This window comes from Chiloscyllium punctatum, chromosome 20, assembly GCF_047496795.1.
Source record: "Chiloscyllium punctatum isolate Juve2018m chromosome 20, sChiPun1.3, whole genome shotgun sequence".
NCBI lineage: Eukaryota > Metazoa > Chordata > Chondrichthyes > Orectolobiformes > Hemiscylliidae > Chiloscyllium > Chiloscyllium punctatum.
The window spans coordinates 18,434,145-18,722,502 of NC_092758.1; the positions used below are offsets into that span (position 1 = coordinate 18,434,145).

Here is a 288,358-nt window from a genome sequence, read left to right on the forward strand (position 1 = left end):
TTGCTGTTTGTCATTTTTATAAATGACCTGGAGGAAGGGTTAGAAGGTCGGGTGAGCAAGTTTGCAGATGATACGAAAGTCGGAGGAGTTGTAGACAGTGAGGAAGGATGTGGCAGGTTACAGCGGGATATAGAGAAGCTGCAGAGCTGGGCAGAAAGGTGGCAAATGGAGTTCAATGTAGCTAAGTGTGAGGTGATTCACTTTGGTAAGAGTAACAAAAAGATGGGGTACTGGGCTAATGGTCGGATACTTGGTAGTGTGGAAGAGCAGAGGGATCTTGGTGTCCATGTACACAGATCTCTGAAAGTTGCCACCCAGGTAAATAGTGCAGTGAAGAAGGCATATGGCGTACTGGCTTTTATTGGTAGAGGAATTGAGTTCCGGAGTCCTGAGGTCATGCTGCAGTTGTATAAGACTCTGGTGCGGCCGCATCTGGAATATTGTGTGCAGTTTTGGTCGCCATACTATAGGAAGGATGTGGAGGCACTGGAACGGGTGCAGAGGAAGTTTACCAGGATGTTGCCTGGTATGGTAGGAAGATCCTATGAGGAAAGGCTGAGGCACTTGGGGTTGTTTTCATTGGAGAAAAGAAGGTTTAGGGGTGACTTGATAGAGGTGTACAAGATGATTAGGGGGTTAGATAGGGTTGACAGTGAGAACCTTTTTCCACGTATGGAGTCAGGTATTACAAGGGGGCATAGCTTTAAATTAAGGGGGGGTAGATATAGGACTGATGTTAGGGGTAGGTTCTACACTCAGCGAGTCGTAAGTTCATGGAATGCCCTGCCAGTAGCATTAGTGGACTCTTCCTCTTTATGGGTATTTAAGCGGGCATTGGATAGGTATATGGAGGATAGTGGGTTAGTGCAGGTTAGGTGTGCTTTGATCGGTGCAACATTGAGGGCCGAAGGGCCTGTACTGCGCTGTAATGTTCTATGTTCTATGTTACTTCAGATTACAACGGGATCTTGATCAGATGGGCCAGTGGGCTGAGGAGTGGCAGATGGAGTTTAATTTAGATAAATGTGAGGTGCTGCATTTTGGGAAAGCAAGTCTTAACAGGATTTATACACTGAATGGTAAGGTCCTAGAGAGTGTTGCTGAACAAAGACCTTGAAAGTAGAGTCGCAGGTAGAAAGGATAGTGAAGAAGGCGTTTGGTATGCTTTCCTTTTCTTGGTTAGAATATTGAGTACAGGAGTTGGGAGGTCATGTTGCAGCTGTACAGGACATTGGTTAGGGCACTGTTGGAATATTGCGTGCAATTCTGGTCTCCTTCCTATTGGAAAGATGTTGTGAAACTTGAAAGGGTTCAGAAAAGATTTACAAGGATGTTGACAGGATTGGAGAGGTTGAATTGGCTGGGGCAGTTTTCCCTGGAGCGTTGGACACTGAGGAATGGTCCTTCACAGAATAGAAACCTTATGGTGCAGAAGCTGGCCATTTTGCCCATTGAGTCCACACTGACCCTCTGAAGAGCATCCCACCCAGACTCACCGCCACCGCCCCCACCCCCCACCCCCCACCCCCCACCCCCCACCCCCCATCCCCCATCCCCCATCCCCCATCCCTCCCCATCCCTGTAACACTGCATTTTCCATGGCTAATCATACACACACACACACACACCCCGAAGCTGGAATTGAACTTGGATCCCCACTGTGAGGCAGCAGTGCTAACCACCATGGTGCCCTCAGTCTCCAGGCTTCCTGGTCCAATGGGGGACACCACCACTGCACCACAAGAGGGCCCCCTCAGAACAGCTTTGAATTCCAATGTTTTAATTTAATTCAGACTTCATCATCTGCCATGGTGGGACTCAAACCCATGTCCCCAGAATATTAGCCTGGGTTTCTAGATCACTAGTCCACTGATTTTACACTCTGCCACAGCTTCCTTTTCTGCTTGGCACCTCTGCTGCACAACTAGAGGGACAGCCAAACAGAAGCTTGGGAAATAATCCTTAGTGTATTTCAATAAACAAAGCATCAGTTACTTTGGAAAAGACTTTAAATAGAATCTAAATATACTGACTCTCTATGACCACACGCAAACCCACACACTTCCTTGGATAAGTGTATCAGAAACTTTAATGTGGTTGGGAAAAACATTAAAATTCTGGATAAACGCCTGGACAGGGAGCTTCCACATTTAATCTCTTTGCTAGTCTGTAATTCTAAAATGGAGATGTAGTGATATGGTCAGTAATCTTGTGGTAAGGGGGAAATAGCACTACATCTCACCTGTGAGTTATGCTGAGACGGTTTCATAGTGATATCATCAGACCCACTCCTTCCTCCCCAGAGAGCACATGACATTCACATGTAAAGATTCATCTGGGAAACAGAGTGCAAGAACATGATGCTTTCAAGAGATAAGAATACAGAAAATTGGAATTAGAAAGTGAGTTCAGATTTATGTGATGTCAAATGAATTGTTCCCTTGTGTAAACCAATATATTAATGGTTCACATCAGACTATAATCTGTTCTAAATCATGGAAATTGTAGCATATTAAACCCATGCCGTAGCACTTAAATTGAATTTTAATCCCCCAGTAAACACAGTTAATCCAGGCATATCACGCCTCAGTGCATCTCTCAGGAATATTATGCCATAAAGACAAGAGTTTAATATTATTGCATTAGTGAAATATATTCTCACATCTCTGACAAAAGGAATTGCATTATATTTGATTCCCCAAAGTATTGTAGAGTTCGGTGATCAGGTCACTCACTGATCCCCATAGTGTAAGTCAGAAGTCACATGACACCAGGTTTATTTGAAATCATCAGCGTTTGTAGCACTACCAGCAACTCCACATTGTGGCTACCCTTTACAGTAGGAAGACCTTGAGCTGAATATTCCATTTTTTCAGATAAGTGCAAGTTGGATCAAATTTTCTGCAAGTTTTTTTTTCGATCACAAGGCGTGGTGGGATTTCTTGCCACATCTTACCAAACTCACCTCATTAATTACCTACCTTCTCCTCTGGTGTTCCTGTCATCCAATTCTACCTCCAACTTACGAGATACTTTCCCAGAACGACTTGCCACTCACAAGCTATCTGGAATCACTGGAACTTATGCCATCTTTAAAAGACATTGAGCACTTTGATAGACAGCCTGGAGCCCTGTATGGCTCCGGACATTTGCCTTGGGTGTTGGGAAATTGGTGTCTCACTTTGCAGGCAGAGATCTGGAAATCCTCCTGGACCATCTGATACACAGGCAGGATGTTCTCTTCCTCTAGTACCAGCCTTGAAGGCCATGATACCAAACCACGTGAGCTTGGTCTGAAGTTGCTATTACGGTCAGTGCAGTCTTAGCCATCTGGAGGAATATCCAGAAATGTAGGGAGAAGGTCAATATCTTTTACATTTCGCTAGTGTTAGTCCCACCATCTTCTCTTTGATACCTTACACTCTCTCACTGCTACTATGCCCATCTCCCACCTAGGCCCATGCTCTACCATCCTCACAAGTCTGTACCATTTTTCTATTCATTGTCACCCATCCCAACCCTGACAGAACTAACCTGGCATTTCCTTTGTGTGCTGCTGACTCATTTGCTCCAGACACTACCTTACCTGATTCATTACAGCTGTGTCACCCACTTTCATTTCCCATAATAGCAACCTCTCTCATTCAGGAGGAAAGCGGCTCAAATAGGCCAGAAAGTGTCAAGACAGGTGTTGGACTACCTGACATTTGCCTCCTTAACCTTTACGTGGAGAGTATTTGACTCTTGACTGCCCCAAGTAGCTGACTGACCGTAACCAAATCCTTGTACAGGTATCAGAAAGTCTGCTCTGGACGTACTGTGCTGGTACCCCCTGAACAAAGGCTTTCTCCCTTGATGTGAGTGAGGACTATTGCTGACTTTGTGTCTGTGTAAAATGGTAAAGCAGAACAGAAGTTATGTGAGCCTGGCTGATGGTATCTCTGGCTGAGGGGGCAAAGATCAAAAAAGGCAAAGCAAGGAAGGTATGCTGTGAGCATCTAGGTCAGTTCATAGTGGGAGAGCATTATGACAGTAAATGAACAGACTGAGAATATAGCCTGATCCAGTTCATGAGCTCAATGAATGCCCAATGTCTTTGCAGCAGCATTGCAATGAGAGTTGTTGGTGCAGCCCAAGGTTCAGAATTGAAGTACAAAGTGGCTTGTAAGTAGGATTTGTAGATGTGCCATGAAGATCCTTAGAGGCTGGCACATGTCAGATACCAATGTCTGTGGATGTGTGGTGTGTTGGCTGTTGCCCATGGAATGTGCCTGGAGATGCCGGAGAGGATAGTTGAGGTAGGAAACCTCCCAACCTTTTTAAAAGGAAATGGATGAGCCCTTGAATTGTAATAACACCCAAGGTATGGGCCAAGTGCTAGAAAGTGGGCTTCAAGTCCATAGGTCTGCTCAGACCTGAAAGGCTGAAGGACTCTTAGTGCCTGCTGTCCAATGTGGAGTTTGGCTGGTGCAAGAGGTTGACTGAAGTCACCAGGTACATGCTCTGACCTCCATATCAAGAATGCTCAATGCCTAGCTTCTTTGGCTGTTTTGGTAAGATGGGAAGGTGAATATTAATGAGATAAATTGTACTATTGATTAGGTGTTTAACAAGCAAAATTCCCCCTTAATTAATCATTTTTTGCTGCCTAATGAGAAACTTGATTCATTTGAACTGTTGCTTCATGAGAAACCTTCTCATCAAAAACGTAAAAATGGAAGCGAGATGCATTGAGATAGGCCTCGCCAGAATTCTCATCCATTTTTGCCACAAATTTCAACAGAGCTCATGTTACTCTGATTCCTACAACCTAGGGGTTCAGGTACATCGTCCCTTGAAAGTTGTCACATGTAGATATGGTAGTAAAGAAGGCTTTTGGTACACTTGCCTTTGCTCAATCTATTGAGTATATGCGTTGGGATGTCATATTGCAGTTGCACAGGACATTGAGGCCACTTTGGAGTACTGTGCACAATTCTGGTTGCCCTGTTACAGGGAGGATATTAAATTGAAAAGAGTGCAGAAAACATTGACAAGGATGTTACCAGGACTGGAAGTTTGATTTACAAGGAGAGGCTGGATAAGCTGGGACTTATTTCACTGGAGTGTAGGAGGTTGAGGGGTGGCATGATAGAAATGTATAAAATCATGAAGGGCATAAAAAAAGGTGAATAGTAAAGGCCTTTTCCCTAGGGTAGGGGATTTTAAAACTAGGGGACATATTTTTAATGTAAGAGGAGAAAGATTTAAAAGGGATCTGACAGACAACTTTTTCAGGTAAAAACAAGGACTGCAGATGTTGTAAACCAGAATCTAGATTAGAGTGGTGCTGGAAAAACACAGCAGGTCAGGCAGCTGCTGTTTGGATGCTGCCTGGCCTGCTGTGCTTTTCCAGCACCACTCTAATCTAGACAACTTTTTCAGTTAGAATGGTTCATAATTGGAATGAACTTTCATAGAAAGTGGTAGATGCAGGGACAGTTACAATATTTGAAAGTCATTTGGACAAGTTCACAAATAGGAACGGGTGAGAAGGGACATGGGCCAAATACAAGCAAATGGGATTAATTTAGTTTGGAAACCTAGTCGGCATGGATGAGTTGGACTGAAGGATCTGTTTCCATGTTGTATAACTCTATAATCTACCTTTATGCCTGATCCTTGGTTTGCCCTAAATTAGTTGTTAATTATTGAAATGAGGGTTTCCTGGCCATTGTGTTCACTTCCAAAAATGTGCAGGCTGGCTTGGTCTCACTCTGACCACCAGCCTAATACAGCACGGTACATCACAGCCCAATAACGGGCTATATGTGTCTGGCAGTACATGGGTTAGAGGTGTGGGGGCTTCGGTCTAGAGCCGCACCATAGTCTGTGATTTCTGTTCCTGCTCTTGGTAACTGCGCAGATGCTGTTTCTTGGGAGTAGTTGCCAGTTGAAGTTCACTCCTAGGTTACACATGAAGATGGACCAATGGGTCACAAATCGAATATGGGACTGATGCTCTAGGGCAGCAGGAGTGGAAGTCACAGGTTATATCAACTCAACTAATGCTAAAAGACCTGCCTTTGGAAAAACTTAAACTGAAACAAAAAAAAGACATGAGCTGAGCCCTAGTGAGTCAGACAGCAGACTCAGCTGCCAATTTAATGCAAATTTGGCAGTGACACGCTGTGAGATTTCTAAGAACCCGTTTATCATTTTGACAGGGAATTAAAAAAACTCACCCTGCATGACAAAAAATCGACGCCTCATTTGAAATAAAAACAAAGTATTGGCAAAACTCAACAGGTCTGGCAGCATCTGTGGGGAGAGAACCATAGTTAACGTTTAGAGTTCAATACGACTCTTAAGGTTTCTGGTGACGTTTCAGTGAATAAAGTCCTGCTCCAATCTGGCACTGAGTCATAGCAAAGAGCTGGAATTTAGATTGTGCAATCTCAGGTCATCCCAAAATGTTTTATGGCCAATAAATTTACTTCAAAGTGTAGCTACAGTTCTGAGCCAATTTGCAATGATCCACACAAGCAATGCGATCTTCGTCAGAACATTGGTTAGGTGGGTATGGAACCACTTGTCAGCATAAACTAATGGCTTTAGGCAGGGAGGGCAGAAATAGGGAAGAAATTCTAATGCTATCAAAAGCCTTGGGATGAAAACAGAAAATGTTGGTAATAAACAGCAGGTCCTATCGGTGTCTGAAAAGAGAAGGATAGTTAATTGTTTTAGGTGAGGATGTATACCTCAGGACTGAACCATTAAAACTGCCAGATTCTGAAAGTTGGGGAGGAAACAACAGTAATTGTTTGCTACACCTCAAGCACAAGACTAACTGCTGTGCAGGGAAAGCTTAAAAACGCTCTGCATTGCAGCACAAGCTAGACAAACTTTTAACCCGCCCTACCCAGACCACCACAATATCCTGGGACTCTGGAAAGGTCGTAGAGTCCCAGGAAATTATTAAAGTCTATTACCACGGCCCATCGCGAGATGTTGGTTAAGCAGATAGAGGAGAAGCTGGCCCTGACCTCTATCATGCTACAGAAGCATTAACAGCCGCTGGGAGTCCTGGAGAAAAGGACGGATGAGGTAGAACACAGAGTCGAAGTGGTGGAAGCTGATATCGGTTCCTCCAAGGATAGGATTCAAGCCCTGGAGACGCAGGTCCATAATTTGCTTGAGGTCCATAATTTGCTTGACCAAGTCAATGACCTTGAGAACAGGGGCAGGAGAAAAAATATTCGGATTGTCAGTCTGCTGGAGGGTAAGGAAGGTAAGTGGCTGGCGGAATTTATTGCAAACTGGTTGTCAAAATTCCTAACTTGGAGGCTGGAATGAGGGGCTTGAAGATCGAGAGAGCTCACTGGGTCACAGTGCGGAGAACAGATCTAGATCAACGCCCTCGTCCTATCTTGGCGCAGTTTCATCATTATAGTGATAAGGGGAGAATCGTGGAAGCTTCCAGATTCCAGGGGAAGGATCCGAAGGTCCTAGTTTACGAGGGCTCTAAGATCATGTTCTTCCAGGACTTCTCAGCAGCGATGATCCAGAAAAGAAAATCCTATGATGGTGTCAAGAGAAGACTGAGGGAGCTTGGGATCCAGTAATCTCTGGAGGTATCCAGCGGTGCTACGAGTCACGTTAGATGGATCTGTATATCTCTTTGACATGTCAGAGAAGGCAAGAGACTTGACAAATTAACTTAATCTGAACAATTTAGTATGTACAAATAGTAGTGTTGTTTGAATATGTCATTTCTTTTCTTTATAAAAAAAGAGGAAGTCTGTTTGGGGCTTTTTTTTCCTATCTTTTTTATTGTTACTAATCTGATCTAAACTGTTTGGCAGCAGTTGAGATGTGTACTTTCAATTTCTCAGTTATACCAAAGGATGGGTGAGGTACTTACCCTTTTCTTTCAAAATTTCTTTATTCACATTGTTATTCCATGGTGTATTTCATTCTTTTCTGCTTGCGTTTGCGGTGCGACTCTAGCTAGGAGGAGGGAAAATGGTTGGGATGGCTAGATGCCTACTTACAGGCAGTTGATGCCTGGTTCAGATATTTAAGGGCCCTGGCTGCAGTATTGGCAGCGGGATGGGAAGTTGGGTTTTGGGATGTGTTGTTGCCCCTTTTGGGCAGTGGATGAGTTGCCCTATTCAGTGCCATTGGCGCTTTATATGTTGTTTTTTTTTGGTTTTTGTTGTATATAATCTTTGATAGCTTTGTAGGTTTCTTAACTGTAGTGGTTTTAGTCTATGTTGTTTTTATGTTTGATGGATCTTGCAATAATAAGGCTCAGCAATTTGTGTTTTGAGTTCCTCCTCTCTGGAATCTAAATGTTACTACAGAAGCTTATGGCTAATGGCTTGATTAAATGGTGTATCTGGAACATCAAGGGGAGTCACTCACCAATGATGAGGAAGAAGGTACTTTTGAGTCTTAGAAAGGAAAAGGTGGATATTGCTTTGTTACACGAGACACATTTGGATAATAGGGAGCATTTGAAACTACAGCAGAATGGCTTTAATTGGGTTTACTTTTCATTTTTAACACGAGAAGTAGGGGAGTAGCTATCTTGGTTAGGAGGAACCTCCCATTTAAGTTACCAGAGTGTGTTAAAGACACACACGGGAGGTTTGTGATTCTCAAAGCCCTGATAAACGGGGAAGAATGTGGTGTTTTAAACATTTATTGCCCTCCAGCCCACCCCCTCAAATTTCTGGTAGATGCGTTCTCTAAATTGATCAGTCTTGAGATGGGTTAATTCCAGGAAGGGTGAGAGAGGTCAGCACCTAGGGCAGGAGTCTTTTGTGGATATACCCATTTCAAACAGGTATGCTGTTTTGGAAAATGTACGGGGTAATGGATTCTCAGGGGAACGTAGCACGAACAGCCAAGTTTCTGGTATTGAGACTGGCTCTAATGCAACGAGGGGGATATCAGCTTCCAAGAGATCAATTGTGTTAGGGGATTCTGTAGTCAGAGGTACAGACAGACGTTTCTGTGGCCAGCAAAGAAAAAGCAACTAGGAGAAAGTAAGGACTGCAGATGCTGGAGATCAGAGCTGAAAAGTGTGTTGCTGGAAAAGCGCAGCAGGTCAGGAGATAGTGAGTAAAGAGATCGATCTGAGACTGGTACAGCTGAGAACAGAGGTGAGTCAAATAGTCAGGGCAGGCAGGGACAAGGTAGGACTAATAAATTAAACTGCATTTATTTCAATGCAAGGGGCCTAACAGGGAAGGCAGATGAACTCAGGGCATGGTTAGGAACATGGGACTGGGATATCATAGCAATTATGGAAACATTGCTCAGGGATGGCAGAACTGGCAGCTTAATATTCCAGGATACAAATGCTACAGGAAAGATAGAAAGGGAGGCAAAAGAGGAGGGGGAGTGGCATTTTTGATAAGGGATAGCATTACAGCTGTGCTGAGGGAGGATATTCCCGGAAATACATCCAGGGAAGTTATTTGGGTGGAACTGAGAAATAAGAAAGGGATGATCACCTTATTGGGATTGTATTATAGACCCCCCAATATTCAGAGGGAAATTGAGAAAAAAACTTGTAAGACGATCTCAGCTATCTGTAAGAATAATAGGGTAACTATGGTAGGGGATTTTAACTTTCCAAACATCGACTGGGACTGCCATAGTGTTAAAGGTTTAGATGGAGAGAAATTTGTTATGTGTGTACAAGACAATTTTCTGATTCAGTATGTGGATGTACCTACGAGAGAAGGTGCAAACCTTGACCTACTCTTGGGAAATAAGGCAGGGCAGGTGACTGAGGTGTCAGTGGGGGAGCACTTTGCAGCCAGCGACCATAATTCTATTTATTTTAAAATAGTTATGGAAAAGGATAGATCAGATCTAAAAGTTGAAGTTCTAAATTGGAGAAAGGTCAATTTTGACGGTATTAGGCAAGAACTTTCAAAAGCTGATTGGAGGCAGATGTTCGCTGGTAAAGGGACGGCTGGAAAATGGGAAGCCTTCAGAAATGAGATAACAAGAATCCAGAGAAAGTATATTCCTGTCAGGGTGAAAGGGAAGGCTGGTAGGTGTAGGGAATGCTGGATGACTAAAGAAATTGAGGGTTTGGTTCAGAAAAAGAAGGAAGCATATGTCAAGTAATGACAGGATAGATCGAGTGAATCCTTAGAAGAGTATAAAGAAAGTAGAAGTATACTTAAGAGGGAAATCAGGAGGGCAAAACGGGGACATGAGATAGCTTTGACAAATAGAATTAAGGAGAATCCAAAGGGTGTTTACAAATATATTAAGGACAAAAGGGTAACTAGGGAGAGTATAGGGCCCCTCAAAGATCAGCAAGGCGGCCTTTGTGTGGAGCCACAGAAAATGGAGGAGATACTAAATGAATATTTTGCATCAGTATTTTACTGTGGAAAAGGATATGGAAGATATAGACTGTAGGGAAATAGATGGTGACAGCTTGCAAATTGTCCAGATTACAGAGGAGGAAGTGCTGGATGTCTTGAAACGCATAAAAGTGGATAAACCCCCAGGACCTGATCAGGAGTACCTGAGAACTCTGTGGGAAGCTAGAGAAGTGATTGCTGGGCTCTTGCTGAAATATTTGTATCATCAATAGTCACAGGTGAGGTGCCAGAAGACGTTTGGCAAACGTGGTGCCACTGTTTAAGAAGGGCGGTAAAGACAAGCCAGGGAACTGTAGACTGGTGAGCCTGACCTCGGTGGTGGGCAAGTTGTTGGAAGGAATCCTGAGGGACAGGACGTACATGTATTTGGAAAGGCATGGACTGATTTGGGATAGTCAACATGGCTTTATGCGTGGGAAATCATGTCTGACAAACTTGATTGAATTTTTTGAAGAAATAACAAAGAGGATTGATGAGGGCGGAGCAGTAGATGTGATCTATATGGACTTCAGTGAGGCGTTCGACAAGATTCCCCATGGGAGACTGATTAGCAAGGTTAGATCTCATGCAATACAGGGAGAACTAGCCATTTGGATACAGAAATGGCTCAAAGGTACAAGACAGAGGGTGGTGGTGGAGGGTTGTTTTTCAAATTGGAGGCCTGTGACCAGTGAAGTGCCACAAGGATCGGTGCTGGGTCCTCTACTTTTTGTCATTTACATAAATGATTTGGATGTGAGCATAAGAGTTACAGTTAGTAAGTTTGCAGATGACACCAAAATTGGAGGTGTAGTTGACAGTGAAGAAGGTTACCTCAGATTACAACAGGATCTGGACCAGATGGGCCAATGGGCTGAGAAGTGGCAGATGGAGTTTAATTCAGATAAATGTGAGGTGCTGCATTTTGGGAAAGCAAATCTTAGCAGGACTTATACACTTAATGGTAAGGTCCTAGGGAGTGTTGCTGAACAAAGAGACCTTGGAGTACATGTTCATAGCTCCTTGAAAGTGCAGTCACATCCACTATAATGTCCTTAATCTTAACCAACAGGTATACTGGAGCATGATCAGAGATGGTAATATTACCGATTGTATAAGATGCCACCAAGTCCAGGGTTCCCACGGGGGTCAAAAAAAACAATCCTGGTGTGACATCTGTGTGGATTGGTAAAAAATCTCAAATAGGATAGTGATGAAGGCGTTTGGTATGCTTTCGTTTATTGGTCAGAGTACTGAGTACAGGAGTTGGGAGGTCATGTTGCGGCTGTACAGGACATTGGTTAAGCCACTGTTGGAATATTGTGTGCAATTCTGGTCTCCTTCCTATCGGAAAGATGTTGTGAAACTTGAAAGGGTTCAGAAAAGATTTACAAGGATGTTGCCAGGGTTGGGGGATCTGAGCTACAGGGAGAGGCTGAACAGGCTGGGGCTGTTTCCCCTGGGGCGTCGGAGGCTGAGGGGTGACCTTATGGAGATTTAGAAAATTATGAGGGGCATGGATAGGAGAAATAGACAAAGTCTTTTCCCTGGGGTCGGGGAGTCCAGAACTAGAGGGCACAGGTTTAGGGTGAGTGGGGAAAGATATAAAAGAGACCTAAGGGGCAACCTTTTCACGCAGAGAGTGGTATGTGTATGGAATGTGCTGTCAGAGGATGTGGTGGAGGCTGGTACAATTGCAACATTTAAGAAGCATTTGGATGGGTATGTGAATAGGAAGAGTTTGGAGGGATATGGGCTGGGTGCTGGCAGGTGAGACTAGATTGGGTTGGGATATCTGGTCAGCATGGACGGGTTGGACCGAATGGTCTGTTTCCACGCTGTACATCTCTATGACTCTATGAGTCCCGGCATATCATTATGGGGGAGATTTTAATTGTCTCATGGATCCTGCAGTAGACAGGTTGCCCAAAGGCCCCCCCATACCCTCTGTACAAACGAAACAATTAGTGGATCTGTGTGTGGAGTTAGGGTTGGTGGACTTCTGGAGGCAGGGATTTTACATTTTTTACCAATCCACACAGATGTCACACCAGGATTGGTTTTTTTTGACCCCCGTGGCAACCCTGGACTTGGTGACATCTTATACAAATAGTAATATTACCATCTCTGATCATGCTCCAGTATACCTGTTGGTTAAGATTAAGGACATTACAGTGGGTTCGAGGCACAGGCGAAAGGATCCCTTAATCCTTAAGGATAATAAATTTGTGGAGTGCTTGTCTAGGGAATTTCGGGCGTTCCTAAATATTAACTCAGGCTCGGTTAGTGGCCCGTCTGTCCTTTGGGAAACTGCCAAAGCCTATGCCAGGGGGTTAGTTATTTCCTACTCTGCCAGTTAGAAGCGGCAGAAGGGTGAGCAGCAACATCTCCTCGAAGCACGGTGAGAAGGCTTACTTTGACAGGCCCTTGTTGGCCAAGCTTCAGAGGGTTACGGCGCTGCAGTCTGCACTGAATGCTGTGCTCATGCAGACAGCAAAAAAGGAGCTTACTTTCACAAAACAAAGGTTATATGAGCATGGTGACAAGCCAGGCATATCTCGCCAGGAAAAGGAGTGCACCTCAAGCCATTACATCGATTCGGGAAGGATCTGGGAACCTAACGTGATTCCAAAAAGATTAATGTTGCATTCCAGCGATTTTACTCTAAGTTATGCCAATCTGAGGGTTGTGAAGAGGGACAGGCCAAGATGAAGTCCTTTCTCAAGGATCTGGAGCTCCTGGGTGTGATCCCTGAACAAGAGTCCTTTCTCAATGTCCCCTTATGAGAGTAAGAGGTGCAGAAGGCCATGAAGCAGCTTCAGAGTGGAAAGGTGCCCTGTCATGATGGACCTCCCAGCGAATTCTATAAGGAATTTATAAACATATTGTCAGGCCCGATGCTCAACATGTTCAATGACTCTTACAGTCATGATAGTCCCCCGCCATCTCTGAAAGAGGCTAATATTTCGCTTATTCTTAAAAAAGGAAGGTCCTGAAGGACTGTGCTTTGTACAGGCCCATTTCACTCTTCAAAATCCTGTCTAAGACTCTTGCGTTAAGGCTGGAGACTGTGTTATCTTCTATTGTTAAAGAGGACCAGACAGGCTTCATAAAGGGTTGCAGATCCTCCAATCATGTAAGGAGGCTGCTTAATGTATTTCAAACGTGTCAACAACAGTCAATACAGGGATTGGTGATTTCTCTAGATGCAGAGAAGGCATTTGACCGAGTTCAGTGGCCGTACCTTTTTTATACAGTGGAGTGGTTTAACTTGGGCGAAGCCTTTATACGATGGGTAAAAGTTCCCTACAGTGACCCTCTCCCTGCGGTCATCACCAATGGGGTACAATCAAGCAATTTTAACATTTTTAGGGCAGCCGGCAGGGCTGTCCCCTTTCACCATTGTTTTTTACATTGGGGATTGAATCATTGGCAGAGGCCATTTGTAGGGACTCTGTGTGGAGTTTGCACATTCTCCCCGTGTCTGCGTGGGTTTCCTCTGGGTGCTCCGGTTTCCTCCCACAGTCCAAAAATGTGCAGGTTAGGTGAATTGGACATGCTAAATTGCCCATACTGTTGGGTGAAGGAGTAAATGTAGGGGAATGGGTCTGGGTGGGTTGCGCTTTGGCGGGTCAGTGTGGACTTGTTGGACCGAAGGGCTTGTTTCCACACTGTAAGTAATCTAATCTAACCTAATCAATATATCAGCTCCAGAAATGGGGTCAAAATTACATAAGAGTTCATTGTATACAGATGATGTCATTTTTTTTGTCAAATCCAGCAGTTTCATTGCCTCGCCTGATACAATGCATCAGCACATTGGCATCTTTTTGGAGTACAAGATTAATTTTGCAAAATCAGAGGCTGTGCCTATCGGTGGTCTTACGAAGGTGCTAGGTCTTGAGGATGAATCTCGAATCCCATTAAAGTGGTTACGGCAGGGGAGGGGAGGGGGTTGTGTTCATATTCATCACTCCAGTTCTTGATTGGTTGTTCAAAGCTAATTTTGTTCAATTATTCAATAAAATCAAACAAGACCTTCAAAGATGAGATGCGCTTCCGGTCTCATGGTTACGTCGGATAGCACTTATTAAGATGAATATTCTCCCTCGTTTGTTGAACCCATTTGGACGCTCCTCTGATTTTCGATAAGCAAATGTTCAGGAGACTCTTTTATTTGGCATCGTAAGCATTTCCTTATTAAATTAGCTAAACAGCAATTGCCTCAGAGGTTGGGGGAAGTGGATCTCCCAGTCATTAAAAAGTATCAACTAAGCTCGCTTTTATCTTACATGAGTGATTGGGCTTGTGGGGACCCTCTTTCAATATGACCAGATTTGTCCTCGGCTGCTTTGGGAAACGAGAAATGCGATTACTTCGCCACCTGCGAAGATCTTTGCATCCTCGTTCTCCACTGGAGTCGTACCTGAGGACTGGAGAGAGGCAAATGTAATTCCTCTCTTCAAGAAAGGAAATAGGGAAATCACCGGCAATTACAGACCAGTAAGTCTCACGTCTGTCGTCTGCAAGGTGTTAGAAAGGATTCTGAGGGATAGGATTTATGACCATCTGGAAGAGCATGGCTTGATTAAATGCAGTCAACACGGCTTTGTGAGGGGCAGGTCATGCCTCACAAACCTTATTGAGTTCTTTGAGGGTGTGACTAGAAAAGTTGATGAGGGTCAAGCTTTGGATATGGTGTATATGGACTTCAGCAAGGCATTTGATAAGGTTTCCTTTGGTAGGCTCATTCAGAAGGTCAGGAGGAATGGGATACAGGGGAACCTAGCTGTCCGGATACAGAATTTGTTGGCCAACAGAAGACAGCGAGTGGTAGTAGAAGGAAAATATTCTGCCTGGAAGTCAGTGGTGAGTGGTGTTCCACAGGGGTCTGTCCTTGGGCCTCTATTGTTTGTGATTTTTATTAATGACTTGGATGAGGGGATTGAAGGATGGGTCAGCAAGTTTGCAGACGACACAAAGGTCGGAGGTGTTGTTGACAGTATAGAGGGCTGTTGTAGGCTGCAGCGGGACATTGACAGGTTGCAGAGATGGGCTGAGAGGTGGCAGATGGAGTTCAACCTGGATAAATGTGAGGTGATGCATTTTGGAAGGTCGAATTTGAAAGCTGAGTACAGGATTAAAGACAGGATTCTTGGCAGTGTGGAGGAACAGAGGGATCTTGGTGTGCAGGTACATAGATCCCTTAAAATGGCCACCCAAGTGGACAGGGTTATTAAGAAAGCATATGGTGTTTTGGCTTTCGTTTACAGGGGGATTGAGTTTAAGAGTTGTGAGATCTTGTTGCAGCTCTATAAAACTTTGGTTAGACCGCACTTGGAATACTATGTCCAGTTCTGGTCGCCCTATTATAGGAAACAAGTGGATGCTTTGGAGAGGGTTCAGAGGAGGTTTACCAGGATGGTGCCTGGACCTGAGGGCTTATCTTATGAAAAGGGGTTGACTGAGCTCGGACCTTTTTCATTGGAGAAAAGGAGGAGGAGAGGGGACCTAATTGAGGTATATAAGATAATGAAAGGCATAGATAGAGTCGATAGCCAGAGACTATTTCCCAGGGCAGAAATGGCTAACACGAGGGGTCATAGTTTTAAGCTGGTTGGAGGAAAGTATAGAGGGGATGTCAGAGGTGGGTTCTTTACACAGAGAGTTGTGAGAGCATGGAATGCGTTGCCTGCAGCAGTTGTGGAAGCAAGGTCACTGGGGACATTTAAGAGACTGCTGGATATGCATACGGGCACAGAAATTTGAGGGTTCGTACATGAGGATCAATGGTCAGCACAGCATCGTGGGCTGAAGGGCCTGTTCTGTGCTGTACTGTTCTATGTTGTATGTTAGGTATTGAAACCTCTCAGGCAGAATGCCCCTTTGCTAGCTTGCTGTTTTTTTGGACAGAATGAGGACAGTTGGGGAAGATTGCCATCACCCGACTGTTAAAGCATGGAGGGCAAATCAGTAGAAGGAAGGCAATATTAGCAAAACATCTTTTCTTACACCTATAGTAGGTATGCCAGGTTTTCAACCGGGGATGCTGGATTCAGGATTCAAACATTGGGCAGCTAGGGGTGTGTCTTGCATGGGTGATTTATTTGATGGAGACACTGTCTTTTGATCATTTAGCATGGAAATACAAGTTATCTAATAGGGATCGCTTTCGGTTTTTTTTCAAGTTAGGGATTTTATTCAAAAAAAAAAGCTACACTTTTGACTGATCCCTAAAATCCGACATAGAGAGGAGGGTCTGGATTAGTGGTGCTGGAAGAGCACAGCAGTTCAGGCAGCATCCGAGGAGCAGTAAAATCGACGTTTCGGGCAAAAGCCCTTCATCAGGAATAAAGGCAAAGAGCCTGAAGCGTGGAGAGATAAGCTCGAGGAGGGTGGGGGTGGGGAGAAAGTAGCATAGAGTACAATAGGTGAGTGGGGGAGGGGATGAAGGTGATAGGTCGGGGGCGTGGGGAGGGCAGTTTGAGTTTTTTACATTTTTTGAGTGCTCTTTCTTTGTATTGTTTTGTATTTGTCGTAATATTTTAAAAATCTATTTTTCAATAAAAATATGTTTTTAAAAAAAACCAGCCGGACAGACGGACGTTTTTTTGTCAAAGTGTTTTAAGGAGGTGAACAGGCTTTAGCCCCAGGTGCATAATATCGATGGTGTGGCCGGGTGTTCTTATAGAAACCTACTGTTCCCAGGACTCAGTTCACCTGCTCGTTAAGCAATTTGTCTGCTTTCTTTCCTTTTCAGAAATTTGCTTGGCTGAGTGTAAGATGATATCTGGCACCTCTTCAGGGAAATGGTGGAAACCCACAGGAATTTCAGAGACAACAGGGAGAATAATGGAAGGGGAAGGAGAATTTTGTGAATGAATGAAATCTTTATTGTAGGCCTGTGTTCTGAAAGTGCTGACATATGAAAGTTGAGGGTTAACCCTTTAATCGGCATAAACAGTGCACACAATGGAGAACAGAAAGACATGCAATTTTTCTCATTTAGTGAAATAAAACATCATCCTTTAGCAGGAAGTGCCTGCGTTTACAAATCTTCCACTGATCAGATTTGACAGGATGAGTAGTGAGTGCTTGGACACAGACACTGGATTCACTGGAAAAGCCAAGTGAAAATAGAATGAGAGAGAACGACATGCAAATCATTGTTCCCTAGAAAAAAGCATTAAAATACCCAACGTAATGTTCCCAGCCACTAAATATCCAACTTGCCTTTGAAATTGGAAAATAAATACACACAATGCATCCTTTGAGGGCTACCTTGCTTCTTTTTCTTTACTTCCATCTTCAAATTACATGAAGCAAACTGATGTAGTAAGGAGCTAGTTTTAATATTAAAAAATATACTAAGATTAGATTCCCTACAGTGTGGAAACAGGCCCTCCAGCTCAACAAGTCCATACCGACCCTCCAAAGAGCAGCCCATTCCCCTATGACTAATGCACCTATCACTATGGGCAATTTAGCATGGCCAATTCATCTGGTCTGTGGGAGGAAACCAGAGCAAACCCACACAGACACAGGGAGAATGTGCAAACTCCACACAAATAGTCACTTGAGGCTGGAATTGAACCTGGGACCCTGGTGCTGTGAGGCAGCAGTGCTAACCATTGAGCCACCATGCCACCAACTATTGCAGCTGTTCTGTGTTTTCCTGTTCTCCTCATAACTTTGTGTTTTCATCTCTTCCATGCCAGCTCTCACTCCTGGAGTATCATTTAATACTTTTCAATGTTTTCCAACTTTGCATCCTCATGCACTTTCTTCATATTTATGCCAAAGCCCTCAGAAACAGCAGGTTGTTTGACTGGGTTGGCATCACATAGAGAGTCTTGTCCTCAAGCAATGTCCAAACGCATGTATTTCCCAATGGCTTACTGGATTGATATCAGGAGACAAAACTTGGTTTATGTTTCGTTATTTGTGATGGTGTTCTCATGACTTAACTGCATCCTCTCTCCTTTTGGCATCACTAACACTCAACACTGGAGTCCTTTAGAGGTGGACACTCAGCCCCCTACTGTACTCACTGTATACCCATGACCGCTTCACCAAATACCAGACTAATGTCATTTACAAGTTCGCTGATGACATCACCATAGTCGGTCGAATCTTAGATGGTGACGAAACAGACTACAGATGGGGGTGGAAGACCTGGAAAAATGGTGCACTGAGAACAACCTAGCTCTCAATGCCGGCAAAACCAAGGAATTCATTATTGACTTTCGGTGGGATGTTACTCATGCCCCACTACACATTAACAGCACAGAAGTGGAATGAGTGGAGACTGGGATTGGTCATCCACAACAATCTTTCTTGGACTCTTCATGTGGACACACTGGTTACAAAGGCCCAAAGTCTCTCCTTCCTCAGGCAGCTGAGGAAATTTAGCAGAACGGTGAATACCCTAGCCAACTTTATGAGATGCACCATCGAGAGCATTCTGTCTGGATGTATCACTACCTGGTATGGCAACTGTACCATTCAAGATCAGAGACAGTTACAGAGAGTGGTGAACTCAGCCCGGACAATCATAAAGGCCAACCCTCCATCTATAGAATCCATCTACCAGGCCCACTGAAAAGGAAAGGCTGCCAGCATTCTCAAAGATCCATCCCACCCTGGTAATGTTTCTCTACAACCTCTACCCTCGGGGGGGGGAAGGTATAGAAGCCTGAACACACGCGCCAGCCGGTTTCAAAACAGTTTCTACCCTACTGTTGTTACAATACTGAATGGACTCACAAACTCTTAACATTTGACTGTGCATGTGTTTTTGTTTTTGCTGCTGTTTACCTATTATTTACTTAACTATGCTACTTAACTTTATGATTTGCTTGTATGCTCGCAAGACAAAGCTTTTCACTGTGCCTCGGTACACGTGACAATAAATTCAATTCAATTCAATTCAATTCAATTCGAGAGTGAAGTCTTTGACGTCAAGGCTGCATTCAACTGAGTGTGGCATCAAGGAGCCCCAGCAAAATTGGAATCAATGGGATCACAGGGCAAACACTCTGATGGTTAGAGTCATACCTGGTACTTAGGAAGGTGCAAATGGTTGAGTCAGTCATCTCAGCTCCAGGTTATCTAGGCCCAACCTCTTCAGTTGCTTCATTAACAACCTTCCCTCCATCATAAGGTCATAAGTGGGGATGTTCTTGACTGAGTCCACAATGTTCAGCATCATTCATGACTGAAGCAGTCCATGTTCAAATGCAACAAGATCTGGACAGTATCCAGGCTAGGGTTGACAAGTGGCAAGTAACATTCACGCCACACAAGTGCCAGGCAATGATCATCTCCACCATGAGATAATCTAATGACCGCCCCTTGACATTCAATGGTGTTACCATTACTGAATCCTCAGTATCAAATCCTTGGAGTTACCACTATTGACAGAAAACTCCACTGGACTCACTACATAAACACAGTGACTGCAAGATCAGGTCAGAGGGTAGGAATACTTCGGAGAGTAACTCAGCTCCTGACTCCCCAAAGCATGTCCATCTACAAGGGACAAGTCAGGAGTGTGATGGAATAATCCCCACTTTCCTGGATGGGCTTAGCTCCAACAACATTCAAGAAACTTGACACCATACAGGACAAAACAGCCCCTTGATTGATATCACATCCACAAATGTCCACTCCCACCACCACCAAAGCTCAGTAGCAGCAGTCTGCACTTTCTGCAAGATGCTTAGCTGAAATTCACCAAAGATCTTTATACTGCACCCTTCAAACCCACCACCACTTCCATCTAGAAGGACAAGGGCAGAAGTTACATAGGAAGTCTGCTACCTGCAATCTCCTTCCAAAATAGTCTCAATGCTGATTTGGAACTTATTTGCTCTTCTTTCATTGTCCAGAGGTCTAAATCCTAGAATTCCCTCTCAAAGGGCATTGTGGGTCTATCTACAGTACATGGACTGCAATGGTTCAAGAAGGCAGCTCATCACCACCTTCTCAATGGACAATTAATGCTGGCCCAGCCAGAGACAACCATTTCCCAAAGTGAATTTTAAAAATGTGATTAACACAGTGCACATTACTAGCCCCTAAAAACACGGTTCATCAACAAGTTCTAAATGTCAGAGGGCAGTCCTCATCAGGCAGTCATTATCAGGGAGCTGTCTTCTTCAACTGAAAGATGGCCAGGAAGAGATTGAGGGAAGACCCAGGGAGGAGTTTCCTAACACCTTGGTTAGAAAACTGGATACTACCTTCACAACTTCAAACAGACTGAAACATTCTATGTCAAAAGCCTTTTCATTATTTAACAGTATAACAGTGAAGCATATTTAATTGTCACAATTGTTTCTTTTTGTTCTTTAATTAACAACATATCAATCTAAACTGCTGCTTCCCAACTTAATAAACTATCTGAAAATTCTTTCCTCATGGTTGACTATCAGTATTTAGGTAACCGTGGTCATGAACCACCAAATTCTAACAAGATGGGAAGGCTTTGGGGGAATCAGGAACTAAACCACTGCTTACCCAGAGAGAACTGCAGTATGGAAACGCAAAGTGCTGCAGATGCTAGAAGTCTGAAATAAAAGTGTTGGAAACACTCAGCAAGTCAGGCAGGAACAGTGGGGACACAAACAGAGTTAACTCTTCAGGTCAATGATAATACAAATTTGGTGTATTTCACCAAAATTCATCAGAACTTTAGTGTAACACAATGTTAGTTCAGTAGCAATGCATAGCTTACATTCATTGCTTAAACCTTTGCTTACAAGCCTGACAAAGAACTAGATTAGTTGAACTCTACTTAAAAACACCAAAAATTATAAAATGACAAGAATATATTGAGTAAAGATTATTGGGTGTTTATATTAAAAAATCTAATATGGCTCCAAGTGAAATCAAGGTCAGAAACTATCCACAGTGGATAGAGGAGAAGCAGTAGATGGGTTCAATAAAGTACAACACTAAAGGTTAAATCATAACATACCAACCCATGGTGTTGAAAGTAGTATATAGGCATGGCTCAAGGACAGGAAATAGGCTCTTTTTTCAGATTGGTGACCTGTGACTAATATGTATTAATGACATGGAATAAGGAAGTGAATGTACTGTAGTCAAATTTGTAGATGACACTAAAATAGGTGGAAGGCAGGTTGGAAGAGGAATACAAACAGTTTACAGAAAGATCTCGATGGGTTAAGCAAGTGGACAAGAAGTTGGAAAATTGAATAATACGTGTAAAAATGCAAAATTGTTAATTTTGAAAAGGAGAACAAAAGAATTCAATATTATTTAAATGGAAAAAAACAGTGATAAAAAGGAAACTAGAGTCATAGTGTTGTACAGCATGGAAACAGACCTTTCAGTCCAACTCGTCCATGCCGAAAAGATGAGAGGAGATTGAAGGATGGGTTAGCAAGTTTGCAGACGACACAAAGGTTGGAGGTGTCGTTGACAGTATAGAGGACTGTTGTAGGCGGCAGTGTGACATTGACAGGATGCAGAGATGGGCTGAGAGGTGGCAGATGGAGTTCAACCTGGATAAAGGCGAAGTGATGCATTTTGGAAGGTCGAACTTGAAAGTTGAGTACAGGATTAAAGACAGGATTCTTGGCAGTGTGGAGGAACAGAGGGATCTTGGTGTGCAGGTACATAGATCCCGTAAAATTGCCACCCTAGTGGACAGGGTTGTTAAGAAAGCAGATGGTGTTTTGGCTTTCATTAACAGGGGGATTGAGTATAAGAGCCATGAGATCTTGTTGCAGCTCTATAAAACTTTGGTTAGACTGCACTTGGAATACTATGTCCAGTTCTGGTCACCCTATTAGAGGAAAGATGTGGATGCTTTGGAGAAGGTTCAGAGGAGGTTTACCAGGATGCTGCCTGGAATGGAGGGCTTATCTTACGAAGAGAGGTTGACTGAACACAGACTTTTTTCATTGGAAAAAAGGAAGAGAGGAGACCTAATTGAAGTGTACAAGATAATGAGAGGCATAGATAGAGTTGATAGCCAGAGACTTTTTCCCAGGGCAGAAATTGTGAACATAAGGAGTCATAGTTTTAAGCTGTTTGGCGGAAAGTATAGAGGGGATGTCAGAGGCGGATTCTTTACACAGAGAGCTGTGAGAGCATGGAATGCGTTGCCAGCAGCAGTTGTGGAAGCGAGGTCATTGGCGATACTTAACAGACTGCTGGACATGCATATGGTCACAGAAATTTGAGGGTTCGTACATTAGGTTTACCTTACATGAGGATCAATGGTCGGCACAACATCGTGAGCTGAAGGGCCTGTTCTGTGCTGTACTATTCTATGTTCTATATCCCAACCCACGCCAATCCCACCTGCCAGCACCTGGCCCATATTCCTCCAAACCTTTCCTATTCATATACCCATCCAGATGCCTTTTAAATGTTGCAATTGTACCAGCCTCCACCACTTCCTCTGGCAGCTGATTCCATACACATACCACCCTCTGTGTGAAAAGGTTGCCCCTTAGGTCTCTTTTATATCTTTCCCCACTCACCCTAAACCTATACCCTCTAGTTCTGGACTCCTCCACCCCAGGGAAAAGACATTGTCTATTTACCCTATCCATGCGCCTCATGATTTTATAAACCTCTATGAGGTCACCCCTCAGCCTCCAATACTCCAGAGAAAACAGCCCTAGTCTATTCAACCTCTTCCTAAAACTCAAATCCTCCAATCCTGGCAGCATCCTTGTAAATCTTTTCTGAACCCTTTTAAATTTCACAACATCCTTCTGATAGGTGGGAGACCTGAATTGCATACAATATTCCAAAATGACATAACCAATGTCCTGTACAGCCACAACATGACCTCCCAATTCCTATACTCAATACTCTGACGAATAAAGGAAAGCATACCAAATGCCTTCTATCTCTCTACCTGCAACTCCACTTTCAAGGAGCTATGAACCTGCACTCCAAGGTCTCTTTGTTCAGCAACACTCCCTAGGACATGACCAATAAGTGTATATGTCCTGCTAAGATTTGCTTTCCAAAAATACAGCACCTTGCATTTGTCTAAATTAAACTCCATCTGCCACTTCTCAGCCCATTGGCCCATCTGATCAAGATCCCATTGTAATCTGAGGTAACCTTCTTTGCTGTCCACTACACCTCCAATTTTGGTGTCATCTGCAAACTTACTAACTACACCTCTTAAGCTCACATCCAAATCATTAATATAAATGACAAAAAGTAGTGGACCCAGCACCAATCCTTGTGGCACTCCACTGGTCTCAGGCCTCCAGTCTGAAAAACAACTCTCCACCACTACCTTGTCTTCTACCTTTGAGCCAATTCTGTATCTAAATGGGTGGTTCTCCCTGTATTCCGTGATATCTAACATTGCTAACCAGTCTCCCCTGGGGAACCTTGTTGAACGCCTTACTGAAGTCCATATAGATCCATATAGGCTTCATTCCTGATAAATGACTCTGGCCCGAATTGTCGATTTTCCTGGTCCTTGGATGCTGCCTGATCTGTTGTGCTTTTCCAGCAACACACTCTCAACTCCATATGGATCATGTCTACCGCTCTGCCCTCATCAATCCTCTTTGTTACTTCTTCAAAATACCCAATCAAGTTTGTGAAACATGATTTCCCACGCACAAAGCTATGTTGACTATCTCTAATCAGTCCTTGCCTTTCCAAATACATGTAAATTCTGTCCCTCAAGATTCCCTCCAACAACTTGCCCACCACCAATGTCAGGTTCACTGGTCTTCAGTTCCCTGGCTTGTCCTTATCACCTTTCTTAAACAGTGGCATCACGTAAGCCAACCTCCAGTCTTCGGGCACCTCACCTGTGACTAGCAATGATACAAGTACCTCAGCAAGAAGCCCAGTAATCACTTCTCTAGCTTCCCACAGAGTTCTAGGGTACACCTGATCAGGTCCTGGGGATTTATCCACATCTATGCATTTCAAGACATCTAGCACTTCCTCCTCTGTAATATGGACATCCTTCAAATTGTCACCATCTATTTCCCCACTTTCTATAACTTCCATGTCCTTTTCCACAGTAAACAATGATGCAAAATACTTGTTTAGTATCTCCCCCGTCTTCTGCGGCTCGACACAAAGGCTGCCTTGCTGATCTTTGAGGGGCCCTATTCTCTCCCTAGTTACCCTTTTGTCCTTAATGCATTTAACATAGAACATAGAAGAATACAGCGCAGTACAGGCCCTTCAGCCCTCGATGTTGCGCCGATCAAAGCCCACCTAACCTACACTAACCCACTATCCTCCATATACCTATCCAATGCCCGCTTAAATACCCATAAAGAGGGAGAGTCCACTACTGCTACTGGCAGGGCATTCCATGAACTTACGACTCGCTGAGTGAAGAACCTACCCCTAACATCAGTCCTATATCTACCCCCCCTTAATTTAAAGCTATGCCCCCTTGTAAAAACCCTTTGGATTCTCCTTAACTCTATTTGCCAAAGCTATCTCATGTCCCCTTTATGCCCTCCTGATTTCCTTCTGAAGTATACTCCTACTTCCTTTATACTCTTCTAAGGATACACTTGATCTATCCTGTCTATACCTGACATATGCTTCTTTCTTTTTCTGAACCAAACCCTCAATTTCTTCAGTCATCCAGCATTCCCTATACCTACCAGCCTTTCCTGTCACCCTAACAGGAACATATTTTCTCTGGACTCTCGTTATCTTATTTCTGAAGGCTTTCCATTTTCCAGCCGTCACTTTACCTGCAAACATCTGCCCCCAATCAGCTTTTGAACGTTCTTGCCTAATACCATCAAAATTGGCCTTTCTCCAATTTAGAACTTCAACTTTTAGATCTGGTCTATCCTTTTCCATTACTATTTTAAAACTAATAGAATTATGGTCGCTGGCCCCAAAGTGCTCCCCCACTGACACCTCAGTCACCTGCTCTGCTTTAATTCTCAAGAGTTGGTCATGTTTTGCACCTTCTCTAGTAGGTACATCCACATACTGAATCTGAACATTTTTGTGTACACACGTAACAAATTCCTCTCCATCCAAACCCTTAACACTATGGCAGTCCCTGTCTATGTTTGGAAAGTTAAAATCCCCTATCATAACCACCTTATTATTCTTACAGATAACTGAGATCTCCTTACACATTTGTTTCTCAATTTCACTCTGACTATTGGGGGGTCTATAATACAATCCCAATAAGGTGATCATCCCTTTCTTATTTCTCAATTCCACCCAAATAACTTCCCTGGATGTATTTCCGGGAATATCCTCCCTCAGTACAGCTGTAATGCTATCCCTTATCAAAAATCCCTCCCCCCTCCTCTCTTGCCTCCCCCCTCCTATAGCATTTGTATCTTGGAAAATTAAGCTGCCAGTCCTGCCCATCCCCGAGCCATGTTTCTGTAATTGCTATGATATCCCATTTCCATGTTCTTAACCATGCCCTGAGTTCATCTGCCTTCCCTTTTAGGCCCCTTGCATTGAAATAAATGCAGTCTGATCTATCAGCCCTACCTTGTTCTCTGCTTTGTCCCTGTCTACCCTGACTGTTTGACTTGCTTCTTTTCTCAACTGTACCAGTCTCAGATTGATCTCTTTCCTCACTATCTCCCTGGGTCCCACACACTCACCTTACTAGTTTAAATCCTCTCGAGCAGCTCTAGCAAATCTCCCTGCCAGTATGTTAGTCCCCTTCCAATTCAGGTGCAATCAGTCCTTCTTGTGCAGAAGAGATTACCCCAGAAGAGATTCCAATGATCCAAAAATGTAAATCCTTCTCCCATAAACAGCTCCTCAGCCATGCATTCATCTGCTCTGTCCTCCTATTCCTACCCTTACTTGGAGATACTTGTTCCTGAAATACAGAAAGCTAGCACACAGGTGAAGCAGATAATCAGGAAGACTAATGGAATGTAGCCCTTATTTCGGGGGGTTGGAGTATAAGATGAGGGAAATCTTGCTGCAATTGTACAAGGTGCTGGTGAGACCACATCTGGAGTACTGCGAGTAGTGTTAGTTCCCTTATTTATGGAGAGGTATTTCATTGGGGAACCAGGAAAGGTTCACTTAGATGATTCCTGAAATGCAGGTTGGGACCCTACTCATTGGAGTTTTAAAGAATGAGATCTTATTGAAACATACAGGATACTTTAGGGGTTTGACATGGTCAATGCTGAGAGGATGTTTCCCCTAATGGCAAAGTCTAGGACCAGAGGGCATAGTCTCAGAATAAAGGGGTGTCAATTTAAGATTGAGATGTGGAGGAATCTATTCTGTCGGAGGGTTGTGAGTCTTTGGAACTCCTTGTCACAGACAACGGGGGATGGTCATGATGGGCTGAGGCCTTGTGTATATTTAAGGTCAAGATAGTTGGAATCTCGATCAGTCTTCATCAAGTGTACAGAGAAAGGGCAGGAAAGTGGACATGAGGAATGATTGAGCCGGCTTGACCGTCCGAATGGCCTACTCCTGTTCCTATTTTCTATGATCTTATGGTCAAATAAAGTCATGGAGGCATGGAGGTCCACAGCACATAAGAGGCCCTTTGGCCCAACAAGTCACACCAGTCAAAAACAACCATCTAACTTCTGCTTCTATTTTCCATCACTTGGCCCATAGCCTTGTATGCCTCAGCACCGCAAGTGTAATGTTTGAAAAACAATAGCTTCACTTTATACCATGTAAACTCTGACATTAAAGTGATCTCTTCCCATTTTTTTTTTGCTGTCTGTTACATTAAGTTTAACCCACTGTAGCTCTGTAATACATTACTGAACACAGCTCAGTAAAACATTATTTGGAAATGCCGGTGTTGGACTGGGGTGTACAAAGTTAAAAATCAGAGTGGAGCTGGAAAAGCACAGCAAGTCAGGCAGTACCCAGGTCCTGCTCCTCGGATGCTGCCTGACCTGCTGTGCTTTTCCAGCACCACTCTGATCTAAACCCTGGTTTCCAACATCTGCAGTCTTCACTTTTGCCAAGTTAAAAATCACACAACACCAGGTTATAGTCCAACAGGTTTACAGTATTTGGAAGCACTAGCTTTCATAGCACTGCTCCTTCAACAGATGGTAAAACATTGTTATACTTTCCCTGGATAAAAAATGAGAAATGTAGTTCTTCTATATCTGAACACTGCCCACTGTCTGTATGACTGACTTATTTAATGATGGTTTGAAATCACTCTGAAGTTATGGGTTGGGAATGCTTTTTGGACATTTTACATTAATACACATTCCACCCCAAATGTTTGCTTCCATGGATGCCAGGCATTTTACAGTGATCATTAAAATGACTATTTATTAATTCACAGAATGTGGACATTGTTAGCATTTATTGCCCATCTAGTTGCCCTTGGGAAGTAGGTGGTTAGCTTCCTTCTTGAACTACTGCTGCCTGTAAGTGTAGGTACATCTGCAATGCTCTTCGGTAGGAAGTTCCAAGATTTTGACCCAGCAAAGGTGAAACAATGGCAATACATTTCTATGCCAACATGGTTTATGACTGTGGGGAGATATTTGCAAGTAGTGATGTTCTAATGTGCTTGCTGCTCTTGTTCTTCTAGGTGATAAGGTCATGGGGGAGGAGGGGGAAACGATATTAGAAGCTGATGTTAAAAAAGTGCTAGAGTGCACCTTGCAGAAGATGCACAATGCACAGTGTGCTCCAATGATGAGGGACTGATTGTTTAATGTGTAGCTTTTTAAATATATGAATACTCAACAATATTTAAATATATTAAATTTGTAATTCTTATTGTCAGTCAGGCTGCTTTGTCCTGGCAATTGTTTTTTAGAGTGTTTTTGGAACTACACATATCCAGATTACCAGACAAAATAATGTATGGCAGCATACACATATTTGTTCCATAGCAACATACAATGATATCAACTATCTCTGCATTTGAAACTGTGTGGATCTTGTATTTACTGCATAAAAATTGAACTGTATACATATCAGTAAATAGGATCCCATAGCAACGTTGAACATAAAGATGAATAACTCAAAACAGACTTCATAGAACAATATATTTTTAAAATGTTTTTGGAAGAAATAGTGGCCTCCTGAAAACTGTTAATCTTGACATTGTTTATTAAAATAATGAAAAAGCAGACATGTTAAATAATTACTTCCCAGAAGTAAAAGTCAGTCAAATTTGTCAGTATTTAGAGTCCAGTATGGGTTCAGCATGTCAGAAATCCTAGTGAATCAAACATTGGGCCAGGTGCAGGATCTCACTAGAATTAACCTCAGCAAAACATCAGAAATGAAGGAAATAATGACACAAAAGAGTGAAAAAAAAACCCTAACAGCAAATGGTTTGCATCTCTGGCTTTAAAAGGAAATAGGCAAGATCATTACAGTACCCAAACCATAATTTTCCAAAGTTATGTAGATTTTGAACGAGCCCTTTGTGTTGACAAATTGAGCATGGCAGTCCATTATATAAGGAAGGGAAAAGGGAAACTAGTGAATTATAGACTGGCTAGCCTCAGGAAATTACTAGCTTATACAATTAAGAATGGACACCCTCCTTTTATGACTTTTCTTCTGGTTGAAATTGAACGTCTGTCCCAAAAGATATTGTGCCATCCTTCCCTCAGTAGAATTTACTAATCAGAATAAACTGTACAAATTAATGTAGAAATATTTTAACTGAAAGGGGCAGGCTAATTGTCTTCAAATATATAAAACAATTCTACACTGTTCAGAATCACAGTTAGGCTACTTGCAGGTAGGTACAACACAACAGAATAAACAAGGTAAAAACAATGACTGCAGATGCTGAAAATCAAATACTGGATTAGTGGTGCTGGAAGAGCACAGCAGTTCAGGCAGCATCCAACGAGCAGCGAAATCAACGTTTCGGGCAAAAGCCCTTCATCAGGAATAAAGGCAGTGAGCCTGCAGGCTGCAGGCTCACTGCCTTTATTCCTGATGAAGGGCTTTTGCCCGAAACGTTGATTTCGCTGCTCGTTGGATGCTGCCTGAACTGCTGTGCTCTTCCAGCACCACTAATCCAGTACAACACAACAGAAGCAAAGCAGACTTGTGTACAAAGTCATCCACTTATCATAGGGATAGTGTGGTACTTATCTTGATTGCTGCTGCTGTCACCTCATTGTATGTTTGTCTGCCTTCAGTCTGTTGCAAAATGTAAGGGCTGTCACCAATCTTTCTGTCTATACTGTGTCTAGGGCCTATCTAATGATCAGTTGTAGAGGATACAGCATTGGTGAGATAAATACAGCTACATTACTATAACCCTTGGAGCTGCACAGAAAACATCTGTTCCCTACGAAGGCTGATAATAGAACTCAGTGTCCATTCTATGACTGTGTGATATAAGAAGATTAGGTGGATCTCAATGCAACTCAATCTTGTATAACAGATTAATCATGTTATGAAGTGAAAAACTTTTGTACAATTACAATTTTTCAGAGGTAAACGAACACTGTTGAGTGCATGTGTTGGATTTGACTAATCAAAGCTAGTTTTAACCTAAAGCTAGTTAGAGTGCTACAAATTCAGTTTTCAATGTTATAGTATCAATTAGTGGCGAACTCATGAAATTGCTCAATTTTCTGTCAATCTACCTCGCCTTAGAGTCATAGAAATGTACAGTAGGGAAACAGACCCTTAGGTCCAACTCATCCATGCAAATCAGATATTCTAAATTAATCTAGTCCCATTTGCCAGTGTTTGGTCCATATCCCTTTAAACTGGTTCCTATTCATATACCCATCCAGATGCCTTTTAAATGTTGTAATTGTATCAGCCTCTACCACTTCCTCTGGCAGTTCATTCCATACATGCACCACCCTCTATGTAAACAATGTTCCCTTTAGATACCTTTTAAATCTTTCCCCTCTCACCTTAAATCTGTGCACTCTACTTTTGAACTCCCCTCCACTGAGAGAGAGAATCCAACTTTTACCCTATCTGTGTCCCTCATTATTTTATAAAGCTCCATAAGATCACCCCTCAGCCTCCGATGCTCAAGGGAAAATAGCCCCAGCCTATTCAGCCTCTCACTACAGATCAAACCCTCCAACCCTGGCAACATCCTTGTAAATCTTCTCTGAACCCTTTCAAGTTTGACAACATCTTTCCTGTGGTAAGGTGACCAGAATTGAAAACAGTAGTCCAAAAGTGGCCCAACCAATGTCTGTACAGCCACAACATGACCTCCCAATTCCTATACTCAATGCACTAACCAGTAAAGGCAAGCATACCAAACACCTTTCTTTATTACCCTGTCTATCTGTGACTACACTTTCAAGAAATAATGAACCTGCACTCCAAGGTCCCTTTGTTCAGCAACATTCCCCAGTACCTCACCATTAAATGTGTATGTCCTGCCAGATTTACTCTATCGAAATGTAGCACCTCACATTTATCTAGCTTAAACACCATTTGTTACTCCTTGGCCCATTGACTCATCTGATCAAAGTCCCATTATACCTTGAAGTAACCTTCTTCGCTGTCCACTAATTTTGGTGTCATCTGCAAATTGACTAACCATACTTCCTTTATTTACATCCAAATCATTTATATAAATAACAAAAAGCAGTCAGCCCATCACTGATCCCTGTGGCACACTGCTGGTCACAGGCTGAAAAGCAACCTTCCACCACCACCTCTGTCACCTACCTCCTAGCCAATTTTGTATCCAAGAAGCTAGTTCTCTCTGTATTCCATGTGATCTCACCTTGTTTCCCAGTCTACCCTTCTGGGTTAGTGAGGCAAAAAATAAACTCAATAACAGTTTCCTATTCACAGTCAATAGTCTGTGACTCCCCTTGAAAAGTGCAGAAGGGCATTGGAGATTGACTTCAGATTAGATATGTGATGGCCCTTGTAGTTGAATAGCACACTAAAAATGATGGCAAAAACAAATGTACACACGATGAATAATTACTGGGGAAGTTTAAAACAAGAGACAGTGAAAAAAAAAGAGTAAATTTTCATGAAATGTGAAAAAATGACTAGTAGATCTCCCATGATAATGTTCATGGAAGTAAATCATGAGAAAATGAATCGCCCCAGTGCATTTGTGCTGGTATGAGTATGGATGTGGGAACAGATGTTGGCATCTGCAGATGAAGCTGCATTGAGTGATAGAAGTGATGACCAAATTTATATAACATTTCTCAGAACCGCAGGATGTTCAAAAGCACTTTACCACTAAGGTAGGAAAAAGTAATTTGCTACAATAATTGAAAAATCGTGGAGATATATCCCACAGAAGCATGGCAAAATGTGAAATCCAATTATGGAAGCCACAGCAAACACCACAAATCTAATATCTTACGGTGAGGAAACACATGAAAGACTGGAACATCTACAAACTTACTGGTCTTTGGAAGGAAGGGAAGTTATCTGAAAGACCCGTGCAAGAGGATTGCAATGTGACAGGTTTTTTTTCAGTTCTGACATTGTTCTCAAGATGAGGAACTCTGCGGTCCTGGAGTTAAAAAACAGAGTCTGATTTAATCCACTGACAATTTGAAGCTAACTCTTAACCAATTATGTTTGTACTTTCCACAGTGTCCTCAATTTGTACATCTGTGCAGTAATTCAGTAAAAATACTGGAAAACGCTCATAACTTATTTCCATTTTCTACTTTGAAGGGTTTCTGGGTTGCAGGAAGGAAGGGTTTTATGTGCAGTGCTTGGATGAGTTTACCAAATGTTGCTGGCTTTCTGTCAAACACCCACTGAAAGAACATCCAGTGTGGAGGTCTGGCTCTGGAGAGCGGTCACTGTTGAAGAGATGTCAAACAGGATTTAGGCAGAGATCAATGATGGTCACTTGGCAATGGCTGTTAATGAATGGAACAAATTAAAATTATGATGCAATTCAAGAAACGTTAAAAGCCTAATAAAAAGGCAGTGCAAAAATACAAAAAGAAACAAATTGTGGAGGATTAGAAAATACAAATGTAGTGCAGCTCTCTCAGAGAAAAGAAGTAGAAGATGAAGAGTTGCATTATGAAAAGAATGATCTAGTAATACAGGATTTAAACACTGCCAAAGCACAGTTTTTCACCTTGCACATGTTGGGACTAGGACACAATAAACAAAATTTAGAAAGGCACAACATATAGCAAGAAATGTGTCATTGCTGTCTCTATAGGTTACCTAGTGTAGAGTGAAACTAAGCAGAGCAGGACAGTTTGAAATTCAGTCTCAGATCTGAGCTGACTTAGCAGAGGCATTTCAGTTAGCTGCAAAGTCTGGAGGAACACTATCCAAGATTCTCTTTCTTTAAAGGCTGTACAGTGACACCCACTCCAGTTGCGTGTATGAGTTTAATTACGTGGCAAAGACACAACTGAATTCAAATGTGATGGTTCCTCTAGTTGAACAACATGCCATGCTCATAGCCAAAAATTCTCACAAATACCAAAAAAAACACACAACACAAGGAACTAAAAGGGTAGCTGATGCCACGGAATTGTAACACAGCAACAAAGCTAACCCTTTCAACAGATGAAAAGAGAGTAAATAAGTAGAGCTTTTTTTTTCTCTTTCCCCAACCCCCCTCCCCAAATGACTGCAACAAATAGCAAAAGCAATAATGAAAGAAGAAAAAATAATACGGGGAGAAATCAGAAAAACTGGTAAGAAAACAAACTAACACACAGCCCCTCAGGGAATGCCAGTATACATTAATTCCTCCTGGGCTTTTCCCTTTGGATCTCCCTTCCTTCCTTCCTCAGTCTGTCTCTAATAGCTCCCTTGTTCCTAAAGGACAAAACTGGCCCTTTGTGACTACTCTAAGAGCAACATTAAAAACAGGAACAGGGAAATTGTAAACAGGCTGCTTCTGGCCTACAGGCCGAGGCGCGCACAACCTCTGCAGTGTGGTTTCTGCAGAGTAAAGAAACAGATCTTTGTTAGTCGGGGATTAGAGTGTGGGATTTCGGAGCCACTGCAAAAGGCGCGAGGGGTGAGTGAAGTAAAAGCTTTGTAAAAAGATACCTGCGTTTTCTATCTGCCAGCGGAAATCAGGCTTCCTATTTATACAATACATGTAATGTGATAACACTTCTGTGAGAGACTGTCAGGGGAAGAAGCAATGTAACAATTTCTCTCGCTGTCTCTCTGTTCAAACGTGCCGCATACATTACATGCACAGCAACCTCCTTTCTAATAGAAAAATGCCTTTTAAAATGCCACAATATCGCATTAACTCTTTGAAAACCGGAGTTCCATTTTGACCCCGCAGTAATCAAAACAGTAATATCAAAAAAAACAACAATCAAAATAATATCATGTTTAGAAATGAAGATTTTACGCTGTATATGCAAATGAAACCTATAAAACTGGAATAGAAAGCACAAATATATTCAAATCTTTTGCTCAATTTTTTTTCTGAGGCTTATGTAGCTGCCGCTTCATCTTTTTTTCTTATTTTTTTCATCCAACGTTAATTCAAACACTTCCAGGTAACGTACAGCAATGCAAAATCCCCCGTTTTGACCCCATGTATAAGGACATATCACGCCAGTGGAATGAATTCTACTTTCTGTACATGCAACGATGTAGCACAAAAGAATTTAAAAATTATGCAAGATACATACAGCTACTACGAAACAGGCAAAATCAGACAAACTCACTTTGCATGAGGACCACTATAAACAAGCAGAATTTTCTCCTCACTAGCTGGGCCGTTCTGAGAGCCAGGTTGTCATTAATCAAAAGACAATTGTCTCAAAATTGAACTCCAGTGCACCACTAGTGCTTACCTGGTTGTGATCCTGTGCCAGTCAGCTGCATATGCCATCTTTGGACCATCACAAAGAACCACAGGTTAGCTCTATACTTCTATCTAGAATCACTGAAATCCCTCGTGGAAGGAGGCCATTCAGCCCATTATACCTGGATCGGCTTTGCAGACTTTGAAAGGGTCCCATACGCACCAAGATCCAGATCATGAGTCTACATATTAGGGAGAGCAAAGCTCCCAATCTTGACCCCAAGTACAACCATCCTCCTCACCAAAAATTAGCCATTAACTTTCATTCTCTGTTTTCCAACACTCAGCCAATTTTGTATCCGTGTTGGTACTGAACATTCTATGCCATCATCTATAAATCTAATAAATCTGACTTGTAGTTATGGATAGATGTCTTCTGCAAGTCAATGAGGTAAAAACAATAACTGCAGATACTGGAAACCAAATACTGGATTAGTGGTGCTGGAAGAGCACAGCAGTTCAGGCAGCATCCAAGGAGCAGCAAAATCGACGTTTCGGGCAAAAGCCCTTCATCAGGAATAAAGGCAGGAGCCTGAAACGTGGAGAGATAAGCTAGAAAAGGGTGGGGATGGGGGGAGAGTAGCATAGAGTACAATGGGTGAGTGGGGGAGGAGATGAAGGTGATAGGTCAAGGAGGAGAGGGTGGAGTGGATAGGTGGAAAAGGAGATAGGCAGGTTGGACAAGTCCGGACAAGTCAAGGAGACAGTGCTGAGCTGGAAGTTTGAAACATCCATCAAAGTTTTACCTGCACATCCACTAATATCATTTATTGTATCCGTTGCTCCCGATGTGGTCTCCTCTACATTGGGGAGTCTGGGCGCCTCCTAGCAGAGCGCTTTAGGGAACATCTCCGAGACACCCGCACCAATCAACCAAACCGCCCTGTGGCCCAACATTTCAACTCCCCCTCCCACTCTGCCGAGGACATGGAGGTCCTGGGCCTCCTTCACCGCCGCTCCCTCACCACCAGACGCCTGGAGGAAGAATGCCTCATCTTCCGCCTTGGAACACTTCAACCCTAGGGCATCAATGTGGACTTCAACAGCTTCCTCATTTCCCCTTCCCCCACCTCACCCTAGTTCCAAACTTTCAGCTCAGCACTGTCCCCATGTCTTGTCCGGACTTGTCCGACCTGCCTATCTTCTTTTCCACCTATCCACTCCACCCTCTCCTCCTTGACCTATCACCTTCATCTCCTCCCCCACTCACCCATTGTACTCTATGCTACTCTCTCCCCACCCCCACCCTCCTCTAACTTATCTCTCCAGGCTTCAGGCTCTTGCCTTTATTCCTGATGAAGGGCTTTTGCCCGAAATGTCGATTTCGCTGCTCGTTGGATGCTGCCTGAACTGCTGTGTTCTTCCAGCACCACTAATCCAGTATTCTGCAAGTCAATATATACCACACACATAATATATACAAAATAGTGTTACCTTCATCAATTCTCTGTGTTATCTCTTCAAATAGCTCCAGTGCATTAGTTAAGCACAATTTCCACTGTAGAAATCCATATTGACTCTTCCTTAACAAACCATCTTTTACCATATCATCACCAATTCAATCCTGAATAATACCCCATATGGCGAATGACATCCTAAGCCACACTGCTACAATAGTGTAGTGCACCTGCAATAAGAGCAAGCAGCACCCAAGAATAAACACAAAGAACTGCAGATGCTGGAAATCTGAAACCAAAACAGAATGTTGGAGAAACTCAGCAGATGTGGCAGCTTCTGTGGAGAGAAAAGCAAAGTTAACATTTAGACTTTTCATCTTAGAACATAGAACATAGAACAGTACAGCACAGAACAGGCCCTTCAGCCCACGGTGTTGTGCTGACCATTGATCCTCATGTACGAACCCTCAAATTTCTGTGACCATATGCATGTCCAGCAGTCTCTTAAATGTCCCCAATGACCTTGTTTCCACAACTGCTGCTGGCAACGCATTCCATGCTCTCACAACTCTCTGTGTAAAGAACCCAACTCTGACATCCCCTCTATATCTTCCTCTAACCAGCTTAAAACTATGACCCCTCGTGTTAACCATTTCTGCCCTGGAAAATAGTCTCTGGCTATCGACTCTATCTATGCCTCTCATTATCTTGTATACCTCAATTAGGTCCCCTCTCCTCCTCCTTTTCTCCAATGAAAAAAGTCCGAGCTCAGTCAACCCCTTTTCATAAGGTAAGCCCTCAAGTCCAGGCAGCATCCTGGTAAACCTCCTCTGAACACTCTCCAAGGCATCCACGTGTTTCCTATAATAGGGCGACCAGAACTGGACATAGTATTCCAAGTGCGGTCTAACCAAAGTTTTATAGAGCTGCAACAAGATCTCACAACTCTTAAACTCAATCCCCCTGTTAATGAAAGCCAAAACACCATATGCTTTCTTAATAACCCTGTCCACTTGGGTGGCCATTTTAAGGGATCTATGTACCTGCACACCAAGATCCCTCTGTTCCTCCACACTGTCAAGAATCCTATCCTTAATCCTGTACTCAGGTTTCAAATTCGACCTTCCAAAATGCATCACCTCGCATTTATCCAGGTTGAACTCTATCTGCCACCTCTCAGCCCATCTCTGCATCCTGTCAATGTCCCGCTGCAGCCTACAATAGCCATTTGTACTGTCAACAACACCTCCAACCTTTGTGTCGTCTGCAAATTTGCTGACCCATCCTTCAATCCCCTCATCCAAGTCATTAATAAAAATTACAAAGAGGTGGAGGCCCAAGGACAGAGCCCTGTGGAACACCACTCACCACTGACTTCCAGGCAGAATATTTTCCTTCTACTACCACTCGCTGTCTTCTGTTGGCCAGCCAATTCTGTATCCAGACAGCTAAGTTCCCCTGTATCCCATTCCTCCTGACCTTCTGAATGATCCGACCATGGGGAACCTTATCAAATGCCTTGCTGAAGTCCATATACACCACATTCACAGCTCGACCCTCATCAACTTCTCTAGTCACATTCTCAAAGAACTCAATAAGGTTTGTGAGGCATGACCTGCCCCTCACAAAGCCGTGTTGACTGCATTTAATCAAGCCATGCTCTTCCAGATGGTCATAAATCCTATCCCTCAGAATCCTTTCTAACACCTTGCAGACGACAGACGTGAGACTTACTGGTCTGTAATTGCCGGGGATTTCCCTATTTCCTTTCTTGAAGAGAGGAATTACATTTGCCTCCCTCCAGTCCTCAGGTACGACTCCAGTGGAGAGCGAGGATGCAAAGATCTTCGCAAGTGGCAAAGCAATTGCATTTCTCATTTCCCAAAACAGCTGAGGCCAAATCTGGTCCAGGCCTGGTGACTTGTCAACCTTAATGTTTGACAAAATTTTCAACACATCAGCTTCCTCTATCTCTATCCATTTCAGCATGCACACCTGCTCTTCAACGGTTTCATTCACTACAAAGTTCATTTCTTTCATAAAAGACAGAAGCAAAAAACTCATTTAGGGCTTCCCCTATCTCCTCAGACTCCACACACAAGTTCCCTATGCTATCCCTAATCAGCCCTACTCTTTCTTTAACCATTCTCTTATTCCTCACATGAGTGTAAAATGCCTTTGTGTTCTCCCTAATCCATTCTACCAAGCCTTTCTTGTGCCCCCTCCTGGCTCTCCTCAGACCAGTATTGAGCTCCTTCCTCACCTACCTGTAATCCTCTAGAGCTGAGCTTGACCCTAGATTCCTCCACCTTATGTAAGCTACCTTCTTCCTTTTGACGAGACGCTCCACCGCTCTCGTCATCCAAGGTTCCTTTACCCTACCCCTTCTTGCCTGTCCCAGAGGGACATATTTATTCATCACTTGCAACAACTGTTCCTCAAACAGTCTCCACATGTCTATAGTGCCTTTACCATGGAACAATTGCTCCCAGTCCATGCTTCCTAACTCATGTCTAATCGCATCATAGGTTCCTCTTTCCCCAATTCAATATCCTCCCATTTTGCCTAATCCTCTCCTTCTCCATAGCTATGTAGAATGTGAGGCAGTTGTGGTCACTATCACCAAAATGCTCTCCCACCACAAGATCTGATACCTGCCCCGGCTCGTTTCTGAGCACCAAGTCTAGAATGGCCTCTCCCCTCATCGGTCTGTCAACGTACTGAGTTAGGAAACCCTCCTGAACACACCTTACAAAAACAGTTCCATTCAAATCTTCTGCTCTAAGGAGGTTCCAATCAATATTGGGAAAGTTAAAGTCACCCATTACAACAACCCTACTACGTCCACACTTTTCCAAAATCTGCCGACCTATGCTTTCTTCAATCAGAATTGAAAATAACTGAGAAAAGATGGAACATTGCAGCAAGCTTGAAACTATGTTGGCCAGGGATCACAGTGATGTGTTAAAATGGCAGGCAACTGGAAGCTCTGGGTCATGTTTATGGATGAAGCAAAGGTATTCAGCAAAGACGGTCACTGAGTCTGCATTTCATATCTCCAATGTAAAGGAGACCACATTGTGAGCAACAAATATAATAGACTAGATTGAATCATGTGCAGATAATTAGTTGCCTCTTTTGGAAGGTGTGTCTGTGGTCTTGGATAGTGAGGAGGGAGGAGGTAAATGGGCAGGTGTTGCATCTTTTACGATTGCATGGGAAGATGCCGTGGGGGCTTGAGGAGGTGTTGGGAATGGAAGAGGAGTGTATGAGGGTGTTCAGGAGGGAACAGTCCCGGCAGAATGCTGACAGGGGGATTTAGGTGCACCACCATCGTTTGGTGGCAGAGAGAGTCATTAGCAGTAGATGTCACAAGAACATTGTGCAGCAAATCAGTGGTGTTCTAAAATAGTGGTTCCACTGCCTGGTTACTGAGGAGATACATGCCAGCACTCACTAGGGCACAGCGCCACAAGTCTCCTGTGTTCTCCATTACCTAGCTACCACAAAGGGACTGTTTATGGCACTGGGGCTTTATAAGTCACCTTGCAGTGGGTGGGAGACGGTAAGTAAGAGTAAGAGGAAGAGGAAGGAAAGAAGAGAAGATGGAGCCATTCAGGATCTTTTGTTCAGCAATGGGCTGTCCCATGAGACGGATATGAGTTTTCAACTCCTTAAAACTGTCAGCCCCACCCCTACCCTCAACAGCATGAACTCATGGGAGGTTGTCCTCTGCACCCTCCATAGCAGTGCTCCACTGCTTCTCCCTGTGTTTGTGTTCTGTCTTCCCCTACAAGAAAGATGGCAGCATGACAATGTTTGTGAGAGGATTTGTTTGCGCCTGTCAGAGCTGAAAAGCTGGAGGTATGTGGGGACAGTGGCAAGGCAGATGTGAGGCTGGAAGGCTCACGTGGGTGAGGGGGAACATATGATTGCTCAACGTGAATCCTGAGTGAGAGCTCAAGAGTCCAGTATTTGGGATATGCTACATTGAGCAGCATAAGAGGTTAGTGGTTTAGTGAGAAGAAGAGATGATGTGGAGATGCATTCATGCAAGGTCATTTAACGTCTTTCCAGTACTGCTGCCAGACTGGTCTCCTATTTTAGGAGGGATATATTTGCATTGGATGCAGTTCAAGGAAGAATCGCTTGGTTGACTCCTGTGTTGAATTGTTTGTTTTACGTAAATTCTTCCTTGCTAAAAATGATATTGCATTGTTCTACCCCGTGCAAGCAGTGTTGCAGGATGGTTGCATGTACAGTGGGGGGGGGGGGGGGGGGGTGAGGGGTGGTGGGGATTGGTTGGCGAGCTGCATGTGAGGCAGACATATGCTCCAGCCAGCCAACCTATATTCTCAGGACACCTGCCAGGAATACTAACCCAGTGACATACCAATATGCCACTCTAAGACCATGAGACATAGGAGCAGAAATTAGACCATTTGGCCCATCAAGTCTACTCCGCCATTCAATCATGGCTGATAGGTTTTTCAGTATATGGTACCACTGGATATTGGATATCACATCCTCAACTTTGACTGCTTCACTATTCTTCTTCTCCTTCTGATTTTCAATTATATCTGTTTTGCAGTCCTGCTTCTCAAATGCAGCTTCCCTTTAAGAGGGACAAACTGCCTTTAAGAACTGGAGACTAGCTGGAGCATGTTTGCCTTACATGCAGCTCACAAACCAATCCCCATCATCCCTCACCCGCCCTGTGTGCGCAGCCAGCCAGCAACACTGTTGTAAACAGTAGAACAACACAATATCATTCTGGAAAAGCACAGCAGGTCAGGCAGCATCCGAGAAGCAGGAAAATCGACATTTCTGGCAAAAGCCCTTCATCAGGAGTAGAGGCAGGAAGCCTCCAGGGTGGAGAAACCTGGATCATCCACCCTGGAGGCTTCCTGCCTCTATTCCTGATGAAGGCCTTTTGCCCGAAACATTGAATATCCTGGTCCTCGGTGCTGCTTGACCTGCTGTGCTTTTCCAGCACCACTCTGATCTAAACTCTGGTTTCCAGTATCTGCAGTCCTCACTTTTGCCTAACACAATATCATTGTTAATGAAGAAGAATTTACATTTACCGCAACTGGCGTGGGCAAATCACAAGTCGAGATACCCTGTCTGAAAAAAGACCCAGTGCAACTGTAAGCCTTCCACTTTATCACAGATTTTCCCTTCTGATTTCCCTGACCCGATCTTTGCTTGTATATAATATGTTTATTCTCTAATTGATCTGAAATGTTAATTCATGCCTGACCTGCTGAGTTTCTCCTGCAATTTCTGTTTGTATTTCAGATTTCCAGCATTCATCCTATTTTGCCTTTGACTTACAGAGGTACAAAATTACAGTATGTTGCTTAACTGTTCAAATCAACTCCACATCAATGTTGAGCTGATCCAAGCATAATCCTGGACTAAGTACAGCAATGTACCAGACCACTTCCCATTGACTTCCATTGTATAGAATTTCTGCTCCAAGCATAATATTTAAATTTAAAAATCCTGATCCAAGCACCAAATACTCCTCAATTATCTGGTTTTCAAAGCTCAAGGCATTAAATACAGCCACTTTGTGGCCAGATTTTATGTTATGGCGCCATGCAGTTTAAAAGCCTTTTTAAATTATATTTTTCTAGTTTTTTCTACTTTCCTGGCCTCTTGACTCTTGACTGGGTTAAGTTCCACAGATTCCAGCAGGACGCTAGTCCTGATTGAAGTCCTTATGTGAGCTTAATTAATGAGGTTAGGCACACTTGGTAGGGTGTTAGCAATAATTCGGTTTATAGTATTCTTTACTGTTGTTTTGGAAGGTTGTGGGTTCAACTGACATGCCAGAGGTTTCAGCATTTAACCTCCGCTGACAGTTCTGGAGCTGGTACGGGAGAGGAACAGTCTTGTGTATGTGATATTAAACCATGTCCCCATCTTTCTTTTCAAGTAGGTGTTTGTCACTAAGTCAAAGAACAGGAGAATAAAAAGTGCAAAACACTGCAGGATGTTTGAAATCTGAAATAAAAAGAAGAAGTACTGGGAAATGGTTAGCAAGTCAGGCATCAAGAGCCACTTATAGTTCATTTTTCCACCGATTCTCACCTGCTTTAAGTCCTCTCTTTTGATATTCCCATTTTCCTTTTCAAATCTATCCATGGCCTTCCCCTTCCCTAATTCTGTAGTCTCCTGCTTCCCTCCAACTCTTCAAGATCTCTGCATTCCTCCATTTCTGACCTGTTGAGTATCACTGATTTCAGAGACTCCACCATTGGGTTCTGGTCCTTCAACTGCATGTAACTAAGCTTGGAAATTTCCTCACTAAACTTCTCTGTCTCACTTTCTTCCTTCAAACTTAGTTCCTTGACCAAATCTTTGGTCACCTAATATTTCCTTGAGTGGCATGGGGCAAAATGTTGTTTAATAAGGACTCTGTGAAGTATTTTGGGACATTCTGCTGCATTTAAGATGCTAGAGAAGTGCAAGTTATAGTTATTGGTGATAATAGTTGTGTATCACTGTGCCATTGGTGCTCCTAGCCCCACTCCAGGTCCAATTTCCATCCCACCTCAAACTCCAGCTCCACTAAACAAAGAAATCCGCTCCATGCTGTCATTCAAAGTTGAGGGCTTCATTCACCTACATCACATACTGCCTTGGGCTAGACTTGAAAGCTTACGTGTCTCATTTTTGTCAAACAATAAAGAGGGCCGCAGTGGCATGGAATTAGTGTTACTGGATGAATAACCCAGGCTAATTCTTTGGAGACACAGGTTCAAATCAAAGGGAGGTCATGCCTGACAAACCTGCTAGAATTCTTTGAGGAAGTAACAAGCAGATTAGACCAAGGAGAACCAATGGATGTGATCTACCTGGATTCCAAGAAGGCCTTTGACAAGGTGCTACATAGGGGGCTACAGACTAAGATAAGGACCCATGGTGTTACAGGCCAGCTACTAGCATGGTTAGAAACTTGGCTGTCTGGCAGAAAGCAGAGAGTGGGGATAAAAGGGTCCTTCTCAGGGTGGCAGCCAATGACAAGTGGTGTTCCGCAAGGCTCAGTATTGGGATCACAACTTTTCACTTTATACATTAATGATCTAGATGAAGGAGCTGAGGGTATTCTGGCTACATTTGCAGACGATACAAAGATAAGTAGAGGGACAGGTAGCATTGAGGAGGAGGAGCTTCAGAAGGATTTGGACAAGTTAGGGGAGTGGGCAAAGAAGGGGCAGATGGAGTACCACATGGGAAAGTGCGAGGTCGTGCACCCTGGTAGGAAGAATAGGGGCATGGGCTATTTTCTAAATAGGGAAAAAATTTCAGAAGTGCAAAGAGACTTGGGATATCTAGTCTAGGATTCTCTCAAGTAAACTTGAAGGTTGAGTCAGTAGTTAGGAAGGTAAATACAATGATGGCATTTATTTTGAGAAGGTTTGAATATAAAAGCAGGGATGTACTTTTGACGTTCTATAATGCTTTGTTCAGGCTGCATTTGGAGTATTGTGGGCAGTTTTGTGCCCCATATCTCAGGAAAGATGTACTGGCCCTAGAGCATGTTCAGAGAAGATTCTCAAGAATGGTCCTAGAAATGAACAGCTTAACATATGGAGGAATGTTTGAGGACTCTGGGTCTATACTCGATGGAATTTAGAATGATCAGGGGTGATCTGATTGAAACTTACAGAATACTGAATGGCCTAGACAGAGTGGATGTTGGGAAGATGTTTCCATTGGTAAGCGAGACTAGGAACCGAAGGCACAGCCTTTTAGAATGGAGATAAAGAGAAACTTCATCAGTCAAAGAGTGGTGAATCTATGGAATTCAGTTCCACAGAAGGCTGTGGAGGCTAGGTCATTGAGTATATTTAAGACGGAGATAGTTACATTCTTGATTGTAAAGGTGATCAAGGGTTACATGAAGAAAGCAGGAGAATGGAGTTGAGAAACTCATCAGCCATGATTGAATGGTGGAGCAGATTCGATGGGGTGAATGGCCTAACTTCTGCTCCTATATCTTATGGCCTTATGGTCTAAATCCTACTATGGCAGCAAATTCAACTCATACAATCTGGGATTGAAATCTAATGTCAGTAATGGTGATCGTGAAGCAATCATTAAATGTTGTAAAAGCTAATGGGGAAGGAAATCTGCCATCCTTAACAGATTTTGGCCAAAATGTGACTCTAGATCCATAACGACATGGATGACTGTGATGTCCCTCTGAACAGCCACTCAGGTCAAGAGCAAGTAGGGATGGGCAACAAATGCTGGTCTTGCTAGTGACACTCACTCACACCTCACGTGTAAATACATATAGAATGGGCTTATTGAAAGTGGAACCTAATGAGGCTGTTAACAAGTGATGCTACACATATCATGAAGTCTCTATCACAGACTTACACACCATTTAGGGTAGTGCCTTTTGTCTTATATATTGCATCTTCATGGTCTTTGCACAAGAATGCATCACTTCACACTTCTCTGCATTGAACTTTATCAGCCACCTACCTGTCTACTCCATTTTTTGTACCTTTATACTGTCCTCACAGTTTAAATGCTTCCAAATCTTCTATCACCTGCAAACATGGAAATTGTCCCCCTGCCCACCAGGATCTCGATAATTAATTTAGAACAAGTGAAACAAGGGTCCAAAAGCTAGCCTGTAAGGTACTCCAGTTCTCAAGTCCCAAGCCCAAAAATACCCATTGACCATTGCTGTGTTTCCTGTCACTCAGTCTATTCTGTATCCACATTGCTAATGTCCCATCTGTTTTGCGAGCTTTAACTTATCTCACAAGCGACTCCTGGAAATTCACGTGTACCACACCAATAGTATTCTCTCATCAATTCTCTCTGTTACCTCTTCAAAAACTTTGGTTAATCATGATTCTTCCTTAAGAAATCCATGCTGGCTCTCCCTACAATTAACTCAACTCTTTCCACGTGGTTATTAATTCTATCCCAAATAATTGTTTCAAGAAATTTCCCTACCGTGGAAGATAAATTGACCGGTTTGTAATTTTATACTTTTACAATCTCTTTTGAAAAAGGATGTTATTGCAAATTTCCAACGTTATGATACCACTTCTGAATCTAGGGAAGATTGAAGGATTATGGCTGGAATCCCTGTCATTTTGACTTTCATTTCCTTCAATATCTTTGGATACAGTGCATCCAGTTCTAGTGCCTTATCAACTTTAAGTATCAACTTATTCAAACCACATCCTTATCAACTTTAAACCTATCTAGTGACTGATTTTCTTCCTCTGTCACCATAGCTTTGGCAGCATTTCCTTCCTTAGTAGAGGCACATGCAAAATTTTCATTTAACATCTCTATCCCTATTCTTAATCACTCCCATATATCCCTTTACCACCCTTTTACTATTTATGTGCCTATATAAGACTTTGGGATTCACCTTTATGTTAACTACTTATCTGTTTCTCATAATCTCTTTTTGCTACTATTATTTTTCGCTTCCTCTGACCTTCTGTATTCAGCGTCATTCTCAATTGTATTTTCTGTGTGCTGCCTGTTGTGAGCACACTTTTTCTTCTTTATGTTACTGTCAATGGCTTTTTCATCCAGGGAGCTCTGGGTTTCTTGCCATACCTTTCTTTTTGAGAGAATATACCTCAACTGTTCCAAACCATCTCTGCTTTGAAGGTACCCATTGTTCAGCAATAGTTTTTCCTGCCAACCCTTGGTTCCAGTCTGTCTAGCCCAGCTTTCATTTCCTATTGAAATCAGTTATCCTCCAGTTAATTATTCTTATTTATCAAGGAGAAAACAGGTTATTTGTTTGATCTGAATAGGGAACTAAATGGTTAGTACAGAGGTAGGTTGTATTATTCATAATAATATTTAGCAACATGTTTACTAAACAGCTGTGCAATCTTAAGACAAATAAATCTCAGGGGTCGGTTAAGATGCATCTAAGAATCCTTGAGGAAATAAGAGAGGAAATTGCAGGAATTCTGGCATGAATCTTCCGGAATCACTGAATACCGGAGAGGTGCCTTGGGACTGGGGAAAGGCAGATGGTAATCCTATTTTTAAAATAGGTAGTAAAAAGACACTTTGGAAACTATATAATGGGTTGTTATTCTTTGTGGGTAAAGTTGCGGAATTCCTTCCTTAGTGATGATAAGATGGTGAAGCATCTGCGCAATATTGATTTGGAGATGTCAGTGTTGGACTGAGGTGTACAAAGTTAAAAATCACACAATGCCAGGTTAAAATTCAAAGGTTTAATTGGAAGCACACTAGCTTTCGGAGCGCCGTTCCTTCTGATGAAGCTAGTGTGCTTCCAATTAAACCTTTGGATTTTAACCTGGCATTGTGTGATTTTTAACTGGGTAGTATTAGAATTGTTAAAGGCATCCATGATTTCAGCAAGAGTATAGCAAAGGAGTTTGATACAAGAAAGATTGATTTGGTCTACAGTTCCTCTAGATAAAGTGGGACTAAAAATTAAGACAATGGAGATCAGTGGAAATATTTTACAGTATTTATTTAGTTGGCAGAACACAGAGGATGGTGGTACATGGATTGTCATCAGCTTGTGAAGCTAATTGTGGGTTTCACAGTTTTTTTCTTTTGGGATCAGTTTTGTTGAATGCTTCTTCTTCAGTTGTCTGCGTGAAGGCAAATCTGACCCACAGCATCACTTCCACTGACAGATAGGACAATGAGGCAGGTCCATCCCAAGAGGAAAAGGAACCAAACTAATCAATACTGGGTGAATAATCATCCTGTCCCCCTAAGGAATTGTTGTGGAAACATTCACGTTTATATGTGTGTTGGGACGAGTTTAGAGTTATGACTAATGATGGTAGATGCTCCAATTTTCTTTCTATCAATAATTTCTGCTGCTCTGATCAAATTCCATTGACATTGAGTCATAGAGATGTACAGCACAGAAAAAGACTCTTTGGTCCAACTCGTCCATGCCATCCCAACCCAAACTGGTGCCACCCTGCCAGCACCTGGCCGATATCCCTCCAAACCCTTCCTAGTCATGTACCCATCCAGATGCCTTTTAAATGTTGCAACTGTACTAGTCTCCACCACTTCCTCTGGCAGACCATTCCACACACGTACCATCCTCTGCGTGAAAACGTTGCCCCGTAGGTCTCTTTTATATCTTTCCCCTCTCACCTAAACCTATGCCCTCCTGTTCTGGACTCCCCCGACCCGAGGGACAAGACCTTGTCTATTTAACCTATCAATGCCCCCTCATGATCTTATAAACCTCTATAAGGTCACCCCTCAGCCTCCAATGCTCAGGGAATACAGCCCCAGCCTATTCAACCTCTCCCTATAGCTCAAATCCTCCTAACCTGGCAACATTTTGTAAATCTTTTCTGAACCCTTCCATGTTTCACAACATCCTTCTGATAGGAAGGAGACCAGAATTGCACGCAATATTCCAATAGTGACCCAACCAATGTCCTGTACAGCCGCAACATGATCCCACAATTCTTGCATCGAATACTCTGACTAACAAAGGAAAGCATACCAAATGCCTTCTTCACTATCCTTCGGGGCAGCGCAGTGACTCAGTGGTTAGTACTGCTGTCTCACAGCTCCAGGGACCCAGGTTCAATCTCTGCCTTGGGTAACTGACTGTGTGGAGTTTGCACATTCTCCCCATGTCTGTGTGGGTTTCCTCTGGGTGCCCTGGTTTCCTCCCACAATCCAAAGATGAATTGGTCATGCTAAATTGCCCATAGTCAGGGATGAATATGGAAATGGGCCTGGGTGGGCTACTTGTCGGAAGGTCGGTATGGACTTGTTGGGCCAAAGGACCTGTTTCCATACTGTAGGGAATCTAATCTAATCTAATCTAATCTATCTACCTGTGCCTCCACTTTCAAGGAGCAATGAACCTGCGCTCCAAGGTCTTTTTGTTCAGCAACACTCTCTTGGACCTTACCATTAAGTGTATAAGTCCTGCTAAGATTTGCTTTCCCAAAATGCAGCACCTCGTATTTATCTAAATTAAACTCCATCTGCTACTCCTCAGCCCATTGGCCCATCTGATCAAGATCCCATTGTAATCTGAGGTAACCTTGTTGTTGTGGTTCTGTTAGCTGAGCTGGGAATTTGTGTTGCAGACGTTTCGTCCCCTGTCTAGGTGACATCCTCAGTGCTTGGGAGCCTCCTGTGAAGCGCTTCTGTGATCTTTCCTCCGGCATTTGTAGTGGTTTGAATCTGCCGCTTCTGGTTGTCAGTTCCAGCTGTCCGCTGCAGTGGTCGGTATATTGGGTGCAGGTCGATGTGCTTATCCACAGATCCACACTCATCCACAGATTCAATCAATAAGCTCCCAAGCACTGAGGATGTCACCGAGACAGGGGACGAAACGTCTGCAACACAAATTCCCAGCTCGGCGAACACAACTACAACAACGAGCGCCCAAGCTACAAATCTTCTCACAAACTCTGAGGTAATGTTCCTTGCTGTCCACTACCCCTCCAATTTTGGCGTGATCTGCAAACTTACTAACTACTCCTTTACGTTGGAAGAATTTGCAGGTTGATAGGCAGGGACTTGACCCACTACACCAGAATATCTCCCTGTTTCATACTATATCTTCAGAAATGGTCTGAAGGAAGTATCACAAGCCCAATTTGCAGATGGTACAAAGCTACTGATAGTGGTGGACTCCTAAGAAGAATTAGACAAATTATCAGAGAAATTGAATCCCCCAGGGAGTTAGGCAGTCAAGGGGGCAAATGGAAATCAGTGTAAAGGAATGCAAAGTGCTTCGCATGGGCACAAAATCTCCAAAATGAGGGAGTTATTAGAATGAGAAGGAAACTATCTTGATTTCAATAAATTGATAATATTGCAACAATACTAAGTGGCAGTGAATAAAACAAATCATTTGTTGGAATTGAGCTAAAGGTTAATATTGAAACAGAATGAGATAATGTTTCCAATTTATGTTAATTAGAATATTTTACACAGTCTTCTTAGAATTACCAATTTCAGAGCAGTGCAGAAGACAGCAAACAGGATGATTGAGATGAAGGGATTAGAGTGTAAGGAAAGATAATATAAATTAGAAATGTTCTCACCAGAAAAGAGAAGGTTTAGAACTGACATGATTATTGTTTTAAGGATTTTAAAGGGAATGGATTTATATTCCTTGAGTACACAAGATTAAGAGGTGATCCAAATGACATGTTTAAGGTGATTAAAAGATTTGATAATGACAAACTATTTCCCCTTGTCGGGGAGTTTAGAACAAGAGAGCATGACCTTAAAAATAGAGCTCGGTAATCTGGGGGAGATGCCAGGAAGGTGAGTGGAAATCTGCAACTCCCTCTAGGTCAATTGAAAATGTTGAAACTAAGAATGATAATTTTTTGTAAATTAAGGGTGTTAAGTGACATGGAACCAAGACAGGTAAATGGCAAGGACCTACAGATCAGGCATGATATAATTGAAAAATAAAGCAAGCTGTGAATGGCCTACTCCTATTCCTAACAAGATAATGGAGAGCCTAGATGTATGGCACACCAAGATGTCAATCTAATCCTTACAGCATTTGCCAGCTGCCAACTGCACGTTCATTCAACCAATGGCCATGTTAGAAACTGGTAGGGGCTAGACCTTAGTCTAGACAAAGGGCTGCATGCTGTCAGTCAAGGAGTCCCAGTGTTACTGGGCATGGGCACTCCACACACAGTTGAGGAGCTTTTTCAGTCAAATGCCTGCTTGAGACACCCACAGTCAAGGTGTGCAAACACAGTGGTCAGCACTCTGGTCAGTCACACCACAGGGTATTCACTGTCATAACAGGTGACAAGTCAAGGCTTAGTGGGGGAAGCAGAGGCATTTGCAGAAGTGGAACAAGGACTGGGATGGAGGGAGACTTGAGATAAATAGAGGGCACATGGGACAGCATCAGAGGCAATAGTAGTCTACCGGAGGGGTTTGGTGGCCATGATCCTTCACAGCAAGAGCACAGAGGAGTAGGTTGGGCATCAGTAAAGTGTAATATCAAGATTCTGGAGTAAAGGAAATGTTGTAGACAAATTTCAATGTGATGGACCTCCACAAGAGAGTGTAAGGGTTGTTGGGGTAGCTGTCGAGAGTGTGGCGTTGGAAAAGCACAGCAGGTCAGGCAACATCTGAGGAGCAGAAGAAGTGATGTTTCGGGCATAAACCCTTCATCAGGAATTAGGCTTGTGGGCCGGGGGGCTGAGAAATAAATAGGAGGGTGGGTGTGGCTGGTGGGAAGGTAGCTGGGAATGTAATAGGTAGATGAAGGTGAGGGGGGGCTAAGGTGATAGGTTGGAGGCGAGGGTGGAGTGGATCGATGGGAAGAAAGATGGACAGGCCAAGAGGGTGGTGCCGAGTTGGAACCTTGGAACTAGGTTAAGGTGGGGGAGGGAAAATGAGAAAACTGGTGAAATCCACATTGATCCCGTGTGGTTGCAGGGTCCTCCAGGCATCGGGTGGTTAGGGATTGGTGATTGAGGAGGCCCAGGACTTGCATGTCTTTAGTGGACTGGAAGGGAGAGTTAAAGTCACAGGGCAGTGGGATTGGTGGGTGCGGGTGTCCCAAAGATGTTCTCTGAAACGCCCCTCAAGTTGGCATCCTGTCTCCATGATGTAGAGGAGTAGATAAAAGGATCCCGACATGGCACCTGTAGCAGCAGCAATGAGGAACCATCCTTTCTTGGTGACTGTGAAGGTCATTGCATCGCTGAACCTCCATGTGACTATCTCCTTCCAAGGAGCAACGGTGATCTGTCAGTCTTAAACCCACAAATGCATCAGGACAGTGATCAATGCCAATTGTGCAAGGGGGCACCGGGTCATTTAATATCCCTCATGGCAAGGTCAGTACTACAACCCAGGCAGTACGATTCAGAAACATTGCTGGCATCCCCCGATTGCAGGATGCCATCGACTGTACGCACAAGGCACTGAGAGGGCTGTATCACAGCACTGCAGGACTCATCAATAGTTCCATTCCATTAACACTCGGGTGATCTGTAATCACGGTTACCACTTCCTGGTGGGGTGTGCCCGTTACCCTGACAGATGTCACCACTCCTGCAGCACTCTCACCTACTTGGTGCATTGGAGGGTCCAAGCGCCCTACAAGGCTAGGGGACAAGGGATAGCCACTGCAGCTATGGCTCATGACACCATTGAGCAACCCCTGATTGATATCGAGCAGAGATACAATGCTGCACATCCAGGACTATAGTGGAGCAGATGAAAGGGCTGCTGAAGATGTAGTTCCACTGCTTTGACTGGTCTGTGGTCCCTCCAGTATAATCTAGACAGAATGTGCTGAATCATCCTGGTGTGCTGTACTCTTACAGTCACAGCAGGCAGTGGCGCGATGTAGCGAATGCTGAGGAACTGGGGAGTGGGAGCAATCATCTAAGGAGGACGAGGACGATGACACTGGCCTGTCATTGTCCATGACAGAACTCAGCTGCATTGGATGCCACAAGGCAGACAGAACCTCATTGACACCCACTTCCAGTAATGAGAGCTGGGTGCAGCAGGCAATTGGGGATTGTAAAATAGTCATTGGTCATCATGCCAAAATTAGGTTTGTATTCTGAGGGCAGGCTTCAGCCTCTATTGGTTTTGTTTGCATTCACTTTTGCTGTCTGTACGTAAAAGCTCCTGTTTGGAATTGTCCAATTGCTTGCCTGTATGCAATGTAGCCCTACAGCTTCACTAATATCCTTTAGAGAAGGAAACTATTGTCCTTACCTGGTCTGACCTACGTGCGACTCCACACCCACAGCAATCTGGTTGACTGTCAATTGGCAATTAGGGATGGAAATTTACTGCTTGGGGACCCTGCAGCCTTCAGGACTCAATACCAAGTTCAATAATTTTAGAGCTTGAAAACCTTCTTCCATATCCTTTACCTAACTTCACGTCTTAGGCCCTGTCATCATATGGACTGCTTTCAGCACAGCCAACCCATTTTCACCTGCATATGGTCCCCATTATCAGTGTTCCTTTCTCCCTGACGTATCCAGCCCTTTGTTTGCCTAACTGCTTTTATCTCCCTCTGGGCTCTGTCACCATTTATTACTTTCTCCCATCCCCACCTTTGTCTTCAGCATGTATGCCACCTTTTCCTGGCTGCTATCAGTTATGAAGAAGGGTCACTGGTCCCAAAATGTTAACTCAGCTTTCTTCTGCAAATGCTGCCAGACCTGCTGAGTTTCTCCAGCAATTTCTGTTTTATTTCAGTGAGTTTGGTTAAATCACAGTTGAACTCCCTTCAGAAAACTCAACGCAAATTGGACTTAGCCAAAAAATTGTAAGATTCAGCTCATTATTTTTGTGACTAGTTGGTAATTCTGTTGAACAGCCTCCTTAAATAAATGCTGGAAGCAGTAAGCATTAATGCATTCAAATGGAAATTAGATAGCTTTCTTTCAGAAAATATTATTTTGGGATACTATATATGCGTAGTTTAAGACATGACATATGGTAAATTCAGCATGTCTGGGAAGAACAGTGACTTTGAACCTATATTTCCCAAAGCTTTCCACCACTGAACATTTTGTAGTCTCTGTTCTAGGTCTAGTTAAATTAATTGCTACAGATTAACTGCTGCAGTAAGCCAACAATTCCATATCATTGTATCATGAACTACCAGGTAGAAACTGAACTCAACAGACCTTGGTCTTTCTCTTTCTGGTAATTCCTATGCTTCTTAAAGAACACCATTAAAACTTCATTTGCATTCTGGAATATTCTTGGCAGTTTATACCCTTCAGCAAACACTGATTTTTTTTTCTCTCCCTTATGTGTACAACAATGACTACATTTCAAAAATACTTCAAAGACTGAGAAACACTTTCAGGCATCTGGTGGTCATGAAGAGTTCTGTATAAATTCCTTCCTCCCTCCCTTCCTTCCTTCCTCCCTTCCTTCCCCCTCCCCAATCCCTTACCATCCCTATTGGATTTCTCAGTCCCTTTCTTGTGCTATGGACCCTGGCTGACTTTTCTCTCCAAAGCTTAGAGCATAGTCCCCCTGTAGATACCAGAAAAGGAGCAGAAGAGATCTACTAGATCATTATCATGGATTTAAAAATTCAGACTAAAAACTTGGGTTTTTCTCCACAAAGCAGAGAAGTACAGGGGAGATTTAATAGAGATGATCAAAATCATAAAGTGTTTGGTTTAAGTAAATAAGGAAAAAATGTTTGCGTTTGCAATGACAGAAGGATCAATAACCATATATTTAAGATAACTCAGAAAGGAAGCAGAAAAGAGATGAGAATAACTTAGTTCATGCAGCATATTTTTACAATGTTCAATGTATTGCCTGAAAACTTGGTGAAAGTAGAATCAACAGAAATTTTCAAAAGGAAATTTGATAAACAGTTAAAAAGGAAGAAGATTCAAGCTCACAGGAACAGTGAGGGAGTGGGACTAATTAGATAGAATGAGATTCATTGTCACATGTACTTAAATACAGGGATACCATGAGTACAGCGAAAAGTGTATAAAGCTGCTATTTCTGGCACCATCTTAGGTACAAAGATACTTAGGTACAAAATCTTAGGAATAAATTTGAAATAAAGAAATAAAGGTAAAATTCAGCATTACAGTCTTTGTAAAGCTGGGGGACCGTGCTGGGCTACATTGAGGCCAGGATTCAGGGTGTCTCAGTGGTTGGCACTGCTGCCTCCCAGCACCAGGGTCCTCAGGCAACTGACTGTGTGGAGTTTGCACATTCTCTCTGTGTCAGCGTGGGTTTCTTCCGGATGCTCCTGTGTCCTCCCACAGTCCAAAGATGTGCAGATTAGATAGATTGGCCATGCTAAATTGCCAATCGTGTCCAGGGATGTGTCAGTTAAGTGGATTAGCCATGGGAAATGCAGGGTTACAAGGATAGGGTTGGGTCTGTGTGGGAGAGTCGATGTGGACTTGTTGGGCTGAATGGCCTATTTGCACACTGTAGAGATTCTATGAATATGAGTCTGTGCTGGGCTTTCTGGAGGCCAGGAGTCCTCGCTGGGCTTAACTTGATAGATTTTTCACAAAGTATATGTTGAGCCTTGGGGAACCTTTTGTGTTGCATCATGTGATTCTATATAATTACACTGGAGCACTCACCGCTCAAAATGCAAAATAGACTTTGCAGAAGCTCATTCTTGACTAAGCATATATTCTCCCCCAATTAATCTTCAGTTAATGAAAGGTGAAGTAACGTAAGTGACTAGTCACCCAACAAATGGATGCAAACATTCAGGAACAAAATTGAAACAAACAATACCTCGCAGGCTGAGACAGCGGCTATATCCACTTATGTTTTAAGCGGGAAGTGGTGCTTGTTAAACCTTTATTGTCAAACTTGCAAGAGGTGTTGTGTGGAATCCTGCAAAGGCCAGAGGATTGGACCCCTGCTGTTTCTTATTTACATGCATTTCGAGTCATAGAGTCACAGAGATGTACAATGCAGAAACAGACCTTTTGGTCCAACTTGTCCATGCCGACTAGATATCCCAATCCAATCTAGTCCCATCCGGCCCATATCCCTCCAAACCCTTCCTATTCACAAACTCATCCAGATGCCATTTAAATCTTGCAATTGTACCAGCCTCCACCACGTCCTCTGGCAGCTCATTCCATACACGTACCACCCTCTGTGTGAAAATGTTGCCCCTTAGGTCCCTTTTATATCTATCTCTCAGCCTAAACTTATGCCTTCTAGTTATGAACTCCCCCACCCTAGGGAAAACACTTTATCTATTTATCCTATCCATGCCCCTCATTATTTTATAAACCTCTATAAGGTCACCCCTCAGCCTCTGACGGTCCAGGGAAAACAGCCCCAGCCTGTTCAGCCTCTCCCTATGGCTCAAATCCTCCAACCCTGTCAACACCCTTGTAAATTTTTTCTGAACCTTTTCAAGTTTCACTACATCTTTCGGATAGGAAGGAGACCAGAATTGCACGCAATATTCAAACAGTGGCCTAACCAATGTCCTATACAGCCGCAACATGACATCTCAACTCCTGTACACAATACTCTGACCAATAAACGAAAGCATACTAAACGCTGTCTTCACTATCCTATCTACCTGTGACTCCACTTTCAAGGAGCAATGAACCTGCATTCCAAGGTCTCTTTGTTGAGCAACCCTTCTTAGCACGTTACCATTAAGTGTAGAAGTCCTGCTAAGATTTGCTTTCGCAAAATGAAACACCTCACATTTATCTGAATTAAACTCCATCTGCCACTTCTCAGCCCATTAGCCCATCTGATCAAGATCCCGTTGTAATCTGAGGTAACCTTCTTCGCTGTCCACTACACCCGTAATTTTGGTGTCATCAGCAAACATACTAACTATACCTCTTATGCTTACATCCAAATCATTTATATAAATGATGAAAAGTAGTGGACCCCCAGCACCGACCATTATGGTACTCCACTAGTCACAGGCCTCCATTCTGAAAAACAACCCTCCACCACCACCCTCTGTCTTCTACCTTTGAGCCAGTTCTGTATCCAAATGACTAGTTCTCCCTGTATTCCGTGAGATCTAACCTTGCTAATCAGTCTCCCATGGGGAACTTTGTCGAACGCCTTACTGAAGTCCATATAGATCACATCTACCACTCTCCCAACCCAATGTAGTCCCACCTGCCAGCACCTGGCCCATATCCCTCCAAACCCCTCCTATTCATAGACCCATCCAGATGCTTTGTAAATGCTGCAATTGTACCAGCCTCCAACACTTCCTCTGGCAGCTCATTCCATACACGTACCACCCTCTGTGTGAATAAGTTGCCCGTCAGTTCTCTTTTATATCTTTCCCCTCTCACCCTCAACCTATGCCCTCTAGCTCTGGATTCCCCTCCCCCCATTGTAATCTGAGATGACCTTCTTCACTGTCCACTGCACTCCAATTTTGGTGTCATCTGCAAACTTACTAATTTTACCTCCTATGCTCACATCCAAATCATTTATGTAAATGACAAAAAGTAGAAGACCCAGCACCGATCCTTGTGGCACTCCACTGGTCACAGGCCTCCAGTCTGAAAAACAACCCTCCACCAACACCCTCTATCTTCTACCTTTGAGGCCGTTCTGTATTCAAATGGCTAGTTCTCTTTGTATTCCATGAGGTCTAACCTTGCTAACCAGTCTCCCATGGGGAACCTTGTCGAATGCCTTACTGAAGTCCATATAGATCACATCCACCATTCTGCCCTCATCAATCCTCTTTGTTACTTCTTCAAAAAACTCAATCAAGTTTGTGAGACATGATTTCCCACGCACAAAGCCATGTTGACAATCACTAATCAGTCCTTGCTTTTCCAAATACATGTACATCCTGTCCCTCAGGACTCCCCCCAACAACTTGCCCACCACCAACGTCAGGCTTACTGGTCTATAGTTCCCTGGCTTGTCCTTACCACCTTTCTTAAACCACGTTAGCCAATCTCCAGTCTTCCAGCACCTCATCTGTGACTATTAATGATTCAAATATATCAGTAAGAGGCCCAGCAATCACTTCCCTACCTTCCCATAGAGTCCTAGGATGCACCTGATCAGTTCCTGGGGATTTATCCACTTTTATGCATTTCAAAACATCCAGGACTTCCTCCTCTGGAATATGGACATTTTTCAAGATGTCACCATCTATTTCCCTACATTCTATATCTTCCATGTTCTTTTCCACAGTAAATATGGATGCAAAATACTCATTTAGTATCTCCCCCATTTCCTGCAGCTCCACACAATGGCCACCTTGATGATATTTGAGGGGACCTATTATCTCCCTAGTTACCCTTTTGTTCTTTATTTGAATTGTGAAAACCAATGTAACTTTACAAAAAAAGGTATTGACCTTTACAAGCATTTCAGTTTTCTGTGCACTTGGGTAATGAAACATTGGATGAAATTTAACAATGAGACTTGTCAAAGGAGGCACACAGATTGAAAGGGTCATTCCGTCCTTTACAGTTACGTGCTGTGTTAACCAGTGGAGCAGCTTACTGGCAGGTTACAAAAAATGACTAATTTTATTTTGATGGTATCATAATAGATGTATCTCCATGCAATATGTGATTGTGTTTACTTCCCCATGATTTGTACAAATGGGAAAAAAAGATCAAAAATGTTGTGAGAATGTCATGGCCTCCAAGGTCTCCCAAGAGGCATGCATCTTGACATGGCTAGAAATCACTGGAAAGATATTCTTAATATCCCAACCTTACATCATGGTGGAGGGACTGTCAACACAAGGACTGCAGTGTTTCAAGAAGGAATCCCACCACCATCTCCTCAGGGTCACTTAGGATGGGGAACAAATGTGATGTTGACTGTGTTGCCCACATCTTGCAAATAAATATTCTTTTTGGAAAAAGTTTTTGAGGGCTTTGTACCTAAATGCTCTTTGACTGGGCATGCTGCAGAAGAGTAAATTAATCTGTTTTTTTTTCATCAATGCTTTGAACTAAGGCCATGATTTGGAGATGCTGTTGGATTGGGGTGTACAAAGTTAAAAAATCACACAACACCAGGTTATAGTCCAACAGGTTTAATTGGAAGCATTAGCTTTAGGAGCAATGCTCCTTCATCAGGTGGTTGTCATCTGATGAAGGAGCAACGCTTCGAAAGCTAGTGCTTCCAATTAAACCTGTTGGACTATAACCTGGTGTTGTGTGATTTTTAACTTTGAATTAAAGCAATTCTCCCTCAGAAATATGTTTTATTGCCACATTGCAAAACTGCTATATCACGGAAGTGAGGAATTTTCCTGTGGGAGAGATAGGCATTGACACCAACGCTATTCAATTCATCCATGAAGGAAAATGCTCGTGAAGTCACCATGGAGATGTTCTTCTGTTAATGACACGCAATTTCCAGTGAATCATATACTCAATGCAAACTCTTGTGATAAGATAGACTTTGCAGCAGCTCATTCCTGACTAAGTATGCATCCATCCCCAATTAATCTTCAGTTAATGAAAGTTAAAGTAACATTCGTGAATTATCGTACAAACATTCAGGAACAAAACTAAAACAAAGTAGACCTCGCAAGCTGAGTCAGGAACTGTATCTGTTATGCTCTATAGTGGAAGTAGTGCTTGTTAAATCATTACTGTCAGACTTGCGAGAGGTGTTGAGCAGGGTCCTGCAAAGGTCAGAGGATTAGACCCCTGCTGTTTCTTATTTACATACATTTATTTGAATAGTGAAAACAAATGCAGTTTTGTGAAAAATTGACCTTTCCAAGCATTTTAGTTGTCTGTGCAATTGGGTAATGAAGTATTGGATGACGTTTAACAATGGGACATGTGAAAGGAGGCACATGGGTTGGAAAATGTACATTATATAAATACAATGAATGGAATTGGATTAGCACAGGCAAAATTAGAAAAAGATCTGGGAATAACAGTAAACCCACCACTTTCAGTATGAACAATGAAGCAAAGCAGTCAGTGAGCTAATAGATTGAGTGACGTTGAACCAGAACGGGAACGTTCAAACCCTCAGGTGATTCACAATGGACTGATCATATTTTAATTATTTTGGTCATTTCTATGACCATGGGCAGAATGAATCTCATCATGATATATTTAAAGCACATTTCATAAATGCTAAAGATCAGCAAAGTACACCCAAAAAGCTTCAACACAGTACCAAAGGAGAGATATCGAACCCAGTTTCAGCAAAGCATATTAAATGTTTAGGACAATTGCAGATGAGAAACAGAATTAAGTATCTCCTTTGCCAATCCATTCCCTGGTGGGGAGTGCTCTGTGTGGAATTCAACTGCAGGATATCACCTCAAAGAGGAGCCGGGGATACCCTTGCCAGTAATTACCCTTCGACCAACAGATATCTTATTATTTCATTGTTGCCTATGGAGTCTGTGTGCACATTAATTGTGATGTTGTTCGAAATAACTTCGAAATAACTTCATTGATTGTCAAGTGATTTAAGCATTCTCAGGGTGTGAAAGGTGTGACATAAATTATTCAAGGTTCTTCCACGAGTGACGGCTTGTTTCTTGTCCAGTCTTTTGTCCCCCAATTGATGGGTCTTTCCAAACAAATTACAGAGAAATTTCAGTGTGGAAACACATCTTTTGTTCCAGCTGCACTTGATAGGTAATTCTAAATTCCAGGTTTCATTAAGGCACTTCAATTTAATTCTGATTTCTACCCCATCTTACTTATCAGTCCCCAGTTCCTTTCTTTTGATCCATGCTGCTCAAAGGAAGCACACTTATTACTCATGGGTCTGTACCAGGACCATTTGAAGATGCAGGAAAACAGCTTATGGTGATGGATGCAAAGCCTATAGGATTGTCGTGGATTAATTTGTTTGACACTAAGGATCTCCAGGAAACAATAAGATGACAGGGGTGTAAAAGAAAAAAATGTTTTCCTTCTCATTTCCTTTGAGCACTTTTGTTCTTTTCTATTTTTTCACAGGATGTGGGCGACATTGGCTGGGCCAACATTTATTCCCCATCGACAATTGCCCTTGAGAATCAAGGCAATGGTGGGCTGATTTCTCAAACCACTACAGTCCTTGGGGGTACACCCAAGTGCTGTTATGAAGGCAGTCCCAGGATTCTGACCGGCAACAATAAAGGAACGTTGAGATATTTCTAAGTCAGTGTGGTGTATGGGAATCTTTTAACAGGTTTCCAGGCATCTGCTGCCCTAGTGCTTCTGGATAGTAGGAATCACAGGTTCGGAAGATGCTAGAGAAGGTGATGAGTTTGAAGCACAGATTGTGTAGTGTATGACAAATATGCGTAATTTTTGTTGCTGCTGGGATTGAGGGTGGACGCATCTGAGAATCATTATACGTCGTGTGAACAAAAAAGCTGGCCAATGTGAAGATTTACGTTATGAAATTAAAAATTCACCCAAACTCTGTCTTTCTTCTTTAAAAGAATAGTTACAAAAACCAAGACATATGTAGCAGGTCTGGCAGCATTTGCAGGGAGAGAAACAGAGTTAATGTTTCAGGTCAATGATCTATTGTCAGCTTTGTCTTTTGCTTAATTTTGCTTTTATCTTTGTTGCAAACACTTGTATGGCCCATCAGTTGTGAGCATTGGGACAATTGGAATTTGAATCCGATGATTTAAATCTATTCTAAACTGTTATTAATGGATATGCGAAACTGAGGCAGGTGTAGGAGAATTGTGAGCTGTTACTGGTCACATTCCTTGTTGCTGACTCCAAACTCATGGGTCTGTCATGGTAAATGGAAGAAAAGATTTGGGCTTTGCCCTTTCATCGATTAATAATTCATCAAGAGTAAGTAATGAGGCTCACATGGCAAAAAAAGGGCACGGACAAGGTACCGTGAATATATCACAAAGGAGCCTAGTAAGATTGGAATCGGTAGGTTTCAAGAGGCAAACTCCACACTGGAAGTCATAACTGGCAGATGGTTGTGTAGAAGGTCAGTCATCTCAGCTCCAGGACATCTCTGCAGGAGTTCCTTAGTAAGTGTTCTAGGCCCAAATATCTTCAGTTGCTTCATCAATGACCTTCCTTCCACCATAAGATCAGAAGTGGAGATGTTCACCGATGTTTGCACAATGTTCAGCACCATTCACAAATCCTCAGATACTGAAGCAGTCCATGTTCAAATGCAATAGGACGTGGACAATATCCAGGCTTGGGCTGACAAATGACAAATAGCATTCACCCTATACAAATGCCAGGCAATGGTTTTCTCCAGTAAGAGGTAATCTAACCACCTGTTGATATTCAATGGCATTACCATCAGCAAATCCTCCACTGTGAACATCCTGGGAGTTACTATTGATCACAAACTCAACCGGACTCACCAACTAAATACAGTGGCTGCAAGAGTAGGCCAGGGGCTACGAAAACCGAAGTGAGGAACTTGCCTCCTGACTCCCTGACTGCGTAAATCGGGAGCGTGATAGAATACTCCCCCATTGCCCGGATGTGTGCAGCTCCAACAACACTCAAGACATTTGACACCATCCAGGACAAAACAGTCCATTTGATTGACACCACATTCACAAACATCCACTCCCTCCACATTAGCCTTTAGGATTCATGAAATAGCGTACCTCGGTCCTGCTTTTTCTCAGAACTCTGTAATTTCTCACCATTTAATAAATATGCTTCTTGTTTGTACTTTCTGCCAAAATGGAAAATTTCACATTTTCCCACATTATATACTCCATTTGCCACATCCTTGCCCATTCATTAATTTCCCACCTATCTTTGTGTCATCAACACATTTAGCAACCAAACCTTCCATCTCTTCATCCAAGTTATTTATATACATTGTACACAGTTGGAGTTCCAGCACCAATCCCTATGGCTCACCACTGCTACTAGCCAATCAGAAAATGACCCATCTATACCAGTCTCTGCTTCTTCTAAGGTAGGCAGTTTTCTAAATTGAAAATCAGGAAAAAACATTGTCTCAGAAATATGAGATTCCTTTGATGCTTCGGGTAACATGAGAAAAAATGCATCTTTTTGAAAGTTACCAATCAGAAAAATTAATTCTCAACATTTACTGCCTCACACTTAAAGTAGGACAAGTGGGGAAAGAAGAGATTCACACAAATATGGATGCATTATGACTTGATATGGCAACTGCTCTGCTCAGGACCATAAAAAACTACAAAGAGTTGTGAATACAGCCCAGTCCATCACGCAAGCCAACCTTCCATCTGTTGACTCCATCTTGGAGTTCATCTGTTGACTTCTCATTGTCTCAGAAAGGCAGCCAACATAATGACCCCTCCATTCCCGTTTATAGATTAGATTTTTTTTAGAATTTTTAGATTAGATTAGATTACGTACAGTGTGGAATCAGGCCCTTCGGCCCAACAAGTCCACACCGCCCCGCTGAAGCGCAACCCACCCATACCCCTACATTTACCCCTTACCTAACACTACGGGAAATTTAGCATGGCCAATTCACTTGACCTGCACATCTTTGGACTGTGGGAGGAAACCGGAGCACCTGGAGGAAACCCACACAGATACAGGGAGAACGTGCAAACTCCACACAGTCAGTCGCCTGAGGCAGGAATTGAGCCCAGGTCTCTGGCGCTGTGAGGCAGCAGTGCTAACCACTGTGCCACCGTGTCGCCCTGACTTCTCTTCCAATTTCTTTAATTAGACAGAAGATACAAAAGCTTAACACAGATACCAACAGACTCAAGAATGGTTCCTTCCCTGCTGTTATTAGACTTCTGAATGGACCTCTCAAATTTTAAATGTAATGTTGATCTCACTTTTTGTACACATTCTCTGCAGCCATAACATTGTATTCCTCACTCTGTTCTATTACTCTAAAGCACTTTGTATGGTATGATCTGCTGTACTGCATGCAAAACAAAACTTTTCATCATACCGAGGTACATGTATTAGGCAAGAACTTTCAAAAGCTGATTGGGCTCAGATGTTCACAGACAAAGGGACGGCTAGAAAATAGAAAGCCTTCAGAAATGAGATAACGAGAGTCCATGTGGGCGGCACGGTGGCACAGTGGTTAGCACTGCTGCCTCACAGAGCCAGAGACCCGGGTTCAATTCCGGCTTCAGGCGACTGTCTGTGTGGAGTTTGCACATTCTCCCTGTGTCTGCGTGGGTTTCCTCTGGGTGCTCTGGTTTCCTTCCACAGTCCAAAAATGTGCAGGTTAGGTGAATTGGCCATGTTAAATTGCCCGTAGTGTTAGGTGGATTCGTCAGGGGTAAATATAGGGGGGGTGAGTTTCTCTTCGGAGGGTCGGTGTGGACTTGTTGGGCCGAAGGGCCTGTATCCACACTGTAAGTAATCATAATCTAAACTAATCTAGAAAGTATATTCCTGTTAGGGTGAAAGGGAAGGCTGGTAGGTATAGAGAATGCTGGGTGACAAAAGATATTGAGGGTTTGGTTAAGAAAAAGAAGGAAGCATATGTCAGGTATAGATAGGATAGATCGAGTGAATCCTCAGAAGAGTATAAAGACAGTAGGAGTATACTTTAGAGATAAATCAGGAGGGTAAAAAGGGGACATGAGATAGCGTTGGCAAATAGAGTTAAAGAGAATCCAAAGGGTTATTACAAATACATTAAGGAAAAAAGAGTAACTAGGGAGAGAATAGGGCCTCCACAAAGATCAGCAAGGCAGCCTTTGTATGGAGCCGCAGGAGATGGGGCAGATACTAAACAAATATTTTGCAGCAGTATTTACTGTGGAAAAGGACATGGAAGATATAGAATAAGGAAATAGATGGTGACATCTTGAAAACTGTCTATATTGCAGAGGAGAAAGTGCTGGATGTCTTGAAACGCATAAAGGTGGATAAATCACCAGACCCTGATCAGGTGTACCCTGGAACTCTGTGGGAAGCTAGAGAAGTGATTGCTGGGCCTCTTACTGAGATATTTGTATCATCGATAGTCACAGGTGAGGTGTCGGAAGACTGGAGGTTGGCTAACATGGTGCCACCGTTTAAGGAAGGTGGTAAGGACACGCCAGGGAACGACAGACCAGTGAGCCTGACCTCAGTGGTGGGCAGTTGTTGGAGGAAACCTGAGGGATAGGATGCACATTTATTTGGAAAGGTAAGGACTGATTGGGATAGTCAACATGGCTTTGTGCGTGGGAAATCATGTCTCACAAACCTGAGTTTTTTGAAGAAGTAGCAAAGATAATTGATGAGGGCAGAGCAGTAGATGTGATCTATATGGAATTCAATAAGGCGTACAACAAGGTTCCCTATGGGAGACTGGTTAGCAAGGTTAGGTCTCATGGAATACAGGGAGAACTAGACATTTGGATACAGAACTGGCTCAAAGGTAGAAGACAGAGGGTGGTGGTGGAGGGTTGTTTTTCAGACTGGAGGCCTGCGACTAGTGGAGTACCACAAGGATCGGTGCTGGAGGTCATTTATATAAATGATTTGGATGTGAGCATAAGAGGTATAGTTAGTAAGTTTGCTGATGACACCAAAATTGCTGGTGTAGTGGACAGCGAAGAAGGTTACCTCAGATTACAACGAGATCTTGATCAGATGGGCCAATGGGCTGAGAAGTGGCAGATGGAGTTTAATTCAGATAAATGTGAGGTGCTGCATTTTGGAAAGCAAATCTTAGCAGGACTTCTACACTTAATGGTAAGGTCCTAGGGCGTGTTGCTCAACAAAGAGACCTTGGAGTGCAGGTTCAGAGCTCCTTGAAAGTGGAGTCGCAGATAGGTAGGATAGTGAAGAAGGCATTTGGTATGCTTTCGTTTATTGGTCAGAGTATTGTGTACAGGAGATGGGATGTCATGTTGCGGCTGTACAGGACATTGCTTAGGACACTTTTGAAATACTGCGTACAATTCTGGTTTCCTTCCTATTGGAAAGATGTTGCGAAACCTGAAGGGATTCAAAAAAGATTTACAAGGATGTTGCCAGGTTTGGAGGATTTGAGCTATAGTGGGAGGTTGAATAGGCTAGTGCTGTTTTCCCTGTAGTGTCGGAGGCTGAGGGGTGTCCTTATAGAGGTTTATAAAATCATGAGGGGCATGGATAGAGTAAATAGACAAAGTCTTTTCCTCAGGGTGGGGGAGTCCCCAACTAGAGGGCATAGGTTTAGGGTGAGAGGGGAAAGATATAAAAGAGACATAAGGGGCAGCATTTTCATGCAAAGGGTGGTATGTGTATGGAATAAGCTGCCAGAGGACGTAGTGGAGGCTAGTACAATTGCAACATTTAAGAGGCATCTGGATGGGTATATGAATAGGAATGGTTTGGAGGGATATAGGCCAGGTGCTGGCAAGTGGGACTAGATTGGGTTGGCATATCTGATCAGCATGGACCAGTCGGACCAAAGGGTCTGTTTCCGTGCTGTACATCTCTATGACTCTATGTGACAATAATAAATCAAATCAAAAAACAAATCTCAAAGGTTACATTGAGATTGTGAGAGCATTTCTATCACAACTGTAGAGGCTGTTGAAAAATGGTTTGCATGAATGCAGCCTGAATAAAATGTCAGAGCTTGAGCTGCCATAGGAACAGAATGCAGCAGCATTTCATCGAAATTCAATGCCAGTTTGAGCCTCAAAATGCAACTTAGACAGCAATCAACTTTTAACCTCTGGTGTGCCATGCTAAAGCTGTGCGGTAGAACTTTGGCTTTGCAAGTGATCTACGGCAATCCTTAACTTGGGAGTGGTATTCCCCCACAATGAGCACAAACATTCACATAAGATGTGGAACAAAGCAATACAATAATATGTGTGACTCCTAATATCTTTGTACGCAGTGTTCCAGAATATTTTCAAATGCTTCACCAGCCCCATTGTGTTTCTGACAAGCTACTCTTCAGCCGTTGCTGTAGTTTATTGTTTAATTGCCATGGTAACTTCTTTTGAAAGGCTACAAACACGCAGGTAACAACATTCGAACAAGCCTGTAAGAAGTGTAGCTGCCTGTTTGAGATGTTATTACATTAAAACTACAGACTCCTCTGGTAACCTGAATCCTGATGGTTCTATCATCAATCTGCAAGGTCATGGACAGGTGGAAAGAAAATAGTCAGAATTGTGAGGCATATTCTTCAAAATAGATTTATTCAATGACCGTAAACCAGGTGGCTACAGCTGAGACAGTATCAGTGCTGCTGCTGCTGTTTGCAGCTCCTCCTGCCAGGAGATCTGCTGTTATGGTGTGCTACACTTGAATGTCTTGCACCATCCTTAATCCCCTCACGGTAGCACATCTGCAACTACTCTGTGACATCTGCATCCAACCATACCCTAGGTCGACCTGTCTTTCTGCTGCCCTCCTGATTACACTTTTGAAGAGATCTCTGTAGTTTTCAGTTGTGACCAATTGATCAAAATACTGACATTTTTCTGCATGTCATCTTTTTGAGTTGTTTTTCCTTCGTGAAACTCTGAGCACATATTCATTTATCTTATGGTTTGTATGGAACTTTTAAGATCCATCTTTCAAAGATCTCTATTTTCTTTGATTGATCTTTATTTATCATCCAGATCTTTTGAAAAATATAGGGAATATATGGATAAAATGTTGCACTTTATGAGTTTTTCCTCTTTCTTTTCATTTTTTTAATCAACATATTCAAGAATGTTATTACAGATGGGACTTGAACCTACTGCCCCAGGCTCAGAGGTAGGGACACTACCACAACAGCACTTAGAAACTTGCAGCAGTTGCTAACCTCCTGGAGCAGGAACCTTCTGAACAATGAGCAAAAGATTGACTTTTTATCTTGTTAACATAAAATTACTTCTGGTTATCTGTATCCTTCATCTAACTTCTGCATCACATTTGCCATCGTCTGGTATCATTTGTCTTGAATGTACAAACTTATCGATTTACCATCAAATTTAATCTTCACTCAAGTCTTTTTCGGATGTATTTTTCAAAGTACAATGACCGTAGCATTTTAGAGTAAAATGAACCAGGGTTTTCATTTCTGATGGCTATGCAGTGAGTTGTGCTGGAAGTTACGGGTCTTTGGAGAGTGTAGGATGAAGCTGTTGGTTTAAATTGCCTGCAGCCTCACATATCATTGTAGTAATTGGGATGAGGTACCAGAAGCGATGGGTCACTGTGGAACTGGACCTAAAGGAAAGTTAACACCATCAAATGAGGAAATGGGAAACCTGGAAGATAGACAGACAAAAGTAATAGTTCGAACCCTCGCCTGAATTGGTTAATGAAACATACAATAGATTGTGCTGTCCATAGGAACAGTCCATTGAATCTCTTCCACCATACAATTACAACATGATTGGTCTATATTTCAGTTCCATTTACCTGCCCTGGTCCCAATTCCTTGAGCCCTGAACAATTTCTTTTATTGACAGAGAGAGTTACAGATTGCCATTACCCTTTATTGTGAAGATAAAAATCACACAACAGCAAGTTATGGTCCAACAGGCCTTTATGTATTTATGAACGTATAAAGAGAGCTTGGATTGGTTAGAACTACTTTCATTGGAAATCAGAAAAATGAGGGTGATCTCATAGAAATCTATGTTCCCAATGACAGTGGAATCCGGAACCAGTGGTCACAGTTTAAGGATATGGGGTAGGTCATTTAGGACTGCAAGGAGGAGAAATTTCTTCACCCAAATAAAGATGAGCCTGTGGAAATTCTTTGCCACAGAAAGCATTTGAGACCAAAACTTGAATGTTTTCAAGAGGGAAGTAGATATACAAGGCCTCCCCACGTGTAAATAAATGGGGGCATGCGGTGACAGGATAACGGCATCTGTGGAGTTATTTAAATATACACAGTCACTAAAGCAGTTTGATTCTGTACAATGACATATGGAGAACAAAGAAACATTAGAGTTTGACTTTGGCAATAATTCCAACAAACCCAAAGGCATTTTGTACTTATGCAAGATACTATTTATATATAGTTGAGGCACTAGGAGGATCCGACAACTGAACTGACCCCATTATACTTTGGCTGAAAAATCTTATGCGGTGGTCTCTCCCCTTGTGCCTTGGTGGCAGCTGCTCCCAAGCTTTAGCACATCCTTCAGCATGTAATCTGCGATCATGAAAGGCGCTATACAAGTCTTTCTTATGCTTATATTAACTCAGCATAGTCCTGGGTAAAATCTGGTGTCTACGGCTCAGCTACCTCCTATAAGCAAGGGTCGTGGAGCTTGATATTACCTTTATTTTAATATGATGACCACAAATGTCTCTTGTTAGACTACAGTGGTAGATGCTGTTTTACTGGAATTGTCAGAAATCTGATTGGGAGCCTTTCTTATTGTGCTTCTCAAAGTCAGGCATTTTAATAAGGGATCAGCATGAGAGAACATAGAAATTACAGACAAAAATAGATGACGGTCAATCTAGTTTTGCGTCAAAAAATGAGAAACAGTGTTGAAGTTTTTTGTGTTGTGCACATCAGGACAGAATCATAAGAATACTTTATTTCAAAGGGAATGGCAATTTATACTGCGTGAGACAAGGATCCCAACTGGTTGGCAAGTGGACTCTGAGTGGTAGAGGCATTGTCATGGCGAATGCACCAAGGAACCATAGCTTTTACTTAAACTCAAAACAGGCATATTGCTCCCTCTCAGAACACTCCCCAGTTTCATTCTGCACTAAAGACAAGAATCCCAAAGCATGTGGGTCATCAAAGGTGTGAGTTCGTGGACAGTTGCTATCCAAAAGCACACGAATGAATTAGGAAAGAATTTAGGAAAAGAAATGAATCAACAAGCAAAAAAGAAACAAACTGGAGGTAGAGATCATTTTTGAACTCAGTTTTGAGTGCAGAGGCAGAGAATGTTGAGTCAAAAGATGAGATTTTCCCTTCAGGACTGCGTCGAGCTTCAAATGAATACTGCAGCAACCGAGGAGAGAACGACCAGTATTAGCCACATGGAGGATTGAAATGATAAGCAGCAGTGACTCTGGGCCATGCTTGGACTGAATGGGGATGTCCTACAAAACAGTCACACAGTTTGCCTTTGTTCTGGGAGAAAGTAAGGACTGCAGATGCTGGAGATCAGAGTCAAAAGTGTGGTGCTGGAAAAGCACAGCCGGTCGGGTAGCATCCGAGGAGCAGGAGAGTGAATTTTTCGAAAATAAGCTCTTCATTAGGAATGTCATTTTCTGGATGCTGCCTGACTGGCTGTGCTTTTCCAGCACCACAGTTTTTGACTTGTCTTTGGTGTCCCCGGCAATGAGACGACCACATTGTGAGCAGCAGATACACTGTAATAAATTGAAAGAAATCCCTCCATCACAAGGTCAGAAATGGGGACATTCGCCAATGATTGCACAATGTTTAGCATCATTCACAGCTCCTCAGACATTGAAGCAGTCCATGTTCAAATACAACAAGATCCGGACAACAGTAAGGCTTGGACTGACAAGTAACATTCACGCCACACAAATGCTAGGCAATAACTATCACCAGTAAGAGACAATCTAATCACTGCCCCTTGACATTGAATGGTGTTACCATCATAGAATCACCCACTATCAACATCCTGGAGGTTATCATTGTTCAGAAACTCAACAGGACTCACCACATAAACATTGTGGCGACAAGTGCATTCTGTATAGGAGTTGGGAGGTCATGTTGTGGCTGTACAGGCCACTTTTGGAATGTTGCGTGCAATTCCGGTCTCGCTGCTATAGGAAGGATGTTGTGAAACTTGAAAGGATTCAGAAAACATTTACAAGGATGTTGCCAGGCCTGGAGGGGTTGACATGTAGGTACAGGCTGAATATGCTGTGGCTGTCTTCCCTGGGATGTCAGAGCTGAGGGATAGATGAGTTAGACAGCTGTACAGATTTATCACTCTAACAGCAAGTTAGAGGCTAGAAATACTGTCGTGAGTAACTCACCTCCTGACTCCCCAAAGCCTGTCCATCATCTATGGGGCACAAGTCAGGAGTGTGATAGAATACTGCCCTCTTGCCTGATTGAGTGTGGCTTCAATAACACTCAAGCAGCTTGACATCATCCAGGACAAAGCAGCCTACTAGATTGGCACTACATCTACAAGCATCGACTACCTTTACCCTGATTCTGGATTAGTGGTGCTGGAAGAGCACAGCAGTTCAGGCAGCATCCAAGTAGCTTCGAAATCGACGTTTCGGGCAAAAGCCCTTCATCAGGAATAAAGGCAGTGAGCCTGAAGCATGGAGATAAGCTCTTCCAGCAACACTAATCCAGAATCTGGTTTCCAGCATCTGCAGTCATTGTTTTTGCCTTTACCCTGATGCTCAGTAGTAACAGTGAGTACTATCTACATGATGCACCCCAGAAATTTACTGAAGATTCTCAGGTAGCAGCTTTCAAATCCATAACCACTTCCATGTAGAAGGACAAAAACCACAGATATATGGGAACACCACCGCCTTCAAGTTCATCTCCAAGCCACTTACTATCCTGATTTGGAAATATATCGCTGTTACTTCACTGTCAATAGGGCAAAATCCTGGAATTCCATCAAAGCGGTTCAAGAAGGCAGCTTACCACCACTTTCTCGTGGCAAATCATGATGGGCAAGAAAATACTGGCCAGTGACACCCACATCCCACAAAGGAATAAATATAAGAAAATGATGCAAGTGATTTACTGGTTCACCTGTAAGGGGTGATTGGGGCCTTGGATGCCAAGAAGGGAGGAGATATGAGTGCAGATACTACAATTCCAGCACTTGTATGTGAAGGTGCTATAGGAGAGATATAGTGTTTGTTGTGTGAGAGTTTACCAAGGTGAGACAGAGAATCTGGTCTCTTCTGAAAGGGGAGAATAGGGAAAAATGTGTTTAATATGGCATGATGGTGTAGGAAACAGAAATGCTGGAAGGTAATTCACGAATATAGAGGCTGCTAGGTTGGGAAGGGGCAGATAAGGGGATTATCATGGTCCCAGGAGGAAAGGGAAGGGATGAATGCAAGTATGCTTAAAGTGAACTGAATTTGGTGGAAGGCCCTGTCAAATATATTTGGGATGAATTCTACATTGACTAAAAGTATTGGAAGCTCTAGTATAGAGGGTTGTATTACATGACAAGATGCAACAAGAATTGTGTAAAACATCCTTATGGAAAGGAGGATATGAACAAGTGTACTCAGGGTGGCTGTGGGAGCCTGTCCCCAGACATGGAGACAGAGAAGTCCAGGAAGGGAAGAGACAGACAATGAGCAGGTAAAGGTGAGAGTAATGTTATGAATTAGGCCAGACCACTCAAAATATTCTTGAGCAAGGAACCCAGACCATAACTTTGCAATTTGTTTCGGTAAGTGTACAGTGAGAATTACCCAGAGTAAGCTAGCTAAGTTGATGACTAGGTTTTAAACAAACAGAAATTTATTCACAAAATTACACAATGAAACACAACAAACAGAATAAAGAGCCCCTATATAACTCAGTCTATCCAAAGTAGACTTAATTATGTTGTTCCAAATATCCACAAGAGTCCTAATAAGCAAGCCCCCTTAAAGCGCAGTTAAAAAATGGAACAGATCCTTACTGGTTAAAGTTAGAAGGGAAGAAGGAGAGAGAGAAAGTTTCCACACAGCTCACTATTGAACTCCCAACAAATTCTGGACTGAACTGCTCAGCTAGAGATCTGACCACTCCCCTTTCATTATACAGGTTACTTCCAAAACATGACCACTTTGGCCTGAAGTCTCATCTGTTTACATACAAACAAAAAGGCCTCTCAATACCCTTTACTCTCTATACCAAACCAGTCTAATTGGCACCAGGAATGTCTGCGACCCCTCACAAAAAAAAAACAAGGACATGATATCCTTGAGAAAAAGAAAAGCTTCTGGAAAAAAGGAATCAGCTTTGTGACAGTACGAAGGAAATGGGAAGCAAAGTCATCAAAATTTTCCATTCATGTGGAGCAGCACGAGTACACTCATCAATGTACTGGAAAAAGAGACAAAGGAAAGAGGCTGAGGAGTACTGGATTAAAGAATGTTCCTCTCAAAGGCAGGCATTGCTCAGACCTATGCAAGTTCTCTTAGCAAAAGTAAAGATAAAGTGGCTACAGTCCCAGAGGACCATATGGCTGTTCTTCCATTAGAGAGAGAGAGAGAGAGAGAGAGAGAGAGGATTGCTCATGTTTAGTCTGAGAGGAAGTTTGAGGTTGAGAACATGGGACCTTCACAGTAACACATCTGGTTCAGGAATTAAATCTGTTCAGTTGGCATTATTCAGCATTGCAAATCAGCTGTCCAACCAACTGAGCGAACTGATCTCTCTCCCATAGCAACATGGAATCTTACAGCACAGAAAAACAACTCTTTGGTCCAACTAGTCTATGCCAAATGTAATCCTAAACAAAACTAATACCACCTGCCTGCTCCTGGCCCATATCCCTCCAAACCTTTCCTGTTCATGTGTCTAACCAATTGTTTTTTTAAATGTTGTGGTTGTACCCACATCGCAGGGAAGCAAGGGAAAGAAGGAACAAATAGGGAGGCTAAAGCCAAAAATTATCCATGTTCATAGTAAACAGCAACAAAGTCTCAGTGGCTGCATGGTTACCTATTTCTTACATTCTACTGTTATTTCAGATTTCCAGGATCGACAGAATTCTCCTTCTGTATTCTTACTTTTTCCATTGGTGGCGCTGCAGCACTCCTGTCAACCCCCCAGGCTAACTTGCCACTGTGCTCTTTCCAAACCTCAGACGCCTTCTGCTAACATTTCCAGCTTATAGGTATTTCAATTCCCTGTAGTTTCAAAGTGTTTCATTCATTTCACAAAAAAAGGGTGCTGTTTGCCATCTGGTCTGTACCTCTAACGCTGTATAAATTTCGTTTTTGGAAGCATTCAAGAGGTTGAGGTCTGGAACCATCACCGCATGCCCCATTCCCTGTCTCTGACATCCTCCACCACCCCCCACCCCCCCCCCCCCCCCCAACCCTCCCCAACACCCAACCCCACTGACTTTCAAAGATCTCATGGAAGATTACCTTTCTTGAGCTCTCTGGAGCCTTACATATTTTTTCTGTCCAGTATAGTGATCCTGCTGAACTCTTGGATAACAAGAGGGAGTGGACAAGGGGTGACCAAACATTTTGTTACCAAATAAAAGCATAATACCTGAAATTATACAGAAAATGCTGGGGAAACTCAGCGAGTCTGGCAGCATCTGTAGAGAGATAACCAGTGTTAGCATTGGTTTCAAGTCCAGTAGAGTCTTGCTAGATTCGAAACATTACCAGTTTCTCTCTCCACAGATACTGCTAGGCCTGATGAATTTCTCTAACACGTTCTGTTTTATTTTGTAACCAAGCCCACTTTCCAAGATTCATGTCCCAAGTGAATCCTTTAAAGAAAAAATATTTTTCCATAATTAATACTTTTTTGCACCATCAACCAAGACCATTGAAGGGATTTCATTTTGAGCTCAAGGGAGATCTAATCAAGGTGTTTAAGGTAAATAGAGGAGTTGAAAACTTAGATAGGGAGACATGGACCCCTCTGATATGGCTGGATGGGGGATGGAAAATCCAGAATAGAGGAGTATAACTTTATACTTAAAGCGAGGATATGCAGGCATTCTGGGGAAACAATACATCCCAAAAAAGGTCATAGAAATATAGAACTTGCTCCAAAAAACTGCAGAAGCTAAGTTAATTGCAAATGTCAAAACTGAGGTTGGTGAGAGTTTTGTTCGGATATTAAGGGATAGGAAACCAAGGCAGTTAAATGGAGCTGCAGCTAAGGTAATCTAAATTAACTAAATACAGAACAAGATCAAGCAGCTGAACAGCCAACACTTGATCCATTGATTGCTTTGAACTAACCAGTCACACTTCAGCAGGCGCTTCATTTTAGTAGTTGTAATTTTGCCTGCTATTTTTTTTCCGTTTGAATATGGAGTCCAATCCCATCATCAGAATTCATTGACAGGGAAATTTCACAGACTTAACCTAACAGCCACTTTGCTGTAGTTACCATCCAGGAAGTCATTTTGGAAATCTCTGCAAAAACAGATGTCCAGGTGACTCAGAGTAAATGCACGTGGGTGGCTCTGACGGAACCACAGAGGCCTGGAACATTCCAGGGTCAACTCCTGCTTTAAGATTTGAAACAGAGAATGCTCCAAGACAGAAAGTAGGCTTCTGTCTCTCGACAGAAAAGAGTAAAGAGAACCTAAGGTTGTCTCCTTTTCACTGTCTGTTAACCCCTGTTGGAAAATGAGCGCATGTGGATATCAAGGTGTAAGCAAAATTGTCTGCATTTATATCGTACTTTTAACCGAGTAAAAATGTCTCAAGCCACTTCACAGCAGCAGATCAGAGCTTCAGGGAACTATTCTGGTTTCAACACATATTCTCCTCATGAGAAAGTGCTTGTGGAAAATGATTGAGTAAAATATAGGTCCAAAGTTTGTATTTGTTTGCAAGGTTGTCATCAGGATTTGATGTCGCATCAATCCAAGAGCTTAAAGCAAGCCCAAAATGTGAATGTTGACTATTCATAAAATGAACTGTCTCTGCCCAACACAGTTCCAGCACAGCCTGCTATCTTGCACCACACAGAGTGTAGATTGCCTGCATTATAGCCTGTGTACCTTACTACGGAAGCCAGTACACACAAGGATTGCCTCCCACACACCATCTGTTTCAGCTGGGAGGCTAATAGATATTAGTGTCTCTTTGTTAAACCTTGGGATTACTGAGGCGAAGGTTCTTTTGAACATTTTCCATCTCTCCTTCCCCGCAAGGAAATACATAAATACCCACTCATTCATAAATTTTCTATGGCATTTGTGACATTGTAAGCACAGTGGGGGAAATGTCCTCCCAGAGCTGTCTCAATTGAAATCATACCTTCTTTTGCACAATTTAATAATTTTACTTTCAGTAAAATTAAGCTTCCCACTAAGTCTTTTGACATTAAAAACAGAGTGAACAATCAAAATCTTTCATCAACAACACCCATTGAATCAAACAGCTAATAATAATTCCTTCATCTCCATTTCAAAATTCCTAATGGTTTTACTTCCAAATTTTTGATTTGGAGTACAACTACTTAGTGTATGTGGGGGAAAGTTGTCAAATCATCGCCTTGAGGTTTGGGGGCTTTATTTCGCCTTTCCTCTTCTCTTGCAAACATCACAACTCATCTACATAGATCCAGGGCCAGGAGTCCTTTCCTATCCTGTCAAAATGGCATTCTTTTTGAGTGTTTAGACAGTGAATTGTAGCTGGCATGTTGACCATGTGCCAAACAGAGGTCCCTTGGTCGTAGTCAAAAGCAGGAAACTTGGCTGATATTCTTCACTCAATAGCTTAAGGATGCTGAGCCCAATTGTGGTACACCAATAACTTGGCTGAGATCAGTTAACTCAGCATACATCAGAATTAGTGCCTTTCCTGGACTGTTTGTTACATAGTACCACTTTGAATGATGAATGCACTTCCTAACTATTTGAGAACTCCAACTTCCTGATATTTAAACATTTAAGTCATATCCACTATTAATAGTAATAAAAGGGTAAAAAAAGAAGCACTAAAATGAACTGTTACAGTATAGTCCTTTTGTGACTAGAAAATTCTGAAAATATTTTTTTAACCAGATAAAAATCTGAGAAAGAACATAAACATGTATTCGTCCAACAGTTATCAGTGGAAACAGGAAATCCTGTGCAGCACCCATTATACAAATAACATCATCCATTCAGGCTGGCCAGCCAACAAACAGAATGTCATTATTGGACCTTTGACCGTAATGTTTGATTAAAAACAGCCTTATTTAACTTCTCGTGTATTTTGCACTTCCTTGAGCATCAGATTTGAATGGAAAATACAGTATTGAATAACTAAGTGAAACCAATGAAAGCATTCTCTTATTGTTTATAGTTAATGCTTGCAATCATACTCTCATGGTTATTGAAAAAACACTAGGATTAGCTTCAACATCCCTTAGGCTTATTTTTCTATCTCTGCTAATTTATTTGCTCAGAATTTTTTGTTTGAACCATGGATCCCGATGATATCATTAGTATGATTGGCTTGGAGGAGTTACTGAATCAGGCAAAGTGAGCATGTTCAACTTTTACACATGCATAAAATCATTTGACAAGGTGCTTCCATCAGTTTCTCAATTTAATGTTGCATGTTAACTCCATATGCTCAATCTAAGCAATGACTCCACTGTTTTTCCACATGGTGATATGAGCGTATGGTTTGTAACTGAGCCGTGCAGAACGGAATGGTCACAGTATATTTTTATTACTGGTACCTGTTGAGGTTCTTGACATTTTATTCATTCAGGAAATGTGGGCTTCGTTGACTGGACCAGCATTCATTATCTATCCTTAGTTGCCCTTGAGAAAATGGTGGTGAGTTGCCTTCATGAACTGCTGCAGTTCATTTGGTGTAGGTATATGGACAAGGGGTTAAGGGGAGTCCAAAACTAATGGGCATAGGTTTAAGGTGAGGGGGCAAGACTTAAAAGGGATTTAAGGGGCAACATTTTCAAGCAGAGGGTGGTGCGTGTATGGAATGAGCTGCCAGAGGAACTGGTGGAGGCTGGTACAGTTATAACATTTAACAAGCATCTGGATGGGTATATGAATAGGATGGGTTTAGAGGGACATGGGCCAAATGCTGGCAAATGGGACTAGATTTATTTGGGACATCTGGTCGGCATGGATGAATTGGACCAAAGTGTCTGTTTCCATGCTGTGTATCTCAACAACAGAGTTCTAGGAATTTGATCCAGTAACACTGAAGCCACGATTGCAGGTGAATATGTTTAGGGGGACACTTACAAGTGGTAGTATTCCCATGTCTCGACTGCCTTGTTCTTCTAGATGTGTGTTTGGACAGTAGTGTCTAAGGACCCATGGTAAATTTCTGCAATGCATCTTGTAGATGACACACTATGGTGCTACTGTGCATCAGTGATGGACGGAGTGAATGTTTGTGGATGTGATGCCAAACAAGCAGACTGCGATGTCCTGGACAGTGTCAAACCTCTAGAATATTGGAGCTGCAGTCATCCAAGCAAGTGTGGAATATTCTGTCACTCTCCTTACTTGTGCATTGTAGATGGTGGACAGACTTTGAGGAGTTAGGAGATGAATTACTCACTTCAGGATTCCTAGTCCTTAACCTGACTTTGTAGCCATTGCAGTTATATAGCTAGTTCAATTCAGTTTGTGGTCAGTGATAAACCCCAGATATTGCTAGTCATGGATTTAGTGACAGTAATGCCATTGAACATCAAAAGGCATTGAATGGTTAGTGTGATATAAACTGAGTTTAACATCTTTTCTTATAATTTATTTTAAGTTTGTATTTAGAATTTTGATTCAGTAATTTATAGATTTTCTAGATGCCTGAAGTTAATAATTAACATTATTACTTAAGTAACCATGGTTATTTCTTTTAAAGCAGTTTGTGAGGGATGCTTTGGCTCACTTTAGGATTCTATGACCAAGTAAGTTAGACAATTGTACCTCATATTTTTTGTTAAAAATTTATGGACTGCCAGGTTTTTTTAAGCTTAAGAGAAACATCCTTATAAGAGAATGAGAGACTTTTTGTTTCAGTTTTAGTTTGCTTTGGACAGTTCAGTGAAGTCCTTGCATAGAGATGCATGCATGAGTGGTCCTGAGAGAGGGGGAATATGGCAAATTAGACTACTTTTCAGGAAGGAGATATTCCAAAACCAGAAGTGTTGGGATAAAACTCTGAAGAGGACTTGAAGCTGAATTTGTTTAACCTCAGGAATATGTAGCTCCAGAAATAAGCAAACATAGGTCCTAGTTTAGGGATTAAAGACTCATGTCACTTTAAATTTATTGAGGTGTTACAGAAAGGGCTAACTGTGTAAATACTGTACAAGGCTTGATGTTGGATACTGTATATGGGATTTTTAAAAAAAGATCTTGTAAAAGTGTATTCTAGGATTAATGAGATTATACTTTTACAGTGAGCTTAAAACTCAGTATGTATGTTGAATTTTTATTATAAGTAAATGATCAGTTTATTCTATTGGTTAATAAATGTATTTTATTGTTCACATTGTGTGCTTCGGTTTCAATGAGAGTCTGCCTCAATAAAGTCAAAACCAAACAAAATATGACCCATCAAGTCAGATTTCAGTCTAGTATCTGACTTACCAAGCAATAACATCAGCTATAAACATAGCTTTAGATACTTTTGTGTTGGAGATTGTCATTAACTGGTGCTTGTGAGACACAAATGTTACTTAAACTAGTCAGCCCAAGCCTGGATATTATCCAGATTTTTTTGCATTTGGACATGGAATGCTTCAGTATCTGAGGATTCATGAATGGTGCTGAACCATTGTGTAATCATCAACGAACATTGCTACCTCTGATGTTACAATAGCAGGAACATCTTAGATGAAGCGGATGAAGATAGTTGGGCCTAGGACATTATCCTGAGGAATTCCTGTTCAACCAAAACTGTGATGATTTCAGAAGCTGAAAAATAGCATCAGTGACCAGGCTTTTGGAAAGTAAGTGTTGCTTGATATCACTGTTGGTGACACCTTACCATCACTTTACTGGTAATCGAGAGTAGACTGGGGTGGTAATTGACCGGGTTGGATTTGTTCTAATTTTTTTGTACAAGACATTCCTGGACATGCTTCCACATTACTAGGTAGATGCCAGTGTTGTATGTGTTCTTGGCTAGGGGTTTGGCAAGTTAAGACGCACAAGTCTTTAGAACACTTGTCAGCATATTGGCAGGGTTATATCTTTAGCAGAGACATTTTTGGTATCACGTGAAGTGAATTAAATTGGCTGAAGAGTGGTATCTGTAATGCTGGGGACCACTGGAGGATGTCAAGATGCATCATCCTCTTGGCATTCCTGGCTGAAGACAGTTGAAAGCCCTTCAGCCTGATATGGTGCAGTAGTGTGCTGCACTTCCCCATCATTGTGAATGGGAATAGTTGTGGAACCTCCTCTTCCAGTGAGATAATTGTTCACTATCATTCAAGACTGAATATGGCAGGACTCCAGACCTTGGGTTTAGTTTTATTGCTTAGCTCTGTCTATTACTTGCTACTATGTTGTTTGGCACGCAGCTCAGTTTTTTCACTTCACCAGGTTGATCCTCATTTTTAGGTAGGCCTGTTGCTGTTCCTGGCATGTCCTCTTGCGTTCTTCATTGAACTGGGGCTGATACCCTGGCTTGATGGAAATGAAAGGTGGGGGATGTCATAGAGTCATTGATTTGTACAGCATGGAAACCGACCCTTTGGTCCAACTCATCCATGCCAACCAAATATCCTCAATTAATATAGTCCCATTTGCCAGCATTTGGCTCATTTCCCTCTCAACCCTTCCTATTCATGTACCCATTCAGATGCCTTTTAAATGTTTACTGTAGTTGTACCAACCTCCACCACTTCTTCTGACAGCTTGTTCCAAATACACACCAACCTCCACAAGAAAAGGTTGCCCCTTAGGCCCCTTTTACATCTTTCCCCTTTCACCTTAAACCTATGCCCTCTAGTTTTGGATTCCCCAACCCTGGTAATATTACTTTGGCTATTCACCCTATCCATGCCCCTAATAATTTTATAAACCTCAATAAGCTCACCTCTCAGCATCTGCACTATAGAGAAAATAGCCCCAACCTACTCAGCCTCTCTCCATAACTCAAACCCTCCAACCCTGGCAACATCCTTGTAAATTTTTTCTGAATCCTTTCAAGTTTAACAACATCCTTCCTATAGCCAAGAGACCAGAATTGTCCACAGTATTCCAAAAGTAGCCAATGTCGTGTACAGCTGCAACATGACCTCCCAACTCCAACGTACTGGGCCATGGGGTTACAGATGATAGTTGAATACAATTCTATCTCTCCTGATGGTCCACCGCACTTCATGGCTGGCAAGTCTTGAGTTGCTAGAATTGTCAAATTCTGCTCCATTTAGCACAGTGGTAATGCCACTCAACACAATAAAAGGTATCCTCAATGTGAAAACGGGTTTTCAACTCCAAAGGTCTGTATAGTGGTCACTTCTACTAATACTGTCATGGACAGCAGTATATGTCACATGTAAATTGGTGAGTGGGAGGTCAAATATGTTTTTCCTCTTGGTTGATTCTGTTACCATTTGCTGCTTACTCAGTCTAGAAGTTGTGTCATTTCTGACCAGCTTGGTCAGTAGTGGTGATGTGAGCTACTCTTGGTGTTGGACGTTCAAATCCTCAAGTTGATGTCTGGAGTTCTGCCACCCTCAGTACTCCCCCAAATGGAGTTCTAGATGAGTACTGTTTCATCAGCCAAGGGGTGTGGTACATGGTCATCAAGAGGTTTCCCTGCTTGTGTGAAATGATGTTCTGCCCATGTTTGGTCACTGAGGGCCAAAATGTTAATGGCTTTATGTAATATTGGGCTATGCAAGCCAAAAAATCTCTGGTTTGGTCCCTGAATGGAACTTGTCAACCGCTGCCAGGCCACAATTTGGCCTCATTACTCGTGCAACAGGAGAGCAGAAACTCGACTCATGTTCTTGCTTCAGTTCAGTACCTCGTCATTGTTATAAATTTATGAAGTAGGAGCTCAAATGGGCTATTTGTTTCTTTGAGACTGCATTGACATTCAACAAGATCATGGCTAATGTTCTACCTCAGGCTCTCCTTCTGTAAGATCTCAGCCTCTGTTAGAATCTGAATATCTTATTGACCCCTGGAAAGTATTGGTGCATGGATATTAAATAACATGATAACTCTTCAGGTTCATGTCAAGAGACATACTAAAGAGTCGTTAGCCTCAGTAGATGTATATTTCTGAAAACATTTCATTGAGACCAGAAATGGGTGAGAAACAGGGCAAGCATTTAGCAGGTCAGTGAAAGAGATATTACAATTAAACTGAGCAGCCGAGGAGAAGGTGCGATAGTTTTGGTCATCCTGCTACTGTATTTGTTTGAGGACCTTATGAAGACGTACCTCAAGAGGGTATTCCAGGAATTCTGCATGCTGATTCTAATTTTCCTTATCATCTGCTCACTTTCTGTCTCATTTGTGCATGCTAAAGCAGTAGTCTATTGAATAATATGTAACCCATTCTAAAAGATGAAAGACTTAACAGCAATCTAGGTTTGTTCAAAATATTGTATCAGATGCATGACATTATGATCTTGTGCTATAAATTCTGTATCTTATGATCCTGCCCCACTAGCTACCTGACAAAGCAGCAGTGCTCCAAAAACTAGTACTTCCAAATAAACCTGTTGGACTATAACCTGGTGTTGTGTGATTTTTTAACTTCAAGTATAAGATCAGTGCAGAAGCAAATAATGCGTCTGGGTTTGAAATCAGTTCACTAGCATGGCAGTCTTAAACAACGGTAATGTGGAAGAATAGACCATTTAAACTCAATGTCTCTGTTCAACAACTCCATGAAATCCTGGTTCATCTATGATCTAACTCCAAACATCAGTTTATGAAAAAGTTAAACAAATAATTATTAAGTGCATTTTATTTGTTTTCTTGATGGCTATATCTTTATTTAAAAGAAATGGCAAATGGATTTTGAAAAAAAACTGACTGCTCCATCCTAATGGTTTAATCTACATTTGACCTAGGCATTTCAAATTCCAAATCTGTGTTTTGCTTCAGCCTCTGTTGAGAGAGGTGATAATCAGAATTGACTCGCACCTCAAAGGTGTTGAACTCTTACATTCATAAAATCTTTTGAAACTCATTCTCATCTTAGAGAAATAACTTGGTGAAACTTAGATTTTATTCAAACAATAGTTTGTTTCATAACACTTACACAGAAACAAGTTGTAGTAACTTGTGGTGTTTTACAAGTCCTGCCTCTGTTAGACCAATGCAGATTAAATTGTGCCATTAATTAAGGCGGCACGGTGGCTCAGTGCTGCCTCACAGCACTAGGGTCCCAGGTTCGATTCCAGCCTCAGGCAACTGTCTGTGTGGAGTTTGTACATTCTCCCTGTGTCTGCGTGGGTTTCCTCCGGGTGCTCCAGTTTCCTCCCACAGTCCAAAGATGTGCTGAGTTGTCCATAGTGTTAGGTGCATTAGTCAGAGGGAAATTGGTCTGGGTGGGTTACTCTTCAGAGGGTCGACGTGGACTTGTTGGGCCAAAGGGCCTGGTTCCACACTGTAGGGAATCTAATCTTAAATTAGTAGCTTCCTAATTATTTCCAGTACTCTGTATGTTTTTTTAAAGATGTAATTCTTCCTAATTACTAACTATATTAAAGTAACTTTCATCAAGCCAAATGAACAATGGCCACTCTTCTGGCATGCTATTGAAAAAGTCCTTTTGTGGCTTTATCTTTCTTTGCAGAAGAAGCCATTTTCAAGCTAACCTTTGATGATCCAGAACAAAATTGAGATGTTGCCTTGGAATGTGATTGATCTTTAACTCCTCAGGCTGTTTTAAGAATAATGGCAAAATCATCTTATGTCACAGAAGGATAGAACTCAGCCCTTGAAGTTTTGCTTGCTTTTTGGAAGGGGAAATGCGAGCAATTCCATTCCCCTGATCTTGTACAGTTAGACCATAAACAAACTCATTGGAAGTTTCCCAAATGTAATGTTAGCAAAGAATATTAATCTTGTCTCTCAACTAGTCAATGAATGGGACACATCACTGACAGTTACAGTTGCTACCTGCCATTACTCATTTAAAAGAACATAACCCTTGCATTCCTGTCAGTTATGCATCGTCTTAAAGGGTTAAGGAAGTTAGAACCAGTTCTTGCATGAAAAGTTCTGTTAATTTTGCATTATTTCCTCATTTGCGTGATTCCAGCTCCATCCAGTAGAAAATCCAACTTTTCTGAGAGGGGATACTTTTTCCATGACTCCACGATCCTCTGTTTCCTAAATGTGGCACATTTGCCTGAGATCTTCATATTGTCAGGCAATTTGACTTCACTAGGAAGCATGTCATGAACAAATTTCAGGTCAATGGATTCAAGTACACATTTGACTTTAATAATCAGTCGATCCCTTTGTATTTTCAAATAACTTACAAAGCTTGACATAGTCCACTTACAAACCCCAGGCTATTTCATCGCCCAGTGTCAACAACTGCAACGTGTGTTTATATGACACCTTCAAGTGAACAAAACAAACAAATGCATCTCACGCCAGTGTTGTAAAACAAAATTTGGCACTGAACCACTCAAGGATATGTGAGTTTGGATGACCAAAAGCTTGATTGAAGAGATTGGTTTCAAGGTATATCTGAAAGGAGGAGAGAGATTTTGACAGGCAGTGGGATCTAGAGAGGGAATCCCTGAGGCTAGGAAAGGCAGGGTTGCCAATGTTGGACTGATTAAAATTGGGATTACTCAAAATGCCAGTAGTGAGACATGCTTTGGGAGAGTTGTGAACGTGCCCTGGAATTCTTCACGAGTGTGCTCAAATAATCGATTTACTCTTGGGACTTATTTAAATTGTTTTGCTTGGCGGAACACATGCAGTAACTTAGAGACCAGACTTGTGAGCAGCCTCCATGGGGACTTTTATGTTGCTGTCCAACAGAGTTCCTTAGAGGGAATAGTAGTTTTGAGGCTAGGGCAGCATGGTGGCTCAGTGGTTAGCACTGCTGCCTCACAGTGCCAGGGACCCAGGTTTGATTCAGTGGAGCAACAGTCTGTGTGGAGTTTGCACATTCTCCCCATGTCAGTGTGGGTTTCCTCCGGGTGCACTGGTTTCCCCCCACAGTCCAAAGATGTGCAGGTTAGCTGGATTGGCAATGCTAAGACCATAAGACCATAAGACATAGGAGTGGAAGTAAGGCCATTCGGCCCATCGAGTCCACTCCGCCATTCAATCATGGCTGCTGGGCACTTCAACTCCACTTACCCGCATTCTCCCCGTAGCCCTTAATTCCCCGAGACAACAAGAATTTATCAATCTCTGCCTTGAAGACATTTAGCGTCCCGGCCTACACTGCACTCTGTGGCAATGAATTCCACACGCCCACCACTCTCTGGCTGAAGAAATGTCTCCGCATTCCTGTTCTGAATTTACCCCCTCTAATTCTAAGGCTGTGTCCACAGGTCCTAGTCTCCTCACCTAACGGAAACAAATTCCTAGCATCCACCCTTTCCAAGCCATGTATTATCTCTGTTAAGTCTCCCCTTAATCTTCTAAACTCCAATGAATACAATCCCAAGATCCTCAGCCATTCCTCATATGTTAGACCTACCATTCCAGGGATCATCCGTGTGAATCTCCGCTGGACACGTTCCAGTGCCAGTGTGTCCTTCCTGAGGTGTGGGGACGAAAACTGGACACAGTACTCCAAATGGGGCCTAACCAGAGCTTTATAAAGTCTCAGTAGCACAATGGTGTTTTTATATTCCAACCCTCTTGAGATAAGTGACAACACCGCATTCGCTTTCTTAATCACAGACTCAACCTGCATGTTGACCTTTAGAGAATCCTCGACTAGCACTCCCAGATCCCTTTGTACTTTGGCTTTACGAATTTTCTCACCGTTTAGAAAGTAGTCTGTGCTTTTATTCTTTTTGCCATAGTGCAAGACCTCGCATTTGTTCATGTTGAATTCCATCAGCCATTTCCTGGACCACTCTCCCAAACTGTCTAGATCCTTCTGCAGCCTCCCCACTTCCTCAGTACTACCTGCCTGTCCACCTATCTTCGTATCATCGGCAAACTTTGCTAGAATGCCCCCAGTCCCTTCATCCAGATCATTAATATATAATGCGAACAGCTGTGGCCCCGACACTGAACCCTGCAGGACACCGCTCGTCACCGGCTGCCATTCTGAAAAAGAACCTTTTATCCCAACTCTCTGCCTTCTGTCGGACAGCCAATCCTCAATCCATCCCAGTAGCTCACCTCGAACATCATGGGCCCTCACCTTGCTCAGCAGCCTCCCTTGTGGCACCTTATCAAAGGCCTTTTTGAAGTCTAGATAGACCAACATCCACTGGGTTTCCCTGGTCTAACCTCCTTGTCACCTCTTCAAAGAATATTACCCATAGTGTCCAGGAATGTGCAGGCTAGGTGGATTAGCCATGGGAAACGCAGGGTTACAGGGTCTGGGTAGGATGCTGTTTGAGGGGTTGGTGTGGATTCGATGGGTCAAATGGCCTGCTTCCACACTGTAGTGATTCTACTCTATAGAAAATTACAGAGGTAGGGAAAGGCAAGGTCACAATGAGATTTTGAAAACAAGGGTGAGAATTTTGAAATTCAAGTATTGTTTAACTGCAACGTGACATAAAGTTATCAAGCACAAGGATGATGAATGCATCAGGCTTTGAGGAGGTTAAAGGATAATGTAGACCTCGAGTTCTCAGTGGTTGGAATTTAGGAGGCTAGCCAGGAATGTGCCAGACTAATTACCTGATGAAGGGACAGCGCTCTGAAAGCTTGTACTTCCAAATAAATCTGTTGTGTTGTGTGATTTTTATCCCAAAGTAGTCAGGTCAAGGCTTAAAAAGATCTGGGTTAAGATTTCAGGAACAGATGAGCTGAGTTATGGGTGGAGTCAGATGATATTCTGGTGTTGAGAATAGAAGGTATTAGTATTAATGTAGATGTGAGTGTGTGGACGGAAGTGCATCTCAGTGTCAAATCTGACACCAAAGTTGTGAATAATCATTGTGCTCAAGGTTTCAGCCATGGCTCGGTCAGTAGTATTCTTATCTCTGAGTCAGGACCGTGTAGCTTCAAATCCGACATCTGAAGACCTAATCGTAGCAGTAGGCATAAAACTTTGGCAATCCTGAGGGAATGCTGCACTGTTAGTTGAGAGGTTAAACCATCTATCCTCTCAAGGGGATGTGAAAGATTCCAGATCCCAAAGGGAGGGCTCCCACTCTTCCTGGCCAATATTTACCCCTTAACCAACATCATGTTACAGTTGACAGGAGGTGCCAAGCTCAAATTGATTTCTCTGTTTCCTGTGCTATAATAGTGATTGCAGTTCAAAAGTACTTCACTAATTGCAAAGCACTTTGGGATGTCATAACATTGTGAAAGAATTTAGCTAAAGTTCTCTTGTGATTTCTTATAAATTAATTGGATGATTTTGTGACACGCTCTTGGAGAAATTGGAATGCCAAAGGAAAGCTGCAAAATAATGCACCGTCTATAACTGACCTCGTAACTTAGAATGTATTTCACTCCATGGCGGTTTTCATTTTTCTGAAAAAGCATCTAACTTGTTAAACTAATCGTGAAACTGCCATGACTTCCTTATTAGTTGGAGGCTTAAGTTATTCTTTTTGCAGATATTGGTCTAATCCAGGTTTTGTCAACAATTGCTAGTCAGTAATCTAAAGAGGCTAACTTTGCAAAGCCTGCACTTCATTTGTGCTATTGTTTCATCGACACAGAATTACATACCCTTTACACCAGAGAAGTAGGCCATTCAGCCCAGCTAATCAATGCCAGTGCTTATACTCCATATGAGCCTACTCCTGTTCTTCACCTCATGTTTTCCTGTGCATTCTACATTTCTTTTTTCCTCTGTCAATTAAACACAACAATTCTATTTGTTCCAACATTCAATTGCTAATGACTTCCACATTGTTGCTGCTGTTTTTAATTCTTCCATGGGATGTGGGTGTCACTGGCACAGCCAGCATTTGTTGCCCATCCCGAAAAGCCTTTGAACTGTGGGTTTTGCGCCAAGTCAATTCCTGAGGGTCATTAAGAGTCAAACACACTGCCCTGGATCTTGAATCACTTGTCAGTCAAACCAGGCAAGGATTACAAATATTCTTCACCGAGGATGTTAGTGGACTAGATTTCCTTATGGAAATAGTCTCTGTAATGGAGACCACAAATTACCTAATCTATTGTACTTAAGTCCCGCAGCTGGCATGGCGGGCTCTGAACCCATTGACCTGGAGCCAGGCAGATTATCATTGGTGAGGAAAACAAACATAATATTTCCAAGTTTGCTGATGACACAGAACTAGACAGAATTGTGAGTGGTGATTAGAATTAAGACAATTAGACAAGCTGAGGGTGTGGGCTAATGCATAGCAGATGCAAAATAATGAGGATGAGCGCTAAAATCCACTTCTATAAAATCCTAAAATCCACTTCCATAAGATAAACACAGTGTCAACGTATTATATAATGGTATATAGGAAAATTTGATTTACAAAATTAAAAATACACAACACCAGGTTATAACCTAACAGATTTATTTGGAAGCACATAGAGTTGAAGTTAAACTCAGATCATAGCTGATCCTCTATCTCAATGCCATACTTCCATTCTCTCACTATGCCCCTTGACACCTATAGCCTTAGAAATTGATCCATTTTTTAAATATTCAGTAATTTGTCTCCACAGGTGCAACATCATAGCTTTTGGAGCTCTGCTCCTTCATCAGGTGTTGACAACCACCTGATGAAGGAGCAGTGCTCCAAAAACTAGTGCTTCCAAATAAACCAGTTGGACTATAACCTGTTGTGTGATTTTTAACTTTGTACACTCCGGTCCAACACTGGCATCTCCAAATCTTGATTTACAAAGTTTGTTTCCGTGGAATTCATTGCCACAGAAAGCTGTGGAGGCCAAATCATTGAGTATATTTAAGATAGGTCCATGATTAATAATAGGAACAAAGGTTATCCAGAGAAAGCAGGGGTTGAGAAACATTTCTGTCATGATTGAATGGTAGAGCAGAGTCAATGGGCTAAATGGCCTCAATCTGCTCCTATATTTTATGGCCTTATGAGAAGAAATTTATCACTCAGAGGATGTTGCACCTGTGGAGCCAACTCACCGAATATTTAAGAAATGGATCAATTTCTAAGGCTACAGGTGTCAAGGGGCATAGTGAGAGAATGGAAATATGGCATTGAGATAGAGGATCAGATATGATCTGGGTTTAACTTCAACTCTACGTTTCTGCATAATCTGATAATCTTTCATCCTCTTAGTAATCAAGAATCATGGGCCGATAAATTGCTGAATATTTTAAACATTAATTCACAGAGTAATCTCCTGGGCAAAAAAAATGCAGCTGTATTTATAGAGATTTTAATGAGGGCAGCATGGTGGCTCGGTGGTTAACATTGATGCCTCACAGCACCAGAGACCCAGGTTCAATTCCAGTCTTGGGCAACTGCCTGTATGGAGTTTGCACATTCTCCCTGTGTGTGCATGGGTTTCCTCTGGGTGATCTGGTTTCCTCCCACAATCCAAAGATTAGGTGAATTGCCCATAGTGTTCAGGGATGTGTATTAGTCAGGGGTAAATGTAGAGTAACAGGGGAATGGGTCTGGTTGGGATATTCTTCAGAGGGTTGGTGTGGACTTGCTGGGCCGAACGGCATGTTTCCACACTGTAGGGATTCTATAATTTAATGAACCAAGTAGAATATGAGTTCCCTGATTAGGGCTGTTAATCTGGTCCAATCAGAGAGCCCTGGCTGACAGATATAAAGAAGAGTGTCAGAGGTTTTGTTCACTCTGAGAGCTGGATCAATGTCAAGAACATTCCATGTGTAAATAAAGGGTAACTTAATGATGGGATACCAGCCTCTATGGAGTTACTTCAGTTATCAGGCTGTATAAGTGCAATAATTTCCTATTGGATGCAATATTATATTAATTCATGCTGGTGTAAATATATTGCAGTTCTTCCTTATTAATGTTCAATTGGATTTTGAACACAATTAAGTCATGAAGGAAGAAATGCTAAAGCAGCACTGAAATGTTATCTGTCTATCAAACATTGCCTACCAAAGGAAACTTTTATTTCACTTAACTGTTTTCATACAAATTAATTTACTATCATTCATTTTGTGACTTGACCAAGAGATAGCCAACCTTATTTTAAAACTAATCATTTTGTTAAAAGGTGCGAAATGCAAATATTCCTTAAAAATAAAAGCAAATTACTGCGGATGCTGTAATCTGAAACCAAAATATTCTTTAGGTTTTTCTTTAAATTGATCCTATTTGATCTTAATAGCTTACCCATATCTTCCTCAGCTTTGGTTAACAGACATGGGGTATCCAAATAACAAATATGGCAGGCAAGACAGTAATGTCTTACAATGGATAGCGAGGGTTTGGGGACTGCTGCCATCACAACATGAATTGGCTGAGTGAACCACATTACAGGGATGCTATGCAAATGTAAGTTGTTGTTGTATCAGCAGTACAAACCTGACTCCTTGTGGATTTCATGTGCGCTACATGGAAGAAAATTTTCAACAAATGTTCAGGCTGTGAGGTGCCCCTTCTATAGTCCTCCATTGGAATGATTTGCCATCACTTCTCAGCTAATTGTTGCTCCTCTAAGTGACTCCATGCTTCGAGTCCATGACAGTGTTTTGCAGGGACTGCTCAGGATTTTCCAAACTATTTGCAAAGTGACGTCAATGCCCTTGCTCCAGATGCTCCTCGATATGGTCACTTTTCCCTCTGTGATCCCAATGGGACTGGTTTGGAAATGCGAAAAGAATATTCACAGAGAATCATAATGGGTTCATTAGTACCAGACGTCCCGGTTCAGGATGCTTTTAGAAGTTGTTCCAGCAAGGGAAATGGCATCATATCTTCCTGATGCACAAATAGTCCCTTCAGAAAACTCCGTGGTCACAGCACTTATTCCTTTCTGTCATTGCCAAGCCATAACCACCACTCAATATACTTTTGAGCATGCTTTTAAAAGGAACAGGCTATTTTGGGGGAAATCAACCCTGATCCAGTCTTATTACAGAATGACATTAGTTGTCTAGTCTGAATACTGCAATGTGGGTGAAAATGAAACTTGAAATCAACAAACTGAATCTAATTAGGAGCAGAATTATCTTTCTCGTGTTAAGGACATTGGATGTCAACATTCAATTAATATATATTTAAAAATATACATATATTTATAGAAAATATCCTATCTGGATGCATCCCGGTGTGGTTTGGCAACTGCTCTTCCCAAGACTGCAAGAAATTACAGAGAATTGTGAACACAGCCCAGTCCATCACGCAAACCAGCCTTCCATCTATTGACTTCATCTATACTTCCCGTTGCTTTGGGAAAGGAACTACATAATCAAAGACCTCTCCCACTCCAGTTATACTCTCTTCCACTTTCTTCTGTCGACAGAGGATTAAAAAATTTGAATACACGTGTGAACAGATTCAAGAACAGCTTCTTCCATTGCTGTTATCAGATTTCTGAATGGGCATATCAAACATTAATGTTGATCTCTCTCTGCACCTTCTCAGCAGCTGTAGCACTGTATCTTGCACTCTGTTATCTTGATGCACTTGTATAGTACGATCTGCCTGCAAAACACATATGACAATACTTTTCCCTGTGCCTCGGTACATGTGACAGTAATAAATGTAATAAATCAAATCATTATACATAGGAACAGAGTGAGATTTTCATCTCCCTGCATGATCTCATCTTTTGAGCGTGGGATTAAATGTTGTAAAAGTTGGTTCTTACTCACTCACTCAAATCCCACAGTTTCTGGCACCAGATGTTCTCAACACCATCCATACTCAGAGTCTGAAGAGTGCTGTGCAGCACATAACCGCAGATTTATATCCAAGCGGTAGTGTATGAAAGCTGTTGTATTAAGTTCTTGTGATGGTTAACTGGTAAGTATACCACTTACTCTAGAAATAAACTGTCCTTGCTGATTTTGCTTATTTTACTCAATGTTTGGTTCATGGTCAAAGAAATACAAAGGATGCAGAGTTATGATAATTGGCAAAAGAATCAGAGGCAAGTTGAGGAGGAACATTTTTTTCTACAGAGAGCTGTGAATACAACAACTAAGCACTTACATTTATATAGCACCTTTTCAAATGATAAAACATCCGAAGGCTCAACAAAAATTGAGATGCTGCTTAACCAGGAGCCAATGTAGGACAGTGCTAATGTGGGCAACATGTAATTAGAACTTTATATGATTGAGGACACAGGCATCAGAGTTTTAGATGGATAGTTGATGCAGGGTAGATCATGCAAGCCTAGTCATGAGCATGTCGAAATAGTCAAGTCTAGAGGTAATAAATGCTCACATAAAGATTTCTAAAATAGATAAGCTGAGGTAAAGGCAAAGTAAGGCAATGTCATGAAAATGTATGTTGCAAAGTGATCTATATTGAATCCCTACAATGTGAAAGCAGGCCATTGAGCTCATCAAGTCCACACCAACCCTCCGAACAGCATTCCCCTCAGACCACACCACCATCCTATACCTGTAACCCTGCATTTCCCATGGCTAATCCGCCTGGTCTGCACAACCCTGGACACGGTGGGCAAATTAGGGTGATCAATCCACCTAACCTGCACATCTTTGGACTGTGGGAGGAATCAGAGCACCTGGAGAAAACCCACATAGGTACAGGAAGAACATGTAAACTCCACACAGAAAGTCACCTGAGGGTGAAACCCGGGTCCCTGCCACTGTGGGGCAGCAGTGCTAACCACCGAGCCACTGTACGGATGTCAAAAGCTCTTCCTGGGGCAAATCTGACATCAAGGTTATGAGCAGTTTGATTCAGCTTCAGGGAAAAAAGGAATTGGTGCCTTGGAAGCAGAGTTTATTGGTATTCAAAGACAATGGTTTTGATCTTTCCAATATTTAATTGGAGGAAATTTCTGGTCATCCAGTAGTGGATGTAGGAAAAGCAGTGATACAACATGGAGACAGCAATAGATTCATGAGTAGATTCATGGTGGTGAGATAGAAGTAGGTATCCTGGGAGTATATGTAGAAACTGATACTGTGGTTTTACATAATAGTATCATTTTCAGAAAGGGCAATGGAAGCAGATTCAATAATAATTTTTAAAAAGGAATTGCGTACATACAAAAAGGTGAAAAATTGTAAAGCGACATAGAAAGAATGGGGAATAACAATGACCTTATTCCACATTGCATCATTCTGTAATTTCTAACCAGTGTTGGCACACCTAATCTGGTATTCCAATTGGCCAATATTCCCAATCCCAGTACTGATCAAAGCATAGTGTCGTAGGTATCAGGTGAGAGCAGGATCAGAATGAGTGAACATAGTGTAAACAAAATATCCTGCTCACAGCACCGAATGGGTGAGCGACAGTTTAGCAGTTGTGGACGGTGGTAGGTGGCTATGCACCAAAGCCCAACATGAGTCTGCAACCTTTGGAGAACAAGAGAGCCAAGTAAATAAAGGGAAAATGGCAGGGAAATCACAAAAGTTAGGAACATTTGTTTTTTTTAAATCTTCCACTCTCTCCTAAGCCCCACTTTGTATATTTCCATGTACTGGAATATACGTGCAACATTAAATAAGATGGAAAGCACTTACTTTTGGGAATAGTGATGATATTTACTCATGTCACATTGATAGTATAGGATTTCCTGTAGTGCAAATCAATTATGTACACTATATTTCACAAAACCTATCTATGTGTTTCTGCTCTAAGTCCGCAGAGTTTTGATTCAAAAAATTTCTGATAAAGTATAAAATATTCATTGATAATCTATACAGACAGTACTTTCCAGTCATGTCCATTGTTGAAACATTCAGCCAATCTATCTCAGCATTCTTAATCGACAAATCCACAGAGCCAGGATCTCCCAGTCATTCCACCTATCCAGTTAAAATGCTGTCTCCATTTGCCATTAATAATACTGACAATAAGGGACTAGATTGCCTTTTTCTGTGTCTCACAAATGAACATGAAGGAGGAACAGGAAGAGTCAATTTTCAATGACCATGATTCCTGCTTTATTATAGAATGCCTGCAGGCAATGCATGACTAATGATAATACCCACTGTGGTTTTCACATGAACTCTTCCAATTAATTGTAAAGAAAAACATGCATTCATATAGTGCCCTCCTGGGGAAAGCCCCATGTGGAACGGCTGCAGGCCCATGAAGGTGAATGTTGAACTTTTAACTTTATTTCTTTATGTTTCTCCTTTGTACCTAAGATTTTATACCTCGGCACCTTTGTACTTAAGATGGCACCAGGAATGGCGACTTTATACACTTTGCACTGTAATCCTGTATGTGACAATAAAACCTATTTCTAATTTTAATCACCAGATGTGTCAAAGAGCTTTACAATCACTAACATATTTTCATGAATATACAAACAAGAGTATGCCACTCAGTCCTTCAAGCCTGCTCTGCTATTCAATAACACCACGGTTGATCTGATTTTAACCTCAAATCTACATTCCTGCATATCCCTGATAATTGTTTTTATCATTTCATCGCTGGCTAGGCCAGCATTTATTGCCCATCTCAGAGGGCAGTTAAGAGTCAACCACATTGCTATGGGTCTGGAGTCACAAGTAGTCCAGACCAGGTAAGGATGACAGTTTAGGGCAGAGGTTTTTCCAGCAATTGGAATTCATAGTCATCATTAGACTCTTAATTCTGGACTTTTATTGAATTCAAATTCAGCCATCTGCCATGGTGGGATTTGAACCTGGGTCCCTAGAAGATTGAAACATCCAGTGATAATACCACTAGGCCATTGTCCTCATAATTTCATAATTCATAAGTCGCTCATTCCCTTAGTAATTAAGTGTCTATCTACCTCTGGTGTAAAAATATTTAAGGATTCTGTGTTTAATGCATTTTGAGAAAGGGAGCTCCAAAGCCTCTCAACCCTTTGAAAAAAAAGTTTCCTCAATGTTGTCTTAAATGGGCTCCGCCTTATTTTTAGACTATGACATCAAGTTCTAGATTCTCTGCTCTGAAGTGTTATCACTGTTGTAATATGGGGCATTGAAATCAATTATGTGTACATCAATATTGTCTCACTTGTAAAATAACTACTTCAGTATTGCTAAAGATTGTGTTGCTGCTGTTTAGGTCCTCATTTTTAGTTCTCCATTGGAAAAATGGTTGGGCTGAAGAAATAAGACCCAAATCTTCTGTAGGAGACAAATTTTGGAAAAGCTCCTGCATGGTTATGAACATATCCTGCCAACTTTCGTCCTGCCCTGACCAAGCCAAAATGTAATGGTAGTGGAGGCACTGTAGGTAAATTTAATCAATGCACAATTAATACAGAATTCTTTGTAGCTTCCTTCAGAGCCATTAGTTTTAGCTGAAGTCTCCATAGGATTTCCTTTATCTTGTTTTGGCTAGGCAATGAAATATTGTTGATGCAGCACCAAACTAATTTATTAAGTAGCAAATGAATATGCATCTGAATGGGCATATGAATAGGAAGAGTTTAGAGGGATATGGGCCAAATGCTGGCAAATGGGACTAAATTTATTTAGGATATCTGGTTGGCATGAACCAATTGGACTGAAGGGTCTGTTTCTGTGCTGTACACCTCTAAGACTCTATAAGCACTCACAATGAAAACATGTATCAGAGGAGATCTTCTTAATTATTCCTGAAGAATTCTCTTTTGAATCACAGAAAACATCCACAAGTTCAGGGGATAATAGGGAAGATAAGTAGCCCACTGGCCTTTATTTCAAAGGGAATGGACTATAAAAACAGTGAAGTCTTGCTAAATCTATGTAAGCACTATTCAGCCCACAGATAGAACCTGTGAGTAGTTTTGATCCCTTTACCTAAGGAAAGGCACACTGACATTGAAGTCAAGATTAGAGTGGTGCTGGAAAAGTACAGCAGGTCAGGCAGTATCCGAGAGCAGGAAAATCAACGTTTTGGGCAGGAACCCTTCATCAGGAAAGGAAAAGCATTGATGGCAGTCCAAAAAAGGTTCACTAGGCTGACCCTGGGTAGGGAGGGATTTTCTATAAGGAGAGGTTGAGTAGGGAGAAAGGGGTAATGTACTTGCAATTATGGAAACCAAATATACACTCTACTAATTGTGCCATTAGCACAACTCCAGTGGAGGTGATAATTCAGTGGTCTTAACAGTGGACAAGTAATTCAGAGACCCACATGATAATCTGGGATGGATTGAATCTGAATTCAATAAAGTTGTGGAATTAAATTAACAATTACCATGAAACCACCATTCATTGTTGGAAAAGCCTATCTGGTTTACTAATGCCCGTTAAGGAAGGAAACTAACAGCCTTCCCTGGTTTGACCTACACGTTACTCTGTACCCAATGCAATCTGATTGACTCATAACTGAAGTAGGGAGTCCCAAAAAAAAATGAAATTGGATGGACCACCTGCCATTGGCTTGGGCACCTGAAACCACAACAGTAAAAACAGCTTATGGACTCTGCAAAGTTATCCTCACTAAGATGTGGGAGCTAGTGCCAAAATTGGGAGAGCTGTCTTCACAGGCTTGTCAAGCAACAGCCTGACAGTCATACTCAAGGAAATCATAATTTACAGACAATGTTGCAGAAGCCAGCAGTACCCTGGGTACATCCTGTCTCACTAATGGATAGAGGTGCCCTGGGAGTCCTCAACATTGACTCTGGATCCATGAAATCTCATGGCATCAGGTCAAAAATAAGCAAAGAAACTTCCTGCTGACTATTACATATCGATGTCCCATGGCTAATAAATCAGTGTTCCTACATGCCTAACAACACTTGGAGAAAGCACTGAGGGTGGCATATATTCTGGGTGGGCAACTCAATGTCCACCACCATAACCTCAGCAGCAGCACTACAGATTGAGCTAGTCAAGTCCTAAAGGACGTAGCTGCTGGACTGGGTCTGCGGCAGGTTATGAGGGAATCAACAAGAGAAAAAAATGTACTTGATCTCATCCTTACCAGTCTGACTGCTGCAGATATTAGCTGTCAGTCCGTGACATTGGTAACATTTATCACTGCACAGTCCTTATGGAGACACATTGAAAATAACCCTACATCATGTTGCATGGCACCGTCTTCATGCTTAATGGGACAGACTTCGAATGGATCTAGCAACTCAAGACTGGGCATTCATGAAATTCTGTGGGCCATCAGCAACAGTAGTATTGTACTCCAGCACAATCTGTAATCTCATGGCCCAGCAAATTTCCCACTCAACCATTACCTTAGAGTCAGGAATTCAGCCCTGGTTCAATGGAGAGTGCAGGAGAGAATGTCAGGAGCAGCACCAGGCCTACCTGCAGATGGAGATGTCATTCTGGTGAAGCTACCAAACAGGACTACTTATACGGCAAACAACCTGAGCAGCAAGTGATAGACTGAGCTAAGCAATACCACAACCACTGAATCAGATCTAAGCTCCTGCTACATCCAGTTGAGAATGGGGGTGGACAATTAAACAACTCACTGAAGAAGGGGGTTCCACACACATACCTATCATCAATAATGGGGAAGCCTGGCATTATCCGTGAAAACATAAAGCATTTGCAATAAGCTGAAGCTGGAGGTGCCGAATGGATCATTCAGCTCAGCCTTGTCCAGTGGATGCTAGCCTCACAGATGCCCATCTTCAGCAGATTTGATTCAGTCCACATGATGTCAGAGAATTGCTGGAAGCACTGGATGCTGCAAAGGTTAAGGTGCTCTGACAACATTCTGACAAAAGTACGAAAGACTTGTCTATGTGAACCTGCTGGGCCACTAGCCAATCTTTCCAGTACAGCTACCACACCGGCATCCACCTGACAATGAGAAAAATTGCCCTAGCATGCCTCATCCAATAATAGCAGAAATAATCCAACCTGGCCAATTACCATCTCATCAGTCTACACTTGATCTTCAGTAAAGTGATGGAAGATGTCACCAACAGTGCTTTTAAGCAGCACTTGCTTATCAAGAACATGGCCTCTGATGCCCAGTTTCAGTTCTGCCAGGGCCACTCAGCTCCTGACCTCATTATAGCCTTGCTTCAAACATGGACAAAAAGAGCTGAATTCCGGAGATGAGGTGAGAGTGACAGCTCTTGACATCAAGGCGCATTCCTGATGAAGGGCTTTTGCCAGAAAAGTCAATTTTCCTGCTCCTCGGATGTTGCCTGACCTGCTGTGCATTTCCAGCATTACAGTCTCAACTCTAATCTCCAGCATCTGCAGTCCTCACTTTTGCCATCAAGGTGCATTTGACTGGGCATCTAGGAGCCCTACCAAAACTGGAATCAATGCGTGTCAGGCAAACTCTCTGCTGGTTGGAGTTATACCTGGCACAAAGGAAGATGTTTGTGGTTATTGGAGGTCAATCATCTCAGCTCCAGGATATCTCAGCAGGAATTCTTCAGTGCAATATCCTTGGCCTAACCATCTTCAGCTACTTCATCAATGGCCTTTCCTTCACCCTAAGGTCAGAAGTGGGGATGTTTGCTGATAACTGCACAATTTCCAGCACCATTCATGATTCCGCAGATACTGAAGCTGTCCATGCTCAAATGCAACAAGACCTGGACAATATCCAGGCTTGGGCTGACAAGTAGCAAGTAACATTTGTAAAACCCCAATATTAGGCAAAAACTATCTCCAATAAGAGACGGAAACAATCCAATAACCACCTCTTGACATTCAATGCATTAACATCACTAAATTCCCCACGATCAACAACATGGGGCTTGCCATTGACCAGAAATTGAACTAGAGATGCTGAATAAATAAGTGGCACGAATAACAGGTCAGAGGCAGCAAATAACTCACTTCCTGACTTCCCAATTCTGGTTCACTGTCTACCAGGCACAAGTCAGGAATGTAATGGAATACTCCTCACTTACAGTCATAGAGTCATAGAGATGTACAGAATGGAAACAGACCGTTCAGTCCAACCTGTCCATGCTGACCAGATATCCCAACCCAATCTAGTCCCACCTGCCAACACCTAGCCCATATCCCTCCAAACCCTTCCTATTCATATACCCATTCAAATGTCTCTTAAAAGTTGCAGTTGTACCAGCCTCCACCACTTCCTCTGGCAGCTCATTCCATACATGTACCACCCTCTGCGTGAAAATGTTGCCCCTTAGGTCTCTTTTATATCTTTCTCCTCTCACCTTAAACCTCTGCCCTCTAGTTCTGGACTCCCTGACCCCAGGGAAAAGACTTTGTCTATTTATCCTATCCATGCCCCTCATAATTTTGTAAACCTCTATAAGGTAACCCTTCAGCCTCCGATGCTCCAGGGAAACAGCCCCAGCCTGTTCAGCCTCTCCCTTTAGCTCAAATCCTCCAACCCTGGCAACATCCTTGTAAATTTTTTCTGAACCTTTTCAACTTTCACAACATCCTCCCTATAGGAGGGAGACCAGAATTACACACAATATTCCAAAAGTGCCCTAACCAATGTCCTGTAAAGCCATAACATGACCTCCCAACTCCTATACTCAATGCTCTGACGAATAAAGGAAAACATACCAAACGCCTTCGTCACTATCCTATCTAACTGTGACTCCACTTTCAAGGAACTATGAACCTGCACTCCAAGGTCTCTTTGTTCAGCAACACTCCCTAGGACCTTACCATTAAGTGTATAAGTCCTGCCCTGATTTGCCTTTCCAAAATGCAGCACCTCACATTCATCTAAATTAAACTCCATTGCCACTCCTTGGCCCATTGGTCCATCTGATCAAAATCCCATTTACTCTGAGCTAACCTTCTTCGCTGTCCACTACACCTCCAATTTTGGTGTAATCGGCTTGCCTGGATAAGTGCAGCTCCAAAAACATTCAAGACTCTTGACGCCATCCTGGACAAAGCAGCCCACTCGACTGGTCCCTCACCCATGTACATCAACTCTCTCCACCACTGATACTCAGTAGCAACATCTACAAGATGCACTGCAAAACTCACCAAGGCTCCTTGCATAGTACGTTCCAAACCTATGACCACTCCTATCTAGAAGGATAGGGACTGCAAATACATGGGAACATCACCTTTGCTTTATTACAGGTGCTTTATAAATGTAAATTGGTGTTGGTGTTTAAAGAAAGAAATCCAACCCAAGTTCCAATTGCATTTTTAAAAAATGCCTACATTTTATTTCACTAAACAGCTGCCAAAATTGTCAAAAATTCTTTATCAAATAATTTTCATAAAATCATTACTTTTTTTTATTGAAAGCATTGCAGCCGTATCCAAAACCGACGTGAAGTTAGATAGGACTTAGAATTTTCACTTTGAAAACTGTGTGAGGTTCTCCTGGATAAATTACTGCATGAGATAGACACAAAGAAAAACAAACAGATGTCTGAATATCCTTTCTCATTTTATCATTGTGAATGGTGGAGTTAGAGAATTTATCAAACAGCTTAACCTATTTGCCATGCTGGTTTCTCAGGAAGATTTTGTGTTTAGCACCAATTTCCCTTTTCCAACATTTGCAGCATTACTCCAACTTCGAAGTTTTATCAAATACTGGTTTCTCTTTGAATCGCTTCATTTCAGTACTTTGTGATATCTCCCTCCTGGTGTTCAGCTTATTGCATTTACGAGTAAGTCACCTGAGAACCTTTACTTCAGAATCCTCATTTTGCTTTATAAACAGGAACTCTGCACAGCTAGCACAACAAACACTTTAGAAAGTATTTTAACCCTTACCCTGCTGAATAAACAGGGTCTCTGTTTTGTTTACAGAACAAATACTGTAGCTCATGGTTCAAGGTGCCAGTTGCAATACTTGTCACAATTGCCCTGGAAAACTTCTGTTTATTCAGCAGGGCAAGGGTTAAAATATTTGTCACAGTAGATGTTGTGCTGACTATACAGCTATCCTCTTTTATTTGTCAGGGTGACGATCAAAGTATTAATTGTGATACTCATGGATTTTTTGCTTGTTAAACCTTATCCTGCAGAACATGCACAATGTCTTTGCAAAATAAATACTTCAATTAGTGCCTCCTCTGATGGCTCATTTGGTGAAGGCAGGAATTACTCAGCCATTTTATTTATTATGTAACCAAGGTGAAAGGCCAATGCCCATGATGTAGGCCAGCATGATGACTGGTTTCAGAGAACAAAGTACATATAGTGAATATTTAGAATGGCAGGTTTCAAAGCTGAAAGCTTGCAATAGGAAGATTACAATGAATCATGAATTCAGAAATATAAGGAAGTTACAGGGGGGAGTGGATGAACATATCTGTGGAGCATTGAAAGGACAGGAGACAGATATCCAGAGATGTTATGACAATACAGTACCGGCATTGATAAAAAAGAGAAGACTAGGAAATGTAGGAACAACAACAGAAGGTGCAGATTGTGGGTAAGCAATTAGACTCAGGGGAGTACTTAAAATACTTGACACTTTCACGAAGCTGAAGGCATCTGATTGATTAGCAATTGATGCTGAAGATATCCGTGATGGGAATTATAATTGCCTGTGTGGGTGAGAATGGGAGTGGGAGTGCTTTGAAAATAGAGCTTCTGGGCGGCATCTGAGAGTCCTGCTGGTATTCTTAAAGTGGTGGTGGGGAGGCGGGGTGGGGGGGGGGTGAAGTGGATGGGGGAGAGCTGAGAACCTGCTTCCTTCCAGTTAACAGCTTGTAAAGCTCTTTGAGAAAGACAGGGACGGCCAGACGATATTTGTAAATCATGTATCACCAATCCTGCCCTGTCTGCTACATATTAGAGCACATCTGTTGGGTTCAGTGCAGGGAGAAATAATGTAATAACATTCATAAGAAGCTTTTGTGTTAGAACAGGTGCAGTAACCTTCTACTGGCTGTTTAGCCACTTCTCCGTATTGCCGCTTGTGACCCTCCAATGCGGTGCGTTCTGTTTTTTTTGCACCACACCCCAAATAAAAGAAAATCATTGTGACTGCTGGAAATTCAAAACAAGCATAGGAAATGCTGGAGAAACTCAGCAGATCTAGCAGCATCATACGGGACTTGAAACGTTAACTCTGTTTCTCTCTTCACAAATACTGCCAGACCTGCTGAATTTCTCCTACATTTTCTGAGTTTGCACCAGGACCCCAATCTGGCTGGTGGATGCTTTTGCTCCTGCAGAGCTCAGCAATGCTAATTGGGAGCCATGGCCATGGCTGGCCTAACTAATATGTGAAGATTGAATTATCTGGGTTTCAGAGATGAGCCTTAGGATCGGAAAATCATCTGGGGATCAGACTCCCCATCCCCAGTTGAAATTGGCTACTCATCTCAACTGAGTTGAAATGTACATAATGCGACAGGGCTGGACAAAGTGGGTGTTCCTGTTGGCAGGATCTTAAAATACATGTTAGGCCATTTAAAACTGAAATATAGGGAGATTTAATCACTCAGAGCGTGGCGGACCTGGCAAATTCTCTATTACATGGAGGCCAAGTCTCTGAATATGTTTAAGAAAGAATATAATTGATACCTCATCATGAAAACCTTCAAGGAGAGATTGGGAAAAAACATAGATCCAATTGCTGTAATCTTGTTAGAAGAAAATAGGAGCAGAAGCAGGCCATTTACCCTGTTAAGCCTGCTCCACCATGGAATACAATCGTTGCTGATCATCGAGTAAAGCATCAACCATAATCATATTGAATGGTACAGCAGGATCTCTGAACAGAGTGGCCAACTCCTGTTCCTATTTTATTTCTGACAATATCACAGCAAGGAGCCTTAGAACCTGCAAAATGGGAAGGTACTGTGGTCAGAAAATATTTTTAAGGGATTCTTTTGAAACTTTCTTAAAGGGGTAATGAACTAATTGCACAGAGGCTGGTATCCTGTCACCAAGTCGCCCTTTATTTACATGTCCACAGTACATTGGCTGTGGCCAGCCAGCTCAGAATCAGTCCCTGAACTGAAGAGGTTCTGAATCCCTGTTTTTTAAAAATTATTTTTCACTTTTAAAACTATTTTCCCCTGAACCCAGGAGAGTCTAAATCTCCTCTTTATATTCTTTTTATAAACCCCACAATGCCGCCGAAAAGCGGGAGTGCTTATTTAATCCCCAGCATCCATGTCGTGTGTGCAGGTATCGGACACAGTGAAGAACAATGAGGGCAGAAATCTTTATTCATTTTCCACTGCCAGGAAGAAAAGAAACACCCAAGTGGCCAGTGGCAAGCAGTGGCCTTTTCAACAGTCATCAAAAAGGTGAGGGGAAGCAGTGAATAAATCAAAATGAAGTCAGAGGGGGACATAAAACACTCCACACCCTGCGGTGCCCACGTTTCACTGAAAGCCTTGAGGGTGGTGGTGGTGGACACCACCTGTTCCTTCTATAGGGGCACCTGGGCTGGGAATCCCTGTTTAATTTTTTTTTCCCCTTTTTTATTTAAGCGAAATAACTCTACAGAGGCCAGTATCCCGCCACCAGGTCTCCCTTTATTACTCGTGGAGAATAATAACTGATCCAGCTCCCACAGAACCAGATCTCAGACAGAACAGAATCTCTGACACTCCAGGATTTGTTTTAACCCCCACACTAACTGTGGTAGTGCTTATTTTTTCCCCAGCACCCACGTTGTGTGTGTGTGCAGGTGTGAGACACAGTGAAAGACACAAGGTGCACGAATCTTTATTCGATTCCCACCACCAGGAAGGAAAGAAGCAGCCAAGTGGCCAGTGACAAGCAGTGCCCTTCACATCAAAGAGCAATGCTGTGTGATCAAGCAGTGAAGGGGAGGGCAGGGATTAAATCAGAATAGAGTTGGAGGGGGAAAATAATGCACTCCACTCCCTGCGGCACTCACCTCTCCCTGAACAATGCCAGGGTGTTGGTGGACACCGCGTGCTCCTTCTCCAAGGACACCCAGGCTTTAACGTAACCGCAGAAGAGAGGCGGGCAGTCGGCCCCAACGACCCCCTCCAACAGGTCCAGGCAGCGGGACGTGATGGCCAGGCCAAGGAGCAGACCCACGAGGAGGTCTTCAGACCTGCCCTCCCTCCTCTGTACCGGGTGCCCAAAGATCAGGACCGTGGGACTGAAGTGCAACCAAAAGCAGAGGAGGTTTTTGATTAAAAATACACATGTATACACCCAATATACACGTGGTCCACGGACTCCACAGAACAAGCAGTTGGGTCGGGAGTCCATGAAACACCGCAACCTGCGGTTGCAGGGGACTGCTGCGTGCAGCACCCTCCACCCCAGATCAGAGAGAAAGGGGGAGGACTCCTGCATAGAGAGCCCTCCACTGGGGATCCCCACCACTCAGTGGCAAATGGGCACACTAAGGAGTGTCTAGACGGTGGATGAGGGAGAAGAGGTGGACGGTGTGCAGCAGCAGTCTATACAGGGCCCGCCTTTTTACATCCTTGAAATCGGACAAAATTAAAATTCCAGAGGCAGCTCAGATTGTGGGGAACAGGCTCCCGCGGGAAGTATGGGACCTTGGCCAATGTGAAATTCTGTCCGGGCCGGGGTGAGCACGGACGGTATCCCACCGCACACCTGAGCGTCCTCCAACTGGTGCACTACGTCGGGTCCGAGCACCGCCGTTTAAGGCGGCAGATGGCAGTGGCCACGTACCGGACGTCTACTGCTGCCCTGCTCGCTATGTCCTGTGGCAGCATCCAGCCCAGGCCCCCAGCACCCAGCATGTCCCGGACCCTGGTCACACTCGCTGCCACGGCCCTCCCCTCCAACAGCCACTCCAACCCGTGATAACAGAGGTGTGGAGTCCTGAGCAACAGCTCCCTGACGACAGCCGCTACTCCAGCCGGAGGGTAGGTGCGACATGATTCGACCATGTTCCAAACAGGGATCAGGTCCTGGTAAAAGACAGGCAGTGTCTTGAGGGCGACCTCCAAACAGTCATGATCGACGAATAGGAGCTGCGTGTCGTAGTTGAGGTTATGCACCTGGCGGAAAAAAAAAACGTCGCCAGGGCGCACAAAGGAGGCGGCTCGACGTAAAGGTATCGCCGCAAGGTCTAAAGGTTGAATGTCACGACCTGGGTGCAGACGCACACCAGCGACTGACTGCCCTCCTCAATAGGGAGACTCAGAACCTGCACAGTGACCCAGTGCATCTTTGTCCCAGAAGAAGTCAACCAACGTCCTCTGGATGTCAGCGACAAAGCCAGGAGGAGGGACCAAGGTGACCAGCCAGTACCACAGCATGGCGGCCACCAGCTGGTTTATGACCAGCACTCGACTCCTGTAAGATAGCACGGAGCAGTTCTGTCCAGCGGCCTAGGCGAGCCGAGACTTTGGCCTCCAGCTCCCACCAGTTGGCCGGCCAGGATTCCTCAACCGGGCTGAGGTAGACCCCCAAGTAGAGATGGGTGTTACTCCAGCTGAACCCCCGTAACTCCTCCGGCAGAGAGTCCACCCGCCACAGACTGACCAGTAGTCCGGAACATTTGGCCCAGTTGATCCTGGCGGAAGACGCCGCAGAGTACACTGCCTGGCACTCGCGCATCCTCCCCAGGTCAGCCGGGTCGGTGAAAGTGAGGAGCACGTCGTCGGCGTAGGCTGAGAGGACCACCCCCGCGCCATGCAAAACCAGCCCTGACAACCTCCTCTGCAAGAGGTGCAGGAAAGGCTCCACGCACAGGGAATACAGCTGGCCGGACAGGGGGCAGCCTTGATGCATTCCTCTCCTGAAGCGAAGGGGCACCGTCAGGGACCCGTTAACTTTAACCAGACACTCTGCGGCGGCGTACAAAAGTAGGATCCGGGCGACGAACTGCGTCCTGAACCAGAATGCCCGCAGAGTCCCGAGCAGGTACTCGTGATCGACCCTGTCGAACGCCTTCTCCTGGTTGAGAGACAGGAAGGCGCTCGGCAGACCAGCCCGTCAACAGAAATGGATCAGGTCCCGGACCAGGTGGACGTTGTTGTGTATCCTCCGGCCCGGGACCGTGTAGGACTGGTCCGGGTGAATCATGTGGGCCAGCAGAGGCCAGGCGAGAAGACAACACCCTGGCGAAGATTTTGTAGTCAGTGCTGAGGAGGGAGACCGGACGCCAGTTCTTCAATGAACGAAGGTCCCCCTTTTTTGGCAGCAGGACGATGACCGCCCTGAGCCAAGAAAGGGGCAGCTGTCTGGCATTTAGACACTCCCCCAGGATCTGTGCGTAGTCACTCCCCAGGACGTCCCAGAACACCCTGAAGAACTCCACAGTCAGCCCGTCCAGCCCTGGGGTTTTGCCCCGCGAGAGCCGGTCAGCTCCTCTAAAGTGATGGGAGTGTCGAGCCTTCCGGTGTCCTCCGGGCCGAGCTGCGGCAGGTCCTCCCACAGAACACAGAGCATCCTCACTGGGTTGATCCGGAGAGAGCAGAGCCGTGGAATAGTTTCGGATGTGGGCCCTGATGCCCTCCGGATCCGAGATGAGGGACCCATCGTCGGTCAGCAGCACAAGGAGCTGCTGACGGGTGCCACGCCTTTTTCCCAGCGAGTAGAAGAAGGGGGAGCCGCAGTCCAGGTCCTGGAGGAGCTGGATCCGCGACCTCTCGTATGCGCCCCGAGCCCCGACGAGCTGCAGGTCCCGGAGTGTGGCCTTCTTCTCTTTGTACACCCCGCACAGGGCCGTGTCCGCGTCGAGCTGACCGATGCATGACTCCAGGGCGAGCATCTCCCTCTCCAACTCCCCGATCCTGGATTTCCACCTCTTCATCGACCTCCTCGTGTACTCCTGACAGAAGACGCGGACGTGAGCCTTGCCCACGTCCCACCATAGCCTCAGGGAGGGGAAACTTCCCCGCTTCCTTCTCCAGCCGGCCCAGAAACGACGAAACGAGTCCTGGAACCGCTCGTCCTCCAGCAGCAGGTTGTTAGAGTACCAGTACGCGGAGCCGAGCCTGGCGCCGAACGGAAGGAGTTCCGCCCACACCAGGTGATGGTCCGTGCACGACACCTGCCGCGTGGAGGCCTTCGGAAAACAGGAGGCGTACGCCCTCGAAACGTACAGGCGGTCGATTCTGGACGCTCCGACTCCAGGCCTCACGAAGGTGAAGGCGATGGAGTCGGGATGGAGATTCTGCCAGACGTCCACCAGGTCGAAGGACTTGACCAAGTCCCCCAACCTCCTCCCCAATGCCTAACTAGTGGTCCCTGCCCTCGAGGACGCAATTAAAATCTCCCCCCAAGGACGACACACTGGTTCTCAATGGAGGAGAGATGAGCAGACACTTCTCCGAAGAAGCTAGCTTGCCTCAGCCTGGCCAGGAGAGCGTAGACGTTCACCAAGTGAAGCACCGCGCCCCCCCAGCCAAACCGTCAGGTGAAGCAAACGGCCTGGCACTGGCTCCCTGACCCCCAAGATCTCTGGCTGAAAAATGCAGGGCCAACAAGATTGCCACCCCACCAGATCTGTGGGTGAGGTGACTCATGTAGACCCCCCCCACCCCTCACCACTCCAGGAGCCAGGTGGCTTCGTCTCCCGGGGTAGTCTGGGTTTCTTGCAGGAAGCACACCGCATACCTCCCATCCCTAAAGACCGAGGGGGTATGGAATCTGCGCTGTGACTCCCTGCTGCCGTTGATGTTGAGGCTGGCTATAGTTGTCTCCATGTTGGAAGTATTGTGCAACCACCACCAGTACAGTTAAAAAAACCAATATATACACTTACTGGGAGGACAGGGGAGGGGCACAGAAGTCCCTTGCCCTTACCAGGCGTGTCCCCAGGAAGTTCCTGACTCACTTTCGCTCGTTTGCGTCGAGCCCAGGTGCCTGGTGAGCAGCGTGGGCCAACCAGTAAACCCTTTCAAAGGAGCTCCAGCGGTCAAGTGCCAGTTGAGCTGTATCCCGGTAACTCAGTTTCCTCGACAAATTCCCAGAGGTACTTGAGGGGGATGAGGGAGAGATCGGTGGGGGGCACCAGAGACTCGAAAATGTCACTGCAGACAGAGTCTGCGTCGTCCCCGTGTCTGCCACCGATCCCAAACCCTCCTCTGGGAGGTCGCCCTCGGTCACTGACCCCTCCCCCACCGAGAGGATGGGGGCTGGTCCAGCGCCGCCAACTGGCCTCAACCCCCTGGCGACCCCACCCCCAGGGTCACCAGCAGTACCTTCCGCAGCACACCCCTTCTCAGAATGCCCGGAGTTCAGGTCGTTGGGCGGCAGAGGCTCGGGGCCCCGCTCCTCTCCTGACACCAGGACACCTGGCTCCTCGGGGAAAAGGTCCACCCCAGGGCCAAGGCCCCCTGAAAAACAGCCTGGGAGGGAGGAGAGAGGATACCTGCCTCCCCTCCATCGCTCAACGACCCAGCAGAGGGTCCTGCGTCATCAACCACACAACGGCCCGTGTGGTTATTACAGTCCTCCCCAGGGCCAGAGGAGTCAAAGCAGCAGGAAGCCCTGCTATAGCCCCTGGGGGTTTTAGCAGTGTAGGACAGTTGAGAGGCACCATTGGCTCATCCCCTGGAGAGGAGCAGCACCGCCAGCACACTGCTGGGGTATCTCTCTCCTCCAAGGGCCAGCACCTCTTCCCCAGAGAGACGGGGGGAATTTATGGGCCTTCCCCACCCCGCCCGCCTTGGTGGTCATGGGGCCTGAGGTTCTGCTACCCCCCCCCCCCCCCCCCCCCCACCCCGGCCTTTCCCGGAATACGATTGGCTGGGGGAAAGACAGGGGGCGTGGCCAGAGTGGGGAGGGTCATTTCCTGCCCCATCCCTGGTTTAGCAGGTGATGGCAGGTGCCCAGTTCCCTCTCCGGGGCTCAGAGACAGGTCGTTGTAGAAGGTAGGGCAGTGGTGGTTCCCCCCAGGTTAGTGCCAGGGTGTGGCTCGGGCTCAGGGGCCCCCCAGGCCAGGTGTTTCAGCACCAGGGGCGGGCATCGAAGCCCCAGGGGTTTCTCTATCGGGGTGGGGGGTAGATGTGGGGTCAGTGGGGCTCGGATCAGGTATGGGTTTGGGGGTCAGGGCTCCCGTGCCGGGGCGATGCTGGCACGACCACAGGGGCATTGTTGTGCTGGGGCGGGGCAGGTTGTGGGCTAGGTGACGGGGAAGGGGATAGGGTGGTCTCCCCGTGGGCGGGCCTGATGCATCATGTCTTTTTATGCGCCTTATGGCCGGCCGGAAGCTCGCCCCCCTCCCTGCCGGAGGCTGAAGCATTGGAAGCTTCCGGCTTAGCCTCCAGTGCCGGGGCTTGCGGTGTTGACTCCGAGAGAGGGGGAGTGGGAGCGGGTACAGCAGTGCCACCATTAGCCATTGGCGTGGGCTGGGCAGCCTTCTGGGTGGGGCAGTTTTTTTATGTGCCCCACCTCGTGGCACAGGTGGCACTGCACGCTGTCTACCGTCCAGAAGGTGCGGTAGGCTGCGCCCTCATGGAGGAGGGTGAAGGAGCCCTCTGTGACCACCTCCTGGGCCAGGCAAATGAACACCTGACGTCGGAAGGAGTATGTGTGTCGGAGTGCGGGGTCCTTAAGACCGAGCAGGAGCGGTTGGATCCCTGACCAGATCTCTCCCAACGTGGTGAGGTGGAGGAGAAGGAGCTCGCTGGCAATGAAGGGCGGGACGTTGGGGATCACGACCCTCTGGGCCGTGACCTCCAAAGGGTCGATGGGCAAATGTGTCCCGCCCACAGTGAGCCCACTCTCCATGGCCAGGTGGACCGCCTGCTCGGTCGTCAGGAAAAAGATGGCCTTCCTGTACATCCGGGCCACAGCGACGAAGGCCAGTGGGCCGACCACACTAGCCATGGCCTTGCTGCAGGCCTCGATGGACATGTTGGGGTGGGGATAGGCCTTTACCCCCAGGCGTATAGTCAGGTGCCTGAAGGGGGTTGCGGCCAGGGTTGGGATAGCCGAGCTTAAGGCAGCGGCTACCCCGGCGTAGGTGCGGCTGGGCCCCGCGACCTTCGGGCTCACCATCCTCTGCTGCTGGATGTTGAGGTGGGCCTCTGGCAGCAGCAGTGGTGGAGGTTGTGGGGAGGGGCCTGAGGCGAGTCACCCAAGGCAAGTCCCAGGCAGCCCCAAAATTGAGTCCCAGGCAGCAGCAGCAGTGATGGTGGAGGTTGTGGGGAGGGGCCCAAGGCAAGTCCCAGGCAGTGGTGGTAGAGGCAGGCCTCAGGCAACAGCAGCGGTGGAAGCAGGCCTCTGGCAAGTCCTGGGCAGGCCCTTGGTCGCAACAGTGGGGGGCAGACCTGTTGGGGAGGGTCCCCAAGGCAAGTCCCAGGCAGCAGCAGTGGTGGAGGTTGTGGGGAGGGGCCTGAGGCGAGTCACCCAAGGAGAGTCCCAGGCAGTGACAGTGGAAACCGGCCTCAGGCAACAACAGCGGTGGAGGCAGGCCTCGGGCGAGTCCCAGGTAGGCCCTCGATCACAGCGGTGGGAGCAGACCGTTGGGGAGGGTCCCCAAGGCAAGTCCCAGGCAGCCCCAAAATTGAGTCCCAGGCAGCAGCAGCAGTGGTGGTGTTGGTTGTGGGGAGGGGCCCAAGGCGAGTCCCAGGCAGCGGTGGTGGAGGCAGGCCTCAGGCAACAGCAGCGGTGGAAGCAGGCCTCTGGCAAGTCCTGGGCAGGCCCTTGGTTGCAGCAGTAGGGGGGCAGACCTGTTGGGGAGGGTCCCTAAGGCAAGTCCCAGGCAGCAGCAGTGGAGGTGGGCCTCTAGTAACAGCAGCAGTGGTGGAGGTCCTGGGAGGGGCCCCAAGGCAAGTCCCAGGCAGCAGCAGTGAGGCAGGTCCGGGCAGGGTCTGAGACCAGCAGTGGGAGTGGGCCCCAGGTCAGCAGCAACACTGCCTTGACCTGGGTGAGGCCCAGGCTGCAGCTCCAAAAGTAGGCCCCAGACTCAAAAGCTCTCACCTCCTTCTGCTTCTGCCTCCTCCTCTTCCTTCCTTCCTTCTTTCTTCCTCTCTCTCAATGTGGGGGCAGCTCGTCCAGGGATAGTCCACTGGAGAGTCCTTGCACGTGCACGCACACAGTCACACACTGATCCAATTCTCAAAAGGGAAAAAAACACCCGAGTGGCCAGTGACAAGCAGTGGCCCTTCACATCAAAGGGCAATGCTGTGTGATCAAAACAGTGAAGGGGAGGGTAGGGACTAAATCAAAATAGAGTTGGAGGGGGAAAAGTCCCTGTTTTTTTTCTTTTTTTCTTTTAAAAGGGGAAAACACCCGGGTGGCCAGTGACCTTCACAAAAAGGCAATTCTGTGTGATCAAGACATTCCTTTTTTTTTCTTCCTGTTTTCTCTTTTTCTTTTTTTCCTTTTACCCCCACACTACCGTCTAACTGCGGTAGTGCTTATTTTTCCCCAGCACTCATGTTGTGTTTTGTGCAGGTGTGAGACACAGTGAAAGACACAAGGTGCACGAATCTTTATTCAAATTTCCACCACCAGGAAGAGAGGAAACACCCGAGTGGCCAGTGACAAGCAGTGGCCCTTCACACCAAAGGGCAATGCTGTGTGATCAAACAGTGAAGGGGGAGGGCAGGGACTAAATCAAAATAGAGTTGGAGGGGGAAAAACCCCTGTCTGATTGGCCCAGACTAATAATCCCAATCAAGGATCTCATAGGCAATAAGATCCATCTACACATACTTTTTATATTTTTGATGTTTATTTTTTGGTTTTGAGGGGTTCCCTTATCATTCTCTCAAACTTCTTTATTACATGCTGCAGTAATGTAGTAACATTGCTTTCTGTATTTGGCTTGTCATTTGGGTATTTGGACTTGTACAGAGGCAGAATTACAAGAATTTATTAATGACTTCAAAAATCAAGACGTGTCCATTAAATTTAAAAGAAAGCCTTAATTTCGCAGACAACACAGTTTGGACATTGGCACAAATATCTGACATAGTTCTACATACAAAAAAAAATCACCATTTTAAATGTACCTTTTAACGCCTGAAGTGAGGTCAAACCAAATGCATCTTCATCACAATTCTGGAAGATTTTAAGCAGGCACTTGTCATTTATCTGCATCACAGATCTTTATCTTAGATTTAAATGTAATGATTGATCTAGCATTGATATTGATCTCGCATCAGTTGCTATTTTTGTTTGGATAAGCCTTCCAAACTTTTATCATCTCTTTCCTGAAAGACTCTGCTCGATGTTGATTCCAAGTCCTAGACTTGCTTAAATTAATTGTTGATTTACCTCATTACATTTCTTTCATTACAACAGTGACTGCACTTGCAAAGTATTTCTTTCAAACTTTCGACATGTGTTCATTGATGCTGATGACAAACAAGAAGACAGGAAGAGACCACAGGGATTATTCAAACTCCATTTGTTGGTTTGAATGATGGCACATGTGATATATGGATGATGTGGTCATCACAAAAGCTAGAGAAAATAAAGAGGAATGTTTCCATTTAGGGTATACTAACCATTGAATCGACAGGTCATTATAGCAAAACAGTGGCCAAGAATAGTTATTATTTAAACTTAGCTGCTTTAGCAAGGATTTGAATCAATTCTCCAGCTGGTTTGAACATTATATTGTTGTATCATCCTGTCAATGATTGATACTGTGAAGAAAGTAGGAAGAAAGTCCTGCTGGGGCGTGTGAAGGAGAAATGTAGCATATTTAAACAGCTCCTTCAGGGAACCAAGTTGGGTTTGTAGGTCAGCAAAGTTCCTTTACATTGTACTCACCCTCCTCAGGTAGATGCTCCCTCATGGCCTCTTTCCCTTCTCCCTCTTCACCATGGCAGACAGACATTGCCTTACAGACTCTTCCTCTTGACCTTCAGTGGTGGAAAGCTGCTCCCACACACCGTGTCTATACCCACCAAGCTCCCCAGAAAGGCATTCTGTCTTCCACCCCCTGCATGCTTCGTCCCACTACTCCAATTCCCAAGTTGATATGCTGCCACTCCCCTTCCACTGCTTCCCAATCACCGAGTGTTGTTCTCTCCTGCTTGCTGCTGATAGCCTCTGAACTCACAAACAGTAAATATAGGAGAGAAACAGCCTGAGAGTGGAAGAGCAGTTCCTCACTAAACCTATCATTTCCATTTGTGGTGGGTGACTTTTCTCAGATTTGTTGATTGAACTTTCTCAGATTTTCGAGGGAGAATTCACCTGTTGTTCCTGTGCATTTTGAACACTCGGGAAGTCACCCTCTTCAATAGCCAAATCTGGTAAACTCTGCCTGCAAGGTGGGAATCAGCTGAAAACAGGATCAGACTCGGAAGGGTGGTTTCCTCCATGACTTTCTGCTCTACTCCAAATGTATGTTATATCTCACAGTCGGTATGGCAGTACATCTTTAAGATTCACAGTATGTCAGTACGTATCAAGGTACATGCTCGTCACTATATTGCAGTATGATCTGGGGTAGAAAACCTCTCATACTTCATCTTAACTCAAATCATTTGAAGCATGACACTCTACTGGAAGCATGTTCCTCTGTTGTAATCTATTAGCTTAATATTAGCCCAGATACTTTGGTGTCTGAGTAATGTAATGCTTGTATATAACTGTTAGCTGCAATAAATATGTCAAATTAGTCAATACCATGATCTCCACTCCCAGTTTCCGAAGTTACAACTGGTAACATCCACATTACTGCATCAAGTTAAAAACCCTATTGGAGGCAAAATCATACTGAACACCTCCAATGTTTCCCATACCAGCTCTCCAAGCAGTAATATCTGACCCTTACTGCCACTGCCTTCAAGATCCAAGGTCCCAAACACTCCTCCTGGGAAAAGCAGTGATTCACCTGGAATTCTTTCAATTTAGTCAGCTGCGTTTGCTGTTCTCATTGCAGTCTGCTCTATATCCAAGATACCTTACAGAGACTGGGCGACTACTTTGTGGAACAGTTGCATTCAATTTGCCTGCATGAACTTGAGCTTCTGGTCACTTGTCATGTCAATTTTCCACCTTGCTGTGAGGCTGACCACTCTAACCTCAGTGATGATGACAATTTTACAGTTCTGATGAAAGGTCAGCTTGATCTTGATCTTAATTCTACTTCTCTCTCCACAGTTGTCTGACTTGCTGAGCATTTCCAGTGCTTCCTGTTTGTATTCCATGATCTTCCATGACTAGCTTCACACATAAACCTTTGGACGAGTCACCAGAGGGCAGTAAGCATTGTATTTCAGCAGGTTACATGGTGCAGACTGGTGCTATTTAACTGTGATTCCCTGACCTCCTTTTCTTTTTCCACCATGTTTGTGAAGAGAGGATTTTAAATAGCAATAGAGTTAAGTTGAAGAGTTAGAAGTTAGCAATTTGTATTTCCTGATTGCTATTGGCTAAAGACAACTTGCTTATAACAATTATTTTATTGTTCAGTACACAAACCGTTTTCTTTTAACCTGTGTTCATTGGTCAGGTAAATTGGGGACTTGGAATAGTTTGACTAAATCGTTTCACACTTGTGATGACTCCAGAAATTATGGGTTTGAATCCAAGCACACTTCCCCCATGTGTTGTGACACCAAAATTGAAATGTCAAGGGGTTCAGTAGGGAATCGAGAGTAGTATCCTATCACACTTTCAGCGATTGTTTCCAAATTTCCAGTGCCCTTTGGGTAAAAATAGTTTTCCCTCAAATCCCCCTTAAACCTCCTTTCTCTTACTGTAAATCTGTGTCCCTGGTTATGCTCCTCTCAACTAAAGGGAATAGGGAATTCCTCTATCTGGACCCGTCATAATCTTATATTCCCAAGTCAGGCCATTTCTGCTTCAAAGAAAACAACTCTGACCCATCCAATCTTTCCTTATTACTAAAATTCTCCAGTCCATGCATCATGCTAGTACATTTCATCTGTACCCTCTCTGGTGCAATCATATCTTTGCTATAAATGTAGTGACCAGAACTGGACACAGTCCTCTAGCTGTGGCCAAACTAGAATTTTATACAGTTCGTCTATCCTATTCCCCGATCTTGCCCAGAGACGTGTAGCAATCTCTTTAAGCAGGTTAATCTGAAAAGCTACATCGCATTTAAATAGCATTTGCAATGTGTTGGTCAATGTTATGTGGGAGAGGTAAATCGGTAAAGTGTAAGCTGGTGGGATGGTAGGTGGCAGGGTTGCTTGAGATGCAGGTAGTGAGTGGTGAGGTTGTGACCGATCTAATTGGTAGGAAGGAGGAGGTTAGTCAGAGTGTTTGAGGTTAGGAACTCAGATGATCATGGAGGTTTGGATTATTGGGATGGTGGCGTGTGGAGTCAGGAGGTGGAGGATTGGGTTGGAATCAAGTGTGACAAAGAACAAATTCCTGATGAAGGGCTTATGCCCGAAATGTCGATTCTCCTGCTTCTCAGCTGCTGCCTGACCAGCTGTGCTTTTCCAGCACCACATTCTTGACAAAGAACAAAAACAGTACACCACAGCACCAGGCCCTTTGACCCAGCAAGCCTGTGCCTTCCTAAGCTAAAAACTATGGTGGCATGGTGGCTCAGTGGTCAGCACTGCCACCTCACAATGCCAGTGACCTGGGTTTGATTCCACCCTCAGACAACTGTCTGGCTGGAGCTTGCACATTCTCCCGGTGGGGTTTCCTCCAAAGTGCTCTGGTTTCCTCCAATAGCCTGAAGATGTGCAGGTTAGGCGGACTGGCCATGGGAAATTCAGGGTAGGGGGCTGAGGCTGGGTGCGATGCTCTTTGGAGTTCGGTGTGGACATGATGGTCAGACTGGCCACACTGTAGAGATTTTTAAAAACGCTTTACCTCTATTCAGTCAGTATCCTGCCTATTGATATTTCTGTCAAAGTGCTCTTAAACTCTACTGTTATATCTGTTTTTTTAACCATCTCCACTGGCAGCCCACTTATAATCCTGTCTGCAAAAAAAAATGGTGTTAGGAAAATCATGAGGGATTCGAGGGTTGGGGTGGCCAGAGGATTATGTGGAAGATAATCTGGGATTGAGGGTTGGTCGAGTTTTACAGACAAGTAAAGGATGGGGGAGTTTGTATAGATTACCAGGATTAAGAATTTATTTCTTTCTGTCTAACGTTTCCTGAGTAAATACCCAGGTGAGTGAGTCAGAACCCTTTCAAGTCTCCGACTAACTCACAGCTGGAGCCGTTCTCGGAGGCTACCAAACACAATTGCTCCCTTCCCCCCCCCCCCCAAAGAAGTTTTTAATCATCCCAATGTTCATTACACTGTCATTACACTGAGACTTCCAAGGAATCCCGACGCGCATCTTCAGGGTACACCGGATCTCTGACTACCTGGAAACTGGAATATCTGGGACATCGCTCCATATCTCACTGGCCTCTCAGTGCGCTGTATTTTTGTTTTGATCGCAGCCTTTTGTGTAACAAGCTCTCCGGGATAAACAGTATGAAATACAGCACATGCCTGTCGCAGCCAGCCACAGGAAGCTGATTAGTCGCCAGGCCACCAAGACTTTTGACACCTTGAGAAGCAACACCCACCCACATGCTCCAGGAAATGGGAGGGACTGGCCTTCTCTTTCTCACCAGTTCCTAATTATTAACAACTCGGTGCCAGTCTAACAACTTCAAAATGAAACAAAGACAAAGAAACAACTTGGGTGTCTTGAGGGAGTGTGGGGAGGGGTGAGATTTCAGCTCAGCAAAGTGAAAATGCAGGTGAAATTAACGCCGCCAATTAATTCCCTCTTTGAATTTCACTGACAGCGCATTCTTTCCCTTTTAACATTGATTCAATTCCCGAGTGAGGTCTGCATTGTGTCACCCCCGCCCCCCCCAACCAAATACCAGCATCTAGTCAAGACTGAAACTCAGCCTCCAGCCATGCGTTTAATGGTGTTATGACATTTCCTCCTAGTGTACACGTGACCCGTGGCTAAAGACCAGGGACCACCTTTGTTTTACACCTGTCTCTCCAGGAAACAAAGGACGCCAATGTTGTGACTTAGAAGTTACTGTGCTGTTGCTCTTGACGTGCAGCGGTGCAGCTGGATTTAAAAGGTCTAAGGTCGTTGTGAACCGTGTCAACATTTCAGATGTCAGATTAGTATCTGGAGTGGGATGTACAAGACACCTCTTGTACGCTGACTGCAAGGGTTAAGGCCAGTTTTTGTACCCTTGATTCTGCATAAGCGAAGATAAAATGTCACGACTGGTTAATCTGATCAAGAGGGGTAGCACAGACTAGAGTACGCCAGGGCTCTCTCTAATAACAGCCTTGGCACTTGAGATCATGGCATGCAATTTTATTAAGTATGGTCTTTTAAGATTGTTTAACCTCAGGAGAGAGCTGTCAATGTAGATACATAATTTTCTGGTTATCAATGGTACCTTCAGATATAAAAGTGGAACCAATGGAATGATAAACCACTAAATAAAAGCTGAAAGAACTGGGGGTGCTGTATATCAGAAATAAAAACAGAAATTGCTGGAAAAGTTTGACGGGTCTTGCAGCATCTGTGGAAAGAAATCAGACTTAACATTTCAATTCAAATGATCCTTCCTCAGAACAGAAGGAAAAGAATTGAGAAAGGGCCACTTGACTCAAAACATTAACTTTGATTTCTCTCCAGAGATGCTGCCAGACCTGCTGAGCTTTTCCAGCAGTTTCTGTTTTGTGTTCAGAATGGTAAACCAATTGGCCTTACAAAATCAATTCAAAGTATTCAAAGTATCATTATTAATACTAATTTATTGAATTCATTTAGCACTTTTTAAGTGTTAAACATTCCAAGGCAATCCATAGGTTCATCATCAGACAAAAGTTCACACTGAGCTAAAGATAGAGACATTAAGTCAAGTGATCAAATTAAAGAGATGGGTTTTAGATATTTTCTTATCAATCTGTTCAGAGATATTACTTCACATCTCTGACACAGTTGCAGCTAAAAGAAAGTTTTTTTATTTCAAAAATATACTTTATTCATAAAATTATTTTGACATCTATACAATTGGTGATCCCATACATACGTATATATTCCACTTCTTTACATACAGAGATTGGAATTAATCATTCGTATGTACAAGTCTGTACATTGACCATCCAGGTATTTTGCTGAGATGTCAGCGGGGCCTGATTACTGAGTGGGTCCCCTGTTTTTCTTAGGCAGGCAGACCTTACATGGTGGTCTTTCCCCACCGTGCCTCGGACTAGAAGAAAGTATTATTAGAGGAAGAGAGAAAGGCAAAGAGGGAGGGAATTTTAAAGTAACCATTCTCTATTTTACCCTAACTATTACCACAGTACAACGGCATGGACAGATTGGACAGAAAGGTCTGTTTCCATGCTGTAAATCTCTATGACTCTATATACCATGAAACAAATCTCATGTATACAGTCAGTAGCACCTCCTGTAAACTGCTTTCAGACATGTCTCTGAAATAGTGGAAGCAGATTGAAATAGAATTCAAGGGAGGAGGTGTGTATGTGCATGGAATTAACTGCTCTCTATATTAGATTTCTGCTTATCTCAGGCCCATGGTGAAAAGCAAACTGTTTTATGTGATGTAATGTTGAGAGACTGAATTATTCATGCAGCTGTTCTGGTGGGTGTGAGAAACTTTCATGTCATTAACTAGTTGTTAACCTGGGCTGTCAAATCCCTAGAGTGGTGTAAGACTGCTTTTGGAGGTGGTGTTTTCTTGAAATGTTATTGTTAAGTTTGTGTTTGCTATTTCTGTTAAGGGTGAATGTAAATTGCATTTAAGCAGTTATATTTATTTATTTAGTGAGCCCATGGTCACAGAGCAAATGAATAGCCCAGTTAGTGACATATAGAGTTCTTTAAGCCTACCTTCAGGTTAGTCAATGGATACTCCTCAACAATGTGAGTCATTGTTTAGATAACACCACAGCTGCAGTCTGGATGGTATTGGCAACTTCATAGATGCTGGGTAGCTGCTCTGTTACAAGTTAGAGAATAGATGAGAGAGAGATCATTTAATCAATTTTAGTGCATCCATTCACAATTACCCTGCCTCCCCCACACCCGCAACCAATATAATAAAATCCAAATAATTCCAGGTTTTTGATTTTACAACAAACCCTGCATATTCATTCTATGTGCAGGGTTTTGGATCCCCTGCTGGGTCCAGGAGTGCAGGTTGGCCAGACCTATGAGCTATTTGGTTTGGTCATAACTCCGGGCCATTTTTCTGTGCAGCAGGGTCAAGGGAATGGCAGGGCCACACTCATGCACACAGCAGGTAGCTGACATTACTCAATAAGAGCCCACCGAGGCCAGGTAAGGGAGGCTGACTGGGCTCTGCTAAGTTCCGATGGACATCTGGGAGGAAGGTGTAGTTAGGTGTCTGGAGACACCCTCTTGGTTATCAATCCAAGGAACTGGACCTTCCTGTCAGGATACAGAAACAACCACTAACCAACCTGATTGTGGTGGCCACATTTCAAGATCCATTTTTTAAGTTTGGTGTATTCACAGAATAGAATCCCTACAGTGCAGATAGAGACTATTCAGCCCATCAGGTCCAAAGAGCATCTGCCCTGAAATCCCCCACCTTATCCCTGCATTTCCCATGGCCAATTCACCCAACCTTCACAGAGTCACGCAGCGTGGAAACAGGCCATTTGGTCCAACTAGTCCAAGCTAAACTAGCCCCACTTGTCTACATTTCACCCATATCCTTCCAAACCTTTCCTATTCATGTATTTATCCAAATGTCTTTTAAATTCTGTACCTGTACCTGCATCCACCACATCCTCTGGCAGTCGATTCCACACATGAACCACTCTGTGTGTTGCTCCATGTCCTTTTTAAAACTTCCTCTTCTCACCTTAAAAATATGCCCTCTAGTTTTGAATTCCCCCACCCTAGGGGAAAGACGCTTGGTATTCACCTTATCTATGCCCCCCATGAGTTTATAAAACTTGATAAGGTCACCCCCCAAACTCTTATGTTCCGTGAAAAAAGTCCCAGCTGACCAGCACATTTTTATAACTCAAAGCCTCCATCCCCAGCAATGACCTGGTAAATCTTTTCTGAACCAACTCCAATTTAATAATGTCCTTCCTTTAGCGGGGTAACCAGAATTGCCATAGTGTTAAGGGTTTAGATGGAGAGGAATTTGTTGAGCATATACAAGAAAATTTTCTGATTCAGTATGTGGATGTAACTACTAGACAATATGCAAAACTTGACCTACTCTTGGGAAATAAGGCAGGGCAGGTGACTGAGGTGTCAGTGGGGGAGCACTTTGGGGCCAGTAACCGTAATTCTATTAGTTTTACAATAGTGATGGAAAAAGTTAGACCAGATTTAAAAGTTGAAGTTCTAAATTGGAGAAAGCTCAATTTTGACAGTATGAGGCTTTCAAAAGCTGGTTGGGGGCAGATGTTCACAGGGAAAGGGATGGCTGGAAAATGGGAAGCCTTCAGAAATGAGATAATGAAAGTCCAGTGACAGTTTATTCCTGTCAGGGTGAAAGGAAAGACTAATAGGTATAGAGAATGCTGGATGACAAAAGAAATTGAGGGTTTGGTTCAGAAAAAGAAGGAAGCATATTCAGGTATAGACAAGTGAATCCTTAGAGTACAAAGGCAATAGGAGTATGCTTAAAGAGGGAAATCAGGAGGGCAAAAAGGGGACATGAGATAGCTTGGCAAATAGAGTTAAGGAGAATCCAAACGATTTTTACAAATACATTAAGGAGAAAAGGGTAAATAGGGAGAGAAAATAGGGCCCCTCAAAGATCAGCAAGGTGGCCTTTGTGCAGAGCCACTAGAGATGGGGGAGATACTAAACAAGTATTTTGCATCAGTGTTTCCACTCAGAAGGACATGGAAGACAGAGAATGAAGGGAAATAGATGGTGACATCTTGAAAAATGTCCATATTACAGAGGAGGAGGTGCTGGATGCCTTAACACATAAAAGTGGATAAATCCCCAGGACCTGATCAGGTGTACCCTAGAACTGTATTGGAAGCTAGGGAAGTGATTGCTGAGATATTCGTATCATCAATAGTAACAGGTGAGATGCCAGAAGACTGGAGGTTGGCTAATGTGGTGCATCTATTTAAGAAAGGTGGTAAGGACAAGCCAGGGAGCTATAGACCAGTGAGCCTGACATCGGTGGTGGGCAGGTTGTTGGAGGGAATCCTGAGGGCAGGATGTACATGTATTTGGAAAAGCAAGCACTGATTATGGATAGTCAGCATGGCTTTGTACTTGGGGTCTTAGAGAGTGTCGCTGAAGAAAGAGACCTTGGAGTGCGGGTTCATAGCTCCTTGAAAGTAGAGTCACAGGTAGATAGGATCATGAAGGTGACGTTTGGTGTCCTTTCCTTTATTGGTTAGAGTATTGAGTGCAGATTTTGGGAGGTCATGTTGAGGCTGTACAGGACATTGGTAAGGCCACTTTTGGAATATTGCGTGCAATTCTGGTCTTTCTACCGGAAGGATATTGTGAAACTTGAAAGGGTTCAGAAAAGATTTACAAGGATGTTGCCAGGGTTGGAGGATTTGAGCTCTCGGGAGAGATTGAATCAGCTAGGGCTGTTTTCCCTGGAGCATTGGAGGCTGAGGGGTGACCTTATAGAGGTTTATAAAATCATGAGGGGCATGGATAGGGTAAATAGGTAATGTCTTTTCCCTGGGGTGGAGGAGTCCAGAACTAGAGGGCATAGGTTTCGGGTGAGAGGGGAAAGATATAAAAGAGACCTAAGAGGCAATGTTTTCACGTAGAGGGTGGTGCATGTGTAGAATGGGCTGCCAGAGGAAGTGGTGCAGGCTGGTACAATTGCAACATTTAAAAGGCATCTGGATGGGTATATGAATAGGAAGGGTTTGGAGAGATATGAGCTGGGTGCTGGCAGGTGGGACTAGATTGGGTTGGGATATCTGGTCGGCGTGGATGAGTTGGACCGAAGGGTCTGTTTCCATGCTGTACATCTCCATGACTCTATGATGCTCCAGCAACAATTGACAGTTAAGAATAAAATCAGTTGGATGACAGAAGAGACGCTTTTGAAGAGGATGTGGTCAACCAAATCAAAGACGATGTACAGGTTGAGAAGGATAAGTGGGAATAATTTACTTCTATCCCACTCATAAGAATATCAACTGTGATGCTTTTAAGCGTGGTTTATTTTATTTGTTCATGAGATGTGGCTGTCACTAGCTAAACTAGCATTTATTGCCCATCCCTAATTGCCCAGAGACCAGTTAAGAATCAAAAACATCGCTAGAGGTCTGGAGTCACACATAAGCCAGGTGGGATAAGGACATCACATTTCCTTCACAGAGAACAGTAGTGAAAGATGGGTTATTTTAACAATTGACACTGGTTACATGGTTGGCATTATGATGTAAAGTAGGGAATTCAAATTTTCTAGCCTAGTAATGAAGAATGAATGACTATATATCCAAGTTAGGATTGTGAGCAATTTAGAGACAATGCTTATTGAATGATTATTTGGATAAAAATAATGTACAGGGAAATGGGTTGAAGGCAAGAAATTGGTACTAAGTAATAGAACCAGTGAAGGTCCAATGGCCTCTGATAGCATTGATGTTGGTAGTTAAACAGTTGTTTCATGATCCATAGCTTTTGCTATTTGGTTGAGATTCTGTGATTCTGATTTTTTGACCATAATTGATTTTGAACATTCAGGGTGACAGAGTCCTTCTATTGTTCTGTTTCATTTTGCAGCCTCTTCTAGCATTGCACCGAGTATAGGAGTTGAAACATCATATTGTGGCTGTACAAGACATTGCTGAGGCCACTTTTAGAATACAGTACTGCATTCGGTTCTGGTCTCCCTGCTATAGGAAAGGTGTTGTTAAACTTGAAAGAGTTCAGAAAAGATTTGCGAGATTGTTGCTGGTATTGGAGGTTTGAGATATAGGAAGAGGCTGAATAGACTGGAGCATTTTTCCCTGGAGCTTTGGAGGCTGAGAGGTAACCTGAAAAATCATGAGCAGAATGGACAGGGTGAATACTCAAGGTCTTTTTTTCCCAGATTAGGGGAATCCAAAATTAGAGGGTGAGAGGGGAAAAGTTTAAAAGGGACCCAAAGGGCAACTTTTTCACATAGAGGGTGGTGCATGTATGGAACAATCTGCCAGGGGAGGTGGTGGAAGTGGACAATTACAACATTTAAGAGGTTTAGATGGGTACATGAATAGTAAGGAATTAGAGGGATATGGGCCAAATGATGACAAATGGGATTAGATTAGTGTAGGATATCTGGTTGGCAGGGATGAGTTGGATGGAAGGATCTGTTTCAGTGCTGTATGACTATGACTCAGAATGAAAGAGAGTTCCTTTACCTGCAACACAGGAGAGACTAAAGGTTTTTTTTCAATGGTGAGCTGCACAGCATGTTAATGCTCGATCAAGATTGATACAAGTGAGAACATTTAGTTCCACCAACACACTCCAACAGAGTTGAAATTGGCTCCTATCCTTGTGCATTCTGCAAAGGGAAAGAAAAAACAAAAAAGTATCTGCAGTTTGAGGCATAATCCAAAGGGGGCAGCACAGTGGATAACATTGCTACCTCATAGCACCAGGGTCCTGGATTTGATTCCTGCCTTTGGTGACTGTCTATGTGCAGTTTGCACATTCTCCCCATGTCTGTGTAGGTTCCATCAGGTACTCCACTTTCCTCCCACAGTCCAAAGAGTTTAGGTGCATTGCCATGCTAAATTGCCTTATGGTGTCCAGGGATGTGTAGGCTCAGTGGATTAGCCATGGTAAATGCAGCATTATGAGGATAGGGTTGGAGACTGGATCTGGATGGGATGGTCGTTGGAGTGTCGTCGTAGACCCAATGGGCAGAATGGTCTCTTTCTGCACCATCAGGATTCTATGAATGAGCAGTGTGTCATCAGCCCCTTGCTAACCTTTGTGGGCTCAAGAAATCACAGTCCAGTCTGTCTTGACTTGTCTCATTCCACACTTAGAAAGATTGTTGTTTAAACCTCCCTATGCAACCATAGATTTGACATTCCATGAGTCTCTCTCTCTCTCTCTCTTTATAGACAGTTACTCAATTTATAGCTACAGCAATTGTTGGCTATATCAGCCCTACTTTCAAGATATTTTGGAATGTCCCCAGTACCATTGTGGACACAGGAAACCACAAAGAGGTACCCAGCACCTCCTTCATGCCTTTTAGCTCAAGCTGATGAAGAAGCTGACACGCATTTTTGTGATGAAGTTGGGAACACGTTCTTAACTATTCATTATTTGTCCAGCTTAAAAGCTTTAGCAGTTAAAAAAGCGAGTGGGTCTGCTGATGTCCAACCCATCCACTGTATTACGGATGAGTAGGCAGAAGGCAGCTATCTGGCCCTTTATATGAATTTCTGTGACCCCACTCCTTGCCTGCAAATACAGAGTTGGGGGCTGTGAATCTCCCATCCTTTGTTCTCCTTACAGACACCTCTCGACCTGCAGCATACTTGTGAATTTTATTTTAAATTAGCATTTGGTTTTCCCTGAAAACAAACCTGAATCCTGTCTTCACATTCATGGGAACATCAAGCAATAATGTGTACTACTCTGCCATTTTCCATACTGACCTTCTTGCAATATTTGAGTAATGTTTTTGCCGAATTTGCTGTCACTTGTGTTGGAATTCCATCCTTACTCACTCACATCTGGAATTAGACTCCAATTGCAGATGGCTCCTATGAACTGTTCTGAGATATGACAGCAGCTTTCATACATTTAATTGGCCTGAACCAACTACTGAGTTGATCTTCGATCAACAAAGGATTTTAAAATTCATTCTTGGCACATCAGTATGGTGGTGGTGGTGGGTGGGTGTTGCTCTTTTGCCTAACATCAGAAGTAGGTATGTGTTCTTCTTGAACTGCTGCAATCCACCCAGTGAAGGTAACCCCAAAGTACTGTTAGTTATGACTGTTTCAAAATTCTGATCCACCGATGATGGATTATTCAAGTTGGGACAATCTATGCCTTGTAGGTGGTCAACTACCTTGTCTGTCAAGGTGTTCAAAGTTGCTGGTTTAGGAGTTGCTGCTGAATAACCCTTGTGAGGGTATATGGAGCCCTGAGGATATAGACAAGATTTAGTTCAATTGTACATCACAAACTGCTGATATGAAACCTCTAATTTCGGAGGTAATCAACCACTGAGGCCAAAGTGCTGAGAAAATGGTCCAACTGGACAATCATGGAATGGAAAGATCTCCAACATCTTCTTAAACCTCAATTCATATTCCCTCCAACCCTACCCCCAACGATAATTGCGAGGGATTACTGGACTTCTTTGTCACTAAGGTTGAGACAATCTGACTGGCTCCCTTTGCTACACCCTCTCCTCACCAAACCAAGCTCCCACTAATGCTTGACCATCCTCACACTGAACATGCATATACTTTCCTGTAATTCTGGCACTCGTGCATTTAACTGCTCTACCTTTGGTGGCACAGCAATAAGTTGTTTAGGCTCAAAACTCTGGAATATCCTCGGAACACTTCTCCCGCTCTCTACCTTACTTTCCTCTTTTAAGACACACCTTGGAACTCACCTCTTTGAGCAAAGGTCATCTAACCTGATCATTTCTCATCTGTGCTTCCTCTAATCTTTCCTACGCTGTATGAATCTACATGGTAGGGACCTCTAGAACCAGACATATATGGGTCTGCACTGTGAGCAGTGTACACAGAAACTCTGAATGGCTATGTGGCCGTGCAGCTTCGAGGGAACTTTGCTCCTTGTGTGGCTTGGTATCACTGTGTTTTACAATCCTCCTGTGAATCACCTTGGGTTACTTTACCATGCAGAAGGATGAATGTTGGCCCAGACAGCATGAGAACACTCTTCCAAAGAAGAGTCATAGCTGACTCAAAATGTTAACAATTTCTCCCTCCACAGATGCTGCCAGACCAGGTTCAGCAACTTTTTTTTTATTATTCGATTTTTTTTTTGCTTTTCCTGGAGAGTGCTATGGGATGTTTAACATCCATGAAAGGAGCAGTTCTTTAGACAGGCAGGAGCAAATTACTATTAATGTAATCTGTACTGAAAATAACAAATGCTGAAGGTCACAGAGGCAGCATGCATGCTCAGACAGCAAGCTAACGTTTGGAGTCTAGATGAATCTAGGACTGAGAACGCTAAACTGGTGTGCACTTCTTTCATACCCGGAACATAAAAACATGGGAGATATTACATCTCTGGAGCCAATCCTCTCATTCATCCGTACCAGGTCTGGCGTGGGATCAGTACAGGATCTCCTGACGAGAATCAATCTCTACTTTCTATCAGAATAAAACTTGAAAATATGTGAAATATTTTTTTCCCGAAGAAAACTTTAGCTGAAGTCTTCGCTCTCACAAATGTCTAGCTTTCAGCTTCCCTCGCTCAACAGGCTTTTCCTAAAAACAAAGCAAAATGCATGGCGAGTGGATCCAAACATTCGGCAGCTGATACAATGCATCGTTGCTAAGTACAGAAATGGTGCATTTGTTATTATCGAACGGTGACCAGCCTTTCCTTCCAACCCTCTGGTTTGTACAGTCCCCGGTCCTTCCGGCCTGTCAAAAGGATGATTGGCAGCAACAGCACGCGAACAATAACAGCGACGAGCGATACATGGAGACTCTTATCAGTTGGAAACGCTCAGAAAGTCCAATCGAAAGAACAAGAGAGAAACTCCTAACATCCACTCACCAGCCTCCCAGCTTCTGGTTCACGGTGAGTGCTTGGCTTCGGAACCAAACATCAGCTTCTTAAAGCAGATCTGCCCTTTGCAACGAGGCGGTGGGCTGTATTCTCTGCTACTTTCTAAGTGAGAGGATTCTAATCTTGCAAAATAATGTCGCTGAGTGGAATGTTATTGTTAAAATCTAACCATGTATTGAACTCTGTATTGTGTGCATGTGTGCAACCACGGAGATTCAAATCATGTCACTTATAATATTCCCAGAATACAGTTTTCTTTTTTAATTAATTCACGTAAAAAGTAGGAATTCCCTCCCACCCACCTCCGGTTAATTCATATTTAACTGGAAAAACCAATTTTCTTGGTGAACTCGCCAGCATTGTTGCCTCTTGGCATTTCGCAAACTTAGACTCAGAAACACAAAACCCCCCACGATATTGTGACTGAATTTCACTCCCCATCAAACATAACAAACTCGCAGCCGTTTTCATATTAAACTAATTTCACTGTGATTATTTACTATGATGGTACGGAATATAATGTTATTGTTTCCATCTGGAGCAACAAAGCTATTTTGAAAAAAATGAATCTTTCTTAAACTTGAGGGAGTGGGATGAAAAAAGTGTTTTTTTAAAAAAAATCAAATACTGCTTTAACTTAAGCCCTGTTAAACAAAAAGTGGTTCTCTAGCACAAAGTTCGGATTTGTTGCCTTTTCACTAGGTAAAGTGTGTATAGTTTCCCTTTCAAAAAGTGTCTTAAATTCGCATTTTTAAAAAAAGTTTTATTTTTCTATTTTTAAAACTTTGGACTTTGGCTCATAGACAACATTTGTTGCACGTTCAAACGGATCCCTTCTCCCTTTTTGCTTGTGTGTGCAGCAGGGGGAGAACGGGGGGGGGGGGGGAGCGGGGAGGAGAGCAGACAGTAGGATACTTTAGAGAAAATTACAATAATTTCCGTTCTGTGGTTTACTTACAAATGAACACATCCTGTCCTTTTGTGAGGCTCAGGGCGCCTGGCAGGCGGGCTGTCTGCACCAGTCCTGCTTAAAGAAAGAATTCTGCTTCCCCCTCCCAGTTCATACAAATTCAATCCATTCAGCCTTACTCTCCCGCACTGCTACCTAAATATTGGCCCCCGATGCCACAGTCTGTATTCTGATTTGGTTAAATAGATGAAGCCGACCGTTTCATTAATTTACATCGTCGAACTAAAATCGTTTGGCGTTTCCCCTTCAGAGTCCGAAGGCTTTTCGACCTACGCATTCTTTTTTTTAGCGTTACAAGCTGAATATGTTAATCAATGTTTACTCACTGCAATTGTTCAACAGCCTTCAAAGTTTATTGTCCCTGGCTTCTTTAACGTGTGGAGAGATTAAGGGTCAAGTTCCAATATATTTCCCCTCGCGTTCACAAACAACAAGAAGAAAAGGGCTTTAATTATTTTTGTCTACTGTGAAGAAATGGAGTGCTTCATTATTTCACGCCTTTAGTAAACGAATGTAGGACTCTTGACAGGATTCCACATTTATCCACGCCTTCACCATGCTCTGATCTCGACTACTGTATTGTACACAGTTGAGATATGAGGCCACTATGTACCTTCCATTTGCAGGAAGAGACTGACTGGTGTGTGTGTGTGTCTGTGTGCTGAAACATAGCTGGAATTGCTGCTTTACAGTTGCTCTAAATCACATTCCCCTTTCTTTAAAAAAAACCCACGGGATTCCTGGATTTTTGCAGACGCTTTGTGGATCGGTCGCTACATTCCCCGATTCTGCTGTTTATCATCAGGGCCGCCGGTTTTATATTGACCCAATAAATCAAATCCAACGTTTATTACATGAGAACCTCCGATTTTATTTTAACTCTCGTGTTTTGGGGATTTTCAATTCCACGCTGCTTCTGGTTTCCCAACAAGCAGCCCCCCCCCCCCCCCCCAAACCTGTGAAAGGCTACTGTAACATATTTATAAATGCAAACTTTTTTTTCTGGGGCGGTGCTGAGGAAAATCTGCCAGTTGTTGGAGTCACACTTTCATGAAAACTCGACAACTGAAGGTCATGCATACTTCACAACTTGTACGTTAATGATCTCTGGATTGTGTATTTTGTTATGATCCTTAATTAAAGCAGTCATTATTGCAAAGGCTGTATGAGTAACGTGGCAGTGTATATGCTTCAGTTGGCGTATAAACAGGCGCCAGCGCTTTAAAGTAAAAAAAACAAAAATAATGATATAAATCTGTTGGATTTGTTCCCGCAACTTTACTAGCTTTGCCCTTATTGGTCCAAAACCTTTTTTTTGGTGAGCTGCAGAAATGAATTCTAAATCCTTCCAACAGCACTGTGCTTGATACAGTTCTATATATAACTGTATGGAATAGGCTATTCAGACCCTCTAGCCTTCTCTCACTCAAAGATCATGACTGAGGCTGATCTGACTGAGGCCTAACAGCAGATTCCTGCCTGCCCATGATAAATATTGAACACACACACACAAACTCACTAGGCTCTCCCTCACATCCATTGACACAGGACCCTGTGAAAACTGATGTGAGTAGAATTCTGAAGAAAGTTCATTGGACCCAAAACATTAACTTTGCTTTCTCTCCACAGATGCTACCACACCTGCTGAGTTTTTCCACCAATGACTGGTTTTATTTCAGATTTCCAGCATCCACAGCTTTTGGGGTTTTTTCCAGTGATTAGAATTCTCTCTTCTTTCAAAACTAAGTTGAAATCAGGCCATCTTGTCAGTGCTGCATCACTGCAAATGCAGCTAAATTAACCCAATTCTCCTGCCTTTTCCCCACAGTTCTGTACTTTGTTTTCTTCTCAGAATTTTCAGGCAACTGTCTGTGTGGAGTTTGCACATTCTCCTTATGTCTGCATAGGTTTCCTGTGGGTGCTATGGTTTCCTCTCACAGTCCAAAGATATGCAGGTTAGGTGAATTAACCATGGGGAATACAGGGTTACAGGGATAGGGTGGGTGGAATGCTCTTTGGAGGGTCAGTGTGGACTCAACAGGCTGAATGACCTTCTTCCACAGTGTAGGGATTCTATGATTCTAAGCTTGTCAAATTCTCACTTGAAAACCCTGATTTCATCTGCCTTCACCACACTCTTGGGCAGTGCATTCTTGACCCCAGTCACTCCTGTGAAAAAAAGGTTCTTTCTCATGTTGTTACTGCTTGGTGGCTTGACTTCAGAGATTTGGGTCAGAGAACTAGGCTAGGGAACTAGTAATGGGGAACCAGGAAATTGTAGAGGAGTTGACTAAATACTTTGTTTCAGTTTTCCCTTTGGAAGAATATTCTAGAACACTAATTAATCAAGAGACAAAAGGAGAGGAAATTAATACAATAACTATCATTAGAAAAATAGTGCTATAGAAACTAATGGGGCTAAAGACTAATAAGTCCCCTAGGGTTGCAACCTAGGATAATAAAAAAAAAGTAGCTAAGAGATATTGGACTCACTGTCGGTAAACTTAGATTAGGAAAAGTCCCAGAGCATTGGAAAACCGCCAACATAACTCTTTATTTACAAAGGGAAGGAGACAAAAACATGTCAGTTTATAAATAGGCCAGTTAGCTTAACATCTGTCATTGGGAAAGTATTAGAATCTATTATAAAATTGTAATAATAACGCATTTAGAAATACCTAACATGATTAAGCAGAGTCAACATTGCTTCATTAGGGGGAAATCATGATTCATAGATTTAATAGAATTCTTTAAGGAAATAACTGTCAGCATAGATAAAGGTCAACCAGTGGATGTAATATATTTGGATTTAAAGAAAGCATTTGATAATGTACCACATGTTAGGTTACTGAAAGGAGAAGAGCTCATGGTGTTGGAGGTAGTAGATGAGCATCGGTAGGATGTTGGCTAATTAATAAAAGCCAAAGAGGTTGGATAAGGGAGCATTTTCAGGGTGGCAGCCTAGCTAGTAGAGTGTCATTGGGATCAGTATTGGGGTCACGATTATTTACAAATTTGTCAATAACTTGAATGAAAGAAGTGAAAATATTACAGCCAAGCTTGCTTATGACACAAAAAAAGGCGGGAAGGCCAATGGTGAGAATGACTCTCAAAGTCTGCAAAAGGGATATAGACTGGTTAGGCAAGTGGGCAAAAATTAGGCAGTTGTATTATAATGTTGAAAAAAAATGTATTTCAGCAAGAAGAATAGAGGAGCTGAATATCATTTAAATGGAGAAAGACTGCAGAAAGCTACAACATAGAGGAATTTGGGAGTCATTTGTAGGAGAGTCTAAGATCAGAGGACATAATCTTAGAACAAACCCATATGAAGGAGGAATTTCTTCTTTCAGAGCTTAATGAACCTGTGGAATTCTTTACCACAGAAGGCTGTAAAGCTTGGTCATTAAGTATATTCAAAGCTGAGGTACATAGATTTTTAATCAGTAAGGGAATCAAGAATTTTATGGAAAAGGCAGGAAAATCGAGTTGATGACTATGAATTTAGCCATGATGTCATTGAATAGTTGAGCAGTCTCAAATGGCTGAACTTCTGTTTCTGGGCTTATTTGCAGTGATTCTGATGAAATTTCATTGTAAATTCAGCCCACAAGGAGTCACATCTGATGAGTTTCAGAAAAGGTGGAAATATTTAATGCTGCTTTAATATTTCGGGTATGCATTAGATTTTACCAATTTGAAGACAGCCCATTCTTCAGACCTGGCAGGTGCAGTTCTGAGCTGCTTAGACTAGTTTTTTTTTGTTCCAGGGCCTTTCTTTCCATTTTTAAAAAGATTTTGAACAAGATGAAGGTAAATTTGACAATGTTTCATAAAAATGAAGAAACATCCTCAAGAAGCTTCAACTATTGACGTCATCTGTTTATTCTGAGGGAGTATAGCTACCAGAAATTTTACTAAAGCTGTAAACTGAAGACATAAACAGTGATTACTTTTCTACTGTCCTAACATTCCAATAGAATCAAACAATCATTGAGTTGAGGACATGCTGCAACTCAGCGTATTGCGCCAGAAGTTTATACACCATGCTTCAATCAGTCTTTGTAAAAACCTTTGAATGACACTACATATGATTTTAAATGTTATAATAGTTATTTAGTTTTCGACTCTCAAGATGCCTTTTCTCTAGTTAATTCCCCTACTTTCACTGCACTTCCCACTCTCAGATGGAGCTCCTTCACTTGTTGTGTTGTGCTGTGTGATTGTGCAGTATAGTTGCTGTCAAGGCAGACCCTATTTCAAACAGTGAGGAAGCAAAGAGCTTGTATTTATACAATACCTTTCACAATCTTAGGATGTCCCAATGCATTCACAGCCACTGAAGTATATTTGAAGTGCAGTCACTACTGTTATGTAGAAAAATACAACAGCCAGTTTTGTGCAGAACAAGATCCCATAAGTAGCATTAGGATAAATGACCAGATAATCTGTTATAGTGATAAAGAAGTGTTGTTATGTAGGTATAGCTGGTCTACTTGCCTCTTATATCTGCCTATAGTGACAAAGCTGAGGCAATCAACTTAATACTTCAGAGAACTCTTGAGTGGGTCAGGAGCTCTATTTTGCCTTTTTCTCTGCGCAAATTTGCTATGTTCCTAACTTTGAAGGCGGTGTTGGTGTGGAATTAATTCATATATCTGGCAGTAAATGGATGTAAGATTTCTATTCTCATTTCTAGCAAGATGTTCCCAGAGTCAGATCTGTACTGACTTGTTTTTAATAATTTCCATAGTAGTTTCACCAGTTTCAAGGTCTAATTTATGAAATATAGAATTGACTTGAAACTTTCTTGATATTTGATTAATGCAACCTAGTGTTAGTTTGAGTTGTTCTGAAAGGTTTCTTTAAACTTTATTGTAATGTCATTTTTTTGGCTCTCATAACTACTGCAAAATGAATACTGTTCCATTCTCAACACACCAGGTTAAGATCAATTACTGTCAACTCAGATTATCATGTTGACAGATGTTGATTAAATCTCTATCCAAAAGTGCTTCTTCTTCTCAATCTCAGCCTCAGAAAAACATCCCTTTCTAATTTGTTTGAGATTGCCACATCTTTTGTATTGCAATGTGGATGCTTCTGCACTTCAGCTCTGGTCTACTTGGTACTTGAGTCAAGGCGAGCTCAATTTATCACATTTAACATCCTCACATCCAGCAGAGAGAGCAGAACTTCCATCCATCAGTCTGAATGTTAATTGTGCTTGTTAACCCCTGCTGCACCCACTCGTCTGTTTCTTAAGATATGGTACATATAAAATAAAGATTAGCATTTTAATTTAATTTAGTTAGGCGCTGTGATAAAAAAACATAAGAACTAGGAGCAGGAATAGGCTGTCTGGCCCTTCGAGCCTGCTCCGCCATTCAACAAGATCATGGCTAATCTTTTCATGGACTCAGCTGCACTTACCCTCACTCTCACTGTATCCCTTAATTCCTTTGTTTTCCAAAACAATCTATCTGAACTTTAAAAGCGTTTACTGAAGTAGCGCAAACTACTTCCCTGGACAAGGAATTCCATAGATTAACAACCCTCTGGGTGAAGAAGTTCCTTCTCAATTCAGTCCTAACTCTGCACCCTCGAGTCTTGAGGCCATGCCATCTTGCCCTAGCTTCACCTACCAGTGGAAACATCCTATTTACTTCTATTTGATCAATTCCCTTCATAATTTTATATGTTTCTATAAGATTCCCCCCTCATTCTTCTGCTTTCCAATGAATATAATCCCAATTTACTCAATCTCTCATAATTTAACACCCTTAACTACGGAATCAACCTAGTGAACCTCCTCTGCACCCCCTCCAGTGCCAGTACATCCTTTCTCAAATAACGAGACCAAAGCTGCACACAGTACTCCAGGTGTGGCCTCACCAGTACCTTGTACAGCTGCAACATTACCTTTCTGCTTTTAAACTCAACCCCTTTAGCAATGAAGGACAAAATTCTGTTTGCCTTCCTAATTCCTTGTTGTACCTGCAGATCAACCTTCTGTGATTCATGCACAAAGACACCCAGGTCCCTCTGCACAGCAGCATGCTGCAACATTTTACCATTCAAGTAATAACCTATTTTACTGTCACTCCTACCAAAATGTATGCCTTCACATTTATTATCATTGTATTCCATCTGCCAGACCTTTGACCACTTACTCAATGCATTTATGTTCCTCTGCAAAGTTTCACCGTCCTCTGCGCACTTTGCTGTGCCACTCATCTTAGTGTTGTCTGTAAACTTTGACAACGTATATGTGGTCCCCAACTCCAAATCATCTATATAAGTTATAAATAATTGCGGTCCCAACACCAATCCTTGAGGCACACCACTAGTTATTGATTGCCAGCCAGAATAGCACCCATTTATCCCCACTCTTTGCTTCCGGTTAGTCAACTAATCCTCTATTCATGCTAATACTCTACCCCTAACACTATGCATCCTTATCTTATGCAGCAGCCTCATGTGCAGAACCTTGTCGAAGGCCTTTTGGAAATCTAGGTACACTATATCTATCCACTGGGTCCCCATTATTCACCTTGCTCGAAATGTCTACAGAATTCCAAAAGATTTGTCAAGCATGACCTGCCCTTCATGAACTGAAAATGTGTTGCTGGAAAAGTGCAGTAGGTCAGGCAGCATCCAAGGAACAGGAGAATCGACGTTGCCCGAAATGTCGATTCTCCTGTTCCTTGGATGCTGCCTGACCTGCTGCGCTTTTCCAGCAACACATTTTCAGCTCTGATCTCCAGCATCTGTAGTCCTCACTTTCTCCTGCCCTTCATGAACCCATGCTGCGTCTGTCCAATGGGACAACTTCTTTCAAGATGCCCTGCTGTTTCTTCCTTGATAATATATTCAAGCATCTTCCCCCATTATAGAGGTTAAGTTAACTGGACTGTAATTCTCTACCTTTTGTCTACCTCCCTTTTTAGTCATAGAGTCATAGAGATGTACAGCATGGAAACAGACCCTTCGGTCCAACTCGTCCATGCCGACCAGATAGCTCAACCAAATCTAGTCCCACCTGCCAGCACCCAGCCCATATCCCTTGAAACCCTTCCTATTCATATACCCATCCAAATGCCTCTTAAATGTTGCAATTATACCAACCTCCACCACTTCCTCTGGCTGTCCATTCCACACACGCACCACGTTCTGCATAAGAAGTTGCCCCTAAGGTCTCTTTTGTATCTTTCTCCTCTCACCCTAAACTTATGCCCTCTAGTTCTAGACTCCCCCATCCCATTTATTTACCCTATTTACCCTACCCTATCCATGCCCCTCATGATTTTATAAACTTCTATAAGGTCACCTCTCAGTCTCCGACGCTCCAGGGAAAACAGCCCCAGCCTATTCAACCTCTTCCTATAGCTTAAATCCTCAAACCCTAGCAACATCCTTAAACAGTGGTGTCACATTTGCTGTTTTCTGATCTGCTGGGACTGCCCCAGAGTCCAGCGAATTTTGGAAAATCACTGCCAGTGCGACTGCTATTTCTTCTACCATTGCTTTTAGTACCCTGGAGTGCATTTCATCAGAGCCAGGAGACTTATCTATCCTTAGGTCCTTTAGCTTACCCAACAGTAGCTCATCTTTAATAATGATTGTTTCTCGGTCCTCAACTACCTTCATCTCTTCGTCACTTACTGGCATGTTATTAGTGTCCTCCACTATGAACACTGGTACAAAGTACCTGTTCAATGCCTTGGCCATTTAATCATATCCCATAACTAAAAGCTGCTTCTCATCCCCTAAAGGACCAATGTTTACTTTAGTCACTTTTTTTTGTTTTATATATTCATAGAAACTTTTGCTATCTGTCTTTATATTCTGTGCTAGTTTTTCTCATAATCTATCTTACTTTTCTTTATAGCTTTTTTTGTGGCTTCCCATTGACCTTTAAAGTTATCCCAGTCTTCGAGATTCCTGCTGTTTTTGGCCACTATTATATGTGTTCTTTTTCAGTTTGATAGCATCCCTTATTTCCTTAGATACCCATGGCAGATTACCGCTCTTCTTGTAGTCCTTCCTTTTCACTGGAATATACTTTTGCTGAGCACTTTTCTACTCTAGCCAGGTCCTCCCTCATTCTGTTGTAGCCTCCCTTGTTCAACCACACTCTCCAGCTGTATTCTAAATTCAACCATACTGTGATCACCTCTTCCAAGAGGATTCCAAATTATGAGGTCATTAATTATTCCTGTCTCATTACACAGGACCAGGTCTAGGATAGCTTTCTCCCTCATCAGTTCTGTTATGACATGGAGTAAACCCTTCTGTTTATTTAAACCAGCAATACCGAAAAGATTCACCCCATGCTGTAATCTGTTAACATTCAAGAGGCAAAGAAATATCCCAAAAGTCACTGTGTAAAGTAAAAATTTATTTTTAAAAAGTCTAACAGAGAAAAATTAGCTAACAACTATTTACAACTCCTTTCTCTTAAGCCTATTAGATTAGATTAGATTAGATTAGATTAGATTACTTACAGTGTGGAAACAGGCCCTTCGGCCCAACAAGTCCACACCGCCCCGCCGAAGCGTAACCCACCCATACCCCTACATCTACATTTACCCCTTACCTAACACTATGGGCAATTTAGCATGGCCAATTCACCTGACCTGCACATCTTTGGACTGTGGGAGGAAACCGGAGCACCCGGAGGAAACCCACGCAGACACGGGGAGAACGTGCAAACTCCACACAGTCAGTCGCCTGAGGCGGGAATTGAACCCGGGTCTCTGGCGCTGCGAGGCAGCAGTGCTAACCACTGTGCCACCTCCCCCTCTACAATACTGGTTCAATAAAAATCCCGATTATGATTTACAAAAAATATAATCACATTTGAAAACCAGGCAGCTTCGCCGAGTGTCCTCTGTAGATTTTCCTCTGTCTTTTCTTCTTAGGGATTCTGCTTCACAGGTCTTTGATAGGTAAAGCTACCTTTAAGAGAGCAGTTCCGCAGGGAGTCTGTAACGTTCTGTTTTGTTGGTGCTGTTTGCCACTCTGGGTAACTGTTCAAAATGTCTGATATTTATACCCCAAAGCATCGGATTGTTTAATTGGTTTTAATATTGTCAAAACAAAATTCAAACTTGATTGGAGATTACTATCTTCAGGCATAATTTAAACTGATTGGCCAAATTTGAATTTGTTTTTGTATCCAGGCAACACATTTCTTAGCTGGTTGTTTGACCAAATGTTTCATTGTTACCTTGTTCAGAACTCTGTGCTAGTAAGAAATTTCAGCTCTCTTAAAGGTACAGTACACCCACAACTTCATAACAGTTCCATTACATACTGTTCAAGAAAACTATTGCGGATGCATTCAATGAATTCGTCCTCAAGGCTACCCTGGCCAAGCTGGTTCGACCAATCTACATGTAGATTAAAATCCCCCATGATAATAGCCATACCATTTTTACAGGCATTAGTTATTTCTTTGTTTATTGCCTGCCCCAATGTGATGTTATTATTTGGTGGCCTATAGACTACGCCTATCAGTGACTTTTTCTTCTTAGAACTTTAATTTCCACCCAAATGAAATTGAACCTCATTCTCCATAGAACCTACGTCATCTCTCAGCCCTGTCCTGATGTCGACCTTGAATTTCAGAGGTACACCACCTCCCTTTCATTGCTATTTGTCTTTCCAAATAGTCTGGTACTGCTGGATATTTAACTCCGAGTCATGACAATTCTGTAACCGTGTCTCCGTAATGGCTACCAAATCATATTCATTCATGATGATTTGTGCTGTTAACTCATCAACCTTGTTACGATTGCAACGAACATTCAGGTAACAGCGAACATTCTCTTCACAAAGAGCAGACACATAAACAGAGTGGTCTTCTTGTGTACTTTATGAATCTCATAACTGATATTGGTGTGCAGAGGGAAGACTGAAGACTTCTTTAATAGACACTGATGTAGAATTTATCAGAAGAGCATAAAAAAGGAGCACCAGCTGGTCATTGAGCCCTTTAAACCAGTTCTTTCATTCAGTGGCTGATTTTCTACTTCAACACAATTTTCCTGCAATATCCCCTGAGTCTTGATGTTTTCAATATGTAGAAATCTACCAATCTCAGTCTTGAACATATTCTGAGACTTAGTCTCCACAGGCCTCTGAGGCAAAGAATTCCAAAGATGCACCACCCTCTGAGTGAAGAAATTCCTCCTTGTCTTAGTCCTAAATGCCATACTGCTTATTCTGACACTGCACCTTGATGCAAATGTCCAGACAGAGAGTCTTGCTTCTGCTAATTGTACCCTGCTGATTTCTGCAAGTAACCCAAATGTTTGAATGAGATCATTTAACATTCTTCGGAGAATATCGGCCGTCTATTTCGCAGTTCCTCATTGGACAATCTGTCCATCCCAGGAATTATTTTGGTGAAGCTTTATTTCACTCCTTTGAATCTTTGTTGCATAATACCTGATTTATTCATTTCCTACACGTGATATTTTGACTGTATTAAATAAGCTAATTATTTGTGTACTTTAATGTACCTACATTGCAAAAAAATTGCACTATTTGAAGAAAATAGGCATATGTGTCTATATTTGCCCAAAGTTGAAACTCAAGCAAAAAAAACTCCTACACTCAAGATGTTTGTTCTACTATGTTTTCCCAATTATAGATCCTAAACTTCAAAGATAGCAGTGTCACTGTGACATCTAGGCAAAATCTAATGCTTCCCAAATGTGCTTTACAGACAAAACATTTACTGCGGCAGTTGGCTAACAGGTTAACAACTTTTTTCTCACCAATTTTCTCTTCCAATTTCCTTCCTTCCTTTACTGCCTGGAGGCATTGCCTGATTATTGTGATGTTATTCCAAAAGTGACAGGCAGCCTCAACATTGCACCCAAATAATGGTTATTCATGGCTAATCAGTCTAGTTGCTAAGAATAAAACACTAATGCAAACTCAAATCTCTTCTACCCGGATACCGTTCGTGAGTTCATTGACAATTGCTGGCATCACAACCAAGCCTAATTTTGGCTGCACCCAGAATCCACAATATCCTCCCCAAGCATCACCGCAGAGTGAATTATACATCTTCCTATCCACTGTTTCAGGATTCTTGGAAGTAACGACCTTCCGTGCTTAGGATTAAAAATTCCAATGCAATACTGAGGAAGTGCTACACTGTCAGAGGTGTCACCCTTGAATAACATGTTAGACTGCCTGATGCAACATGTGGACATTAAGTATTCCATGGCATTATTCAAAGAAGGGAAATAAATATTTCTCGTTGCCAGCATTTCTTTCTCAACCATTGCTACCAAACAAAAACCAGAGTGATTGGTTATTTATCTCATTACTGTTGCTGAATCATGTTCAACATAAAATGACTGCCACATTTGGTAGGTAACAACAACAAATTAATATTGTGACTGCATTAGTACTTAATATTAATTGAGAGGCATGATAACATGCTATATATGTAGATTTATATAATTAAATAAATGGGAATTGTTCTGTTTGGATACAATTACCTTGGTCTATATTTAGAGGAAAAGTGACGCAGTATGTTACATGCTATGATTATTGCAGCATTTCAGTATAACCAGGAAGTTGCCCTCCTTGTTCTCTTTGCACCGTTATTACTGTTTGGCAAGCTAAAAAAGAAAATCACTTGGGGATATATCAGTGTATTCTAGTGGCCACATCAACTCAATGTATAATGCTCAGCTGTTCTTTTTATTTGGTGGAATTAATCAACCAAATATTAAATAGACAGTGGGAACTATTTGCAAGTTATCTGTTTTCATGTTATTTGTTGGAATCTTAACTAACAACTATTTATAATTCATGTATCTAATCCTATCTTTTACCTTCCCCTCTACAATACTGGCCCGATAAAACCCCTGATTAAGATTTACTGAAAAAATTAAATTTCAAAACCAGCCAGCTGTCAAATCTTCTCTTTGTATCTTCCTCTATAGATTTGCTCTCCAGGTTGGTGTTGATTTTTTTTTCTCTGCAAACTCCTTCTCTAGGCAGGTACCTCTTACCAGCAGCCTGCATCTGTTGGTCTTTTGGCAGTTCTCCCTCAACAGTTCAATTTTTTTTCAGGTCTTATACCCCAAAACATTGGATCATTTCATTGGTTTTACTATTGACAAAATACCAAATTCAAACTTGATTGGTGTTTGGTATCTTGGGACATAATTTAAATTGATTTTGTATTGTTTTTTGTCTCCTAACAACCCAGCCAGTGCTAACTGTTCTGATATTGTTACCTTGTTCTGGACTCTCTGTGCCTCTCTATGTCCTTGTTAGCTTTCAAATCTCTTAAAGATACGGTATCCCTCATACCTTCATAACAATAGACTGTGCAGAACTATTTGCAATTTATCTGTTTTCATTTTATTTGTTGGAACCTTGTTCAATGTTACATATTTTTTGGTAACTTAGCTTTAACCCATTGAGGTGCAATTGAGACATTCAATAGATTCCTCTTGCTTGAAACGGCACTGATTGAAATTAACATTATCAGATTTTTATTTATTCTGAGCAGTCAAAATAGGACATTTTGTTTCAAGCATGGAGCGTAGAATCGCTACTCAAATTGGTCTTTCAATGCAAAATGAACTGCTATTGTACGAACTTAAATTGGTACCTTTAAAAGAGTGAAACTTATTTGATGGTAAACAATAAATGAATTATATTTTGGACATCATAAATTCACTTGGTGTAGAATCATACAATGCTATAGCACAGAAATTGGCCATTTGGCCCATTGTGCCTGTTCTCCTGATGTTTCCCAAGGGCTTTGTACAATTCTTCACTTCAAGTATTTACCTATTTGTAAGTTTTTCTTGAATCTGCTTCCATCAGTCTGTCAGGTGGTGCACTCCAGACTGCAGCAAACCATGTTGTGAAAGGCAGTTTCCTGGTGCCTTTGATGTTTTTACCAATTACCTTAAACATGTGATCATGGCTAGTCGTCTGAATACCACTGGAAACATTTTCTTTTTATTTACAATATGAAAATGCTTATTCATGTCTGTCAAATCTTCATTTTAGCTTTACAGCTAAGGTAAACAACTCTAACTTTATTAAGTATTTAAAGTGCAAAAACAGATCATTAGGCCCTGCAGGTCCATGCTGTACTTACATTCCTCCTGCTACTTCATATTCGTCTTCATCTAACCCCGCTAACATATATAATGGGTTCATTAATTAAGTAAAGATCAATGATAATACCTTCTGCATCATTACTGAATTTGTTGAATTATGATATGTAGCATTTTTTTTACTTGTCTCATGAGACCAAAATATTGAATAAGTAGGTCAGGTTGTGAGCTAGCTAGAACCTGAAGTGGCAAAATAATCTTAACAGGAAACTATTGCATATGTTTAAACAAAATCGGAAAAGATAAATGTTCCTGAAACACAACCATTGGAGGTAGAAATGGTCATGTTGCAATTCTACAGTGAACAATCAGCTACTTCAAACATATTTTTAATTAAAAGTACGCATTCAGTTGATGCCAAGCAGCACAGCACCCCTGCTGCATAGCAAGGGGCTAGCATTGTTTGATGTGGGTGGGCTGTGTGAGCTCAATCTGCATGTTCCCACCCACCTGCATCCTCATTCTGCATCCCAGCCGCTGCTTGGTAGAGAGGCAGAAGCGTAGACTTCCAGTGGCATCTGTCACTCGAGTTGATCTATACAGAGGAAAGTTTCTGTGGATTAAGGAGGCATGTAAGTATAAACTGCGTTACTTATAGTACCTGCTGGAGGGATGGATTAGTACTCATTCTTACTGTGTGATGGTACTACTAAAAACAAATCACATGTGAAGGATGTTTTGTTTTCATATGCTTATTGATGCTAATAAGCAACTATTAAATCTCCATTATTTGGACCTGATATAGTAGGAAAACTCATAAATCTTAGAAGAATTTTACACTACCTCAGGGACTTGAGAGGATACTGAAGGATAAACTTTGGAACTTTAATGGCTTCATTCTGTGAGCCTCCAAGGTGCCTAAGGAAGAATTTAATGCCTTTTGAAACGTGTGCAGTGCTGCATGTTTTTAAACTGGATATTGCTTGGAATGTAAACTATAAATCATAATTTGTACTTTAAGTTGCCTACAAAATCTGGAACTGAAAACACATGACAAAGAAAGTAAGCTGGTACTGAATAGCTTAACTGACCGACCGTTGGAGCATTTTTAATGATGTATGTGCGTTAAACTGGTTGACCATTTATTGCCAAGATGAGATATACTGTAATGGATACAAGATTAGTGCAAAAAGGCTGTCAAAATATGAAAGCTTATAGCTCTCCAGTACTTTTCCTTATTAGCTTTCATTGCAGAGTGGTACATCTAAGTGTGTGTGTGCAGTATGTTTGTTCTCCTTTAGAGTAGCAATAGATAGAACTTTTCTGATCCTATCAGCTGTTGACCCCCTGTCATCCTGTGCAAAATCTCTGAGCATAATTATACTTACCTTGTGGTTCAGTTGATTCATTAAACCTTACTTACTATTTATGATGTCCTTTGAACTTCCTAAATTGTGCTTTGACCATGCAACACACTTTCCAGTCTCCATTGTTCTTGTCTCGGTTGGAGTGTGCCTCATTGTGTTACCCTTCAGTAAATGTGTTGGTAGAATTCTATGCTTATCACTCACATTGTACTTGGTCTGTGTTCTGGTGTCACAATCCGTGACTATGCTTGAATCAGTGATTGAGTGGAACCACTGATTGATAGTTCAACACCTGCAAAACCTATAATTGAAAAGATTGTGACTAATGGTATTGTATAAGAATGGAGCCCTTTCACTTCTGGGACCTGGATTCTATTCGAAACAGTGCTGGGGTAATAAGAATGTCCGCTTCTGTCTAGATTCTATCAGTGCTTTCACTGTAATATTCAGCTAATAGCTGACACATGCTTTGCCTGTGTAAATGACCCAACACACAAGGTACTGATGGCATCACTAAGGTGGGCATCTACGAACTTGCTCTTTTCATGCAAGTTGTTCACAGAACTGGAGAGCCATATTTCTGTGTAATCAAATCTCCGTACTATGCTACAGCTGATCTGGCCTACAGAGACTGGCATTCAGCTAAGCTAAATAGGGAAGAGTAGTCAGAGATATATTCGTAAGTTGGGAAGTAGAGGCAAACTTACTGAAAGATTAGAAGAATGGCTACTGTTGGAAATGTGATCACTTCTCCATTGTATGTTAGGAGCATTTGAGGACTGGATGGATTTCTGGCAGCTTAATGATAATCCGAAATATGGACAAACTTGAACTTTAAGAGAATGGGGAAATGCAGTAAATAGAATCAAGGAATATGATGACAGCTCCTGTTGCTCATTGATGAGAATGAAACAAGAAAATTTGAATCAATTTCAGAATTTATTCTGTAAACTTAATTGCTAGTTGGAAATGTGTTACTCATTATTCATTTATGTTTTGATTGTTGATCAGCTTTATTAATAATTCTTTGTAAAGCATACCTCCACTGTTTTTGTTTTCTGGTTGATATATAGAGTGAAAGTGTTCTTCCAGAATGAATTAATTATGGAATGGAGCTGAGTGGAAGGTGGTCTGCATGTCTTTTCCTCAGTCTTCCAGGCCTTACTGCTTGGCATGATTGCAGGCTGGTCTTTTGAGATTGGAATTGTTACATTATAGATGAAGCTTGATATTGACATTATTTTGCTAAGGTGAAAAAATGGAAATTCCCCAGAGTTCATGCCTTCATTCAGAAAAATCTATGCACCCTACATAGAACTTTTGCAAAACGATTTTGGCAAACTGTTTGAATTTCTGGGATGATTAGCAAAACTTTTTTTTCTTTAATAGTTGAGCAGTATTTTTGTTTGTTCTTATCAATAATTCTCATATTAAGTAAGTTGTTTAATACTTGATATTTATTGTATTGTTAGACATTAAGTCTAATGGTATTGGTTTTGCATTACTCCTGATCTGGCCTTTATTTATTACAAACAGCACAACAAGAATGATGAGGTTGATAGGTCTATATAGAAAGTTAGATTAGGAATCTTTTAGCTGTCAGTCTGCTTGTACAAGATGAACTGCAATTTCCTTTAACTAATTACTGTGAAACTAGAATATGTTGTCTTTGTCCCCATCTCAAACTCTGCTCCCTAGCCACCGACACTCTGTCTCTACCTGGCAACTCTTTGAGGCTGAACCAGACTGTTTGCAATCTTGGTGTTATATTTGACATACAGATGAACTTCCTTCCAAGCATTCACACCATCATTTCCACTTTTGTCTCTGCCCCGGCCTCAGTTCATCTCTTGCTGAATTCTATGTGCATGTCTTTACTCCACGTAGACTTGAATATTCCTTGCTGACCTTCCGAGTTCTACCCTCTGTAAATTTGAGGTTGCTCAAAACTCCATTGTCACTGTCTCATTAACTGAAGTGTCCTGTGCTTGGTAATCTCTATTTGCTCTCTGTCAAACAATTGTCTTTGTTTTGAATTTCTATCTTTGGTTTCCAGTTCTTCCATGGCCTCCTCCCATTGTGATCTCCTCTGGTTATACAATTCCACTAGAAATCCGTGCTCCTCACATCCTGGTTTGGATTTTCAAATTTTAATCACACCTTCATTGTTGGATATACATTAAGATGTGAAAGCTCCAGGCTTCAGAAAACTCTCCATAATTTTCTATTAGCTCTCTATCTTCATTACTACTCTACTTAAAACTTAGCATCTCGCCTAATATTATTTTATATGGCCTGGTGTCTGATGTTGCTTTGTAGTGCTTCTGTGAAGTGCTGAAGGTTATTTAATTTCATTAAAGGTTTTAAGTCACTGCAAGTTGTTGTTGGTCATTGGTGACTGCTGGGGTCCACACATTCAGTCAAGTTGAATTTCTTGCACTTATGCTTGCCCAAAATCCTTTTCCCTCTTGAAAGATGCAGATAAGAAACAAAAACAGAAATTATTGGAGAAACTCAGCAGGTCTGGCAGCAACTGTGGAGTGAGAGACAGAATTAACGATTTTACATTTACGTTAACTCTGTTTTCTCTCAATTGTGGAATGAGAGACCGAATTAACGATTTTACATTTATGTTAACTGTTTTCTCTCAAAAATGCTGTCAGACCTGCTGAAACCAAAAGAGAAAATGCTGGAAAATCTCAGCCGGTCTGGTAGCATCTGTAAGGAGAGAAAAGAGCTGACGTTTCGAGTCTAACTGACCCTTTGTCAAAGCTCCAGTAATTTGTGTATTTTCAGATTTCCATAATTTGCAGTTCTTTATTTTACTTTAAGAACAGAGAAAGACTACAGCAATAAATGCTCCAATACAAAATATGAATGTACTGTGAACTTCATTGCAATCCTACTGAAACCTCCACTTCAGTTTGTGCTTGAATTGTGGCAGGATGTCGCTGTAAGTCACATCTCTCAGCTTCTCTTATCCATTTTCGAGTTCACAACCTCCTCAGAGAATCTCTCAATGAACGCCGTTCGGACCAATCAGGACGCGTCAGTTACAAGCCCACCGCCACTCGCCCAATCAGACGTCACCGGATGCGGCATTTCCTCTTCAAATTGCCAATGGGCGGCCGGGCAGACGCCCTGTACCCAATAGCAAACCGGCATGCAAATAGAGCCGTGGGAAGCGGAGGCGTGTAGCGCGGGCCGATGGGGATTGTAGTCCACCGTGACGCAACTGCCGGCCAGCTAAATGGGTGGGTAGACTACAACTCCCATGGCGCACCTCGGGGATGTCGCATGCGCAGCGCGTTGACTCTTTCCCATTCATGAGTTTCTGCATTTCACTGGCAGCGGGGCTGATGGACTGGACTGAATTGGAGACTCTGCAGTTTATCAATGATTCATCCACAACCTCCAGTGTGAGCCTGCAAAAGCAACGACTGCATCTGCAATGTCCCCTGGTGGTTACTGCTGTGGTCTGGGGAGTAACTAAGTTTATTTATGCATTGTTTGTACATTCGGTATTGATTTACAACAACATTTAAGGAAAATACTGCCCTACCATCCACTGCCAGCCGTTTTCATTCACAAAATTCGCAGAATCCGCCTGTGTGCGCTCTCAACGCTAAGCTGTACTGCATTTACAAAGTAGAGCATTCCCCGTTGTACCTGGGTGCTAGCGAAGCTAGTTATCAGTCTTGGGACGTTTAAAGTAAGTATATTTTACTTATCAGCGCTACACATGTAGCCTTTATTAATCAAATATTCCAATCCTGAGTCCCGACCCTCTTTTTTTGCTTGTAAATTAGACCAGCGAATCCATCTTCAATCGTACACGAATAGCACTAGAATTATTATTTATTACGTTTAGAAATAAGTCGTTAAATGTACACTGAATTGTTCTTTATTTGAACAGATTTCAAAGCGCTCGCTCGCTGAAAACCACCGTTGATGAATTTGCAAAGCGCCGATTCTCTTTAAACCTCAATACTATATGTTAAGCATTTCGACAGCAGGATGAAAGGACACGTACTCGGGCTGTTAATTGGGATAATATGTTGTGGAGGTCTCAGTACCGATCTTGTTTGTACTAAATAAATGGAAAACGGAGAATCAAAAGATTGCAGGGTTTAAAGGATCATTTCCGAGTTAATGCTTTAAACAGCGGAGACTGAATTTATTGTGTAATCCCGTCTCTCGCAATTACAAATGAGGGTTATTATGACAATATGCTTCATTGTATCTTTCAATGACTTGAATCGATTATTCAAATTGATGAAAAATACATCCTGGCCTCCCGGAGTGCTGCCAAATGGATCCATTCATTAAACGGCAATTTTATGAATGAAATTCCATTATTGACTGCGCCTGCGATGCAGACTGCCGTCTTCACGGTTGGAATTATAACAGTGATTCATCCTTCGATCTCAGTGTGCTCGTTTCATTGTATTATTCAGAAATCAAAATATTGTCCTGTTTAGAACATGACCCGTTGTATTTTTTTCTGACAAGAGAATGGACAGAAACCTGCCCTTTATGCCTTAGTCATGCTGAAAAGAGGATTTTTAAATTATCAGAATATTGTCTGAATAATTCAGAAGGGAATATATCAAAATCTCCTGCTGCACAAGAGCCGTGTTTAAACTGGGGCGTTTTGATTGTCTTTTTGACGCGATTTTCTTTTAAACTGCCTGCATCCTCGGTTTGGCTTTATGCATGTATTTACACGCCTGTATGTAATGCAAACATTGCTGGAGATTATTGTACGGGTTTTCTGTACAGCAGCGGTTGCCCTCTTCCCTGGATTACTGCAGCAAATCTGGTTTATGAATTGGACCTGATAGTCAGCACCTATATTGTGAACGAACAGCAGAATATTCAAAGCATAAGAATGATGGCAAAAAAAAAATACAATTACCAAGGCTGATCTCTGGCCTGAAACGTTCTCTTGGTAATCTATCGATATAATTGAAATACAGTCGAACGGAAAATTTGAGCGTTTGGGGACGATGGGACAGGATTATTTCTTTGAAACAATAAATAATTTTCAAGGGCAGTTAGTTCTTTTATCCAAAGCTTTCCCTTACTCAGGCCTGTTTTTTTTGGAGAGATTAGTTGTTATAACTTCGCTGATCTGTAAGGGAATACAACAAACTAAACGATAATGAAACTGAACGCGAGTTGTATCTAAATCCATATTAATGTTCAGGACTGGTGGCTTGGTCTGATTGACACTATTAAGGTTCCCACCTTTGAAGGACATGTGACCTCGACAACAAATAGATGAGAACTGGGGAAGATTTGGTAAATAAACCTTCGAGTTATCAGACGAGCAGTTCAGCTCCGTCCGTGAGGAGTCTGTGACCTCTCTCGGGCTCTGAGATCCCTTCAAAACTGGCCAAGCCTCACTGGTCATAGTTGAGTTCCTTGCTCAGGTCAGGTGCACTGCTTTTACAGTGATGTTTGGTCAGGTTTTGGCTCAACACTACAGCATCTTTTTTTTTTCTCTCTGTCTCTCTTTAAATACCTGATCTCTGTTTTGGTTTTTTTGTTGACAGGCACCGAAAATCTGATTAACGATCAAAGAAGACCTGAGTCTAAATGGAGCGCCGGGTCTCTCTGGGCGGGAATGCAGGAAATCCCGCTTCTGTGTTCCAACCCTTTCTGGATGGCCGCTTACCTTGCGGGAGGTTACAGCACACGCCCATCCTCCCCATGGACCAAATGAAGCCTAGCCGCCTGGAAAATGACTACGTGGAGAACCCAGTGGCCAGCCAGCCCTGTAGGAACCCCAGCCCCCAGAGCAGGCCGGGTCAGTCTCCAGAATCAACAGCGCTCACCCCCCGGGAGCCGGCCTGTCAGCACCCTGCCCTACCCTGGGCATCTGTGACCGGGCGACCCAGCTCCATCAGCAGCAGCAGCAGCACCTCCTCAGACCAGCGGCTCCTGGACCACGCGGCGCCGCCTCCCGTGGCCGAGCAGCAGGGCTGCCCCAGGGCTGTTCGCTCACAGCCCAAGTCAGCCCCCGGCAACAAAAGTGTCGACCTGAAGGAGACCCCCCGCCGCCAGGAGAACGCCAAGCACATGGTGTTATGCGAGGGCTGCGGGAAGTGCAGATGTAACCAGTGCGTGTCCCCCAGGACTCTGCCGTTCTGTTGGGTTTGCAGTCAGAGGTGCCTCTGCTCCCCGCAGAAAGTTGTCAACTATGCCACCTGCATGTGTCTGGTAACAGGGATTTTCTACCATTGCACCAATGACGACGATGAGAGATCCTGTGCCGACCATCCCTGCTCCTGTTCTCACTCTAACTGTGGTGCCCGCTGGTGTTGTATGGGGGCCATGTCAGTATTCCTGCCCTGTTTGCTGTGCTATCTGCCAGCCACTGGGTGCGTCAAACTCTCCCAAAAGTTTTACGACACTGTCAGCCGCCCAGGATGCCGTTGCAAGAACTCCAACAGTGTGTACTGCAAGGTCCCAGAGGTGTCAGTCTGCAGTGGGGAGAAGCCGCCCTCCTGATGCGAGAGGGCCTGTGAGGTGGGATGGGTGGGGGGTGAAATGTGATGTGGTTAATGGGACAGTAAATCACATCTGTACTTTTCCAGTTCAGTCTTTGCTGCCAGTTCCTGCTTTCAAAAGAATTACATGGTCTGTAGAGTAGTGAGTGGGCAAAACCTTACTGTCTTTCTGAAATGGGCATAATATATAATTAAAATAAACTTTCAAGGAGCAGTTAAATGTGAGGGTTTTGCAAAGCTCTTTAGAAATCTATGCCTTTGTTGTCAACATTTGGAGGGTGTTCTATCCAAAAACCGAAGGGTTTCATTTTCTTGGGAGAGTGGGATGGGTAGGAGGGAGTCCTAATTCTAAGCAGTCTAAGTCATTACCTCGAAATTCCACCATGTAGTACATATTGGTTGCCATTATTCTGATTGACTTCTGGCCTATTGCTAATTCTAACATGCTTCACAGTTTTGGCTTTTATTTGAAGTGCCACACAGAATTTAACGAGGTATATTTTATGGCTAAAGAGTTTCATTACTGTCACTGCCTATACTGAGACTTTTTTTGAAATATGATCAATAGCGATTATTCCTTTAAACTTCTTAAATGGCATGATTTTCTTTTAAGGTGGTATTTAAAGTCTTGATCCATGCTGTGCCAAAAGGCTTTGTGAGGAAATGGCATGTAACTCAAAGTAAGGCACATCGTAATCACTGCAAAGTTCAGTGTAATAACTTGACAGACATTGGTACTACTGGCCAAAGACATATTAAAATTTTACTAGACACTTTAGATTAGAATCTTGAAAAAATACAATGAAGTATTTTCAATGTTCTTGGAAAGGTTGCCCAAACTCTACTCCACAGATTCTTTAACCTTCAAATTAAAGCATCAAATGTGTTAACTGTGTCTGATTTCATGCAACAGAATGTAATTTTCTGAATGCTAGAAATGCTCTACAGTTGATTGTTTCTGTGTATGTTATGCGTCTGCAACAAAATTTTGCATTGCCTTCCCGGTCCCGATTAAACCTGGTTTCTTGGTGTCTGCATCACAAGAGTTTCTTAGCACATCAACAGTGCCAGTGGTAAATGGGATTATTTTATGAGGAGTGAGAGAACTTTGTATTTCATCAGTGAGCATGACTAGATGAAAATGACTCTTTCAACTAAAATTTACTACAAAAATAATTACTGCGTCAGCATTTTAAGAAACTAATTCTATTAGATATAAAAATGATAATTTACAAGTATTACCATGGCTCTATATGTAGAGATATATAAAAGGAGGGAGAAAAGGCTCATGTTGTCTTTGCATTATTAAATTCTTTACAACTACAGTATGTGAGTGTAGGCAATTAAGTTTGTATGTTCAAAGCTGTGTGGAGTCCTGTAGCCTAACCATTCAGCTCTAAAGAAGTGCTGTGATGGGAGTAAGAATTGGCAATATCTGCATCAATTAACTGAGGCAAGCTCTGTCAGATCTTATAGGAAACAAACCAAGAGGACTGATGAAAGCATCTGATAATAAGAGATGTAAGAATTAGAAAGGTATTAATTGCAATGCTTATAACAAAGAAAATAAAATATTTCTTCCCCAGCCTTTCTTGATAGAATTACCATCAGTCCTTGACCTTGTGTATTATCCACAAGAGCATTATGTTCCAAAATAATAAAATGAGTATTTTTGAATGAAACATAAAAATACTAACTAATTTATAATATTTTCACAAAGTTTTAAAACTTCAGCAATTTTAACATTTACTGGATGGTAAAGGTGCGTCAGAATGATTATTTGGCGATTAATTATTTTCACATAGAGAAACTCTTGACCAATCGATGGCAATATTTATTCTCCTTAGAAAACCAGAGAGTCATTGGGATGAAACTGAGCAATGATTTGAAACTGATAGAACTACAGGTTCATGAAACTTTTGATTATGTAGTGCACAAGGATTGAAATGCAGATGTATTTTTTGGAGAATTATAATATGTATTTTTAACAGTTCTGACATCATAGCTTTATGATGATTATTTATTGAGAATCTCTTATAAATGCATCTTAAAATGTTAATGAAGTTGGTTAACTTGTGAGCATCTCAGTCCTTCTTCCAATTCTCTTAAATATTGTTGGAAACTGAAGCAAATCTAACATTTGCAATATCTGATGTGATGTGATTGCCCACAGGGGGTAGAACTCCTGTTGCCAGTCCAGCTTGATTAATGGAAACCGGATGTTCAGAGCCAATCAGAATAGTGATCAGTGAGAGGATGAAAATATCTTCAATGAGTGTGCACTTACTGCTGTTCTCACTCAACAAGGAAATCTGTAGATGCAATGTTAATCCCGAGTTCTACTACATGCTGGAAAGAAAGACAGTGCAGTATCTCAGCACTGAACCTGAATGTTGACAGAACAAAACAGATAGTCTGAATGCAGGATGTGAAATGACAGTTTCAGTAGATGTTCTGTAGACAAGTCACAGAAAAGTGCTTTGCCTCTTTGTTGTTGATTTCATTTATCCAAAACTGACGGCCTGTTGTAATTCCCTTCACAAAGGGTAAATGTGTATTGTGCGATGTTTTCTTTGACATATTCTGGCAGGGGGAGTGTGGGGGAGAGGCATACATTGTTGATGAGGAGGTGGTGCTGGGGAGAGGCTGAAAGATAATTTTTCCCGTATCTTATCCTCCACATACATGTCTTCCTTCTGTCCCAGTCATCCCTCATATGTATGTATAGTGATACCAGAAACCCAAGTTGAGCCAGGCTGAGGTGCTGTTTTGTGCAAGTGCCTGCCAGTGACATCTGAAACATAGTTTCAGCAAGTTTTAATTCTAAAATGCTCATTCTTGTTATCAAATCTCTCCATTGCTTTGCTCCTATCTTCTTTTGTATTCTCCTCTAGTCATGCAACCCTCAGTTATGTTCCATTTCCAGCCTCTTGAACATCTCTACTTTAATTGCCCCATCATTGATGTCTGTGCCTTCAGCTGCCAAGCACCTAAGTTTGGAAGTTTGCTTTACAAACTTCTCCACCTCCATTTACTTCTTTAAGACACTTCTTAAAACCTACCTCCTTGATAAAGTTTTTAGTCATCAGCCCTAATATATCCTTACATGGTTCAGCATCAAGTTTTGCTTGATAAAGCTCCTGTAAAGTGCTTTGAGCCATTTTACTACATCAGAGGCCCTAAATAAGTAAAAATTGTTGTTGTTTCTAGATTTCTTTTTAATGTAAAATGGAAACTGAATGTAGGCACTTGTGTTAAATTGTTTTTTTTTAATCTGCCTAGTTCAGTTTGAGGTTGCCCTTCCCTCATATGTGTTGCTGTTTGTAAGTGTGCACACAAGGCCAATAGAGCCTTAAACATATTGCTCCATTCTGTTGAATGCAACATGCAGTTGTGGACCCTGTGCAAGTTCCGTGTGCTGTAAATACAGGAGGTCTAAAGACAGGTGACTTTGCTTGAAATTCATCTCATTGGTTGAGAAGTTCTGCTCAAAGTCATGTAGTGTAGTGGGTGTCTTCATGGTCCAATGATTCAAATAATGTGATTTCTTTCTCCCTCTCTCTCTCTCTCTCAAACTCTGACAAGAGAAGGAATTGACTGACCAGACCTGAAAACCAATTAGGAATCTGTGTTTCCATATGCTTGTGTCACCACAACATCATTGAATTATGAGGGCAGAACTCAGGTTGCTTTATCATGACCTTTCTATCAACAAAGAAATGAGAGGGGTGGCAGGCATGCACAAGATTCTTAATATGCAAAGCATGTATGACCTATTATCTACAGCAATATCTGCAGGTTTCCCTAACTGTCAGTTGTGATCATTTGATGGAAACATGGGTTTAACAAACAAAGGTAGAAGCCTTACCAAGGTGATGTGAAAACAACACTCCAAACTGTTGGCTCAGGACACAGTCTGGAAGTGCCCATGTTTGATGTTGATTGAAAGCTAATCAATCACTTTAATTAAAGATTCCATGCCACCCTCTGTCCTGACTTAAACATCTCCACTTGGAAGAGATACTGCTGGAGGGCATAGATCTATACCGCAGCATACATCAATGTAGGAAAAATGTAGCTTATCAAGATAGTAAAGAAAGTCGTAAAAAATTGCGCTAATCCCTTTCTGTAATATCATGATCAAAATTTGTGAAGATGCTTTTACTGTGCCACCAAAGTGATCCAATTGCATAAGCAAGAGAGAGAACAAGGGAAAGGAGGAGTCAGAATTATTATACCTCCCTGCTGAATTCTAGAAAAATCCAACCAAGTTGGCACCTATCAAAATCTCCATTTGTGTGGTACTCTTTTTAAGACACAACTTGAGTAATTGTGAACTTCATTGAAATTCATGCTATCAGTACCAGTCATTACAATTTCCTGTTCATGTTTAACTTGGCACCTTTGTGTTAACATGAAAAGCTGTGTAGAGTTCTGTTTCTGATTCTGTTGGAAAAGGGTTCTTGTAAGAATATTTATTTGAAGGTTCTATTTTATAGTATTTATTTTAGAATTTCTGTGAGATTTCCTTGATTGTGTAAAATAAGGGGAAAAAGTGATGTATGTATGAATCAGAAAAAATATATTGATGATAAAAAAATGCTTTGGTCTTGCAAGAATTTTTTTGTTGTTGTTCTTCCACACTGTACATCAGAATGATCTTGTATTAGTCTAAGCTTTCCTCAGTGGCATTCTTAGATAAATATGTTGCAAGGAAAGAGAAATAATGGCCTCAGGCATCATCCTTGGCTCCCTGAATTAGCTAAACTCAGCATGATTGGCACAACAGAAGCCTATTACACTCCTGGGTTAAGAAAGGGAAATTCACCAGGTTCAAGTATTGGATGAGTATAGATGGGCCTTTAGTTTATAGAATTTTCCCTCTAACATTTGTGGGATATGGGCATGGCCAACATTCATTGCCCATCCTTAAACTGATTGGATTATTCAGGGCCAATTATGAACCAACCACACTGATCTGGAGACACATAAAGACCAAGCAATAGAAGAACTGCAAATCTTCTTCTCTTAAGGATATTTAATGAACCACAGATTTTACAACAGTTTGATAGATTTGTGATCAACATTAGTGATACTTGCCTTTTATTCCAGCTTTATTTCCTGTAAATTAATTTAAATGCCCCAGGTGGTGTAGTGGTATTTTAAACTCATGCCTTCAGGTCACTTGTCAAATATCTGGATTACTCATGCAGTCACCTTATAATGCTACTGTACCCTTTGTTGAGGTAGTGCGATACTGCAACTGTTCCCAATGCTGAAAAGTGGCAAACAATTTTTCTGTCGTCTTATGTTTGCTCAGTGACTCCCATTAAGAATAAGTGTATTACATCTTGACATCTAGGAAGGACATGATCAGACCATGCAGGGATATCCTTTAAAGCAAATTATTTGTAGCAAATGACCCCTTAGGTTCACCATGGAAGAATTGTTGCTTGTACGGGATGATGTACTTGGCTGACACATGTAAAGCAGAACCCCAACATGAATTGATCAATTCAGGAGATGAGGGGCAGAGCTGATGGATCAACTGACCTTTTCCTGCCCTTCAATTTTGTATATTCAACAGTGGGTTAGAGAGATACCAAAAAAAATCTAAAAGGTCTCATGGTCATTAAACTGTTTTGACCTAATCAATAACATTTGCATTTTGAAGTGCAGTACAATTTTCTACAATACACCTCAATATATAGGAAATATCAATAACTTTGTCAAAAAAAAGGACTATGATACTGATTCAGATTTAATTTAAAATCATTGCACTCTGTAAGTGCTTCAGTTGCCAACCACAGTTCATTCGGTGGCACTTCGGCCTGTGCAACAAGATTTCGAGTTCAAATTCCACTCCAGAACTTGAACATAAACATCGAAGTGGTACTACTGGAGGTATAGTCTTTCAAATGAAACTTTAAAGCAAAGTATTTATTGGGCCTTCATATGTAAAAGATCTCGTGGCATTATATTAAAGAAGAGCAGTAGCGTTATCTTGACAATATTTAACCCTCGACCAGCATCACAAAAACGTCACTACCACATTGTACTTTGTGTACTAATTGGTTTCCAACATAACATCGATGACTACTTCACTGGTGCTTTGGTACAATCTATGTGGTTGTGAGAGATGCTAGATAAATGTATTGCTTTTTTTGCCATTTCCTGAAAGAGGACCAGAAGTCCGAAAGGCAACAGTAATGCAATGGTCATGATATAATTTATATTCTTTCTAACTCAGCTTTGCGCCTACCTTTTCCAGCCTACATACTGATGGTAGGATCTCTTCACTGCTGGTCGCAGAAAGCTGCATTCTTTTCCACAATGATACACAATCATTCCATTAGCAAATATGTGAGTCAAATACCTATTGAAGTGATGTCAGTCAGATTACCTAATGTATGATAAGACACATAAGGGGCAACAAGGTAGCTCAATGGTTGGCACTGCTGCCTGTCAGAGCCAAGACCTGGATTTGCTTCCAGCCTTGGGTGACTGTCTGTGGGGGGGTTGCACATTCTGCCCTTTTCTGCCTGGGTTTCCTCTAGGTCCAAAGATGTGTAGGTTAGGTGGATTAGCCATGGGAGATGCAGGGTTATACTGATAAGGTAGACAGATGGGCCTAGTTAGGGTGCTCTTCAGAGGGTCAGTATGGACCTGATGGCAAATGGCCAGCTTCTGCACTGCTGATACCGTGCACAATAGAACTGTTGTCTGGAAGCCCACAAGTCCCAAATATAACCAAATACACTTGGACCTCTTTCTCTCTTCCTCAAAATATTAATAGATGGCCAAATAATTGTAACCTTAATCTGAGAAAACATCCTTGACTGGCTTCCTTCAGGCTTAGATCAGAGTGGTGCTGGAAAAGCACAGCAGGAAGGGCTTTTGCCCGAAGCGTCGATTTTCCTGCTCCTCGGATGCTGCCTGACCTGCTGTGCTTTTCCAGCACCACTCTGATCTAAACTCTGGTTTCCAGCATCGGCAGTCCTCACTTTTGCCTAGTTGATTCCTTCCTTCAGGCTTACATAAGGCAATAAGTTAACAGTAAATCTTGGTCTGCAGAACAAAGCCAATCCCCGGAACTTTGCCGAACTATTCTAAACCTATAAACCCCAAATTCCCTAGTGTGGATTCAACTGTTGACTATCCTAACAGAACAACATGTCTTTTGCATTGCATTACAATGGCTCCTCAAAGACACATGTCTATATATTAATTATAAAATTAAAGAAAATGAATAACTTTGCTTTGGAAATACTATTGCGAGAATTGTATCAGTGCTTATGAGGGTGGGGGTAGTCAAAATAAGTTTATTTTTATAGGGTGGGGCAGTAAGCGGTTAGTGATTGTGAATTGGCCCACTAAGCACCTGTAACGAAAAGCAAAGTTGCAACTGTAAACCAACACTGTGCTTAAAATAAGTAGTTCTGTCAATATAATTGTGGAGAGTCAATGCATTAGCCCTGAGTATAACATGTCAAAATATAAAACAGTTTAAAATAGGGAAGTTTGCTAGAGGAGGTGGAAGTATGACTATGTTCATCATTGTAAGTAAGTGCAGTATTATTTTCAAATCAAGGTTCAGAGTTGACTAAGGGTAACTTCAAAAAAATCCTGTTTTAGTTTACTAGGTTTTTCCAACAGATTAACATGGTGAACTTGGCAAGTTTATTTTGAGGTCACAGGTGGTAATCTTTTGGTGTAAAATGCAAGCAATTTGTACTGATTTCTGGACTGAGATTTTGCACCTAATCTTCTTGTCGTTTGCCATTTGATCCTCAATCTATGTTGGTGTAACAGACCACTGCCCGAAATAAATATTGGGTTAGTTTAATATTCTTCATTCATGGGATGTAGGTGCGAATGGCAAAGAGGTTCTCCAGCAGTTTCTGATCCCACTGTCAAATTCATGTCAGAGCTCATGGAGGAATATGTCATGGAATCTCCAATTAAGTTTTCCAGTTTTACCTGAATGGATTAGACAGAGTTCAGTGGGAGATGGAAGAGGTGTGGCCATAAACCCAGCATTGTACCCAAACCTGTCAGTTTGCATGTGTCTCCAACAGCATTCCTTTTAAAAGTCTGCTCAATGTAAAAGGACAGTGACTAAAGTTATGGCACAAGACAGCAAAGTACTTCTTACTATTATATTTCAATTTGTGGTCACTTTGTGGCATTTCAGTGAAACTTCTCTCACTAGTCTAAATGCTACAAAAGACAAATAGTTTGTCCCGTCTTTCACAAATTTATACCATTTTATGATATACAATAATAAATTACTGTAACAACATGTAATTTAGTCAGACACCAATTGAGTGTGTTTCAGAATCAATCTTTGCTTAAGTGCTAAGCTAGTGGGAAGGGAAGCTACTGTAATTAATCCAAATGCCCATGCATTAAGGATAGAAAAAAAGTTGTCTGTGCTTCTGATTACTAAATTGTTGCATCCTGGTGGAAATTATATGTGAATGGAGAGCAATCAGAATAAGATTGGGTTCCAACATGGCACCTTTAAGTGCCAAATGATTTTTACATTTAATTCCCTAAATGTGGAAACAGGCCCTTTGGCCCAACAAGTCCACACTAACCCTCCAAAGAGTAACCCACCCATCCTGACTAATGCACTTAACACTATGGGCAATTTAACTTGGCCAATTCACCTGACCTGCACATCTTTGGACTGTGGGAGGAAATCCATGCAGACATGGGAAGAATGTGCAAACTCCATACAGACAGTCACCAGCTGGAATCAAACCTGGGTCCCTGGTGCTGTGAGGTAGCAGTGCTAACCACTGAGCCACCATTTGAGGTTGGTCACTACTAATATGAGAAACTTTGCCATCTGAGCAACATCTAGCAGCACTTGAGGAACCACGCCTTGGAGTAAGTTATTGCCTTTGCCAACTGGCATTAGAAAGGGAATGTATTGGAAGAATACAAAATATTTTTGATTGATGTAAATCATTGCGCAGAGGTTTTAAGCCAAAATTATTTGCAGGAAGTTCAACCATGTAGAGTATGCAGGGTGATGATTCATTGCATAGGAAGTAATTCTGAGACAATTCTTTCAACTTAGGGGAAAGAACCACGGAGACAAAGCTATCGACTTAAACCATCCTTTTGAGTGTTGCAGCTGCCACATATTGAAACATGCGTCTGTATGTATTTTTATAGCTGCCAAGGAAGTTCACATCTCACAGGGTTATTTATGTTAATTTCCTCTTAAACAGGAATAAACTGCATAAAGTAAGAATATCCCAGTTTGCGTAAAACACATTCAGGGTACAAATTGATACAGGATGTATAGGATATCCCAGCAATGACTCCATTTCAGTCACAGTGGAAGAACAATGAAGTTCCATCAGCATGTTTGCAACAATCTATTCATTCTATAGAAGATATTTTAAACTCTCTTATCAAAGTGAAGCAGTCTGTCATTTCTCAAACTGAGGAGGGCTTGAAGTAATGGGTACTTACAAAAAATGATGGAAATCTTGGGATATTGATGAGTTAAATACTACCCCAAGTTATTGAGGACTGACTTCAGCTAGGGCAATAGCTGGAATGTGCTATAACTAGATTCCAAACAACATTCCTCAACATATTACAGTTCGAGATGGTGTACTGCAAATCATTAAGCTCCCCAGGTGAGGGGGCATGAACTAGCTCCCCTTCTTTATTTGCCCACCCCTTGGTTAGTCACAACATGGTTAACTTATAAAGGACTTTTCCCTGGTGGATATCTTTTTTCCCCTGACTGAATGAATTGATGTTTAAGAAGTCAATATAAGCAGGCGTTCTTGATTTAATGTATGAGTCTCTTTGTTAGTTACTAAACATAGAAGAAATAATAATGTGGCACACATACACACAGATTAGGAATAAGAAGTGATCCCAAAAATAAGAAAAATGTCAATGAATTAGTCTGGAGTGTTCATGAAGAATAGATGCTAGAACATTGATAGTTAACCCAGGCTATTTCAGGATTCTTGACTTTTCAGGTTAGTTGAAGTCGTTTTGTTCTGTTTCCTTTTGATGGTGATTGGTTGGGAACTCTCAGAGTGAGATTCTTTCTGATGTCCTGTCTCCTTTTGACTGGCTTGTTGGCTAGCTTGCTGTTAGTACATAGAGTGATGATGTGGAGGAGTCAGTGTTGGACTGGAGTGGACAAAGTGAAAATCACATAACACCAGGTTATAGTCCGACAGGTTTATTTGGAAACACTGGCTTTTCATCAGGTAGATGAAGGAGCAGTACTCTGAAAGCTAGTGCTTCCAAATAAATCTGTTGGACTGTAACCTAGTGTTGTGTGATTTTTAACTTTGCACAGAGTGAAGGAGTCCTTATACCTTCAATGAAGGCGTGAATAATGGGGGTGTTCTTCAATAGTAACTTTCTCAACACACTAGTCCTCGAACCCAGGTTATTACCTATGGAACTCATTGTCTAGTAGTTGTTCTTCCACTAGCACACCTCCTGTCACTTGATGGGATTGATGTTCCAGCATTTTGACCAAGCAAAAGTGCACAAGGAGTTCCAAGTCAGGATTGTATTTGACTTGAATGGAGACTAGCAGTGTTGCCATGTGATTGCTGCCCTTGTCCTTCTTGGGGGTAGGGGTCACAGGTTTAGAAGGTGCTCTCAAAGGAAAATGGTTTTGTTTCTACATTGGTTTTTGATGCTGTCAGTGACATTCAGTTGAGTTTGCCATGTGACTCAGCCCTCTTCTACATTTTGATGTCCAACAATGATTTGATTTGATTTGATTTATTATAACACCTACTGAGATACAGTGAAAAGTAGATTTACAAGGATGTTGCCAGGGTTGGAGGATTTGAGCTATAGGGAGAGGCTGAACAGGCTGGGGCTGTTTTCTCTGGAACGTTGGAGGCTGCGGGGTGACCTTATAGAGGTTTACAAAATTATGAGAGGCATGGATAGAATAAATAGGCAAAGTTTTTTCCCAGGGTGGGGGCGTCCAGAACTAGAGGGCATAGGTTTAGGGTGGGAGGGGAAAGATATAAAAGAGACCTATGAGGCAGCTTTTTCACACAGAGGGTGGTAAGTGTATGGAATGAGCTGCCAGAGGAAGTGGTGGAGGCATTTGGATGGGTATATGAGTGGGAGGGTTTGGAGGGATGTGGGCCAGGTGCTGGCAGATGGGACTAGGTTGAGTTGGGATATCTGGTCGGCATGGACATGTTGGACCGAAGGGTCTGTTTCCATGCTGTACATCTCTATGACTCTATGTCTAACCTGCCCACCCTCCGCAACACACATACACACACACACACATACACACACACACAGTGGTTACAGTCAGTTTTTAACCCTCGTTTGTGTATTTGTGGAAGACTAAAACATTTTATAAAAGCCTGCAACAAGGGGGCTTTTTGCTGAGAGGGGAGGATAGCTCCTTTGTTACATCTTCATATTATGTCTCTCTCTTTCAGTTTGAAGTTTTCCTGATCCTCTATGGGTGTGACATTCAATGGGTTCCACAGAGGACGTTACCAGATGTTACCAGAATATAATTCACATCTGCAGTATTTTTAGTCTTGCAAATTTATTTATAAAATAAATTGTGATCATAACTTTAAAAAATGTCCTTAATACTTTGGGGTTATGATCCATCACCCTGACAAGTTTTACAAATCGTCTCATTGATTGCAGACTAAAAGAAAACCCTGCATAAAAATAGCCAACACTAATCTGTCTCTATTCTGAAATCCGAATTCTAAAAATGATATTGATATATCAAAGTTATGTACCTTTCAACACACAGTTCTTTGAAATAATTAATCACATGGCAACGTAAACTTCCCTAAATCCTCTTTGAATGACCTGTGGAACTTATTCTCACTAGCATGTCAGACATTTTATTTCAAATTGTAATAACTTGCTGATTAATAAAGTCATAGAATCATACAGCATGGAAACAGACCATTCAGTCTGACCGATCCATGCCAACATTGTGCTCCCAAATTAAATTATTCCCATCAGCCTGCATTTGGCCCATATCCTTCCAAAACATTTCTATTCATGAACTTGTCCAATTATCTTTTAAACATTGTAACTGTAACTGCATCTACAGTTTTCTCTGGCAGGTAAAAACAATGACTGCAGATGCTGGAAAGCAAATACTGGATTAATGGTGCTGTAAGAGCACAGCAGTTCAGGCAGCATCCATCGAGCAGCGAAATCGACGATTCGGGCAAATGTCCTTCATCAGGAATAAAGGCAGTGAGCCTGAAGCGTGGAGAGATAAGCTAGAGGAGGGTGGGGGTGGGGAGAGAGTAGCATAGAGTACAATGGGTGAGTGGGGGAGGAGATGAAGGTGATAGGTCAAGGAGGAGAGGGTGGAGTGGATAGGTGGAAAAGGAGATAGGCAGGTCGGACAAGTCCGGACAAGTCAAGGAGACAGTGCTGAGCTGGAAGTCTGAAACTAGGATGAGGTGGGGGAAGGGGAAATGAGGAAGCTGTTGAAGTCCACATTGATGCCCTGGGGTTGAAGTGTTCTGAGGCGGAAGATGAAGTGTTCTTCCACCAGGCGTCAGGTGGTGAGGGAGCGGTGGTGAAGGAGGCCCAGTACCTCCATGTCCTCGGCAGAGTGGGAGGGGGAGTTGAAATGTTGGGCCACGGGGCGGTTTGGTTGATTGGTGCAGGTGTCTCAGAGATGTTCCCTAAAGCGCTCTGCTAGGAGGCGCCCAGTCTCCCCAATGTAGAGGAGACCACATCGGGAGCAACGGATACAATAAATGATATTAGTGGATGTGCAGGTGAAACTTTGATGGATGTGGAAGGCTCCTTTAGGGCCTTGGATAGAGGTGAGGGAGGAGGTGTGGGCTCAGGTTTTACAGTTCCTGCGGTGGCAGGGGAAAGTGCCAGAATGGGAGGGTGGGTCGTAGGGGGGTGTGGACCTGACCAGGTAGTCACGGAGGGAACGGTCTTTGCGGAAGGCATTCGTTTGGCCGAACTGGTCCTCACCCTTAACAATTTCTCCTTTGAATCCTCCCACTTCCTCCAGACCAAAGGCATAGCCATGGGCACACGTTTGGGCCCCAGCTATGCCTGTCTCTTTGTTGGCTATGTAGAACAGTTGATCTTCCGTAATTACACCGGCACCACTCCCCACCTCTTCCTCCACTACATTGATGACTGCATTGGCACCACCTTGTGCTCCCGCGAGGAGGTTGAGCACTTCATCAACTTCACCAACACATTCCACCCTGACCTTAAATTTACCTGGACCATTTCTGACACCTCGCTCCCCTTCCTGGACCTCTCCATCTCCATTAATGACGACCGACTTGACACTGACATTTTTTACAAACCCACCGACTCCCACAGCTACCTGGATTACACCTCTTCCCACCCTATCTCTTGCAAAAATGCCATCCCGTATTCCCAATTTCTCCGCCTCCGCCGTATCTGCTCCCAGGAGGACCAATTCCACCATAGGACACACCAGATGGCCTCCTTCTTTAGAGACCGCAATTTCCCTTCCCACGTGGTTAAAGATGCCCTCCAACGCATCTCGTCCACATCCCGCACCTCCGCCCTCAGACCCCACCCCTCCAATCGTAACAAGGAATGAACACCCCTGGTGCTCACCTTCCACCCTACAAACCTTCGCATAAACCAAATCATCCACCGACATTTCCGCCACTTCCAAAAAGACCCCACCACCAGGGATATATTTCCCTCCCCACCCCTTTCCGCCTTCCGCAAAGACCGTTCCCTCCGTGACTATCTGGTCAGGTCCACACCCCCCTACGACCCACCCTCCCATTCTGGCACTTTCCCCTGCCACCGCAGGAACTGTAAAACCTGTGCCCACACCTCCTCCCTCACCTCTATCTAAGGCCCTAAAGGAGCCTTCCACATCCATCAAAGTTTTACCTGCACATCCACTAATATCATTTATTGTATCCGTTGCTCCCGATGTGGTCTCCTCTACATTGGGGAGACTGGGTGCCTCCTAGCAGAGCGCTTTAGGGAACATCTCCGAGACACCCGCACCAATCAACCAAACCGCCCCGTGGCCCAACATTTCAACTCCCCCTCCCACTCTGCCGAGGACATGGAGGTACTGGGCCTCCTTCACCGCCGCTCCCTCACCACCCAATGCCTGGAGGAAGTACGCCTCATCTTCCGCCTCGGAACACTTCAACCCCAGGGCATCAATGTGGACTTCAACAGCTTCCTCATTTCCCCTTCCCCCACCTCATCCTAGTTTCAAACTTCCAGCTCAGCACTGTCTCCTTGACTTGTCCGGATTTGTCCGACCTGCCTATCTCCTTTTCCACCTATCCACTCCACCCTCTCCTCCTTGACCTATCACCTTCATCTCCTCCCCCACTCACCCATTGTACTCTATGCTACTCTCTCCCCACCTCCACCCTCCTCTAGCTTATCTCTCCACGCTTCAGGCTCACTGCCTTTATTCCTGATGAAGGACTTTTGCCCGAAACGTCGATTTCGCTGCTCGTTGGATGCTGCCTGAACTGCTGTACTCTTCCAGCACCATTAATCCAGTTTTCTCTGGCAGTTCATTCCACACACGAACCACTCTGTGTAAAAATGTTGCCCTCGTGCCTTTTAAAATCTTTATCCTGTCCTCTTTAAAATATGCCCCCTCATTTTGATCTCCCACACCCTAGGGAAAAGACCCTTTACATTCACCTTATCTATGCCCCTCATGATATTATGAACCTCAGTAAGGTCACTCCTCAATTTCCTATGCTGCAGTGAAAAAAATGTTCCAACCTTTCCGGTTTATTTTTATATCTCAAGCTCTCCATTCCCAGCAACATCCTGTTAAGTCTTTTCTGAAACCTGTCCAGCTTAATGATATCCTTGCTATAAAGGGGCGACTAGAACTGCACACAGTACTGTAGAAGAGGTCTCACCAATGTCCTGAACAACCTCAACATAATGTCCCAGCTCCTATTCACAAAGGTCTGAGCCATGAAGGCAAGTGTGCTAAATGCCTTTTTAACCGCCTGTCCAACGGTGACACAAATTCCAAAGAATTATGGACCTGAACCCCGAGGTCTCTCTAATCTACAGCACTACCCAAGATCCTACCATTAAGTGTGTAAATCCTGTCCTTATTTGTAGTACCAAAATAAAATGTCTCCCTGTCTCACTTCTTTTTGATTTTCTTTTCATTGTTCAACTTTTCATCGTCACTGACCCCTCAAAATGCTGGAAGTCTGTCTGGTTCAAAAGATGAGCTTTAATCAATCAGGTTGCTAGATGTATCAGAGCCTGAAGGACCAATTAGATGCCGAGAGAAGAATCCAGACACAATCTATTGGACTCTGAAGACAAAGTAAAACAAATTCAGACAGGATGCTAAACGTGAAACCCATTTGTTCCCTTTTGCTTTGTGTTGCTTTTGTAAATTTCACCCTATTCAGGAGAGAGATGGGCAGAGAGACTATCTGCCAAAGTCTTCATAATGTAACAGGAGTCTTCATAATGTAACAGGAAGTATGACACCAAGATTTCATGAAGTTGGCTGACAGCAATAGACTGTTCTACTGAGAAATAGCACACTTTGTTTTACAAAGATAGGAGAACATTTCTGTCTACATGAAATAGAGAATATTATTCAACTGGGAGTGATTAAACGGCAATAGTCCAATTAAGGAAATCTGATTAACCATAATTCACGAGAACAAACTTTGAGCTGTTTATAACTATCACCTCAACTCTGAGACTAGAGTACTGCTTTGAAATCTCTTCAAGTAGCTATTACCTATTTTTATAACATAAACAGTCAAGTTTCTGCCATGGTTTCATGCATTGTTTTGTGCTAAAATGAGTAAGCATCAATTTTCAGACTCTTCCTGGCATTAATGCCTGAAGCCATTCACCATGAAAGATAAACAATTTTAGCATTTTTACTATAGTTGATGTTCAGCTGAATACAGAGAAATCCGGCAGTTGTTTCATAAACGTTCATAATGATTGACAATAGTTATGCCCAGAATGTAATCTTTTTCTGTGCTCTCTGCCTTTATTGTTTTAATGATGGAAAATCTTGGGCTGGTCAATGCAGAAGTTAGAAAATCCAAGCTCCTACTATGTGAATCTTTAAAACACAATTACATATATCCATCGCACTCTAGGGGCAGAATCTTCTTAAGGCACTGAGGTCTTGACTGTCATCTTAAAGGCTGACGAGAGACTCAAACTGACTCTTATGACTGGTCTCTGGGCGAGAATCCCCAGTTCATTATAATTTGGAAGGGGTACCCCACTATGGTTGTGATCTCAGATAATGAGGGATGAGCTGACTATCCTTCTTCATACAACCCCACTCTTGATTATTCAAAACAAGGTTAATTTAACCAGGATCCCTCCCTTTGTGGATACTTTTTCTTAATCCAAATAATTTAAATAAGACAAATTAACTGGGCTTTCTTAAACAAAAGAAGAGTAAATAATAGCTACCAAATATGAAAAAAGACAATAAAATGCAACACACAAATTAGACATGTGAGTTGAGCAAAAAGCTAGTAGCTAAAAAGATTAGTATCTTGTTCCGTGATGTGGTGCTGGAATGTTATAGCCATTAAGTTAACAATACCAGTAATGTCGATGGTGATAGTGAAACAATTGATTTCAAGGTTCTTGGCTCTGCAGTTGCTTTTGTCCTGTTGTCTGCACAGCAGTTACTTCACTGATTTGCCTGACTTCTAGTACTCAACATGAGGAAGATTCTTTCTTTACTTGCAGCGCATGTTGTCTAATGCTCTCTTCAAGCTGTGACCTTCACAGTACACGAGTCTGCGTTAGCACATCATGACACTAACACACAATGACCAGGAGTTATCTTTGGCCTTTAAGGTTATTTTTGTGTATTCCTGCAAGGGTAAAATTTAAACATGTCAGCTGCTGGGGACATAACCCACATGGATGGCTACCTGCTGATATGATTTGGAGGAGTCACTGTTTGACTGGGGTGGACAAAGTTAAAAATCATATAACACCAGGGTATAGTCCAACAGGTTTATTTGGAGGCACTAGCTTTCGAATCACCTGATGAAGAAGCAACACTTTGGAAGCTAGTGCCTCCAAATAAACCTGTTGGACTATAACCTGGTGTCGTGTGATTCTTAACTTTCTGCTCATAAGGGTAGTTAGCCCCTTATCAACCCTTCCTCTATGTCTCTCTCTCTCTTTGAAGTTTCCCTTATTCTTTCCAGATGTGCCATTCCATGGGTTCACATGAAGTTTGCCGGACTATTACTGAATATGCATTTCCATAACTACCTTTGGGCTGTATGTCTTATTTGTAAAAACAAATGTGTTATAACTGAAACGTCAGCATGTCCATAAGTAATCCATAGTTATGTCCTGTTGTTATGACAACACCAGCCAAAACCACTCACTAATTCATCCAGTGGTGCAGCTAGTCCCTGGAATCAAGAGCGCCGGGGCAGAGTCTCACTCAGAAAGAGCTGCAGGCCAATAGAGCATTTTGCAGGATGCTGCCTGACCTGCTGTGCTTTTCCAGCACCACTCTGATCCAAAAACCGCTGGCCAATTAGAGACCATAACGCACTAAATGGTAGGATCCTGGGTAGTGTTGTAGAGTAGAGAGACCTAAGGGGTCCGGTGCATAATTCCTTGGAATTTGTGTCATCGTTGGACAGGGTGGTTAAAAAGGCATTTAGCACACTTGCCTTCATTACTCAGACCTTTGAGAATAGGAGCTGGGACATTATGTTGCTCAGTGGCACCACAGAGGGGGCTATGGCTGTTGGTGAAAGAGCACCCCAGAGTTCATGATTGCAGGAGATCTAGTACTGAGGAAATTGCCATCAGGGTACTGAGGGCAGCGATGTGTGGTTTCTCAGGTTGGGGGACTTGGGCAGATGGTCAGAAGCAAGTATAGAGAAGTGGCTCCCAGTGGGCATCTTTGATCAAGTAGTCCCCAACCCCTTGCCTGTGGTGATAGGTTGCCCACAGTGTGGCATCTGTTAGAATTGGTGCATGGTGACCAGTGGGTCAGACCTTATTGGCATTTCCTTACCCAAAAGGCTTATGCAGTGACTTGATTATGGTTCTCCTTGGTTCTGTAACATGGTGATGGGATCTCCATGAGAAAACATTTAGGTTAGGAAGGCCTCTGACTCTCATTTTCTTCTGACAGATATTTGACTTTTGGTCTATGCCTTCAACTTTGTTGCCAAATTGAAATTATGAACCTACATAGATTAAGACTTTGTGATCTGTAATGAAAGTGTTAATGTGGAGACTTTCACTGGTTGGATGTTATAATAAGAATCAGAAGGCAGTTCACCACTGTCTTCTCAAAGATAATTAAGGGTGAGCGATAAATCTTGGAATTACCCACTTCCCATGAATGAATAAAAATAATTGTAAATACGGGTGACCACTGGAATTCTTTTCAGCAGCTTGAATGAGACAAAATGTTTCTCTCAAAAACCTGAGAATCTCACAAAACTCATGTTGAACTGAACTAAACCTGACAATATTAGAATAGTAACGTGCCATGATAGTCAAAGCTCTTCTTGTAATTTTAAATTTTCCCTGCTTCAAATCTTAGTTTTACTGAATTATTTTCATTGAACTATTGCAAGAAGAGTGTTGGAGATCTCTGGAATCATTTCAGAATAGGTTCACATTACCTTGAAGTGGAGAGTTCTATGTGGGATCTTACTCACTTTCCCAGCCTTGATGGGTTACTCCAGTAACACTGTTGGATTTAAGCACTTTGCAGCTTCAGGCATCCATCTGTGGCTGTGAAGCTAGTGAGGAAACTATAAAAATAATGACAAAACAATTGAAGGAACTGAGGAGCAGTCAGTGATTACCAATCCCAGGGGAAGTGCCATTTTTAAACATAGATAAGTTTGACTATTCGGAAGCTGCCAATAAATAGGAAGACTTCCCATTATCCAGGAAATGATGTGTATGTTTTACAGTTTATTACAATAGATTTTCCCAACAGGTTACATCAGGGCATTTCTGTTTTTGTTTCAGTTTTATCTTGGAATGTGGCTCTTTAGTTAGTCTAAATATCTTGCTAAAGTTGGATAACAAAAGGATTTGCCTGTACCTATTACTCTGTAAGAATTCTGCCAAAAGTAATCAATTGCATGTTAAGATCATAAGAAATAGGAGCAGGAATAGATCGTACAGTCCTTCACTGAGTTAATGGTTGATCTTCTACATAAAAAAACATTTTCCTGTGCTATTTCTGTATCCCTTAATATCCTTTAGGGTGGCACAGTGGCTCAGTGATTAGCACTGCTGCTTCATTGCACCAGGGTCCCAGGTTTGATTCCAGCCTCTGGCGACTGTCTGTGTGAAGTTTACATGTTCTCCTCGTGCCTGCATGGGTTTGCTCCTGCAATCCAAAGATGTGCAGGTCAGGTGAATTGGTCATGCTAAATTGCCCGTAGTGCTAGGTGCATTAGTCAGAGGGAAATGGGTCTGGGTGGGTTACTCTTTGGAGGGTTAGTGTGGACTGGTTGGGCCAAAGGGCCTGTTTCTACACTGTAAGGGATCTAATAAAAAAACTCTAATCTAATAATATGTTAAAATTTATTGATGTCGGTCTTGAACATACTCAATGACCAAGACTCCACAGCCTCTGGACAGAGAATTCCAAAGATTTTGTTTGAAAGAAATTCCCCCGTGTCCCATTCCTAATTTGCTTGTCCTTTATTCTGAGACTGTATCCCCAACTCTAGAACTCACAGCCAAGAGGATCATTCTTCTTGCAGCTGCCTCCAAGAATTTTGTATATTTGAATGAGATCACTTGTAGCATCATAGAATTTTACAGTGCAGAAGGAGGCCTTTTGGTCCATTGTATCTGTACCAGCTCCTGAAAGATTTATCCAGCCCATTCTTGAGCACTATCTCCGTAGTCCTCCAAATCAATCACTTTCAACTATATATCCATCTGGTTTGAAACCTCATATGAAATCCGCCCTCACCACTCTCCCCGTCAACACTTTCCAAATCCTAGCAACTCTCTAAGTTAAGAAACTTCAGTACACCTCACTCCAAGCTCTCTTGCTGACGATCTTGAAACTGTCGTCAAGATTAGAGTGGCACTGAAAAAGCACAGCAGGTCGGGCAGCATCCAAGGAGCAGGAAAATCAATGTTTCGGGCAATAGCCCTTCATCAGGAATGAGGCTGGGAGCCTCGGGGGTGGAGAGATAAATTGGAGGGGGTGGGGGTAGGGGGAAGGTAGCTGAGAGTGCAATAGGTGGATGGAGGTGGGGGTAAAGGTAATAGGTCAGAGAGGAGGGTGGAGCGGATAGGTGGGAAGGAAGATTGATAGATGGGACAGGTCATGAGAACATGCTGAGCTAGAAGATTGGAACTGAGGTAAGGTGAGGGGAAGGGAAATGAGGAAACTGGTGAAGTCCACATTCATGCCATGGGGTTGAAAGGTCCAAAGGCGGACAATGAGGCGTTCTTCCTCCAAGTGTCAAGTGGTAAGAAAGTGGCGATGGAGGAAGCCAAAGACATGCATTTATCTCCCATTTATCTCTCCACCCTCGAGGCTCCCAGCCTCATTCCTGATGAAGGGCTTTTGCCTGAAACATCAATTTTCCTGCTCCTCCGATGCTGCCTGAGCTGCTGTGCTTTTCCAGCACCACTCTGATCTTGACTCTAATCTCCAGTATCTGCAGTACTCACTCTCACCCAATCTTGAAATTGTGACCACTAATTACTGACATACTAACTATTGGAAACAGAATATCTTTCTTTACCAAGTCAAAATTATCCATCATTTTAAAGCATAAATAAAGTGATCGCTTAGTTCACTTTGCTCCAAGGAGAACAAATAAATCTCTTGAAGATGATTCTGTGGCAGATCCATTAGAGACAATAAGAGAGCTCATTTGTAAAGACGTAAATATCTCAATTTAGATGTTACTCACCCTGAATGTTTAACAGAAAGGAACAACGTATTGCTAATGTCAATTAAATCTATATGACTCTAGGATAACCAGCTATAACCTAGCTGGTCAGCACATTTAAGCAAAGCACTGGACAAATTGAACAGGCCCAATGGTCTTGAACTCCCTTCATAAATAATCGCGTCTTTCCAGCATCCTCTTTTTCTTTAAGGCTCAACTGAACTAATACTTTAATCACTCGCATTATTATCTCCTTTGATGGCTTGGTGTCAAGTTTAGTCTGTTTTTGCCCCTTGAAAAATATATTTTCTTGCATTAAAAGTGTTCTGTAACTACAAGTTGTCTTTATGTTGCGTAGAAATATATAGGAGATAATCAACCCCAAGACAGGTTCTCATTTTGTTGAGGTGATGAAGGTAATGTGAATAGCACATTTTATTTTGAATAGCAAAGTGTTGGCAGGGGCTTGTCCATCTCCATTTTCAGAATAACTCATCAGGGCTCTTTAACCTGTCCATCATTTGGGATGTTTAGTAGGGAGTTCACAGTGTAGGAGAAAATCAATGAGATGCAAGCTTAAAGATGAGGTAAGTAACTCAGTGTGAGCCAGAATAAAGCCTGGGAACTGTTCAGTCTAGTTTACCTTTGTGAAATGTTGGCCTTGCCCACTGAGGAAGCTGGCAATTAATCCTGAGATAACCCTGTTCCTCATTGCCAGCACTACCTGACACTCCAATGTTCAGCTGAACTGTAATGAGATTCTAAAGCTTAAACATAAAGCAGGTGTACTATACATAGGATGATAAATCGCTGGTAGTCAGTTATAAGGTAGTAATTCATATCCTAAACCACAGGAACGGAACTTGAACAGTTTATGAATATTATCGAGACCACAAGGCTGAATTACTACTTTGAAATCACTGTTGGACATTTATTACTCTTTAGAATATACAATCCATAGTTTATTTTATTTAAAGACTTTATTTTAATGGATTAAGGTTTTGTGCCAGGCAGGCTAAGTACGGTACCAATGTGATGTAGGTGAAAGGGTAATAAAGGTGATAGCAAAACAGGAGCTGCAACTATGTGAAATCACATGACCGGCACTATAGTACCCTTTTTTTCTATGGTAGAATAAAATGAAAATATACTTTACTCCAAATATAATAAATAGAAGACTAAACAGTGCATAGTGTTAGGACTTCAACTACATTTAGTGTGCACTGCTGCCCAGAAAGTGTCCTATAAAGAACTGTATTTATAATTCTGTTAATGTGTAACAAGGCTAAAATCTATTGGTGTTGATTAGTTCTCAGTGATTATAGAAAAGATTACTAACTATAAAACATGGTGCGTTTAAATTTCATAGTATTCAGTGTGAAGACGCCTGTCCTCCAGTGTTTGGTAGCTAATCAGCATTTATATGATGGGTGCAGAGGGTGACACCATTATCCTTGTCCAGAATGGAAACATTGGATAATTTGCCCGATCCTTCACATCTGGTGTCTACACTTCTGGAGGTAACTGGGTTTGATTTCATGAACACAATTTGCCTCATGTTACTATCTTCCACCTAATGCTGGGGAAATAATCCTGCCACATAAGTGACGGATTCTGCTGCAATCTTGGAGACTCAGTTAAAACTATAAGTTTCCACCCAGCTCCAATTTAACAGCTGACATGGATGTGTCAACATTCATTCCAATATTACCACAAATGATGTTACAAGCAATGAAGAGGGAGATAAGTCCTGACTGTTGGTAGGTGTTCCTTGCTGGAAAGTGTGGTTACCAGGTGAGGACAAAACTGGGGGAAAAGTTAACTCTGGATCCCCAAAAATGGGTGGCAGAGTGGCTCAATGGTCGGCAGTGCTGCCTCACGCACCAGGGACCTGGGTTCGATTCCACCGTCGGGCAACTGTCTGTGTGGAGTTTGCACATTCTCCCGTGGGTTTCCTTCGGGTGCTCCAGTTTCCTCCTGCAGTGAAAAGGATGTGCAGGTTAGATGGATTGGCCACGTTAAATTGTCCATTGTGTCCAGGGAGGTGCAGGCAAGGCGGAGTAGCTGTGGGAAATGCAGGTTGATGGGAATAGGGTAAGTGGTTGGGTCTTGGGTGGGATGCTCTTCGGAGGATCAGTGTGGACTCAATAGGTTGAGTGGCCTGCATCCACAATGTTGGGATTCTGTGGTTCTGTGAATGAACAGTGTGCAGTGTCATGAGGGAAATGAGCAATGGGAAGAAGCCTGTTGCCACTAGTGTTCTCTCTAAGCTGAATGGAAATGCAGCCCCTCAGCAATCAATAAAATATCATGCAGTTTAGTTGGCAGGTCATGCACAACCACCATTCCCTTTCTGATAAAAACCGAAAGAACTGTGGATGCTGTAAATCAGAGACAAAAATAGAAATTGTTGGAAAAGCTCAGCAGACCTGGCACATCTGCGGAGAAAAATCAAGAGTTGATGTTTCAGATAGAGTCATAGAGATGTACAGCATGGAAACAGACCCTTCGGTCCAACCCGGCCATGCCGACCAGATATCCCAACCCAAGCTAGTCCCACTTGCCAGCGCCCAGCCCATATCCCTTCAAACCCTTCCCATTCAAATACCCATGCAAATGCCTCTTAAATGTTGCAATTGTACCAGCCTCCACCACTTCCTCTGGCAGCTCATTCCATACCTGTACCACCCTCCATGTGAAAAGGTTGCCCTGTAGGTCTCTTTTATATCTTTCCCCTCTCACCCTAACCCTATGCCCTCTAGTTCTGTACTTCCTGACCCCAGGGAAAAGATTTTGCCTATTTACCCCATCCATGCCCCTCATAATTTTGTAATCCTCTATAAGGTCACCCCTCAGCCTCCGACACTCCAGGGAAAACAGCCCCAGCCTGTTCAGCCTCTCCCTATAGCTCAACTCCTCCAACCCTGGCAACATCCTTGTAAATCTTTTCTGAATCCTTTCAAGTTTCACAACATCCTTCCGATAGGAAGGAGACCAGAATTGCATGCAATATTCCAACAGTGGCCTAACCAATGTCCTGTACAGCCGCAACATGACCTCCCAACTCATGTACTCAATACTCTGACCAATAAAGGAAAACCTATCAAATACCTTCTTCACAATCCTATCTACCTGCGACTCCACCTTTAAGGAGCTATGAGCCTGCACTCCAAGGTCTCTTTGTTCAGCAACACTCCCTAGGACCTTACCATTAAGTGTATAAGTCCTGCTAAGATTTGCTTTCTCAAAATGCAGCACCTCGCATTTACCTAAATTAAACTCCATCTGCCACTTCTCAGCCCATTGGCCCATCTGGTCAAGATCCTATTGTAATCTGAGGTAACCCTTGTCGCTGTCCACTCCACCTCCAATTTTAGTGTCATCTGCAAACTTACTAACTATACCTCTTATGCTCGCATCCAAATCACACAAAGCCATGTTAACTATCCCTAATCAGTCCTTGCCTTTCCAAATACATGTACATCCTGTCCCTCAGGATTCCCTCCAACAACTTGCACATCACCAACGTCAGGCTCATTGGTCTATAGTTCCCTGGCTTGTCCTTAACACGCTTCTTAAACAGTGGCACCACATTAGAAACCTCCTGTCTTCCAGCACCTCACTTGTGACTATCGATAATATAAATATCTCAGCAAGAGGCCCAGCAATCACTTCTCTAGCTTCCCACAGAGTCCTAGGCTAAACCTGATCAAGTCCTGGGGATTTATCCACCTTTACCCAATTCAAGACATCCAGCACTTCCTCCTCTGTAATCTGGACATTTTGCAAGATGTCACCATCTATTTCCCTACAGTCTATATCTTCCATATCCTTTCCTCAGTCGATACTAATACAAAATCCTCATTTAGTATCTCCTCCATTTTCTGCAGCTCCACACAAAGGCCACCTTGCTGATCTTTGAGGGGCCCTGTTCTCTCCCTAGTTACCCTTTTGTCCTTAACGTTTTTGTAAAAACCCTTTGGATTCATCTTAATTCTATTTGCCAAAGCTATCTCATGTCTCCTTTTTGCCCTCCAGATTTCTCTCTTAAGTATACTCCTACTTCCTTTATACTCTTCAAAGGATTCACTCGATCTAATCTGTCTATACCTTACATATGCTTCCTTCGTTTTCTTAACAAAACCCTCAATATCTTTAGTCATCCAGCAGTCCCTATACCTACCAGCCTTTCCTTTCACCCTGACAGGAATATACTTTTTCTGGACTCTTGTTATCTCATTTCTGAAGGCTTCCCACTTTCCAGCCGTCCCTTTACCTGTGAACATCTGCCCCCAATCAGCTTTTGAAAGTTCTTGCCTAATATGACCTTTCTTCAGAACTAATGATGGCAAGGAAAATGTCGGTTTATTTGCAGCAGATAGGGTGGGGGGAGAGGGTAAAGAGTAAACAATAAGTGGGGATAGAGCCCAAAGAGAGAGAAGAGCAGTTTCACAGACAAAGAAGTGGAAAACGATCTGGCTAGAGGGGTGAATAGCTGTTAATGGGGACTCTTAATGGCTAACTATGGATTGTGTGTAATAGCAGACAATGTAAAAACAAGGCCTGGTTTGTGGAGAATGGGGTAAGGACATGGGAGAGCACAAACCCCAAAATGATTGAACTCAACGTTTCTTAAATGTAGAATTATGTAGTGCAACAACCGTGAAGGGACTGTGCAGTTATGGGATTGGTTAACTTGTGATGCGGAATAATGCGAACAGTGTGGGTTCAATTCCCACACTGACTGAGGTTACCATGAAGGTTACCTTCTCAACCTTTCCCATCATCAGAGCTGTGATTCTTTGGTTCAACCACTATCAATCATCTCTGTCTAATGAGAGAGCAGCCCTATGATCACTAGGACTATGTTGTCTTTATTTTACTGAGCAGTGCAATCAGAGAGTCGTGCAAAGCAAGGAGAAATGCAGTGGATCATCGGTTACCTCACCCAATCTAATCTATCTTTGAATGAAAGGGGAAAAATGTCTGAAAACAAGACATTTATTTTTAAATTGTTTGTTTTCACTAAATATCTGAGAACAAGGGTCCTATTAGTTCTAATTGTAACACTGTTTCACCAACATATAAAATGTAAAATGTTGAAACCCCAGCACCGATCCCTGTGGCATACCACTTATTACATCTTGCTAACCACAAAATGACCCAGTTATGAATATTGTCTGCTTCTTGTTACTTAGCCAGTCTTTTATCAATGTCAAGATGTTACTCACGACATTAAGAGTTTTAATTTTCTGAAATAATATTTGATGTGGCGCTTTATCAAATGCCCTCTGGAAATCCAAGTCTACTTGATCACTTTTATCCATAATATATGTTAGTTCCTGAAATAAATTGTTTAAACATAATTTCCCTTTCAAAAAAACCCTTCAAGGTCTGATGACCTTGAATTTTTCAATGTGCCTTGCTATGACATATTTAATAATAGCTTCCAAGATCTCCCTATGATAAATGTAATACTAACTGGCCTGTAGTTCCATACTTACTGTTTCCCTCCCTTTTCAATAAAGGACTTTATTTAAAGGACTATTTTCTAGTCTACTGGTTAGGATACAAGAAATAGAAGCATGAGTAAATATAGAGAGTCTCTCAAGCCTGCTCCATCATTCAATAATGATGGTGATCTTATGCCACTTGCTAACCTTTTTCACAGACATCGAGAATGTATCACTGCCTTATATTAAATCATTATAGAATCATAGAGTCATACAGCATGGAAACAGACCCTTTGGTTTAACCAGTACATGTCGAACATAATCCCAAACTAAACTAGTCCCACCTGCCTGCTTCTGGCCCAAATTCCTCCAAACCTTTCTTATTCTTGTATCTATTCAAATGCCTTTTAAACATTGTAATTGTACCCACATCCACCACTTCCTCAGGAAGTTCATTCCACACGTGAACCACCCACTGTGTAAAGAATTTGCCCCTCAAGTCTTGTTAAAATCTCTCCCCTCTTACCTTAAAAATGTACCCACAGTTTTGAAATCCTCCCTCCTAGGGAAAAGACAACTAACATCAATTCTATCTATAATTCTCATTATTTTGTAAACCTTCGTAAGGTCACCTCTCAACCTCCTACGCTCCACTGCAAAAAGTCTCAGCCTATCCAGCCTTCCTTTATAATCAAACCTTCCACACCCAGCAACATTGTGACAAATCTCTTCTGAACCCTCTCCAGCTTAATAATATCCTTCCTATAACGGGGTGACCAGAACAGGACACAGCATTCCAGAAGAATCTATATTCTACAATTCAGTATCTACAGGCCTCTGGAGTAAAAAGGAGTAATGACTCACAACCCTTTGAATAAAGAAATTTCACCTCATCCTGGAATTAAATAGTTGCTTGGGAGAACAGAATTTGAATATTGCTGAAGAGAAAGCTGAGTTGCTGAAGCTTTATGTCTTGCACTCATCAGGACAAACACAACAATGCTAAATTTCAAACAGACATACCAACTTCTAAGACAGGAGGAAACAGTACTGATTAAAACAGTGAAGCATAGAAAATAGGAGCAGGAATTGATCACATGGCCCTTTGAGCCTGCTTTCGCAGTTAATATGAGCATGGCTGGTCATCTACTCATTACCCTGTTCCTGCTCTCTCCCAATTCCCTTTGATCCCTTTAACCTTGAAAACTCTATCTCCTCCATGTGGTGTTTTGGCCCCCATCACTTTCTGAGGCAGAGAATTCCACAGGCTCACCGCTCTGTGGATGAAGAAATTTCTCCTCACCTCAGTCCCATATCCTTAGACTGTGAACACTGTTTATGGATTCTCCAGTACAGGGCGATCCCTGTATCTGTGGGTCCGGTTACTGGTGGTTCCACTTACCATGTCCCGAACATATAAAAGGGAACATTTCAGAACCAGGGACCAGGAGGCTGCTGGGAAGGTATGTTTCCCATTGAAATGAATGGGTTTGCTCCTATACGCGGTTTCAGCCTTCTGGGGTAGGTCCTGGATTGTATCCCTGCGGGTACGGGGGGACTACTGCAATTAGTAATATCCTTCCTGTGTTTACCTTGTCTCATCCTTTTGGAATTTTACAGGTTTCTATGAGATTGCCTCATCATTCTCCTAAACTCCAGCGCATGTAGTCCTAACCGATCCAGTCTCTCCTCATAGGTCCATCCTGCCATCCCAGGAATCAGTCTAGTAAATTTTTGTTGCACTCCCTCCACAGCCAGAACATCCTTCCTCAGGTAAGGAGACCAAAGCTGCGCACAGTGCAAGATTAAGAGTGTGTTGCTGGGAAAGCACAAAGGTCAGGCAGCATCCGAAGAACGGGAGAATTGAGCTCATTTCTGATGAAGGGCTTATGCCCGAAATGTTGATTCTCCTTCTCCTCAGATGCTGCTGTGCTTTTCCAGCACCACACTCTCGACTCTGATCTCCACCATCTGCAGTCCTCACTTTTTCACAGTACAGGATTAGTTGGCAAATCAATTCTGATTGGCCAAGTATTGCTGTGGAAATAAATCGAGGGTCTACAGGCTCCCAAGTCTCCTGAGTAATTTTGACTAAAAGGCACAAGGCTTGAACAGATTCTTTTGGTTTGCAAAGAACTATTCTTTGTATATGAACTTCTAGCATATCCTACAAAGAAAAGGAAACAAAATACTGACGTCTTGAAAGGATAAGGAAAGGAAAAACATTTTAGTGTAAGTGTCATGATAGAACGACCATCTTATTCCCAGGACTAATCTCATTCAATCATTTGATGTATATTAATCTGTGTGGAATCTTTTGAAATAGTTAGAGAAGCTGCTGAATTTAAGATCTTATGAAGTTTGATAAATATGTTTGTAAGATATGTATCAAAACTCCTACTGGATTCCAGAAATGTCCAATAGTAATGTTTCATTCTAGTTTTTAACCCCATCTCTCCTGAAGATGCTGCTGAATATTTGCAGTTCTGATAGAGCTGGCTGCTTTATGTTAACCCACTCAAATGGCCAGTTTTCTTGGACAAGCCTAGGCATTGAATGTCAACAAAATACTTGACCATAGGGAGCGTCACATTTGAATCTGGTGCAGTTCTTACTCCACATTTATGTAACGGCATGTTTTGCAGAACCCTCTGATTATCAGTCTGTAAAATGTTCCTGGCAGAGATCAGCTTGTTCAGCGTAAACCAGCCAATTAATCATGGGCCTTGGAGGATTCTGTTACTATTGCCTGAACATTTGGGAAGCACCTGCCCACCTAATTTTTAAGCCAAATAAACTTGTTCACAAAATGCTGAAAATGTTGTTATCAAGGAGAGGTCTGATCCATCCGTTGTAGTTGGGTGCTTTGTGGAATCATCAGTGCCAGCAGAAAGTTTAATGTTTAAACACATCAGGAACTTCCTCTTGAACACCTGCAGCCTGAGGGCACACAAACTGTGCTCTAAACATGACCACCTATTCTGAAATTCCACCACAATCTCAAACATGATTAGTACTGGTGTCTATATCCAACTATTCACACACAGTCACATTCCAGCCTGTGGCTGCTGAGACGATTACATTCTTACTCTAAAAATATCAGGTTGGATTTGCCTCTCCCTTTAAAAAAACATCACAGATTGACACAGCAGTCCAGTACGATACTGGTATAAAAATTCATTAGAAATTAGAGTCAGTTATTTCCCAGCTCTGAAAGGCTCAGCAAAGCTCCACCCAGAAGGTAAAAACAATAAAGATCCAGTAATATTTGGAAATGAATGCGCTGGTTGTATGGTAGCTCCATTTTGAGGTAGACAAGATGAATTGGACCTGTGTCATTCTCAGGTTTTACTGTTTTTTTTCCAACTGCATAGGCAGGCTCGAAGGGCTGAATAGCCTACAATTGATCCTGGTTTCAATGCTTCTGTAACACTATGTGTGGTCCTTTTACCAATATGGGGGGAAACTTTGCACTGAGATCTGGAACGTGGGAATTTTCTTCTTGCTCTCTCAGTTGTTGGGTCGCAGTTCCACTGACAGTAAGTAGCCTCCTGATCTTCCTGCTAGTGTGGACTCTTTATCATTGTGCTTTCCAAGTTATTTTATTTCATTCATTTGAGAGTCATGGGCATCACTGGCTGGCCAGTATTTATTGCCCTTCCCTAGCTGCCCTTGATCTGAGTGGCTTGCTAGGCCATTTCAGAGGGTAGTTGAGAGTCAACCACATTGCAGTGGGTCTGGAGTCACATAAGGTCAGACTGGGTAAGGATGCCAGATTTTCTTTGCTGAAGGATATTACTGAGTTAGGTGGGTTTTTCTGACAATCGGCAATGGTTTCATGGTTATTGGTAGTTTCCTAATTCCAGATTTTAAAAAAATTGGATCTAAATTCCGCAACCTGCCTTGGGCAATTTTGAAGCTATGTCCTTGGGATTTTAGCTGAGTTTCCTAGGTTAGTAGTCCAGTGATAATACCACCAGAACATCACCCCCTCTTGGTAATGCCACTAAAGATTATCCTGCTTAATCTCTTGTTTGTCTCATGTTCTTCTCTTACGTGGATTTATTTTAAAGATTAGATTCACTACACTGTGAAAACAGGCCCTTTGGCCCAACATGTCCATACCAACCCTCTGAAGAGCAACCCACCCAGACCCATTCCCCTACATCTAACACTACAGGCAATTTAGCATGGCCAATTTACCTAACCTGCACATTTTTGGACTATGGGAGGAAACCAGAGCACCCAGAGAAAACCCATGCAGAATGTGCAATCTCCACACAGCAGTTGCCTGAGGCAGGAATTGAACCTGGGTCTCTGGCACTATGAGGCAGCAGTGCTAACCACTGTGCCACCCTGAATTTATTGGAATCCAGGCTGTATGTCCACCCCATCAAATGCACACCATTCTCATCCTATTCCTGCACCAACTGGCACGGGGGTGCTGTGGCATATTAAACGTCTCAGATACAATCAGCCAACTGAGCAGAGATTTGGAATGGAACCTGGAATCTTCTGTATTGTTTCCTTCAGTGTCACATTGATCAGTCCATTTAAGTCATCTGGTGTTGCTGTCGGGCAGATGTGTACCTGGTTATTTATCCTCAATGAGTGTTACGTTACGAGATGATCAGGCCTAAAGGTGGGTGCATCGTGATGCGAGGGCAGGAAAATAATTACCAGAAGAACCATCCCATAACCTTTGGTCACTGTACAAAGTCAAGGTTGACCCTTCAGTGCCATACTGAGGCAGTGTTGCATCGTCAGAGGTGTTTCTTTTAGATGAATTGTTAAACCAGAATTCTGCTGTCTTCATTTCAGGTAAGTGCAAAAGATTCCATGACACTACTTGAATGATGAGTAAAGGAATTATCTCTGATTTCCTGGACAACACGTACCCCTTAACCAACTTCATTATTAACACCATAGTGAGTCATATTGCAGTTTGTGGGGGTTTGCTGTGCACAGTTAGCTGTTGCATTACCTACAATAGTCACAATACTTGAACAAATGGTTCAAGTATTTAGTGAGGACAAACTTTTTGCATTCAACAAGGAGTGGCAGATGGAGCTTAATTTAGATAAATGTGAGGTGCTGCATTTTAGAAAGGCAGGACATATTTTACCTCGTTATGCAATTAATGGTCAGGTCCTGGGGAGTTACACTAAACAAAGAAACATGGAGTGCAGGTTCATAGCTCCTTGAAAGTGAAGTCGTAGGTAGATAGGATAGTGAAGAAGTTTGGTATACCTTCCATTATTGGTCAGAGCATTGAGTATAGGAGTTGGGAGGTCATGTTGCAGCTGTAAAGGACATTGGTTAGGCCGCTTTTGGAATATTGTGTGCAATTCTGGTCTCCCTCCTATCGGAAGGATGTTGTGAAACTTGAAAGGGTTCAGAAAAGATTTACAGGGATGTTGCCAGGGTTAGAGGATTTGAGCTATTGGGAGAAGCTGAATGGACTGGGGCTGTTTTTCCTGGAGCTTTGGAGGCTGAGGGGTGACCTTACAGAGGTTTATACAATCATAAGGGGCATGGATAGGGTAAGGTCTTTTCCCTGGGGTGGGGGAGTGCAGAACTAGCAGGCATAGCTTTAGAGTGAGAGGGGAAAGATTTAAAAAGGACCTAAGGGGCAACATTTTCATACAGAGGGTGGTGTGTTTATGGAATGAGCTGTCAGAGGAGGTTGTGGTGGCTGGTACAATTACAGCATTTGAAAGGCATCTGGATGGGTACATGAATGGGAAGGGTTTAGAGATTTAAGGGCAAGTGCTGGCAAATGGGACTAGATTGGGTTGGGATATCTGGTCGACAAGGACGAGATGGACAGAAGTGTCAGTTTCTGTGCTGTACATCTCTATGACTCTATGAGTGTAAGTAGTTAGGGTATGGAACGCACTGTCTGGAAATGTGATGGAGGTAGGTTCAGTTGAGTCGTTAAAAAAGACTCTGGATGTCTATTTGGATAAAAATAATGTGCAAGACTACGGGGACAAGGCAGAGATTAGCAGCAGGTAATGATGCTTATTTAGCAATTCGGGAAAGGCAGATAGGCCAAATGGCCACCTTCTGGACCTTCAATATAAAGTTGTAATAATCCTAGAGGACTATAGGCCTGCTGTCTCGTCAGAGAGAGATAACTGTTGGCAGTCTAACCTAAGAGTCACCATGTCTTAGGCAAGCCGAGAGGTTGAGAAGGAAACTGACCTCAGCCAGAGCGGGACTTAATCGCACACTGTTGATGTCACTCTGCATTGCAGGCCAGTTGTGCAGCCAACGGAGCTGAAGGACCCTCTGTTTGTAAAGTACTGTAGCCCACCCTGACGTAGTGAACGATACTACATATATGAAAGATTTTTCTTTTACAGTCTTTTTGTTTTACCTAAAAAATTGGCTAATATTGGGGCACAGACACAACAGTGAGACACATCAAAATAGGAGCGGTCATCCATTGTACTGAGAACTGGAGTGAGATTTTTTGTAAATTTGGGAAGTGCTTGTTGAATGATTCTGAAGCCAAGTAGTGAAATATGAAATGAGACACAAGTCATTTTCTTGACAATAGCTTTATCTTCAGAGTGTAGCATTACATAATCGCTTCTTCCTAAATACCTATCAACACCTAGTGTTGTGGAAATCTCTGGTTGCACGTGCCCAAGATACTTTCTTAAATCTTGTGGGTATTACTGACTAGCTCAGCATTTATTGCTCATCCTGAAGTGCCGTGGAACTGAATGGTTTGTTTGGCCATTTCAAAGGTCAGTTAAAAGTCAACCACATTTCTGTGGTTGTGGAGTCACATGTAGACCAGAATAAGTAAGGAAGGTCTGTTTCATTCTCTAAAGAAATTAATGATCCAGATGGTTGACAGTGATTGTATGGACTAGCCCTTTTTTTGCTGATAGTAGATTTTATTGAATTCAATTTTACCATCAGCCCATGGTGGGATTTGAAAGCAGGACTTCCAGCTCAAAGGTAAGATACGACCACTGTGCCACAACAGCCCTACTCTAAGGCTTACTGGATATCAGTTCTTTTGAAAATAGGAAATGGCAAACAGGCCAGAAAAATTGTGAGTTTGCTAATTTGCTGGAAACTCATTAATTTGTTTTAGAACATAGAAAATAGAACAATACAGTGCAGACCAGGCCCTTCGGCCCTCGATGTTGCACCTACTATTCTCAACTCGTCCCCCTACACTATCCCATCATCATCCATGTGCTTACCCAAGGATTGTTGAAATCTCCCTAATGTGGCTGAGTTAACTACGTTGGCAGGCAGGGCATTCCATGCCCTTACCACTCTCTGTGTAAAGAACCTGCCTCTGACATCTGTCTGAAATCTATCACCTCTCAATTCGTAGTTATGCCCCCTTGTACACACTGACATCATTATCCTAGGAAAAAGACTTTCACTGTCTATCCTATCTAATCCTTTGATCATCTTGTATGTCTCTATCAAATCCCCTTTTAGCCTTCTTCCTTCCAATGAGAACAGACCCAAGTCTCTCAGCCTTTCCTCATAAAACTTCCCTCCAGACCAGACAACATCCTGGTAAATCTCCTCTGCATCTTTTCCAATGCTTCCACATCCTTCCCGAAATATGGCGAGCAGACTGTATGCAATATTCCAAGTGTGGCCGCACTAGCATTATGTATAGTTGCAGCATGATATTACGGCTCCGGAACTCAATCCCTCTACCAATGAAACCTAACACACCGTATGCCTTGTTAATAGCACAATCAACCTGGGTGGCAACTTTCAGGGATCTATGTACATGGACTCCAAGATCCCTCTGCACATCCACACTACCAAGAATCTTTCTATTGACCCAGTATTCTGCCTTCCTGTTATTCTTTCTAAAGTGTATCACCTCACATTTAGCTGCATTGAACTCCATTTGCCACCTCTCAGCCCAATTCTGCAGTTTATCCAAGACCCCTGCAATCTGTAACATTCTTCCAAACTGTCCACTACTCCACCGACTTTAGTGTCATCTACAAATTTACTAATCCATCCACCTAAGCCTGCGTCTAAGTCATTTATAAAAATGACAAACAGCAGTGGTCCCAAAACAGATCCTTGTGGCACACCACTAGTAATTGGACTCCAGACTGAATATTTTCCATTAACCACCACTTGCTGCCTTCTTTCACCCTCAATTCCATGCCTCTGCATTTTCTCCAACAGCCTACCTTGTGGAACCTTATCAAAGGCTTTACTGACGTCCATGTATGTCACGTCAACTGCCCTACCCTCATCTACATGCTTGTCCCAAGTACCTATCCATTCTGCAAACTCATCCACCTTATTTCGGATACTTCTCGCATTGAAGTAGACACTCTTCAAACCAGTTTGCTGTCTGCCAGCACATCCCTGTGACCCTGAAATCCTGTCCCTGTCCTCCCTACTCTCATCCTCCTGTGCACTGCAACTACACCTCAGGTTCCCATCCCCCTGCTGAGCTAGTTTAAACCCACCTGAATAGCACCAGCAAATTTCCCACCCAGGATATTAGTGCCCCTCTGGTTCAAGAGAAGATCGTCCTGTTTGTGCTGGTCCCACCTTCCCCAGAATGAGCCCCAACTATCCAAGTACCTGAAACCCTCCCTCCTGCACCATCCTTGCAGCCACAAATTCAACTGATATCTTCCCTATTCCTTGCCTCACTATCACATGGCATGGGCAACACACCAGAGATAACAACTTTGTTTGTTCTAGCTATGACTCTCATCTGGAAACCTAGACCTTCTAACCCAGATGTACAGTCACTACCACTGCATCGCAAGAGCCCATGAACCCAGCTCTTAAATATTTACTTATCAGGTTGTTCAGAGATGTTATTGCACACCTTTGGAAGAGGTGGGAATTGAATCCAGTACTCCTGCTCTGGAGGTTGGGGTACTACCACTCAACACACTTGACTAATACAGGAGAATCTCATTAATTGTCTCTTCACTCGTGTTCAAGTGAACAGAATTGGGCTTGTGTTCTGTGTTAGAAGGTCAGGGGAAAAAAATAGAAGAGAGGTAATGCATATCTGAGGCATTAATGGGACAATGGGACCCAGAATAAGGTAAATTGAAGGCTTGTCAGTTGTAATTGGGAGTTAGGAGTGAGATTCATGAAGGCCTGGTTGGGGGTGTGTGGGGGTGGGGAATGGTGGTGGTTATTTACTATGCTTACTGTTGGTGGTGGGGAAATGGTTAGTTGTCTCTGTCCTCTAGTAACTAGCAGGATAGAGTCAGACTGGAGCCAGCAAAAAAAGAGTGGCAACTTTGCCTATTGAACATTGTCAAGTGATTTTCAACATTTTTTGAAGCATGAGGCTACTTTGCATTAAAGTAACATCTTTTTACCTTAAAAGGAATTTAATGGAGTAATGTTACAGGGACCATAGATCTGTTGCTAATATAGGCTTTCAAGAAAATAAGTATTATTCTATAATTTGGTTTAATTATATTATTTAATTTAGATAAAGTTGTTGTTTATTAAATCTTTATTGTGTGAAAAATATTTAGAAACGTATGAGAAACATTTCAGGCCAGTGAATTTTTTTCTTATCCCTTTTTCTGTGTGATTGTGTGAAGAAACTTAAGCTCCTGCCCCTTCTACAATCTTCAGAATGCTGTCATCACTGACCAAACAGGGAAGGTCAGTACTTAATGATTCACATACAGTCATGGAGTCATTAAGATGTACTGTGCAGAAACAAACCCTTCAGTCCACCTTTTCTCAGCTGACAGGAGACAAATTGATATGTTCTATTTTAAGGAGAAAGTGAGGACTGCAGATGCTGGAGATCAGAGCTGAAAATGTATTGCTGGAAAAGCGCAGCAGGTCAGGCAGCATCCAAGGAGGAGAATCGACGTTTCGGGCATAAGCCCTTCTTCAGGAATCATTCAGATTCCTGAAGAAGGGCTCATGCCCGAAACGTCGATTCCCACGCTCTATTTTAACCCAATTTTCCACATGTAGTAAAATGTGGCAAAAATGTAATAGAAAGGTGTTTTGGAGAGACTGATTAAGAAGAATTATGTTTCTATTATGTGGAAATGTACAATTATTATCAAGATTTCCAGTAAATATTCAGCCCATTTGTAAAGAAGTCATGATAACTGTGACTAAATTAAACTGAGCTTTAACTATAAGTGGTGTTTTTAGAGTGCTTTTGGAAGATTGTCTTCCAGTATTGTATAATTTTATATCTACACCTGCTTGTTTGCAATGATTGAATGAACGATATATACGCGTTCCATTATTTTAACAGGTCTAATACATTTGTTGATTTCTTCTATCTTTGATTAAAAACTAGAAAGCAGAATAAGTGCAGCTGATTGTATCAAAGTCAGAAGTAATTTTTTAATTTAAAAACTCATGTCACATTTTCTTTGCATTGTTTAAACAAAGGGAAACACTGAAATATTTTATCTTTCACAAAGACCTCAATAAAATCTCTTAGCAATGGTGTAAACTGGGCAATAGCAAACTCCCTGTCTATTACAATTGATAGAGAGAACAGCTGGGAGAGGTGCAAACAGGCCTCTGTTAAACAATTTGCAGAAGTTAAAAGCACAAAGTCACTTTTGTTTTATTCACTGCTGGTGAGGTTGACATTTATTTTCCATTCACAATTGCTGTGGAGAAGATGGTGGTAATTTGCTTTCTTGAACCGCTGCAATTTTTGGTGTGTAGTGTCACCTGCAAGGGAGTTCCACGATTTTGGTCCAGCGATAGTGAAGAACAGATGATATAGTTCCAAATCACAATGGTACGTGGTTTGGAGAGGAACTTGCAAATAATGGCATCCCTATGCGTCAGATGCTCTTGTCCTTCTAGGTGCAGGTTTGCAAGATGTTGCCATAGAAGGCTTGTTGATATCCAGCCTGACATGTTGTGGATGGTACACCCTGCTTCCACTGTGTACCTGTATTGATGGTGAAAGAAGTGATTGTTGAAGATTGTGGATTTGGTACCAATCAAGCAAGCTGTTTTGTCCTGGATGGTGTCATGCTTCTTGAGTGTTATAAGAGCTGCACTTACCCAGGCAGTGGGGAGTATTCCATTATACTCTTGACATGTGCTTTTCAAAGAGTCAATAGGATTTGAGGTTGCGGGGGGGGAGTTAATGTAGAATTCTTAGTCTCTAACCTACTCTTGTGGCCATAGCATTTGTATTGCTAATCCAGTTCAGTTTCTGTTCAATTGTAAACCCCAGGATGTTGAAAGTGAGGGATTCAGCAATGGCAATTGCATAAACATCAAGGAGAGTGATTAGATTCTCTCTTATTGGACTTGGAACTTATTGGAGGTTTTTCCATTGTGTTCTATGAATGTATTTGCCACTTGTCTGCCCATGGCTGAATGCTGTCCAGATCTTCTTGCACATGGATATAAGCTGCTTCAGTATCTGAGGAGTCGTGAATGGTGCTGAACATTGTGCAATCATCGGTGAGCATCCCCACGTCTGACTTTATGATGGAGGGTAGATCATTGATGAAGTAGGTGAAGATTGTTGGACCTGGAACGCAACTCTAAGGAACTCTTGCAAAGATGTCCTAGGACTGAGATGATAGAACCCCAGCAACCACAAACATCTTCCTTTCTGCTAGTCATGACTCCAACTGGTGGAGGGATTCTCCCCTGAATTCAATTAACTCCAGTTTTGCTCCAGGTTATACTCATTGAAATGTCAAAGGCAGTTACTTTCACCTCACCTCTGATGTTCAGTTCTTTTGTCAATGTTTGGGACAAATCGGTAATGACATGCTGAGTAGCCCTGCTGGAACCCAAACCGAGTGTCAGTGAGAGTGTTCTTACCAAGAAAATGCCATTTGTTAACACTGTCAGATTAAAATGAGGCATTGTTTACTGTTGAGAATCTCCACACACCGTAGGGATGGGGCACAGGACTCTGACAGCAGGGCTATCTCATTTCCATTGAAAATGGGAACTAATTAGGCTTTTAAGCAACATAATTGATTGTCCATATGCAGGAACTCTCCTATAAAAGTGGGAACCAATGTTAGATCAATTCTAAAATTAATACATTTATATTATCCAAATATGGGTAACTATGAGTCAAAGACAGGTATATGGAGTTAAGTTCCAGATCAAAGAAAAATGTGGGGACTTCATTTGCAGAATAATCGAACAATCAAATTCTATCATGCTTTATATTTGGGAACTTTAATCTTGCCAAAGACATATTTAACCTCACTAACCTATTTTCTTTGTTCAATTTTGCCCTCTCCTGAATAGAGGGCTTGGATCTCCTTATAAGAGACAGTTCCATGGATATCAGGTAATTCTAAAGGAGCATTATTCACTGGGACCTGATCTGAATTTGCTGATGCTTAAGAATGAGGGTTGTGTCGGAGGGGAAATATTGGCTTCCAATTGTTAAAAACAGCACATACAAACATCAGAAAAGAAGTGAGCAATTTAACATTGAGCAAAGTCAGACAAGGTCAGAAGAGTATCTTTGAGAGTCAAGAGAAGCAGGTGAGTCCTTTCCTGTCCTATTCCCTCTCATCCATTCCTTGAGTGGGCTTGCTCTCCTTAATGCCCTTATCTTGTGCTGAGCACTGTACCCCTTGGCCTTGTTGGAGGATAATCTTGAATTTCCTTGTCAATTTTGGCTACAAAGTTTACTCCACCATGTTGTCATGATCTCTGTAATCTCCTTCAGCATAACTCGGAGATCTCTGTGCAGTATTCCAATTTTAATCATTTTATCATAAATGGCTATGCTTTCAGTTGCCTGGACCCGAACCTCTGGTATTACCACGCCCAATCTCGCTGCTTATTTGTCTCTCTTTCATGTTTTAATCAATCCTTAAAATCTTAATCCAAGATTTTTGGTCACTTGCCCTTTTATTTTCCTGGTATCTCTGTACCAACCTTTGCATGACAGTGCTCCTACAAAGCGCTGTGTGAAGTTTAACTGTGTTAAAGCCTCACTATAAATGGAAGTTGTTGTGGAATCCATCTGAAGTTGAAGTAAAGTCAAAGGAAAATGGGAATGTGCGATTGAAGTATTCTTTTCAGCCGTGGGACTGAAATGCCAGTCGATCCAGCCCTCAAGGGGTTACACTCTGTTTCCCACAATGTCTGCTAAAGCAGTCAAGAGGAGAGAAAGAATGCAGTAAATTAGATGCAGAATGATTCCTGTAAAAGTGGAAAAAGCTCAGAGTAAAAAGGAGCCACCAGTGTTTGAGCAATGAGGGACTGTTCTTGAATGTCAGACCTGTTGCAGCATTGTAGATGAAACAAAACGTTTAGGAAACCATAGTCACTCACTGTTGTATTCTTCTGCCATGTATGCATGACCTCATAATAAAATCCCATTTTCGGCATTAGACCTGCCATTGCTAAATCCTGATTGAATCTGCCTTTCCTCATTTAGAGAAGGTAAGCTATAACATTCACAGCTCCAATTTTCATACAATAAGCTGGAAGCATCCCACTCATTCAAATTCTATTGACTTCTTTACTATTTTGTTTATCATTTCATATTTTAACTCATTGCTGTTTGGAACACTGTATATCTTTTAGGTGCAGAGAGTCATTTTCCGTCTCCCCAGCCTTGGTAACCTTGGTAAGAAGGCTTTTATAATTCATTCTCCACATGATGGTCTTGCTGCTAAAGGCCAGTTTCTCATCCACAGTTGACTCTAAAGAAGGTGGTGGCAGGCCCTATTTTTGAAGGGCTGCCATCCACAGAGTGTTAGATAGGGAATTTGATCCATTAATGAAGGAATGCTGAAACATATCCATGTTGGAATGGTGTATGACTTTGGAGAGAAATATGGTGGTGATCATGTTCTCATAAAGCTGCCAAACATTATCATTCAAGATAGATCTTAGCAAAGCAATTTCCTTTGTTCCACCAATGGCCGCCATACCTTCAGTTGCCTAACCCCTAAACTGTTACTCTCTTAATAAACCTTTCCATCTGTCCACCTCTATCTCCTCCTCTCAGTCATTCCTTAAAATTTATCCTTCCTGTTATCTTATGTGACTTAGTAACAACTGCGTTTCTGATAACTGTCCCGTGAAGCACCATGGGGAATTTTACTATAAAGAAGGCATGTATAAATGGAATTGATGTTGATGGTGACTGTAGGTTTGGGTGTGATGAATGGTTCATTTCTCAATGATAGCTCATCATTTTCCAATGGTCAATTTTTGCTAATTTTACATGTGTAAGTCCTGACAATGACAGAGCACAATGAAAGTATTACAGTTTTGCTCATTTCCAAGGAGGATTCCATATATAGTTTTGCTGCATGCAGTGACTGAAATTCTTACCGCCTTGTTATCATTTGAACCATTGGTGTGCTATTTTCTGTAATTTTCACATTATCAATGGCAAGTGAAAGTGAATGCTTAAAAGTGAGGTGTGATAATAATTCTAATTAGACAACATAGCTTGATATTAATTGAACAAAAAGGCTACCCCTACCATTGGTAACTGCAAAAAACAGCATTCTTTTTATGGCTTAATGGAATGTGGGTGTTGCAGGTGAGGCCAGCATTTATTGCCCATCCCTTAATTTCCCAGAGGCCAGTTTGAAGACAAGCACATTTCTATGAGTCTGAAATCACACAGAGACCAGAAAGGGTAAGGACAGCAGGTTTCTTTCCCTCAGGAGATCAGTGAACCAAATCATTCTTTTTGTGACATTTCACATTGGTTACATGGTTACCATTGGGTCTGCTTTTCTTTTTTTGTTGTTCAAAATAAGAATTACATAAATTAATTTACAGCCATGTTTGAGGTGAAAAGTCTCATATTTCATATATCATCACAATATTGAGACAGGCACAGATTTTCACTGTGACAGAGGGACTTCCACAGTGAAAATGCTGGATGAGGTTGGGAATCCCAGGTGCCGAACATGGCATCTTTCATTTTGCAGACATGGGAATGTGGATTGCCTTGGAGTGCCATTCCCAGAGGTAGCTGGCCATTTGGGTGAGCAACTAGCTCCAATGAAATGGGATTTTGGAATCCCAGGGCTACAGAACCTATGTTGGACCAGGGCAGAACAGCTCTGCTCTCTGTCTATTTTTTTGGATAACTGGAATACCTTTTTTGAGAGTTAAGACGCTCCTTTAGATCTGATCCCAAGATACCTCTAATAGAAGTAAGGCAGCTTCAGCGGGATTGTGGAAGAAAACCAGAGCACCCAAAGAAAACCCACATAGGCATGGGGAGAATGTGCAAACTCCACACAGGCAATTGCCTGAGGTGGGATTCAAACCCGAGTCCCTGGTGCTGTGAGGGCAGCAGTGCTAGCCACTGAGCCACCGTGGTGACAGTATTGGCATGGAGCTGGAAGGTCTAAGGTTAGTGTTTATGTGTTTGCTTATGCTATAAATGGTCATGGGGATGACAGGGGACATAGGCAAAATGAGATGCATGGGAGATGAATAGGTAGGCATAGGTTGGCCTGGGGTATGAGGGGCCATCATGGATGGGTACTGGGTGAGAGTATACCATTGTTGTTATGAGGAATCATGGGTGTGGGTAAATGGTTTTAGGCATGACAGTGTGAGGTCCAAGGGGTAGTTATAGGACATTAGGTGGCATTGGTTGGCATGGATAGAGTATAAAGAGTGAGGAGAGTAAAGTGATGAGACCATGAGTGATGTTTTAGTTTATAATCTTTATTTTCAAGCTTTGAACACAGTCCTAAAGTCCCCAGACAGGTGTTTCACCCAGTCGATCGTGAGAGCCAACAGCCTCCTTCACAATTCCCAATCATGTGACCTGGCAAGTTTTCTAGCCTATCACCACTACCCTATCCTGCCCTGCTCCAGACCAAAAATGCGAAGCATAGGTAGCCATTTCTAAAAGTCATGTTCATGGAATTGGGATATTGCCTGCCTGTCTCACCCACCTGCATTGAAAATTGGGCGTTAGTGTTACATTGGACGTGCCAGATTTCAGGTGAGGCATTAAACTGAGAACCCCCTTTAGCCCTTTAAGAGCACGTAAAGGACTTCATGGCCCTATTAAAATTTTCTTTCCCCTATACAAGCTGATATTAATCTCTCAGTCAAAATCAATACAAAATGATTTGGCTATTAATTGCATTTGTGATTATGGGAGCTTGCTGTGTGTACATTGGATACATTGTTCCCTGTGTTGCCACAGTGAATGCACGTCAAAGATAATTCAATATCTGTAGAGGGTTTTGCCATGTCCTGAGACAGTGAAAGGTGCTACTGCAATGCAAGTTCATTCTTTTCCTTTTGTCAAAGCAATTTATTACTGGGCAAGTGGCAATGCATGATGCCAAGCTTTCAGTTCAGCATGAGCACCATTCAGACTGCAAAACCCCAGGTTTGTTTGTCAGTCTGGTCCATGTTAGCTGTTATAAACTGGAAAGCAGCAACTGGCTTCAGTACTCCTGTCAAATTAACCAGGTTTCTATGTTCTAAAAATTGTCTGTGCCTTCTACTGGAAACTATTTGTGTTTATAAATTGAGAATCGAATTAGGCTTTGTTGCGATACCATGTACAACTTCATAACCTGATATCTCTCAGTGTTGGGTTGATACATAGGCACTAGGCTGAATATTGGAAGGCTGCTGGTTCATCTGGAACTATACCCAGCAAGGGTCAACATTTGCTGAAAAGAAAATTGGAAAAACAGAGGTGCAATTGTGCATTACAAATCACCTAGCCCCATAAATGTAGTCACGTCGTGCTGTGCGATTGTTGTATGTCTTTAAATTGAGTTAAAATACCAGACAGAGGAATTCCAGACAAATGCATTAAACATGGAAAACTGTACACTGCAATGTTCCCTGACATCCAGAAAGCATTTGTCCAGATTCTGCACAAAAAACCCCTGTAATTTCAGGTTCAAATGGTAAAGATTTGGGGTTAAACTGAGGACAGAAGAACAAACTGTTGAGGGGTAGGAAACCAAAGATACAAGTTAGAGGAATTAGGCTGATGGGTGAAGCAGAGAATTGGTGGGATTGTTAGGTGCTGCTTATTTCAGAATCACAGGAGTTATTCAGGGTTGGGATTTCCACTATTTTTCATCATGACTGGGATTCAGAAGCTCAATGCAAATTTGCATGTGATAATAAACATGATCAATTTGATCAGTGAAAAGTTATGGACTGAGTTAAATGAAAGAGCAACAAGAACAGAATAATTGAAGGTGAAATTTACAGTGGACTATCATAAAGTGTGGCACTTAGGGGAAGAGAAGAATATTTGGCACAAGTTAAAGTTGCTAATAATTATGGACAGAAGTGAAGATTTGGTAGATTCAAAGCACAATATATTTGATTGATGTGCAGCAATAATGAACAAAACAAATATTACATTGAACAATATATCCAAAATTGTAGAGTACTAATTAGACTATATTTTGTACTCATTTTAAATTAGTTCTCAGCATAGGTCCAGTTCTGGTCACCAGTTATAGGAAGGATATTATTAAGCTGGAGAGGGTTCCAAAGACATTTACCAGGATGATGTCAGGAATGGAAGGTTTGAGTTTAAAGAAAGGGCTTTTTTTTACTGGAGTGTAGGAGGTAGATTGGTGATTTTACAGAAGCTTATAAAATCATGAGGGGTACAGATCATGTTAATGCTTGGTGTCTTTTCCCTAGATGGGGAATTTCAAGACTAGGGGTATATTTTTATTGTGAGAGGAGAGAGATGTAAAAAAAGACATGAGGGACAATTATTTTACACAGAGTGGAAGGAATTTCTTCTGAAAGTTGTGGATCTCTGCACAATTGCAACGTTTAAAAGACATTTGGATAGGTACATGAATAAGAAAGGTTTGGAGGGATATGGGCCAGGAGCAGGCAGGTGGGACTAGTTTAGTTTAGAGTTATGTTCATCATGGACTGTTTGGACCGAAGGATCTACTTTTGTGCTGTATGACCCTATGACTCTGTCTGGGTAACATTGCCAGTCTTATTGTCCCCATTCAGGATATTACAGTCAACTACAGGTTGCAAAATATCACAGTGACACAGGACTCCTTCCTTGAAGGGTGTTAGATTGCTATATCAAACTCTTCACATTTATGGGGATTAAAGTGCAGGAATAAAGAAGCTTTACAAATATTCTGCAGAGGTTTTTTGTGAGACCGCATTTGAAATATTGTCTGCAGTTTTGGTCTCTACAGTCATGAAGAAATATTTTCCATTGGAGATGATTCTTTGAATGTTCAATAAGTTATTCCCTAGGAGGAGGGGATTGTCCTATGATTACAGGCCGAATCATTAGGGTTATGTTGCCTGGAGTCTGGAAGAATGAGATGTACAAAATTCCAAAGGGGTTTGATACAGTAGATACTGTGGGATTGTTTCCACAGGTCGGGATATCTAAAATAGGATGGGGTGGGGGAGCAGGAAATGTGGGGGACCAATCAGTTAGGACAGAGATGATAAGAAATTACCTTCCTCTAAGTCTTCTGACTCCATGGAAATCTTTGCCCCAGAGGTTTGTGGAGTGTCCATCACTGAACACATTTCAGGTTGGGATAGATGGATATTTTGGTCTTTCAGGGAATCATAGGAAACATGTAAGAAGTGAAGACACAAAATGAGTGAGTGCTGAGAAATCAAGATAAGATTCCTGACAGAGAGAAAAAGACTTCTGAGATGTACTCTGTTCCATACAGGTGATGAGTATCATTTTGCCAGCTTGCAATGTGATTTGGGAACAGTAATGCGATATAAGGTGTCGGTGAACTCCAAAGTGCAGTATTGAAGTGCTGAACTATATTATAATGTAGCCAACAATGTACCATGTTGATGCGATGAGGCTGATGCTTTGCCAATGTCCACTTGTTTGGAGAGTGCAGGTAGATGCCACCCACAGAGCATTCCTTGCAATGTTGCCACATATCTCTTGGGAGAAGAGTGTGCATCACACTTTATGGATAATTTCACATGAATTTCCCTAAAGGCAGTCAACATTTTTCTCTGCACACTTTTTCTTCCTTCACAGAGTAGATGGAATTGTTCCCATCTGTAGAAGGCTCAAGAACCAGAAGACTCCAATTGAAGGTGAATGGCAAATGAATTATCAGCAATGTGAAGAAAAGCGTTTCTATGCAGCAAGTGGCAAGCTGGGTGGGAGGGTGACCTGGGAGGAAGATGCCGAGATGCTTCACTGTCATTTGGACAAGTTGAGTGAGTTGGCAAATACATGGCAGTTGCAGGATAATGTAGATAGACGTGATGTTAACCACTTTGGTAGAAAGAAACACAGGAAACCAGATTATTATCTGAATGGTGATAGTTTGGGAAAAAGGAAGGTGCAACAAGACCTGGGTGGCCTTGTACACTAGTCGCTGAAAGTAAGCACGAAAGGAGGCAGTGAAGAAGGCAAATGGTATGTTGGCCTTCACAGTGAGAGGACGGGAGCAGAGATAGAGTCAGAAAGGTCTGTGGCACAGAAAAATGCCTTTCAGCCTGTTGCTTCTGTGCTGATCAAAAACACCCACCTAACTATTCTAATCTCATTTTCCAGCACTTGGCCCATACCCTTGTGTGCTTTGGCCTCACTTGTGTATATCTAAATTCTTCTCTTGCCTCCACCACCCTTATGGGCAGTGAGCTCCAGACTCCAACCACCCTCTGGGTGAAAAAATCATTCCACACATCATCTCTAAACTTCCTGCCCCTCACCTTAAATCTAATCCCTCCAGTCATTGCACCCACCACCAAGAGGAAAACTCTTCCTGTCTACCTCTTCGTGGTCCTCAAATTTTTATATGTCTCAAACATGGCCTCCCTCAGTCTCCTCTGCTCAAGGAAAACAATCTGAGTCGATCCAATTTCTCCCCATATCTATAACTCTCTAGTCCAGGGAACATCATGGTAAATCTCCTCTGTATCCTCTCCTATGCAATCACATCCCTCCTATAATGTAGATTCCAGAACTGCACACAATACTCGAGCTATTGCCTAACCAACATTTTATTCAATGTTGGACAATTTTGCGTAATTCTATAGTTTTATATGATTTATAAAGGATGTCTTTCTGCAATTAGTGACAACACTGCAGTTTTGCTGTCCTTATCTGAGAAAGTATGTTTTGGCCATGGAGGAAGTGCACTGAAGATTTACCAGACTGATTCCTGGGACAGCAATATATTGCTAAGGACTATATTCACAAGAAGCTTAGAAGTGTAAATCTTACGAAATTCTGATAGGACTAGACAGGGTAAAACATAGAACTTGGAATATAGAATAGTACAGCACAGTACAGGCCCTTCAGCACATGATGTTGTGCTGAACATTTATCTTAATCAAAGATCAACCTAACCTACACACCCCACAATTTACTGCCATCCATGTGCTTGTCCAGCAGTCACTTAAATGTCACTAATGTCTCTGTCTCTACTACCACTGCTGGCAGTGCATTCCACACACCCATCACTCCCTGCATAAGAACCTACATCTGACATCTCCCCTCTACCTTCCTCCAATCACCTTAAAAGCTGGAAGACTGTTCCTGATGCCCAAGGGATCACAGTTTAAGGAAATGGGATAGGCCATCTAGGACTGAGATGAGGAGAAATTTCTTCATCCAGACAGTGTTAAGCCTGTGGAATTCTCTGCCATAGAAAGAGTTAAAGTAACACTGAGGAGTTAGAAGTAGCTCTTCTTGCTAAGGGGATCAAAGCGTATAGGGAGAAAGCAGAACAGGATACTGAGTTTGATGATCATCCATGATCATATTGAATGATTAAGCAGGTTTGATGGACTAAGGGGCCTAGTTCTACTTCCATTTCCTACTTTTCTGTGTAAGTGGTTAGGATCTGGAAAGCACTGCTTGTGAGTGTGGTGGAGCAGATTCAATCATAGCTTTCAAAAGAGAATTTAATTAATATCTGGAGAGAAAACAAATAGAGTGTCTGTTTGTAAAGCAGCCACCATCTTGACTAGGGCCATCTGTACATATATACTTTCAGAATCAACTCCTGAACTAATGTGGTGCATTTTCCCAATGAATAATACTAACTTCGTGTCTTTGGGTAGTAAGTTTGCAGATGACAGCAAAGTTGGAGGTGTAGTGGACAGTGAAAAAGGTTAGCTCAGAGTACAACGGGACCTTGATCAGATGGGCCAATGGGCCAAGGAGTATCAGATGGAGTTTAATTTAGATAAATGTGAGGTGCTGCCTTTTGAAAAGGCAAATCAGGACAGACTTACACACTTAATGGTAATGGGAAGTTTTGCTGAACAAAGAGACCTTGGAGTGCACATTCATAGTTCCTTGAAAGTAGAGTCGCAGGTTGATAGGGATAGGGAAGAAGGTATTTGGTATGCTTTCCTTTATTAGTCAGTGCATTGCGTATCAGAGTTGGGAAGTCGTGTTGTGGCTGTATAGGACATTGGTTAGGCTATTATTGGAATACCGTGTTCAATTCTAGTCTCCCTGCTCTAGGAAGGATGTTGTGAAACTTGAAAGGGTTCAGAAAAGATTTACAAGGGTGCTGCCAAGGTTGGAGGGTTTGAGTTATAGGAAGACGTTGAACAGGCTGGGGCTGTTTTCCCTGGGTGTCAGAGGCTGAGGGGTGATGTTTATAGGGGCTTATAAAATCATGAGGGGCATGGAGATGGTAAATAGACAAGGTCTTTTCCCGCGGTGGGGGAGTCCAAAATGACTGGGCATATGTTAAGATGAGAGAGCAAAGATTTAAAAGGGACCTAAGGAACAATGTTTTCACACAGAGGGTGGTGCGTGTATGGAATGAGCTGTCAGAGGAAGTGGTGGAGACTGGTATAATTACAACATTTAAAAGGTATCTGAATGGATATATGAATAGGAAAGTTTTGGAGGGATATGGTCTAAGTGCTGGGAAATGGGACTAGATTAATTTAGGATATGTGGTTGGCATGGATGAGTTGGACTGAAGGGTCTGTTTCTGTGCTATATATCTGTATGACTCTATGATTGTATCTACAACTGAAGAGGAGGAATGTCTGGTGAAACCTATTGCACAATTTCAATATCAAACACAGCACACACACTTGAGTAGATTTTCACTCATCATATGTACCTTGGTATTTGTGCAATTGCCCTTTTAATACACATTGATCACTCCTAGAGGTGCTTTGATCACAAATGCAGCCAAACAAAATGTAGCAGGACTGTGTGGAAAGGGGTGAGGAGGGCAATGGGAATTTATCTTGTAGAGAGCCAACGTGAATATAATTGATCAAATGGCCTTCTTGTTTGCTGTAACCATTGTAATATTCCGCAATTCACTATTTCCTGTTAGTTTGCTGGTTACGGCTCCACTGCTGTTGACAGTCATGGCTGCTAGCCTCAATGATGCAAGGCCATTCTGACCAAATCTCTTCATAGAGAGTTCGAAGCCATGCCAAATTCTGTCCTATTCTGATGTTCACACATGCCCATTTCCAACAAGGGCTGTGGCTATTAATTAAATAGTGATTTTCACACATGGCCTGCTGTCATTGTGATTGAGTTCAGCGGGGGAGTCAACAAATCTCTGTCCCAATAAGGCAAAATAACATCAATTGTCTTATGTCAAAACTGTGGAAAATTTCATCAAACAAGATGTAAAATTTGATGTTTTTTGAGGCATCAGTTTTGGATCCTTCCAAAGGCTCTGTTTCTAATTACAAATCTCGCAACATCACTTCCACCTCGACCCCTGGTGATTATTCATACCAGGCTATGGCCTGTAAAATGTTAGAAGTTTAGGCCTAAGGCCTACTCTCTCACTATCCATTCTGAACTCCAGCACAGAAAATATTTAACCTTCTCACATTTTAATATCTGTTCATAAACACAGCAGGCAGCCTCGCACTTTGAAAGTGACAAAACCTGATTGTTACTTATTTAGATTTTATTTTTCCTTTTCATGACTGTTGACACAGTCAAGTGGCACTGAACTGTGAACATTGAACAAATCGACATGGTTTTCCAAGAATTTCGTCTGCAGACAAGATAGTTGCCTGGTCTCAAGTATAATGAAAATAAATATGCAATAATTGCAAAGTTGTATTGCCCAAATAAAATTTTATTTGAATGAAAGTTCAAGAAATTATTATAATCTACTAGTGGCATTCACTGCTGTCATATGGAAAATGTCAGCAATAAATACTTAATAAACAATCTGCACCAGAATGATTCAGAAGGTAATGGATTTTAGCTTCAAAATTAGTTTGGAGAGTCTGTGTTCTCCTTGCAGCAATAGAAATTGAGAAGGTATTCAATAGAAGTGTACAAGATTACAACAGGACCCAAAGTGCTGTCACAAACTGAGATCTGGGTTTGTGACCTCCAAAGACGGAGTTATAACAAGTGGCCCACACTAACAACCATTTCATAAGGGCCTCACTTACTCTTGTAGGTCTCCCTTCCCTCCCCACCATTTTCATTTAGAAGCTTGGGTGATTTTCAAGTCGCAAAATGGGTTACTTTGGGAAAACATCTGGGAAGCAGGGAAGACAAACAAAGTTGTTTCCATTGATGAGATGGTCCAAGAACAAAGGTACTCACACTTTGGGCAAGAAAAATAAAAACAACAAATGCTGGAGAACTTCAGCAGGCCTGGAGGCAGCTGTAGATAGAAAAACAGAGTTAACATCAGAGTTTGGAAGAAGAGATATATCAGATTCACGATGTTATAGTGTGGCCCATCTCTCCACAGTATCTGCCATGTGTGCTAAGTTTCTCCAGCACTTCCTACTCTTGTTTCAGGTTTTCAGAGTTTGTAGTATTTTGCTTTTATTTGGGCAATAGATGCTAGAGAATTCTTCCACATAGAGAATGTCAATTAACTGGACCCTGTTGCCTCCAACGGTGGTGGAAACAAAGATGATATATGACTTCAAAAGAAACTTGAAGGACACTTAAAGCAAATAAACTTGCACTGCTATGAGATACTGGAATGATCTACAGAGACCAGCACAGACTCAAGGGGCCAAATGGTCTTTTTCTTTGTCATAATGATTCACTCACTGACTGAATAACTCCAACTGAACATCTTTTTAAAATCAGGTTGTATTAATGTTTTATATGCGGAGACAAAATTAAGTTACATGTTCATTTTCTACTTGTGCCCTACACCCTTGCTATACTAAGGAAGTTTTGGCTTACCCCCAAAAAGTGTAACTTGTAATTAAGATAACTGCTGACAGAGTGGAATCTACTGTACTCTCATTGTCTTATTTTCCCTATCCACCCCAGGCAGTCTTGTTTGTCTGAACATTTCTTAACTTTCCTGGAAAATGTATTTCCTCTCTGTCTTTCTCATAAGTGCGGAGAAAAATGCAGACATCATGAAGACGGCCACAAAAATAAAGCAAACACAAACATATGCACATAGCCACACACAAACACACCAGCATGCCACCCAAACAAATGTAACACCACGAACATGCATTGATATAGTGCCTTTAATATAATTGCTTGCCTCAACCTACTTGTTAGGGAAACTATAAATCCAAATTTGATACCGAGCCACTTAGAACTTATTAGGGCAGAATGAAAGCTCAGCCAATGAGGTAGATTTTAAGGTGTGTCTTCAAGAAAGAAAGTTAGGCTGGGAAGGGGAGAGGTTTCGGCAAGGAATCCCAGAGCTTGGGGCCTACGGAACTGAAAGCACAATCACCAGGTGTGGCAGAAGTCTTGGAGCATTGAGGGCCTGGGAGAGATTACAGAGATTGGGAGAGGTAAGGCCATGGAGGGAGTTAAAACCAAAGATAAGAATCCTGAAGTTGAGGCATCGCTTAAGTGGGAGTCAGTGTAGGTCACCGGGCATGATTGTGGCTGGTTCAGTTGCAGACAGAGGTAGCAAAATTTCTACACAGTGTAGAACGTGCACCAGGAGTACATCGGAATCATCAGATATAGAGGTAACAAAGGTATGGATGAGGATTTCCACAGCCGATGGGCTAAACAAAGCTGGAGTTGAGTTAGATGTTAAAGAGGTTGGAAAAGGTGGTCTTAGTCATGTAATGATTTGTAGTCAGAAGCCTCAAGGTCAAAAAAGACACTGAACTTGCGAACAGTCTGGTTCAGTATCAGTTACTAAGGAGAGGGATGAGGTTTGTGGCTCTGGAGTGAAGTCTGGTGTGGAAAGCCAAGCCACATACACAAACGTAAACTCACACATGCATAGAAACACACACACACAAACACATTCACACACTGCACATACACATTCACATGCACATCACAAATACAAACACCCACACATATACATACTACATACACACCATCCACACATATTGAAATACAGACCCATCCACACACATACACATACAAACACACACACACCCAACACCCAGACATATTTACACACATACACTCTATACCCACACATAACCCACCAGACATATACACACTCAAGCAGACACACACACACAGATGGACACATGCACACACACACACACTTGTGAGCGTACAAACAAATAAAATGCACAAATACACACATACATTATCTTTGTCCTACAATCTACTACTTGCAAACTGGATACTTTGTGGTACAAATTCATTGGTCTTTTATTTATCTCTTTACCTCTCCTTTCACCCTCTATGCATTTGCCTTTCATCCAGGTTTATTAGGAAAAATACACACACAAAAACATGCGTACAAATATACACACAGTTAATTGTACAAGCTCACAGTTTTCTCAAATAAAATTGCCCTTTAAAGTATTGCATCAAGTTTATATTGTGGTTACCTTTAGGATATAATTCACATCAGTCTATTTTTTTTGGGTGGACTGATAACATTGAGCCAAACAACTCATGAGAGTAATATGAATTCATTAGACTGAGTCCTTGAATGATGGAATTCTTCAATAGGGAGAGATTGAGTGGACTAGATGTACATTTTCACGGATCCAGAAGAATGAAAGGCAATATCTCATTGATACATATTAAATTTTGAGGGGCTTTGATAAAATAGATGCTGGGAGATAGTTTTCTTCGGCTGGGGATTGTAGAATTATAGGTCATAGTTTCAGAATGTGGAGTCAGCAATTTCATACTGTGATGAGGAGAAATTTCTTAATTTAAAAGGTTGTGAATCATTGGAATTTGATCCATCCCAATACTCAGTTGTTGAGTATATTCAAGGTGGAGATAGTTAGATTTTTGGATGGTGAGGAAATCAAAGGATTTGGGGTTTGGAGAAGAAGATTGTTTTGAAATTAAAGTACAACCATGATCTTAAAGCATATTTGATGGGCCTAATGACCTATGCGATTACATTGAAGCTTGATGAGGTGTATTTTGTCCTGGTATTTTTTATGAAGAGAGGTTGAGACATGAGATGAGTGGTCTGTTCCTAGCCAGTAAAGTAAACAGCTTGTGACCTCTTGGGGAGTTTTTAAAAAGTTGGAACAATAGAAGCAGCATGAAGGGCTGGGGTCAAGTTCTCACAGAACCAGGATTTTATTTCTGCTTTCGGGGGCTGTTGGGGTTTAGAAGTGACTATACAGCTCTCCCTGCTACAGAAAAATGCTTGAGTTCACTCCGTCTCTCTCAGAATTGTCTCTTGATGTTCTTTCTTCCTAGACTGGAGAACCATTGCATGGGAGACAATTTATTTTACTAAATTTGTCTCTGCCAAGGGTGTGTTAATGTGAAGTTACTATCTTGGAACAGCTAATCAGTGGTAGTTAACACACACCTATATGATCTTGTTAAATATTTCGATAGAGTTACAGTTAATTTTCTTTTTTTTCTCTATCTTAACTTTAGTGTAAGAATAAAGTATGTTTTGCTTCAAGCCTGGTAGTTTGACCAATCGAATTGTATATGGAGCACAAAGCCTTACACTTGCTTTTAAAACAAAGAAAAAGTTGGGTTGTAGGCTATGTTCTTAATATATTTTGAAGGAGTTTGGTCTGGTCCATAACACCAACACTTGTATATATTGGTTATGTTCTTATGTGAAAATTTTCAAAGAGCAAGGATGGACTTTTAACTTACAAAACCACTGTGTGCAGATTCAATCATAAAATCAATAAGCTGCACTAATTTTACGAGATGTATTTTGTGAAGTAATGTATTTCCAATCCAGATTCAACACTGGTATATGGAAACTCTTGGGTGTATAGCTGTAGGAGGCACAAATAACAACATGCATACATTGGATAAATGTTTCTTACATCACAGAATCACAGAATGGTTACAACAGAGATGGAGGTCATTTGGGTTATCATGTTTGCACTGGCTCTTTGATGGAGTAAGCATTATGCGGCAACAGTGAACAAAATTCAGAAGAACTCCATAGGCTGAAAAGCACTTTGGGACCTCCCATGATCTCAAAAGGTGATACATTAATGCAGGTATTTATTTCTGTAGCATTACTTTGACAGTTTTGAATTAGAATATTAGAAACTTAATTAAGACTTAAAAACAAAGTAATCAAAGGAACGGAAATTCCAATAATTAACTTGTGATCTAGAAATATAAAATTTTAATCCTTACTAAGCTAAATTTATGAGCATCTTTGGCATTGATCTTAAACAGAGTAATTTTTTTGCATTGTCTCTTAATGAATTCCATTTCCTTACCCTCTGCTCAAACCTTTTACATTTTTTCTTTCAGGCAATTATTCGGTACTTTTTCCAAGTGAGTTAACAAGGAATGAGCACTTGTGGCAATATTCTGTTAACTCTTTGTATTGAAAGGGTTTTTGTCTATAACCTCCCTTCCTCTGTTTCCTATGGCAACTCCTTCTCTTATTCTCTATAGACGAGCACTTATTGCCGTTCCTTAATTGTCATGGAGAAGGTGATAGTGAGGTGCCTTCTTAAACCTTTGCAGTTTTTGTGCTCCTGTTGCTTTTGACCATGCTGCCAAGAGAAATAATCACAGCTTAATTTGTTTACTCCTTTTTCTTTTACGAATCACCCCTCATTTCAAGAGGACGTATCCAGCTTCCTCCTATCTGCCCTGGTAAGTCAGCCTTTCCCATCAAATTACTTCTGAAGAATATTAAAAAGAAAAGGGACTCAAGAGAATAGATATGCTGCTGATGTAGTCCAGAGTCCTGTACTGGAGAAATGTCCTCACGCAAAGAATGGTGACAATGTGAAATTCTTTCATATAATGACTAGTTGAGGTGAATAGCATCAATACATTAATACAGAAGTTAGATAGGCACAAGAGGGGGATAAGTTGTAAGAGATAATGCTGAAAGTGTAAGATGAAGCCAGGTGTGGAGCATAAGCTGGACAAATAAGCCGTTTCTATACGTTTCACATAAAACAGCAAAGTTGAGAGGTATGAATAGAGAGAGGAAAGGAAAATCATGGAGTTGCCAGAATGCACAGATCAATTCACCAGCACAGCATCATGGTAAAAGCTCAGGCACGGATTCTCTGAAGGCTGAGAACTGACAGACGGAGAAGCGATGAGGAAAGGAGAATCTCATTAACAAATGCAAAAGCAGCATGAAAAATATATCAGGCAAAATCATCTTGCCCCTTTGACATTAAGGCTACTGATCAATATTATTTAAAATATACCATTTGATTTAATCTGACTGGTGATTAGTACCATTAAGGCTGATCTCTGCACAGATCTAATGCTGCTTAAGGTCTAATGCTGTATTTGTTTAGAGTTTGGGTCCAAAGAGGTGGTCAATATATGCACGAACCTCTGTTAGGCAGGTGGTCATGAAAGGTGGTAAGCCTCTCTATTCAGGTGGGCTAATTGTTAAGGGAAATACTGTAGCGCTTAATGTGCAATTCCATAGTCACATGTTGCTCCATTAGCTTAATTAGCTCTCTGGGCCTCCTCACTGGACAGAAAGTATAGAAAATAACTTTTCATAGAAAAGCTAACTCCCGTATAACTAACTCTGTACTCCATATGTATCCCAATTAACATCCCTTAAATTATATTAAAATGATTTTCACTATGGGAAATACTTTCTCTGTGTGCCTGACTATTTGTCTGTGCCTCAGCCCTCATTTCTTATCAGAAGTCTGACCTTTTTATCCTGAGCGGAAGACTGGTTGGAACCAGTTTTCTCTGCTTTGACCTTTATTTCTGGTCATTAACAGGAGGAAGTGCTGGAAGCGATTCCTAGAAAACCTGTCTTTCATTTTGTTTTACAGGCAGTCAAGGACATATTTACCAGTACAAGCCGCTGTCTTATATGAAATGGTTACAATAGAATTCAGTTTATGTTCTGGAAAACGGGCTCGACATTTTGATTGCCAGCCAAGAACCATTGTATTACAGCCAAAACTTTCAGACATTATTTCCCCTCTCCAAAATAAATCCTTGTTAATTCTGGCAGAGATGAGTAAATATTTAACATTTTGTACCTTTAGTTTTCTTCCTACAGGTATTTTTTTTTCACGTTGTAAAATTCCACAGAATTACACTGCAGGAGCAGACCATTTAAATCCAATGGTGCAGGTTGATGTGAATGCTCTACATCAGCTTACTGTCACTTTATTTCATTTAACTCTATCTGCACATCCTTCCAGTCGTTTCTCCCTCATGTACATCTGCTTGAATATGGCTTTGGTCTTCTTCTCAACTTCCTATAATAATTTTCACATCGTTTTGTTTTGTAGTACCGTACAGCAACTCTTGGTTAACTCACTGAGGTGACGTGTCTTTATTATCAAACACCACAAATGTTAGAATACTAACCAATGGCGTTGTACTGATATTGCAAATGAGTCAGATCCTGGCCCTTCATTTGAGGTGCAAACATTCAGTGTTCATGACATAGTGCTCAGGAGCATGAACCCTGTCTGATTTCTTTCCCCTTTTCTTCCAGAATGAGGATCCTTCAGATCTACATTATTTAGTCTTGTATGTGAGAGGATGGAATTGGGAAAAACTGTGGTGCTTACATGATGAATGGAGACAAATTGCCACACTGTGTCCTGGTCTACCTCTCCTGATTCCACCTCCGTATCACCAGCACATTCAATTTATGTCCTGACCTTTCCCTCACTCAGCAACTATGCAATCTCCTTGAATCATTCCTCCCTCCTATACCTTACAGTTCTCAGACTTACTGGCTGCCCCATCCCATTCTTTTCCCTATTATTAATGAGAGAATTTTCAGTTCCTTCACTTCTATACTTGGTCCATCTTCAAAAACATTCTTCAACTGCACCTTTCAAAACAGCCTTTTTCCAAAATCTATTCTATCCAATTCACCTTGCTATTTGATGTGGAGTCAGTTGGCTCAGTTGGCTAGATGGCTGGTTTGTGATCCAGTCTGACATCAACAGTGTTGTTTTGGTTCAGTTCCTATACCAGCTTAGTTCTCCATGGAAGTCTCATGTTCCAAACCTCACCCCTTGCCTGAGGTGTGGTCACCCTTCGGTTAAACTCACCACCAGTTGTCTCTCTGTAATGAGACTGTGGGACTTTAGTATTTACTATTCATTCAGATATCTTTCCCTTAAAGATGTGGCATAATGAGATTCATTTAAATCTTGATGATGGGAGGCACAGTGCTTAGCATTGCTGCCTCACAGCACCAGGGACTCAGGTTCGATTCCAGCCTTGGATGACTTTCTGTGTGGTGTTTGCATGTTCTCCCCATGGCTGCATGGGTTTCCGCTGGGTGCTGCAGTTTTTTCCCAGAGTACAAAGATATGCAGCTTAGGTAGATTCGCTAGGTCAGAATGTGTAAAGTAGGAGAATTAGTCATGGTTAATGGAGATAGGGTGGAAGGGTGGATCTGGATGGGATGCTCTTTGGAGGGTCAGTGCAGACTCAATAGGCCAAATAGTATCTCTCTGCACTGTAGGGATTTTATGTATCGATCCCAAGATCCTGGCATCAATAAGACAGAAGCTACAAGCTTCAATTGATCATGTGAAGAGAGAAGTCTTAGACATGACACTAGGGAGCTGCATTTAATTACCTACAATGTACAAATATTAATACAGGAATGTTATGTATGTATGGAGTAGAAAAGCCTTACTTAGAGATATATATAGCAGCCTCAGGGACAGTGCTTGTGCAGACACCCACATTCCAATATACTCCAGACCTGTATCTCAATGTGCAGGTAGCAGTATTAGGTTAATGCAAATGATTGCAATAAAGTCAGAAGTCACATGACACCAGGTTATAGACCAACAGGTCTATTTGAAATCACATGCTTTTGGTGCTCTGCTCCTTTGACAGGTGACTTCACCTGATGAAGGAGCAGTGCTCCGAAATCTTGTGAGGTCAAATAAACCTGTTGGATAAATAACCTGGTTCTGTGTGACTTCTGACTTTGTCTCACCTAGTCTAACACCAGCATCTCCACAAGATTGCATAAGGCGAAAAAAGAATTTAATAAACTGGTATAAGTGGTGAGGGAATTCAGTTATGAGGACAGATGGAGAAACTCATCTTACAGCACAGAAGGGCAAGCAGAGATTTGATATACGCATTCAAAATTATGAGAAGTTTTGAAAGTGTAAAAAGGGAAAAATCAACTTCAAATTAGCCAGGGCAGTGTACTTTGCAAATAAACCAGAAGGAAGAGGAGGGGAATCTTTCCAGGAGCTAGTACAGACATGATGGGTTGAATGGCCTCCATCTGTGCTGTTTGCTTCTATGGCTATATGCATAAACGCAAATATTTAATCAAATTACAAGAGAACAGAATCTAACTGACGCCTTGCCAGGTTTACACCACTAAAACTGGTTTCTTGACGGCAGAAAAACAAACGTTCCAGTCAGTGCTGGAAAAGGTGAGTTAGTTACAGGGAAATACTTCAGAGCCACACTGGATACATGATAAATTCTGGAGCCTGCCTGGCTCCAAACACCATTCTGTTTGCACATTGTGGTTGCAGTTGCCAGTGTAAATGTGTTTATATATAACATGCTGATACTCTCGTTATTGTCCACATGCATTCAGCCAAGATTGTTACTCGACGGCAGAACAAGGTCATGTCTCCGTCATCACTGCTAATATTTTTCACTCTTTTTCCTCTTCTTTGCAGATTTTATCTGTTCCTGCAATGCATTCAAGAGAACGTTGAGACTGCAGTCTCCCCATAGGCAGGTCATGGGTAACTGCCAGTGTAAATCTGATAGATTCATAAAGGTCAATGGCTAAGAAGGCCCTTTATTAATGGATCTCCTCTGACAACCAGCTTTAGTGAATCTGATACATTTTCTCTGGGATTGCAGCTTGCAAGAATTTCAAATTGGGAGCTAGTGACAAAACTGTACCACAGAGTCTAAGGTGCAAGGACGTTAACCTCTTCTGTTAGCGACTTGGAAAGGATACAGAGAAGACTGACCAGAATGATGCCAGCCAGGATTTATCCCTACCCCATTGCCCAATGTTTATTGCTCAGCTAGGAACAAAATAAGGATTACCTCGTCATCAACTTACTTTTTGTGAGAGATTGTGCCCATATTTCTTCATACGTTGCTGCACATCAAAGGCACTTCAATAGCTGTAAACTGCTTTTGAAAATCTGGTGATCATGAAAGTCACTATATAAATGTAGTTTTCTTTTGCTAGGAGGAGGTGTACATGAGTAGAATTAAGGCTAAGAGGCAATGACAGTTTTTTTTTCATTGAACTAATCCAGAGACGCAGGGAATGTTCTGGAAACACAGTTCTCAACATGGCGGATAGTGGAATTTGAATTCAATAAAAATCTGGAATTAAATGATAACCATGACCATCATTGTCATAAACACCCATTCAGTTCACTAATGACCTTTAAGATGGCTGTCCTTTCCCACCCTCTGTTAACCTACATTTATACACATTACTCAGTAGGAATGCCAAAGCGGTCCAATTCATCAATCATTGGTCAATTCATGAGAATGAGTGTTCCTGGATATGACACTTTCTCTTCCAAATTTTAACAGCATACCAATCTGGACTAGGAGCCTAAAGGTCACATGTTCAAATGCCATTCTGATATATTCCTGAGTTTGTTAATGCTGATTTCAAGAAAGCCGCTAGTTTGTTGAAAGAAACAATTTGCCATGATAGCTACCCAATTTATTTCAAAATCTAATGCTCTTCACCCTATGTGACTCTATCCCTGCACAAAAGTGGTTGAAAACAAGCAGAAAACCTGTACTTTATATACGTTGATATTAAAAAACCACTCCAAGGAAATTCCTAGAAGTGGAAAGAAAACATAGTCGCTGAATCAAAGAACAATTTGATAAGAGAAGACCAGACAATTGGAGAAACAGCTACTACTGAGGAGGGGCTTAAAGGGTGATGCTACTGGGTTTTAAGGAGGGAATTCCAGATCTAGTCTTGTGAAGTCACACTATCAACACTGAAACAGGGTCACAACATCATAGAATTGTTATGGTGCAGAAGGAGTCTGTTTGACCTATTATCTCTATAACCACAAGGGAGAGGAGGAATACACAAGAGACCAGAGTCTGAGCAACAGATAGTTTATGTGTGTGTGTGGGAGGGGGGGGGGGGGGGGTTGGTGTGGAGAGCAGGGGAGTTGAAGGGGAAGTGGGTCAGGACAATGGGGATGGGGGTTATCGTAACATTGAAGAAGTGCACAAGATGTGGGGGAGTGAAGGTAAAAGTGACTTCAAACCAAAGATCAGAATTTTAAAATAAGGGAGAGGGCAATGTGGAATCAATTTAGCTCAAAAAAGTCAGGAGTGATGTGTGATTAGAGCACAGCATGGGATACAATGCAGGCAGAACAATTTTGGATGAACTGTCGTTTACATCTGATGGACCCTGTGGGGCCAGACAGAGGAGGATTGGAGCATAATGGTTTGGAGGTGATAAAGGCATGGATGAGAGCAGATGTGCTCGGGCAAAGATAGGTGACTTTACAAAGTTGCGAATTGTTGCAGACGGTGCATGGCTTGATTGAAAAACAATGTTGGGATTGCTTTAATCAGCTAAAAGAGTAGTGTTGAGTTATTAGCAAGATGATAGGCTACATTCTACCAGACTTCCAGCCATGCCCCCCCCCCCCCCCCCCCCGCCGTGACTGGCACAAATATAGGGAGACAAAATGAAGGACCCATCATATTATCACCGTAATGCCATTTCGCCAGTGACAGAGAAGGCTGAGAACAGCTCACTGAGGCCATTAAACTTGTTCAGTGTTGCTGGAGCTGGATTCATTAAAACATATGGGGAGTAATCCATCGTTCTTCTGACTTCTGACTTACCGACGTTGGAGAAAACTTTGAGGAATCTGGAGATGAATTATTTGGACAAGGGTGTATAACTCCCAGCCTTAATCTTCTGGCTCTTTACCTCGATTTCCTCTTTTAAGGCACTCCTTTAAAACCTACAGATTCTTAGTTATCCAACTGGAAATCTTGCTATGTGGATTATATCAAGTTTTGTTTCATAACACATTTTGGGATACCTGTCCTATGTTGTTAAAGATACAAGTTATACATGCTGTCCATGGAAATGGGCACTAACTTCAATACAAAATGCTCGGAAACCTTTTAGTGGTTTGTAAACACGATGCAATCAAATAAATGGCATCAAAGTTCACTGTGATGTAACTAATGCATAACCTCATCTAAAACATAATGAAAGTGTCAGTGGCATATTTACTACTTGGAGGGAACCACATAAACACCACAAATTTCAGAATGTTAATAGATATTTATCTGAAAAGTTTGGGCATTTGTTTAAGGTTGCAACAAATGACTTCCTTCTCTACGGTATGATTCTAAAATTCCAATATTAACTGTGGCATGACTTCAAAGCAGGGAAGGAGTTATTGTCAAGATATCCAGAAACATAGGATTCCCCTGATGCTTTCAGAGCTTTATTTGTAAGGTGTGTCTGTCTTTATTACTGCTAACTTGGAAGCCAGTCTGATCAACAGGCTTAGTTATGTATCAGTTGGGCAACTTGCACAGAAAAGCCCAGAGTCAGGGATCAGCTCTGTACTGTGCTTTGTGGGGGCAGATTTAGTTGTACTGGAATTTGTTGGGGGGAGGAATGTGGGATGTAGAGTACAGTATGATTGAGGGCATTTTCAGAAGCTTACCTGTGATAGGAGGGTGGTGGAGAAAATCACAGAGGGCTGTGGTGATTGAGGGTGGAACAACGATTGTGAAGTTGGAAAAAGAGGTGAGATGATACAGTTGGTGATTTTTAGAGGGGGGGGGAGGTGGTGGGATGGTAAAATGTGAGGGTTGGAGGAGGAAATGGATGCATGAGTTGAGTTGTGGAGTTGGGCTGGGAAATAGGATTTTACAGGGACAGCTTCCTGAGTCAGAAGATAACATTTCTATCCATCCAGATTCACGTGCAATGATGTGTCTGATAGATCCAAGTCTTATGACTTCCTTTTACAGGTTCCCTGAAACCTGAGAAAATAGTTGTCTTGAAACTGAATTCAAATGGAAACATACAGCCTCTTTCAAAGTTTCAAAGAATGGTTTACCTCCTGAGAGCTAATTGATTGCCTGCCTATATAAACTGCAAGTGGGCAAGTTGGGTTTCTGTTTCAGTTTTTGGTATTTTTCCCTCCAAATTGAACCTTACACTTTTGGAAGTTTAAATGGTCCTTCATGATCACATGAGATACTTAGAATCCTTAATGATATAAACACTACGTTAAGATTCATAGTTTGATACAAAACCCAAACAAAGTGGATTACCATCAGATCAGTTTTCTAGTTCACAGTTACAAGGTGGTGGGTCCAGGCACCACTTTCCAGTAAGAATGCATAATGCTAAACTGTTTTATCATAATACTCCTAATAATGGTGATGGGCACTCCACTTTGTCTTACCAAGTTTGTGGCTGCCCTCCTAGCCCATGGATGGAGGTCTAGTAGAGTGCAGCCTCTAGACTTGCTCTGAACTCTATACTGGTGTTTTGCAATGCAATGTTCTTTAGATTTAGATTTTAGATTACTTTACAGTGTGGAAACAGGCCCTTCGGCCCAACAAGTCCACACCGACCCGCCGAAGCGCAACCCACCCATACCCCTACATTTACCCCTTACCTAACACTACGGGCAATTTAGCAAGGCCAATTCACCCTAACCTGCACATCTTTGTGACTGTGGGAGGAAACCGGAGCACCCGGAGGAAACCCACGCAGTCACGGGGAGAACGTGCAAACTCCACACAGTCAGTCGCCTGAGTCGGGAATTGAACTCAGGTCTCTGGTGCTGTGAGGCAGCAGTGCTTGATGTTCTGCTTTAGCTAAATTGCTGGCGCTTACAGATATTGTGAAAGGTATTCCAGATATAGGTAAAAACAATGATTGCAGATGTTGGAAACCAGATTCTGGATTAGTGGTGTTGGAAGAGCACAGCAGTTCAGGCAGCATCCAAGGAGCAGTAAAATCGACGTTTCGGGCAAAACGAAGCCCTTAATGAAGGGCTTTTGCCCGAAACGTCGATTTTACTGCTCCTCGGATGCTGCCTGAACTGCTGTGCTCTTCCAGCATCACTAATCCAGTATTCCAGATATAGCCAGTCCACAAAATGGAGAACAAATTCAGTCCAGCCAACCACCTCTCTATCATTCCACTCTTGATCATACCACATTGATGGAAGATACTGTTGCAGTGCTATGTAATGGCACGTTTCAGCAAAGACTTGCTCACCAATGCTCAGTTTGGGTTCAGGATCATTTGGTTTCAGGCCTCATTATAATCTTGGACCAAACCTGGAAAATAATACCATGGTGAGTTGAGAGGAACTATCCTTGACATTAAGGCAGCATTAAACTGAGTATGCTGTCAATGAGACTGAATAAAACAGAGGTTAATCAGAATCAGTGGGAAATTGGTCAGAGTCAAATCTGGCCAAAGGGACGGTGGTGTGGTTGTTAAAGTACTGTCATCTCAGCTTCTGAATATCACTGTAGATGTTTTGCCAATTATTGCTCAGCCGTTTCATCAAATGATCTTCCTTCCACCCCGAAGTGTGGAAGACTGCATAGTGTTCAGTGCCACTTGCAACTCCTCAGATCTGCAACTGTCTTTTCCCACAATCAGCAAGACTTGGATAACATAAATGGGAAGTGACATTCCTATCACCCAAGTGCCAGACAATGAGCATCTTCAGCAAGAGAAAGTCCAATAGTCCCCTTGACAATTGATGGCATTACCATTATGTCCTCCGCAGGCAACATACAGGGAGTTAATATTGACCAGAAACTGAACTAGAACAGCTTTATAAATATTGTGACTACAAGACAGGTCCCAAGGCTGGGAATTTAGAGGCAAGTAACTCACCTCCTAATCCCCCAAAAACTGACTGGCAAAAGTCAGGAGTGTGAAGGACTAACCTCCACGCACTAGGATAGGTACTCACGCAACTGGACACCAACCAACTGGCTTGCTTGGTAACCAATCCATGCTTTCAGCATTCACTTGTTCCAGACTGTACACAATGGGAAGAGTGTCCCATAAACAAAGTGTGCTGCAGTAAATCACCAAAGCTCCTTTGACAGCACCTTCCATACCCACAAACTTTACCATCTTGAAGGACAAGGACAACTGATGAATGTGAATGCCACCACCTGCAAGTTCTTATCCAAGCCACTGAATATTTTGACTTTGAAGTATATTAACGTTCTTTCAATATTGCAGGGTCAAAGTTTTGGAACTTCCTACCTAACAGCATTAAGAGTCTACTTACACCACATGGATTGCAGTGGGTTAAGAAACCCTAACTTACTATCACATTCTTAAGGGCAACTAGGAATGTGCAAAGAGCACCAGCTCTGACAGTGATGCCCACATTCTGTGAAAGAATGGGAAATGTTTTGTTGGCATGTGCTATCTTTGAGACACCAAACAGTGCCCTGTTTGCAAATTTATATCTGACGTAAAATTTCCCTCTGTAGAACTGGAAAGGGGCAGATTATTCAGGTGTAATCCTGGTCCACATTCCTTCCCCAAACAATATGACCAAGAAAGCAGATGTACTGGTTATTTATCTCTTCTGTAGAGTGAGATTGTTCAAACACTGGCTGTCACATTTGCTTACATAACAATATTGAGTGCTTTGTCTTTCTTCAGCTTTAGCAATTACCTTACCTTCTCTGAGCAAATCTCAGGTCAAGATTCTTCCCAAATCAATTCTGATCTTCCTTTATTTCTGTATATGAATTTCATCAAGTTTTTTCTATTTACTGTGAGCAACACCCAGAAGATCTGAGAATGGTATTGAATGTGGCACAGCTGCCCAAAATATTAAAGGCTTTGCCAAGCACTTTTTTATTTCCAACTCTGACAGCAGCCCTTTAAATCATTTTTAAGTTAAGTGTAGGGGTTAAACTATGGTTGTACCGTGTGGTCGACAGGCTGCACAATCCAAACATTTCAGATATAAAAACAGACAGATTACTGCCAGGACAGGATGTGGACTATTAAAATTGTACAACTTTTAAAAAAGCAAACACACAGAATCAAAGTACCAGATGCTGAAATTATTTCTCCCTCATCAATTTTCTTGCAGAACACTGATCTATTTACTAATGGTTTTCCACTCTGAATCCACCTGACCACAATGGGAGCACTGGCTTAGCAATTTTAGAATTGTAAAATGGATGACAATTTGACATCAGATGATTCAGGGGAAAAAAGCAGATGGAAAGGACATTGTAATTCTCCAGTTTCTACACACCTTTTAATCAAAATGAGGATTGTGTTGATTCCACATGCCTTTTAGCTATTTAATTTTAACTTTTCCGACGCATTCAGAAGGTGTAAATTATAAAGCTCAAAAAGCATTTGATTTAATCTCTGGATTGTTAGCTAATATAATGAAGGTGGCAGTTAAAGTACTGCTTTAGGCTTAATCTTCCTCACAAGTACTGCCTGGTGTATTCCAATGAAGTATGTCTTTGTGTGCACATGTGACTGCATATTTGCACATACCTTCTTTTCTGTGTGCATTTGTGTGTCTGTTTGCCTACATGTGTTTGTATTAATGTGCATTTGGGTGTATCTGTGACTGTGTGCATGTGGGGTTTATGTGGGGTTTGTGTGTGTTTGTGTGTTGGATCCTTTGAGTCTCACTGTCAACAATTTCATATAGAATAGTTTCTGACATTCACTTTGTCACTCTCTTGCAAGTTCACTGAGGCAGAACCCACAGGAACCATTCCTTTGCTTTCAGTAGTGGACAACACTGGGCTTTACGTAAGAAATATAACTCTCATCACCAATCATGGATCAATCATTGTCACGGTCCTGAAGTCACTATGACATTACAGATGACCCGTTGTCACTCAGCGTTCCCTATCCTGCTTGCCTAATAGGAGAAATGGATGTTAGCAGTCTTAACATCGCATAGTGTCATCTTAAAGACACTAAATGCAAGTAGCAAATAACCTGCAGTCATCTGGTCCACATTAACTATCTCTTCATATTAAGAAGTTTAAATGCTATCAAAAGCAGTGCTGCAAGTGAAAACATATACCTCTCAGGCACAAATTTAAAAAGGCATTAAGTTGTTTCTGTAAGGATCTCCAATGATGAAGCAGGTAGACATGCTAAGCTGAGTCACATAGACCAGTTAGGTCCAAGGATTAATCTTTGAACTATGCCATGCTATTGATTATCCCAGGTTAAAAAATAATTTTGCGGATCCATTAAAGATTTTCGTAAATTATAATTATATCATAACAGCGTTAATTGTGCATATCTGTTCAAGAAGGATAGGCACTGGGTCCACTGCTTTTTGTCATTTATATAAATTATTTGGATGTAAATACAGGAGGAATTGTTAGTAAGTTTGCAGAAGACAACAAAATAAGTGGTGTAGTGGATAGTGAAGAAGGTTATCACAGAGTACAATGTGACCTTGATCAGATGGGTCGATGGCTGAGGAGTGGCAGATGGAGTTTAATTTAGATAAATGTGAAGTGCTGCATTTTGGGAAGGGCAGGACTTATACAGTTAATGATAAGGTCCTGAGGAGTGTTGTCGAACAAAAGGGCTAGAGATACAGGTGCAAAGTTCCTTGAAAGTGGAGTCGGAGGGAGACAAGATGGTGAAGTAAGCATTTGGCATGCTTGCCTTCATTGATCAGTGCAATGAAAATAGGAGTTGGAATGTCAAACTGAGGCTGTAGAGGACATTGGTTAGGTCACTTTTAGAATACTGAGTTCAATTCTGGTCTCCCTGCTACAGGAATGATGTTAAACTTGAAAGGGTTCAGAAACAAATTTCAAGGATGTTGCTGAGATTGGAGAGTTTGAGATATAGGGAGGGGCTGAATAGGCTGGGGATATTTTCCCTGGAACATCGGAGTCTGAGGGGTGAACTTAAAAAGGTTTATGAAATCATGAGGGGCATGGATAGAGTGAATAGCCAACATCTTTTTCCCAGGGATGGGGAGCCCAAAACTAGAGGGCATTGGTTAAAGGTGTGAGGGGAAAGGTTTAAAAGTGACCTGAGGGGCAACTTTTTCACGCAGAGAGTGGTGCGTGTATGAAATGAGCTGCCAATGGTAGAGGTGAATATAATTACAACATTTAAAAGGCATCTGGATGGGATTCACAAACAGAAAAAGTTTAGAGGGATTTGAGTGAAATGCTGGCAAACTGGACAAGGTCAGACCAGATCTGGTCAGCATGGACAAGTTGAACTGAAGGGTCTGTTTCCATGCTGTGTAACTCTAAGACTCTATGATATTGAGGTCAGAAGCAGCGAGTTCTGCATTCAATCACCTCAGTTTGCCTTCATCTCTGCTCCAAGCTGGGATGTATGATAGATAATTCAACCTTCTCTTTGTTTTAATTTTCTCCTGGAAAGTGTGGTTATGTTCCAAAGGTCCTGGTAAACCTTCTGACAGAGGATCAAATTTACTTTACTAAAAGCATCATTTGAATGCAGTTAGTAATGTGGAACCAACATCATGTTAAATGTGTCCCTCCTTAGCCTAAGAACATTGAAGTCATTGCCAATATTACCTTAATGGCACACTCCCAGAAATCTTCAGTAAACCCAGCAACTCAAACAGAGAGGGAGACTACACAAATATTGTATTCACCCCTTTATGAGGAGCATAAGAGAAGACTACAGTATTTGCAAACAGTTTCAGCCAGAAGTGCTAAGTGGGTGATCCATCTTGGCTTCTTCATGTGGTGCCCAGCATGACGGAGCTGTTCTTCCTCCAATTTGATTCACTGCATATGACTTCAAGGAATGTCTGAAACTTGAATACTCCAAAGATTCTGAAAATATTCTGGCTGCAGTACTGTATATTTGCTCTAGAACTAGCTGTCCCCCTAGCCAAGATACTTTGTTGCAACCACGATACTTACGCTTACCTACTAATGTGGCCCAGGTACACCCTGTCCACAAAAATCAGGAATCCAAACCAACCAATTACTGCCCCAATTTTTTACACTAGATCTGACAGGAGAGGCTGTCAATCGTCCTATCAGGCAGCACTTACTTAACAATAATTTGCAGATGGACACTCCATTTGGGCTCAGCGTGGGCCACTCAGCTCCTGACCTGATTACAGTCTTGCTTCAAAATTAGATAAATGAGCAGAATTCTATACGTGAGACGAGAGTGACTTCCTTTGATATCCAGGCTGCATTTGACCACATTGGGCACGAAGAAACCCTTGCTAAACTGAAGCCAATGGGAAGTGGGGGCAAATACTTCACAGGTTGGAGTCCTATCCAAGTCAGAGAAAGATACTGGTGGACGTTGAAGGTCAATTATCTCAGTGCCAGGACTTTGTTGCTGGAGTGCCTCAGAGTAGTTCAGCTGCTTCATGGTGACATTGCCTTCATCATAAGGACAGAGGGGAAAGTTCACTTGTGGTTACGCAACGTTTAGCACCATTCCCATCTCCTCAGGTACTAAAGTAGTTAATATCCATATGCCGCAAAACCTGACTTGGGATTGGCTGGAGTTAAGAGTTGTTTAGCAAATAGCAGGTCTTTTTCAGTCTGGAAGATGATGACTTATGAGGTCCATGGTCATTAGTGCTTGCGGCCCAGCTAATCACAATATGCATCAACAATTTGAATGAGGGAATCAAGTATAATATTTCCAGATTTGCTGATGACACAGTATTAAGTAGAATTGTGAATGATGAGGAGGTAAGTAAAGAGGCTTTAAGGTAATTTGGACAAGTTGAGGGAGTGAACAAACATATAGCAATAGTGATAGATTCGGAAATGTTGATGTACAAAGGTACCTGGGTACCCTTACACACCACCACTGAAAACAAGCACACAAGGGTGGCAAGCAATTAGGAAGGCAAATGTCATATCACCTTGCATTGCAAGGTTTGTCTACAGTAGAAAGGAAGTCTTACAGCAGCTATACAGGGCTTGGGTGTGATCACACTTGTGTGCAGTTTTGATCTCCTTACCTAGCGGAAGTATACTTTCCATGGACAGAGTGGAATGAAGGTTCACCAGACTGATTCATGACATGGCAGTATTGTCATATGAAGAGAGCATGGGTCAACTAGGTCTGTATTCACTAGAGTTTAGAAAAATGGGAGGGCAATCTCATTGGAATGTATAAAATGCTGACAGACCTGGATAGACTGATTGCAGAAGAGATGTTTCCCTGGCTGTGAAGTCCAAAGAGGTCATCACATTCTCAGGATATGGAGAAGGCCATTTTAGACTGAGATGGGGAGAAATTTCTCTCATAGAAGTTGGTGAACTTGCAGAATTCTCTGCCATTGAAGGCTGTGGAAATCTGATCATTGAATACATTTCAAAAAGAAATATATTTCTAGAGACTGAAGACATCAAGGGGTATGGAGACAGAGTGGGAATATGTCATTGATATAGATGATCAGCCATGAGCATGTTAAATGACCCTCCAGACCTCCTCTCTCAACATCTCTACTTTGCCATCTTCTCTGCCTACAAAAGCAGCCAGTGTCTGGTAGTCACTCTGTTGTCCTTTCTCCTGTCCTTATTGTTTAGTGTGTACCCCTTTCTTCACGAACTTGGTGAAGTTCTTTCAGGCATGTCTCAGTGTAGAGGGAAGTCATAGATGGGCAAATTATTTTTGACTAATTGGGGATCTCAAACAAAGATTTGTGAGTATATATGAGGAGTTGCAGAGCGTGAATAATTATTGTGGTGTAAACAAATGTGGCAGGGGTGTTGTTAAGTGCTGAAGATTAAAATGCTGACTAGACAGAGCCCCGGTATTTACTTCTCTAGTTTTATTTCTAGTTTGCACACGACAAATTCCCACAACACTGATTACTTGTTTCCCATATTTATGCACCTCCTAATTATCCCTAACCTATCACATATTCCCAAGTTCCATTCGGTTTCAGGCATCCCTGCGAGACCCGAGTGGACGATAACATATCTCCACTCAATCAATAGAAAGTAGTGATGCTCAGGAATATGGGCTTTTCATTATAAAGGCTATTTTATATGAATTCTAAATCTGTGTTAACCAGTAGGGCTGGGTTCAGATTTCACCAACAGTCTGTTGGAACATGCCTGAACAGTCGATTTTTAAAAAAGTCTATAAATCTGTGCTTGAGTTCTTGTGGTGCAGGCATGGTGTCCCTATTTCTGTGCTCTGGAGGCCTAGGTTCAAGTCTCACTTGCTTCAGAGATACATAATAACACCTCTAATCAGTTTGAATATAAAATACCCATAAATCTGCCTTTACCTCTCAAATGCTTTTGGTTGAATCAATGTGCCGTTTTGTTGTAAAAAAAATGATACAATGAAACAAGGTTGTGAATTGGTTGGAGTGCTCAAAGAGGAAGACTTGTGCAGAAGCCAAGAAAATTAAACAAAACGCAAAGCAAATACCACATTTCAGAGCAAACCTTTTTTTACTCTCCTTTCCATCTCCCGTCTCCAAGCTATAAAACAAAGGCAAACATTTCTATTATGAAAACAGGCAAGCAAGTTGGAAGTACATTAGAATAGCATCCCCAGGAGCTACAGTGACTCTGGAGGGAGATATTTGAATCTTGAACTGAGCTTTGTCAAAATCTTCACTTTGAAATATATAGGAAATATATGGTAATCCTTATACATTACCATATGCAAACATTTGGCCCAAATGTCCCCTGTTAATATTTGCAACAACAGCTTGTATTTATATAGCATCTTTAATATAATAAGATTTGGTATAAGTTAGATCATTGGCAGCAGAATTTTGATGACTGTAAATTTACAGACACTAAGCACATTTGTTTTCATAACACTTAATACGCTTATTCTTCATCGAACTATCTTGAATTTTAATGCTATTTTTATCTAAACCATTAACTTGCAAAGCTTTGTAAGCTGAATATTAATGTTATTTTTATTTAAACCATTAACTTTAGAAGAAAAGTAACTGCTCAGAAACATTTTTTTAAAATTTAGATATTTAAACCATAGTTTAGTTGTTCATATGCCTGTGACCTTTATTCTTGATCTCAAAAGTCCCGTAATCAGGCTGCTTCTATTTTTCCTGTTGTATTGTCTCATACTTTAAATATTTCTATCATATAATATAATTATTTTAATTGTTTTAATCTAAACCAAGAATTTCAATTGTTTCTTTGGGATGAATCTTACCAACGATCATATAAATGGCAATTTTAGCAAGCTTTTGGGAGAGTTTCTCTTCACGTACATTAATGGAGTTTCCTGCGCTATCTTCCCACTCTCGCCTCATTATTTATGGACCATGCCCCACAATGCCTCACTTGTTGTATTCTCCCACTTGCTATGGGCAGAAGCACTGGCCAAATGCCAGGGCATTTGGGATTCCAGGTGCGAGTGCCATCTTTAAAGCTCAGCCATGTACTCGGGTCAAGCACTGGCTGTCTTGTTTTGCTTGTCTTGGACATGTCAGACAGAGAGTAATTGGCACCCAGCTTTGCCAATGGAGACCTGGGGGTCTTGTTGAATGGAGGGTGCATGTGGTGACTGCCGATGGCACGTGCCCTGGGATGCTGGTGGAGTTGGAGTTGCCAGATAACTCACTCTAACTTTCATATTGAGAATTGTCTGGTCGGGAGAATGTGACACTATGTATCTATGAGATGAGAGGACAAAATAATGAACATGTCAAGGAATGCGAAAGGTCTCTCATCGCTCACCAGTGAGAATCTCATTTCACTGTTCAATGCATGGTAGTACTGTTTGCTCTTGACCGCGGGAGGCTGGGGAGATGATGGCCTAGAGGTATTATCACCAGATGACTAATTTAGGGACCCAGGTAATGTTCTGGTGGACCTGAGTTCAAATCCCACCACAGCAGATGGAGGAATTTGAATTCAGTAAACATCTGGAATTGAGTCTAACAATGGCCATGAAGTCACTGCTAATTGTCAAGAGAAGCCCATCTGGATCTCTCATGTTCTTCAGGGAAGAAAACTGCAATCCTTAACTAGTCTGGCCTACATTTGACTTCAGAGATTGTACTTTCCTGCTAAGGCTTCCACCTTCATGTTTCTTTACACCAGGTAGAATCCTAGCAAATTTACATTGTACCATTTCTCAATCCGCAATATCTTTCCAATAATCTAGAACAAAATTCTGGACACTGTTTAGCTTAGTATATATAATATATATGAAATATACTGTACAAAAAATGGTTCTTAAATGTTAAACCTTGTGCTAAATTCTAGAATTTTATTTTCTTCTTCTTTCTGCCTTATCAGTCTGAAGTCCCAATTGTGAACTTGTGTAGCTCAACCCAACAAATCTCTTTGTTCTTTGACAGCAATAGCCATCCTGCATCCAGAATATAGTTACTGCTATTGTTATGTCTTTTTTAATGAAAATGTATTACTTCACACTTGCTGTCATAAATTGATTTCTGTCATTTTATTTTACCTTATCCCTCCATCTTATCATTTTCTCTTTGAAGCTTCCTCTATTTCCTAAAGAATTAGTAAACGGTTTTATTTTGATATCATCAGAAAATTTCAACATATTTCCTTCTAAGCTAATATGCAAATAATTAATTTGCAGTGTGGATAGAAAAGGCCTACAATTGAACTATAGGCCACTACCACTCACTTTTGACTATTCTGAACTCATAACTCCTATTCTCATTTTTCCTTTCTAACCAATACATAATCCACTTCCATTTCCCTAATTACATGCTCTAATTATTGTCCCATCAGTTTATTCTCAGTCATCAGCAAGGTGCCACTGACAGTGTTGTCCAGTAACTCTCACCAATAATCTGATTACCGATTGTTAAGACAGGGTCGCTTAGAACCAATCCTCATTATAACTTTGGTTCAAGAATAGCCAAAAAGTGCTGAATAATAGTTGTGAGGCTTGAGTTATTGAGCTGGGCTTCGTTGTTTGGTATAGTACCACTCTGATGGCTCGCAGTTGAGCCAGTGCTTTTTTTTCATAAAATATAACTTTGATATCAACAAGTTATGAAGTTCATGCATGGCCATCACATTTTAAGATGAGACAAACCCAAATCTTCTGGTCCAGGTATAGCAACACTACAATGGCACCACAAGAGCTGGAAGTTCCTTCTAGATATTCCTGATCAACTCATTCAGAAATGCTGTTACACACTTCTGGAGCTGGTAGGATTTGAATGCTGAGGTGGAATCTAAGGGAATTTGGCTAACTGGATCCACAACTGGCTCTGTGGCAGGAAGCAGAGGGTGATGACTGAGGGGTGTTATAGTGAACTGGAAGCCTATGTCCAGCGAGGTTCCACAGAGATCAAAGTTTCTTTCACTCTGAGGATGGTGGGAATTTGCAACTCACTGCCTGGAAGGGTGGCAGAGGCAGAAACCCTCAAAGCATTTAAGACATATTTAGATGTACGCTTGTGATCCCAAGGCATGCAAGGCTATGAGCTAAGTCCTGGAAAATGAGACTTTAAAAGTTAGGTACTTGTTTTTGACCAGTACAGATTCAATGGGCGTAGGGGTCTTTATTTGTGCTGTTGATCTCCATGACACTGCCACTGTGCTATAAGAGTATGTTTTTAAAGTAATCTTAAGTGAAAACTTCTCTTTGCTATTTGATCATTAATATGCAACAGTCACTGTACTTTTTTTGTTGATGGGATGTGGCCATTGCTAAGAAGATCAGCATTTGTAACCCATCCCTAATTGTCCTTGAACTGATTAGCTTGCTGAATAATTTCAGAGGGTAGTTAAAACTTTACTGTTGTTCTGGAGTCAGTTACGTATAGGCCAGGCCAACTAAACGGGTCAAATGTTTTTGAATTAACCTGTTCAAAGATGTTATTACACACCTCTAAAGCAGCTCCTGGCTCCTGGCTGAAACGTAAGAGCACATTCGCTGCTCTACAAGAGTCCTAATTAGCTGTCTCTAAGGGCGTATCTAATGAGCAGAAAAACAGAATAAACTACTATTGACTCTTAACAAGAAGAGGGACTTGCTTTATCCAACAAGATGTAGTTTCTTACACAACAGCAATAAGTACAGCTTACATTAATTAGTCAGATATAATTAGAGAGAGACCATCAGGAGCTACAACTGATATGTTTGTTCTCCTTCAAGACCTCATGTTAGGCAGCTTCTTCTCAAACTGCATGACATCATTCTATTGAGTGGAGCTTAATGCAGTTTCAACATTAACTTTTTCAGAACCCTTACCTACACGACAGATATCAAGGCAATGTTTGATTGGAACCCTCATAAAATTGAAGCAACTGGAAATTGGGAGAAAGCTATCCTTGAGTTGGTGTCATTCCTAGCAGAAAGGGAGACAGTTTTGTTTGTTGGAGGTCAATCATTCTGGCTCAGGACACCTCTGCAGGAATTTCTCAGGATAGTGACCTAGGCTCAACCATCACCAGCTGCTTCGTCATAATTTTCTCTCTAACACAAGGTCTGAAGTGAAGACACTTGCTGAAGAATATGCATTGCACAGTTCCATTTATAACTCCTCAGCTGCTGAAGCAGTCCATATGGACATGCAGCAAGACCTGCATACATGCAGAATAAGAATCAGAAGTGAGTTCAAAAGATGATAAAAGTTGATAAAGAGAAATGGGTCATCAATGAGTCATTTGCGATGATTCAATAGTAGAACATTGTGGTCATTAGAATGATGGTTACAAGTGATATTCATGTTGGGAGTTGAATAGTTGATTTTCAGATTCTTGGCAGACGGATTGGAATTCTTTTCCCCTGCTTCCGTTCAGCAGTGATTTACTGACAGCATTCAAAGTGAGAGATAGTCTTTTCTTTAACTGTAATGGAGTTTAATGGCTATTCTCAAAGATGTGACTCCACATATTACGACACCAGATCACGAAGGCTATGTTAACCTCTGTCCCTGTGTATTCATGAAATGGGGAAAACATACATATATCTCACATCCAGACTATTGTCTTTTTCACCATTATGCTTGAATTCTGAGATACTCACTGGGGATTACAGTTCGGTTTGTAATGCACTTCTCCCTTTGAAGCTTCTTTGACACCTCGTCAGGTGTGACATTCCAGGGTGTCTCTCTTTCTTTCTCTCTCAGTGTTTCCGAGAACCGTTAAATTTACTGTGATTTTTTTTTGCCTGTAAGGTCTTTAAATAGCCATGTCTTAAAAGTTCAAGATGTCTGTAGCTGATCGAGTGTTATTAACCATGGTCATGCTGATTTCTACTCTGTGGTTGGAAGCACCAAGACCTGAAAATTTCTCTGCAAGTTACATGACATTTGATTTGGAAATTTATCACTGTTCCTTCATTGTTGCTAGGTTAAAATCATAGACCTCCCAACTTAATAGTACTGTAGGAATAGATGCACCACATGAATTACAATGCTTCAAAAAGGAAAAACACCACTTCCTTCTAAAGGACATTTAGTGTAGGCATTAAATGCTGGCCTTTCCTGCAATGTCCCCATCCCATGAGCAAATAAAACAATTCTTTTTCTGTGATGGTGTTTCTAATTATTTTCTCTTTATCGCTATGTGTGGTAATTTTATCCTTAATTAGAGATTATAACATTTCTTCTACTACCAATGTTGAACTAACCGGCTTCTAATTACCAGATTAGATCTGTCTCTCTTGTTTTAAAAAAAAGTGGGTACCAAATTGTCTTTTCTCCAACCCCATGGCAGACAACCACAGTCAATAATAGAGCCTTGAAATAATTTCTAGGTGTTGACAATTTTCTTCCTTATGTAGTTCAGAATCCTAGGATGTTTCCTGGCAAGCTCTGGCACTTTGTTTTCCATCAGGTTAAATTAATCATCTAAAAACTCACTCTACCATCACTCACTTAACTCGCCACCACATCAGCATACAGCTCATCACCAATATTGTTCCCTTTGATAAAGACTCATTAAATGCCTGTTACATATTTTGATCATCATCTAAAAATTGACAATCCTCTTTCAGAAACTCCCAGTTTCATTTTAACAAATCTCCTCACACTGAATCAAACTTTAAATTTCCTTTTGGGTTTTTGTTTTGGAATTTCTTCCACATAGTCCTGTTAAGTATTCCTTATCCCATTGTTGACATCTTACCATCTCATCACACTTTTGTAGTCCTCATACACATTTTGAATGGTTTCTAATTTCTTCATTTATCTGTGGCAAGGTAAGCAAAACACCAGCTTCCTCTTTTTCAATGGAACATGCCTAGTCTGTATTTTTGCAATTACCTTTATTAATTCCCACTGTTGTTTTCCAGTTCTGTGTCAATTTTTCCTTTGACCTCACCTCAGCTGAACTTACTTTACTTCTGTCTAAAATCTGCCCTAGTTCCTTCTAGTCTTAGCTGTAAGGAACATTTTCTTCCTCATGTTCTTGCTGAATTTTATTCTTTAAGACCTATAGGAGGCCATTATTCCCAAGATGCTGACACACATCCCAGTGATCAGTCAAATGGTGATGGTGTAGTGGCAATATCAATGGACAAGTAATCCAGAGCTGTGAGTTAAGAAGCTGGGGACACTGGATTGAATTACACCATGAAAGATAGTGAAAGTTGAATTTAATAAAAACCTGAAATTAAAAAGCCAGCAGCAATTATACAGCTGTTGTTGTAAAAGTCCATCTGGTTCAGTTCCTCCTTTTAGAACAGGAAAGAATCTTATTTTTTAATCATTCACAGGATGAGGTGTCATTGCCAGGCCGGAATTTATTGCCCATCCCTCATTGCCAAGAAGGCATTTAAGAGCAGGCATCAACAAAGGACTGATGATGTATTATCAGTGGCAACAAGGATAGTCCATTGGCAGTGGCCTCTCACAAGCCAACTTGTCAAAGACATAATCACTCAAACGTAATTCCTCTGGGCAGGAAATGTTATTTATATGCCTGAGACTAGACCTCTGAAGCAATGGCTCTACCTGGAACTTAGTTGCAATGGAATACTCTCAGGTGGTCAATGGAAGCATGTTAGGGGTGTCCTTAAACCATCCTGAAGAGGTTAGATGTTTCCACCATCTCTTGGGAGCTGCTGTTCATCACTGGTTGAAATATAGAAGACTCATCTGGGAAGGCCACATTGAAAGAACTGTTCAGAAAGTGCAGAGGTGAAGGGAAGGCATCAAAGTGAACACACAAACCTCCAAAGAACTCATCTATCCACTTCTTCAGTGAGTCAGAGAGTTATACAGGATGGAAACAAACCTTTCAGTCCAAATAGTTTATGCCGACTAAATTTCTCAAACTAAACTAGTCCCACTTGCCTGTGTTTGGCCTGAGTCCCTTTAAATGTTTCCTATTCCTATTCCTTACTTATGAGAAGAGAAATAGGAACATGGTTGAGAAAGTGTTATTGCATTGTTCTTCTGAAAGAAGCCATGTGATGTAAAAATAACTCAGGGAAGGGCAATGACTGTTGCTGCAATGCTTATTTGAGCAAACTAGTGCCAGCCTGGGTTGAATCATGTCTTAAAGTAAGAAGAGACAAGGGATGAATAAAAAAAAAATCCAAAGAACTGTGGATGCTGGAAATCAGAAAACCTCAGTAGGTCTGACAGCATCTGTGCAGAGAAAGCAGAGTTAATGTTTTGTGTCCAGTGACCTTTCTTTAGAAGCTGAAGGAGGAATTGCCTGAAAACAAATAATTGAATGTTACAATTTACGCCATGAGCTGTGGAACGTGAAACATTCAAATTCATTCTTTTTTCGAAAACTGAAGGAACAGACAATCTCAGGAAATGCATCACCAGATGAAATTGAAAGAAAAACATATTTAAAAAATATCACTGCTGGTAATGTAACTTAGTTGATTTCTATGACATTATTTTGTTGAAAAACATCTTCTAATGAAAGCATTTAAAATGAATGTTGTAACGCTTGCAGTGAAATGGCGGAGTAAAGAATGTTAAGCAGTCCAGCAATACAATCACGATTAGTAATGCTTAGGCTTTGATGTTGAAGATCGGATGATTTGGTTAGATCTCAGCAAAGGCCCGAATCCTAACGTTGGAATTTAATTGCCACAATCAGCAGATCCGTCTTGTTTCGGTTGTTGATTTTCCACAGGAGGGAACTGACTCAATGGAATGTGTGAAAAATAAACTATTTTCCCCTCCTTCTTTTTGCTGATGCTGTGTAAATCAATGAGTTTTCAACAGGTCAGTGGTGCAAATGTATCAGGATCAAACAAAACTCATCTTGAGTATTTCAACTTTTACAGAATGAAACTTATCTTGTGTGTGAGTCATCCTGAATTGCTCGAAAAGTAGTTCTTCTCTCTTTCTTAGGCTGTCCTCATGATGGGGATGAATTACCTTCCCTCCACAATTCCACTGGGTTTCTGAGAGATCTTTGAACCATGGACTCTGCTACATTTAGGGCAAGTGTGATTGAAGGTTTGTGCAAGTAAGCTGTTTGGAGATTATAGAACATAGAACATTATAGTGCAACACAGGCCCTTCGGCCCTCGATATTGCGTAGCCCTATTGAACCAATCTGAAGCTAACCTAACCTACACTATTCCATTTTCATCCATATGGCTATCCAAAGACCATTAAAATGCCCTTAAAGTTGACGAGTCTACTACTGTTGCAGGCAGTGTGTTCTATGTCCCTACTACTCTCTGAATAAAGAAACTTCCTCTGACATCTGTTCTAATTGTATCAGCCCTCAATTTAAAACTATGTCCCCTTGTGCTAACTATCACCAAATGAGGAAAAAGGCTCTCACTGTCCACACTATCTAACCCTCTGATTATTTTACACGTCTCGATTAAGTCACCTCTCAACCTTCTTCTCTCCATCGAAAACAGCCTCAAGTCCCTCAGCCTTTCCTCATAAGACCTTCCCTCCATGCCATTCACAACCTGGTAAATCTCCTCTGAACCCTTTCCAAATCTTCCATGTCCTTCCTATAATGTGGTGACCAGTACTGTATGCAATTCCTCTACCAATAAAAGCTAACACAGCGTATGCCTTCTTTACAACCCTCTCAACCTGGATGGCAACTTTCAGGGATTTATGTACATGGACACTGAGATCTCTCTGCTCATCACGCTACCAAGAATCTTACCATTAACCCAGTACTCTTTGTTTCTGTTCAAAGTGAATCTGTTCACCTTTTCAAAGTGAATCACCTCATACTTTTCCATATTAAACTCCATTTGCCACCTCTGATGTCCCTCTGTAACCTACAACATTTTTTGGCACTGTCCACAACTCCACCAACCTTAGTGTCATGTGCAAAATTTCTAACCCATCCTTCAACACCCTCATCCAGGTCATTTATAAAAATGACAAACAGCAGTGCCCCCAAAACAGATCCTTGCTGTACACCACTAGTAACCAAACTCCAGGATGAACATTTCCCATCAACCACCACCCTCTGTCTTCTTTCAGCTAGCCAATTACTGATCCAAACCACAAAATCATCCTCAATCCCATCCATTACTCTTGAAGAGTAGGGAAATGCAGGACCAAATTGTTTGCAGGGTGTCCCAGAAAGAGGAATGAGCTGAGAGACCAATTAATCCATTTTATTTTAGTTGGTTGAGGGTGAAATGTTGGGCAGGGCATTACAAGAACTCAATCCCATGATCATCTTGGAATAATGCAATGGAGCCACAGGTATTCATCTGAATTAATGCTCCATCTGACTGACAGCACCTCCAACACTCCCACGGTACTGTATTGAAAGAGTTGCCTCTGATTATTGTCCAGTGAGTCCTGCTGGATTGTCTTGTTTATATTTATGTTGTGCATTTTTAAGCCTAGGAATGGGTTGATGGTGATATCCCCAACCATCATCTCCATCCTCCCACCCACCTCTCTATTGAATATAGTTCTTTCATGCCCTTTATCTGAATTTATTCTACTCTTTGCCTATCCTGCTTGACTGGGGTCACTGAGGTACTCTTGCATGCTAATAGCTTTAAAGTTGGATGGGGGAATGAAGTAGAATGAACTTTATGCAGTGGCCCAATAAACAATAGAATCCGAAAACAATCGTTTTCCAACCCTCCCAACAAACTATTCATGATCCTCCATGGAGAATAAAACCAGCTGGACCAAAAGAAAAAAAAAGTTGATTTCATTTGCTCCCTAATGGGGAGGGGGTTTAGGTTAAAGTTGCGTTCATAGTATTGGAAAGGATATTCCTTGCAGATAGGCTTAGAAAGCTGAAGGTTAACACACTATTTGAACATCATTTAGTATGTCAGGAACCAAACCAGATTCTGTCTTATCTTCCCTCTACATAGGTACACATGGATCTAGTATGGAACAGTGGTTGTGGTTGTGATTTCCTACTCTAAGGTGGAATTGTACAAAACATAGTCTTGATTTTTAGCATTCTCATTGGTCCAGATAGCCGAACAAGATCCAGGATTGAATTTGGCTTAGCCTGTGCAATGTCATGAGCTGAATTGAGCTACTGAGCCCCATGTAGTGACTGGTTGCAGAATGGAAGATGACAGAAGATACAGTATTGAAAATACATAGGGGCATAGCTGATTAGCTTGTAAACCTTGCCCATTATGACACACGAAATACGCAAGTGAAAACATACCTCTTAGAAATGATTCTGCATTCATGAAATGAACGTTGTTTCAAGATCATATTAAAACTATTGTGTTTCTCCTTCAGAAATTACTTTGAAGGTAAATTTTGGTCATTGAGGCTGAGATGGTGTGATGTAAAACCATTTTAATAAGATCAGATATCTCAGCTTCATCCGTTCTGAGCTAATCTTTCCAACAGACTTAGAATTAGTAGCTTGCACGGTCAGCTTTTATTTCTTCCAATAAACAAGCAAGTTTGATATTTTTTGTGTGTGGGATGTTGCATGTGGAATCTGTAATCTCCTGAATGTTACAATTTCCCTCTGTTCCTCTTTCTTAATTGTTTTATTTTTTTCTCTTTTGCACGCTGCCTTTCATTCACTCTCATTTTCTGCTTATCTCGATCATTAATTTTTCCACTTTCTGTCTTTTCCTGTCTTCCTTTTTCTTTCTTTCTCTCTCCCTTTGTCCAGTGCAGAGTCCCAGGGAGGAGATGAATCTACAATGACGTTTCATGTTTCATTTGATGAATAAAGCACATGTCAAATTCAATTAAATTCAATGCAAGCGGGTAACAAAATTGTCCCAAATGATTCAGTCGCACAACAAACAAGAGTGTATTTGAAATTTCACAGCAACTGGAGCTCAAAAAGCTTAATAAGTGCTTTCCTGTAAACAGCGTGGGATGGCAAAAAGGTTAAAGCCCCAGCCGGCCTTAGGCAATCACACAGAGACACTCTAACGGTCTCTTCAGCTTCTGATGGAGATGATAAGCTTTGTGACAAAAGGCCATTGTGATCAAACCTTAATAGAGGCATGGGGAGATGCCAGCGGCCAGACCACCTACCTGTGTTCCTGTCATCCTAACACCTGCTCTCCTCATACAGGAACTGCTGAGTTTATGATATGTGAAGGCCAGAGCTGATATGATAGTTACGACCCTGTTACGAAGTTAACAATTTGGGCCATGACATTTCCTCTTCAGGATGTTGGTTTAACCCTTTAGCCCTATTAGCATTACAGCTGTGGTATTTTCGTCTCGTCTCCCAGAGGGAAGAAACATTGCTGGTGCAGTTGCCCTGTGATATTGCTGGGAATATGCCTGCGTCTAGGCTGCCACTCAGTGCTGAGCGAACATTGCACTTCCAGTCGGTACTGGAATAAACATTAATCTGAAGCCCTACCTTTCATGAGGATTTAAAACATCCCAGACTACTTTAAAGAAGTGATTCTCAGTGTCCTGGCCAAAATTTGTCCCTCATAAAACATCAATAAAAAAGCAGATTATCTAATCATCACAACATTGATGTCTGTGGGAGCTTGCAGTTTGCTGATGGACTGTTGTGATTCATATGTTTAGAGTGACAGCACTTCAGTACTACTAGGATGTAAAGTGCTTTGAGATGTCCTGAGGCTAGGGAGAAGTGCCACTAGTTTTTCTCTTCGGAAACAAAAAGAGAAATTGCTGAAAAAGCTCAGCATGTCTGGCAACATCTGGAGAGAGAAATCAGAGTTAATGTTTCAGGTCCAGTGACCCTTCTTCTGAAATAATGTAGCTCAGTAAAACTTGTTTTTATGCAGAGGTGAAGGTGGGTGGACAGAGTAAGGAGTTGACAAGTGGTGGAGACAAAGCTAGAAACAATTTTTTCTGAGATACCATCAGTTCTGAGGAAAGGCCACTGGACCCGAAACGTTAACTCTGATTTCTCTCCATTGATGCTGCCAGACCTGCTGAACTTTTCCAGCAATTTCTGTTTTTGTTTCTAGTTTTCCTCTTTCCTTTCATGTACAAATTAGCCAATATTTCAGAGCATACGTGTAGTTGGTCGTTGCAAATGTGAGGTTTTACAAAACTTTTGTTTTTGGGACTATGTCTTTAATTTGGGGTGAAATAGAAAATGAAAAAGGTAGGGTTGTTATAAGACCTGTTCTGAATTTTGATGAAGGTAAAAATCACACAATACCAGGTTATAGTCCAACAGGTTTAATTGGAAGCACTGGCTTTCGGAGCGCTGATGAATCACAACCACCTGATGAAGGAGCAGCGCTCCGAAAGCTAGTGCTTCCAATTAAACCTGTTGGATTATAACCTGGTGTTGTGTGATTTTTAACTGAGTTTTGATGATAGCAAAACTGGTTTGATTGTTAAAGGTTAAAGAGGGTGGGGGGGGGGGGGAGGGGGCTGCAGGTTGTTTAAACCTTTAAACAATACACACAGACAGCTGCGTTGGTAGTCAATCTTAAGGAAAAAGGAACTAAGAATCACAACTGGTTCCCAGTGAATGAAATGTCTATTTAAGGGATAGAGTAAACTATAGCCATTCTAAGAGATTTTTGCCCATTTCAAACATTAAGTTGAGGACCTTTCCTGCATTTTTGAGTATAACTTGTCTACTGAAATAACATTTAGTCAAGGTTGCTTTTAGGTTGTTACAGTAAAAGTCTTAATACTCAAAACTCTGTTGTGTGATCCTATCAGTTATTCATTGGAAATTTGAGTTTCTTGTCAAAAGATTATTGGTCTATACAGGGTTTGTAAAATGATTAAGAGTCATGAATTCGATGTACACGACGTGACTGTGGACATTCCCCTGTCTGTGGCCTATTTTGTTACAGCCAAGTTTCCCCACTGTGAACTCTGACCCAATGACAGGAGCAGTGGCTATTGTCCATCATGGCACTGCTGTGGAAGTAGGAGAAAGTACGTTACTGGCATCCACGCATTCAATATTCACAAATTTACTTGCCTGTGCTTTTTATCCCGTGTACCCATAGTGCCCAGGGCGTCAATGACAGTCTGTTTGAAATTCCAGGAGGCAAAATTTGATGGAGAAATGACCATAATAATATAATGAATTAAAGTTATAAAAAAACCCCTTTGTTGGGATTTTCTCATTTTCGGACTATATCTGAAAGTGGGAGCATTTCCTGAGGAGAAAACCATGGCCCATCATAGTCAGAAAGCCCACTGGATTTTGTGGCAATCAAGTGATTGAGCAGATGCAAATAGGGTTTCTGCTCAAGATATGACCCTGGAGAAGGAAGTCTTACCTGCCTCGAGTTGCCAGTCGATCAGAATCTGGCAAGATCACCGTGGAGACATTGGCTGCTGCTGCAGGAGCCCCATGTCAACATTAGCCATTATGGCCCTACCAGCTTAATCACTGGGCATTGAGATGGAGGATCACTGCCAAGAAAAGTAAGTGCTTCATGGTGGGCGAGTGTTACATGGAGACGGTGCATAGGTGAGGGCAAGGGATGTACCATCAAAGAGGGCTATTCCCATCTAAGGTCCATTCACATGGTTTTGCACAAATTATAAACAGGGACGCCCACCCTTTATTTATTTATTTCTATTTCTATTTATTTCCTGGTATAGCTGGAAGTACTATCACATACAACTGAATGACTTTCCTACCATCAAATCACCGTGACTTTTATTTTTATCTGTTAACCACCACCAGTTCAACCAATTCCATGTCAAGCCCATTAAGGGGAATGTGAACCAGCAAAAGTGAGGGGGTGGGGTAGGGACAGCAGGAAGGGACTAAATTAAAATGGGGTTGGAAGGGGTAAGTAAGCACTGTATCCCTTGTGGTGGCCACCTCCCTCCAAAGGCATTGAGAGCATTGATGGAAGCTGCGTGCTCCTATTCCATGGAAAGCTGGACATGCATATAACCATGGAAAAGGGGCAGATATGAGCCCCTCCACAGCCTGGTGCCTGGACCCACGTGTTGCCAGCTGACAAGGGTCAGGCACAGATGCTCAAATATCAGGAGTGTGAGGCAGGAGAACAACCTAAAGCACATCAAAAGGTTTTTCAAACAACTAAAAAGAGGATGCAATCCCTCACAAACAATAAATGCATGGTCTACTGACTCCACAGTGCTGAAAAATAAACAGTTGGGCTTGGAGTTCATGAACCACGACAACCTGTGGTTTTAAGGGTCTGCTGCATGCAACACCCTCCACCCCAGGTCCTCGATGGAAAATGGGAGGACTCCTGCGGAGAGAGCCTCTACTGGGGGTTCCTACCACCTGATGGTAAGTAAGCATGTCAAGGTATATCCGGGCAGCGAACAAAGGAATCAAGGAATCAAGGTGGATGGTGTGTAGCAGAAGCCTGTATAAAAAATGCTTCTTCAAAGGCAAAAAGACACACTACACAACTCAGGTTGTGGGGCACGAGCTCCTGAGCGAGGTTCGGAACTCTTGGCAGATTCTTATTCCACTTGCAGCCCAATCAACGTGAGGTTGTTAAGTGGTTGCTAACTAACTCCTTAAGGGTCACAGTTGGGCATTCGCATTGGGAGTGTAATTTCTATGGGGACAGGTATCTCCCCAGCTCCAAATGTGAGCACTACAGGCAGATCATAGTAAGCAAGGGCATTCTGATTATAGGGTGAAAACAACTTGGACAGAGTGAAGCATCAGGTTACACTTTACAGGATGTGTGTGAGGTAAGAACAACAGTAACAAGTTCAACATTATTTAAAGTTAGAGAGTCTATTCATCAGTCTAATAATGGCAGGAATGAATCTGTTCTTGAACTTGCTGGTGCATGTGTTCAAACTTCTACATCTTCTGCCTGATGGAAGGGATTGTAGGAGAGCATGACCATGTTGTGTTGGTCTTTGATGATGTTGGCAGCCTTTCTGCAGCAACAAGGGATGTAAATGGAGCTGATGGATGGGAGGTTGGCACCCATGATGGTCTGTGTTGTGCACACACCATCTGTACTTTCTTCCGGTCCTGGGCAGAGCAGTTGTCATACCAGACCATTATGCACCTGGCTAGTATGATTTCTATGGCACATCTCTATGAGTTGATGAGGGCCCTTATGGACCTGCCAAATTTCCTGAGACACCTGAGGAAGAAGAGACGTTGTTGCACCGTCTTGACCGTTGCATCTATGCGGGAAGTTTAGGACAGGTTGTTGGATTTTGTTGTTGCTCTTAGGAAGTTGACGTTCTTAACCCTCAGAGGTCGAGAAAGGCAACCTCAGCTCCGTTGATGTAGATGGGGGAGTGTCCTCCTCTTTTTTTCTTGAAGTCAACGATCAGTTCTTTAGTTTTGCCGAATTGAGCGAGAGGTTGTTATCAAAGTTTGTGAGAAGATTTGTAGCTCGGGTGCTCGTTGTTGTGGTTCTGTTCACCGAGCTAGGAATGTGTGTTGCAGACGTTTCGTCCCCTGTCTAGGTGACATCCTCAGTGCTTAGGAGCCTCCTGTGAAGCACTTCTGTGTTGTTTCCTCCGGCATTTATAGTGATTTGTATCTGCCGCTTCCGGTTGTCAGTTCCAGCTGTCTGTTGCAGTGACCTGGACCCAATATACCGGCAATGACTGCAGATGCTGGAAACCAGATTCTGGATTAGTGGTGCTGGAAGAGCACAGCAGTTCAGGCAGCATCCAAGGAGCACATATAGAGACAGCTGGCAGTTAGGATGGCAAATGCAATATTAGCATTCACTTCAAGAGGATTAGAATACAAGACCAGAGATACATTACTGAGGGTGTAGAGTAAGACCGAATTTGGAATATTGTGAGCAGTTTTGGGCCCCATATCTCAGGAAGAATGTGTTGATATCAAAGGGGGTCCAGAGGAGGTTTACAAGAATGATCCTGGAGATGAAGGGTTTGTCATACAAGGAATGGTTGAGGATTCTGGGTCTGTACTTGATGATGTTTAAAACGATGGGGGAAGGTGGAGATGGCTGGGTTAAATCTCATTGAAACTTACAGAATACAGAGAGGACTGAATAGAGTGCATGTGGAAAAGATGTTTCCAATAATAGAAGAGACTAGGAATTGAGGGCATTGCCTCAGAGTGAAGGAACGACCCTTTAGAACAGAGATGAGGAGGACTCTTTTCAGCCAGAGGATGGTGAATCTGTGGAATTCATTGCCACAGAAGACTGTGGAAGCCAAGCCATTTAGCGTCTTTAAGAAAGAGATAGATAGGCTCTTGATTAGTAAGAGGGTCAAGAGTTACAGGGAGAAGGCAGGGAAATCAGTTTGAGAAACATATAAACCATGATCAAAAGATGGAGCAGACTCAGTGAGCTGAATGGTCTAGTTCTGATAGTGTACGTTATGGTCTTATGACATGATTAGCGTTTTCATTACAGGGCCTCTTGAACAGTCTAAAAAGGGAATAAAAGAATGAAAGTAGCATGTGACCATTGGAAATGAGAACTCTCCTACTCACCAAATAGCTACCATTAGGAAAGGCCTTTCAGCTCATCGTAAGACAACATTTCTAAATAAAGAATCTGTTTTATACCTAATTACTTCTTAGAAGATTGGAGAGTTTTCGCATCCATTTCAACTTTAATTTGATTAAGCTTCCATTCCAATGTTTTAATGTCAAACTATGTTGTGTTGATTCAATGTACAAATGCTCTGTGATAAGAAGCAAGTTTTTTTCCCTGCATGGTAGGCTGTTTTTTTACCAGTATGTTTAGTAGATTGAACGGAGTATCAGCTTTGATTCAGTGGTAGGTAGCTCTTTCACCTCACAGTCTGATGTTCAAGCCTTAATCCAAGGATATGAGCACGTACAGCTGAGACCACGTATCATGGTAGTGTCTATTTTAGCATAAACTGAACAGCGTGGGTCTGAATGTCAGTCTCTAAAACTGCCAACATTTTTGGGAGAATCATAACCTGCATTTAGCAGAGAAGCATTTTTCTGTCATTTACTTACAAGTTATATGCAGAATAAGGGGTTAAATGTGATTAGATTTAAAAATAAATGTCTATTACTGTTTTATATTCTGTCTTGACTCAAAGGGTCACTTCTTTGTAAAGTAGTAATTTAAATGAGTAGTATTATAACGGAAAAAATAATTCAATTTTTCAATAGAAGGCCACATTGTTTTCTTATTATTTTCCTGTTCTTCCTCTCCAGTGCAGTTATCATGTTGTCAAGCCAATAAATAAGATAGGACAGTTGGTCAGGGTCAGAACTCTAGTTCTGAAAGTTAGAGCTATGTTACTATGGCAACAGTTCATGTAGTATTATTACGTAGAAAAATGTCCCAGGGCGTTCACAGAAAAAATACAAACCTAAAACTAAAGAAGGAATGGATTAGGTAGGATGACATGAGATTTGTACAGAATAGATTTCACAGTAAGTCCAAAATAAGAAGAGAGAGATCGAACAGGTTTTAGAATGGAATTATCAAACATGGAGCCTAAGTAAGGGAAGGCACAAGCACACATTATGAGTGGGATTATATAGAAGGAGTAGAGTTCAGGAGTTGTCATCGGGATGGAGGAGGCATGGAGGCTTATACAGGAAAACCAGAGTTCAAGGTTCATGTCATGTCGGAGGTGGCCATAAATTAAAAGGAAGACAGGAACATTGAATTTGAAAATGGGAGCCAATGTAGGTTAAAATTCTTATGGTCTGGAAAGCATTGCCCATCATTTACTACTAGCTCCTGCACTAATCTATCAAAACTGCTCACTATCTCAGAATCATCCTGTTTCTTTTCTCCACCGTAAACTGTCTTCTTAAATCCCTCTTTGCTCTGCAGTCTCATCAACTTCAATAAATATAAGATGCTCATGGAAGTTTTTATCAATAATGTTGATCAGATGTCTCTGCTATTTTCCTTTCTCCCTGATTTCCCAACGAATCACACTTTATGATCTGACACCAACAAGTAACCTATGGTTGTGACCTCTGAAGGTTAACTGCTTGGAGGGGCATTAGAAGAGGTCAACTAACTGGAGAAGAAGGCCTGATAAACCAGAGGCCATAAAATCCTGTGCCTCTGGGGACTCGTCAACTGAGGTAGTATGGGCTGAAGTTAGAAACAGGAAAGGAGAGGTCACCCTGTTGGGAGTTTCCTATAGGCCTCCGAATAGTTCCAGAAATGTAGAGGAAAGGATTGCAAAGATGATCCTCGATTGGAGTGAGAGAGACAGGGTAGTTGTCATGGGGAACTTCAACTTTCCAAATATTTACTGGGAACACTATACTACGAGTACTATAGATGGGTCAGTTTTTGTCCAGTGTGTGCGGGAGGGCTTCCTGACACAGTATGTAGACAGGCCAACAAGGGGCGAAGCCACATTAGATTTGGTACTGGGCAATGAGCCAGGTGTTAGACTTGGAAGTAGATGAGCACTTTGGTGATAGCGATCACAATTCTGTTATGTCTGCTTTAGTGATAGAAAGGGATAGGTGTATACCACTGGGCAAGAGTTACAGCTGGGGGAAAGGCAATTACGATGCGATAAGGCAAGATTTAGAAAGCATAGGATGGGGAAGGAAACTGCAGGGGATAGGCACATTAGAAATGTGGAGCTTATTCAAGGAAAAGCTGCTGTGTGTCCTAGATCAGTATGTACCTGTCAGGCAGGGAGGAAGCTGTAGAGGGTGGGAGCCATGGTTTACGAAGGAAGTGGAATCTCTGGTCAAGAGGAAGAAGAAGAAGGCTTATGTTAGGATGAGATGTGAAGGCTCAGTTAAGGCGCTTGAGGGTTACAAGGTAGCCAGGAAAGACCTAAAGAGAGAGCTTAGAAGAGCCAGGAGGAGACATAAGAAGTTGTTGGCGGATAGGATCAGGGTTAACCCAAAGGCTTTCTAAAGGGATTTAAGGAATAAAAGAATGACAAGAGTAAGATTAGGGCCAATCAAGTATAGTAGTGGGAAGTTGTGTGTGGAGTCAGAGGAGATAGGGGAAGCACTAAATGAATATTTTTCAACAGCATTCACTCTAGAAAACGACAATGTTGTCGAGGAGATTACTGAAATACAGGCTACTAGACTAGGTGTGATTGAGATTCACAAGGAAGAGGTATTAGAAATCCTGCAGAGTGTGAAAATAGAAAAGTCTCCTGGGCCGGATGGGATTTATCCGAGGATCCTCTGGGAAGCCAGGAAGGTGATTGTTGAGCCTTTGGCATTGATCTTTAAATCGTTATTGTCTACAGGAATAGTGCCAGAAGACTGGAGGATAGCAAATATGGTTCCCCTGCTCAAAAAAGGGGAGTAGAGACAATCCTGGTAATTGTAGACCAGTGAGCCTTACTTCAGTTGTTGGTAAAGTGTTGGAAAAGGTTATAAGAGGTAGGATTTATAATCATCTAGAAAAGAATAATTTGATTAGGGATAGTCAGCACGGTTTTGTGAAGGTTAGGTTGTGCCTCACAAACCTTATTGAGTTCTTTGAGAAGATAACCAAACAGGTAGATGAGAGTAAACTGGTTGATGTGGTGTATATGGATTTCATCAAGGTGTTTGATAAGTTTCCCCACGGTATGCTATTGTACAAAATGTGGAGGAATGGGATTGTGGGAGATATAGCAGTTTGGATCAGTAATTGGCTTGCTGAAAGAAGACAGAGGGTGGTGGTTGATGGGAAATGTTCATCCTAGAGTCCAGCTACCAGTGGTGTGTTGCAAGGGTCGGTGTTGGGTCCACTGCTGTTCATCATTTTTATAAATGACCTGGATGAGGGCGTAAAAGGGTGGGTTAGTAAATTTGCAGACGACACTAAGGTCGATGGAGTGTGGGTAGTGACGAAGGATGTTGTAGGTTACAGAGAGACATAGATAAGCTGCAGAGCTGGGCTGAGAGGTGACAAATGGAGTTTAATGCAGACAAATGTGAGGTGATTCACTTTGGTCAGAGTAACCGAATTCAAAGTATTGGGCTAATGGTAAGATTCTTGGTAGTGTAGATGAGCAGAGAGATCCTTGAAAGTTGCCACCCAGGTTGACAGGGTTGTTAAGAAGGCATACAGTGTTTTAGCTTTTATTAGTAGAGGGATCGAGTTCCGGAACCATGAGGTTATGCTACAGCTGTACAAAACTCTATTGAGGCCGCACTTGGAGTATTGTGTACAGTTCTGGTCACCGCATTATAAGCAGGATGTGGAAGCTTTGGAAAGGGTGCATAGGAGATTTACTAGGATGTTGCCTGGTATGGAGGGAAGGTCTTACGAGGAAAGGCTGAGGGACTTGAGGCAGTTTTCGTTAGAGAGAAGAAGGTTGAGAGGTGACTTAATAGAGACATATAAGATAATCAGAGGGTTAGATAAGGTGGACAGGGAGAGCCTTTTTCCAAGTATGGTGACGGCGAGCACGAGGGGGCATAGCTTTAAATTGAGGGGTGATAGATATAGGACAGATGTCAGAGGTAGTTTCTTTACTCAGAGTTTAGAAAGGGTATGGAATGCTTTGCCTGCAATGGTAGTAGATTCACCAATTTTAAGTACATTTAAGTCATCATTGGACAAGCATTTGGACGTACATGGAATAGTGTAGGTTAGATGGGCTTCAGATTGGTATGACAGGTCGGCGCAACATCGAGGGCCGAAGGGCTTGTACTGCGCTGTAATGTTCTATGTTCTATGTTCTCTGCCCATTGTCTGCCTCTGCAATAAACATGGCAGAGGCTGCCATGACAGAATGGGTGAAGTGAAAGCATTCATTATTGATTGCAAAGGAAGATTTCCAAATTGATTCAGTGATGTGGGAATTTCTTTTTTCCCATTATTAGCTTGAATTTGGTGATACATCAAGGGATTCTACAGGTTACCAGCAACAATGATGCCACCAAACAGGGTTAATAGCCACTCCCACTGAAGTATTCTCACAGTGAACCAGGAAAGAAAATGTACTGATTATCTTTTACTGTTTATTAAATTTTTCAGAGTGGAATAAATGATTGGTGCACAGATATGATTGGGTTGAAGTATCAGGAACAGTATTTTTAAACAGTATACTATTTTTTAAAATGTGGTCAGTTTTTATGAATAAGCAAAAGCAAAGCAGTTGTATACACAGAGATGGGGGACTTTTCCAAAGAATGCATATTCTCATCTTCCTCCAACAACAGTTTTCAGAGGGGAAAGTTATGTGTATTATGCCATAACAGTTAGGTTTGTGGCTTAATTCAGAAGAATATGCTCTCTCAGAAACCAAAACGTAGCATGTTTCTGGCCAAGGTGCCCTTAATCCAGAGCATAAAATTAGCCAGGACTCTACTCCTGATCTTTGCTGGAAATTTGCAGTTGTGAAGTTTGGGCAAGGACAGAATTGCATTCAATAATTGCTTCCCCAGCCCAAGCAGTTGACTTTCACTGTCAGACATAATGTGGACAATTGGGAGGAATACAGGAGGAATTTCTGTTCTACACTTAAAGTTATTGACTTCTTGCCCAATGCAGATGTTTCAACAGATTTCGTGCCGAGAAGGGATGCAAAGGGTAGGAAACAAAATATTTGCAAATCTTTAGGTAGAAGTATGCATGTTCCAGCACAAACAGGTTTCTCTCATCACAAATATTTATGTATTAAGTCAATTCATTATTTTCACTGAATACAGTTTCACTATTTGTTCCCCTTGTAAATATCAAAAGTGCTTTCCTATTTTTCTTTCATTAGCATTATCTCTTCAATCGAAAGTTCTGCAAACGTAAAGTGGAAAACTGGCATATTAAGTCAATGAATGAGTCCAAAGAACACCCACAGCTGAAAAGCTGGTCTGCTGAGTTTTTTGTGAATAGGCAACCAGTGTTATTGATTCAGTTCCCTCACATAGTGATGCTCCACACCAGGTTGTTTACCCTGGTGTAACCCCAGCTTTACTTACTGGCTTATGTCAAATACTATCGGTCCTTTTCCTCTTCTGCTAAACCTGCCAGAATCATGCTGGAGAGCAATGATTCTTTTATCCATTGTAAAGTGTTTCTTCATATCACTCTCCACTATCCTTCCACTCTCATCTCCAATAAATGAGAAGAGTTCTCTCACAACTAAGATGGAATCCAACCATTAACTTGCCTCTGCCGGTTTCTTCCTTCCTCCTGTCCAATGAACCAAATCTCCCTCAAGGTTCTTCTCCAACATTATCCTTTCTATTTTCCTTTATAGCCTCTAGATTCACATTATCAATGAGCCTCACATCCTGGTCCACTGATCCCATTCCCACTGAATTGTGTCCACTAAATTGTCCTTTAGTGCCATGCTGCAAATAGTTTTCTATCCTTGGGAGGTGTTTCCTTTCTTTTTACAATCCTTTTTCTGTCATCATCTTTTCACGAAACCCTGTTGTAATCCCTGTTTCCCTAGAAACTGTTGTGCCATCTCCAACCTGCCTCCCTTGCCTCAATCTGTGTTACCAAATATGCGGCCAATATTTTGGCAGCTCTGTGTTTGAATCCCTCTATCTTCAGTTTGAATGGTAATGCCCTTGCATCTTTTCATTGTTTTGTTTTGTTTTGTTTTTCATTTTGTTTCTTTTTTATTATATCTTTCTCCACCTGTAACCAGGGCATGTCACCAATGATCGTTCATCTGTCCACGTACTGCAACTTTTGGTATCAATCAATAATCTGTCTTTGATCATCTTTTCTTCCTTATTTATGTGTTTTTTTTTCTAATAGATAGCATTGGTCAAGATCTACATGTGCCCTACAGATAGTCAGCCCTACCCCTTTATCACTCACTTGACCCCTTTACAACATTACATTGTGTGACATTTAGACTTAGCTGAATTGTAATATTCTCTGATTAAATATTGGGAAGATGAAACCTATTGTGGCTCAGCTTTGTAAACATGGTATCTTGCTTGATCCAAACTCCTATTTGAGTTTCCAAACTCTCCATCATGAAGATCATTCCCTTTCTCCTATCTGTTATGAAACCATTCTCTATGCTTTTGTCACCTCCAGGCATGACTATTCCAATTTCTCTTGATTGGGTTCTCATTCACAACCCATTGTAAACTTTAACTCCTCTGAAACCTCACCTATTTTGCATCCATGACTCCTTGTGCTCAACTGGATTGCCAGGAACCAAAGCCTCAGATTTATAATTCTCAGTCCCTTGTTGGAATCCATTAATGATCTAAGACCGCCCCACTCCTCTCACCTTCTCCAGCCTTGAATTTTAGAGATGCTCCAAATCTTCAATTGCTTTCTGTTCTCCCTTTTTTTGAGCACTCCAAATCTTTTCATCTGCTTTCGGTCAACGAGGCTGTACTTTCTTTTCATTTATTTATTCATGGGATGTGGGCTTCACTATCTTGGCCAGCATTTATTGCGAATCTTCACTTGCCCAGTGGGGTAGTTAAGAATCAAGCACATTGATGTGAGTCTAGAGTCACAAGTTGGCCAGACCATGCAAGGATGACAGATTTCCTTCTCGATAGGATATTAATGAGCTAGACAGGTTTTGAACAATAATCAACAATGGTTGCCAATAGACTTTTACTGGATTCAAATTTCACTATCTGCCATGGTGGGATTTAAAATCAATATCCCCAAAACTTTGGCCTGGGGTTTAGTTCAACGACAGTACCACTATGTCATTGTCTCCCCTATCCTATGATGTTCCTCCCTGAATTCCTTTGTGCCTTCACTTGTCTCTCCTTCTTTGAAATACTGAACATCTGAAAATTCACCTCTTTAGTAAACCTTTTAAGTGTGCATTTTCTAATGCTTTTGTCATGCTGGTAGCCTAATGAGTAAACTTGTATACTCCAATCAGCATTCTCTGATTATCCAGTAATGGTTAACTTGCCCCATATACCTTATGGTGAACAGTTTCTATTGCTTTACTTCTCCCCTGCTCAATGGAACCCCCTTCCTAACCACTACACATTTGACATTCTTCAAAAGCCTGACTCTAACCACATATTTTCCCACCCTTTCCAATTCCTGTTTGATTTCCTCTCTCTTGTAAATGTCTCTGAGGTATCTTTGAATTTTTGCATGTGGAGGGGGTGTTATACATATGCAAGTTATTGGTTCCTTTGTGTGTTATGGGACCAAAAACTGACCTGTGCCTCACCTCACCCCACATGCTGTTTCTAGGTAGAGGATGGTAAGTGGGGATTGTATTTTTGGTCTCCTCAACCCAGATGTTATAGAGGTCTAACTGCCATTGTGGTGGCGATTATAGAGCTGAAAGCAAACCAATAGTTAACCTGATACCTTCAAATACGCACTGGGTACACTGCTGAACAATCTGGGGGAGTCCCAAAAGTTAAAGAGTTCTTGTCACCATGTAAATTTTATAAACATAGTTCTAAGATCAAGCAGCACATTCATATGTACCATGGAACAACTAAAAGACAGGTTTCAATTTCATAATTGTTTGGGTTTAAATGAAGGAAAAACCTCATGCAGCAAGCAATAAACTTCAATAGATTTATTCACAAATGGTAGTCACAGTCACATCTCAGATTGTGATCATCAAGTTCCACTCACAAGTCAACTGAGTACAATTAGCACTGGAAGAAGTTACCCACACACTAAAAAAAACATGATGACAAATATATTTGAAATGCCCTGAAAATGACTCCACGTGCCAATTGTGATGAAAGAGAGCAAGCAAAGAATGGAATTTTGATGGCATTATTTTTTAAGTCTGACAGCAACAACATTTTCACATTGCTCCACCTGACTGTCTGACATAGGGCAAAGTAGACAGTCTGTGGTGTAGCACAGGCAATTCTCAGGCAGAATATGGGCGGCACAGTGGCACAGTGGTTAGCACTGCTGCCTCACAGCGCCTGAGACCCGGGTTCAATTCCCGCATCAGGCGACTGACTGTGTGGAGTTTGCACGTTCTCCCCGTGTCTGCGTGGGTTTCCTCCGGGTGCTCTGGTTTCCTCCCACAGTCCAAAGATGTGCAGGTGAATTGGCCATGCTAAATTGCCCATAGTGTTAGGTAAGGGGTAAATGTAGATGTAGGGGTATGGGTGGGTTACGCTTCGGCGGGGCGGTGTGGACTTGTTGGGCCGAAGGGCCTGTTTCCACACTGTAAGTAATCTAATCTAATATTCCCACAGAACTTAAAATAAAAGTAAGAAGAGCAGTCGTAATGAACTGTAAGCATTAACTTTATTGATGAAGAAAAGAGCTTGTATTTACACAGGAATAAGTCCTGCAATTGAAAAGTGCAACAAATGGAGATGAATGAAATCTTTAAACTCCCTCAGTTGAACCTGGATAATAACACTAGCTGCTGCTGAAGAGCTGGAGGATGATGATGGTGGGTGGAAAGCTCAGGAGAGCATCAAACTCATAGGAAAATATGGCCCATCTGAAATTTTTCAGGACATGGTAGGGATGACTGCACTTGACTATAATTGTCACTTACAGCAACATCAGAGAAAACATTTCCATCCAGCAGAACAGTCTGGAGTGAATGGCCATTATGATTGTTTCATTAAAAAAAGAGACTGTTGGCAAGACTGACCTTGACTCCTGACATTTCGGCCTTGACTGGTGGAATGATGGGAGTCCTATTACCAGATACTGAGATGTCAAATTTACCATTTTGAGGATTTCACAGGCTATTAAAGGTAATTGAGAAGTATTTGCATTACACTGTCTGAGAGATTAAAGAATATTGCTAATTTCAAAAAGAACAGATTATCCTCTTCCCATGCATAGTGGAGAGCAGGAAGTGATTCTAAGAGCACTTGCTACATCAGAATGCAATACGTGAGCATTCTATTGTCAGTTTACTCAACCAGCACTCGTGGTGAAAATTAACAGCAGACTGGGGTTTTTGTGATACTAAGCTCAGGAAATTAGTCTGTCCTGTATCTATCCCAGGATTCAACAGGTTGAGAATTAAGCCACCTTCATCACAAGAAGTCAAACGCATCTCACATGTTAGACCTTCTGAAACACTTAAGAGAAATCAGTCATTCTAGAAATGAGGAAAATGTGAAATGTCACAAGGGGAGAACACACTGATGATTCTAAATCACTTCTCAGTTATTAATATTCAGAATTTCTTTGCAGTTTTCTTATGGGATGTGGGCATCACTGGCTGGCGAGCATTTATTGCCCATCCCTAATTGCCCTTGAGAAGGTGGTGGTGAGCTGCCTTTTTGAACTTCTGCAGCTCACGTGTTATAGGTAAATTCACAGACCATTAAGGAGGGATTTCCAAGATATTATCCCAATGACAGTGAAGGTATGGTGATATATTTCCAAATCAGGGTGATGAGTACTTTGGAGGGGAAATTGCAGGAGGTGGTATTTCCATGTATCTGCTGCCCTTGTCCTCCTCAGTGTAGTGCTCTTGTGTTTGGAAGGTGATGCCTTGGAATCTTGACTTCAAATTGTTGATGCTGTGTCAGAAATATGCCAATAATGTCTTTCATTTTTCCATTGAAAAGGCTGTGTCATGGCACCTGTAAAATAAGTTGTGAATTTATGACTCTTTCAGGAATTCTGCTTTTAATAATTAATAAAAAGGACATATTTTCATTTGAGAAGACCCAAAACACTTTATAACCAATTAATACTTCTCAAAAATTGTTACTGTGATACTTTGGAAAATATGGCGGTTAAATTGCATGTAGCAAGGGCCCATGGGAAACAATGAGATAATGTTCATCAACTTGTTTTAGTAATGATGTTTCAGCAATAAATATTGGCTGAGGCATGAGGAGAATTCTTCTACTTCTCTAGAATTGAGATATTTCACATTTACCATCGAAGGTTGGACATTGCCTTAATTTAGTGTCTTATTCAAAAATTCAATTTCGGAAATGCAGTACTACCTCAGTAAAGTGTCATCCTGGTTTATGCTTTGGAGTGGGGCATAAGAACACAAGGATAATCACTGGAATTTAATAACAAGCACACATATCAATACTTCCAGTTTTACACCATTGACCAAGCCTGATTTCTACTCTCTAACCTTCTGAAAGGAAAGATATGCCTGACAGGCACGTTTTCTAGGCATTTGTACATTTGAATTACACTGAGCTTCCTAGTTATTACAGATGTTGTACAGCTATAATATAATTGCATGTTATTGACATTATTGCAAAGTTGACTGCTGAAATTGTCTTGCAGCTCCCTCCCAGGAGCTGTCTGTGACCCTGTTGTGGCCTGCTCATGTCTGACTTCCTGCATCTCAGGGGGTTTAGTCTTTGACTCTGCCTCCTCTTCAGAAATCTCAATTTTCATGACTCCTTGAAAAACAGGATAAGCAGGTCAGCACAGTTCAAGAGGTAATCATATCAAAGAATCCCAACAGTGTGGAAACATTTGGCCCAACAAGTCCACGCCAACCCTTCAAAGAGTAACCCACCCAGGCCCATTTCCCTTCTACTTTACATTTAACCCTGACTAACACATCTAACCTACACATCCCTGAACACTATGGGCAATTTAGCATGGTCAATTCACCTAACCTGCACATCTTTGGACAGTGGGAGGAAACTGCAGCACCAGGAGGAAACCCACGCAGACACAGAAAGAATGTCCGAACTCCACACAGCCACCACCCGAGGCTGGAATCGAACCTGAGTCCCTGGCTCTGTGAGGCAGTGGTGCTAACCACTGAGCTATTGTGTTGCCCTTAAAGGACAATGCTGTGGTTGCAGTGAAAGCAATTTTCTTGTCTATCCCAAGCACCTGAATCTTTCTTTCTGTGTGCACACAGCCTGTACAGTCTTAGTTTAATTGAGGATGCAAATTTTATTCCAAAACTTCAACTTAATTAATAGCCATTGTCAAATGGGTTAACAACCACAGTCATTTTAGATATTCCTTATCTTCAAGAAGGCAGCCAATATCTTCTCTTCAATTCTGAACAACTGCAATGGCATTACACTGGAAAAGGATAAATGAATCAGGATAGCTCCACGTACATTGGGTACTGACCAGCTCCCTATATATAATCAGTTAATAGCTGGACAAGAGGAGAGCAAAATCCACTTTTGTTTCTATCACAGTGGTGCATTGACATTATAGACTCGTATGGAATTCATTGATTCAATCTGTAGCCCCAGAAATTCATGAAAGCTGAGTGATCCTATGAAAATGAAAGTCCTGTCTATTCAATCTGTGTCAAATGTAATGAATTAATCTACCATGGCAAACTGGGCATAAATGACCTTCTGCACGAATGTCAGCACACTAACTGACCTGAATATGCCAGTAACCAAAATTAAAATTAAGTGCGATAACAGCTTCCCAAGCCACAGTAAGTTTATCATCAGTCTTTGCTGACTTTTGTAAATCTCCCTGGAGGAAGTTGCAAAAGTTTTGCAGGATATCTGGGACAAAGCACAACTGCCTACTCACAATTGCAGTGAAATATTCAAAATACGCAGGGTGGGCAACTGAGCAAGGATTATTTGGTCTCTCATTATAAACCTGGCTTATTGGGCTGTATAGTGCTGTGAGCCTTTCTCTTTCTGCTCTTAAGAAATAAATGGGAAACCCAATGTGGAGAAATGTTTTGCAACATCCCTTTCATTTAAGGAATTGCTAGGAGAAAGTGAGGACTACAGATGCTGGAGATCAGAGCTGAAAATGTGTTGCTGGAAAAGCGCAGCAGGTCAGGCAGCATCCTAGGAGCAGGAGAATCGACATTTCGGGCATGAGCCCTTCTTCAGGAATGAGGAAAGTGTGTCCAGCAGGCTAAGATAAAAGGTAGGGAGGAGGGACTTGGGGGAGGGGTGTTGGAAATGTGATAGGTGAAAGGAGGTTAAGGTGAGGGTGGTAAGGTGAGGGTGATAGGCCGGAGTGGGGGTGGGGGAGGAGAGGTCAGGAAGAAGATTGCAGGTTAGGAAGGTGGTGCTGAGTTCGAAGGTTGGGACTGAGACAAGGTGGGGGGAGGGGAGATGAGGAAACTGGAGAAATCTGAGTTCATCCCTTGTGGTTGGAGGGTTCCTAGGCGGAAGATGAGGCGCTCTTCCTCCAGCCGTCGTATTGCTGTGGTCTGGCGATGGAGGAGTCCAAGGACCTGCATGTCCTTGGTGGAGTGGGAGGGGGAGTTGAAGTGTTGAGCCACGGGGTGGTTGGGTTGGTTGGTCCGGGTGTCCCAGAGGTGTTCTCTGAAACGTTCTGCAAGTAGGCGGCCTGTCTCCCTAATATAGAGGAGGCCACATCGGGTACAGCGGATACAATAGATGATGTGTGTGGAGGTACAGGTGAATTTGTGGTGGATATGGAAGGATCCCTTGGGGCCTTGGAGGGAAGTAAGGGGGGAGGTGTGGGCGCAAGTTTTGCATTTCTTGCGGTTGCAGGGGAAGGTGACGGGAGTGGAGGTTGGGTTGGTGGGGGGTGTGGACCTGACGAGGGAGTCATGGAGGGAGTGGTCTTTTCGGAATGCTGATAGGGGAGGGGAGGGAAATATATCCCTGGTGGTGGGGTCCGTTTGGAGGTGGCGGAAATGACGACAGATGATATGATGTATATGGAGGTTGGTGGAGTGGTAGGTGAGGACCAGTGGGGTTCCTAGACTCAGACTCCTCCCTCCCCTTCCTAGACCTCTTCATTTCTATCTCGGGTGACCGAATCAACACGGACATTTACTATAAACCGACTGACTTCCACAGCTACCTAGACTACACCTCCTCCCACCCTGCCCCCTGTAAAAACGCCATCCCATATTCCCAATTCCTTTGTCTCTGCCGCATCTGCTCCCAGGAGGACCAGTTCCAATACCGTACAACCCAAATGGCCTCCTTCTTCAAAGACCACAATTTCCCCCGGACGTGATTGACAATGCTCTCCACCACATCTCCTCCACTTCCCGCATCTCCATCCTTGAGCCCTGCTACTCCAATCGCCACCAGGACAGAATCTTCTTCCTGACCTCTCCGCCCCCACCCCCACTCCGGCCCATCACCCTCACCTTGACCTCCTTCCACCTATCGTATTTCCAACGTCCCTCCCCCAAATCCCTCCTCCCTCCCTTTTATCTTAGCCTGCTGGGCACACTTTCCTCATTCCTGAAGAAGGGCTCATGCCCGAAAAGTTGATTCTCCTACTTCTTGGATGCTGCCTGACCTGCTGCGCTTTTCCAGCAACACATTTTCTGCATTTAAGGAATTGCCCAAAGAAGAGGAAAAGTTCCAAAGAAGGTAGGTGCCTCCAAAATATATAAATGAGAAACAACTAATGCAAAGTAATGAGCCTTTAATTAATAGTATAATGAAATATAGTAATTCTCCTTTAAGACCCTTGTACCATCCTCATTCAGCTATGGTCTGAATTACTCCTATTCTTGGCTAGATGCCAGAGATTAAAAGTTGAAATTGAGCAGCTACAATTTTAGCCTCATCTGAATCCATTATTTGCATGGTTGCCCTTTAGTGAGGGTGGACTAATCTTATGCATCCATTAGAATTCAATATGCAATTTAAGCACCAAATTGTTACTTCCCTTCATCCCCCACCCTACCCTAGCTAGCCTATTTCCCATACTATCACCTAATTTATTTCCCCAATGATAAATGTTAAAACTGTTGCCCTATACTTTTAGCTTAAGCAGTCATTAATTGTTGGTAAACTCCAGTTGTTCTGCTCTCAGTTCACCCAGAAAACTTGTAGAGTGGCTCATTTCCAAATGTTTGCTGCAGTTCTGTATCCTGGCACTGGGAGATGGATAAGATTATTGCAGATTGATTTGCTAAAATAAATAAAGAAAACATGTTTCCACTGCTACATGGACTAGTAACCAGAGGACACAGATTTAAGATATCTGGCAAAAGAATTAGAAGGGAAACAAGGAAACATTTTACACAGCGCCTTGTTTTAATCTGGAATTCACTGCTTAAAAGACTGGCAGAAGCATAGCGCTGGAGTCAAGTCACACTCCATAAACTTAAGCACAAGATGTAGGCCAACACTTCAATGCAGTGCTGAAGGGCAGTTATCCTGTTGTGTTGAATCCTCTTAATAAGTTAGGAAGCAGTGGTGTAGCGGTAATATCCCTAGATTGATAACCCTCAGACCTTCACTAATTGTTTGGGGGTATGAATTCACATCAAACCATAACAACAAGTGGAATTTAAATTCAATTAACAAATCTGGATTGTAAATCAGTAATGGTGAAAACCATAAAACCATTGTGATAAAAACTCATTTGGATCACAAAGTCCTCAAAGGGAAGGAAATCTCATGCCCTTGCTTTATTTGGCAGATATGTGACTCCAGATCTACAGCAATGTAGGTAAAAACAATGACTGCAGATGCTGAAAATCAAATACTGGATTAGTGGTGCTGGAAGAGCACAGCAGTTCAGGCAGCATCCAACGAGCAGCGAAATCAACGTTTCGGGCAAAAGCCCTTCATCAGGAATAAAGGCAGTGAGCCTGAAGCATGGAGAGATAAGCTAGTAGTTGACTCTTAACTGCCCCCTGGAATAATCTGGCAACATATCAGTTCAAGTTAGGGATAGGCAGCAATTGCTAGTCTTGCCCTCAACTCCTAAATCCCCAAGACTAAAAAAAAGCCTGAGGTCCTGTCTTCTCGCTCAGGCAAAGATGAAGGATCCTATAGCATATTTTTGAAGAATAAAAGAAAGTTCTTCACAGTCTCCAGTGCAATATTTATCTTACATCTATCATTACTATGGAATGGAATATCTGATTAACGGCTTAATATTATTATCACTAGACTATTAATCCAAAGAGAAGAAAGTAAGGACTGCAGATGCTGGAGATTAGAGTTGAGAGTGTGGTGCTGGAAAAGCGCAGCAGGTCAGGCAGCATCGGAGGAGCAGGAGAATCAATGTTTCGGGCAAGAGCCCTTCATCAGGAATGATGCTTGTGAGCCAAGGAGGTGGAGAGATAAATAGGAGGGGTGTGGGGTCAGGAGGAAGGTAACAGAGTGCTATAGGTAGATGGAGGTGGAGGGTAATGGTGATAAGTCGGAGAGGAGGGTGGAGCGGATAGCTCGGAAGGAAGATGGACAGGTAGGACAGGTCAGGTGGGTGGTGCCGAGTTGGAAGGTTGGAACTGGGATATGGTGGGTGGATGGAAAATGAGGAAACTGGTGAAATCCACATTGGTGTTGTATGGTTGGAGGTTCCAAGGCAGAGGTGGGACGGAAGGTAAGGACCGGGGGTTTCTGTCCTTGCTGTGGTTGAAGAGGTGGGGTTTGAGGGCGGAGGTATGGTAAGTGGAGGAGATGCACTGGAGGACATTATTGACCACGTGGGAAGGGAAATTGCAGTCTTCAAAGAAGGAGGCCATCTGGTGTGTTCTGTGTGCTCACAGGAGGACCAGTTCCACCACAGAACAAAACGATATTCCTGTACATGGAATCTGATTGTGTACAAAATTTTACATTGCAAGAAATGTTACACTTTTGTGGTAGGAGCATTCTTAAATCATGAAAGATGCTATATAAATTCATATTGTCCCTTCTGTGTTTGCTCCCTCCTACTTGCCACCAATCTCTGTCAACCTGCCATTTGATTCTTGGGATTCTATGGCCTGATTTCAGAGCTTCAAACAATATTCCATAACACTACAGCCTCAGTGAATACTTCACTGGAATTACAGCCAACAGAATTTGTAAACAGTCAGGAAGAATAGCAAAAATTGAACCTAATCTGATAAAAGAGTGATACGTATGAAACTAATGCTTCATTTCAGTTACTATGAACATTGGTAAACCGCATCTCATCTCTTGTATCAAAAGTCCCTTCAGAGAACTAGTTAATTTGAGTGGCCATTTCACCATTTCCTATAGCGTCAGTTTTTCCAACCTCACAACTGTTATACTGCTCAACTCAAGATCTTTATCTTTGGTGGTACCAAAACTATTTTAAATGCAGAGAGCATAGTTATTTTTTCCATATGTTTGTTTAGCTTTCACATTTCATGAAATAAAGATGCTTAAAGAACTTCTGGTATGTAAAAGATAAGAATTTCAAACATTCTCAGTAGAAGATTTAATCAGCATGAGCAAATCATTTTCAGTTCTCAGATGTTTTGACTGATGGTGTTTAAAATAGTTCTGAGAGTATTTTGGTTCTTATGGATGTTCAATTCTTTTCGGGTATATACGACTCCTTGTTTAATTAGTGAAATTTGTGATTTAAACAAATGTTAGTTATGTGTTATCTACCAGCTATTGAGTAGCTGTGGATTGCAATGTCCAGCCAGCAGGCTTGAGTTACATCATAACAGCAGGTTGCTGTGGATGGCGTGGATGTGAGCATCAAAAGGGGCTTCACCCATGCATGTTTGGATGCAGCTTTGCGTTTATATCTTAGAATGGGATCGCTTTTTTGTCAAGCTTGGGCTTAGTGCATTTAAAAACAAATCAGGACTCAGAATGTTATCATTCTGTCCCTTTGTTATGAAATCCATACCACTTCATATTGTCATGATCCTTGTTGATGGTCATACTGGGAACTTATATCCCAGAGTGCTACCTGGCTTGATAGATCACATAGGTTAAAAACAAGGACAGCAGATGCTGGAAACCAGAGTCTAGATTAGAGTGGTGCTGTAAAAGCACAGCAGGTCAGGCAGCATCTGAGGAGCAGGAAAATCAACATTTCGGGCAAAAGCCCTTCATCAGGAATAGCGCTCTATTCTTTTACAGCACCACTCTAATCTAGACTCTGGATGGATCACATGTTTCATTTTTGCAGCTGGTTACTATAATGGGTTGTCACTGGTCACATATTCACACAAGGCTACAGTCTGTACTTTAATGAAAGAACATAGGTTTATTACACTAAAGAATAAAGAACAAACAAAACTATATATCTAAGATAATTAGGAAGATCTTAATATAAAAAATGAATCTTAATACCAATAGCAAAACAAAATTTCAACATGTTTTTCCAATACTATCCTTTTATAGATACTCAATTATAGAGAACTTTCACTTCTATCTCAATTATCTGAAATTTTAATTGACTGATATTTCCAAATATTTTCTTCTTGAACTGCAGAGATAGTTTCATGATTACGTTCTGAGTCTGCTGGCATGAATCTTACAAAGATAACGCAATTATACCTCAAATTGTTGCCCAATTCAAATGAGGTTGATGTTGGTAGGGAAGGTTGGTATTGTATCTTAAGTTCTTTGACTCCGATCTTCTGTGTAACATGCAGTCCCTTTACAGAGTTGAGGTGTCTGCAGTTCATTCCTATGATTTCTTCTCTAAACTTTATTATCTCTTCACCTCCTTCTTCTCCTATAAACTTAATCACTGACCAATGTTAAATTAGGTGTCCCTCTTCATTAAACTCAGTTACCACTGCTGATCTGTCAACCTCTTTGATGATTTGTCTGCTCAGTTGATTTGGGCAAATTTCCTTTCATCTTGGTAAACTTTGCTTTTTCCAGTCCAGGAGAAAGTGAGGACTGCAGATGCTAGAGTACCAGAGTTGAAAAATGTGGTGCTGGAAAAACACAGCAGGCCAGGCACATCCGAGGAGCAGGAGAATCGATGTTTCAGGCATAAACCCTTCTTCAGGAATGAGGCTGATGTGCCAAGTGGGCTGAGATAAAACATAGGGGGGATGGGAACTTGGGGGAGGAGTGCTGGGAATACGATAGGTAGAAGGAGGTGAGGGTGAGGGTTATAGGCCAGAGAGGGGGTGGGGATGGAAAGGTTGGGAAGAAGATTGCAGGTCAAAAGGGCGGTGCTGAATCTGAGGGTTGGGACTGAGATAAGGTGGGGGGAGTGGAAATGAGGAAGCTGGAGAAATCTACATTCATCCCGTGTGGTTGGAGGGTTCCTAGGCGGAAGATGAGGCGCTCTTCCTCCAGGCGTCATGTGGCCAGGGTCTGGCGATGGAGGAGGCCAAGGACCTGCATGTCCTTGGCGGAGTAGGAGGGGGAGCTAAAGTGTTCAGCCACGTGGCGGTTGGGTTGGTTGGTGAAGGTGTCCCAGAGGTGTTCCCTGAAACATTCCGCATGTAGGCGGCCTGTGTCCCCAATGTAGAGGAGACCACATCGGGTGCAGGGGATACAGTAAATGATATGTGTGGAGGTGGAGGTGAATTTGCGACGGATTTAGAAGGATCCATTGGGGCCTTGGAGGGAGGTGAGGGGGGAGGTGTGGGCACAAGTTTTGCACTTCTTAAGGTTGCAGGGGAAGGTGCTGGGAGTGGAGGTTGGGTTGGTGGGGGGTGTGGACCTGACGAGGGAGTCGAGGAGGGAGTGGTCTCTCCTGAATGCTGGTAGGGGTGGAGAGGGAAATATATCCCTGGTGGTGGGGTCTGTCTGGAAGTGACGGAAATGATGGAGGATGATACGATGTTCCAGTCCAGCATTCCTTATCTTTGCTTCACATACTTACTTCCTATTCTTACATTCTGGTCACGACTTTTCAACTGTTCTCCGACTTTCACATAGGTTATTTGGCTCAACTTTGTTTCCAAGAACTAAAGCAAGCAAAGCTTCCTTCATTGTTGGACAAGAACATAGGATGCACTTCCTGAATGCATTTGAAAAAGATTTTCCGTTTCAATAGGACAATCCTTACATTGTGCCTTTCAAACTTTGCAAAGTTTTTTTCAGATGGGCAGACATTACAACAGTAACTGTACTTCGAAAGGCACTTCATTAGTTGTAAACACTTTGGGAACATTTGAAAACACTCAGCAATGATTTTCAAGCAAAGTGATTCAGCACCTTGGTGTTATGTGAGAATCTTTCAAGGCTGGTACAAAGGTGAGGAAATTCAATGTTGGTTAGGTCACAGTGACAAAGCTGTGTGTGGTTTTCCGTGCTCCATTTTAGAAAGGATATTAAAATCAGCACAGGATAAACTCACCAGGAATGCCATAGAATGGAAAATATAACCCAGTTCATCACATTGTTGATACAAGTCCTTAAATAAATGGACTTCTTAAATTTAGTTATGACAAAATGGGCTATGAATATATAAATTATCTGCCTGTAACCATAACAACTATTCCTACAGTACTATAAATATTTTAAATGAAATAAATTTACCTTTATAATTCCATATGATACTAAACTATTTTTCATGTTCCAAAAGCAATGACATTTTTTATATACACCTTATCTCTCAGATACATCTCGAACTCACTTGATTATTTTGAAACTCTTCTGGACAGGAATTCTACTTAATTCTACCTTTTTTTCTAACTATAGTTTATGGCTAACCCATTGACAAGCATCATTATTTTCTATTTTTGCTTCATTTACTCAGAACTGTATTGCAGTATCAGCGTAGATAATGTACTAAACCAGTAAAGTAAGGTTTAGAATGACTAACATCTGATTCGGTGAGACAATTTTCATTCACCCACAGGATGTGAACTTGCTAACAAGGTGAGAAGATGTTGGTCAGCTGCCTTGTGGGAGGATTGCAGTCTATTTGGTGCATATACAGCCACTGAGCTGTTAGCAAGAGTATTCTAGATTTTTGTCCCAACAACAATGAAAGAACACTGATTTATTTCCAAGTCAGGATAGGTGTGTGACTTAGAGGAGAACTTGTAGGTCGTGGTGTTCCCATGTCTTTATTTCCCTTGGTCATGTAAAGGGTTCTGTTGATAAACATTCAGGAGTTGCTGGAATGCATCTTCCATCTGGTACACACTAATGTTGAGATGGTGGAGGTGGAAGGAGAAAATGTTTAAGATGGTGATAGGTTGCCAATCAAGCCTGTTGCTTTATCCTGTTGTATTGAACTTACTGAGTATTTGTGGAGTTGCATTCATTGAGGCATGTGAAGAATGTTCCATCACACTCCTGCCTTGTGCCTTGTAGGTGATAAAAGAGTTTTGGGGAGTCAAAAGGTGAGTTACTCATCTCAGAGTCTGTAGCTTCTGATCAATCCTTATAGCCACAATGTGTATATAGCTGGGTCTGGTATGTTTCTAATGTATTGTGGCAATCTCCCCAAGAATGTTGTTCGAGGAAAATGTGCCCATGTTACTACCATTGACTGTTAAGGTCTCATTTTGGAGATGGTTGTTTACCTGGTACATAGGAGCCACAAATGAAACTTTCCATTTAAAAGCCCAAGACCACTTATTGTTCAGGTCTAGCTGCAAGTGGGTAATGTATGTGATTGAATCAAACTGATATCAATGGTTTATTCTATGCATTAATAATTATAGAGGTCCTAGTATGTTTTCCATATTTATACAGTAGTTTTAGTGAATTTCCAAATGCTTTCAAAGTTATTTTGAACATAGAGGAGTAGGCCATTTGGCCCTTCAAACCATCCTAGATTATGGTTGATCATCCACCTCACACTATCTCTAAATCCCAAGTTATCATTAGTATGTTGAAATCCATCAAACTCTAGCTTGAACATACTTAATTACTGCGTTTCCAAATTCCTCAGTAGAGAATTCCAAAGATTCACAGAGAGAATAAATTCCTCCTCACTTTCTTTCTAAAAGACTTGCCCCTTGTTGTATGACTGTCTCCACTGTTCTAGAACACCTGAACCAAGGAAAATATCCTTTCTGCCTCTACTCCATCTAGGTTGTTGAGAATTTTGTAGGTTTAAAAAAGATGTTGCCAGTGTTGGAGGGTTTGAGCTATAGGGAAAATAGGCTTGGGCTGTTTTTCCTGGAGTGTTGGAGGCTGAGGGGTTACCTTCTAGAGGTTTGTAACATCATGAGGGGCATGGATAGGCTGAATAGACAAGGTATTTTTCCCTGGGTGTGGGGAGTCCGGAACTAGAGAGCATAGATTTAGGTAAGGCGGGAAAGATTTAAAAGAGACCTAAGGAGCAACTTTTTCACAGAGATGGTGGTGTGTGTATGGAATGAGCTGCCAGAGGAAGTGGTGGAAGCTGGTACAATTACAACATTTAAAAGGCATGTGGATGGGTAAATGAATAGGAAGATTTCACAGGGCCAAGTGCTGGCAAATGGGACTAGATTAGGTTGGGATATCTGGTCAGCATGGACGAGTTGGACCGAAGGGTCTGTTTCTGTGCTGTACATTTGTATGATTCTATGATTCTAAGATCACTTTTCATTCTTCTGAACAGGTTCAGTTTTGTCAAATTTGTCTCATAGGAAAGTTCTGCCATCCCAGAGATTATTCTGGTGAACCTCTGTCATAGAGTCATAGAGCATTTCAGTCTAATTCATCCAGGTTTTCCAAACTAAACTAGTCCTGTTTTCCTGCTGTTGGCCCAAATCCCTCTAAATCTTTTCTATCTATGTACAGTCCAAATGTCTTTTAAATGTTGTAACTGTACAAGCATCTATCATTTCCTTAGGGAGTTTTTTCCATATATGCACCACCCTCTGATTGAAAACGTTGCCCCCCTCAGTTCCCTTTTAAATTGTTCCCCACTCTAATTAAACCTATGCCGTCTAGATTTGAACTCCCCTACCCTAGGAAAAAGACCTTTGCTATTCATCTTATCTATGCCATTCATGTTTTATGAACCTCCATAAGGTCACTGCTCAACCTCCCATGGTCCAGCGAAAAATGTCCCAGCCTATCCAGCCTGTCCAAATAACTCAAACTCTCCAGTACCAGTAACATGCTTGTAAATCTTTTCTGCACCCTGTCCAATTTAATAATATGCTTCCCAAAGCAGGACGACCACAACTGCACGTAGTACTCCAAAAGTGGCCTCGCCAATGTTCCGTACAGCTGCAACATAATGTCCCAACTCTAATACTCAACATTCTGACCAATGAAGGCAAGCGTGCCAAATACCTCCTTTACACCCTGTACCTGTGCTGCCATCTTCAAAGAACTATGCACCTGAACCTCTAAGTCTTTTTATTTGACAACACTCCCTCGTGCCCCTACCATTGACTGTGTAAGTCCTGCCCAGGTTTGTCTTACCAAAATGCAACACTTGGACATCCAGTGTCTGGACTAGATTTCAGTGAGGACCACAGCTTTTTCAATAACCATTGTTACCTTCTTTGCACAGCAGGTAAAACAAAGGGCAAGTCTCTCTCTCTCTCACACACACAAACTCTAAATGCTGCAGTTCAGACACCGTTGACAGAACTTAGGACAGAATTTGCAAAATCAAGAATCTCAGAATTGACTGCTCAACTGCTCACATCAACACCATCAGTTCCACCTATTGACAGCTGCAATATTCTTTTACTTGCTTGCCATGAACTATTCCTTGTAGATTTTGATTTGACTTTTATCCTTACGAATTCACCTCTTATTTCTATGGTGTGTTGTGTTACTATTCCTTTCGCATCCAGTAATTAATAAACCAACTCTCTGCTGATTCAAGAAGGCCTGATTCTATTGACACTTTTTGAAGCAGATGTTCATTTGGGTTTGGGAGAAAGGTATCCAGAAGAAAAGGGATCCTTTGTAAGTTAACCTTATTGTGACCGATCAAGGGAATAGTGAATAAAAAAGAGAAGCCAATTCAGCTCTCCTCACTTAACAATTAGGGGCATTCCATCTGGAATCAAAACAAATTGGGGAACTTCACCTGGTTGCAGTTGCCTCTTTATTACTTTCCCAAGTGTCCCAAAGATTAAAGCACAATACTAAAGCTGTCAGTCTTTCACCAGAAAGTGACTCATCCTATTTTTAATAATAAATACTAAACTGCTTAAAATTACTATAAAGAACAACATCATCTGGCAGAGGTTCAAAGGAGCAATTAAATCAAAGGGCTGTAATGATGAATGTCTTGAACTTCCCTCCAGAATTTATGACACCAAACTCTTGATTCAATTATTGCCGACTCATTTGTTGCGAGCTTGTAGATTGCCTTGTAATTTTATACATAATTATAAAAGACAGTATCATACAGGTACTTTGACAATTTTTTTTATTTAGGTCCAACTAAGAGTTTCTTAAAATTCTCTTGTCAATGTTTTTTTAATACACATTCACAGGATGAGAGCTAGGCAGCATTTATTGCCCATCCCCAATGGCCCACAGGGCAGTTAAGAGTCATCGCTGTGCCTTTAGAGTTACACATAGGCCAGATCAGGTGAAGGTGGCAGTTTCCTTCCCTATAGGACATTAGTGAACCATGATGCCCCAACTCCTAGACTCAGATTTGTTTTCTCTAAGAACTGACAATGGTCATCATGAGACTCTTAATTCCAGAGCTTTTCTTATCAAATTCAAATTCCAGCATCTGCCGTGGCCAGATTCGAACCCTAATTCCTGGAACATTACCTGTGCCTCTGGATAAAGTTAAAGATCACACAACACCAGGTTATAGTCCAACAGGTTTATTTGGAAGTACATGCTTTCAGAGCGCTGCTCCTTTGTTAGGTTGCTAGTGGAGCAAGATCATAGGACACAGAATTCATAGTAAAAGATCAAAGTGTCATACAACTGATGCAATGTATTGAACAAACCTAGATTGCTGGTAAGTCATTCATCTTTTAGAATGGGGTTGCAGGTTTTGATTCATTAATGTAAGTCCGAGAACTTCTTTCAAGCTACATTCTGAAGATAACTTAAGCTTTTATTAAAGAAGGTGACATCTCACCTCAGATAATGAATTAAAGGTGTGAGGTTAGAGTCTGTCTGTATCCCACCCTTGAGTCAGACTGGTTCTATTTCCAAAATAGGAATTGACAAAATGTTACATGAACTGACTGCCTAGATTGTGTGCTTTTTGAACAAGATAGAATGTATCTGCAAATGCAAGTTCGTTCCTTAGACTTATATGTGTGTGCATGGGTGTGAGGGAGAGACAGTGTGAGAGAGTAAGTGTGTGTGCGCGTGTGGGAGAGAGAGTGAGACAGTATGTGAGTGTGAGTGTGTGTGTGTGCGTGTGTACATGAGTGTGATGGAATATATGCCTGTGAGAGGCACATAAGTGTGAGTGTGTGTTTGTGTGTCTGAGAGACAGTGTGTGTCTGAGAGACAGTGTGTGTATGAGAAAGAGTCTGCACACACACTCTTACACATGATCACAGTCACACACACACAGCCACTCTCTCATATTTATGCTCTCTCTCAGACATACACATACTCACACTCATGCGCACACCCTCTCACAGGCATACACTTTGTAACATTCGTGCACATATACACACACACACTCTCCTACTCTCTCACTCCCTCACACCCACGCACACACATATAAGCCTAAGGTGTGAATTTGCATTTGCAGATTTGTATTAGCAGGTACATTCTATCTTGTTCAAAAAAACACATAAATCTGTAGGCAATCAGTCCATGTAACATTTTATCAATTCCTATTTTGGAAATAGAACTGGTCTGACTCAAGGTTGGGATACAGACAGATTCTAACCTCACACTTTTAATGCATTGTCTGAGCTGAGATGTCAACTTTCTTTTTATAAAACCTTAAGTTTTCTTGGGAATGTGACTTGAAAGATGTTCTTGGATTTACATATTAATGAATGAATTGAAACCTGCACCCATTCTAAGTGATTAAAGACTTAACAACAATCTAGGTTTATTCAAAACATTGCATGAGTTGTATGACACTTTGATCTTTTACTATGAATTCTGTGTCCTATGATCTTGCCCCACTAGCTACCTGATGAAGGAGCAGTGCTCTGAAAGCTTGTACTTCCAAATAAACTTGTTGGACGATAAGCTGGTGTTGTGTGATGTTTTAGCTTTGTCCATCCAGTCCAAACCCAGCACCTCTGGAGTAACAGTTGAGTCTTAATATCGCTAGGCTGTTCCCCAAACCCCTGTCCTAAAGGCACTGGACCTTTTCTCTGGTGTTTTTTTTAATGTATAAGGCTCCCTCATTTTCCAGGTCATCATTATTCGTGTGTGAGCCTTGGCATGATGCACAGTGGTTCAGTAGTTAGCACTGCAGCCTCGCAGCGCCAGAGAACCCGGGTTTGAATCCAGCCTTGGGTGACTGTGTGTGTGGAGTTTGCACATTCTCCCCATGTCTGCATGGGTTTCCTCCCACAGTCTGAAGATGTGTAAGTTAGGTGAATTGGCCATTCTAAATTGTCCATAGTGTTCAGGTTAAGGGTAAATATAGGGTAAGGGGAATGGTTCTGGGTGGGTTATTCTTTGGAGGGTCGGTGTGGACTCGTTGGGCCGAAGGGCCTGTTTCCACACTGTAGGGATTCTAGGATATAGTGCAGTGGTATCTCATAATAAACATCCCATCCCCACAGACACATATTCTAGTGCAAATGGTAGATAGCAATTAAAAACATGAATTCTAGTTAAACTTTCCCTTCCTAAACCAATCATGCTGAGGCAAATGTAATAAGCTAATCAGTGCTGTCTTTCAGGTCAGCCATCATTGCACAGACTGGATGTCAATGTGGAATCTTCATGTCCTTTTTGACTTAACTACTCGCTATATAGCTTAGCTGAGTATTTTTCTGGAGTTCATTAATCCATATTTTTTAAAAGTAAAGCCATTTGAATGTTGGACTGTATCCTCAACCTACAGGCTAGACTTTGAAATTGTGGGTTCACACAAAAAGGTTGATAATCAACTAGCAGGACAAATCCAATCCAGAAAATTTCTGATCCATTAGTCTCCTCTTGATTTTCAGTAGAGTGATGGAAGGTGTGATCAACAATGCTATCAAGCAGCACTAGTTTTGCAATAATCTACTCATTTTCTCTCTGTTTGGGTTCTGCCAGAACCACACAGTTCCTGACCTCGTTAAAGCTTCAAACATGGATAAAAGAGCTGAATTCCAGAGCTGAAGTGAGAGTGACTGCCCTTGGCTTAATCCTGGATGCTGTCGAGCTTCTTGAGTAGAGCTGTATTTATTCTGGCAAGTGGACAGTATTTCAACACTTTCTTGGCTTCTGCCTTATGGGTGGTGAACAGGCATTTGGGAGACTGGAGATGAGTTACATGCTGCAGAATCCCCTGTCTCTGACCTATTACTTTGGCCACAGTATTTTCATGGTTGATCCAATTCAGTTTCTGGTCAATGGTAACCCCAGAAAGTTTGCATTATCAGTTATCAGTAAGTCAGTAAGATATCATTGAGGACCTGAAATCCTGAACTTATCGACTTCCTTATCTAGTGGAGATCAATATTTACACTTTACTTCAAGAAATCAACATAAACCATGAAATGAACTAGGCACCATCAGTAATCTGTACAATTCAATTCCAAATTAAGGTAAATTATTTATAATCTATGCCATCAACGGATCCTTACCTGAAGCCAGGATCTAACCAGATCTAGAATTGTCCTCAAAATTTTATGCCCTGACCATAACACTGTATTCCATTGAATCCTCTGATGCATAATGTGGAGGTGCTGGTATTGGACTGGGATGGACAAAGTTAAAAATCACACAACGCCCGATTATAATCCAACAGATGTATTTGGAAGTACTTGCTTTCGGAGTGCCGCTCCTTCATCAGCTAGACTATAACCTGATGTTGTGTGATTTTTATCTCTTATGTATGTTATTAAACCACACAGGAGTGTAGTGACACGCCCGTGTAATTTGTATATGTTTCATTCAAGACTTGGATAACATCGTAAATGAGGAACTTACGGAGATGACTAGCGATCAGTACTAGACTGGAACTTATTAACACAATATGCCAATGAAGTTTAATGCTGCCACTCAGATTGAAAGATATGATCAAAATTAAGTGGGTGTCACGTCTGCCTGAACCCTTGCAATAATGACATTTTACACTATGACAAACAAAGGAAACTCTGCATATCAAATAAAATGACAGTAATTTGGGTGTTTGTTTTTCTTTGTTTTCCTTGATTCCTTTTAAGGTTCCCATGACACATTGTATAAATTTAGAATGTGGTTTATTACACATTTTGCCCTTTCCTAAAATACGCTCAACTTATTCCACAATAAGACATGTCAGCAAGTTACTCACCATCCGCTGCTAACTTTAGAACAGTTCCAAGAATCTGCACTGAGGGAATGTCATTTAATTTAATGATTGTGTCATGATAAACATGTTGCACAGGATTGCTTGTGTGAAACAAGTGTCAGTCTTTCTCAGTTAGTAAGATTCTTACCTCAAAATTATGAAATTGGGATTCAAATACCACTCCAGGAATGTGAGTTTGTAATCCAGGCTGACACCAATAGAGGTGTTGATTTAATTTTGATTTGATTTGATTTATTGTAGTCACATGTCCCAAAGCACAGTGAAAAGCTTGGTTTTGAGAGCAGTACAGGCAGATCAAAGCAAACAAGGACACACAGACCGTTGGGTGTTTAGACAGAGTGAGGCATAGAAGGTTACAGCTATACAGAAAGTGCACAAAATAAGATCAACGTTAGCAAGGTCAACATTACTTGATGTTAGAGAGGAGACTTTCAAATGAGCAAGAATGAGTTGGACACAAGGGTCTGTTTCCATGCCGTACATCTCTATAACTGAGTCTGAGCATTCAGATTAACATGAAAATTCCTTGGCATTAATTCAAAGAAGAGTGTGAGAGTTCACCCCAGTATCCAAGCCACTTATCTCTCAATCAACATCATTATTGTTTCTTAGATTGAGTTGGGGCGTGGATTATCCATGATATAATTGAATGACAGAACAGCCCTGAGAGGGGATGGGAGAGGCTGACTGGCCTATTCCTCGGACTTTTAGTATTCATAATGGACACTCCTGTGGTGTATTTTATCACCTTTTTCTTCACTCAAAGAAGGGTACATTTCCCAATGATAATATTCTCACTGGGGCATCATTTTACTGTGAATTTGCTATTCACTCAATGTAGAAAGCACCAAACCAATCGTAGCTTTTAGAATTGGCTCCAAGTGCAAACATGAAGCTCATCATCTAGGCTGATCCTGCAGAAGGGCTCTAGTGGTGCTGCAGTAATATCCCTACCTCTGAATCAGGAAGCCTGGGTTCAAATCTTTCCTGCTGCAAGGGTGTTTAATAAAATCTCTGAACAGGGGGATTAGAAAAATAGGTTAAGAAAAAACAGATGGGTCCTGCAGCTACAAGTTTAGTAAAGGGTAAATGGCAGGATGTGGTGCAGTGATTTCCAATGGGGCAATTGATTGGGACTTATGTCCCTGAATGACCCTGGAAAGAGCAAAGAAGTTACCTGAAGAACTACTTGCAAATTCATAACCACTGCCAATATTGTCTAGAGGCTAGCTGCATGAGTGCTCACTCCTTCTGACTGTGACTTTCCCACCCCGTCTCTCCACTGTCCTAGAAACAGAATTTGTGACGATTCCTTTAGCATTTAGTCAGCCGCTAGTCCTGCACTCAAAACAATTTCTCCACTTATCTTTTCCAGGGTAATCTCCCTCCCCTGCTTTCAAGCTAACGGTTTTGTGATCATTGCAACATGACAGGCTGACAGTGCTCTCACCTCAGTTACCCGATTGTTAGTTCAAGCCCTGTCCAGAGACTTGCAATGAACAAAGCCTGGGCTAAGAGAAGCACGGAGAAGGTGATGCCCTGTTAAAGGATTAGTTTTCCAATGAAATATTAACCCAAGGCTCACATTTGCTTCCTTGGGGGCTGGGTGGGGGTGCTGTATTATATTCTAAGGCACAACTTGAGAACAACATGAGTTCTCCCTTGCGTACTGGAAAATAGTTAACCTATAATCAGTATTACTGAATATGGTGATCCAGGCCTGATCCTATGGTAGCTGGAAGGATGATCTTCCAGCCACATTTCATGCAAGATTGACTGCAATTCTGGTTTGGCAGCATCCGAGGAGCAGGAGAGTGAACGTATTGAGCATACGCTCTTCATCAGGAATACCATTGCTGATGTTTTGAGTCTAACTGACCCTTTGTCCTTGACAAAGGGTCAGTTAGACTCGAAACGTCAGCTCTTTTCTCTCCTTACAGATGGTGCCAGATCTGTTGAGATTTTCCAGCATTGTGTTTGTTTCAGATCTCCAGCACCAACAGTATTTTGCTTTTACATAACTGCAGCATATCATTTTGAGAGGCAACATGAAATTGCAAATCATTATTATTATTATTTTCGTTGGTTTAGAAATCAATTATATGCGGGCTGAGAAACTATATGTGGAACAGGTGCTAGCAGACACTGACTGGTTCTGCTGAATGTTCCAGTATTTTCAATTTGCATCAGATTTCCAGCACCTGCAGCATTTTTTCCTATGTTTAGTTTCAGATTGAACTTCACAACAGTGAACGATATAGTTTGTGTTGACTCTCTGTTCCCAGCTTGGAAATGGACAACGTTTTAAACGTGGATCGGAGGCAACCACAGATAAGGCTAAGAATAACTAAGAATTGCCCGTTGTGTCTGTTTTGTCGACATTATTGCTGTGTTATGGTAGCTGCCCCGGGCAGAAATTCCGTTCACGTCCCCCTTTTTTTCAGCTTTGTATGGCAATCTTTAATAAATAAAATCATTATTTCTACGAAAAACTGGCCAGTCTTCCTCAGTAGCGTCCAGCAGTTTTGCAGTTCAATGTGTCAATTGGATTAAGTTCCAAACTCGTTCATCGGAAAGTCTTCAGCTGGCCCTGATCTCCCAGATTTAACAGAGTTGCTGTCATCAGCAATTATACAAATCTCTGCGGTTTGAATGAGGAATCCGATGAACGCCATAATAAAAGAACAAAGGGCATTTCACACACAGTTTCATGACAAAACACTTCCCATTCTCTGCAAATAGCCTTAATTTCCTCCGACACATGGGGCCCTCTTGGCTACTTTTACCTTCCCCACTCTGGATGGGCTGTGCAGTTTGATCGAAGTTGCTGTGTATGTAGGTGCCGCTGACAGTTGTGTGCGGATTACACAGGGCTCAGGGAAAAGCAAAACAAATTGAGTTTGATTGTTTTTTTTGTGCAGCCTTTAAATCATGTATATTGCTTGTGAGTCTCGGGCACCATATGCTCTCTGCTTTTTCTGGCGCAGTCTCCAACACTTAGGTCTGGGGGGAAAAGGCGAGAGGCGCAGAGAGCATGCGTTTCATTCCCCATTAGCATCAAGCTTGCTGTGTGCCAAGGTTTCGGACATCAGCTCAGAAAACCAATCCAATTAATATTCCGAATCTGATTTGGAGATACCGGTGTTGGACTGGGGTGTACAAAGTTAAAAATCACGCAACATCAGGTTATAGTCCAAGAGGTTTATTTGGAAGCAAAAGAGAAAATGCTGAGATTTTCCAGCATTTTCTCTTTTGGTTTCAGATTCCAGCATCTGCAGTAATTTGCTTTTATCCAAGTTTATTTGGAAGCACTTGCTTTCAGAGCACCACTCCTTCATCTTCATCCACACAACCACATGACGAAGGAGCGGCGCTCCGAAAGCTAGTGCTTCCAAATAAACCAGTTGGACTATAACCTGGTGTTGTGTGATTTTTAAGTTTGATTTTGATTAGATTCCCTACAGTGTGGAAACAGGCCTTTCGGCCCAACCAGTCCACACCGACCCTCTGAAGAGGAACCCACCCAGACCCATTTCCCTCTGACTAATGCACCTAACACTACGGGCAATTTAGCATAGCCAATTCACCTGACCTGCACATCTTTGGACTGGAGGAGGAAACCGGAGCACCCGGAGGAAACCCAGTTATTAGTTATTAAAGCTCCAGTATGTAATTTACAGTAAGTGCTATCAGCACCAAGTTATGGTTATCTTTGAGCACATTAGAAGCTGCTCCTTTCTGAAAAGTTTATCACTTTAGCACTATCTCACATTTCAAAAGGTTTACCGGGACTTTGATTTAGTTCCCCCCCCTCCCCAATACTACCTGACCAAGGTGCAGTGCTCTGAAAGCTTCTACTTTCATATAAACAAGTTGGATCCCCTGTGATTTTTAACTTTGTCCACCCCAGTCCAACACTGGCACCACCTCATCATGACTTCTCTCATTGATTCGGAGATGCCGGTGTTGGACTGGGGGGTACAAAGTTAAAAATCAGGCAACACCAGGTTATAGTCCAATAGGTTTATTTGGAAAGCACTAGCTTTCGGAGCGCTGCTCCTTCATCTTCATCCACACAATCACCTGATGAAGGAGCAGTGCTCCGAAAGCTAGTGCTTTCCAAATAAACCTGTTGGACTATAACCTGATATTGTGTGATTTTTAATCTTTTCTCATTGAGACATTATTTCATGTTGGCAGATCACTCAATGGCTTCTGCCCAGTCCTAGTCGTAAAGAAGAGTTACACCCGAAATCGTTGATTTCTCCACCTCCTGACACTGTTTGACTTGTTGTGTTCTTCCAGCCTCCTGCTTGTCCATCTTGGATTCCAGTGTCTGCAGTTTTTTTTATATCTCTAGCCCAGTCCCAAGTCATAGACCATGCTGGTCACTGGGTAACTGTGTGTATGAGGGCAGCACAGATGAGGACAATGCTATTTAATCCAGTAACAACAAACAGAAATTGCTGGAAAAGCTCAGCAGGTCACTTTTTAAACTGAGATAAATGAGAATTGCAGGTCAATGGCAATGGGGGCTTCCCACCTGAACAGCTTTTATTAGCATCAAATAAAACAAAGAATGGTGCAAGCAGAAGATCTGAAACAAACAAAATTAACAAAACAGAGTTAACATTTGAAGTCCAGTAGTCTGGAGAAATGTCATTGGGCTCAAAATGTGAACTCTGTTTTCTCTTCACAGATGCTGCCAATTAGTGACAGGAACTGCATTTAGATACTGTCTTTAATGTCCTTGGGATTCAGGGCAGATGGTGCCATCCTAGTAAAGTCACTGAGCACTTTATTTTATTTGTTTCAAAATATGCTTTATTCATAAAAAAAAGTCTTTGTGTACATACACAGTCATTAAAGCAGTTCAGTTCTGTAGTAGATATGAAGAAACAAACAAACATTGGGGTTAGCGTCTTTCCAACCAGAGGCATTTCTTCCTTATTTATATCTGTTTCAGGGCAGGGGATTCCTATAACTAAATGGACCCCCATTTAACTTCAGCAGAAAGACCTTAGTCGGTGGTCTTTCCGCACTGCACCTTGGATGCAGCTGCCTTCAGCATTAGTGAGTCCCTCAGCATGTATGCACCTTAGAGTGCGCCAGTCTGCAACACTTGGTCGAGTTCAGCTTCTTGCTCTGAAAGACTAACAAGTTTTGGACAGACCAAAGAGTGTCTTTCACTGAGTTGATGGTCCTCCAGATGCTTTGTCTTGGTGTGCATCCGGGGGACCAGTCTGAAGAGCACAGGGTCCTGCATCATGGAATTGCTCAGGACGTACCTGGACAAAAACATTGCTTCTTTCTCCAGCCTTTTTTCACAAAGGCCCAATCCACAGTAGAAGCTGAGTAACAGTCTCTACACTCTTCTCCCCACCCTCCCACCAGCAGTAATGTTCTAGAATAGTTGTCTTCTGCAAAGATCTGAGCTGGCTGTTCAAATCAAAGACAATTAGAGAAGCATAGAGAAGGCATGGCACCTAGCTTCCAAGAAAGAATAAACAAAAACAGGAAATGTCAGAAATTCCATTACTCTAATGAATCGTCTGGACTTAAAGGAATACAAACTAAGTTTATTCAACCCATTCTCTTAATTTAATTCCCAATGTATCCCAGTCCAGTGTAACTTTCCTCAAGTTTGGAGCCAAAACTGAATGCAGTACTCCAGATAAAGTCTTGTTGAATTGGTGACATTGATGGCCTCATTTGATGCCTTTTGCCTGTAGTATTTGCTGACTCCTTCCATTACTCCTGTGGAAGCTAAGTACCACCCCATCCCCATCTGCCAACACTTTTCAAACTGAGATAAATGGGAACTGCAGGTCAATGGCAATGGGGGCTTCCCACCTGAACAGCTTTTATTAGCATCAAATAAAACAAAGAATGGTGCAAGCAGGAGATCTGAAACAAACAAAATTAACAAAACAGAGTTAACATTTGAAGTGTTTGTTGGGAAATATCTATATTGAAATGTACAAATTTATTCCATCTGAACATATGTCATGCTGCAGATGTGAGATTACCAATGGAAATCTGAAATAAACACAAAATGTACTCAGGTGCTATGTATTAAAACAGTAAGTGACTAGTGATTTTTGAGAAGATTTGTAGCTCAGGTTGATGATACGCCTGTAAGTTAGCTCGCTGAGCTTGAAGGTTCGTTATCAGACATTCTGTCACCATACTAGGTAACATTATCAGTGAGAGTATCTGGTGAAGTGCTGGTGGTATGTCCCGCCTCTCTATTTATAGGTTTTGGTTTCTTAAGGTGGGTGATGTCATTTCCAGTTGTTTTTCCAAGGGAAGGTAGATAGGATCTAAGTTGATGTGTTAATAAATAGAGGTGGGAACTTACAGACTTAACAGTAAGTGACTCCCATTTACTGCTGTCCATAACTGTTTTGCTGCGCCTGATGTTTTAACTTGGGCAGAGTCCTGATGACCCATTATGCTCTATGCTTGCAGTTGATTTTCCTGTTTGGCAATGCCATAATTGTAAAGTCTATCTTTTCAATGTCCTTGCGCCCTACAGCCCTCAAAGTCTTCTGGTTTTCACCACTTGCACAGCTTCAATTATAATCACTTCAGAAAGTTTCCTCATCAATCTGTTCAGAGACATTATTATGCACTTCTGGAGCAGGTGGGACTTGAACCCAGGTTTCCAGTTCAGAGGTAGGGATACCATCACTGCACAACAAGAGCCCTCTAAAATCCCTTCACTCACTGACAATGAAATGCTTTCAGCTGCCAAGGTCCATAACCCAGAAATTCATTCCCAAAACATTTTCACCTTTCACTCCATCTTGAAGATGTTCTTTAAAATCTTTCACCTGCTCTAATATCTCTCTTTGAAAGTTGGTGACAAATTTTGTGCAATAACACCCCAGTGATTAGCTTCCAATGTCTTGTTGTTCCAAAAGCATAGTTGAAAGCAATGTTTCTGGATTCTAGATGTTAAGGGGGTGAATTGCTATGAAGATTTCTTTCCCTCAACTGTCAAAATTACAGAGAAGTGTCAGAAATGTCCAAAAAACAATTCTTTCTAGAGTTGCTGCATATCTTCTGGTGATCTTCTGGTGGATAAGCAGGATAAAATGTAATGAAAAGTAATGTCCTACAGAGTATCATGACATGTTCAGTTATGACGGATGTATTGGCAGCATCCTTGATTCTGAAAACCTATGGACTCAAATCTCACTGTAGATATATGAGTTTATAATCTCAGTCAAAGTTCCCAGTTCAGGACTAAGGGAGTGCTGCACTGTTAGCGATGCAGTATTTCTGATGAGACTTCAAGTCAAAACCTCTGCCTGGCTGCTCAGGATGATGTAAAAAAAAGATGTAACCTGCAGCGCCCCCCCCCCATCACCCCTCCGTCATTCCTGAAGAAGCGTTATCCCCAAAATGTCGACTTCTCCACCTCCTGTGCCACCTGGCTTGCAGTTTTCTTCCAGCCTCCTGCTTGTCTACTTTGGATTCCAGCATCTGCAATCTTTTTTTGCTCTAACAATGTGAAGAAAAGCAGATAAAGTTCTTCTTGGTACCCTGATCGGTATTCCTTCCTCAATGAGTATCACAAAAGCAAATGACCTGATCGTTATCTCTTTACTGTTAGTGGAAACTTGCTGTACACTCAGTTGATATTGATGTTTCTTGTATTGCAACACAGAGTCCACGTGCAAGATATATTATTGCTGCAAAGTGTTTTGTGATGCTCAGAGGTTGTGAAAGGAGGTACATAAATTCAAATCTTTCTTTCTATTTAAGAAGAAATTGGATAAACATTTGAAAAGCCACTAAAAGATGACAGGGAATGAGTAAAGCAATCGGAATAATGTAGCCATCTGCCATTGCCTAATAGATATGATGTACTAAATCGTTTCCTTCTGTGCTGCAAACTCAATGATTCCATACAATCTATCAGGCTTTGAATGGGGAACAGATAGTTTCATGTTTTGGCTCGAGACTTTTAATAGATTTCCACAGGTTTTTCTGCACAAGTTTCGGAAGTTGGCTGTATTTGGAGTGGGATTGGAAAAAGGGAAAACATAAAAAATTGATAATAGAGAGACAGAAATTATAAGGCAATGCACAAAAGAGTGAAAATGAATTTGTACAAATTTGTACTAGCACTGGCTGCTTGACTATTTGATTGTCTCCACTCCAATGAAACATTACATTGATTTTCAAATGATGAAGGCAGCATAAGACCAAGCTTAATATAGGTGAAGGGCAACCCTGGAGGTCAATTGTTTAATGCTGGCCATGCATTATATATAATAACAGTAATTTGCATTTAACTAACGTCTTATGCAGTGAAACATCTCCAGGTTGTTTCTCAAAAAGAAAAGTGAAGGTTGTCGTGATTGGACATTGAATGGAATGGGATAAAATTATGCGGGCTGAATGCGATTGACCGTCTAGTCAAACAGACAGACTTTAGGAGATTTTTGCAGGTGGGTTGTGTATAAGAAGTTAAAGAAGCTCAGAATGTGGATGTTTGATGTTAAAAGGCTATGACAGGACTGAAGGATGAATGGTAGTGGTGATGATTAATATAGACTTAAATGGCCTTGTCAATGCCTGGTTAACCGCTCAGGTTATTAGCATCCATGAATGTTTAAGCTGCCAAGTTTCTGTCATAAATTTCATGAACACATTGATAGATTTGTGAAGAACTGGGATTGGGGGAGTCATATTCAGTCTTGTAAATATTAAAAACATCTGTGTCTGCTGTCATTTAATGTGGACCAAATAAACACCAATGTGAAAGTAGAGGTTGTGCACTGAAGGAGTTAATAAGTTCAGGGAGTAGAAAGGAACAGGCATATGGAGATTTAAGGCAAGATGAGACCTGTCAAGGTACGAACTGAATGAATTCTTTATTGTTATAAGGAGCATTATTTTCACTCGGAAGCAACCGGCAAGAGCCAACAGCTCCTGCAAATGGATCATTTCCCAGCAGGTGTGATACTCATTTCCTGGGCTCTTCACCATCAAAAGGATTCACAAGAACATGGCTCTGTGTGTGTGTGTGTGTGTGTGCGCGTGTGTGTGTGTGTCCTATCTTCAACCACTTAGGGACAGCTTGCACATTTCCTAAGGGTGTAACTTTTGTTTATTCAGCAAACAGACCTTTGAAATAACCTGCTGAGCACTTCCAGAGAAGGGTGGATTGGATTAAGCAAAAGAGTTTTTACTTTTGTCTGGGAGAGTGTAGCACCAGACATGTGCTTCTCCCATGTACTCCCTGCATATCCTCGTCTTATTTAGACTAGTTCCAGACTTCTTATGAGTTGATACTGAGTGTGATGCCCACTCCTCCCAGCCCACAAAGTTCCTGTGTTCCAGTATCTGTCACATGCACATATATGACTGTTCTCGAACTTGTACAGTGAAGCAGTTGAGTCCCTCAATGAGCAGAAGGGTTCTGATGACTAGTCAGTTTTGAGTATCTGACATTGCTTTGAGATGCTGAGTAAGCTCAATGTGTTCATCAGCCCATTGGGAACATCAAAGCTCAAATTAGTCGCTTAAAATGTACGTTGTTCTAAAAATATAATTTTACTGGCATCCATCATCTAGAGGTTATGTGTATATTTATATGAGCAAGTGAATTTGAATCCGCACCATATGTATTGCGAGTCAATTATATTGGAGCTAAATAAAAACACTTTTACTCCATTCTTCTGAATAAGAATTCAGTCCTATGCTGAAATATGTTTTACATGGTCCATGTAATCTTGTGGACTGATTTGATCACTTAAAGTGCTCAGAAACGGACATTCCGGAGTAATGTTCCCCTTACAGGCTTCCTTTTATTTTTACTTCTCTCAGGACACTATGTGTTGATGGGTGAGGGAGGGAAGGGAGGATATGCCTTCTTATAGTGTTCTGGCCATCATGGTGTGAGGTCAGGACCAAGGGACCAGCTTGTCTTTTCTACGTTGTATAGGTGTACACGAGTGAATTTACACTAGTTTGTTTTGGCAACCACAGGGGAACATCCGATTCAAACCAGCATTTTTCCTTGCCTTTTATCCACTGTCACATTTTCCAACATGCCTCATTCAAGACAGATCAGAAAGTGGTATTTTCCTCCTTCCTTAGTACAGAGGGCACTGAGGTCAGTTGTAGTGCTTTGTCAGTTGTTGCTAAACCCACTTGAGAGCGACTTACAAATGAACCTCTGATCTTCCTAATCTGTCTGACTAGTACCATGTAAAATGCAGCATTTACACAATGAATAATAGGCTAACCATAATAATTCCTTTTCAACCTCTGTTTCTGCCACCAATCTTTTGTTGTTTTGGTGTTGGATTGAAATATCACAGACATGGTATGAATGGAGCCCTGAAATTCTGAGTCACAATGACTGATCATTTTTGACCTATTTGAATGCTGCAACAGATGAATTCATCACTGCTGTAACTGTACTCTTTTTGAAGGCATTTTGTAATAAGCTGTAATGATCAGTTCATTGTAGCCGTAAAATGGGAACCCACAACAAATGTGTAATATATAACCCATTTAGTGCTGAAACCCCTTGAAGTTTCATTTTAGTCCGTTTCGACTCTAATGCGTAGAAGATGTGAAAAAACTGTTGTCAGTTGGTTGTGTTGCTGCTACACTCGTGTTAGTTTTGCCTCCCAATAAATGCAAGTGCTAAAACAAATGCTGGATGTTGAACTGTGTTCACACTTCAATTATTTGGAAAACTTAGGTTACCACATTTCTATAAATTTACTTGCTTCTTCTGATGCCTTTAAAACATTTTACTCATTTTTCATGGAGGCTGTGAAAATACACGTGCTGATTGCAGGTCTCTCACTAATAGTTGCACTTCAGAGTCCAAACTAATTCAATTTCCAGGATTTATCAATATTCTAAAATCCTAAAAGTTTGGGCCTGGGATTCTGTAAGACAGAGTGTTTGAAGCACCCTCAATTCACCCTTTCTTCTGGAGGCTTTGATTCCTTGCAGTGTGGCTCAATACCCTTATATATCCTTTGTCTCAGCACCCAGTTTTAACTGATAACCCTCCTGGGAAGCATCCAGGGATTGTTTACTGTTTTAAAATTGCGATATGAATTCCAGTTTTTATTGAGGTCACAGGTGAGCTCACTTCTCACATGCAAAGTCTTGTAGCGACAATCTTCAGATGTAATAATCCAGAGTGGCAATCATGACTGAATATCTGTACCTTACCCTAGGTACCCAATTATAGCCCCGTGCTGCTGTGCAGGCATGCCAGCTCGCTATGGTGGGTCTGAGCTGCTGTTCCTAATGAATCTTGCTGCCACAACCCTCCTTGAAATTGGAAACTACAGTGCCTGCTCGATCTAGTGTGGTATGGGAAGACTACTTCCTGTTCAAACCAGAAGTATTTGTGGTATTCAATACAATACAGTTTATTGTATGGTAGCATACAATAGGAAAGAAAGGAAGTCAATATTTTACTTGAATTTGTCTCTTCTAAGTCACGTCAGCATCTAACGTTAAACTTCAATCTGTCACAGTTATTTGTTCACCAAACTGCACCTCAAGCTACATAAGTGATAGTTGCAATAATTGGCTTCAGCACTTCAGTCAATTGGATATCTCATTGCATATTTCTCCTCCCAAGATGAACTAGATCTCATACTGCTAGGACTCTTCAGTACTGATAGCAATGGAAAGCAGCTGTGCCTGGGAGAAATCCCCAGACTTATTACAGTTCCAGATTGGTTACCTCAAATTACTAAGCTCGTGTATAAGGAGGGATGAACTGGATCTCATTCTTTATCCAAAAGCCTCCTCAACTGGCTGGAACAACCCTTGTTAAAATGGCTTTTCTCCCTTGTAGATACCTTTCTCCAAGACCAAATTATTTTATGGTTTAAAAGGAATGAATTTAACCAGGCTTTCTTGAATGAATGGAAGAGATGAGTCTATTAGTTAATAAATGTGAATTCAAATAATAACTACACACACATTCACACAGATTAGCAATCGGAAATGAAACCAAACAAAAAATAAAGACTAAGACATAAGTGGATCAGTTTCTGGGTCATTTAGGCAAAGTAGATCATGGAATCTTGTTAGCTGAGCATTTAATTTTGAGGTTCTTGGCTTAGAAATTAGCTGAAATTATTTTGTCCCAATTCCTTTTGAAGTGGCATGTTAAATGACTTCCAGCACTCAGAACAAAAGGGTCTTTCTTTTGTTCCATTTTGTTTGAACTGTCTTGCTGGCTAGCTTCCAGCAGTCAGAGTGAGAGAGTCCTTTACCTGCAACACAGTGGGTGGTTTTTCAACTGTTGATATACACAGCACAGTAGAGCTTGAACCCAGGCTAGTACACATGAGTACTTCAGCTCACTGGCACACACAAGCTCCTCAGCATACCTTATTCCATTAGAACACACAGACTTGTCTTTTAACCCCAACATTTGATTTATCTTAAGAAGAAGGAACTAGAAACATGCCTTTTGCCCTTACTGTTTTCAATCATGTTGATATTCACAGGAAATTACAGCCCAGTTTGTAGTACATTATCCCTTTGGCACTTCCTTGCCACCTTTCGCAGTAACATTCTAGAATTTCTGTCCAGGTAGCCACTGAATTTACAACTATAGCCACTTTTTTTTAGCTGTATTACTTTTTTTAAAATAAAAATGCTTTTGTTTCCCTGTCCTTAGGTGATCCAGAGTTATGATCCATGGTCAATAAATCCCATCTAATATAATCATAGGCTCCCATCTCATTGACAATATGAAATAAACATCATATACCATTACAACTAATTACAAATGATTCTTTTTTGATTTAGATTTAGCTATGAGTCTAGAGAATCCTATGAAATCTTCTATCACAGGCATTTCACTGGATGTTTCTTGACCAATTGTTTCTTGACTGGCTGTTCCTTAACTTTCTATGGTGATAAAGAAGCAAAATATACATTATTATCACTTAGAAAAGTAAATTTGTAAAACATTTTGGATTTGATTCTTTTAATACAACTTTTTTTAAGTGATTAGAAAATAATTTGGAAAAGTTACTTAAATCAACCATTCCAACGATAGCATGAAGCATGAAAACTAGGAAGGGAAGTTCAAGCTTGCTCTATTATTCAATCAGATCATGGCTGATCCACTTGTTCAGAATTCTGCATTCCCATCTACAGACAATAATCTTTGATTCCTGAAACAAGAATCCATTTATCGCTGTCTTAAGTGGATGATTCTTTACTTTGACATTACGTCCTCTGGTCTAAAACGATCCTGGAAACTTCTCCAATCTCCCTTGTTTAGCCCGCAAAGAGTTTTGTATAATCTTGTTTCAATAATGTCACCTGCCATTCTTCCAAACTTTAATGAGTACAGTCCCAACCTACTCAACTTCTCCTCATAAGAAAAGCCCTTCATACTCAGGATCAACTTACTGAACCTTCTCTGAACTGCGATCAAGACCAGTAAATCTTTCTTCAGATAAGGGGACCAAAACTGTTGACAAATTCTAAGTGTGATCTAGACAGTGCCTTGTGTATTTTTAGCAAGGCTTCCCTGTTTTATACATTGTTCCCTTTGAAACAAAGGCCAAGATTTCATTTGCCTTCTCTATTACCTCATTAACTTGTGTGGTAACATTTTGTGATGTGATATGGGAAGACTTCTAAATGCATTTGGAAATATAAGTTCACTTTTCAAAATGAGCTATGTGAGTGAAAGTCCATCTGCTTGCAGCTATGTGAATGAAAGGTCAGAGCCCAACAATCTTTAGTGGTGCAAGAGGTTATATAGATCAAAGTGTACATTGAGCAGCTCTTGCACCATCTGTAGACTATGGGTCCTTGGAATTTCCTTGCTACTTTGGTAATGACAGTGAATTATTCTTGCTGCAATACATTACTTGGACAATAGAACTGGAATTAAGTCTTTAACAGTTACCACTTGCTGCCTTTGAGACCAACAATCCCAAACTGCTTCAGCAATCCAAATATGAAACTGGGAAGAATCATTTCAGCAAAATATTAAAGAGTTAAATTAGGTACAAACTTTCTCTGGGATTAAATGTCTGAAAAGATAGGTAAAGTCACCATAGTCGTGCTGTTTCATTACAGAGAGATAACTCATAGTGGGCTTGATCTGAGGGTCACCATGCCTCAGGGAAGATGTATTGCTGAGAAGGCCAGAACACCTGGTAACCTCAACCATTTGTGAGAATTAAATCCATACTATTGGCATTGTTGTGTTATAAAATAGCCATCCAGCCAACTGAGCTAACCAACCCCCAATTTGGGAGGAATATTGTTGGGAAAAGGGTTGAAACTCTATTTTTCCATTAATGTATGTTATTTTTGAAACATATGTATATGTATAGCTTTGTTTGTGTTTTCCTTCTTGTAATAAACATGTTATTTTATTAAGGAACATTGGCAGACTGAGTGAATTTATTCAGTGACTAATCGACATGGGAGCAACCTGCAAAAACTACATTTAGGATCTACCAAACCAGGTTTCACTCTGGCATCTGGCTTGCTTAATATTCCCATCAGCTGTAATCATTACAACATAGTTTAATTCCTTTTGCTAATGGAAGAAGATTGAGGTCAAGACATGCATTCCGACTGAACAGTGCAAATATTTGATTATGATGTAGGTTTTCTAGATTTGGCATCCTCTAACTTGAAATGTTGCTTGGTCTATATCGTTGATGCTGAGTGCCATGCTTCCTGAACAATAGAATTGCAGCATTGTCAGCTGATGACAGTGTTTTCTTAACCATGACTGCCTGATAATAACGATAACTGTCATGCCTGTAACTTGAAATTTAGAGTAGATTACTTACAGTGTGGAAACAAGCCCTTCGGCCCAACAAGTCCACACCGCCCCGCCGAAGCGCAACCCACCCATACCCCTACATCTACCCCTTACCTAACACTATGGGCAATTTAGCGTGGCCAATTCACCTGACCTGCACATCTTTGGACTGTGGGAGGAAACCGGAGCACCCGGAGGAAACCCACGCAGACACGGGGAGAATGTGTAAACTCCACACAGACAGTCGCCTGAGGCGGGAATTGAACCCAGGTCTCTGGCACTGTGAGGCAGCAGTGCTAACCACTGTGCCACCGTGCCGTCATTTATGAGATGACCATTCATATAAATATCGTCTTAAAAAATTGCAAGATCACATATTTCTCATGGAACAGTTTGGGTTTGTATTCTGTTGTAGACTTTGTATAGATAACCAGTTAATTTTTTGCTTTGCTAAAATTATGTCCCATTTCTGCACGTTTTGTGCAAGTGAACTATAAGACAGATAAAACAATTATACTGGGCATAGTTTATCCCTGCAGGACTCCTTTGCCCACAGTGCTGACAAGGACTTTTAGTAACTGGTGCCTGTCCTAATTACTGTAGAGTCACAGAGATATTACAGCACAGAAACAGACCCTTCGGTCCAACTCGTTCATGCCGACCAGACATCCCAACCCAATCTCGTTCCACCTGCCAGCACCCGGCCCATATCCCTCCAAACCCTTCCTATTCATATACCCATCCAGATGCCTTTGAAATGTTACAATTGTACCAGCCTCCACCCCTTCCTCTGGCAGCTCATTCCATACATGTACCACCCTCTGAGTGAAAAAGTTGCCCTTAGGTCTCTTTTATGTCTTTCCCTCTCACCCTAAACCTATGCTCTCAAATTCTGGACTCCCATACCCCAGGAAAAAGACTTTGTCTTTTTATCCTATCCATGCCCCTCATGATTTTATAAACCTCAAAAGGTCACCCCTCAGCCTCTGATGCTTTGGGGAAAATCGCCCTGTCCTATTCAACCTCTCTCTATAGCTCAAACTCCCCCAACCCTGGCAACATCCTTGTAAATCTTTTCTGAATACTTTCAAGTTTCACAACATCCTTCCGACGGGAAGGAGACCAGAATTGCATGCAATATTCCAAAAGTGGCCTAACCAATGTCCTGTACAGCCACAACATGACCTCCCAACTTCTATATTCAATACTCTGACCAATAAAGGAAAGCATATCAAATGCCTTCTTTACTATTTTATTTACCTGCGACTCCACTTTCAAGGAATTATGAACCTGCACTCCAAGGGCTCTTTGTACAGCAACACTCCCTAGGACCTTACCATTAAGTATATAAGACCTGCTAAGATTTCCCAAAATGCAGCATCTCACATTTATCTGAATTAAACTCCATCTGCCACTCCTCAGCCCATTGGCTCATCTGATCAAGATCCCGTTGTAATCCAAGGTAACTTTCTCCACTACATGTCCAATTTTGATGTCATATGCAAACCTACTAACTATATCTCCTATATTCACATCCAAATCATTTATATAAATGACGAAAAGTAGTGGGCCCAGTACCGATCCTTGTGGCACTCCATTGGTCACAGGCCTCCAGTCTGAAAAACAACCCTCTACCATCACTGTCTGTCTTCTAACTTCGAGCCAGTTCTATATCCAAATGGCTAGTTCTCCCTCTATTCCATGAGATCTAACCTTGCTAACCAGTCTCCCATGGGGAACCTTGTCGAACACCTTACTGAAGTCGATATAGATCGCATCTACTGCTCTGCCCTCACAAATCCTGTTTGTTACTTCTTCAAAAAACTTAATCAAGTTTGTGAGACATGATTTCCCACGCACAAAGCCATGTTGACGATCCCTAATCAATCCTTGCCTTTCCATGTACATCCTGTCCCTCAGGATTCCCTCCAACAACTTGCCCACCACCAAGGTCAGGCTCACTGGTCTGTAGTTCCCGAGCTTGTCCTTACCACCTTTCTTAAATAGTGGCAACATGTTAGCCAGCCTCCAGTCTTCCAGCACCTCACCTGTGACAATCGATGATACAAATATCTCAGGAAGAGGCCCAGCAATCACTTCCCTAGCTTCCCAGAGACCCAGGTTCAATTCCCGCCTCAGGCGACTGACTGTGTGGAGTTTGCACGTTCTCCTCGTGTCTGCGTGGGCTTCCTCTGGGTGCTCTGGTTTCCTCCCACAGTCCAAAGATGTGCAGGTCAGGTGAATTGGCCATGCTAAATTGCCCGTAGTGTTAGGTAAGGGGTAAATGTAGGGGTATGGGTGGGTTGCGCTTCGGCGGGTCGGTGTGGACTTGTTGGGCCGAAGGGCCTGTTTCCATAATGTAATGTAATCTAATCTAAAATCATAGAGACATACAGTCCAGTAACAGACCTTTTGGTTAAATTTATCCCTGCTGACCAGATATCCCAACCTAATCTGGTCCCATTGCCAGAACTTGGCCCATATGCCTCTAAACCCTTCCTATTCATATACCCATCCAGATATCTTTGAAATGCTACAATTGTACCAGCCTGCACCACTTCCTCTGGCAGGTCATTCTATACACACACCATCCTCTATGTGAAAAAGTTGCCTCTTAGGTCCCTTTTATATCTTTTCCCTCTCACCCTAAACCTATGCCCTCTAGTTCTGGATTCCTCCACCTCAGAGAAAAAACTATTTATCTGATCCATGCCCCTCATGATTGTATAAACCTCTATAAGATCCTCCCTCAGCCTCCGATGCTCCAGGCAAAACAGCCCTAGCCTATTCAGCCTCTCCCTGTGGCTCAAATCCTCCCACCCTGGCAAAATCCTTGTAAATCTTTTATGAACCCTTTCAAGTTTCACAACATCCTTCCAGTCCAACAAGGTCCCATTGTAATCTGAGATAATCTTTTTCACTGTCCACCATAACACCTATGTCATCTGCAAATTTACTAACCATGCTTCCTATACTCACATCCATTTAAATGATGAAAAGCAGTGAATCCAGCACAATGCTTGTAGCACGTTGTTGGTCACTGGCCAGCGGTTCGAAAGACAACCCTTTACCACCACGTTCTGTTTTCAAACCAATTTTCTGTCCAGTTGGCTAGCTCCTCCTAGATTCCTTGTGAACTAACCTTACTAACCAGTCTCTAGGTCATTCTGCTATAATGCAACAGTTGCGTTCCTCTGCCACCTTGCTCTATAGAAAATCACACGATGGAAAACCGCTTTGGAAAATCGCACTGTTGAAGATCACTAATAGAAAATAGCCACACCTGCTCAGCAGAAAGATTGCGTTATCCAAACAACATCCACAATTCGTCAATCGTGTTATAACTAAGTCATGCTGATGGAATGCGCGTTACACTAGAATGACCCGTACAATGCAGCACCTTGTTGAACACTTTGCTGAAGTCTGTATAGACAATGTCTACCACTCTGCCTTGATCAATATTCTTTGAGACCTCTTGAAAAAACTCAATCAAGCTAGTGAGACACATTTCGCATGCATAAAGCCATGTTGACTATCCCTATTCACATCTTGCTTTTCCAAATGCAGGTAAATCCTATCTCTCAGAATCCCCTCTAAGAACCTCCCCATGGCTGATACAAGGTTCACTAGTCCATAGTTCCCTGACTTTTCTATCCTGTCTTTCTTAAATAATGGCACCAGTTTGGCTAACTTCCAGTCTTCCAGCACCTCACCTGTGGTCATTGTTGATACAAATAGGAGAAAGTGAGGACTGCAGATGCTGGAGATCAGAGTCGAGAGTGTGGTGCTGGAAAAGCACAGCAGGTCAGGTAGCATCTGAGGAGCAGGAGGTTCGATGTTTCAGGCATAAGCTTTTCAACAGGAATGAAGAGCTTATGTCCAAAATGCCAACTCTCTTGCTCCTCGGATGCTACCTGACCTGCTGTGCTTTTCCAGTGCCACACTCTTGATGATGATACAAATATCACAGTTAAGAGGCCTGCAATCTCTTCCTTAGCTTCTCACAAAATTGTGGGAAATATCTGATCATGTCTCAGGGATTTACCTACCTTTATGCATGATAAGACCTCCAGCACCTCCTCTTCTGCCATATGAACTCTTTTCAAGACGTCACTATTTATTTCCTCAAGTTTTCTTGTCCTCCTCCACAGTAACTACTAACACAAATATTTGTTTAGTATCTCACCCATCTCTTGTGGTTCCCCACATCAATGGCCATGTTGATCTTTAAGGAGACCTACTCTCTCCCGAGTTCCTCTTTTGCTCTTAATGTATTTGTAGAATCTCCTTGCATTCTCCTTGGCTCTATTTGCCAAGCTATCTCATGTGCCCTTTTTACCCTTATAATTTCCCTTTTAAGTATGCTTCAAGTACACTTATAGACTCACTTGACCCCAGCTGTCTACACCTGATATATGCCTCTTTCTTTTTCTTGACCAGAGCCTCAATTTCTCCAGTCATCCAGCATTCCCTACATCTACCAGCTTTGCCCTTCATTGTAACAGGAACACGCAGCCTCTGAACTCTTGTCTCATTTTTGAAGGCTTCCTACTTCTCTTTATTTGCGAATAGTCTCTCCCAATCAACTTTTGAAAGTCGTTGTCTAATACCGTCAAAATTGCTCTTACTCCAATTTAGAACTTTAACTTTTTGATCAGTTCTATCCTTTTCCATAACTATTTTAACAGTATTATGACCACTTGGCCCAAAGTGCTCCCCCACTGACACCTCATTCACTTGCTCTGCCTTATTTCCCAACAGAAGGTCAAATATTGCTCCTTGTCCACTAAGTACATTCACATATTTAATAAGGAAGTTTTCTTGTATGTGCTTAACAAATTCCTCTCCATCCAAGCTTTTAACATTATGACAATCCCAGTCTATGTTTGAAAAATTAAAATTCCCTACCATTATAACCCAATTATTCTTAGCGATGAGATTAGATTCCCTACAGTGTGGAAACTGGCCCTTTGGCCCAACAAGTCCACACTGACCCTCCGAAGAGAAACCCAACCCCCTATATTTACCCCTGAGTAGTACACCTAACACTACGGGCAATTTAGCGGAGCCAATTCACCTAAACTGCACATCTTTGGACTGTGGGAGGAAACTGGAGCACCCGGAGAAAACCCACGCAGACAGGGGGGAGAATGTGCAAACTCCACACAGACAATTGCCCAAGGCGAGAATTGAACCCGGGTCCCTGGCGCTGTGAGGCAGCAGTGCTAACCACTGTGCCACCGTGCCGCCTATCTGAGATCTCCTTACAGACTTGCTTCACAATTTTCTGCTGAACAATAGGGTACCTACAATACAATCTCAACAATGTGATCAATCTTTTCAAATTTCTCAGTTCCATCCATATAGCTTCACTGGATGATCTCCCAGTAATATCCTTCCTAAGTAGAGCTTAATATTATCCCTAACCCAAAACGGCACCCTTGCCTCCCTTTCTATCTTGCCTATAGCATCTATACTTTGCAACATTTGGCTGCCAGTCCTGTCCATCCCCGAGCCACATTTCTGTAATGGCTATGATTTCCCAGTGCCATGTTCCCAACCATGCCCTACATTCATCTGCCTAACCTGTCAGGCCTCTTGCATTGAAGTAAAAGCAATTTAATTTATCAGTCTTAACTCATTCTCTGCTAAGCTCTTGTTTGTCTTGACAATTTTACTTCCTCCCCTTATCTACTGTATCACCCTGAATCTTTTCTCTTTTCTCACTTTGCCTTGGCTCCCTCCCCCTCTACGAGTTTAAAACCTCCTGAGTAACACTGGCAAATCTCTCCCTGAGGATATTGATCCCCTTCCAAGTCAGGTGGAACTCGCTCCACTTATACAGGTCATTTCCACCACTGAAGAGATCCCAATGGTCCAAAAATGTGAATCCTTGTGACCCCCCCCGCATTAGCAACTCTTTAGCTGTTGATACCTTCAGTCCGTGCACAATGATGAAAAGTTTCCCAGGTAAGACTGATATAATTGTACCCTTCTGCTACGATGGAATGCTTCTGAAGTTTCATTTGCTCAACTACCGAAATCATAATTTGTGTTGTGTTTTCGGAAATATTTCACAAACTGTTAACACACTATTATTGCCTGGAAGGCAAACGATGATGATACAATGATTAATCCTTTAAATACTGTGTGTCCTTTGATGATTTCAACACACGCACAATTTCTGTGGAGCATCTGCAAAAATGGGGCATTCTGGAACATTCTGTTGCTGAACGCTCTGAAGCAGAATTAGAGAAACATATGGTTCCATAATTAAATTCTGCAAACTCACTAGATTTTTATTTTTGGAATAGGCAGACTTGGTTGCGTTGCATCAAAAAGTTCAAATCTTTCTGGCTATTATTCCTTAAATTCACTTTACACAGACTTGTAGCTGCTACAAAGTTTACTTCATAGAACATTTTATGCTGTCTGCCGTTCCTTTCAATCTCTCCGCTGACCCAACGCACAAAGGTTGCAGCCAGATGTTTGCTGCAGAACTGTATGATCATTTTGTTTTGGAACACTGTCTCTCTACAACTGGAAACTGTGGTCAGAAGCGACCCAGCTGGATGGGGATTGGCGGTCTTGTTATCCTCTGATGTGGGACTGGGTAGTACAAAGTGTTCGAATATTGTCATTTCACCTTGGGGACCTTGGCTCAAATCCAAACCACTCTGATGGGTTGGAAGTTTCTTTCCCACAGTGTCACTCATGCTTCTTAATTCTTTGGGGACAATGACAGCACTCAGATTTTAAAGTGAAGCTGTGCGACAGAATTGTGGAATCATTTAAAACAGCACTGAAAGAGGCTACTCAGTCCATTTAGCCTATACCAGTTCTTTCAAAGACTCACTGATCTTTCAGAACTCTACAAATATTTTCTCCTGCAGGTATTAAGTAAAGATTGTGAGAGTCAACAAGACTAGTGGGATTCTAAACAGGTGGAGAAGGAAAGTGAAAGTTCAGTTGGGGCAGTGTTGACCAGTGAGACCAGTATGACTATTAAGAGCACTGAGAAGGAAGGAGAGAGTTCAATCAGAGGAGCATGCTCATTGAGACCAAGGAGAATATGAACTGTTGGGGAAGACTGGTGAGAGCTCAATCAGTGCACTGTGGATGAGTGCGGATCAATATGGATCAGTATGGATCAGTGTGAATCTGTGAGGATTAATGTGGATCAGTGTGAATCTGTGAGGATTAGTGTGGATAAGTATGGACCAGTATGTACCTGTGTTGATCTGTGCAGATCAGTGTGTGCCACTGTGGGTCTGCGTTGATCAGTATTGATCACGTGGATCAATGTGAATTAATGCAGACTTGTGTGGATCCGTGTAGATCAGTGTGCACCACTGTGGTTCAGTGTTGATCAGTACTGATCATTTGGATCTGTGTGGATCAGTGCTGATCAGAATGGATCAATGGAGATCAATGTGGACTAGTTTCGAACACTGTGGGTCAGAATGGAGCAGTGCGGATCACAGTATTGATCGGTCTGGATCAGTGTGGATCTGTGTGAATGAGTATAGATGAGTATGGATCATGGTGAATTCATGTGGATCAATGTGGATAGTATCGTTCTATGTGGATCAGATTGGATCAGCGCAGATCAATGTGAGTCTGTGTGCATCAGTATGGATCAATGTGGATCAGTATTGATCAGTGCAGATTGATGTGGATCAGCTTTGACCAGTGTGGATCAATATGGATCAGTTTGGATTGATATGGATCTGTGTGGATGAGCATGGATGAGTATGGATCATGATGAATTTGTGTGGATCATTGTGGATCAATATGGACCAGTTTTGACCAGTGTGGATTAGAGTGGATCAGTGTGGATCAGTGCTGATCAGTTTGGATCTGTGTAACCTGTGTGGATGAGTGTTGGTCAGCGTGGATGAGTAGGCATTGGTTTGGATCAGCGTAGATCAGTATGAATCTGTGTGGAACAGCTTGGATCAGTGTGGCTCTGTGTTTTTCAGTTGGATCTGTGCTGATCAGTGTGGATCAGTGTAGAACAGTGTTGATCAGTTTGGATCTGTGTGGATCTGTGTGTGATGAGTATAGATAGTATTGGATTAGTGTGGTTCAAGGCGGATAGTATGGTTCGATGTGGATCTATGTGGATCAGATTGGATCAGTGCAGATCAATGTGAATTTGTGTGCATCAGTATGGATCAGGGTGGACCTGTGTTGATCAGCGTGGAACAGAATGGGTCAATGTAGATCAGTATTAATCAGTGCAGATTGATGTGGATCAGAATGGTCCAGTGTGGATCAGTTTGGACCAGTGTGGACCTGTGTTACTTTGAGCGGTTCCGTGTTGATCAGTGTGAATCAGTGTTGATCACGTTGGATTTATGAGGATTTATGTAGATCAGTGTGGATCAGATACATCAGGGATAATTCCCTGACTTTTCTTTGAAATATTGTCACGGGATCTTTTGCATCCACCTTGATGCAGACAAGGCTGGGGTTAAATATTTTATTTTCGAGATGGCACTTTCAATAGTGCAATACTCTCCAGTCAGCTTTGATTTTGTCCTTCTCAATAATACCAAATATGATTCAAGGATGATCAAGAAAAGAAAGGCTTTGCATTCAACATCACATCTTTCAAGGTGTCAGGCTGGCTCAAATGCCAAGCAGGAGAAAGTGAGGACTGCAGATGCTGGGGATCAGAGCTTAAAAATGTGTTGCTGGAAAAGCGCAGCAGGTCAGGCAGCATCAAAAGAGAAGGAGAATCGACGTTTCGGGCATAAGCCCTTCTTCAGGAATGAAGAGGGTGTGCCAAGCAGGCTAAGATAAAAGGTAGGGAGGAGGGACTTGGGGGAGGGGCGTTGGGAATGCGATAGGTGGAAGGAGGTTAAGGTGAGGGTGATTGGCCGGAGAGGGGGTGGGGGTGGAGAGGTCGGGAAGAAGATTGCAAGTCAAGAAGACGCTGCTGATTCTGAGGGTTGGGACTGAGATAAGGTGGGGGGAGGGGAAATGAGGAAGCTGGAGAAATCTGCATTCATCCCTTGTGGTTGGAGGGTTCCTAGGCGGAAGATGAGTCGCTCTTCCTCCAGGCGTCGTGTTGTCATGGTCTGGCGATGGAGGAGGCCAAGTATCTGCATGTCCTTGGCGGAGTGGGAGGGGGAATTAAAGTGTTCAGACACAGGGCGGTTAGGTTGGTTGGTATGGGTGTCCCAGAGGTGTTCTCTGAAATGTTCCGCAAGTAGGCGGCCTGTCTCCCCAATGTATAGGAGGCCACATCGGGTGTAGCGGATGCAGTAAATGATGTGTGTGGAGGTGCAGGTGAATTTCTGATGGATATTGAAGAATCCCTTGGGGCCTTGGAGGGGAGTGAGCGGGGAGGTGTGGGCACAGGTTTTGCATTTTTTGCGGTTGCAGGGGAAGGTGCCGGGAGTGGAGGTTGGGTTGGTGGGGGGTGTGGATCTGATAAGGGAGTCGTGGAGGGAGTGGTCTTTCCGGAACGCTGATAGGGGTGGGGAGGGAAATATATCCTTGGTGGTGGGGTCCATTTGGAGGTAGCGGAAATGATGAAGGATGATCCAATGTATCTGGAGATTGGTGGGGTGGTAGGTGAGGACTAGTGGGGTTCTGTCCTGGTGGAGATTGGAGGGGCGGAGTTCAAGGGCGGAGGAGCAGGAAGTGGAGGAGATGTGGTGGAGAGCATCGTCAACCACGTCTGAGGGAAAATTGCGGTCTTTGAAAAAGGAGGCCATCTGGGTTGTTCGGTATTGGAATTGGTCCTCCTGGGAGCAGATGCGGCGAAGGCGAAGGAATTGGGAATATGGGATGGCATTTTTACAGGGGGAAGGCAGGGAAGAGGCGTAATCTAGGTAGCTGTGGGAGTCAGTCGGTTTATAGTATACCTAGACTACACCTCCTCCCACCCTGCCCCCTGTAAAAACGCCAACCCATATTCCCAATTCCTTCGTCTCCACCGCATCTGCTCCCAGGAGGACAAGTTTCAATACCGTACAACCCAGATGGCCTTCTTCTTCAAATACCGCAATTTCCCCTCAGACGTGGTTGACGATGCTCTCTAACGCATCTCCTCCACTTCCTGCTCCTCCGCCCTTGAACCCCGCCCCTCCAATCGCCACCAGGACAGAACCCCACTGGTCCTCACCTACCACCCCATCAACGTCCAGATACATCGGATCATCCTTCGTCATTTCCGCCACCTCCAAACGGACCCCACCACCAAGGATATATTTCCCTCCCCACCCTATCAGCATTCCGGAAAGACCACTCCCTCCACGACTCCCTTGTCAGATCCACACCCCCCTCCAACCCAACCACCACTCCCGGCACCTTCCCCTGCAACCGCAAAAAATGCAAAACTTGCACCCAACCTCCCCCCTCAATTCCCTCCAAGGCCCCAAGGGATCCTTCAATATCCATCAGAAATTCACCTACACCTCCATACACATCAATTTCTGCATCCGCTGCACCCGATGTGGCCTCCTATACATTGGGGAAACAGGCCGCCTACTTGTGGAACATTTCAGAGAACACCTCTGGGACACCCGCACCAACCAACCCAACCGCCCTGTGGCTGAACACTTTAATTCCCCCTCCCACTCCGCCAAGGACATGCAGATCCTTGGCCTCCTCAATCGCCAGACCATGGCAACACGACGCCTGGAGGAAGAGCGACTTATCTTCCGCCTAGGAACCCTCCAACCACAAGGGATGAATGCAGATTTCTCCAGCTTCCTCATTTCCCCTCTCCCCACCTTATCTCAGTCCCAACCCTCAGACTCAGCACCGCCTTCTTGACTTGCAATCTTCTTCCCGACCTCTCCGCCCCCACCCCCTCTCCGACCTATCACCCTCACCTTAACCTCCTTCCACCTATCGCATTCCCAATGCCCCTCCCCCAAGTCCCTCCTCCCTACCTTTTATCTTAGCCCGCTTGGCACACCCTCTTCATTCCTGAAGAAGGGCTTATGCCCGAAACGTCGATTCTCCTTCTCCTTTGATGCTGCCTGACCTGCTGCGCTTTTCCAGCAACACATTTTTAAGCTCCAATGCTACACAGCCAATGAAAACTGCTGCAGTGTTTGGTCAATAAACAGTGAAGGAAATAGAAAGTAGGTGATGCATTCAATAGGCAGTTCGCTGTATTAAAGCTAACTCAAAACCTGTCTGGTGTGAACCCAAGGTACTGTACTAAATGTTGTCACTGGCCTGTAATGTACAGAGAATTTGGCCCATTTGTGTTGATCCAGCTCTCTCACACATGTCCACTTAATCCCATTCTCATGTGCTTTCCCTTCTGAATTTATGTTCGTGAAGCTGTGCCTGACCTTCTTGTCTGAAGTGAACCTTCTCTACAATAAGTAGCCCCACCAGCGGGTTGATGTGCTGCAACACGACATGAAATCAGGATCAGTTAGCCACGAAGCAAAGACAGCAAATATTGACCAAAACAAAGGATAATCTTGAGCTAAGTTGACCAAAAAGGTTCAGTGGAAGATGCAATGAGTAAAGGTTCCTGATGCAGTACTGAGTCATGTACCTCAGAGGAGCCGAAATGTGATGCATCTGTACTGATCTCAGCTATAATGCTGCAATCCACATGAAGAGTGATCTAGACTCAAAACTCATGGATGCTACCTGACCCGCTCTGATCTCCAGCACTTTTTGTTTTTAGTACAGGTTCCAGCAGCTGCAGCAATTTGCTCCTGCACATAATCATCCCTGGCTCAGGATGGGCATAGGTCAGTCAGGGTTTCTGTTCCAGAACCTGAATCAATTGTTCTTATTGGAAAAGTACAGCTGCCTGATTGTGGGCTCAAAGCCAGCTTGCTCCTGACATCCTGAGGGGGATCTTTATAAGGGAGTGGGGAACTTGACACCTTGATAACTGCTGGGTCCTGATCCCACAACTCGTCGATATCACTCTCTCACTTACTATTCTGAAACATAAAAGCACTTCATTGGGCCCAAGGTAATCTCAGCACCAATTAGTGGGTCTGAGTGATGAGTCTCCAGGAGACAGGAGCTGCATTTCATGCACAGGTGATAAATGCAGAAGGCAGCCATGAGGGGCCTGCTGCTGCCTTGCAGAGGGCCTTCAGCAGAAATATTGATGAAATTGGCTAGACAGCCAAATGGGAGCCAATGCAAACATGCCATCCAGGAGCTTGAGACTTTACAGGCCATTTAAAAGAATTTACACTTGCACCTGCTTTAAATTTGACAGGAGGACGTGAATGCACACCATATTATTTGGATTCACTGATTTAACATTTGAACCTGCATTCTCACCATTGGTGGTCCATTGACGAGATCCTCCAGGAAGTTATTTGACCCTTAACTGAATGTGACTTTGGTTCCCTATCCCTCACCTTTTGAAAATTGGGGCATGTTTGAGAGACGATGTGATCCAGAAATGCTGCCTGAAAACATGATATAACTTGTGCCTATTTCCATCCTCAGTGACAATTGAAAACCCAACACCTGAAATAGATAGATTTACTCTGATCTGTGGACATCTCTCAAGTTCCCTCTAGTGGTCACTTTGCTAAATAGCATTCAGTATTCCAGTTCATGTGGGTCCAAACATGTAATTAACTGAGGTGGTATTGTACACAACAAAGAATAAATATTCAAGCCTGTCCAGCAGATTCGGTCCAATTACACTGCTTTGAGACATGCTTGTGCTGTTAGTTAATTAAATTATATTAAATTCCAACTCAAAGCTATCCCCATGTAAACATATGAGAAGTCCAAATTTTATGTAAATTACGGGAACTATGATTGAACAATGATGTTAAACTGAATAGCTACAGAAACAGTTCTGATGAAGAGTCACCAGACTTGAAACATTAACTCTGCTTTCAGGTCACAGGTACTGCCAGACCAGCTGAGTTTCACCAGTTTTGCAGAGCTATTGAAATTAACAAGAATGATTTTAACTCTCAGCAATTGTATATATTTGGTAATATTGAATAGGGCACACCATATAAAGTTTGTCCACATATATTTCCAGTGAAGAGAAAATTCAAAAAAGGTCTGTGAACTTGTGTCTGATCGATTTATGCCTGCTTACCACTATCATTCAAAAACAAAATTACCCTAATGTTTATGGCACATTATGAAAAACAGCTCAGTAACTTCAGACATGCAAAGTTACAAACATTGAACACTGAATGTTACAGAATGAACGAATTTGCTGCCAATTAACAGTTTAATTTATTTGTGGAAATTTTTGCTCTTCAGTTCCAGAGATCAAGGAATTATGTTAAATTTACATCATTGAGTGAACAAGTGTTAACAGCATTTATTTTTTGATTAGCAATGTCAATGATTAAATCATCCCCATGTGGAAGAGGAACCACTTTGGAACCTATCCCAAGTCACTTACTGATCCAAAGCAAATTTCTTCATAATCCATTGTATTCATTTTGATCACCTCTCTGAGTAAAAGAGATCTTGGCTTTTATGCTTCTCTGACACTTGTCCACTTGGCCCACTTGCTCACTGAGCCAGAAGGAGACTCATAATGACACAT

General features: G+C 42.1%; 1 protein-coding gene and 1 long non-coding RNA gene across 10 annotated transcripts; one reads left to right on the top strand and one right to left on the bottom strand.

Annotated features, from left to right (window-relative positions):
• The first annotated feature begins 33,252 nt into the window (after nt 1-33,252).
• On the top strand, nt 33,253-150,805 carry spry4 (sprouty homolog 4 (Drosophila)). Of its 6 annotated transcripts, none has more exons than XM_072590441.1 (3): nt 124,168-124,267; nt 143,615-145,133; nt 145,257-150,805. In XM_072590441.1, the coding sequence occupies exon 3, from the start codon at nt 145,300-145,302 to the stop codon at nt 146,212-146,214; it is 915 nt and encodes a 304-aa protein (XP_072446542.1). In that variant the 5' UTR covers nt 124,168-124,267; nt 143,615-145,133; nt 145,257-145,299; the 3' UTR covers nt 146,215-150,805. The 6 variants fall into 6 exon arrangements, with proteins under 6 accessions (XP_072446544.1, XP_072446540.1, XP_072446542.1 ...); XM_072590440.1 differs by lacking the exon at nt 124,168-124,267 and adding an exon at nt 143,039-143,410; XM_072590443.1 differs by lacking the exons at nt 124,168-124,267; nt 143,615-145,133 and adding an exon at nt 33,253-33,318.
• Nucleotides 109,018-125,865, bottom strand: LOC140491948 (uncharacterized). Of its 4 annotated transcripts, none has more exons than XR_011963455.1 (4): nt 125,552-125,865; nt 120,868-121,013; nt 116,375-116,483; nt 109,018-109,999 (listed from the first exon to the last, which is right to left on the bottom strand). It is a non-coding gene; the product is annotated as an uncharacterized lncRNA (long non-coding RNA). The 4 variants fall into 4 exon arrangements; XR_011963452.1 differs by lacking the exon at nt 125,552-125,865 and adding an exon at nt 125,214-125,468; XR_011963453.1 differs by lacking the exon at nt 125,552-125,865 and adding an exon at nt 124,244-124,474.
• Nucleotides 150,806-288,358: the final 137,553 nt, after the last annotated feature.

Excerpts from the sequence above, each read along its gene's own strand:
- spry4 (XM_072590443.1), top strand. The coding sequence starts at position 145,300 with ATGGAGCGCCGGGTCTCTCTGGGCGGGAATGCAGGAAATCCCGCTTCT.